This window comes from Hippopotamus amphibius, chromosome 2 (assembly GCF_030028045.1).
Source record: "Hippopotamus amphibius kiboko isolate mHipAmp2 chromosome 2, mHipAmp2.hap2, whole genome shotgun sequence".
Lineage (NCBI taxonomy): Eukaryota > Metazoa > Chordata > Mammalia > Artiodactyla > Hippopotamidae > Hippopotamus > Hippopotamus amphibius.
In genome coordinates this window covers 26,839,459-27,127,816 of record NC_080187.1, presented here as the reverse complement: position 1 = coordinate 27,127,816, position 288,358 = coordinate 26,839,459, and the positions used below count along the sequence as shown (strand labels likewise).

The window sequence follows — 288,358 nt, the reverse complement described above, 5'->3', positions numbered from 1 at the left end:
TTTGCCAATTTTCCACAATGGTTATTGATTTTTCTTCAGTTGGGTTTAAGTGTTCCGAGTGATAGAATTATTTCTCCCCTCCCCTTCCCACTTAGTCTCTTCATCCTTCTTGCCCCTTAAAAATCCATGTTAACTATAAAGAACATTTATGCTATCAAAGTTTGAACTTTAAAAAAAACTTGATTTCATTTTTTTATGTTCAGGATTTTTTATTGGAATTTAAAAGGAAAAGAAACTTTTATATGTCATAAAATTCCAACCAGCTATTAATCACCTTTATCCTAAAAGTGTGTGCTTTTCTGCCCTTTTAAAACACTGAAGTTCAAGGACTTGAAAATCCCTCTTGGATCTACAGAGTATCATACTAACCATGAAGTAAGTCAGATAGATAAAAACAAATATCATATGATATCACTCATATGTGGAATCTAATTTTTTTAAATGACACAAATGACCTTATTTACAAAACAGAAACAGACTTACAGATATTGAAAACAAACTTATGGTTACCAAAGGGGAGACATGGAGGGGAGGGATAAACCAGGAGCCTGGGATTAACGTACACACTACTATGCATAAGAGAGATAACCCACAGGACCTACTGCACAGCACAGGGAATGCTACTCAATACTCCGTAATAACCCAGATGAGAAAAGAATCTGAAAAAGAATAAATATAAGTATGGGTATCACTGAATCACTTTGCTGTACACCTGACACTAACACAACCTTGTAAATCAACTATACTCCAACAAAATTTTTTAAGAAGAAAGAAAATCCCTGCTGGCTCTCGGGACGTTTCAATCCCCTATTCCGTTTATATCCAAGAGGAACATCAGCTCTCACTTTAAGCTCTCCTCATTCGGATCTGTACGTTGCTGCTTCTGTCTACTGCTGTTGAATGACTTAGTTGCTTGGATTTGTGCTGCTTGCAGATGGGAGAAACACCAACTGAATAAGTTACCTTGTTGATTCTGTCTCCTGTAGTCCTTGAGGGCACAATCCTTTTTGGCTCCAAAGATGAAGGAGTTCATGGACATTTAACTGACCACTCACCTCACAGAGTCTTATAATAAGTTTTCTCCAGTTTCTAGTTTCTCCAAAGGGAAGCCTGCGGTAAATGTCTACTTGGGATTCCAGCTGGTCCCACTGTCACACTCACCCCCTTCTCCCCATCCCAGCCTCGAACCACCCTCCCCTAGCAAAATCCCTCTCCTCCCATCAATTTCCAGTAAGGTGTATGTTGATTTTAAAAATATAGTAAGTAATATGGGGATAGGTGCATAAAAACAGATGATTGAACTTGGTGTACCCTCAAAAAAATAAAAAAAATAAAAAAATATAGTAAGTAATATTTGGCAAACACTTTACAGTTTACAGTACACTTTCTGAAATTAGATTTGCGTTTTATGTTTTTCTAAAATGTATTAGTTTTTTCAGTACAAAGACAATTTTTTAAAATTATTCACAATCTCACAAACCACATAACCCCTCTCATCATTTCTTAAACAAAAATAATACATTTATAATCCATAGTGACAGAAAGCAGACCAGCAGTTGTCTGGAGCCAGGAGTAGGGGGACGGACTACAAGGGACAAGAAGGAATTTTCTGGGGTAATAACAGCATATTTTTCTAGCTTTGTTGAGATATAATTGACATATAACACTGTGTGAGTTTAATGTGTATAGTGTGATGATTTGTTATGCGTGTGTGTCGTGAAATGATTACCACAATAAGTTTAGCTGACATACCGATCACTAACACAGTTACCATTTTGTGTGTGGGGTAAGAACTTTTAAGTATACAATACAATGTTGTTAACTTAGTCACCGTGCTGTATATTAGATCCTCAGAATTTATTCATCTTATAACTGGAAGTTTGTACCCTTTGACTACTTTCACCCATTTCTCCCACCCTCCTGGCCCCGCCTGGCCCCTGGAAACCACTGAAACAGAGAAACAGAAACTCTGTTCTATGAATTGGAGATTTTTTTGCATTCTACATATAAATAAGATTATACGGTACCTCTGTTTCTCTGTCTGATTTATTTCACTTAGCGTAATGCCCTCAAGTTTCATCCATGTTTTCTCAAATGGCAGTATTTCTTTCAAAAAAAGTATATCTTGATCGTGGTGGTTACATGGCTACATTCACTTGTCAAAAGTCATTACCCTGTACACTTAAACTGGGTACATTTGATTATATGTAAATTACACCTCAATAAAGTTTAAATGGTGATATATTCATTATGAAATTCAAATAAGGCTCTCAGTGAAACACACTGGATTTATTTTACTTTTCCCTTTCCCATAGCCTCACTAAAATGGTAGTAAAGGAAGGGATATAAGACATCCAAGGACAAGGAGGACAGAAAAAAAAGTCTTCAGAAGATGAAAATTCAGCAGATTTCAGAACTTAGCAGAGCAGAGTAAGTTACAAACTCAGTGCCTACAGATGGATGAATAAAATCATGAAAAGTTAGTGGGCAGTTTTCCCTGTAGGAGCCCTGGAGGGGAAGAGGGAAGCTTAGAACTTGAGGGAGGGGGTTACAATATAAAAATAAAAGAGGGATTAGCTGAAAGTCTGTACCGAGTGGAATAGGACTCCCATCAACCCCTCCTTCACTCCAGGCAGCCAGGTCATTACCCCTTCCTCAGCCTCCATGGTGGCAGGACAGAGGTGTATTCCAGACAGACCTCAGACTCAGAGGCACCAGGCCCAATGGAAAGCAGGGGGGTGGGGGTGGGGCTGCAGCAAGACTGAAACAAGTCGCTTACAAGCAAGCTGACCTATGAACTGCAGCCCCCACAGGTCAGCAATCTAAAAAGTTCAAAGCAGACATTTTGAAGTTCTATCTCTGGAAAAATTAAACAGTTCTAGAGAAAAGATCGTACACAAACCTTCCAGGGTTTCACCAATGGTGAGACCGTTTCCGTCCTTGATCTGCCTAGACTGAAGCCTACCAGTTCATAAACATTCAATCAACACACACCCATACATATATACACACACACAGACACACACACAGACCCAGCTTCCAGATAATGGCTCAGTTTTAAATAGGAACAGAGTGTGGAGCACAATTAGGCATTTAGGAAATGCCATTAACGTGATTTTTTTTAAGAGTTGAAATAAGTATTTTTTTAAAAAAGAAACTTGGAGGAAGCAGAGACAAGATAGGGAGCTTAAGAGAGCTTTTGACGAAGAAACTTGTATCTTTAAAGTGATGAGACGCTGTTGCATCCATAAGACAAGAAATGGGTGCTATAAAAAGGAAATAATCAGAGAAGAGAGAGCTCTCAGATATTTAAAATATGTTAATCTAAGTAAAAGTTCATCAGAAGTATTGAAGTAGCAAAAATCTTACAGAAAGTAAAACAAAAAGTCGCAGAAATCAGCAAGGAGATCAACCAGAAGGAACTACACCTTGTTAATAAAGATTAAAGAAAAATAGAACCAAGAAAAAGGAGGAGAAGAAATCATCAAAGAAATGACACAAATCTTTAATTAAAGGGGCCCATGGGTACGCACACAAAAACGAACATACATAAATGCAAGTCATGAAATTTTAAGATGTCAGGGAGAAATGAAAAATGCAAAAAGCTTCCAGAAACAAAATATAGGTCACAGACAAGGAATACACATACGAGGGCATTAGATTTCTCAGCATCAACATTGATTTTTAGTCAGTGAAATATGGCCTTTAAGTTTGCAAGACTTTTTTAACTTAGAATTTTATATCAAGCTAAAACATCATTCAGGTTAGAAGGAAAAATAGACCCACGTTTACATATGCCAAGCCTCAAGAATGTTTACCTCTTAGACCTTTTCTCAGAAGCTACTAAAGGATGTACTTCAGCAAAAGAAGGGCTGGGTTGAAAGAATGAAAGTTAAAAGATTTAGAAATAAAGGAAAGTGACAGAATTTTATGGTGTGCACCACACCTAGAGAAAAACCCATCCAGTTTAGATGAGGGGTATTGAGAACTAAAGGAAAGAACTTCCCAGGAAAAAAAATCTTTGCTAGCTTTTATTTTATGTATGTAAGCATTTGTAAAAATTACTGCTGGGTGTTTGACATGTCTGTTGCTGTGTTTAGAAAAAAAAATTAGAAGATCAAATCTGATATACCCCAAAATAAATAAATAAGGAATCTCATCTACTCCTACTGCTGAAACTGGGAAGACTTTTACTTACTAATCTTCATAAAAAGGAAACTACATAATGTAATGAGCAATAATATCCTCAGAAATATTCCTAAAATAGGTCAGTGACAAGTAGAATCTGTGTCCTTCAATGTAGATCAATTTCATCACACCAAAACGAATTTGAATAAAAATAAATTAACAGGGACAGGATGAGAGTCACCAAAATAATGAGACCTAAGTATAAGAAAAAATTCAGAGCAGATATAATGCTCCCATTAGCTATGTATACATATATGTATATACATACACACATATACACACAGGTATATATGAAATCTACAGAGTTTTTAAACAATTCAATTTCCTGGTGCACTCACGAAGAGAAACTAATCGCAAAACGTACACAACCTAATGATTGATGCCACTTTTTAAGTAGGATTATTCACTATAAATGAGTTTCAAATTGATTTATCTATCTAAAATGGTGACGTTGGTTTTGCAAGGCCTGAATGGCAGCTATTCTTTCCCTTAGAAGCAATTGTCTCTTAAATCCACTCCTGATCCCTGATAAATGTTGACTCTAGGTGAGAGAGGTTGAAATTGCCTTTCCCTGTATCCACCTCCATTTTTGTCTCAAGAATAATTATCCAAATTCTATAACATTTCATTGGGCCACAGTACCAGGGATGCTGATTTGACTGAGCCACGTTGGAAAGAGTGTGTAAAAGATGGAAACTGGAGCTGTCACTGGGCATCAGGTCCTTCCTGTACTTTCCTGCTGTTCTCTGGGTGAATAACGGGCATTCCAGTGCACTGACACCAAGGAATGACACCCAAAGCTGTCATCCTCAGAGGTGCCAAAAGTTCTCCTTTAGTCTTTAAAGCATTAAGAGCCTGCTGAGTTCTATGCACAAATGGAAAGAACAGACCTCTCTTACAGAGTCCAGGCCTGGTGCACGCAGAACTGCCAATGACGAGACCCAATGTAGTCTCTCTTATTTTGAACCATCTACTCTTATTTTGAACTTCCTCCTCCTATGTACACTTTCCTTCATGCCACTCACTTGTGCAAATAAATTCAGGCTCAATGGGATTCTCAGACTCCCACTACCAATGTAGCCTGTGTGGTTCCAGGACAAACCAGCCTGAGGGATAGCAATGGATTCTCATCAAAACAATATTTCAGTAGGTCTGACTCTATTCACTCTTCTAACACTTGGGGGACTCTGGCATCATCCTCATCATTTCACACTGATTTCCAGGAGGCCTCTAAGGGCTGTCTCACACATGCTCACTTCTTCATTCTGTCTGCTCTCACCACATACCTTGTCTTCTCTTCCTGGTCCAGAACACCTCCCCAATGTCCATCACCTTCACAGCTGTGTAAAGGCACCCCAACACTGTTGCTAGGGCACACCATCGAAACAGCTCCCATATACCCACCAAAAATGCAACTAATGTGCTATAGTTCAGAAGATGCCAAAGCAGCACTTTGTTTCCATCTAATGTACTTAAGTCAACCTATCTTTGTGCAGAAGTGGAGGGAAAGCCTTATAAGTTCCATTATAAGCAGAAGTATTATGACAACAGTAGTGATGTATTTGTGCTTATGTGCAGCTCTCTCTTTCTCTGAAGTTCAAATAGGGATCTACAGGGGGCTGGACCAGGGGAGAATTCTGAATAGCAGGCACCATGCGTGAAGGTGGGTGGCCCCATCCACTCCAAAGTTTTGATATGGGAATAATCATGTCCAACTTTAGAACAAAGTCTCTTCTGCCAGAACATAAAACAAAGATGAGTCCATCCCATCAGACTTCTGAACAAACCCAGCCATGTCTCAGTCTTAGAGGGAACCAGATTTGACTCAAGATATCATAACAACATCCATCGCTTAACAAGCACCTGCATGCACTTGTGCTGGTTCCCTCATTTAACACAAGAATCCTTGGGACTTCCCTGGTGGTACAGTGGTTTGGAATCTGCCTGCCAGTGCAGGGGACACGGGTTCAATCCCTGGTCTGGGAAGATCCCACATGCCGAGGAGTGATTAAGCCCGTGCGCCACAACTGCTGAGCCTGCACTCTAGAGCCCATGAGCCACAACTATTGAGCCTACATGCCACAACTACGGAAGCCCACGCACCTAAAACCCATGCTCCACAATAAGAGAAGCCATCACAATGAAGAGTAGCCCCTGCTCACTGCAACTAGAGAAAGCCCACGTGCAGCAACGAAGACCAAATACAGCCAATAAATAAATAAATTTTTAAAAAACTTAAAAAAAATAGTGATTATCTTAAAAAAAAAAAAAAAAAAGGATCCTGGGAGTGGCATATTATCTTGTCCACTTGGAAAGTGATAACTGAAGCTTGTCCACAGCCGTGAAGGTGATGGACATGATCTTCTCCAGAGCTCCTCTCGGAGGCTACGGAGGCCTGGACAGTGCAGGGTCTACCCCAACCCCATGCTGGACGCTATGTCAGGCCGTATGGCAGGATCCAAATGTACCCTTGAGAAACTGGGATTGTAGAAAGAGAAATGAAACCTAGACACAAATCAGACTATTAGAAGGTCACATGATAGATACTGTAGGTATGCCGGGGGTGGGAGGGAGTGGACATCACGCCACATAAAGTGGTCATGCTTTAAATGGCCAAGTGGTATTCATCCATTCAGTCAACAAGAAGAAACTGAACGTCTACCCCAGGCTAGGAACTGTACTGGGCACGGAAATCACAACCATATAAGGAAACTCATAGTCTAATAGAGAAAGAATTCAATAGTCCCACTGTGCTATTAATTTCCTAGAGCTGCCATAACAAATTACCACAAACTGGATGGCTTAAGACAAGAGAAATGTATTCTCTCATATCCTGGGGGCTAGACGTCCAGAAATCAAGGTGTTGGTGGGGTCGTGCTCTCTCTGAAGGCTCTAAACAAAGGATCTTTCCTTGCTTTTTCCTAGCTTCCAGTGGCTGCCAGCAATCCTTGGCGTTCCTTATAGCTGTATCACTTCCATCTCTGCCTCTGTCTTCTCCTGGCCTTCTTCCCTGTGCATCTTCTTTTTTCATTTTTTTTTTTTTTTTTTTTTTGGCTGTGTTGAGTCTTTGTTGCTGTGGCTCACGGGCCCTAGAGTGGGCTCAGTGTTTGTGGCCCACGGGCTTAGCTGCTCTGCAGCATGTGGGATCTTCCCAGACCAGGGATCAAACCAGCCTCCCCCACATTGGCAGGCAGATTCTTAAAACCACTGTGCCACCATGGAAGTCCCTTCCCTGTGCATCTTCACATCATCTTTCTCTCTCTGTGTCTTCCTATGGCTTTCACATAAGGACACCAGTCATTGGATTTAGGGCCCATCCTAATCTAGTATGACCTTAATTATACCTGCAAAACCCTATTTCCAAAAAAGTCATATTCTGAGGATCCAAGTGGGCACAAATTTTGAAGGAACATTATTCGATCTAGTACACCCATGAATCAATAAAACTCAATAAGTGCCAGATACAGAAGTACAGGGGGCTACAGGAGCACGTGGATTAGGACCTAGTTCAGACTCAAGAGAGTCAAGAGAAGATCAGAATCCAAGAAGACAGTGAGTTGGTAAATGTGCAAACCCAGAGTTCACTTGTATGGGGACAACTGGACCACTTCTCCCCAAACACACCACCAATAACTCCTAACGCTTTCCGTATTACAAACTCTTCAGGTGTCAAAGCCAAGCCCTGATCCTACCTCCTCCATGAAACCTTTTCTGATTTCTCTCTCTTGGAATTAATCACTCCTTTCTCCGCACTTCCACAGCTTGATCTTATTTAGACTAATGAATATTAGCATACATCGAGGGTCTTCTATGAACCGGGAACCGTGCTAGTCACTTTCACATACCCAGCAATTCCCCTAAAGTAGAACCCCAATTTTAGAGGTGGAAAAACCGAGACTCAGAACATACAGTGCCTTGTCAGTCTGGTCCCAAAGGCTGCGCGTGAAGTTTTGATGCACATGCTTCCTATACTCAGGGGCTCGGTACAGTCCTAGGCCCCTTCTACCTCCCCAGGATGAAGTGAGCTAGCTCAGAACAGAGACTGTATTTTACACCCGTGGCGTGGAGGAAACACTGCTAGGACACAGCTGAATGTCCCGTCACGTTGAATGCCCACAGAGGTCATGAAGGTCCATGAGCCACTCATCGCTCTCTGTATCCTCACTGCACTCCCTCCAATCCTTCTTTCCTCCCAGGAGAAAACCAGACCAGTTGGGAGTGTTTGCACCAAGAAAAATCCATCTCATAGCAAACATTCCTCCGGTCCCCAAGGATTCCTCATAAGAGCTCTCCACTGCACCAGCTCCCAGGGCAGACAATGTGCTAAAGCAGCTGTTTAACACGAGAGGCTCCGGGTCCCCGGAGACCTGAGACAAGCTCCTGAGACGTGCAATATGTCTCCATTAGCCAAGCAACCGGCTTGGGGTATGTTTTCTAATTCCATATTCCTGAGTTCATTAGCTGCAAGCAAGCCTGCCAGGAACTCAGGGCTCACCAGCTTTTCCAAACGGAGGAAAGAGACATGTGTCACACGGATTGCCCTATAGATTTGTTTTTCCTGGGACCCCATGCCAGAGAGGCTTGTTACCGCCACAACCTGTGCAGGCTGGGCTGCAGAGCACACTGGGACATCCATGCTGAGTCAGCCAGGCCAGGCAGGTAAGCATGGAGGAGAGGGGGAAGCGGGGCTGCAGGACAGTTTCTGAGAGAGAGAGGGCGGCCTTCCAAGTCCCAGAGTCCAAGGGGGCAAGAGGAAAGGGGCTACAGTGCAGCGGGAAGGGCTCAGACACCAGAGTCAGAACTGGTTTTGAATCCCGGCACTGCCACTTAGCAGCTCTCCGACCTTAGGCAACTTACATAACCTCTTACGCCTCAGAGGTAATAAAAGAACCGCCAGATTGTCCTGAGGACGGAACGAGATAATGCTTGCAAAGCTCTTAGCACATGGCCTGGCCCAGGGAAAACTATCATTAACGTTCTTTGCAGGTTGATTTCAGTCTCCAGGGAAAGATGGGGGCTGGCCTGGTGGACAGTGACCTCCCATCGGAAATGCCCTCACAGAGGGTCTTCCCTGGCGGTCCGGTGGTTAAGACGCCATGCTCCCAGTGCAGGGGGCATGGGTTCGATCCCTGGTCGGGGAACCAAGATCCCGCATGCAGCATGGCATGGCCAAAGAAAGGAAAAAAGAAAGGCCCTCACAGAGGATGGCAGCTCCCAGACTTCAGATTCTCCTTCCAAAATGAAATGTCCGGATAAACCAGTGTCGGGTCAGGGCATGTGCCAGGCAGCGTGGTGGCCACGGCTACATGTAGCTACTGAGCATGTGAAGTGTGGCTGGTCCACCGAGATGTGGATGTAAAACTCACATTGGATTTGAAAGGCTTAGTGTGAAAAAAATTAGTAAAATAGTTCGCTAATACTCTTTCTTACATTGCCCTCATGTTGACATGATAATACCTTGGTTATATCGGATTAAATGAATCATTAAGATTAACTTCACCTATTTCTTTTTACCTTTTTCCTTTTGTTGTTGTTGTTTCTTTTTTTTTTTTCTTTTTATTTTTTTTGCCATGACACAAGGCATGCAGGATCCGAGTTCCCTGACCAGGGATTGAACCTGGGCCCCCAGCAGCGGAAGCATGGAGTCCTAACCACTGGACCACTAGGGGATTCCCATCTTTTTACCTTTCCCAATGTGGCTACAAGAAAATGTTTACTTACATCTGTAGCTTGCATGCATGGCTCACATTCACTTTCTATTGGACAAGTGTTCCAGCCAAAGAGTTGGCCTCAGGAATCCAACTCTGGTGTCAGGAAAAGTGAAGCATAGTCAGGAAACCAAGGCAGGCAAGGTTCTGAGCTACCACACAGGCCAGGCCCAGGCCCTGTGAAAACAGAGATGACGATGGCAGCAAGAGACAGATCAGAGCCCCCTCCTGTTGGGGAAGAAGCCCCATTCAAAGGGCCAAGCCTGTACAGGGCTGGCTCTGTGACTGGGTGCGGCCGAGCCGTGAGCTTTAGGACCTGCACTGGGCAGGGCTGAGGCCTCCAGGGACAGACAGTTACCGTGTTTGGGATTGTTTACAAACTTGGTAACAAACAGGTAGGCACCTCGTAACACCGTGAGTCCCTCCCTCGCAGGTCACTGGCAGAGACGAGGCATCAAGACCCCTCCCTCGGGTGATTTCACACCCAGCTCAGAATCCCAGGCCCAGAGAGAAAGCCAGGCGAGCAGGGAGGAGAAGCAGGGAGGTTCTGGAGGAAAACTTTCAAAGTACTAAGTGTGTCCTCAAGCCAAGCTAGGCGCAGCCAATTTCCAACCCGGACCTAAGAAGCGCTCTTGGAGAGCTCTATCTCCCAGGCCCTTGAGAATATGATGATAGTTAGAACCATATGCAGGGCCTAACGTGTTGAAGGAAACTCCTGGCTGTCCCCTTCAATCTCTCAGTCCCAAACAGCCTCTGCAATGTGATGAGGTACAATCTAAACCCAAGACTTCTCTCAGGCGCGACATCAAAACCTATCTATTAACTTCCCAAGTTAAAGTTTTCCAGGAATATGTACTGTCCTTACACGAAGGAGGGCGAGCAGTTTGGCTGAGCAATTTCTTCCGTTTAAAAACTGAGAAGTTTAGCATCTGATCTTGCCTCCAAGACGTACGAACCAAGGAGCTCATATAAAGGAGACGACAGAAAGCACTGGAGAGAGAAGGAAAATAAGACAGTTTTGCAGCTGATGAGACCTCTGTGATGTGCTGTGCTCTCGGCTGAGATTATTTTTAGGCTTTGGCACTAAAATCAGGGTTAGTATTTCACTCCTTGGCCTTCTGAAGACACTCACATGACTTGGTCTTTCTGGACATAGCATGTGTTCTGGTACAGGTTGTGTGAAGACCACTGACAGATCCAGTGAAGCAGCCCCATCCTTGAACGTGGAGTATAAAGTGCAAAAGACAAGTCTGATCCCTGCGTCCAGTGTGGGTTTTAAAGGGCCATGTGGCCATGAAAAAAAGAAAACAAACAACTTCTGTTACTTCTACAAGACATGAGAGAACTTTGACTAACCTCTGGAAACCACTGGAAGCCACCCAGTGGTATACTTCCAACATGCCTTATGAAAAATCCATTACATTTAACTGACGGCAGCATTTTGCTGTTGCCTGTTTATCTCAGCAGCATGGGTGACTCACCTCTATAACCACCTGTCACATGATAAGCCTGGTGCTAACAGATGGGGACCCAGGTGCGGTGGGGACATTTCCTCTGCACTCCCTGAGACCCCTGAACTCACCCCTCATACTGTGTCACACACCTGCATTGAGATTATCCACGAACCCGACCCACGAGGGCCACTCTTGTCTGTACTTGCTCCATTTAACAGGTCCTAACAGATCCTGGTCTGCACTGAGCACTTCATAAATGTGTGTTAAATAAGCATGAATTACTGCCTAAAACTCTGAGCTTCACCTTTCGCAGTGCACCCCTGCACACTTTTACAACAAGGAGTACTAAGTCACCGAGCAGTTCCCTGGGTTGTAAAGCTGACTCCTACTGGAGAAGGGCTGGGGGGGAAACCATGGAGAAATGGGACAGGCCAAGGTCCTCCACGGGAGTGGTGTTGGTAAGGTCAACTGGAGATGACCAAGTTCAGGGTGAGCTTCAAAGGGGTAGAAATAATCCAACCTTCCCCAGAAACACTTTTCATTATTATAATCCTGTGGATGCTAATACTAAGAAAAATAAGAATATTCACTTACTCTTTTCATGTTCGTGTCTTGAGTCTCTACGATGCTCCAGACACTGTTCTGAGTGTTAAGGACACAGCAGGAAATAGAAGAGTCCAAGTCCTCACCCTCATGGATGCAGGTAGACAACATAAGGAAGTAAATATCAAATATAGCACACGAGAAAGGGAGTGTCAGGAGAGGAAGGGCTGCGATTTTATACAAGGTGGCCAGAGAAGACCTCAGCAACACGCTGATGCCTGACCAGAGACCCGCAAAGAATGCTCGAGGCAGAGAAAGCAAATACAACAGTGGTCAAAACGGTCAGGGAGGTTCAAGGAAGCCAGAGGACTGGCGCTAAAGAAGGTTTTTCACTACAAGAGGTCCCAGTCTACCACTTCCCAGGTGAAAATGGATAATATAGCAAGCATCTCATGGTTATGTCATAAAATTAAAAAACAACCATGACCACCATGATAAAAGTCACCAAAACCAAGACCTTTAGACACCTCCCCCACAGCCCCTAGACAAGGGGACAAGTGATAATGTTGACACAGTTTATTTTTGACTCTTGGTAGCAAATGTACAACTGCCATGAATGTCCCTCTTAAAAACAAGACGCCACCTTCTACCATCCAGTACACATAAAGCTACACAATGCTTTACCACAGGGCCCGGGTTTTGTTGTATGGTGCTGGACTTTCAGGCTTTTAACTCCATTTTCATGAACTTAATGCTCACAATCACCCCCTTATCACTCCCATTGTGTCAGCAATAAAATAAGAGCATAAAGTTGATTCTTCCCCAAATTACCCAGCTTATAAGTAATGGCATCATAATTTCCATCCAAATGTTCCACCCATGTGTGTCTAGAATCCTTTATGCTGTTCTGTCCTATCTGCCTGCAAAGAAAAGAACAGCAGGACTTCCCTGGTGGCGCAGCAGTTAAGAATCCGCCTGCCAATGCAGGGGACACGGGTTAAATCCCTGGCCCGGGAAGATCCCACATGCCCCAGAACAACTAAGCCTGTGTGCCACATCTACTGAGCCTGAGCTCTGGAGCCCGCGAGCCACAGGTATTGAAGCCCATGCTCCACAACAAGAGAAGCCACCACAATGAGAAGCCTGCACACCACAACGAAGAGTAGCCCCCACTCTCTGCAACTAGAGAAAGCCTGCGTGTAGCAATGAAGTCCCAACATAGCCAATTAATTAATTAATTAATTAATTTTCAAAAAAGAAAAGAACAGCAGAAGGTCCCCTGTACTCATTTGTATGTGACAGTGTTCCTTCAGTTATCCCTGAACCTCTACTAAAGTCTCATTTGTGAATCATCCTCTTCTCAGCTGGTTGAATCACTGTGACAACAAATAAGTTACATTTATTGAGTCCCCACCTGTTCCCCAAAAGAGCTTTAGGAGATACTATTTGTATTAGCCTGCTTGGCTACCATAACAAAATACCACAGACTGGGTGGCTTCAACAACAGACATTTGTTTTTCCACACTTCTGGAGACCAGAAGTTCATGATCAAGTCTTGGGCAAATTTGGTTTCTGGTGAAGGTTCTCTTCCTGGCTTATAGATGGCTGCCTTCTCATGTGTCCACATGTGGCCTTTCCTTTGTGCTTATGCACAGGGAGAGGGAGAGGGAGGAGAGTGACAGAGAGACAGGGAATTCTGGTGTCTCTTCCTCTTCTTATAAGGGCACCAATCCTACCCAATTAAGGCCCTGAACTTATGACCTCATTTAACCTTAAATACATCCCTAAAGATGCTAGCTCCAAATACAGTTGGGGTTAGGAATTTCAGGGAGACACAATTCAGTCCACAACACTATTATTTTCCCCACTTTGCACTTGAGAAAACTGAGGCTTAAAGAAGTGAAGTAGCTTTGTCATCACCAAAAAGCCAAGTCCTGGATGCCCAATGGAAGAAACACATCTTTATCCACTTTATCTATAATTAATATGTGTGGACACTTTGGCCAACATATTCCTGGGCGAGCAGGCTGGGTGGTGGCAGAGAAATCTACAGGGGAAGGGAAATCTTAGCAAGGCTGGAGCCATGGCAGCCAGGTTCTACTAGCTCTCCCCATCAGGGCTTCACCCTCTGTTGCCAAACTCAGAGGTTGTAGGTCCGAGGGTTATTAAGAGAGATGACAATTTCACTCACACGATTCTGATGAAGAAGAAACATTATAGTCCAGACACTGGAGTTCCCAAGAGTTAGGCATGTCTGGTGGCAAAGTGGGGAGACTACGATTCAAATCAACCTGCTTCTTTCAACGCACAGAAATACCAGGTAAGCCATGGGGGTCGCAGAGTTCCATATTTTATTACCACGAACAGACTTGCCCATCCTGGGACCCCATGCTCCCAACCTTTCCTCTTTTCCGCTAACATCTCAATGTATTTGTCTGGCATCCTATTCCCTCTACCTGGTATGCTAAGGGAAACATAATAATTTTTTAAGTGTCCAGTGGTCCTAACAGCTAAAATGTCTTCTGTTGGTGTTTCACTGATTCACTCAACAAATCTTGGTTGCCTCCTTATTATAGAGCAGATAATATTCTAGGCACCAGAATCATAAGATTGAATAAGTCCGAAAAGATCCTTGTCCTCAAAGCATACATGTTCTAGTAAGTAACATATTATTATGAGGTTCTTAACCTTTATCGTAAGGAGAACATCTCTACTGCCAAGCCAGTCACGAGCAGTGGGAAAAAAATCAAACATGATTTGCAATCACGATTAGAAGACCCGGTTTCAAGCCCTAGCTTCATGTCTTTTATTTATTCATGTAACATCCACTATGGACCACGAACTATGCCTGGTGCTAGAGATATAGAAATGACTAGCAGGGAAAGACAGACCATTACAATGCAATATGCTAAGTGCTCTAAAAGAATCACCGTCAAAGTGCTTCAGAATTACAGAGGCGGGAGCAGGTTGATCTCTTTGAGTAAAATATAGACCACTTCACAGAAGAAATTAAATATTTGAGCTAGGTAATCAAGGAGCAAGAATCCTCTAGGTAAAGAAAGTGAGGTTGGTCTATGCCTCAATATGCATAAAAGTATACAACACTTGGGGAAGATGGGGAAACAAATCAGCATAGCCGATGATGGTTTTAGGCGGGTGGGAGAAAGTATAAAGGACACACACTGGCCAGAGATTTGTCTCCATTTCTATGATTATTTCAGAAACCCAACTCTAACAGTTGCCACACCCTCTTCTTTTAATGGTGCAACTGGAGAACCGTAAATAAAACCTGCCTCTACAAATGCTTCTATTCTCAGAGTGTACATACAGGCAGACCTGTATGCAGATATATGTTTTAGCCTATAAACATATCATAATGAGATGTAACAGTCCTGAGCTCCCTCATACTCGACATTTGGATGATCTGATTTTACCAACAGTTATTCAAATTCGATTTGGAATATAAAGTATCTTTACCTCCTATCGAGACAGAAGAATTAGCCTCAAATGCCATAAAACTGAGCACATCAGAACTTGCATCAGGAAATCCTGCACTTGCACTGTCAAAATTTTTGACTCAATTAAATGATGTTTAAAATGTATCACTTCGAAATCATTATGGTAGATTGAAAGCAGTCCTCTGCTGTTAACCAGAGGGTAATTGATCCTGAGAGGGTACAGTATTCTGAGGAAACTTCCTACCACTCACTCAGAAAGTAGCTGCCCAATAGCCCCATGCCCTAGCCTTCAAAAAGACTGGAGAAACAGTAAAGCATAACGTGCTGTGTCAGCCTTAGTGCTATTTGCCACATAATTGCAGCTTTCTACTTTCCAGGCACACGGGAATGTTACATTCTTTTCAAGAGTTGATTGTATTCCTTAAAAAAAACTAAAGATAGAGCTACCATATGATCCGGCAATCCCACTCCTGGGCATATATCTGGAGAAAACCTTACTTCAAAAATATACATGTACCCCTATGTTCACAGCAGCACTATTTACAGTAGCCCAGATGTGGAAGCAACCTAAATGCCCATCAACAGAGGAATGGATAAAGAAGCGGTGGTACATATATACAATGGAATATTATTCAGCCATAAACAAGAAGGAAATAATGCCATTTGCAGCAACATGGATGGACATAGAGATTATCATACTAAGTGAAGTAAGTCAGAAAAAGACAAATAAATATCATGTGATATTGCTTATATGTGGAATCTAAGAAAATCATACAAATTAACTTATTTACAAAACAAAAACAGACTTAGAGAATAAATTTAAGGTTACCAGAAGGAAAAAGTTGGGGAGAGGAATAAATTAGGAGTTTGGGATCAACATATATACATTACTATATATAAAATAGATAATCAACAAGGATCTACTGTATAGCACAAGGAATTCTACTCAATATTCCGCAATAACCTATATGTGAAAAGAACCTGAAAAAGAATATATGTATATATAACTGAATCACTTTGCTGTACACCTAAAACTAATACAACATTGTAAATCAACCATACTCCAGTATAAAATTTAAAAAAAATTTTAAGAGTTTATTGTAGATTTTTCAGAGCTTTTTACCTTTCTCTCATGATGGCCAATGATCATAGCTGCCTCATCGGCCTGGTTCTGGAATGGAGTATCCAGAAGCAGATATCCAGCCACTTTGTGATGTGTGCACAACAAGTGGGAAATAAACCTCATTGTTAAAAACCAATAAGAGTTGGGGATTGTTTGTTACTAAGTATAATCTAGCCTTGCTAGTGCATAAATTTCACAGATTTGAAAGCTGAATCAACTCTATTTAAAGTAGGACCAACTATTCATGTATCGAACACACACCGTATGCTAGTATGTGCTCCATATTTTATCTTCCTTTTCATACCCTCTGGGTAGGTAGGTATCTTTTGTAAATGATGAAACTGAGGCTCCAAAGAGTAAGCCACAGGCTCAAAATACAAACCCCTTCCTCCTACTCCGAGTTTGGCCTCCTTTCACTATATTTTATCACTTCTATTACTTCTAGGGCAAGATGTAGTCTTGCCAAACATTACGCAGCTATCACCTGAAGCTTGGCCCTTCTAGACACTTGACTTGAATGCTATTTCAATACTTTGTAGAAAGTCAAATCCTTCTCTGGGTTTTGCCAATTCCCCAAGGGCTTCTGAGCCCAAGCCTGTGTCTGCTTCCTGCAATCCTGATTCCGTATTCCACATTTACAAAATGTGAAACCAGGGGTGAAACCAAATCCCCTTTGCCAATTTCTAAAAAGACAAAAGCAACCAACCAACGACAGCAACAACAACAACAACAACACACACACACACTGGATAAAGGGGTCTGACAGCTAAAGAGGTCTGATCATACTTAGATCAGACAATTGAACATCTCATATTAAACATTTCTGGCCTTTAAAAGTCCTTTCAGGCCACCCTGCCTCTAGGAGAGTTCTTTTTGTGACCTATGCCCCCCAGGACACCTAATTTCCACCTGCTCCTGGCTCCTTTTTCCTTCTTCCTCCTCCGATCTTCCTCCCGGATTTCCCTTGGAAATCCAGATTCCTCTCCCTCTGCCATTCAGAACAAGTCAGCTCTCCCGAGTTCTCACTTCCCAACTTGCATGGTCAAACTCAGCAAGATGCTCATTCTTCCTTTTGACAGAAACTCCCCTCTCTCATAGTCCATTGTGGCTATTTCTTAAAGCACTTTTCTGTTATATAAACTTTAAAAATGTTTCTTTTCTATCTTCCTTGATGTTATGGATGGCCCTTTCAGACACCAGTGTAGAGCAGCCTTCAGGCAACACCGATTCAGTTCCCTCACTTAACACCATCCACCACCAGACATGCCTTGAGATCTGTGCCAGGCAAGTAAGAAATGAAAAGGATCCAGCCCCTGACCTCCAGATGTTTATCTTCAAGTTGAAAATCCATGGTAATTACACACAGAACATCTTGAGAAAACCTCCCAGGTTGTTATTGGCATGGCAGCCTTTGCAAAGGCCACGTGAGTTCAGTGAGGACCTGACGTGGTCAAGCAAGGTCTCATGAGAAGCTGTGACTTGAGAAAGGACTGAATGGATGTGCAGGATTTGAAAGATACACAAGCTGGGAAAGTTCAATCAGGCAGCGGGGAGAGTATAAGCGATAAGCATGTAAGTCAAGACAAGCTGCTGGGAGACATCTTGCTGTGCACCAGTGACACCTCACCTCATTCTCCAACCTGCCCAGAACAGTAGAGCAACCCAGAAGTAAAAATGTATCAGACCCAGTGTTGCTACCTTAAGGCCAAGATTCTTTTTTATACCCCAGTAGTTCTCAAATGATGATCTTACAGAACAATGGTTTATCATGAGTTGGACTGATGGGTTCTGCATCTAAAATCTTATCTTTTTCTAATTGGTGAGGAAAAATATTAATGGATAACTTTTGCTCCATTTTGAGTTTTTCTTCTCTATGTTTTTTAGTCATTTTACTCAAGTTTCCACTCAGACATTAACAAAATCATAGCAAGTTGCAAGTAAATGTTCCTGGGGAAAATGAGGAATAGTCTGCTCTCAGCTTTTCTTGGTTTATTTGTGTTTGTTCTTTCATGAACAAGTACTCATGAAGGTAGGAACTCGGGCTTTGGAGCTATTCCACTTGGGTTCACACCTCTGCCTCACCACTTATGAACTGTGCCTTCTTCCTTGGGAAAGTTATTTAACCTCTCAGGACCTCAGTTTTCCCACCTGTAAAACTGGGATGTTTATAAAATGATTTTACAGGGTTGATTTGAGAATTAAAGGAATATGTATATATATATATATACACACACACACACACACACACAAATATACACAGAATATATTTTAAGCATTAAGAATAGCTCTACCACCAGGAACATTTATGAAAATGAAATAAAAATACTAATAAAAGCTGACATTTATTGAGACCTTAGTATGTGTCAGGCATTGCCAGGCACTAATTAATTTATCAATAAGTGTTAGCTATTACTACTGTTGTTGTTATTGTTGTTGTTTTATCACAGAGTTGTTCCTGATGTGTCTAATGAAAAGAAAGGAAGCATTACTCCAGAGTGTTCCGAAATGATTTCCACGACTGTCATGTTCTCTGCCACCTGAAAAACACTTGAGGAGGCCTGCATTGTGCATCGAGGAGGTTGATGTCATTCTTCCTCCCCATACACTTCCATATCAATAACTTTTCACCCACATTTCAAAACGGAACATTTGCTTCTAGTTGGATGAAAATCCCTGTTCTGAAGCCAACAAGGCATCCAGAACTCATTGACTGTTCTGGTGTATGCTAGATAAGGGGGAGAAACCCTAGAGGAAAATGCTTAAGATTTTCTACTATTGTTGCTCTTTGGGGGTTTCTTTATGAGTATGTTACAGACAGGGGTGCAATTATGTAGTTATGTAGTTCTCCAATGTAATAAATTTCAGTGTTGAAATCATGGTCAAAGCTTCTTCCTATGGCTTCAAATCCTGTCACTTCTAATAAGATGCATTCTTATTAAAATGGAGAAAATGGAACAAGATGCATTGCAATTCCATTTTAAGATTCTCTCAGTAAGCAAATTAATCCTGACATCACCCTGAAACTGAGTACATTCTGTGCTTAAATGGTTACTCTGGATGATACTTAAGAGTCCTTAACCATCATGCTTCTTCACAGAACTCATGTGCTAGGAGGTTTTCATTCAATCCCCCACCAGCCAGATGGTAAGAATTCTCATAGATTCTCCTTTACCGAAGGTGAGGATATGAAATTAAATGACCAAATTATTAAAGCAGCACTTATTTTCTAATCATTAGACATTGTTTAGAGATTAACATTTTACAAATCCAGTCAACACCCTGATGAGGGCATAGCTATTTGCACCACAGAAGTATCTCTTTTGCCTCAAGACTGCAGATTTTAAAATTTACTAATGTATATATTTCAAGATTCTCCTATTGGAAAAGACCACAGTGAACCAACTCCTGTAACATCTCACTGAATTGAAACAGTGTGCTTATTTTTAATGGCCCAAGGAAAAATTTCTACATCATCAACAAGGCTGCACGATTAAGTGTCTCAGAAAGCAAGGGCATAGCTTCCATAAGCAGTACTTTCTACCAACCATAGACAAAAATCGTTAAATAACTGGCTTACCAGATCAAGAAAAGTACTAGGACCAGAATCTCCATAATTAATTTCAGACATAGCAAACCCAACCAAGCTGCAGAGACGCACATTAAAACTCTACTTACAAATTTAGCACAAGTTCTCCAAAAGAAAGGATTACGTTAGCCGAGCATGCTCTTCAGAATCCATCAGACTGGAATCCAGGAACATTGTTCGCAGAGCCCACAACCTGTCATCGAGAGTTCTTGATCATCCAAATACAGTGAATGCCAATGGTTGGAGCATATTCAGGGAATATAGGTCAGGTTGCTTTTGATAAATACTTAAAAATAGTGGTTACTAATTCTAAAGCTTTCATATCAGGCTTTTTTTTCCACAAATATTATTTCCAACTTTGCAAAGTGAGTGCCATTATCCCCATTTTATAAATGGAACCAGGAAGGGTCAGGAGTGCTGGGTCATCTTCCGAAGGTCTCAGACATAGCAACTGGTGGAGCCAGGAAATCTCAGGTATACTCCACACCAAGCCATGCTCACTCTCACTAAGCTGCTTTCCCAGTGTTTGCATGGTGCTTTTCTGTATAGTAATTGACTCCTCGGCTTCAGCCAACGGTTCTCTGACGTAGGTATTATTATCCTTGTTTTAAAGAGGGAAACTGAGGTTCAAGAAGGGACAGCTACATGTCACGCAGGGAGAAAATGGCAATTCTCGTCCAGCGGTACCACAGTGCACCTGCGCTAGAATTAGCGACAGAGCTCCGTCAGCAACCAAGAGAGTAAGATTCAAATTGAACTGAGTTGTGGTAGATCCTTAATCAGACACATTCCATTTAACTTTTTTCAAAGTCTGTTGCCATGGTTGTTAACACCAGCATGCATTCCTTGAGATTACAACAATCTCACAGCTGACGATGCTAGAAATTGCGTTGTGAGGTATCATTATAAAGGGAGTGAAACCAAAAAAAAAAAAGAAAATTGTTTACAGCCATAAGCTTCAGTGCCCAAGGCCACTGTTCCATTTGGAATTGTATTTAAATATTTTTACCTTCTATAATAACCTATATGAGAAAAGAATCTGAAAAAGAAGACATATATATATAACTGAATCACATTGCTGTACACCTGAAAATAATACAACATTGTAAATCAACTATACTTCAATAAAAAAATAAATTTCACACATAAATAAATAGGGACTTCCCTGGTGGTCCAGTGGTTAAGACTTCACTCTCCCAATGCAGGGGCCCAGGTTCAATCCCTGGTCAAGGATCTAGATCCAGCATGCCGCAACTAAAAATCCTGCACGCAGCAATGAAGATCCCATGTACCACAACTAAGACCTGGCATAGCCAAATAAATAAATAAATAAATATTTTTGCCAACCTTTTTTACTACTCCTACTACCATTATTATTATTATTATTATTAAAGAAGTGCATGGTCTTTATAGAAAGAAACAGTAAATATAAAAAAGTAGAAAGAAGATGCAGGAAGCTCATAGTTCCAGCATCCCAAGTCAGCTACAGCTATCAGTTTAGGGTTGGGATTTTTTGCTCTTTTTAATACATATACACATTATATACAGTTTTATGAGAGTGAGTCAAAAATTATCTGCACTCTGGCTGTAGAATTTATTTTAATTAACTTTTCGAAAAGACAAATACATCATTTTTCAACATAATCTCCTTGCTTTTCAATACACTTTGTCCATCTGTCAACAAGCTTTCGTATTCCCTCATTGAAAAATGTTTTACACCAAGCTGCAAGCCACAAATGCACCACTATCTTCACCTCTTCATCAGAAGTGAATCTTTGTCTTTGTAGAGCTGCTTTCAGGGGACCAAACAGGTGAAAGTCCGATGGAGCAAGATCAGGACTCTAGGGAGGATGCTTTAACACCTCAAAATGAAGCTTTTGCAGAGTGTTGACAGTGTGGGCGAAAGTGTGGGGATGTGCATTGTCATGCAAGATCACAATGCTCTTGGACAGCAGTCCTCTGTGCCCTATCTGAGGTTTAGGCTTCAACTCTTCAATAAGCATCTCACTGTAATGAGCACTGTTGATTGTTGAACATTTTTCCTGATAATGTTCCAATACTGGCCCTTAAGAATCCCAGAAAACTGTAAGCATCAATTTTCCAGCTGATGGTTGACTTTTAAGTCACACCCTCAGACCACAAAAAACGAATCACTGCACGCTGCTCTTCTTTCATGCAAATTGCAAGTGGGGCATCCATTTTTTGCTTGCACCACAGTTACAAATGAACTGATATAACACGTTCACACTTGCACAGCAGTGACTGGGGAGACAGTAGCCTTGAATGGAAAACGCTGTTCCGAGCACAGTGCGGCCAACAGAAGTTTTAATATAACTGGAGTGCAGATGATTTTTGACTCCCTCTCTTATATATCTCTTACAAACTTGTCATTATACTGGATTTATAACTTTACATCTTACATTGAACATTATAACATAGGCATAAACAGAACTGGGTTAATGGCTGCTTACATATTCATTGAGCTCGGTCACCATGATTTGTATAATATTTTTCTCAACAGAATAGTCCTTTTAGCTTTTACCAATTGATCTCTATTATAAAGAACATTGTGGGCAACTCCTGCTGTTGCCATTGGCTATGACTCTGGAGTGGTTTTAAAATATATCCCAGCCGAATCAAACTTACAAGCTTTTAACAGGAAAGGAAACCACAAGCAAAAAGACTACCTACAGAATGGAGAAAATATTTGCAAAAAATGCAACTGAGAAGAGCTTAATTTCCAAGATATAAAAGCAGCTCCTATAGCTCAACAACAAAAAAACAAAGAACCCAATCAAAAAATGGGCAGAAGACCTAAACAGACATTTCTCCAAAGAACAAATGCAAACAGACAATAGGTGCATGAAAGGATGCTCAACATGGCTGATTATTAGAGAAATGCAAATCAAAACTACAATGAGGTACCATCTCACACCAGTCAGAAAGGCCATCATTAAAAACTCTACAAATAACAAATGCTATAGAGGGTGTGGAGAAAAGGGAACCCTCCTACACTGTTGGTGGGAATGTAAGTTGGTGCAGCCACTGTGGAAAACAGTATGGAGGTTCCTCAGAAAACTAAAAGCAGAACCACCATATGATCCAGCAATCCCACTCCTGGGCGTATATCCAGACAAAACTATAACTCAAAAAGATACATGTATCCGTATGTTCATAGCAGCACTCTTTACAATAGCCAAGACACAGAAACAACCTAAATGTTCCTTGACAGATGAATGGATAAAGAAGATGTGGTACATATGTACAATTGAATACTACTCAGCCATAAAAAAGAACAAAATAATGCCATTTGCAGCAACGTGGATGCAACTAGAGATTATCATACTAAGTGAAGTAAGTCAGAGAGAAAGACAAATACCATATGATATCACTTAAATGTGGAATCTAAAATATGACACAAATGAACCTATCTATGAAACAGAAACAGAATCATGGACTCAGAACAGACTGGTGATTGCCAAGGGGGAGGGGCTTGGGGGGGTCATGGAGTGGAAGGTTGAGGTTAGCAGATGTAAGCGTTTATACATAGAAGGCCCTACCATACAGCACAGAGAACTATATTCAATATCTTATGATAAACTATAATGGAAAAGAATATTTTTTAAAAACAATATATATATGTATAACTGAATCACTTTGCTGTACAGCAGAAATTAACATAGCATTGTAAATCAACTATACTTCAATAAAAACTGTTAAAACTGAAAAATAAGAAAAAGAACATTGTAATGGGCATCTTTATGCATAAAGTCTTCATTTTTTCAGGCTTATTTCATCAGATAGATTCTCAGAAATGGAATTAATGATCATTTTTAAGACTCTTGGTAGATGTTGTCAAAGTATTTCTCTGAATGTATTTCCCACTTGTAATATCATCAGTACCATCTGAATACCCCAATTTCAACAAGTTGGCAGAAAATTTCCCCAAATATTCTGTGAAAAACTGTATAAGCCTATCTCATTCATTCTGAAAATAGCCATTGCACCAATTAATTCTCATGCTAGAAATCATCTTTGGCGCCAAAGGAAAAAACTGAAGATTTTTCAACAGATAATCAGTGTCCTCAAACCAGCACTGCACTTTTAGCCATGCCCTTCCCTTCATTATTGCCCAATACTTGGGCACTGTGGAGAATGCAGCTGTAACCACAAACTCTTAAGCAGCAACCCATATACAATATCTTTGGACAATCTGTTTCTGGATGTTCTTGCTGGTGGTGGGGACGTTGCAAAGCCTAGCCTCGTCCAAGTTGGTCAACAGCTGATCTTCCATGAAGCAACTGTCACTTGGGAAAGATCATTTCAGGTTACATGCCTTCTCTTTGGAAACTCTTTCCCCATAAAGTTTTCCAACGTCAGGATAGCTTGGAAGAAATATACCTTAAAAGAGGTGACTTTAGGGCTTCACTGAGTCTTCAAAAAGGATGGCTGATCTCTGCAAGGAAATAGACAACTTTATTCACTAGAATCCTGCTCTGGGCTGGGGAGTCGGAGGAATAGTCCCAGAACAGAAGAAGAGGAAAGGAAAGGTGGAGGGGCAAGGAACACAGAGTGAGGGTCAGAGACTGAGAATCAGAGACTGAATTGGAAATGGAAAGAGGTGAAAATTTTTTATGTCTTTGGACAGATGGATAAATGAAAAAAAAATGTAATGTATTTTGCTGAATGATATAAGGTGTAAACCCCTGGAGTAGTCCTTCAAGAAAGGATAGTATATGGGAGGGGGCGGGGGGTGAAGGGGAAGCTGAGACGAAGCGAGAGAGTAGCACAGACATATATATACTACCAACTGTAAAATAGATAGTCAGTGGGAAGTTGTTGTATAACAAAGGGAGTCCAACTCGAGGATGCAAGATGCCTTAGAGGACTGGGGCAGGGAGGGTGGGGGGGACTCGAGGTGGGGGGGAGTCAAGGAAGGGAGGGAATACGGGGATATGTGTATAAAAACAGTTGATTGAATTTGTTGTACCCCCCCAAAAATAATAAATAAATAAAATTTAAAGATAAAAAAAAAAAAGAAAGAAAGGATAGTAAAGATCCATATCATTTTCCAGTTTTAAACTGATGGTGGTTTGGGGTGGTGGCAGTGAGTTGAACTGATACAGCTGTTTTTAAGTGTCACCTGGCAAGAGCAGTTCTCCAGGTGACTCACTTGTATTTAAGTTATAAGACTATTTCTCAAGGAAACCATTCTGTCCAAGCTGGGTCTTCACCAAAGTTCACCTACTTTATAAGCCAATGTGCTCCTGTCAACGTTCACCTCTCTCATTCCATGGCTAAACACCAAAGTTATGAATTCCACTTGTGAAACCTAGAATCTCTCTTTTGCCATCCTGATACTGACTTAAGCCCTGACCACAGCTCCCAGCTCTCACCCCCCTTTTCACACTTCTTCCTAGTGTGGGCTTTGCTATCCCGTCTTCCCCACACGCACTCCCATAGCATTCCACTCCCCCTCACCCCTCCACCCGAGACTGATTGCTAATATTTGACTGCATAGTTGGCCTAGGCAGCTAGCCACAGTCTACGTGGCAGAAATAGCATACCAGTCACACAAACAAGGGAAGATAAATTCATGGAAAGACTTTTGGTTGCCATGCATCATTTTGACAAATTACAAATCAGAGGGAGAAATCTAGAAGTCAAGTTGGAACTTCAGTATCATCTTCTTAAGCTTTTACGTTAATATTCTACCCACCACTCAATAGGAGTAGAGTCACACCTTATTTGAAGGTTTGTTCCCAGTGTTTGTCTTAGGTAAGAATTCAATATAGAAAAAAAATAATTATTACTCTTGAAAATTCCTTATATAATCCATTAAGGTTTTTTTTCCATTAAGTTTTATATAATAGAATTCTTCAACCATTATAGAAGCCAAAAATACTCAGTTTTTCTTCTAGGATTAGAATGGATCACGAATATTTCAGTTGAGCATCAGAAAAAATCACTAGCCTGTGTTCAGAGGCCAGGTTACAGAAAAAAATATAAACTGTGCCTTAAACTCTAGACAGGGACTTCCCTGGCGATCCAGTGATTAAGGCTTCACCTTCCAATGCAGGGGTGCTGGTTCAATCCCTGATTGGGGAGCTAAGATCCCACATGCCTTGCAGCCAAAAAATCAAAACATAAAACAGAAGCAGTATTGTAACAAATTCAATAAAGACTTTAAAAATGGTCCACATAAAAAAAAATCTTTAAAATTTTTTTAATCCTTTTTAATTTTTTGAAAAAAATTTTAAATTTTAAAATCTTAAAAAACAAAACAAACTTTAGACATAGAATCAGCACAGCAAGATGCTCCTACAAGGAGCACCTTGGGAACACTCTCACTAGGACACTTAAGAACACCAGAATTACAGCTTCCAGTTTAAGTCACTGAGGTATAAGCTCACTGAGTGGAAATGTAAGCAGAAATATCTACTCCTAGACTAAAGCAAAAGTGTTAAGTCTTGGAATATTCACTCATTGATTCCAGAAACACACATCATATGCCTACTCTGTACCAACTATCATGTTGGGTACCACAGCAGTTAATAGAAGAAAGAGACATTTTCTGGATTCTCTAGGAGCTCATTGTCTGGTGAGAGAGGGACAGACACTTGAGCCAATACTGATAATTGATAATTGATCAATTTTTATCAGAACTGACCAGTTATCAATTCTGATAAAAACAGACGTATGAATTTACGGGAGCACAGTGGGAGGCCTTATGAACCTTGTCTGGAATAGATTATGGTGGTGATCACAGGAGCGTCACAGAAGATGCTTACTGATGACAAATTTATAATTCTCAGTATAAAAAAGGGGCTGGTAGCTCCTACTCTAAAAATAAAGAATACATAATTCATGTCATGTTTTCTCCAAAAACAAAGCTCGCAATCTTCCTAGTATTATTGGTTCATCCTTTCGTATATTCAATCACTTAATTTTTCAAGCACTATGCTATAGAGATTTGAGTATGGGCTCCAGAGTCCCTCGGCCTGGATACCGTGTATGAATTTGGCAATTACCCAAGCTCTCTAAATCTCATTACCTCCTCTTTAAAATGTGAATAGTACCCACGTCTTGGGATATTTTTTTTAAGTTAATTGAGATGATACATGCAAAGTCCTTAACATAGTCCCTAGATCAGAATAAACGGTCAATAAAAGTTATGCCTGCTATCAGTGACTGTGCTGTTTTTAAAGATGACTAGGGACTGTCTGGGAAAAAAGGAGAGGGGATTCTAAGCCAAGGGAAAGACGTATGCAAATAAACACAAAGAAGAAAGCACACCATGTGTTAAGGGAACAAGACAGTTCAGTTTGGTGATTGTGAAGCATGTGTGATTTAGGGGAGTGGCAAGTGATGAGATTGAAAAGATAAGTCAGGTCCAGATTGTGAAAGACCTTGTAAACTGTATGAACGAGTTTGACCTTTATCCTGCTGCCAAGGAGAAGACAATGGAGATCTTTAAGCAAGGAAGCAACGTGAGGGCACTTTTTTATTTGGATGAAAATTCTAGCAGCAAAGCATGTAAGAGATTGGAGAGAGGAGAGATGGAGGCGGGGATACTGGGGGGAAGTTGTCCGCAATAATACTAGCAAGAAAAATCCAGGGTGGTGGGAATAGGTGGTAAATGAAGCAGCATTGAATTTGAGGGATATATTAAGGTAGAATTAACACAACATAGTGATTCATCAAATGTAGAGAACAAGAGAAAAGAAAGAGTCTAGAATGACTCTAGGTAGAATTAAGAAAGACAAGAAAAGAGACATACAGTCATTGTATTGGTCAGAGAAGTGATACACCTATGGAAAACATGCGAGTGGGGACTTCCCTGCTGGCACAGTGGTTAAGAATTCACCTGTTAATGCAGGGGACACAGGTTCGATCCCTGGGCCAGGAAGATTCCACATGCTGTGGAGCAACTAAGCCCGTTTGCCACAACTACTGAGCCGGTGTGCCACAACTACTGAGGCCTGCGCGCCTAGAGCCCATACTCCACAAAAAGAGAAGCCACCGCAATGAGAAGCCCAAGCACTGCAACGAAGAGTAGCCCCCGCTCGCCACAACTAGAGAAAGCTCGCACACAGCAACGAAGAACTAACACAGACAAAAAGTAAAAAATAATTTAAAAATTAAAAAGAAAAAAAAACATGCTAGTGGAACTGTTGAACAGGCAGTTGAAAATTGGGTCTGGAGTTCATTGCAAAGCCCTGAGCTAAGGATATAAATTTGGGAATCATCAGAGAATAGTAAGCAGTGAAAGCTCTGGGAATGGTTCCAGGAAGAGGAGTTCAACATGCTATCTTCTTAGTCTATTGCGTTACCTTCCCTGGTATTCACTCTCCCAAAATGAAGTGAAGCATAATCTATGTCACATGGTCTCCAAAACATAAGGTTTCAAGCCATCATAGAGGTATTCAACTTTCATCACATTTTTACTCCACAAAATGCAACCATGGTTATATGACCTCGCTTTCTAATGCAGAGGAAGTGCCTGATGGCACTGAATTAATCAAGAGAAACATGCATCTTGGACTTTTGAGGCTTTGTTACCTCTTGATGATGGACAGAAACCATGGCTTCTCACCACGAGTAATTCACCTCAACTTTGCTCAACCACAACATGTTCAGAAAACTTAACTGCTCATTTTTCTTTAACTAGGTAAGAATAAACTCATCTTCAGAAATGAAGTGCATACACATTGACCAGAACAGAAATCAAGGTTAGTGCCCCCTTTACCTCAATTTTCCTCTTAAGACTTTGGGGGGAGATTCTTCTCTGCAGATAAGTCTAAATTCCTTCTTGTGTCACAGTTCCATATGACTATGTAAGACTCTTCTAAGACAAGAAATTTCGATTGTAGATGTCTCTAAAGGGCTTGCGAACTAGAGTCGTACCTAGGTCCTCCTTGGGCATCAGCCCTAGGCCAGGTATTTGAAGCAAATGAATGACCAGACACTATTATTCTTTAAAAGAGTGTGTCATTAACTTTGGTGGAGTGTAAGGATCTTATGGGCAGGAGCATTATTAGAGAACCATCATGCCTCATCACCCTCAACTAAATGGTGGGCAAAAAAAGAGGGTGCAGACTACCAAGGATGCCTGCAAGCTGACTGATGGGCAAGATTAACCAGAATGGCTTGGTGGTTTCCTCACTGCTCAACAGACCATATCTTGTTAACAATAGGAACCTGTTATACCAAATCACCAATGAAAGAACATAGAATTAAAATTTAGAAACCCTAGGTTCACATCCCAGCACCTATCCTGAACAAATCAATTAAATTTTCTAGGAGGTCAGAGTCACTATTTGTGAAACAACTGAACCGCCATTAGAGTATTTTTTAAGCATTAACAGGATAATAAATAATAACAAATATAAAAAAACAGCATGGTGTCAAGTAAATAAAGACTTGCCTCAAATATCAATACTGGATCTGGATAAGAGCTTGGGGTCTAAACAAGATTATGGTCTGCTTATATCAGGTGTTGAGTCTCTGCTCCATTGACTTAGTGGGGTGCAACCATTGAAGTCACATATCTTGGGTAACATTAGATAGAAAGTGAAAAGACCCACCTTCATATTAACCAGCAGCAAATACATTCCTATTTGGGTGACTAGAAGATTCAAGACTTTTGAGTAGGTTCTCTTCTGACTGATTTTTCATGTACTCCATACACAATAAAATGTACCTTTAGCATAACAAACACACAAAAGCTATAATCAGCTGGTCACACAACTACTGAAGTGAAGAAAAATATTGGTTTTTCTTCACTTGCAGGACTTGAGACAGAAGAGATAGAGCATATCCCAGATTTAGCAAAGTTTTGTGGACAGCTAGCTGCCTCTGAGACTCCAAACTAGAGTTCTCTTAATATTTATTATAATATAGTATGCATGACTAACATCTGGCATAAGCTGTACACCTATTTCTATCCCCTGAGGAATTAGACTATGTCTATTTCCCTCTCCAGTGTAAAATTTTGTTGGAGGAAAATTCCAAAGAAGTTCCACTGAATACAGAGAAATGAAGAGAGCAAACTTGACAAATAAACCAGCTTATAAAAGGTCAAAGGACATTTAAGGGAGGTTGCCAAGATAAACAGCATAGGTTCAAAAAAAAAAAAAAAACCCATATAATGAATTAGTATTTTAGAGCTCAATCTCATAACCCAGTATACATCACTCTCCTTATATATTATAATGAAATCATCATATATTTGGCAGATAGTCACCAATGGGAAATTGACTTCTGGAGCCCACCTGCCATTTGCCCCACAGCTTGCTACTGATACGTAGAAAGATTAATGTACCTGTTCACACAGAGTCAATGGAGGAGTTCTGAGGTTGCATCTTATTCGTGACCAAACTCTCTCCAGCCAACCATGCAACTTCCTGGAACCATCTGTGAGAAGCTGTGGACTTTGTCATCCCGGGCCATTTATCCAGGCATAATGTTTAATTAGTGCACACAAAGTTGATGTGAAAGGCTTGGCAGCTCATCCTCTCACCCCTGTTGGGTTCATTGCCTCATTAGAAAAGCCCTGGATGGCTGACCGACCAGACAAAACTAACAAGCACATTTTTCTAACCATCTACGATAGCACTAACTAACATTTTCATAAAGATTTAAGGTTTACAAAATGGTTTTGTGTATGCAGTGTTCTCTGTGGCAGGATAGCTGACAGAGTGCTAGACCTTGGATTTGGAAGTCCCAAGTCTAAATTCTGATTCTGCCATTAGGTGACATTGGGAAAATTATCCTGTCCTCTTTGTGTCTCAGTTTTCTCCTTTGCGTAATGCCTGCATGGGAGAGAGTTGTTTGGATTAACTGAGATAGTACATGTGAAAATAAATATGCCTTTGTAGGTGTTCAATGGTTATTATCGTAACTCAATCTACTGCCTTCCAGCTTTTCCATCCATTTAGCTTAAATGGTCTGCTGTGCATCCAAAGAGATGTTCCCCTTAGACCTCTGTGTATATTGGACAGCCAATGACTATGGAGGTCAACTGAAAAGTCTATAATAGGGGATTCAGATGGGAAAAGTGGAATGGCAGAGTGTCAGGTAGATTTACATGTCTTCAGATAAGATCTCATTGGCAATCCAGACATCCTAGAAATTATTTTCTAGCTAAACAAGGTTCTTATTGTTTGCTAAACCAACATGGTTAGGCTGTGTGCATGTGGCCAAAGGAAACACTTTGGACAAAACACAGAAGACTGTTCAAGTCTGACTCTAGAATAGACATCTTGCCTCTTGCATCTTTTCTTTCCCCGTGTTCTGTGTCCAGACTCTATCACTGAGTCTTGAGCTCCCTCAAGGAAAGGGGGATGGAACTCCTCCAGGAACTGTATTTGAAGGAAAGCAAGTGATTACCTCTCCTATCTTTCACAGCCAAATAAATATTTACTAAGTAAGGACACACAGCATACATTAAAATGAATGCTTCACACAGCTTTGGAAATATCTGTCATATCTGTCAATGTTTCAATAGCTCCATGACTGTGGATGGCTCTGCTGTCTCTCCCTGAGAGCTGCCTTTTTCCTGACGATGCTCAGCAGGAGAGCGGGGCTGATGACACACTCAGAGCCGGAGGACGGGCAGCTAAGCAGGGGAAAGCTCAAGGGAGAGAGGATGAGCTTATAAAGTGTACGTTCAATGAGGTCTGTGGCTGTTACAGTATTTTGGGAGAGTAATTTAATGGCGATTTCAAACAAAGAATAGGAGTTGCACCTAATAGGGACATCCACGTTTATAGACGATTAACAAAAGAACACCGGAGAAAAACTGACAATCATCTTTCCTTGGTTAAATAGCCTATGCAGTGTGACGCCTTCTGTATGTCAAGTTGTCACCAGCCCAAGGATTTAAGAAGGGACAGTTTGCACTTAAAAGATATTGATGCACATGCCTCTCCAAGTGTCATTCACCCAACGCCTGTGCAGCACGGGGTTATTTGGATTTGGGGAATTTTATTTCTGTGCTTTCCCCTCCTCTAGAAACAGTGTCAACTCCTGACACTAATCTGGCTGCTGAAGTGATGGCTTCCCGTTTCATTAATGGTATATGTATGACCCCTTTAAAATGCCAGCGATTGACTCTTCTTGGAAATATACACACAACCATCACGAAAGCCAGAGTTTTCAGCCATTACTCCTTCCATTGGCACCTGGGGTGCCACTGCAGTGACTCTTCAGAAGACAGAAGGAAATTTGACCAGCTGTGTGGGGACAGTGAGAGAAGCAGATCTGGAGAGCCGTAGGAAAGGAGACATGGAAAGGTGTGATGGGAAATAGCAAACAGAGAGGTATGCGTTACACAGTTGACTGCACTTCCCTCCCCCCATTCAGAAATGAGTTAGTGACATTCCTGAAGGTGCTGGTGCGCCTTGCTTCATTCCAGCTGTGTTTTCTCTGTGACTCATACATTAGGGTCTCATCTCTTCAGCTCTAATACGTGCGTGGTCCGGTTTAACATCAGTGCTGGCTTCCTGGTTTTTTTCTTAGAAACACACACTTCTTTTAGTGAGGAAGAAAGCCAGTCCTCTCTAGCAATAGGTTTATCAACGGCTATGCTTCCCCCTGAAAGGTATGTTGCATCATAAAAATGGTACCGGAAATTATTGCAGGAGGTCTATCTCAAATACTTCTTGAAATTACCTGAGTGTTTGAAATACGTTTATTATTTCAGGATAAATTGCAGAGAAACTTGCTTGTATCATTCTAACACTCAGAATCAGCATAGGTCTTAGTTTGGGTTTCCCCAAAGCAAAACCTGAGATGAGGATTCTTGCAGGGGAGACTTACTGAAGAATTGTTCTCAGGAGAAACTGGGAAGGGCAGGGAAATCAGGACAGCACAGGGAAAGAAGCCGAACATGGTGTGAGCTCAGGGGATCTTCCAGCCTCGATCTGAACCTGCGGGGAGCTCTGGAGGATAAATAATGCTGCAGAGTTTTTTCAACTTTGAGGCAAGGGAGCTGGGATTTCATACTCCTGAGCCAGTAAACCACTAGCTCCAGGATGACCCTGGAGAATGTAAACTACCAAGCACTTATGGATCTATGGATCTTGGAAGGTCAGGGCACAGAGTGTCCAATGGCCCAAGGCTAGTCCTCCCAAGAAGGTTGACGGCATGAACCATTAGGAGCAAAACATACAGGAGCTCGGGGACAGTGTCTGAGGGCATCTGTGTGGAGCACCAAGAGCATCCATGGTGACATATAGCCATAGGATCATTTGTTCTCAAAGCAATCATTGAGTGCCTGCTATGTGCCAGATACTGGACTTCGAAAAATAAACAAGTAACGATTTCCTGAAAAAGGAAGGGGCAGGGAAAGAGGTCACAAAGTACCATGTGTTTGGTGCTTTCAGGGACAAAAGTGCTATGAAATCACAATGAATCAGTGCCCAGCAGTGAAAGGGGATGTCATTGCAAAACTTCAGAGAGGACATAATTTTAAACATAGGACACTTTTGAACAAGGAGAACAACTCGGAATCACTGCAAAAGGATGAAGTTCTACACACTCAGCTTTGCTGAGCTCTGCTCACGCCCTGCATTATTGTTGTTTTTTCTGAGACATTCATTAAATATTCACCCAGAAAACATTTACAGAGAACTTGATATGTTCCAGGAACAACAATAGGCACTGGGGAGACAGAAAGAACAGCCCCAACCCCTAGAGGAGCCCACATCCTGAGCTCACCATTTCCTATCATGGAAATTCAGATCTCCCATCTGAGAAATCAGGTTTATATACCCTGGATTCCTGTCTATACCCAAAAATTATACATGAAAAATATGAGCTCAATGAAAGGGCTTCACATAATTAAGACCTCAGAAGCCCCCAGAAAAGAAACCAACAAGCAATTCTTCTTTCTCTCATCTTAGTGGAAGATATGGGCACAGTTTGCCCCAGACTTAATCTCAGCTCTTAGAATGAGTGACTGTTATCCCCAGTGAAATATCTAAAATGTCTTAATAAATGGCCAACAAATAAAAATAAAAAGTAAATGAATCTTAAACTCCCCGGGATAGTTGCTACCACAGGCAGGCAAGGGAAACCACACAAAAGGAAGCATCAGAATGAAGGATGGCGACACCCAGGGCCCAGATGTGGACATGATTGTCAATAGAAAATGAAGAAGGAAAGCAAATAATGTAGAGCAAAGTCAAGTCCTAAATGATTCTCACCCCCATGTCATTTGCCCTAGACCACCAACTTTGATGCCATCCTTTGGCCAATCCAAATTTTGCCCAAACCTCCTCAGACAGCCAAGTTCTACCTCTTTAATGAAATAACCTAAACCCTTCTCTTAGTTCTAATGCTTCTTATGTCTACACCACTCACAGAGCTCTTTGCTAATTATCTGGTCTTTTTTCTTGTCTCATCCCCAGCAAGTATGTAAACTCCTTGAAGGTAAAAAATTCTTACCCAAGGATGGAAGATGCCTTAGAGGACTGGGACAGGGAGGGTGGGGGGGACTCGAGGGAGGGTGGGGGGGGGAGTCGAGGGAGGGAGGGAATACAGGGATATGTGTATAAAAACAGATGATTGAACTTGGTGTACCCCCCAAAAAATAATAAATAAATAAAATTAAAATAGAAAAAAAAAAATCTTACCCTTCAATCTCTCCAAGCTGAGTACAAGGCAAATAGAAGAAGTCAAAACTCATGCTTGTTAATGGAAATGAAACACAACAGCCTGGTATCAGGACCTGAATCCAGTGAAAAAGATGATAACGCAGAGGAAAGTGTTGACAAAAAGCAGAGGGCAAGAGTCAATTTTGAGGAACAAAGTCAAGATCAGAGCTGGCAGGGGCTGAAAGGCAAAAAGTGAGAGAAACAAAATTTGAAAGTTAGATCTGCTGAGATTGGCCTCTTTCAAAAAAATTTTTGGACATACAAAAAACTATACGTAATCAATGTATACAACTTGATGACTTTGTGGCGATACGTTCAGTCTGGTGAAACTATCACCACAATCTATGCCGTAAACCTATCACTTCCAAATTTCCTCCTGCCGTCTTATTTATTATTATTATTATTAAGTTTATTATTATTTTGTGATAAGAACACTTAACATAAGACCTACCCTTTCAGCAAATTTTGAAGTGCACGATACCATGTGGTTAATGCTATGCTGCACAGTAGGTATCTAGGACTTACTCATCTTGAATAATCAAAACTTTGTACCCTTTGACTAACACCTAGTTTCCCCCTTCTCTCAGCTTCTAGCAACCGTATTCCACTCTCTGCTTCTATGAGTTTGACTATCTTAGATTTATTGTGTAAGTGGTAAATAGAATTTGTCCCTCTGTGTCTGGCTTATTTCACTTCGCATAATATCCTACAGATTCATCCATATTATTGAAAATGACAGGATTTTCTTATTCTTTAAGGCTGAATAATATTCCAGCCTTAAAGAATGTGTGTGTGTGTGTGTGCATGTGTGTGTGTTCGCATGTCTCACATTTTCTTTATTTATTCGTCCAAAGACGTTTAGGTTGCTTCCATGTCTTGGCAACGTGAAAAGTGCTACAATGGACAAAGAAGTTCAGATATCTCTTCAAGATCCTGATTTCAACTCCTTTGGGTATATACTCTGAAGGGGGATTGCTAGATCATACAGTAGTTCGTTTTCTATAGCGGCTGCACCAACTTACATTCCCACCAAACGTATACAACATTTCTCCACATTTTCATCAACATTTCATACAGTTTTGGTTTTTGACAAAAGCCATCCTAACAGGTGTGAAGGAAGCTATTGTCCTTTTTTGATGGAAAATGTTTCCACTCAGTAATCACTGTTGAATTGTGCTGATGGCCGCCTCAAAGAATGAGGGATTACGTGTCTTCATAGCATATATGAAATTACATTTTTGAGAATAAAAGTCTTAAAGACTAAAACAACTCTTGGATCTTCAATTTAACCTGCAGAAAAGGTTACAGAAACTATAAAAATGGCTGTGCCCACAAAAAAGAACATTTGTGCCAGGTATGTGAACAATTTACCAAGATATTTCTTTTGATTCAAATGACTATCTTTGACTTTTTTATAGGAATAAGGGTAAAAATTAGTAGAAATTAGCTGAAAGTAGGGGGAGAGAGCACTACAGGAAGTAGAAAAATTGAATACCTTGATCAGCAGTATCCACAGGATTTTCTATAATGAGAAGAATCTTCAATATCTGTGCTGTCCAATCAATATGGTGGCCACTAGCCAGATGTGGTTATTAAGGAGTTGAAATGTGACTAATGAAACTGAAGAGAAACTGAATTTTTTAAATTTCCTTTAATTCTACTTTAAATTAAAATAGACAGCTGTGGCTAATGGCTCCCAGACTGGACAATGCTAATCTAGATCATCATCTTAGAAGGATGAAGAGAAAACAATAAAATGATGAGGTGGAAAGAAGAAAATAGAAAAGAAAAATAATGATGAAGGTTGAGGAAGTAAGGTGAATGGGTAACAAAGTTGGTCAATAGAAAGAAAGAGTGAATGAGACCATCTGGGAGATCTGTTTTTATTTAGGAGAAGATGTGTTGCTAAGAGATATATCAGCCTAAGACCAGAGTTAAAATAGCTTAGCTAGGAGAGGTTAGATTGGCAAGAGGCCTTGTCAGGAAATATCAACCAGTCTCTACAATCTGAAAGAATGTTGAGCTAAGAACTCCTTCCATGTTCAACTTCCAGGCTCCTAAATAAAGCCATGTGCAGTGTCTGTTTCAGTTTAGATTAGGCCAAGGAATATCTCTAAAAGTCACTTTATTTGATGCTACTTCCCAAGAAATGATAGTTCTCATTATCTGAAAGACAGCTCTGATCAGGTCAGTCTTAAAACCCAGAAGAGAACACTTTAGAAAATGACACTTATCCTTGAGTGCATTTCATTGATTTACCAAATATGTAAATGTTTGTAGCACTTTGTCCCATCAATCCAGAAAAGCAGATGACTTTGCTTCTCGTTGGTGAAATGAGGAACTCTCCACCTAGACCACAGGTCCAAACGTAGACCAAACAAACCAACCCACCTTGTTCCTGTTCAGTCAGAGACATTTTCAGAGCACTGGGAGAGTCTCGCAATGGAGTCCACCGACTTAACTAAAAATATAAAGGGTGGAGAAGTTCCTGCAGAAGAATAAGAAAAAACGTGCTTGCTTTTTTCTTTAAACGTAGGAAGCTGCTCCCAGATCAAGTCATTTGAATGGTTTGTTTTCTACCTTACCCTTGGGTAGGCTATGCCCATCTGACTATTATGTTTATATGTTACACAAAAAACTACCAAGAGGAGGAAATATAACTAGTATCTTCATAAAACTAAATTATTTAGGAAACCCTTCTAAACCCTTATTTCCTTGATTACTAGATCATCCTTATTTTGCAGAAGAGACAACTGAGACTCTCAAGAGAGAGTAGTCTGGGACTCTCCTGGTGGTGCAGTGGATAAGACTCCAAGCTTCCAATGCCGGGGCCCCAGGGTTTGATCCCTGGTCAGGAAACTAGATCCCACATGCATTCTGTGACTGAGAGTTCGCATGCCACAATTAAGGACCCCTAGTGCTGCAACTAAGACCCAGCGCAACCAAATAAATAAACAAATGAATATTAAAAAAGAGAGAGAGAGAGGGTAGCCTGCACAAGGTTACTCAGTTGGTGAGTGGGAGAGACAGGGGAGGCCAGATTTGCTTCAGCCATATCGTGTATGAAAGCACCTAATCCAGGGTCTGACTCTTGGTCTTAGGAATTGCTTCCTGCCTTCCTTGAGAACACATACACAACAAAATACAAACTCCTCAGGCCAAAAGAGAGTTTTCAGACTACAATACCTACAAATCACAGACAGGTAAATAAAGAGGCACTGAGATGTTAAGATACTCACTGTTGAATCCACTGAGTCCATGTGAGACACAGCCCTGGCAAATTTTGATAAGAGGTGAGAAGAGAGATTAAGCTAAAAGGAAAAAAAAAAAAAAAAAAAAAAAAGACTCTTAAGTAAAAGAAAGAAGAAAAAGGACAAGAAATGTTATTACAAATCTGAAATTTAGTTGGTCATTTTAGGTCTGAATTGGTGGCTGGTTGGTAAGTAGAGCTACCCTCTTACCATGTTCCAAACAATGAGCTAGGAATTTTTCAGTTTCCTTGAAAAAAAAAAAAAAGAAAAAAAAAACAGAGTTCCCTGGTTGTCCAGAGGTTAGGATTCCATGCTTTCACTGTTGGGTGCCTGGGTTTGACATCTGGTTGGGGAACTAAGGTCTTCCAAGCCATGTGACATGGCAAAAAAAAAAAAAAAAAGTTGATTTTACAGTGGCTGTGACTGACTCTCCAGCATTTATTTGTCCTGAGATGATTGGTCTGTGCCAGTCATGATAATTCCATCCTTACTATCAGTCATTACTTTGGGAAATAAGCTGCTAACCCCATGGTCTTCAGATAAAATTTCCCTTGCTCCTAAGCCACAGACACTAGAAAGTGTGGCCTTTACTACCCTTCAGAAAGTAGTGAACCCTGAAGATGATAATGCTGAAAGATGGAAAGAACATTACTGAGTCACTGAATCTCACAATGGAATCCACTGTGCCTTTCAACTTTTGGCAATGTGAAATAGACAGTTATCTTACTGCCAGAATGTCTGTTACTTGTAGCCAAAATTATCCTACCTGATGTGGTCTATTAGCCTCATTTAAAGGCAAGAAAACTGGGGCTTGGAGACATTAACCAACCAAATCACACAGGTAATAAGTAGGCAAGTTGGGGTTTGAACACATATCCATTTGATGTCGAAGCTCAGAATCTTTTTTTGTTTTGTTTTGGCCACACCACATGGCTTGTGGGATCTTAGTTCCCCAACTAGGGATCAAACCCAGGTCCATGGCAGTGAAAACCCGCGTCCTAGTCACTGGATCACCAGCAAATTCCCAAAGCTCAAGATCTTAACCACAAAACAAACTGGACTCATTTGCTCAAGTGACTTGGTCATTGACAATCACTTTACCAAAAATCTCTTTACTTCATATTAGGAAAGTGACATACTTAACAGTTACCAATAGATTACTTGACCAATTCCCTTTTTAGACCTACCGGTCCTGTTTCTTATGTATTATCCTTATTTTTTTCATTCAAATACAAATTCATGCCCTCAGAGAACTCAACATTGAGTCCAGTGGTGCCCAATACTTTTTGCCTTTGTTATACACTTTTTTTTTTTTTGGGGGGGCCATACTGCGTGGCTTGCAGGATCCTAGTTCCCTGACCAGGGATTGAACCTGGGCCTATGGCATTGGAAGCATGGAGTCCTAACCACTAGACCACCAAGGATTCTCTGTAATACACTTTTAAATACCAGAAATTTGGGTGTGCATTTGAAGGGTTTAAGTTTTCTTCATCAATCACAAAGCACTGTCTCATATTTGGAGTAGAACTGTGGACTGGCTTCACATAAATTTCTGATCTCTATTCATTCCTGGCCTTCTGTTGACAATTCTTACCCTTCACTGTAGCAAAGAACACCCTGTTTTATACCACATTGCACAACTTGCTCAGCTCATCATAACTTATGACAGAAGTCACTATAATAAATGTGTGTACTCAGTTGTTGCAAAAATAAGCCTCACATTTAGACCCAATGTTGGTAGTATATCAGGGGAAGATTCATGATCTATCTGCCAACCTTAACACAACAGCCAAGAATCACTGATCTGTTTAAATAGACAGATTTGTAAACAACTAATTACAACATAGTCTAAGGGATTCTAGAAAGAGAGGTCAGTGCAGAGGATGGAACAATTTATTCTTCCTAATGGGTTACAAGAGAAGGCGTCATAGAGATGTGAAATTTTAAGCTGGACCTTGAAAGATAAATAGAGTTATGCCTACCTGAGAAGGCAAGTTGGAAGGAACTTGGAAGAGAGGATTCCAGGTAAAGGGAATAACCTGGGCAAAGTCATGGTGGCATGACATTTCCTGTTGTCATCACAGAAGAGGGGTTGACCAGTGAAGTGGAGCACTGCTTGTATCAATACTAGGTGATCAATTTCCCTGGTGGTCCAGTGATTATGACTCTGCGCTCCCAATTCAGGGGGCCTAGGTTCGATCCCTGGTCAGGGAACTAGATCCCTCATGCCGCAACAAAAGATCCCTCATGCCACAGTGAAGATCCTGAGTACTACAATTAAGACCTGGTGCAGCAAAAATTAATTAATCAATTAATTAAAAAAATACTAGGAGAGAGTGTTAGTCAGTCCATGGCTAACAATAAGGAAAAGAGAGCCTTGTAAGAATATGTATGAACTTTAAGATAGAAATAATAATTATTATCCCTAGATGTATAATACACCCCACACTTTAAGAGAAATTTTGCATATATTATCTAAGTTGGCATTTACAATGACTCATTATCATCTACACTATACTTCAGAAAGATTGGATGTCTTGCTGATAACCACACAGCAAATACTCAGCTTAAACTTTAAGTAAAATGTTCTTTCCATCTCCCCTTCAGCAAGAGCAGAGCATCTCCCCTTGAGTACCTCATGAACTAACCATCATGGGGAAATTAACATGAATATTTATACTGATGCCAATGAACAAGGACAATTACCGCGTAAATCAAGAAATTGGGAAATAGTACCTTTTTTTTTTCTTTCTGGCTTATATTCTCCAAAACTGCACTCTTTTAATAAAAAGAAAGAAAGAAAGAGAAACATTGTGAGTACATCTAAGATGAAAATGGTAAAATTTCTCTAAACTTCAAAATTGTTCGTTTTATGTTTGAGTATTGCTTTCTTGATTATGAAGTAATTTATACTCATTTTATACAACTTGAGGAAGAAAAGCTCACTTTAATCCAATCATCTGTTAATATTTTGATGCATTTTTTGTTTCTGTGTATCAATGTATGTATATACATACATGTACCTCATGGGCCACCAATTTCTTTCTCAGATTGCTCATCCACAGAGGTGAAAGAGAAGACAAGCAGGCTATCTGAATTATGTAAAACACTTCATGCTGAACAAGCCACAAAGTAGGATTGTTAGGATTTCTCTAAGTCTCACTACTGGAGCAAGTAGAGTAGAGTGAGATGTTGACCCAGTTCAACTGCAGATATCTGAAAATTGAAAGCATCTTTAAGTTGCTGGTCCTTCTCAAACCTGGAAATCCCAATTGGACATACCAGAGTGAATAGAAAGGATGTCACTTGGAGATCTGTTCTAATAGGAATTCACAGCTTTGTGGTCCCAGTAAGGATGGAGTCACTGTATGAATCTAAGACCCAAAAGGCATCGCTACCGCTTGCTGGTCCTCATGACCGAATCTGAATGGTAGGTCTACATTGCCAAAAACATAGGGTCAGAATGTGTTAAGATACAAATGTGAACAATGAGACCTAGAACCATGAGGATAGTTGTCAGCACTAAGCTGGTGGTCAATAGGGAAGTCAGGGACCAGGAGGACATTCTCAGGATCAGAAAAGAAAAAAGGCTAATTTGCCTCCTCATCAATGCTTCCTTTGAAGGATAAAATCTTAGACAAGGATCATCCAAAATGATGTTCTGAAAAGAACATGATTACCACTTGAAATAAACAAGTTAATCCATGAATCATCTCAGTCACCCCAACTGGAAATACCATGCCCCCCATCATGCCTGGATGGGAAGGACTGCTACATATGCCCTATCTCTGTGCTTGTGCCACCACTAAGCATCACTTCTGTAGTTAGTGAAGCTTCTAGCTTCAGGATCTGGTTCCCATTCATAATGAGTAAAGGATCCAATCTCTACACTTCACAGCTAAAATTCTCTCTCACCAGTGGTTATAAAATCAAACTATTTCATGGGATTTGTCCATGTTGGGAATGGTCTTCATCTTTTGTAGATGTCAGCTTTGGAAACCTCTGAGGATCGTCATTCATCCCTGCATGATATTTTTAATCACTTAAGGAACATGCAGAAACGTATTGATCACACATATGCCAAGGTTCATGTGAAGTGCTGGGAAGAATGACTAACTAAAAGAAAGTTTACTCTTTCTGCTCTCAACAAGCTTGCAGCCTGTTAAGGTAGACATGAATAACACAAGAGCCAGATATAAGTCAGAGGAGTATACAACTAAATACTACATGGTGAAGTGGCCACATTGGTGTACTAGAGGAGAAGACCCTGTGGGTTATAGGCAGAGCTGTAGAGGAAAACATACTGAAGTCAGAACCTAAGTTCAAGTCCTGGCAGCACAACTTACTAGTTGAGTGACCTTGGGCAACTTCATTGAGCCTTTGAACTAGATGGCTTTGTCCTCTTCCTGCCATAAAACTCTATAACTCTCCATGACTCATCTTGAGTTACAATGAAGGTGAAATAAACATTGTATACATAGAAAGGAACAAAAGGGCATTCAAGATAGGAACAATGTGAACCAGGAGAGCGATGGATTCTGTATGGCAGGGAAGACCCTAAGGCAATGACACTAATGCCTTCTGGATTGAGAGTTAACAATAATAGACTACTGTCACGCCAGGGCTCCCATTTGCTCTCCTCTCCCAACCCAAGGCCCTCTCTTAAGACCAGCAGATCCAAATATCAGAACCCAGCCATATCTAGACAGCCTTTCAGACAGGCAAAATGTAGAGTTCAGAAGGACTCTGTTCTGAGTACTGCAGCTTTGTCAGGAACCATTTTATTGCTTATAACAGAAACCCATTCAAACTAATTTAAGTAGGGAAGGATTTATTGAAATAATACAGGAGGATGCTATGGGATCTAATTGTAGAACCTAACAATCAGGCATCACATGACCTAGAATGTCATCAAGTACCTACTCATTCCATCTCACTCTCTGAGCCATATGGCTTCTTTCTCTGTGGTGCATTGACATCACTCTCCTCTTCCTGCACACCAGCTTGGTCATTCTTGCCCCATCCATCCCTGGACCATAGCACGGATTCTGTCTGTAACTCTTCATCAGCGTAGCATCTCAGTGTCCAAAACCATTAGGCTACAGCTTTGGGGACTCATTTCAGATTTTAAGGAGAGTATATGATTGACCACTGACCAGCTGATGGATTCACAAATTCTTGAAAATTCCTCTAATTGTCAGCGGTCAAAAGAACAAGAAGCATCCAGTTCTGGCTCTTGCATGGCTGTGAGTAGAATAAGTTAAGCCAGAAGGAGAATTTAGCTATGACAAGCAAATCAATTACTCTCTTTGCTACCAGCTATTATTGTAACAGATATCTTGTGGGTTAAAGAAGATAGTGTGAACTAGCCTAATTACCTATCATTTATAACATATAATTTTTAGAAGAAAATGCACTTCAAGTTAAAAACTGCAAACAATCCTTTTGGGAAAATCTATTATTAATTTGGGGGCCATTGCCATACGATGTCTACCAACTAAACATGGCATATGAAATGAAGGCATTGGTCAGATTGTGTCTCAACTTGATTCCACAAGGACATTCCTCCATACCACAAAATCACTAACACTCTTGAGCAGAAACTTATGCCTTTATGTGGAGAACAAAAAATAATCATTTAGAAAAGATTTCAGTGGCAATCCAGTGGTTAAGACTCCTCACTTCCACTGCAGGAGGCATGGGTTCACTCTCTGGTCAGGGAACTAACATCCCACATGCTGTGTGGTGCAGCCAAAAAAAAAAAAAAACAACTCACTTTTGGAATGGCAGATGAGTGGCTGAGAAGGTAAGATGGCCATTCTTCCTCCAAGACATTAATGACAACTTCAAAAGAAGGTACTAGCTTTTGTTTGATGTCAATCATATGCCAGAAACTGTACCAAGGGCTAAACAGGCATTTTCTTATTTAATCCCGTAAAATCCAAAGAGGAGGCTATTATTAACCCCATTATCCAGACAAAGGAACTGAGACTCAGTGAGGACAACTAACTTGCACAAAATCACAAAAGTTGTGTAGAGCCAATACTCAAAACAGGGTCCATCTGACTTTAAAGGACATGCTCACTCATTGCTCTCCCTCCCTCAACCCAGCCTAGTGGTAATGGACATGGACTCTGAAACTACACTATTGGATTCCTACCTACCTCTATCTATCCTTGACTGGTCTTATGATGGGGGCAAGTGAATCTGTGCCGCAGATTCCTCAGGAAAATGAAAGTTATTTAGAACCTATACAAAAAGCTGTTAGAAGGATTGAGTTTAAATATGTGAAGTGCTTAGAAAAATTCCTAATACAATTTAAGCGCTGCACCATTCCCTTTGGTATATTCCATTGGGATTCCTGGGCTTGAGAAGTACCAGCAACTTAGATATGCTCTCAAGGTCCAGATATCTTCAGCTGAACTGAATCAAGGTCTCCTTGCAAACCCTATTTGCTCCAGTAATGAGATTTGGAGCAATCTTATTTTGTGGCTCATTCAGCATGCAGAGTTTTACATAACTGAGATGATCTGCTTGTCTTTTCTTCAGCCTCTGTTGATGAGCAGTCTGAGAAAGAAATTGGTAGCCAATGAGGTACATACATACATACATATATGCATAGAAGCAAAAAATGCATCACAACTCTTGTTATTATCATCCCCTTATGGCTTTAGAGGCTGTGATCCATGAGCAGATGACTGATGCTGTGAAGAGGGAAAAAGCATTTGCCTAAATCCGGTTATCAGCACACAACAGTATTTGCAAACTAGAAAAATGTGTTCTAAATGTTGAAGAAATGTAAGGAAATCCAAGAGGATGTACCTACCCAAGGAAACAAGCTGAATGTCTGTTAGCACTGACATTTCAGAATGAGAGTGGACCAAATACTGAAGAAGTAGAAGAAGGAATAAAATGTGCTCTCAGAGTCATCTTCACTACTGGCCCTAGGAGGATAAACTAGGTAACCTAATAGGTGTTTTCCATCTTTGAATTCTATGACTGGAATAGCAATGAAGGTGTTAGCTCAGAATTGGGATGCTGCAGCCAACTTAGGTCAGCAGAAAGAAGCTTTTATATTACCTACCTACACTGTGTCTGGCTTAAACGAGTGCTGACTGCTTGCTGTTTTCATAAGTGTTCACCCACCATAACCACATTTTTACACATTGTGTGCAATCCTCGTGCACACATGCATACTATTATAGCTTCAGATACATGAGAATTTGTGTACAGATAGATTTTGAAAGGTAATGTTCATCCCTGATGCCTTGGTTCTCTGTTTTACATTCAATACTAGAGAATGAAAGCATATTTCTTTTAGAATGGAAAGAAAAAAAAAAGTAGCTGATGGAGTCTGGAATTTATGGATCAAATATTAATTCCATGACTATTTCAGTAAATATCATACTTGTAACTTGTAATGTTTATCGAAAATGATAGTGTCTTGCGGAAAGAGGTCAGCGGGGAGAGAAAGCTATAACTTCCTTCAGGCTTCATTATCAACATCACTTGGGCTACCTATTAAGATTATGGTGAGTATGTCCTTAAAAGTAAAAATATGCTTATACTGATCACATTAATTTTCTTATGGTGGTAATGAGTTTGAATTACAAGGTAAAAATACTGAAACTAAATAATCACTAACGTTCTTGCAAAGGTTATTAAGAATAAAAGATATCTCCAGATGGTCTAGAAATTATGCCCATTAAATCATAGTTAAATAACATATGGGTCATATTCCATGATCTTAAATTCAATACAAGTATATATTTTTTGTTATACTACTTTTTACGATACTATGTGAATAGATTAAACATAATATTAAATGAACAGATCTTATGATGTAAAATGAATAGATTATTACCTGGTCTTTCTTATCTTTTGCAAACAGGTATTTGTTGAAATGGAATCTGACCCATATGAATACATCTGTTTTCATGGATGTGAATCTGATATGGCAGAAACCCTTTCAAATTTCCATGTCACATGTTCTGTCCATTACTAAACACTTTCAAGGATATATTCTAAGTGTATGTAAAAGTTATTTCCATTGAATAAGGCATTAAAGTCTATATGAACCTCAAAAGGTGGTAAATTATTATAAAATACTAACTCAAACTATTACATTCAAAGGCACTCATTGTAAAATATACAGGTGCGTGGAAAAATACCTGAATAACTATTTCAGCCTTTCATTCTAATTTAATTAAGCGTAGAATCCTTCAGTTGCAGGAGATGATTATTGCCTATTCAGCCTTTTTGTTTTTCCTTCTCCCACTGTAGTCTAGGGACATTAAAAATAACTTTCTTGCTGAGAGTCTCCCAGCTTGGATTTTTCCACTACATGCTTGAGTTTACAAAAAAAAAGTCCTAGGGCTCTATTACATGGAGACTCTCATTGTACAGTTTATAACCAGATAGCATCCTCTTCTGTAGGTACCAGCCAGATGCTGTGTTTAGAGTTTGTGCAACCCTCATTCATTCGTACACTCTTTTTTCAACTAATAGGTATTCATTGTGCCAGACACTGTTCTGAGTGTTTCATGTGGCTAAAGACAGAATAACAGTCAAGTAAGGAACAGGGAAGAAATCCTTCATTCTTGAAGCAAGGCACTGATTATACAGTACTTCCTTTGTTAACAATAATTGCTTGTTACCTTACAACGCTATCCTTTAATTAGAAATGCCAATACAGGAAAATGTTAACTAGGTCTCGCACCTATTATCAAATGTAAGATATGTCAAAATCACGAGTAGTTGTAGAAATGCACACTCCTAATAATAATGATAAGAATAATATAATAATAATAGTAACATCTACCACTTATTAGTGCTTCACACGTGCTTGACACCATGACAAATACTTTACATTTAACCACTAGATAGTCAATTCTCTCAGGGCAGGAAACATGTATGTGTTTTGTTCATGGCTACATCTCTGCTGTCAGGCAAATTGTAAATATTCAAAAAGTACTTTTGTCAAAGGAGTCAATAGATGAATGAATCTATTACCAAGTTAAACACCTGAGCAACAGGTATTATTACCTATCTTTACAGATGAGTAAACTTAGGTACTCATGAGAGAGATGCAATTTGCATGGCAAAGGTAGGATTTAATTCTAATTCTGATTGACTCCAAGGTCTGTGGTTATAACCACTCTGCAGAATGTCTCCTGGTATTGTGGGTCTAAGTCTCATTTTTTCATTAAATTAAACATACTCTTGATTAAAATAAGCATATAATTCTCTTTCATTTGATAAATCGTTTTGATCACCTACTATGTTTCTCATTTTTTCATCCCATCCTTCTATAAACACTCATTCAGACTTTATTCAGAACACCTATAATTAACTTTCAAAACAAATGTGTCTTAAAACAAGTCTTCCCCCTTCCACCCCCAGAGCCTCGCAGGGATGCACATATGGTTTCAGTAACCCAAATCACTCCTCTTTGTATTGAAACCTGGTGTAGTGAAAGTAGCTCAAGCACTGGGTAAGGCCAATGTGGGCTGAAGTCCTCCTCACTCCACTACTTTACCAGCTGTGTGACCTTCTTAGTTTGATTGCGCAAGGCTCAAGTCTTTGCATGTAAAATGGGAACTTCGAGGAAATAATGATTTAGTATCTGCCAACTTCCTGGTATAGTGTGACATATGAGAGGCTCAATAAATATCAGATTCCCTCAGAGAACATGCTAAAAGGATGCAAACAACTGAAACAACTAGAACCAGACAGAAAACACTGGCGTGTAGTGTTCTCCCCTCCTAGAGAACAACACCAAAGAGGCAGGCAGGAGAATGAGCCTGGGCGCCTGTTGCTGGCCCCAGTTTACTGATGGGTCAAATGCATGCTCTTCTCCAGGAAAGCTGCTAAGAGAGATGGTCCCTCAGGATGAAGCATGGAAAGGGAGATTGCCCCCTGACACAGAACCTGAGCTTTACTCTTTTGAGAGGTCAATGTCATCTCTAGTAGGGGAAGTCTTTGGAGTAGAAGCTGGTGGAGGATCTAAGGTATGGGACTAGACAGTTCTGAGATTCAATCCAGTAGTTACATACTATGTGACTCCAACCTCTGACCAACTTGCAAAAGTAATGTAAATGATCTCAAATGGCCTCTGAGTGCAGCAAGGCAGAACACCCTGGTGTTGAGGGAAAGAGGGGAAAAAAGGAAATTCACATCACCCGGAGTGCAGAAGCTCTAAAGCTGGTGAGATTATTTTAAACAGAACTATGAAGCATAGCCAAACAGACTTCAGAAAGGGCACTGCTCTCTTCCCCTCCCCAGCACCCCAAAAAAGAAGGCCTCCTGTGCTCACCAAGTCTTCCTAAATATATGTGAATTCAGCCTCAGGTAGAATATTCTAAAAGCGTACAGGAAAGATAGCCTATCAAATTTCACATTGAAAAGAGAAAGCTCTGCTCTCCAGCTTGGCAAAGAACATCAACAGTACACCGAATATCTGACCTGTGCCTTTTACTGAAGAAAGATACAAAAACAAATAAGAAAGGGTTTCTATCCCCAAATATTTTGTAACGAAGTGGAGGAAGATAGCAACCAACATGGCAGAGTCAACTGATCACTAAATGGAGGTACAAACGATGTGCTATGTGGAACAAAGATGCACACTAAGAAGCCGGGAAAAAGTTCCATGGAGAATGTATGTTTTAAATTGACCTTTGAAGAATAAGCAGGATTTATAATAAAAAAGAAAAATTTACCAAAAAAAAAAAAAAATGGACAAAGGCTGGGGACAAGAAATTTCCTCCAAAATGCAACATAAATGACCAATAAACATGAAAAAAAAAAAAGAGATTCATCTCGCTAATCCTCAAAAATGCTCATGAAAATAATGCAAAATTACTTTTCCTCTATCTGACTGGCAAACATTTCATAAATGATAATACCCAGTACTGGCACAAATAGGAATATTGTGTGTGTAGTTTTTATGAGAGATCAAGCAGTATATATCAAGGTCCTTCAAGGTATAAATACAATTTCACCTAATAAATCCAAATCTAATATGCCATTCAAAGGGGAAAAGAAAATCACATACATAAAGACATACATCAAGGCATTATTTATAAACATAAAATATTAGCAACCACTTAAATGTTCAATAATCTGTATATAATAAAATATATGCATCCACTAAGTATATTTTAGAAGAACATTTCATGATATTGGAAAGTTTTCTATATATATTAAGTAAAAAAGAACGGTTCTAAATATATACGTATGTATACATAAACTATGTGTAATTCTATTTCTGGATTATGGAATTATCTGATATGATTTTATACTTAGTAACCCTGTAATAGTCCAAAGTTTTAATCACAAAGATATTTAAAAACAAATTTTTAATGAGTTGAATTTAGATAAGTGGAGAAGTAAAAACGGCGTTTTAGGCCAAAGAACAATGTGAGTAAAGACAAAAAGACAAATGTGAAAGGCACTTTTGGAAAAGATAGAGTAGACCAATAAGGAATACAGCTGTAAGTGAGACTGGAAAAGTAGTTGGAATTGGATTACTGAAGACCTTGACTGCCATGCTCATGAATTAGTCTTATAAGTAGTGAGGATCCTTAAACAGAGTGATTGTGTGATCACATTGGTTTGTAGGAAGGCTATTTAAATGACAAATTGAGGGATGAAGGATGGATCAAATGGGGAAAACTAGAAGCAGAGAGTGTGTGTCTATATATTCTAACCTAGCAGTGGCTTCCAAACTTTTGAGATCATGACCCATACAGTAAGAAATACATTTCATACTGTGACCCAGTACACTCATACACACACACACACACACACACACACACACACACACACACAATTATCCCTAAATAGGACTAAAACAAAGGTTTCATGAAAAAGTTCTAACCTTACCTTGTGAAATCTACTCTACTGTTTTCTATTCCTTTGTGTCCTATTCCTTTCCACTCTATAACATTACATTTTTTTTTTCTAATGCTGGTTGCAACCCAGAAAAATGACTTCAGAACTTCTAATGTGACAACACTACTTTTGGGAAAATCCAAGACTCCCTCGTCTCTCCCCAGCTCCACTCCTGGGGAATAGACCAAGGTCCAGTCATGGGTTAAGGCCAAGAACCCACAGATGGGCCATGGTAGAAAGAGCTGGAGCAAAAGCCAAGGGAGAAACAGTTTTTGACCCCATGTTGAAAAATACTTGAGGGGCTCTTGCTCTTTGGCCTCCCGTTCTTCCTTGGAATGCTCCTCTGTCCTGTAAATCACTTCCCCTAGAGCCAGTGAGATAAGAAGTCTTGGGCTTTGTCCTCACCCCCTGCCATCCTATTCCACCCACAGGAGCCAACAGAAAACTCAGCTTAGCCCAGAAGAAAGGAGCCTGGGCAGATGAGCAGCCAGTCCAGACACAAGCAATTCTTCCAGCTGGCATGTCATCCAACCCGATTCCTAACATAGGAATTTGGAAGAAAAGCCCAAGCCAACAGAAGAATGTAGTAAATCTGTAGGCTGCTGTTGGTATAACTTTCCTTTGGACACAAATTCATAGGCAGTGACTAGGGATGGAAGCTGTGTTTTCACCTATCCTGACAGAGAAGGATTCAACTGTCTTAGTAAGAGAGGATTCAGGCCTTACCCAGAGATTGTGGGGATGGCAAGTGGAAGGGAAATCCCATAAACATCTCTGTGATAGAATCTGCTGGACTTGAAGCCCAGTTGGATTGGGGAGGGAAGGAATGACACAAAGAAACAGAGAAGGGGGCGGGGGGTGGGGCAGTGGCAGTGCAGGCAGCTCCGGGGATGAATTTGGCAGGGAATAGCCTCAAGGTTTTCAATTTGGGAGACTGGGATGGAAACTGGGTGTATTCTGACATTAACAAGGTTAGAAATATGGGAAGAAAAGGAGGCTTCATGGAGAAAGTAATAAGTTGTATTTTGGTAGAGGTTCATGTTATGAAGAATTCAAGGCAAAGGGACAAAGGTATATTCTCCTCTCTTGAAGTAGTCCTATTTGTTATGGAAGGAGGCAGATAATAAATCAACTCATTACTACACATTTCTGGATTTAGAGTGAGCTAAGATATCCCCCACTTCACATGTCAAATGCAAACAGCAACACCTAGACACTTAACCAAGTTTTCTTGTTGCCTTTTCACTTACAATGTTCACAACAACTGGGAAACACAGGCATTATGACTTGTAGTTTGTAGATGAGAAGCCTCGACACAAAGATTTTAAGAGGCTTGCCTGAAATCACATTTAGTCCTGGCACTTTTTACCACTGCCTGTTCTGCTCTGCAGCCCCCTCTTATGAACAGTGAGTCTGTAAATTTGATCATGAGAGGAAAGGGAAAGTGCCAGCTGAAGAGGCCCAAATGGAAGAGTCATCCCTAAAAGGAATTTGGAATATTCCAGAAGTCAGGAGGAAAAGACATGCCTTACTCGGATTGTAAGATAGAATAAAATTGTTGAATGTAAAATCTAGGCCATTAGAAAACATTTTCATAATTTGATGCTAGTTATGTTATGAAATACAGCCCCAATGAAATCAGTCTTACAGCTTTACCATCACAGAAAAATCATTTCAGGACAAGAAGAATGGTAAGGGAATTAAAATGCTTTTTGCTTAGAACACTCTTGTATTTTCTTAGGCAGAAAGAGGTTTTCAACCATTTTGGAAGCATGTTAATTGACATAAGTCATATATGTTTTAGCCATTTTAGGAAAGTTAGTGTGTATGAATGATGTTTTTATTAACAATTTGTTTAATCCTTTTGATGTACAACAGCTGAGTCAGATTTTCCTGGTAGACCAGTGCTGTGGAGAAAGAACTTTGGATTCAGGGAAGCTAGGATTTTAATTCTGGTTCTACCACCTACTAATTTGCTGACTGCAATTGGACAAGTTGTAGCAGAATTTATCTGAGCCTCAGTTTCATCAACAATACCCATCTTACATATGGATGTAAGGATTAAAAGGGATAAAAATGTATATAAAGCCCTGAGTTCAATGCCTGACATATCAGAAGGTCAGGGAATAGTTGCTATGATGATGAAAATGAATGAGGAAAAAAAATAACACTATACACCAGCTTTGAAAAGATGTAGTAATTTTTTTAGGTCACTGGGGTAAAACTCTTTCTGGAAGTTTCAGTCTTTTAATAAAAAACAATCAATACTTGCAAAATACATGTTTGGTTCTAACACTCACATTTTGGGTAAGCACGAAAAAGACACCTTGTCTTCTTTGGCTCAGATTTTGCAAAACACCAGGATAAAAACACTTATGTCTGACCTTTCCAGAAATATACTGAATATTTGCTTTTCAAAGATCAGACAGGGTTAGAAGTTCCCTATAATAGAAGTCAGTCCAGCTCTTGTCTTCAGATAAACACATACACAGTCACAATCACGCATTCAAAACCAAACCATTTCAGGCAGATAAGAGGTAAGCCTTTTTGCTCTAGGTTTTCAGAAAGGAAATGTGGCCATATTTCCTTTCTAGGGAACCCTTTCGGTATTTAACAACTTACACCATTGGGAAATTTGTCCTTAAAAACAAACAGAATGTCTGTGTTTCGAGTGTATTTCCTCACGTTCTAGCCTTAGCAGAGTTCAAGTACAGTTGGTTGCCACCTTCTCAATAATGCCTCTTTAAATATTGGAGGATTTAGAACAGCTTCCTCTCACTCTTTTCCAGGACATGTCATCCCAGTGCCTTTAACCTCTGCAGAGCTTGCTGGAATACCCTGATTCTATTCAAGTGCTTGGCATCCCATGGACCTTAATAAAACACTCTGGACAAACTGGCTAACAGGTTGACTTTTGCCATAGATCTTATTCCCAAACTTCTAAACATGCCTGTAGCTTTCCTGTCCAAGTTCAAATATAGTATAACACATCACAAGTGCTGAGAAGCAGGAAGTCCATCACTGGATCTGGCACTGCCGTCCTAAGTGGAAAATACCATTTGTTTCCTTGAAAATCTATCCTTGGTAACTGGCCAATTGGGGACCAAAGGGTTAATGCTGCCATGGAAGAGCCTCTCCAGCCTACCAGCTCTCAGAGGACAGGGAAGGGTGGTAGGGACTGGAATTCCTGGTTCTATTGAACAGGAAGTTGAAGAAAAGGTCTGAAGGTCTAATGGCCTCCTAATTAAGGGCTTCTACTTCACAACAAGTTTATAATCAGGAGTTGTCCTGCAGGAAGAAAAGGAAAGGACAACAGCAAATGGGAAAGTCACTTTTGCATTGAGAATTGGCCAGCCTAGAGGATGGAAGGCAGAAGACCTTTCCAACATGTTAAGAGCCAAAAGAGTACCTTTTAGTGTTTGTTTTGATTATATTTGCCTGTAACCCAGCAACTGGGCCCAGATGCCAGCAGCCCAAAGAGAACACTGCTGATGACTGGTGTATGGAAAGAAAAAGAATTCCTTTTGTTTTCTTACTTTTATGGTTCTTCTCAAGGTGAGTGAAAAGGACTCGTCAGGACCTTTTGAAACTGTTTAGAACCCTTACTCATTTTTCTAACAACAGCCGGGATGATTTATAACACCACGTGTTCTCATTGGTGGTTTCCTCTTTTTTATTTTTGAAGACAAGACATAAGCGGGAAATGTGAATCTTGAGCCAGAGTTAAGCTGATCTTTTAAAGCAACCGAATGAATTTTCCAGTTACTATCCGCCACCCCCCCACTCCGCCCCGCCCCATCTTGAGGCTTTTCTTCTTGAATCATTGAGTTCTCCCCCTTACAAGGGTGATCCTGGTTCAGTGTCACTCGAAACTTTTGGATTTCGAGAGCTCCATATTGCTCAAGATTCTAAGTTGCTTTTGCTTAATACATTCCCTTTCTCTTACTGAAAAAAACAAAAGTAGTGTATTTAATGTATAAAACTCATTAGCGCTATTATAAAATCACACCAAAATGATCTGAGAAACAAAATTACATTATTTCAATAACTATATAGAAAAAGCAGAATACAAAACTTTCTTGATAATCTTTGCAACTAGTTGTCTTCTTTCTTCAAGCAAAATCCCTCCTCATTTAGCATTTAACTCTTCTTACTCTTAACTGTATGAAAATAGGGCAGAGTGTGTGTGTGTGTGTGTGTGTGTGGTTGTGGTGGTTTTATTTTAACCATCATCACTCAGGCATTTGAAGATAATTATTTATACAATCCTTAAACTCTTCTAGATGAATTAATCAAAATTCTTATGACTTCACTCTCCCCCCCACCCTGGTTTATTTGGTATGTTAGAAAATAACTTTGAATTAAAATATTTTATTATTTCTTAGTTAATTTAAAGACTCCTAGAATTTCCCATGATATGTTGATTTTAATGGAGAAGTGACAAGTACATTTCATTTGGCTAATTTGGTGAATCGGGTTTTTTGATTAATCAAATACTCTCCATATATCAATATTCAAAAATTTTGAAATATATCTAATACTAAAATTATGTGCAACAGAGCTTAACCACTGATGATTCAGCTGGCATTTACAAATCCTGCTTTACTTCAAAGACAGTTTTTGAGAGTCCATTATGCAACTTCACATTGGCAACCTGAAATCAATTGTGATGGGAGTATTTACACCACAGTAAGCAGTAAATTCTACAAAAAGACTCAATTGTTAAATATTTAGTAGTGTACCATTGGCTTCTAGGTCACTATTACAAATATAATGATCGATTACCTATAAAATTCTAATTCAAAAATCTATACCTTCAACTATACTGCAGCCAAGTAGAATAAGACTAAATGAATAACCAATCTGCAAGTTTTGCTTATGCTGAAAGTTGCAAAAATGCAACCTGATTGTAATTCTCATTAGTAATCATTTTCTAAAATTTTAAAACAAAATTTCCTCATTGAATGTGAGCAAAACAATTACACATGCTGAAATGACAATGTTTTAAATCCTGTTAAAAGTTTAAAGGAGCCTTACAATGTAAAGAATCCTTGAAAATCAGTGAGAAAATTTCAGAAAGTAATACAAATGGACACAATTTTGAAAAAAAATTTACACATCATAATAGAGAAATATTTTTAAAAATAAGATTCTCTTTTATCCACAAGATTGGCAAAGCTTAATTTCTTCATGAAAATATCCAATGTTGGTGCAAGTATAGAGAAACAAACATTACTACACTGCTAGTGAGAACGTAAAATATCAACATTTTCTGGAGAAGTTAGCGATGTGTATCAAAAGCCTTAGAGATATACTCTACAACCCAGGAACACTCTTTCCAATACTTTATCCTAAGAAAATAACCAGAGTTTTGAAACAACTAATCATTCAACAGTATTAGATTGCTAAAGTGAATTAGATTCTTAATTTTCCATTAAAACAGCTACGTTACACTGAGTAGCTCATACAGCATTTCACATTTATGCAAACAAGGTACAAGTCAAATAATAAGTCTGATGGCAACAATTTTAGGGAATAAGTTCAGGGCATATCTGAGAACTGCATAGAGCCAAAAATTAATATAATTCATCTTAACTAATGTTGGGCTGCGCCCCATAGGCCTATAAGCCCTGCGCTTGTCCAGCATTAAGACCCAAGAAAGAGCCCGGAGTCAGTAACAGAGACATCAACAGTTTAGTGGATGGGGAGTGGAGGGGATTGGGGGGCTTACATATCTGAAGCGAGGTCTTGGAGCAGGACCTCACCGTTTGTGGCAGACCACAGGCAGGACAGGCAGATACTGGCAGGACATGGCAGGACAGACCATGGGCGGCAGACTTCCTCCAAGGGGGGGAGGGTAGATTGCCAGTTATAGGGGGAATTGACATCAGGTGGGCTTGTTAATTACCAGGGAAACCAGCAGAGGGGCACGCCCCTCACAGGCTCTTTTGATAAGAACAGTCACTAGCTGGGGCCTGGGGCAAGTATGTAGGAAGGTCAGTCCTGTGAGTAGGTGTAAGTAAAGCAGGCACTGGCCTGTCAGATGTACAGAGAGCAAGAGAACAGCCATCTTGAGTGGCCTGACCACACAGCTAAGAGCCTTCATTACCAAAAACAAAACAAAGCATAATGGTGTTGCTCTGTTCACTAAGGCTGGAAACCACCTTCTGGGTCTTAAGCGTTCTGAATTCTGTTCTTCTCACTGTATTCAAGTCTTTCCTTCTACAATGTTTCCAAAGAAGAGTAGGTTCTTCACCCTTGTAACATGTTTTTATTAAGTGTTTTTATAGATATGGCCGTGACCCCAGACTGTGCTGTCACCATCTCTTGCTCATCACTTCAGTAACCTTCTAATTGGTCTCTCTTTCCCTTGCCCCTCCACAGCAGAGTACCAGACACTCACCACTCTTAAATACTCAGTCCTTAATACAGCCTCCATGTTCAAGTTTACATGGTTGGCCGCTAAACACCTTTCCAACTTTCTCCATCTCTCCCTCCAGTCCATCATCCTTCCTTCAGCCTCTCCAGGGCACGAAGCACAGGCTTTTTGCAGAGTTGCTCCCAGCGCAGCTAATGGGCTTCTCACTGCCCTTCCCTACCCACTATCAACTCCATCCCCCTTAATGTTTTTTCTTTTTTTCATCTTTTTTTCAAATCTCACTTTGTTGGTTTCTTTCTTTTTTTTTTTTTCCTTTCCTTCTCAAAGACACCTTCCATGACCACTGCAAATATTTGAGACTTTCCTAACCTCTCCTTCTGGGTCCCTGCTGTCCCATTTTGTGGGAATTACAGAAATTTGTCCCTCTCCCAGATGGCAGCAGGAAATAGCAGACAGAGCTCTGGCTGGCTTGTTCAGGCATCACCCACCCCTTGGCCTGGTGCTTTCAAGTGAGGCCCAATCTGAACAGCTGTGGTGGTTCTGTCCTCCTTAACAAGTATCCCAGCTGCAGTTTCACAGTTTTCACACGCAGTCATTTTTCCTTCTACTCTCCCAGCCTCTCCTACTCTACCCTCTAGAATGTAAGTTCCAGAAGGTCAGTGAAGTGGCCTGGATTTGCTTACCATAGTCTTCTCATTGTCTCACACATTGCCTGGCACAGAACAAGCACTTAATAGGTATTTACAAATCAATGAAGGAATCTTATCTTCCTTTTTGTCATTGTTATTATTCTTTCCCCACCCTTTCCACTGTTGATAATCCACACTCAGAGACCACTGAAACCTACCAAGAAGGCTTCAAGAGTGACTTTTTACACCAAGATTACACCAGGAATGAGAATAATTTAAGATCCTCAAAAAAAAAGGAGGGATCCATCATTTTCACAAGAGATCCAGCACACGTCTTTTATCATTACTCGAGTTTCTTCATTTTTAACGTGTACTTAATTTTTGTGGGTTCTTTTTTTTTGCATTTTTAATGTGCAATGAAGAGTGGGATATTTAGAAGATGTAAGGATTAAGAAGATCTCAATCTAGCTTGGCAAATAATTTTAAAGCATTTCTGAATTATCAGAAAAAAAGGATGAGGAAGATTTACAAGAGAAATGACTAGGTCAAAGTCACACTAAGGAAAGGAGGGGCTTAAAAAATAACGTTTAGCCGTCAATCGCCATTTGTACTTAAGACTGACTAGGGTTTGTAGAAGGCTGAAATCCAGTTTTAATTCTGGAAGATTTCAAAGAAATAACAGACTTCATTATTTTGATAAGTATGGAAAAAAAAAACTGGACTTCAGCTTTAAGCAAAGAGTTAAAAGAAGACAACTACAGGTCTATAACTTTTAGATAGATATTTTATCATTTTCTAAATTATTTCTCAGATTAGAAATGAAGCAATAATTAGTTAAGATAGGTGGAGAAAATGTAAGGCAATGAGCACCTATTCATTTATGTAGAGAAGAAGAAAGAATGAGACTCCAGGGACTTTCCTGGCAGCCCACTGGTTAAGATCCTGTGTTCCCAATGCAGGGGGCACAGGTTCCATCCCTGGTCAGGGAACTAAGATCGCGATGCACACAGCATGGCCCAAAAAAAGAAAAAACAACAACAACAAAAGGGACTCTGTGTCTTGGGCTAATTAGATGCAAAATTGGTATTACTGTCTTTTTCTCTTTAGTTTCTAAAAGTAGACTATTGAAGGGTGGAAATATTTAGGAAAGAGGGCCGGTTCATGATTGGAAGAGGAATTCTGACTCCTTTTTGCTTCTAAATCCAAATGCTACTGGAAAAACAATGTACCTGGGGAAAATTGGAATGCTTATTGAAAATATAATCAAAGTAGGAAGAAAAAAACCAACTGTGTTGGTCTAAAGTGCTTTTCGATAGGTAAACTTATAAAATCAATTTAACTTAAACATTCCAATAGATATTCCTCAATGAATGGAGAAATGTGAGTAACAGGCAACTTTTGGAGATTAATGATGAAAGTGAAAAACAAGTCTTTTGTCTGATTAAACAAGTTATAGTATGTATTCTATACTTTCATAGTCAACTAAGATCATGTAGTATTTGAGTGAGAGGTACATAAGGGATCTTGTAGAACAATCTTCCCTGATTGATAGCTGGGCTGGCTTATTACCTAATTCACAGTATATGTGTTGGGTGCCTGATTTGTGCCCAAAAGTGCGGTGGGTGCTGGGGATTCAACAGGGAACAAATTAAAATCCCTGATCTCAGAGAACTCATGTTCTAGTTGGGAGAGAAGGATAATGTACAAATAAAGAAATGTGTAATAGGTCAGATGGTGCTAACAGAGATGGACAGTGCATTTATGTATAGGTGTGTATTTGTGTGTGAAGTGGGTGTGATAGAGTGTTGAGGGAAAGCATCTCACGAAGGTGACATTTGAGTAGAGATCTTGGTGAAGAGTGTGTCCCTGAGGACACATGATTGCAGAAAATTCCAGGGAGAGGGAACAGCAAGTATGTGCCAAGAATCTAGTAAGAGAAAGGAGGCCAGTGTGGCTGAAGCAGCCTGAGCAAGAAAGAGGTTAGTAAAAACTACAGCTGAAAGGGTAGTGGAGACAAGGTCATATCAGACCCCAGAGTCCGAGATAATCCAATATACTTTGGATTTTATTCCGTGTGAATTGGAATACTATAGCATATCAGTCACTAGATCTGACAATGTTCTAAAAGGGCCACTCAAAATAAACTTTAAGGGGTCAAGAGTAGAAGCAGAGAGGTTGGTCAGAAGGCTTTTGAAATCATCCAGTCAAGAGATGATGGTGCCTTGGCCCAGGTTAGCAGTAGATGGGTAATTTCAGGATTCAGTTCTGAAAGTATTAAGTTTGATGCCGATTAGACATCCAAGCAGATATTTTGAATGTGCACTTGGACATCAGTGTTCTGGAGTTCAGAGGAGAAGTTTAGGAAAAGATGTAAATTTTGGAGTCACCATATATTTACGGTACTTGAAACACACAGCTGGGTGAAAGCACATTGGGAGTGAGTTTAAATAGCCAAGGAAGCAAGTCTAGGGACTGAGCTTAGATCCCTCCAACAAATGGTTTGTGAGATTGGAAGAGAACCAAGAGGGCAATCGCATAGGTCAATTGAAGAGCATGTTCAAGAAAGCAATCTACTGATAGAAAGATTGAGACCACTGAGGACTGAGACTTGACTTGAGGTCTTGGTTAGATTTTCTTTTAACTTCCATGCTTTCTCCATAACACCACCTTCCCTCTGCTCCATTGTTCTCTTATCTGAGCTACAGATAGGACTGTTTCTCACTCTGGGAGCTGCTAATATAATCAAGTTCACTGAAAGTTCAATAGAAATGGTGAAGGAAGAGGTGTTTCCCCAAAAGTAGACCCTGAGACAAGGATTTGAGAGAAGACAATAGAAGGTGTATTGATGAGCAGGTCATTGCTATGGGTAACTGGCTCAGTTGAATGGGGAACTTCTGAGGAAGCATGCAGAACATGCTCCAGCATTGTCAAGAGGGTCAGGCTGGGGTAGTTATTCATAGACTCATGGGTTGAGAATTGCATTTCTTGGGTTGCCCTGTGCATGTCCTGTGGTGCTAGCAGAAGTCCCTAGGCAGGGAAACAGAAGCATGGGTACTTGTGGTAGGAAGCTGTCTGTATGCCCAAGAAATGTCCATCATGGCTGCAGGTAAACCCTGAGGTGGGCTGAGTGAACATGGGCATCTGCTGTGGAGGACAATGCAAATGTGATTGTGGTCGCATTGGTCACAGCACCTGGTAGCAGATTGCCTAGACTTTGTTTCTTCTTAGACTGTGAACTAAGTCTTGTGCAAATGATCAAGTATATTTTTGTTTGTTTGTTTGCTTTTTTGTTTTTGTTTTTGTTATTTATTTATTTTATTTATTTATTTATTGGCTGCATTGGGACTTCATTGCTGCACATGGGCTCTCTCTAGTTGCAGTGAGCGGCGGGGGGCTACTCTTCATTGTGATGCACGGGCTCCTCATTGTGGAGGCTTCTCCTGTTGTGGAGCATGGGCTCTAGGTGCTCGGGCTTCAGTAGTTGCGGCACATGGGCTCAGTAGTTGTGGCGCACAGGCTTAGTTGCTCTGTGGCATATGGGATCTTCCTGGAGCAGGGATTGAATCTATGTCCCCTGCATTGGCAGGAGGATTCTTAACCAATGAGCCACCTAAGAAGTCCTGTTTTTGTTCTCCAATACTTGCTAGATTGGGGGAAATATACACTGGGTGAGAGATTATTCTTTAACACTATTTATAACATCTTTTGAGTAATAAAATATGGCTTGATTAATATAAGAAGGCATAACACTCTGCTCACATTTTTGTAACTAGAAATATCTGGAAAATCTTCAACTTTCCACTGCGTAGAAAACAACAGAAATAACATTATTGAAATATAAATATTATAAACAACACTCTTTTTATCTTAAAATTTATTTCAATCCACCTAGTACCTAAAAAGCTTTCATCCAGCTAAAATAAATATTAATACTTTTTAATGTTTTAATAGTGCACGTCTATGTGAATATCTCCTTAAAGTGAAATTATTCATAAGTTCATCCAGTGAACTACTATCATTATCTCAAGAAGCTATGTTTCTCCCCAGATAACCAATGGGTCTTTATTGACTAAATGATAGATACATGTCTTAGTAAGCTTTCTTAACTTTCTACAGGGAGCTTATCCACACAGATATGCCTGTAATTGGCAACGCAGACCATCTGAAGTCTTGGTTCTCATTCAAGAGCTCGGCTATTCCAAATGAATGAAAAACATGGTGGCAGGAACTTCCTGGTGGTTCACTGATTAGGACTTGGTGCTCTCACTGCCTGGGCCCCAGGTTCAGTCCCAGATTGAGGGAACTAAGATTCTGCAAGCCACGTGGCAAGGCCAAAAAACAAAACAAAACAAAACAAAAAAAAGCAGATGGTGGCAAGCAGCGATATTAATAGGGGATTGACTGAAGCACAAGCAGTATATCCTGTTCGCTAGGTTCTCTGGGTTGCTCTGGAAGAGGGCAGACCACAAGAAATATGTCCATCACTTTTGCTTTTCTAGAACTACTCTCAACCAATCAGGATTTGGCATTGTCTCTCTAGCCTATTGAGGGGCTACAGATGAATCCATAGAGGTAATTGCTCTCTTAAGTGTTTAGAAAATAAAAATGAACAAAAACCCCCAAACTTGTTTTCCTTTTATCTGCTGAACGCCGTGTCACTAACCACGTGTCTTACCTGTTTGGACCTTCCCCAAACACATGTAGGAGCCTACGCCATGCATGTCTGTATGCTATCTCAGCATATACAACAATCTGCTTCTCACACTATGTAGGTCAGCTACTACCTTCGCCACGTGACTTTATCCCTGACTGAATAATAGCAACAAAGGAGGATTGATTAACAAATCTATTCCAACTTGGGAGAGGTCATTAGTAGCACAGTTCAAACTCCCTCCTTTGCCTTGATCTTTCAAAGAAATCACAAAAACATTGGGCTTTGTGGACTGAGAATTCTGTAAAGCTGGGAGACATATCTAATAAAATGGAAGACAATATCAAGACTGAAAAAAAGTTGGGCAGTCTGATATGATAAAGCAATTTAAAAGATTGTATTTAACAGGGATAGTAATAAAGTTTTGATTTAAGAATTCAAAAGTTTGTCTTACAAGTAAAGTGAAGGAGAAAACCAAGACCTGGATAGAATAATATTTGTTAATAAAAAGTGAGGGGAGGGGACTTCCCTGGTTGTCCAGTGGTTAAGACTCTGTGCTTCCACTGCAGGGGGCGTGGGTTAGACCCCTGGTAGCAGAACTAAGCTCCCATATGCCAGGCAGTGCAGCCAAAAAGAAGAAGAAAAAAGAAAAGAAAAAGTGAAGGGGTGTTGAGTGATATTAAGTTGACTTAATATAGGTAAATAACATGATTGCAATTAAAAGCTAGAGCCACTAGTGCAAATACTAATTGAAGCTGACATTTAAATGAAAGTCAGTTAAACCTCCTCTGTATTAGCATAGCATTAACTACATTGTTTTGGTTCAAAACCCTGTCTTTTAAGGACAGTATCAGATACACATCTGGAGAAAAAATTGAGATGAAGAGGCTCTGGAAATATAGTAACAGTTGAAAGAACTGAGAATATTCAATGTGGAACAGCAACAAAAAGTTCAGTTAGAGGGGGAGTGTTTTTTGGAAAGAGTGGTGGATGGATTGTTTTCAGACTTTTGGAGGGCTCTCTGGTAGAAGAGCAGATGACATTCTGCACTCCTCCAAATAGAAAAAGCAAGAGTATAAACTGTTTGAGGGTAGAAACCATGTCTTAAACATTTTTGTATTCATGGTAAGAATTACACTGGAGGTGTTATTTGATGCTCATTGAGGCATGTAACTGATGCTCCAAGAAGACAGATGCCAACACTCCATAGGGAAGAACTGTACAAGATCTGAAAGAAGACCCTTTCAATTTATTGAGTTTCTTATCTTTGGAAAGGTCCCAACTGTGAAGACAGTAGGGTGTAGTGGTTCAGATTAAGAACATAGGCTCTGGGATGAGGCTGACCTGGGTTCAAATTTCAGCCTTGTGAATTAGCTGTGTGACCTTAGACAAATTACTTAACCTCTCAGGGTCTTGGTTTCTGCCCATAAATTATGGATAGTGGTAAGTAGCTCTCAGCTTGGTTGTGACGTTTAAGTTGAGAGAGTATTTGTGAAGAGTTAAGGCAATGTCAGGAACAACAGTAAACATTCAGTAAATCATAATTACTATGCTGGCAGAAACTATTTTACAGTCTTCCAAGAATGTTGTGGAAGAGATTCTCGCATTGGATGGGAAGTTGAATAAATGATCTCTTGGTCTTGCTCAATTCAGAAATTCTCTGATTCTGTGATTTCTCAGCACTATTCTTTTTCATATCCTTAGCATCTTACAAATGTCTCTGGAATTGCACTTATCTCACTAAACTGAAAGCATCAAATTAAAGCAAACCTCAGCTCCTCAGTAGAAAGAACTATCTCTTGTTCATCTTCACACTTCCAAATGCCTAGCACACTGGCTGACATAGAGTCAATAATACCATATTCACTGTATACATGAATGAATGGTCAAAAACAATTAAATGTTATCTCAAAACGTAGACCATATCTGACATCTTTCAATGAAAATTTCAAGTAGAAATGCTTGATCAAATCTGCTTGATCAAACTATGCTTCCTGTAAACCCAACTAAGAAAAGCAAATGAGGGACTTCCCTGGTGGTACACTGGTTAAGAACCCGCCTGCTGAGCCAGGAAGATCCCACAGGCCTCGGAGCAACTAAGCCCATGCGCCACAACTACCGAGCCTGTGCTCTAAGAGCCCATGAGCCACAACTACTGATGCCGGTGCACCACAATGAAGAGTAGCCCCTGCTCGCCATAACTAAAGAAAGACCACACACAGCAATGAAGACCCAAAACAGCCTAAAATAAAATAATTAATTGAAAAAAAATAAAAGCAAATGATAAAGATTATAATTTACTTATTTGTAATCTCAGCCATTTAAGAAACCAGCACTTGTTGAGCACCCACTGTAAGCCTGGTGTTTTTTCATACATAATCTCATTTGATTCGTTCATGCAGTTATGAAGTAACTATTATTTATCTAATTTGTAGATAAGAAAATTGAGTCTGAGAACTTAAAAATATTCAAGTCACACAGCTATTAGATGATAAATACAGGATTTGAACCTCAGTCTATTTAATTCAAATACTAAACTGTCCCTTTTTAAATATTTTTAATTGCAAAAGCAACATGATACATGCTTATTTTAAAAAATTTGAGCAGTTAGAAATGCACAGACTAAAATATTAAAGCCTCCTTATAGATAATTTTTCTTCCCCAACCCCCTGAATTAATATCTTCCAATCTATAAGAAATCATCTGTGAAAGCATCCTATTAGATGCTGTTGGGTTTTTTTTTATTTTAATATTTATTATTTTATTTTTAGCTGCATTGGGTCTTAGTTGTGGCATGTGGGATCCTCTGCTGTGGCACGGCTCCTTATTTTGGCTCTCAGGCTTCTCTCTAGTTGTGGCGTGCTGGCTTAGTTGCTCCACGGCATGTGGGATCTGTTCCCCAACCAGGGATCGAACCTATGTCCCCTGCATTGGAAGGCAGGCTCTTAACCACTGCACCACCAGGGAAGTCCCTAGATGCTGTCCTATGTATTTGAATGCTTATATGGTGTAATGCACAAACATAACATTCATAAGATAAATATAATGTGTAAAGTAATATTAAAATGTACCTTTAAAAAATAAATATGGCAATTTTTTTCATTTCCTGGTATATCTTGAAGATCTTGCCATGTCAATAGAAATAGATCTATCTTAATTGTAAAGAAAACATAAAAATTTGGTAATAGTGTAAATTTACATGCTATAATTTATGAAATAATTTTACAATTGTTAAATTGCATTTAAGTAGCTTCAGATTTTCTTCTATTAGAAACAATACTACAATAAATAACTTTGTGCACATATGCAAATGTTTATATAGGTTGGATTCTTAGAAATATAGTTTTTGGGTCAGAAAGTATGAATATTTTTAATTTTGATAGATAGCACCCTACTGTCCCCTAAACCAGTGTACGAGTTTATATTTCCACACACTTAGTACTTGTATATCCATATCAACACTGAATAGTATCAATTTTCAAAAAATATTGACTATCTGATAAATGATTTTATTCACTTTTATATTACTTTATATTTTTATTATATTATTTTATTTATATTATTTTGTCATTATATTTTATCATTATTATAATTTTCATTTCCATAATTATTATAGATAAGATGTCTTTTTACTATGCATTTTGCCCTTTTTGTATGCCTTATGTGTTTGATGATATCCTGTGTTCATTTAAAAAATGTAGATTGTCTTTTTCATTTCTCCAAAGAAGACATACAGATGGCCAGCAAACACATGAAAAGATGCTCAACATCACTCATCATCAGAGAAATGCAAGTCAAAGCCACAATGAGGTATCACCTCACACCAATCAGAATGGCCATCATCACAAAGTCTGGAAACAACAAATGTTGGAGAGGGTGTGGAGAAAAGGGAACTCTCTTGCACTGTTGGTGGGACTGTAAGTTGGTACAGCCACTATGGAAAACAATTTGGAGGTTCCTTAAAAAACTACAAATAGAACTACCATATGATCCAGTAATCCCACTCCTGGGCATATACCCAAAGAAAACCATAATCCCAAAAGAAACTTGTATCATAATGTTTATTGCAGCACTATTTACAATAGCCAGGACATGGAAGCAACCTAAATGCCCATCAACAAATGAATGGATACAGAAGATGTGGCATATATATACAATGGAATATTACTCAGCTATAAAAAGGGATGAGATGGAGCTATATGTAATGAGGTGGATAGAACTACAATCTGTCATACAGAGTGAAGTAAGTCAGAAAGAGAAGGACAAATATTGTATGCTAACTCACATATACGGAATCTAAAAATGGTACTGATGAACTCAGTGACAAGAACAGGGAAGCAGATACAGAGAATGGACTGGAGAACTCGAGGTATGGGAGGGGGCGGGGGGTGAAGGGGAAACTGAGACGAAGAGAGAGAGTAGCACAGACATATATATACTACTAACTGTAAAATAGTCAGTGGGAAGTTGTTGTATAACAAAGGGAGTCCAACTCGATGATGGAAGATGCCTTAGAGGACTGGGGCAGGGAGGGTGGGGGGGACTCGAGGGGGAGGCGTCAAAGAAGGGAGGGAATATGGGGATATGTTTATAAAAACAGTTGATTGAACCTGGTGTACCCCCAAAAAATAAAAAAAAAAAATGTAGATTGTCTTTTTCTTATTGAATCATTGGAACTCTTTGTAAATAAATTCATCCTTTGTTATATATGTGGTAAATATCTTCTCTAGGTCCATCTTTGTCCTTTAACTTTCTTCACCTATAGAATTTACTATGTAGATTAACTGGGCAGTCTATGTCATTTTAGAAAACCTTTTCACACCCATGATTATAAAAGTATTCCTCCATGACTCCAGTATGTTACAGTTTTGGTTTTCGGTTCTTATAATTTTAATCCATCTGGAATTTATTTTTGTACATGGTGTGAGAAAGGAATATAATTATTTCTTCCCAAGTGGAGACATTTTTCCAAAATTAAATCTAAAATAATCAATTATTTCCAACTGATTTGAAGTACTAAATTCATCATATACTAATCCTCACGTGTACATAGGTGGTTTTGGATTTTGTATTCTTTACTCCTTTCTGTACTCTGCTATTTGTATTCTATTCTTCTGACAACATCACACTGTTTTTGTCACCGTATCAGTATAATTGTTTTGATATATGATGAGGAGTTAGGCTTCATACTAGTCTTATTTTTAAAATAATTTCCTCATACATAAACTGTAGAATCAGTTACCCAGTTTAAAAAGAAAAGTCCATTTTGATTTGGACTTCTACAAATTTGTAGATTATTATATAGAGAATCAAATTTTACCATATTGAGGCTTTTCATATAAGAATGTGATGTGTCTCCATTTTTTCCACGTCTTATAAAGTACCTTAGTAAAAGTTGTAAATATAATCATATAAGTTTTACATATTTCATTGGTTATTTATTCTAGATAGGTTATGAATTTTTAAAAATTTATTTTATTGAAGTTAGTTGATTTACAATGTCGTGTTAATTTCTACTATGCAGCAAAGTGATTCAGTTATACATATATATACATTCTTTTTTTCATATTCTTTGCACTATGGTTTATCACAGGATATTGAATACAGTTCCCTGTGCTATACAGTAGGACCTTGTTGTTTATCCATTCTCCATATACTAGTTTGCGTCTGCTAATCCCAAATTCCGAATCCATCCCTCCCCCGGTATGATTTTTTTTTTAACTTTTCATTTGAGTGATTGGGAGCTTCTATTCCCATCATATTTTCTACTTGGTATAGTGACATACTCTGGGAGCCATCTACCAAGTAGCTCTCTGATGACTTCTCCCTTGCTAACAGAATCCTAATTTTATTTGGCGTCAGCAATGTGCCCATTCCCAGAGGATGAATCATCCATTCATCTTTGGTCTAAGCCAATCATGGCAATCCAAATGATTGTGACTTTTGCTACATGCTCACGTTCCTTGGTATCCTTGCCACCAAGGCTGGCCATATTACCTAGTATTACACAACGTGTGATAAGGGAAATTATGATACTTTTTACTCCTTGATATAAGTAAAGCCCCTTTGCTCCTTCTCTCCTTCATTCTTCCCATTTTCACCGCTGATGAGAGCAGGCGTGATACCTGAATGGGATAGCCATAATGTGGCCATGAGGCCATAAATATGAAGAGAAAAAGGCAACAATTTGAGATGATGGAGCAGAGGGAAGAAAACTGCCTAGGCCCTTGAAGAAGTTATTGGACCACTGAACATACCAGTCAACTGCCTTCTTCCACACTCCCTTGATTTAAACCTTAATTAAGTCAGCATCCTCTAACTGAAGCTGAATGCATTCAAATCCATTTAGATATGACTGGAATATGGGAAAATTACTGATTTTTGTATGTTTCCCTTATCTTCAGTTTCCTTACAGAATTCTGACTTCTACTAATTTTAAGAGGTCTGCAAATCCAATTTGCATTTGCAAATAATGACAGTTTGGCCCCATATTTCTAATACTTATTCTTACTATTTCTTGAATTATTTCAGCGGCTGAGACCTTAGTGAAATGTTGAATTGTATCCGTGGATAATAGGTATTTTCCTTTTCAGTTCCTGACCTTAATAGGAATGCTTCTCGTATTTCAATAGTAAGATTTTGCTATATTTTTTGAAAGAAAACCTGATAATAATTTTTAAAAATATCATTCTAGTCATGGATTAATAAAAATTCAATTTTGTTTTCCTTTTTTTAATCAGAAATAGGTATTAAATTTTATCAACTACTGTTTGGCGTCTATCAAGTTTATCACATCATAATTCTACTGTGTTCAGTTAATGTTATGCATTATGTCAATAGATATCCTGGTTTTGAGCATCATTGCTTTTCTGGGATAATCTTATTTGCTCATGGTGAATCATTTCTTTCATACGCTGTTGGATTCTATATAAAATATTTTATACTAGAGTTTTGCATCTATATTTACAAGTCATATTCTTATAAAGTTTGATGTGTTTGGTTTTCTTTGGTGGATTGCGGGATGACAGGGTAACACTAGACACAGAGAATGAGTATAAACTCTTTAAGTAGCCTAGTACTTTTATGTTTAAAACTTTCCATATTTAAAAATTTTTTTCTGTGAATATCTATTACTTTATAGTAAGAGTTTAAAGTAAATACATAAATACATACATATATTTTATAAACAGGAACTATCAGTTTCTATAAGGTGTACTAGAATTCACCTAGTACTCTGGTGTGGGGTTTGGGGATTTACCTGTGTTTTCTCTTTTCATGTGGTAATTGGTTCATTTGTCTTTTCTTTTTCTTCTTGAGTCAATTTTCATTATTATTGAAATGATCCTTTTCACCTGCGAATTTCAATTTTATTGATATATTCTTGGGGTTTTTTTTGTTTTTTGTTTTTGCCACACAGTGAGGCATGCAAGATCTTAGTTCCTCCACCAGGTATTGAACCCATGCCCCCTGCAGTGGAAGCTTGGAGTCCTAACCGCTGGACTGCCAGGGAATTCCCTATAATATTCTTATAACCTTAAAATCTCTTCTGTGTCTATAGTTATGTCTCTTTCCTTATCTTAATACTATACATTTGTGTTTTCTTTCTTATCCGACTTATCTGATTTTAGTTGATAGTTTAACTGGTAAAGTTTACTTGTTAATTTTCATAGAATTCTGTTTTAACACTCAGTGCTTTCTACTTAAAACATTATTTTTAGCTCCTTCAATTGAGTGTTTATTGATTTTAGATATCTTGTTTTCTAACACATTTAGTGATATTAATTTTTGTTTCACTATAGCTTAGTGTTTTTGGTCTTGAATTTTATGTTGTCTACTATTACCATGTTTTTCTCCTGCTTTCTTTTTAATAGTTCTTACCTGATTTCTGATTACTCCCTTTTATTTTCAAAAATTTCTGGTCACTTACTTTTATTTATGACCTATTTAAATAGCTGTTTGCCTTTTCTGTTTCTTAGACTATCATGTTATTTAACACCTCCTTCTACAAACTGACAGATTCTGTGACCCTCAGATTAGAAAAAAGATATAGCGGAATTGTACAACCCATTTAATAAATTTGGTTAAAGTTTATGGTTATTTCTTTGGTTTATTTGTATGAGAGTTTCTATGTTTTAATAGAGAAACTTCGTCCATTAACATTTATTCTGAAAATTGACACCAAATGGCTTTATTTCTGACATCTTGTTCTTATTTCTGACATTGTGTTTGTGTCTTTTTTTTTCATTTCCTCTTGTTTGTTTATATCTTTTATATTTTTTCTTTTACTGCATTAATTGAACTTTCTTGTTACTCTTTTCTTTATGAATTTTGAAGTCACTGCTCTATTACCTTTACTGGTTACTTTTTTTGTCTTCTTTAAAAAATTTTAATGATGTATAGTTGATTAACTGATGTCTTAGTGAGATGAAACAAAGTTGAATGGTGAAAAGTAGTGTAAGATATTAGACTCAGAGTCCTGAACTTAACTATATTAAGAAAAAAGCTGATATAAAGTTTTGAATGAATTTTTAATCCACTAATGTGCCTATAATTTTGTGAAATGATAAAGCCACCATTTTGGGACATGAACTAAACAATACCCTGTGTACTTCTTGAGAGAAATTTTGCTCAAATATTTAATAAAATTTAACAAATACAGTGATATTTTCCAGTTTAAAGGGGTAAATCTGATAATACAAAAGTAAATAAAAACCAAGAATAAAACTGACACACGTCTCCTAATGTAGATGAATAAATGGAAACAAATGGATAGTCTAGAGCCTTACGTCACTACATACAAAATTGTATTGTGTAATAAAGGTGACCTTTCAATTAATGGGATCAAGGAAGGATGCTTTTTAAATAATGCTGAGACAATTTAGTTAATGATTTGGGAAAAAATTAAGTTTAACCCCTACCTCCTATCACATGTTAAAAAATAAATTCTACATAGTTTGTAGAGTTAAATGTGAAAATAAAGATCTTGGAATTAGTAAAAACACAATAAATCATGTAAATGAATAGTTGTCCTATTAAGAGGCTTGAAAATATAAACTATACCAATGATAGAAGGCGTAGAGAAAATGATCGACAAATTTAAACACAAAAATTTTAACTTCTAGGTATCAAACAGCATTATTACTGAAGTTCAAAGTAAATAAAAAACTAAGAAAAATATTTTATTATATATTTGAAGGAGTTAATATTCTTAACCTATAAAGTGAACATCACAAGTCAATGTAAAGATATACACACAAAATACACATACACATGAAAAATAAGCAAAGAACATAAACTATCAAACCACAAAGGAGAAATACAGAAAAGAAACAGAGAATAATAATAATTCTCTCTGTGTTTTGGGACTAGATATCCTTTTATTTTTCTGTATTTGCTAAATTTGCTACAATACATATTACTTTCATAATCAGGAAATATATCTTAGATAGGTAGATAGATAGGTAGATAAATAGAAAAAATATATTAATATGTTATACTTGGAGTTTAATACTTGACAATGAGAAAGATGATGCTATCTGGAATCAGAAGTCCTGAGTTCAAGTCCAAGTGTTTGTTGAATGATCTTGGGCAAAGTCACTGGACTGCTTTGAGCTTTCATATCTCCAAATATAAAACAGAAGAAACAATCTTCATGTTGTGAAGAACAGATTTTAAAAATGATGTGGGAAATGCTTGGTGAGATCGTTTATTGATGTCAGAGATTCCTATTACTGATTCAGTGCGTTAGGGATTTTCCCAGCCTCCAGACAAATTCTGTGCATCTTCTCTTACAAATACCATATCCCTTTGCCTGATGAGGGTTTATGTTCCTGAGTTGTTCAGTCCACCTGAGATGTCTTGGATTTTGCACTCTCCTCAGTGGATGGGGACAGGAGAATCTACTAGATCCTGACTATAGTCAAATGGAACTGTAACAGCAAACACTGCTGCTTTTCTTCTTCCATGTTATATGCTTTATCATTCAGTTCTAGTATCCACAGAGTTAATTTGATAACCAAGTTGACACTATAATTCCATGTTCATGACATTTAAAAAGTCCCTACTAATTTCAAATTCAGGGCTCTGTTGTAAATCAAATGAAAGCACCAACCGATCTTCTTTTTCAACCATAAGAATAATTCCTTTGTGAATGCTGCATGATATAGAGTGAACGCAAAAGGGCTAGAACAATCAACTTTTCTTCTTTCACATGATCCCTGATAAGCAGAATAGTGCTATGTTTCTCCATTTATATCTCTGCGTGAAATAAAAGCAGAATTATAATTTTCCAGGTGAAAAAACCTTATGTCGCTTTTGTCTTTTTTTTTTTTTTCCTGGTCCTAAGCCTATAAAAACCCTTTTAGAGTAAGACAAAAAAAAAAAAAAGGTGAAGGAAAATCCTAAACATTCCCGAGGAACAGAAGATGTTGATATATGGAGAACACAATTAGCTGTTCTGCTAATCCTCTGAGATTAGAAAAAAATGATATGAACTGAAAGTCATCAAAATAATTTAGAGAAAGCATAAAAATTATTTATTGGTTGACTAAGCTGTTAATTATTGTTGGTCATGTAGGGTACAGTTTTTCATTTCTAGGAAATCTTAGAAAGGAAGGAAGAGAGGGAGGAGGAAGAGAAGGAGGGAAAAAAGAAGATACCTGAGTTTTTGACTTAATACCAGCTCAAGGAAATCTCTTTTGCTAGAATAGGCAAATTCGATGTAGCAGAAATTGCTATAAAGAGGAACTGGGTAGGTCTGGATCTTCAATAACTTGGTCTGTAATCCAGGGCAAATCACTTTTCCTTGAGACCATTTTCTCATCTGGAATAGATCAGTGGTTTTCAAATTGTGCTCCAGCAGAACAGTGCTGATCCAGAAGCTAGACCAATGAACAATGGTGATCTCTGTACAATTCACAGAAAATGAAGTAAAATAAAATGCTGCCCATTGCTATAGTTTATTTATTTACATTTATTATAACAGTTCCTGCATTGTATAGATTTTTCTGAGCATATACAACCATTTCTTGGATTTGAGATAGCAATAAAAAACTTTTCTTGATTTTAAGATTTTCTTTTCCACTTCTAAAATCTCTTTGTAATGAGAACCTACTGTATAGCTCAGGGAACTCTACTCAATGATCTGTTGTGACCTAAATGCAAAGGAAATCCAAAAACAGAGGGGACACGTATATGTGTAGCTGATTCACTTTGCTGTACAGTAGAAACTAATACGACATTGTAAAGCAAATATACTCCAATAAAAATTAATTAAAACAAAACAAAAAACAAAAAACCCTTTGGCCCTACTGCCACATCTGGTGGCTGGGAGTTTTAGCAAATGACAAAGTGAACTAACAAACAGAAATAAATTGTAGTAGGAGAACTTACAGTTAATCATACTTAGGTTTTGTATTTTAAATGATCACTGTTGATTTTTAAGATTTGTTTAAATAGTAATGAATTTCTTTTGTTATGTGTACATATTCTGGTTTTGATTTCCAGGACTAGATACCTAACTCTTGACTCCAAATTTAGAGCTCTTCACCTATGCTGCCTCACAGTAAAGCTTTAAGAACATAGATCAGGGACTTCCCTGGTGGTCCAGTGGTTAAGACTCTGAGCTTGCAATGCAGGGGACATGGGTTTGATCCCTGGCTGGGGAACTGAGATCTCACAAGCTGCACACTGTGACCAATAAATAAATAAATAAGAACATAGATCATATTAGCTGGCAGTTACAGATTTTCATGTTCCTTGTGTATATTTTAAAAACATCCTCCCCCCAAAAATAATAAATAAATTAGAAAAAAAAACCAAAAAAACAAAAAACATCCTCATAACCACAACATTGTAAATTAACTATACTTCAATAAAAGTTAATTTTAAAAAATCCTCAGCCATTCTGTAAGTATTTAATTTTACTTCTTTTACAGATGTGGAAACTGATGCATGGAGCCCAAGGTCATCACTCATAAGAGCAGGAGCTGGAAACTAGTGAGTCGATGTTCGTTGTTAGATCTGGATTTGTCTTTATTATAAACATTAAATCAATAAATGCTCACTTAAAATCTGCACCTTGAAAAACAACAGAAAGATACTAAAAAATAAACTTGTTCTGCATTCCAGGCACTTAAAAGAACGTGTAGCCAATGAGCAACTTTTGTGAAATACTGTTTTTAGCAGCTTGCTATGAAATCAAACCCCAACATAGTAGACAGAAGAGTATGTGTAGACTCCATGTTATCCTGGAAGGGCAACTCCCATGAAATCTACAACAGGTCAGTCATGGGTGATGGTTGGTCAATGCAAAGTCAAGTCACCTTGGTGCTGGTAGTTTTCACCCAAAATCTGTACTAGAAGCATTGAACTCTGGGTAAAGGCTGTTTGGAAAATCAAATGAATGTATGGAAGGATTTCAAGGTGTGTGCGTTTTAAATAATGATTAATAAAACTGTACAGTTAAATTTTTTTTTTTTACAAATTAGACAAACATTTGGTTTGGCCAGTCTCCGTGATATAAGAGAAATCTTACAGTAGCAAAATTTATTTGGAAGTTCTAAAGATTTTTCTTTCTAATTGCAAAAGAGATTCATTGTACAAATGTTTAAAAAATCTAAGAAGCCACAGTGGAAAAAAATACATAATGTACGTGTAATTACATCACCTAGAAAAAATTACATCACCTGGAAAAAACTACCATTAACACTTTGATTATACTTTTTAAATAATTTTTTGATGCCTAGGTACACACACATATTTACAAATATGGGATAGTATTACACATACGGTTTTGAAATCTATTTTTCCCCTTATTGAAAAATCATGTAACTATTTCACTATCATTTAATATTCCTTACAGAATTTGATAGCTGTATAACTTCCTATTACATAGATGAACATAATTTCTTTAACCAATCACTTGTTGTTAGGTATTAATGCCACAATGAACTCCCTTGTACAAAAATTTTTGATGACAGTTATGAATATTTCCTAAGTCAATTTTTAAAAGTTAAATTCCTAGGTTAAAGACTGCTAATACATCCAAAAAGATTGAAACTCTTCGTATTCCCACTGAGAACTAGAGGGTCTATTTTTCCATATCTTCAACGGCTGAGAATTATATATACTCTTAACAATTGGGAAATATACATACAGATAACTACACAGTGTATATTTCTGCTAAGTTTTAGGTGTAAAAGAGTATTGGCGTTCTCATTCACATAATTGATGAAGACAACCTTTTTCATAGAAACTTCCCTTTGATAGTATTTGGTAATATTTTTGGGATTGTATGGAATTCTAGATTTCGGAATATAAGAGTAGAAATTGGGAGAACTGGATTTTAGCCTCCTTTACACTATTAACGTCGGAAGACCTTGGGTTAAATCATTCAATCTCTTTGGTCCTAAATTTCCTTTCTATATAAAAATATACTCAAAATACTCACTCAGATCTTCCTATTGTCCCTGTCAAAAGCAAATTAAACTATCTTTGTGAAAAACAGATACTGTGACACTGTTTTATTAGCAATATTAATAAGGTCTTTAAGACATATTTATAATTACCAGACACATAAAAGTGGGTTCTATCACTTAACTTTAAATGTTTTGAAATACTAAAACAGATAATTGACAACTCAGTTCAAACAAAGCAGTCAACCTCATAGTGTGTGTGTGTGTATGTGCATATACACACATATATGTATATATGGTTTATATACTTCTATAACTTATATAGATCATTTATAAGTTCTACATTGTCTAAAATTTTTATGATGAGAAGTCAAGTTACTATTGAAATGCTGGTATATTTCCTTTCAAAGTGATTTGAGTGTGTGTATTCGGAAAAAAATAATCAGTGATCATAATTTTATATCTAGGTCTTTTACCTAGCATGAAGCCATTTTTCTATTTAATTACAAAATCTTCATAAAAATTTTAAGCTGCCTAGTATGTCATAGTGGGGATTTATTATTGACTAACCATTCCTCTTCTCTTAATCACAAGTTATTTTTAATTGTTTAGTTTACCTCTATCAGTTTTTTGCATAAATCTTTTCCACATTTTTGACTGTTTCCTTAGGGTAGATTCTAAGAGGAGGAATTAAGGGAACAAAAAGTGTGAATATTTTTAGACTTTAAATATATATTGTTAAATTGCACTAAAAAGACTTGTGCTAATGTTTACTTCCTATAAGTATATATAATGAAAAAGCTTACTTTGAGGCTATGCTAGCCACCACTAGACCATACAGTTTTTTTCTTATTTTTTAAATTGTAAAAGTGATTCCTATTTGTACACAAAATAATAGCTCAAACACATTCCTTTTCATCTTTCTCACTCCTTACCATTAAGAGTTTGGCATGTATATTATCAGATTGGTTTTTTAATACAAAATCTTTTTTCTTTATTCTCATTTTAATAATATATTTATTTTGATGTGTATTGAAAATTTATAAATAGCCCATCAGACCCGTGATTTCATGAATATTACTACTTTTGATGGAGCTAAGATTTTTTAAGTTCATTTAAAAATAATATATGTTAAGTAAATAAGAGTACAAGTAGTATGGAAGCATGTCAAAAAAAAAAAGAAATCTTGAGGGTGATATCAGAATGATAACTTTAGGAAACTGCCATGGAAGCACAGCTTGTACAGCTGACGCCTTTGACTAGCTCTGTTTTCCTGACCAGGTCATATCCCCTCTCTGGGCTTCAGTTTGAATGCAAGTAGTAGGAATCTGGAAATACTGGCCTGTCAGTTAGAAGGGATACCTCAAAAATAGACAATCTTTCAGTTGAGTCTTTTTTTTATGAATTTTGGTTAATCTAATCATAGTTGATCTAACACAGCTCTTTCTTCCTAAAAAGATCTTCTCTAGTTAGAATTTCATGTTAAATTATGAGTTAATGCAAGACATTGGCTTTAAAAATAAAATACTAGAATTTTATTGTAACAAAATATTACTTCCTAATAACTCCATAGCATGAACAAAAAGTGTTCAAATTAATCATAGCCTCCTTTTTGGTCAGAGTCCTGTACAGCTTTTGAGTGAGTAAAAATCTAAAGTTCTATATAAATCCATACAACGGGATTTTAAAGCTAGTGGTATCTGAAGTAGACTATGCATTTAGACTTTGACTCATCTTCTCTTATTCACCTTTGCATCCCTGGTATTCAGCTGAGTATGGCATACTGTAGATGCTAAACAAATATTCAACAGTTCACGGACATTCTGCATGAATGTTCTGTATTACAGTAAGTAGTTTGATAGAACTGTAAATTTAACTTCTACCTATGGGCAAAAGACTGAAAACAATTTTCTTTTTAGAACATTGCTATTGAAACATCTTCTTTGGTATCCAAAGACATATATACAAAGATCCACACAGGGTAAGTTTAATATAAGTTATTGCAATTTCTCTTCCTTTCAGGGCTGTCCAGAATCATGAATTATCCACGTTTGTCTTCTTTCAATCACTTCTCCCTAGGCATGGACACTAGTCAACTAGTTACATATGTTTAGATTGGGTTTATGAGAATATATTGATTTTTCTGTAAGGGATCAGAAAGAAGGTGTATTAGTGATTTCGCTTTTGTGATATGTGCAGAGTCCAGAATTATCCAATTTGAAGTCTTTTAAAAAAAAGTTTTTAAAGAGTAGACATGTCCAACGAGAGTAAAAGATCTCAAAAATTCAAAATAAATAGCCCATTGAAGATAAACTCAAATAGTAAAAATACTATATTGAATTGCATGGAAAAGGAGTTTTACATAGGAAAGAAAATAACTTGAGTTCAAGAGGTGTGTGGTCAAATGTTTAAAGACAGAATAATTAAGACTTCTGAAAAAGCCATACTCTCTACTCATCTACTCTTTGTTTTGCTAAAATCATTAGCTTAAACAGTTTTCCAGCTGGAATTTAGAAAGTAGGCTTATAAACCAGAATTTTTTTTTTTGCATACTTTTGCATACTTTTCAGGAAGCAGGACTTTTCCTTTTTTATATGATATAATGTAAATATTGAAACAATGACATTAAACCACCTATTCACTCGTTTCAGTTGAAATTCTATCTTTTTAATGTACCTCTGGACCAACTTTTCCTTCTTTCCATGATTCCTTCCTGCAGGGGACAGAAGTCCCCTTTCCCCCCATAAACACTTTTCTTTGAGAGGTCTGGGTGATTTCCTTTCCTAACCTTTAAAAACCAAAATGATTTACAGATTATCCCTATTCTGCTAGAGTTGGGCAAGTAAGTGAATCATATTTGCATGGGTCACTCTGATTATAGGACTCCACTGTTTCTTGAGCTAAAATTGCAAGATTTATTATTCTATTAATGCTCATAAAGTCACTCTTTTGATGAGCCATACTTTCCCTTTATGAAGAGTCTGTATGCCAGTCGCCCATGATAAGGGAGAAGAAAGTCCAGACTTCCCACGTATTCATATTTCCTGGAACATTAACAAACTCTTGAAATCCCATATGACTCCAGGGGAATAATGGCATAGGGTACAGTAACAAAAGGCAAATTTCACGGAGTCAACGTGTCCCCACGAGACTTGCCTCACATTGTTGCCTGTGTACAAAACCTAAGCTTTTCCATTTTAATTAAAAAATTTAGAAATTAACCCTCCTGGTGGAGAAGATAACCCACCAACAAGGCTTGTATTATCTTTGTGAATATTCTTAGAGAATGAAATAGCAGGAGGTGTGAACTTTCTCCTGTATATCTTAATGGTCCGCTAATGGCAAAGCATAATTACAGTTGCTTAAGTGCCAAGTTTGTCAAGGTTTTCACTAAAACCTTCAGCCACAACACTTGCCTTGAGTGACCTAGCTTTTATTTATCCAAATGCTTTATCATTTGAAAGAAAACTACCCCCAATAAAAACAAGCAAGCAAACAAAAAGCCCACGCCCCCCACTATGTTTATTTCTTTCATGTTAATTTCTTTCAATTATTTTAGATGGATAGTTAAGGCACTTGTGACTTCAAAAAAAGAAGTCGAAAAATTTGTGTATGGCATCATTAACTGAAATTTTAGCCTTCCCACATTCAGAAAGCAGGGCTTTGCGGGAGTTTTGCAGTAGTTTGCTTCACGGCTTTGGGAAGTCAATTTGCTTCAAAAGCAGAAGATGGTCTTCTAAAGACTATCCTGCATTTGGAATGGAAACTCAGCCATTGTACCTTCCGCCCAAAGCGCCCACTTGAGAAGCCCGAAAGCCACCTATCTCCCCATCGGTCTCTAGATCTCCTCGCTGCCTTTGTCCCTTCTAGACGTGGAGGCTTGGAGAGGAGGTTTAGTTTCCAAGGATTGGAGCGTTTGAAGGGCGGGGCCATCTCCAAGTCCATCTCCCCTTTTTGTCCTCTTCTCCTGGGACCGGAGGGAGGAGCCAGGTCCCCCCGCGGCCGGTTCGGGAGCTCTCTATCTCGGTCGCTCGAGGTGAGTCTGAAAGGGCGGCAGCCCGTTTAATTGCAGCGCAGGTTAATTTCTTGAGTTCACCGCAGTCGGTCCGCCAGCCGCTTCCCCGGTCTTTGCCAAGTGGGTTTACGAGGTCTGAGGCGTGTTGGGGCGCGCTCACGTTCTCGCGAAAGGCTCCTCCCCAGGGCTCATTCCCCGACTGCGGGAAGCCCTTTGGTGCCCCAGGAGCCTTGGGTTTCCTCTGACCTCGTCGCTTCCTCCTCCCTCCGCACCGCCGGGTTCCCCGCGCCCCTGCCCCCCCTGCCCCCGGGGAAGGGCGGCCCCCATCTTAGGACTTCCGACCCAAACCAACCCAGAAGGTACCTTCACGTCGATGAAGATTTTATCACAGCCTCCAAAACCCAGCAGTAATAGGAGCTCTCAACCTGAAATACGATTGTTATTTTCCCGGTGCAGAGCTTGACAGAAAAAGTCAGCTTTTTATTAAAGACAAAGAGGTAAATTATCAGCCGGGGCAGTGAAGGGACGGCTGAGACCTGGCGCGCTTCCTCTCGGTGCCACGAGGAATTTATGGGGGAGCGGCGGCCAGCGCTCAGACACCCCTGGGGTCCCCGGGGGGAGGAGCTCGGGGCAGGAGGACTTCCCCAGGTCCCTCCAGGCACCTGGAAGGGGGGAGTCCTCCCAAGTCTATACAAAGCCAGGGTCGTTTCAGTCCTGGACAGCCTTACCGTCCTCCTCTCTTTCTTCTTTCTCTTCTTTCTTTGACTCGCGTTTCCCTTTCGCCTCTGAGCTTTCTCCTCCTGGTTCTCCTCTCCCTACTTTTTCTCTTCCCTCTCCTCGCCTTGCCTCTCCCTCCCCCTCCTTTCTTCTCCACCGCACGCGTAGAGTGTCATTTATTTATTTATTTATCACCCCCGCCATCAACACCCTTTTAGGGCTCCCAAGCTTTTCACTGTGAGTGGGAGGAGAAAAGGGCAGGAAGTGTTGACTGGAAGGGGGTGAAATCGTGCCTCTGGGTGAGAGATTCTGCCCCGGAATAAACGACTGGGGAAAAGCTTGGGAAAGGATTCAGATGTGTTTCTAAAACCCCGCTACCTGGTGGGAACCAACTCCGTGCGCGTCTTCTCCTCCCCTTTATTGTATGGGTTTATGGGGATATCTTCCCGGACTGTTGTTGGGGGTGGGAGGAGGTAGTGTTACAGAGGACAGCCTTGCCCTGGATCCTCTACACCGCGCCTTCTCCACCGGATGCGCGCTCCCCAATGCAAAGGAATCCGACTACATCCCCCAGTTCAGACGCGGACAAAAGAAACTTTAATTAAGGTCTCTGCCCCGCGCGCTGCGTGTTTCTCTCTCCCGAGGCTGTTGATGTCCAACTCGTGGAGGCGAGACATAGAAATGGTACAAGCAGCCCATGCCCTTGAACTTCAATTGCTTCTGACTTATTGTATTGATTTTTTTATCCTGTAGGCACCACCTCCCGCCCCTCCCCACCCCATCAAATCAAAGCCTTAGGAGAAGTTAGACCTAGTGAGAGAGGAGGGTAAACCCACTCCCTTGCAAAATAAACAGTTCAGAACGATTTGTGGGGAATTACACTAAATAAAAATTCAAGGTGTGAAAGCTTCATCTTGGCTCTCTCGTCTTCAACACCATGACACCTTATCATTAGGAGCTCTGATTGTTACTTTCCGAAGCTTTAGATGATCAGCCAGAAAGTGCAAACAACGCGGGGCTGGAGGGTGTAAAGTTATTTAAGTAGGCTTCTTTTTTTCCCTTTTGGTGCGCCGTCAAAACACTTCACAAGTTAGGAAAAGAAAGTGGTGGTTCCGAGGCTCAGAATGATGGGTTCTTTCCCTCCCCCACCCCCCCTTCCCATATCAGAAAAGAAATAAAATGCACAATGAGCCTTTATTTCGGAGGAGACGACTTCAAAATACGTGCCAGTAATGGACAATTTGAGCTTTTCACTGGAGATACTCACATCGCAAGCTGGAAAGGGATTAAAAAGCCCCACGTGGTTGATCTGGGTTTAGACTTGCAACCTCTAGTTCCCCATGTATGCTCTTTGCAAAGATTGGCCTCTAGATGGATGCGTGTGAGGGACTCTCTGGGGCCGGGGCTCGGCGCCTCGGGCTGGGCTGATGGTGGGAGCGCTATGAGCGACGGGGCAGGGTCCTCACTGGGGGCTTCCTCTGCCGGCCGGGGCGGCCGGGCGCCTCCGGGAAGCGAGCGCGCACGCCTCAGCCCGGCCGCCGCGCTCCTCGCACCGCCTTCTCCTCAGGTCTTTATTCATCTCATCTGCCTCTTCCCCTTCTCCTCCTCCTTTGCCTCCTTCTCCTCCTCCTCCTCCTCCACCACCACCTCCTCCTCCGCCACCGCCTCCTCTTGCATCTCACTGGCCTGGCTCTGTGTTGCTCTGAGTGACAAAGACAATGTCCCAGCCTTAACTTTGCAACCACCTTGCCTCCTTCTGGGGTTCAGCGGGGGGGAGGGGGGACAGCAGCCGCAGGCTCAGCATCTCCTCCACCTTCTCCTTCTGCTCTTCTCCAGCTCTTGGATAATTCTTCCTTTTCTCCCCCTCCAGCCCTTTCCTCATTTCTTCCTTTCTCTCTTTTTTCTTCCTCTCTCCCGCACGTTGTTGTTATTAGAAAGGCTTCGCGCACCCCCTGGTGCTCCGGCGTTTTGTGTGGCAGGAGAAGACTGTCTGCCTTCTCTCTTTCTGTCTTGCTTTCTCTCTCCCTCTGGTTGCTCATTATTCAGAGAGAGACACAGAGGGAGGGAGAGAGAGAGAGAGGGAGAGAGAGAGCGCGAGGGAAAGGGATAGGAGAGAGAAGAGGAGAGGGAGAGAGAGGGAGAGAGTGAGAGGGAGAGGGAGGGAGGGAGAGAGAGGGAGAGGGAGAGAGAGACGGATATCTCAGGTCATCTGCAGCTGCAGCGAGTCTGAGGAGCCGAGGAAGGCAGGGAAGATGGCGATCCTCCATTGCTGAGACCCGGCAGAAGCACATGAGACTCCCAAACAACTTCCACAACAATAACCCGAGCAGGAAGAGGAGAAAGAGAAAGAGGATAAGGAGGCGGTGGGGCTGGAGAACCCGAAACACCTCCCGGCGCCGGGACGCTTCCTCTGTAAGTTACTGCAATTAACAAGCACCTCGGGGTGGTCCGAGTGCTGCGGGGAGGAGAGCGCGGGGTGGTGGAGGCACAAACGCGCTCATTCATTCGGCCAAGGAGGGTTGGTGGAGCGGGGAGGAGAGGAAGTCCCCTGCATGGACTGGCTGTTGGAAGAGGAGAAGAAGCGAGAGAGCAGAGGAGGAGGAGGGGGAGGAGGAGGAGGAGGAGGGAGAGAGAGTTGGAGGGGGAGGAGGAAGAGGAGGAGGAGGAGAAGCGAGGGAGGAAGAGGAGGAGGAAGAGGAGGAGAAGGTGGTGGTGGTGGTGGCAGTGGAGGTGGCTGTGCTTTTCCTGCTGGCTGCTCCTTCTGCTGGGGGGAAGCGGAGCGCAGTGGCTTAATTAATTTCGTGTAGTTCTGTGGAGAGAAGAGAAAATGAAAGATGAGTGAGAAGAGAGCTGGAGGCTTAGGACGGATGCTCCGGGTGTGGGGACAGGAGTAGGGACAGAGAGGGGGGCGGAGGGCGGGAGTCGAGGAGACCTGAGCCGAGAGCCAGAGGGAGCGAGCGAGGGGCAGAGAAGGGAGCGCTCCCGGCCGCCCCGACCTGAGCGGGTTGACCTCTTTCTTTCTCTGTCCCTCTCCTTCCTTTCTCCCTCTCTGTCTGCTTGTCCCCAGCCCGATGGCAAAGCCGTGCGGATTGGCACCCCCTCTTCCTCAGGTATTTGGCTCTCTCTCTCTCTCTCTCCCCGAAGTTGGGATGCGGGGTCGGGATGTGTCGGGGGGTGGCGGCGGCGGCTGCCGGCGCTGCTGGTGAGCAGACAGGCGAGGAGCTGGGGGCGCCGGCCGGGAGAGGGGCGCAGGTTCAGGAGCAGCTGAGGAGCTGTCTCCAGGCTGGGGGCTCAGAAGCGTCTAGTGGAGGACAACGGTTTCTGGAGAGGAGAAGCCATTACACACGCTTGGCTCTCCTCTGAGGAAGGGAGAAAAGACCCCAAGCAGGCGCCTGGGGGTCGCCTGACTCCTGGTGCAGTTCCCAGGGGTCTGCCCTCCTTCCAGGCGCGAGGGGAAGCCGCAGCCGCCTCCCCCCCATTGGAGCAGCCCCTCTCTTTCCCTTTCTTTATCTCCCTGTCCTCCATTTGCAAGCTGTCTGCTTTGGTTCCAGTCCAGACTCCAAAACACAAAGCTTCTTCTCACGTTCATTCTCCAGGCTTTTCACCATTCCTGGAGGAACCCTCATTTTCTTTTCATTGTAGCTTCTAACCTACAGAGAGGGAGGGAGGCTGCCTGGAGTTCCTTTTATATTCCTCCCCTACTTTAAAAAAAAAAAGTTTCATTTTTAAGCACGCGTCTGGGATGGGAAAAGACCAACCAGTTGGGGCTTTCTCCCAGGGCTCCCGGGGACTGTGTCTGAGTGTCTGTGTTGGTTGTTTGGTTTGCTTTGGTTTTGTTTCTGGAGGTGGCTTGCAGGATTTTTGAGGAAGTAACTAGTTTGGTTGAGAGCTGGGAACTGAGTCAGGTAAGCCCGTGTCATGTTGTAACTCCACCAGAAAATGGAGGAGAGCGGGTTTCCAGGAGACAAAGCTGAGAAGTGTTTATAAAATTATGGATGTCTCCATTTTGAAGCTCTGTTGGTGATGGCTGGAGGACGAGGCTTGCCTGCCTCTCCTTCTCCCTTGCCAGGGGGTGAATCTTGTGGTGGTTCCTCACTATCTGTTCATTATGCAAGGGAATGAGGGGCTTGGAAGGGCTGCTCAGATTTTTCTGCCACCCAAGGAGTGCTTTCACAAGTTATGGAGGCGTTTGTTTCCATTTTCAAGTAAACTTTTGGAATTTTTTTCTCTCCTTTTGAGTGGACCTGAAGGGTTTTGACCTCCTTCTGGAAAGGCAAAGCAAAACCTTAAACATTTTTCCACTGAGGTCTTCACACAACTTTAAGCTGCTCCAGGTCTCCTGCAAGTCACCAGGAAATGTGATTTCCTCATTGTGAAGATGGTGGTGACCCTGAGCTGAGATTTTTGGAGTTCTGAGGCTTGGTTATCATCATGTTTTGATGCATTGCAAGACTTTATTGTCTGGTTGGGGTTGATTTCTGCAAAACAACAGCAGCAACAGCAAATCCTGCAAGATCTCAGAGGAACTCTAAGACTGGCTGACACCAGTTTCTTGAAGGTCTACATTTCTTTTCAGGATGCTCCATTTGTGTATTAGGCCTTCTTTTAGTTCCTTTGTTTTCCCTCTTCCCTTTCATTCTGCTGTTTTTTTCTGTGTTCTCAAGTACTGTAAGTCTTCAGAAATATCAGATGTCTTCTTAACAATGTCACTATGGAAACAAAATTTTAAAATATTATGTCAGTTGAGAAAACCTTCTGTCCAGGTAGCATCACCTTTCTAATTGGGAGGAATTTATTAGTCTTAGAGGAAGACATTTTGTGAGGATGATTTGAAGAAAGGACCCAAACCTACCCAGTCCACACACTGATTGGAGTTCTCACAGATTAGTTCTAGAGAATGTATGTAATTGATCCAAGTGAAGAACTAAATCCTGAGATACTTGAGAAATTTATAAAAGCCAACCACGAAGATGTTGCTTTTCCATTAGGTAAGGTAGCCATCTTGAGGATGAGGGAAGATGTTGGAAGAATTTTAGATGAACTCTTGGAGATAGGTGAGGAAGGCTCCACAGTGGAATGAAAACTTGGAGGAGATTCAGAACCAATTAATAATATATTGTAAGGAGGCTGATTGGACCTTGTTTTCAAATAAGGAGAAATATAGAAAGGTACCAGCTTCAACAGAAATAAGGAACACATTGGTGAGCGACTTATACCAGCTTTTTTCTTGCTTTGCTTTCTCATTATGTGTCAGATTTGTGTGTGTGCAAAGTTCTTTACGTCCACAGTATTTTTGTGCAGATTGAGGTGGTTTTAGATTCTAGATGTAATTATATTCTGTTGGGTAACTGGGAGCAGTGTCATTCAGTAAATGCACAGTGCTGTATATGACAACATCACATTTTTCAAGCCAAACTGTTGTGTCATTAATTGAGGGTTATTGTTCTTCTGAGGTGTGTGAAAGGAGAAGAGAAATACATGGTTCTATAGCTGATAATTGTCCATGGTCAATGAAGTAAAACCCTGTTTTTGCAGACGAAGATGTATGGTTTTCAAGATTCACAGTTGATGTGTGTGCTCATTTAAAAATACTTCTCTTCAGGGCTCTGCTTCTTTATGAAAAACCTAGGTCTCTCCAAGAGCACTTAAAAAAATCTTACTTGGAATCATACCTTTCATTATTCATTTTTTGAGTGTTATTTTTTGATACCATTACTTTTGCTCTTAAGTGGCATGTCATCAATGTTGTATTTAAATTTGCTACTGCATATATATGTGTGTGTGTGTGTGTGTGTGTGTGTGTGTGTGTGTGTGTGTGTGTGTGTGTGTGTGTTACATATTCAGGCTTGGAAGTTCAAATACAATGGGATAAAAAGAGTTGTTTGGGGAAGTGATTACCAGATAATTTTGCGTCTAATTAGACATATATGTTATGTAAACATAAATACATTATATGTTGATCTTGAAGCAAACTTCCATGATATCTTTGTTGTTGCTGATACCTGGACAGCTGGTTAACTACTTCTTTCAGTGGGGGGAAAAGCTGACAAACTGGTTGCCAGTCCAGCAACCATATTTTTTGACTCATATTTTTTTACTTTGCAACCAAGTGTTTTGGTGTCTTTATAGACAGGCTTAGAGCCAAACTTTTCTGGAGGGAAAAAATTAGGTACCTAAGAGGGATTTTGGAGTTTGAGAATGTGTTCTAACTGGTCACCTAAGAGACACAGCCATCTCTAATGCTCTTCACCAACATGAGAAACACCATTATATTCAAGATATGGTTTCTTGCATTTTTCTAGACATGTGCGTTCAAAATGGGACAAGTATTTAGGATAAACCACTGAGAGAAATAAAAAGTGTCCAATGGAACCTTCTCATTTGGTGTCAAAGCTCAGAGATCCTTTTTGTTTTTAAGACATCAAGTTGATGAGGCTCGTTAGGCAGGTTTTTTCCTAATTTGCTCTAATATATCACAGAAATCATTCTAGAGAAGTATATGTGAGTTGTGATGCACACTGCCATAAAAAAGATTCTTATTGAGTCTTGTTGGGTCTTTCTCATATTAGATTTATGTCCATCTAATTCGTTGATCACATTCTTCAAGGACTTGTGTTTTTGCATACTCTTTGGAGTTGGAGACAACTTTTAGAGGAAATAATTATTTTAAATATATATATATATATATATTTTTTTCTTTCTAATGAGCCTTCCGGAAGACAGCAGGGGAAAAAGAAATCCACCTGTACTAATGGACTTTAAAGTACTTGTGGTCAGTTTTCCTGAAAGGAAAGAATGGTAAAATTGCCTTGGGAAAGAGTCCCGTTTTCTGTGTGATGGAGTTTAATAGGGTCTAGTCTATCTTGGATTCTTTCCTGGTGTTGAGATTTCTTGGTTAAGGTAACCTTTCTTATCTTCTTTGTGGTATGTGCCTTTATCAAACTTATAGTTTACTGCCTCATGGGACAGAACATTGACAAAGCTGCATTGACTGTTTCAAGTTGATGGCTGGGGAACCAAGAGGCTATTTCACAATGCCACACTCACAAATTAGGAAATATATAAATAACGAACTCAGATGGCAAAGGCCCTGACATGGGTGTGTGATTGGATATTGGCATGTGGAAACTAAGGAAATTCAGAAGAAGTGGGGGGAATATTTCTGGTGTCTATTACTAAAAGCTAGTAAACTGGAAAAAGAAAATCAGTGTCTGTGTGTGTGTGTGTGTGTGTGAAAGCAGGTATGTTGTGAAGTTCATATACTTAGGAAGTTGGTGGCTTTGAGGGAAACATTAGCTGGGTGTTGGTGACCTATTAATTGATTATGAGAAAACAGAGAGGAAAGTAGATAATGTTAGAAGAAAATTCCTCTTCTTGTGTGATATGCCAAGACATCTGGCAGATGTTATGTTGGGCCCTAAGGAATGGACAGTTTAATTTTAGCCCTAGCAAGGAAATGGGAAGTTCTAAGCTCTTTTAATAGCACAAGTCTTAGTTTGGGGAAGGTTGCTTAAAAAAAATAAGAAAGGAAAAGAAAGGAGGCATTTATTGTGATATGAAAGAACTCCAGGGAACTTCGGGATTAAGCTGAAATTTTGGGGGTTATGGACAAATATATTATTTCCCAAGTAGAAATTAACATAAAAATCATTTAAAAATTGACTACTTGGTAACACCCTAAGTGATGCATATTAAGTATTTGATAATCACTCGTCAGAACTTCTCATTGAGAAGCTGGTTGTTTTGTGTCTTAGAGAGATCATCTCCTTCACATCTGCCCCTCCCCCTGCATTGTACTGAGGAGGAAACTGGCACAGAGACTTGAAGTGACTTGCACAGGTCAGAAAGTTCATTTGTAACAAAGCCAGGCCTAGAACGCAGGTCGGCTGACTCCTAGTCCAGTGCCCTTTCCACGGCTCTACTGCCCGTGATTGTAGCGGTTTGTGAAACACCAGCTCTCCTCTCCAGAGTGCAAGGCTGTCTGAGAAACCTGAAATCCTATGCTAGTGGGGCAGGATCATTGATTTTGTTAGTTGAATGTAGCATGTTGGGGAGCCCGGGGCTGAGCTTCTGTGGTCATTCATAGAAGTGATAACACACTCCAGAGGCCAGTTCTGTTCATGGGACTTTCAGCTCTTGGGTCTGTAGCTGTGCTTTTCTTCTCATTGTCCTCCTCTCTGTAGTTCTGTCATCCAGGGCTGGGGAGTCCTTTTCAAATGCCCTTTTCTGGAAGTTTGTCTGGGTCTATTGCAACTTACCAAAGTGTCCACAGTTGGACTCTGAGGATCTATTTTGCAACCTGGTACAGATTTCAACTGGCTTCTGCGGAGATGCCATTTTGTAATACTGATGAATGCCCAAGAGAGTGAAATTCAGGCCAAAACGATGACTGGTGGCCTCCCAGTGTTCCGGACTCATCCCCAAAATGTGCCCTCCATGTAGCTTCTTGTGGCCCAGTTCTCTTTTGCAGACCCATGGCTAGTTATTTCCCATGCCCCAATAGACATGAAGTCATCTTTAAAATGCCTTTTGAACAGCACGTGCAACATTTAACCATGAGAGAGGGATGGGACAGTACTTGAAGAAGGGTGACCATGGGTTTCCATTTCTGATTCCTCTTGGACAAGTGAGAGGAACTTTGTAGAGAAGAAGAGTGATGTTTGGAAGTTTCCACATTTTCTAAGCTTCTTCCAAACGAAAGCATAAATTCTTAATCCAGGAGGCAGTCTGGAGAAGGTAGGGCTGGATGTGGACTTCTGGCAGAAACACAGTTAATGCTATAAACAGTTGGACCTCAGTGTGGCACTCCTCCAGATGAGTTGACTGTCGAAAATAAAATGTTCCAGAAGAACTGGGAGAACAGGAAAGAAGTTAAAACAGCATGGTTTGCATGCCAGTACTGAGGAAGAAAAAAAAAAGTGGGGGGTGGGGGTGGGAGGGCATTGGAGAGAAGATAATCCTGAATGGAACTGTCTCTGGGATTTATAAAACCCAAGAGGAGAAGTTTGCAAGTGAGGGAAAATAGCTCTTTATGAGTTTAGGTTGCATTTACAGTTTATTAGGAAGCTCTTTTGAATCTTTTGTCCCCTTGAACTTTGTATTTGGAGAACTGCACACACTGAGAAACTGGATTTACATTTTCTGCTCAGAAATGCTAGTGTAAAATATATCTACTTTCCAAGGGACCCTGTCTCTATCGGTCGCCGTGTATGTAGGATTTGTCATCTTGGGATGTATGGCTCCAACACCAACTTGGATGTTTCAGAGCTTGCAGGGACAAGGGGCAGAGTAGTGTGGGGTGAGAGGTTACCCGAATGGTTCACCTGCAAGCGCATTGTCTTGTAATTCTGGTGAGCAAATGACTTGTCTTCAAAGCATTCTTGCCTGATTCCTAGCTGGAGACAGTTTTTTCTTGAGTTATTCTTGGAGGGAAGGTTTCTTTTTGTGCCAGGTCATGGGTATTTTGGTATTGATTTCCTTGCTTTCATGTGTTTGCTTATTGAGTTCACTGCATGTTGCTTCTGAATATTAAGAAAACACTTCAGCCGGGTCTGTCCACAGCTTACCCCTAACTTGATTCAGAGAGCACAGCCTGCTCTAGAGGGTGAAGCGAAGGTGGGGAGGCACTTATTTGTTCCAAAAATAAATCCTTGAAGATGCAGACTGCTTAATTCAGAAAGTGACTTGCCAGGCTTTCGAGTAGACTTTTCACAAAGACCGTGCAAGGAAAGATGGGGAAAATTCCACTCGCAACCAATGGGTCCTGATGAGATTGTGTTAGGATCACTTAGTAGGAAATTAAGCATTTGTCCAAGATGAGTAGGCAAAGACTTACCTTTGGATTCAGATTGGTTTGAACACAAAAGGAGCTGGAGGCCCAGGCGAGACAACTGTGTCAGGAGTAATTAAGCCCAGGATTTGTGGAGAGGCTTAGCTGCCACAGGGCCCAGCTGGGGAAGGCCAAACTCGCTCCCTAAGCCCTCGTCCGGCCAGTTGAACCAGAACACGAGCTAAGGCCTTCACATTTTGGAATTCTTCTCTTACCTGTTCAGATGTAAGAAGGGAAAGTCATTGTCTTTCAGTTTTGCTCATGTCAGCTGAGAGCTTTTCTCTTGAGCTGGGACATGCCAGAGACCAGGTGGAGGAAAGGCGGCTGCTGATCTCCTCTGAGGGAGCATTCTCCCTTTAAACGTGACAAATGTGCCCATACCATTGTACTTATTAGTCAGGAAATAATTGTGCAGTGGCACAATGTGGGATACTTGAAAGATGTTCACTGCACAAAGGTTCCAGTACTCACCTGCAGATTAAGAAATGGGTTTCTAAACCATCTCATTTCTATTGCTAATGAAAAGCTTTGGAAGACACCTGTGAATCAGATCTCCAGCTGCTATCATGGTAGGGGAAGTTAGGCCTTGAAAGGATACACGGATTAGCCCGTCAGAAAAGCAAACAGTAGCATCAGCACAAGTAGAAAATAGACAGGGTTGTTAAGCTAACAGAAAAGTAGGCTAAAGCATTGCCATAATTACGTGGTGGAAATTTGCTGGGAAGGAGAGACTGCTTGGAGGGGAGAAGGAAGAGACGGAGAGAGGCAGGAGAATGATTGACAGGTCAAAAGAGAAAAGGTCTGTCCACTGGGAAGAGCCTGCTGGAAGAAAGACATTGCTTTTATGAAAACAATAAAGCAAGTGGAAAAAAACCTTGTAATTTGCTACCTATTGCATGTGAAATATGAAGACCAGTGCTCAGACCCACATTCTTTGGTCAGTTCTTATGGTAAAAAAACCAGAATTGGGCTTGGGAGACAATTTATATCTTGGGAGACTTTGGGGTTACAAATACGGCGTTGCTGATAGAGGGCAGATGGAAACTTGAAGGAGCTGGTTAAGTAGACTTGGGTGGAGATTTTCCTGGAAAAGGAGCGAAGTAGAGAATAGAGCACAGCAGAAAGTAGCTGCATTATTGATGGCAGCACATGTGATAGCCCTTGCTAAGCTTATCCATGGAGCTTCTCTGCCTGCGCGCTGGGTGTCAGAAGAAGTAAGGAACAAAGATGTGCTCATTTCGGAGGGGAAAGGCATGGCGCGCGATGACTACCTGTGTCCCGTTTGGGATTAAGCCTTTTGCTGGAGCCGCACATCACAGGCTGGTCTGTCAATCCAATCCTGGTATTTTAAAATCCAAAATAAGGCCACCATGGTCCAGAATGTTTAGCTATTCTGTCATACAGAGTGAAGTAAGTCAGAAAGAGAAAGACAAATATTGTATGCTAGCTCACATATACGGAACCTAAAAATGGTACTGATGAACTCAGTGACAAGACAAGAACAAGGACGCAGATGCAGAGAATGGACTGGAGAACTCGAGGTTTGGGGGGAGGGCGGGGGGTGAAAAGGAAGCTGAGACAAAGCGAGAGAGTAGCACAGACATATATATACTACCAACTGTAAAATAGATAGCCAGTGGGAAGTTGTTGTATAACAAAGGGAGTTCAACTCGAGGATGGAAGATGCCTTAGAGGACTGGGGCGGGGAGGGTGGGGGGGAGTCGAGGGAGGGAGGGAATACGGGGTTATGTGTATAAAAACAGATGATTGAACTTGGTGTACCCACCCAAAAATAATAAATAAATAAATAAAATTAAAAAAAAAAAAGAAATAAAATCCAAAATAAGGCCACCATGGTCCAGAATGTTTAGCTATTCTAATCCCTAATTACATCATCCCTCTGTGTGACCAGTTAGTCAGCAATCAGCATCAGGTACCCAACCCAGATTGGACCTGATCTGGGGGGGTCCTACACGTGGGATAAAATTTGAACACTGGGTTCTAGGCTGAAGACGGCCAAAGTGTAGGTACCAGCTAGAGATTATGTAAGGATTTCAATAACAAGTACTTCTCACCCAGAATCTTTTCTCTTCAATGGTTTCTATCTTAAATGGTCTTCTCTGAAGACTGTTAATTAGTATTTCATAATGATAACTGGGAAGGGGATCTGGATGGAAGAGACCATTTTCATTTGAATGTCAAGAGTTCAGCTACAAGAACTTCTTCCCCGGGGCGGGGGGTGGGGGTGGGAAAGGACGGACTGGGAGTTTGACGTTAGTAGATGAAAACTATCACATTTAGAATGGATAAACAACAAGGTCCTACTGTATAGCACAGGCAACTATATCCAGTTTCCCTGGATACTCCATAATGGAAAAGAATGTAAAAAAGAAAGTAAATAGGTGTATCACTGAGTCACTTTGCTGTACAGCAGAAATTGATGACATTGTAAATCAACTATACTTCAATTAAAAAAATAAAACTTCTCCCCCTCTCCTGCTGTCAACTGAGTATTGTCCCTTCTGATGCTGGGTGAGAAGACCTTCCATAAGGAGATTAAATATGATTGCTTCATCAAAAAATTCTGCCAACTCCTCTATAGAGTGGGAATATCATATAAATCGTTAACAAAATGCTATTTCCCTTCTTGGAGTGACTCATAGTTAATATTAATACTAGGTAACATTTGTTTAACATTTAATATGAACCAGGGACTGTTCATATGGTAGAGAAAGCTGAGGTTTGGGGCAGGAAAGCAATGTACCCAAGTTTCATGGAGCTGGGTAACGGGGGGACCACCTTCTGGCTCTCAGCTGCTGGGAACTGGCCTTGGTTATTACTTAGTATGCTAATAGCTTCTGTTCCTGATGGTTTATCTCTTCCAGTTGCTTATGCCAGGAGTATATCCTGGTGTTCTGGAAGGAAATCTGAGCTTAATGGAAAATTAATTGTAATATATTAGTTGATATGAGAGATGTAACTTATTGTAATAGCTTGACAAAGTGTGTTTAACTAAAGAGTGCCCTCTCTTTGTTCTTCTGAGTTACAGAGGAGAGGGTGAAAAAAAAAGCCCAAGAGACCATGTAGGGGGAAATTTAGAGAATAAATATTTAAAAATTGTACTGTATTGAGCTCAGTAGTGTAATGTAGTTATGCACGTGGATATTTAAAAGGAGGCCCTCCCTGTTACAAACAGAAAGATAATGCTGTATGACTTTTTTAAGTAGAGAAGGTGTCTTTTTTCCTTCTTAGGGCCCGTTTTGAAAGTCTCAGTGCTCTATGTTGGCTCTGGTCACTATATGCATGAGAAATGTTTTTCAAAAGCCACACAGACATATTTGAAAATTAGTTCCACTGTCTAAGGGTCATTTTTGGAAAATAGTGCAGATACTCTTCAAAGCATGGGTGCTAGTATCCGCCACACCCTTAGTGATCACCATGTGCTCTATTTAGATCATGGAGGCATGATGGATGTTTTGGTTTTATTTGCCCCTCCCTGAAACATCACAGTACAGTAAGGAAGCTGTTGTTCAGGGATGACCGCAAATGCCCTTAATAGAGTAACAAATTGTACTATGGGCCATGGAGCAGGTCCAAATATCCCTCAGATATCCAGGACAGTAGCTTTTCTGTAGGACAGGCGGTTGGGCGTCAATTGCTGAGTGGACTCTTTAACTTTGAAGCAACTCATGGTGGTTTTATAAAATCTTAACTTTGCCCTGGATCTGTTCAGGTGATTGTCTGTCCCTAGAAAGACTCATACCCAAAACCTGGGTAGGAGGATAAGCGTGTGTCCTGTGCATAACGTGTCCTAGAGGAGGTTACAAAGTCACCCATTTTTACTTATCCGTATCATCTACCAAACTTATCAGAACCATTGTTTTCTTAGATAAAGTCCTTTAATGGGAAAACAGCTCAGAAAAAATAAGTACATAGTTGAAGAGAGTAAAACTGAAGTGTACCAAAGCGTTCGGTTCTGCAGGTGGAATTTCTAATTTTATTTACATGTGTATGTGTGCATTTATGGCTGTGACGCATGGCACGTGGGATCTTAGTTCCCTGACCAGGGATCGAACCCATGCCCCCTGCAGTGGAAACACAGTCTTTTTTTTTTTAAATTATTTAGTTATTTATTTTACTTATTTGGCTGTGCCGGGTCTTAATTGGGGCACGTGGGATCCAATTCCCTGATGGATTGAACGCCGCTCCCTGCATTGGGAGCCCCGAGCCTTAACCACTGGACCACCAGGGAAGTCTCATGGAATTTCTAGTTTTAGAGCCACAGGGACGGTCTTCAGCCTTAGCTATAGTGCCATCTAAGATGCTCCCTCAGACCAGTGTGTCTCAAAGACTAGTCCTTCACATGTTTCTTCCATCTTCCTCTTAATTCTTTGAAGAGAAGTCTATCTAGACTACCCTCTGATGCATTGCGGAGTGAAGGTGAACTGGGTCAAGGTCTCTTTGTGGGTGCAGTGGCATCCATTTGGGAACAGGGCATTGAATTTGAGAACACACTCAACATGAGAGCCAGGAAGGAGAGGGAGCTTTAGAGCATGGCCGAGGAGGTAAATGTATAAAGTTTATGTATTTAGGCCTGGTGGAGGAATCCTCCATTTCACTGGAAAGAAAATCACTTGTCCCAAGACAGCTTGCATTATGTGAAAAAGCACATGTCAAGTAGCACGCGTGTATGAAAGCAGACCTGTATCCTTCCACTTGTGTGGAAGTTATCATTCTTTCCATCGTCTCCCGTGCTTTGCCTCTCCCTGGTAATTCTGGGGGCCTGAGCAGTGAAGTGAGACTGAAGAGCGGATGTCAGCTTTCCCTGAAATTCATCCCCACCCCTTGGTTGACTCAAGTGTTTGAATCCCTCACCCAGCCTTTCTCTGACCAGTGGCTGTAGCTTGTTAATAATGAACGAACATCACCCATAGGTCCTGAAATGAACAAGTGTTAAATATTATGTGATTATTAGGGGAAAAACAAGATAATCTAGTCAGTGGGCTTAATTAGGTTGTGATTGCCCAATTGCTGCTTCATGATAATTGTATTCATAACCCCGTTTCTAGACGTCAGCTACAATTATCAAAATTGACCCCAGCACAGGTAAGTGTTAGCGCTCTTCTCTGAAGCAGCTTCTGAATGGTAGATTTCCGATGTTCCCAGTACGTTCCTCCTGGTCCTTTTTCCCCTTCTTGCCAACTTCCCATCGTCTTTTTCCCCATTTTAGTAAAAAAGTTGGTGGCAACATCATCTTGTCTGTGACCACGCACATATTATATGGCTCATATATGATGTCTATGGAAAATTAAATTCTTAAGTTTTCAAGAGTCAAATATGGCTGGAAAACATGAATAGATCAGCACATAGGAATCTCGAAGCATAAAAATTGAAAATTGACTAGATTTTTCTTTTCAGCCCGTGATACCTGTTCAGCAGATTTAATGTGATTCATTTGAATAGATCTTTTACTCTATAAGGTGTCGTTTTAAAATTAAAAGGAGAGTCATCTTTGTTTAAGATGCTGCCTTATCAACATGATCACTGAGGTCTGAGGAGTATAGAGTGAGAGCTTTTTACCTTTACAGGACCCCCTCCTTTTTTCCAAATTCATGACATTTGCCGCCAGTGTATTCTAGGAGAAAAAGAACATGTCATTGCTGGGGGACATCCTTTACTGTTATCTCTTAAATGAAGTCAGTGATTTCTAGGAAATAATAAACAACAACCTGTATCAGAAGTGGGTATGTCAGTGTGACACTGTGAATCACTGGGCCAGATTGTCACTTGGCAGGCTTCCCTTTCTGTCATGCAGTTATATGGGAAAGTAATGCAATTAAAATCTGCACACCATGGCGGGACTTCATTGCGTTGAACTGTGCGAAGAACAACTAGGAACTCAGCTACCATGTCTATGGGTATATGGGGGTGTATGTATGTATTTATGTGTACATATGTATAAGTATGTAAATATATTTTACATAGATAGGAAGATAGGATATTCTCACTGAAAGAAGGCATTTATTTTTTGCTGAAGCATCAGGAATGCAAATTTCTCAGAATTTCTGTGTGAACATGCAATTCTTTGTGCTTGGGCCTTTAAGAAAGTGATGTGTAGTGGGTGGAGCATACTTGTTGGATGCTGCACAGGATAAAATATGTCCCTGTTCCTTCCTAGCTGTGTGACCTTGAATAAGTCACTTAACCTCTCTGTTCCCATGATTCCCTACCCAATAAAATGGGGATAATAATATGAATCTGTAGAACTGACCTAAGGTCTAAAAAGTATTATGTGTATAAGGTTCTGGTTCATAATGGGCGCTGGAAAAGTGATAGTGTCTTTCTTCCTCAGGAATAGAGAAGCAGAGGTAGAGGTCTGCTCTGAGGGCTTTACCAGATGTGAATTGTTTTGTCCTTGGTCTTAGACTCGGTGTTTGGATTAATTTTGTGCCGTGCCTGTCATGTGATGAGTAGTCCTTGCTGCTGCCGTCCATTCACGGGTGGACTTTTCCAGATCGTGAGCCTCCGGTCTGGCTGGCTGTGGACCCCGCAGCGCCCCACGTCTGCGTGTGTGCTCAGTAGGGATTTGTAAACCACCTGAGGAGGATGCCATGTCCGCTTGGAAAAGTGCACTTCCTGTCCCACCTTGCAGAAATATGCCCTGCAGCGTTCTGGGAACAGTTTTCAATCAATATGAACTTTGAGCTTTTTGGAAGAAAATGTCATTATTGTTCCTCTTGTTTGGCATCATTCTGGCAAAAATGATTTGTCTAAGAATACTGTATTTATTCAGGGAAAATACTGGGCTGTGCTATTTTATATAAATGTTGGTTGCCTCTTTGTGGCTTCACTCAGGTAGCTCTGAGCCAGCTTGAGGGCTGTCCTGTGGCCTTGTTTTGAATTGCTTTGGACTTCTCTGTGCAAATGTTTATTTTAATAGTCCATGTCCACTTGGTCTTACTAATGTACTGTAATATCAGATGCTTAGAGATCTCAGGGGTAAGGAGGCTAATTTTAGAGTGCCTTCAGGGTAGATGATATTTCAAAATGTGGAAGGGTGTTGGTAGGGCCTAACAGGACTCACCTAACCTGGTCTGCTCCAAGTCAGAAGAGCATTCATTGGTGGCAGCGCGGTGGTGATGGTGGCAGAGATGAGGAACATGTAAGTGGTTCTTGGGTAGTGCAGTAGTGATTTTTCACCTTTCAAAGCAGAGTACCCATGATGCCTTATTTATTTATTTATTTATTTTTACATTTTGAACATTTCCAGAGAGACAAGGGTGTCAGTGGAAATTTTTTTTTTTTAATTCTTAAGAAACCTTTGTAGTCACTGCTTTAAAATTGTGTGCAGAGATCATTGAGGAGGAGAGAAAAAGTGACCATGCATTTATTTATTTACTGGTGTTCAGATCTCTAGGATGATCTCAAATGAGAGAAGTCTGGTCTCAGAGGGTGGACCCCAAAATTAAAGAAGTGGAGGTTTAAGCTGTGGGTGTGGTCTTGGTTATAATAACGTGAAATGCCCTCAGTAAAATAAGAAGTGTGGGAAGAAAGAGGAGGGGCTGAAACTAGGACTTCCTAGGCTGCCAGAAAAGCTCTGGGAGTGGAAAGATTTTTCCATTTTCCTTGAGGCCTCAGACAGGAATAGATTTGGGGATGCCGCCTTCACCTGTGTTCAGTTCTTTCCAAGTTGTAAGATCCGTACTTATCTGTGACAACCAAGTTGTAGAAAACTGATTGGCTTCACTTGGGTCAAGTTCCTAATTTGCTCCTGGCGTCCAGTTTATCTTTAGAATGAAATTCCCTCTCTGGTGAAGGTTCAGAGGCAAAACGTATGTAAAGCACCCAGCAGGCATTCAATGAACAGCCACGTCTGCAGTTCATTTGCAATGATCAATTACTGGCCATCCACTGCCTCTGGTGCAAATGGCTTGCTCTTTGCCATTTATCTGCCGCCTGGCTTTGGGCTCCTAGTTAGTAGTTGTGGGATGATAGAGGTGGAAAGAATTTAGTGTCTTCATTCTCAAAAAATGTCTTATAGATGCTGTTATATTTAAGAAATGTGTGCCCATTCATTTTCTATTCATTCATCAAACATTTATTGAGGGCCCTTGGAGTACCTGGCACGCCTGCAGTGTGACTAGGGGGTGGAACCCATGGGAGGTGGGATCACTCTACTAGTTGTGTTAGGTTCTTTGTGTTGGTAATTGGAGTGATTATGATGGAGATGGCTGTCCTTAACCACCTTTAAATGAGCCAGAGGGTGGTGAACCCTTGGCTGGAGACAGTGGGACGCGGATTCCTATTTAGATGCATGTATTTCTGCGTCTTTGTGTGTATATATTTACAATATAATTTGCGAACCATGTAGTTAATGCTGCTGGGGTGCAGGATCTGGCAGATCATTTAAATATTTACTCCAAAAGATCTTGTTCTCTGTTGGTGTGAAGTTGAGTTTCCAGTTATTTTTAGGTCATTTTCATCTTAGCAACCCTGTTGGAGATGAACCAGACACACTGCTGTAAACTGTCCCCACGTTTTGATAGAATTTAATAAAGTAAAGTTGAATGGTTTGGTCCCAAGAGGCAAACAGACCATCTGGTTAACAGAAGGGTTAGGTTGAGTATTGCACGGCTGCTGAAAGGGCCACAAACCAGCCCCGACCGACACACTGGTAATATGTCCAGTTGCTGAATGCATTAAGCATTGAAATGGTGCTTTCAAGTCTGCCGAGCCAGCAGTTCTGTTACCACCGCTGTGACGCAGGAGATAATTCAGCTGGGCAAGCGGCAGCATGGGGGTGGATCTACAGTACAGGATGTGTAATGTCAACATGAAGGATTGGAGCTGGCAGAAGGAAGGGAAGCACTCATTTCATGCCCGTGCAGGAAGCCTAGCGAGATGCTTCCCGCCGCCCCCCCCCCCCCCCCCCCCACCCCGTGCATCTTGTCCTCTTCTGGAGCTTTCCCATGATGTGTTAAATGATTACCTTGTGCATGGTCCATGGCAAAACTTCAGCTGGTTTTCTGCCTCTTTTGGAACCTGTCAGCATAAATGGAGTGAACTACCTTCCGCACACATGTAGGGCAGGCAAAGGCAGGAGTTAGCAGCACAGCCTGGGAGGAGGAGAAAGGGCTCCGTCAGGCTGGAGCACCTTTGCGCTTGAGATGGAATCCCATTGTACGTCCCTTTGTGCTCAGCTTTGAGACCGGCCATCCGTTCAAAGGCTGCAATCATCTCAGAACATTGCGCTGCAGCTATAGTCAGGAGAAGGCTGCAGAATGGTTCCAGTGATTCTGCAGAAGCTCGGCAATTACATAATTGCTATGTAACTGGAGCGAGCCATCAGGGTTGTCTAGTTCTCCTGGAAAGAAAGCTTCTGCAATTCGAGGGGGAGATTGTTTTTCCTTGTTAAACTTGAAAGCTGATGAGCAAGTACATCAAGCCACCAGGCTGGAATGGGGTCCTCTCACAGGCCTGAGAGGGCACGAAATTCACAAGTACACTTGGCTAGACACTCAGTGGACTTCACAGCTGTGTTAGAGAGAGAGAGGAAGTCACTGACTCTTGGAAAAGTGGATTCTCATATCAGCTGAACTTGTTTCTAGAATCTGGACTCCATTCTGTATGCATTTGAAGCATGGCCTATTCCAGTCTCCCATTCCTAGGCATGGGACCAGAGGAGTTACACTTGATCACCAAGAGCCCTCTCAGTTTCTGCTGCCTGCTTGGAAGGATTTCACAGCCTCTCCTGAATTGAATACTCCCAGATGCAGATCAGCAGAAGGCCTGCCTCTCATCAGCTGTTCCTAAATGCTGCAGCCCCCTCTGGGTGTCAGCCCCTTGGTGCAGGGCCTCAGCAGCCCAGGGGCTGGAGCACACCGGACAGTTTGTCTGGGAAGACCTCACAGTGCAGGAATGAATTCCTTCTTTCAGCCACCTTACCACTTGTTTTCCCCAGTGGAGAAAATTTTGAGGTGGAGTTGGTTAGATGTAGGCGCGGGGCTTGCATTAAACCAGTCAGAAGCCCAGGCTCCAAATTTCATCAGATACGGAGCAGTCACCTAAAATTAGCCACACCTCCTAACCCAAGTGAGGGCTTTGTGTTTATTTATGTTAAGTAGCTCTGAATTTCACCAAGCCTGCCTTTCTGGGCCTTGGTTTTGTTGGGCTGGTAGAGTAGAAAGAGTGGTCGTTGAGGCACAGTTTTATTAATGGCAGAAGTTGGGCCTTTCCTAACTATGATACTTATCTGTATTTTTCTGTTTAAATGTGTTTGTAAGAGCTTCAGTATATATTATATATTGTGTATTATATATTGTGCCTCCTTCGTGAATGCAAAAGGAGCCGCCAGCAGGCAACGTTCGGACTTGGACTTCCAAAATGAATTAGGTCCACAGAGTCCTAGACCTTTTACCTTTAGACCTCTGCTTGACTCTGTACCCCCTGGGTTTAATGCTGAGGTTGACGGATGCAAAGAGTTTCTTGAAGAGGTTCGATTCCTATGAAACAACATTACTGGTGGGTTTTCAGGGAGCCAGCCTGTTGCAGCCCCGAGCTTTTATTTTGGAGCAATCCGGAAGGGTACAGGATCACCCATGGTGACCCTTGCCTGCGTCATCCCGGGCAAGCCTTGGCGTGTTCCAGCAGATGAGTAAGGACGAGGGCAGTTGGCAGGAGGACCCGCTGAATTCATCTTGCTTCACATCTCAGGAGCCGGCCTGACCTTGTTCCATCGTCAATGTTTGGGCAGCCCTGGACCCTCTCTGAAGGGTCCTGGAGCTTGTATTGGGAGCAGCGTACTCTCACACCGGGAAGGAACACTTGACTCTCATGCAGAGACTGCATTGAAGGGAACCCTTTGCTATCAGGGTTGGGAGGCCCGTGAAGACCTTGGCAGTGAGGGCCCTGGTATGTAGTGGAAAGAACATAGACCTCGAGCCAGTGAGTAGCTGTGTGACCTTGAGTGAATGATTTAATCTCTGATCCTTAATCTCCTCATCTGGAAAAAAATGTCCACTTTGTAAACTTCTAGTGAGGAATAAATAAGGTCACAAATGTAAATCTCTGGTGCAGAGCCTGGTATGTTGTGGGCACATAAAAAATATGGATTCCCTTTTCTCCTATCCTTAGGTTTTTATAAAACACTTATAATCGGCAGCGCACTGTTGAACAGTGACTATCTGATTAGGGGTCCGAATACACTTGAGTCCATGTGAAATCCTTGTGAGGGGGCTCCTTGAAGCTTGTCCTGGTGGGACTGATAAACATTTAACTTCTTGGCTTTAGGGGCTGAGCAATGTCTTTTATTATATGGTGACTTTTAAGAGCCAATGTGCTTTTCAGTGAAGCACGACTCCAAAATCTGGTGAAGGGGAAGAAAAATACCTTAACCTCTGTTTGCACGATCTTGAGCATTCTGTAATAGATTATTTATTAAATTCCTTAGATGGGGTTCTGGTGTTTTGACTATGGTTACACAACTAACTCCCTGAAAAGAGAAACCTGGTGTTTCCCAAGAATAGCACTGATGGGAGAGATTGGAGTACCCAGAATCCAAAAGACTGCACAATTTGGATGACTCTTACAGGCTTTTCTTTGACCTCTGTCCCAGCGTGCCATTCCTTAGGTTGGTGCTCAAGGAAGCCTTGTTGACTGTTTTCAGGGGAAGAAGACCTTACTTAGTTAAAATTTAGCCAGGTCAACTTGGAAGGCCCACCACTGGTTTGTCTCATGGTCAGTTACTGAATGGAACTAGCTGGAAGCTGTGGAAAGGCAGGTGCGGGCTTTCCCTTGTTCATCTCTGTGTGTCAGTGCCTCGCTGAGTGCCTGGGGCATGTGTTCATAATCAGTAAGTATGGGTTGAGCTAATTAATCAAGCCTAGTACTGTTTAAAAGGCCACATTGCTCCTAAATATCTGTTCCCCAAACACCTAGATTTCTGAAATCAAACATCACCTCTTAGTTTCTTTTAAGCAGTGGTGGCTACTGCAAACCTCCTAGACATCCAGCATTCAACATTCATATGTGGAGATTTGGCACTGACATTTCAATTGAAAAATGAGAGTTAATATAAGTTCTTAAGGGAAAATGCCCAACTCTACAATCTATATTAAATATGTTTTGGAAGTAAGAATGTCTAGATCGCAGTCTAGGTTGAAGCAGCCAAGGGGAGTTTGATTGTTGGTAGTTTCTGAAGGATGCGACTTTGAGCAGGACCATTTGCTAGTAAGATCTTGAATGACTCTTCAGACCATTGTAAAGTTAGACTTTGCAGAATTGGATCTGAAACATTGGAGAGGAAGTGTTCATACTCGGGAATGCTCAACGATTCAAGGCCGATGGTCCTGCAGGAAACTCATTTGTAGTTTTACATGAAAAAAGAAGACATATTTTCCCAAGACATTATTTGGCTTATCAAGTCTAAATGCATCACGGCATGTATTTCATGGTGGTATGGAAGCTCAAGGGATATAAAAAAGTTACAGAGCAAACATGAGTATGTAGTGTTTCCCATCAATTTAACAGAATCGGAAGAATGAAGCAGTGGAGCCAGGATGGTAGTCGTGCACTTTGAAGATGGTCAAGCAGGTTCAGGAAACATGTTTCCTCACCTTTGCCTTTGGTTCTTGAACATTTCAGTGGAATATTTAGACCACTGAAAGTCTAGTGTGTGCAGAAGCCTTCTAGGTATGAGGTGACCTTGCAGCGTTAAAGAAACCCATGGATTCTGTTAGTTCCAACCTCAGTGAAGGACATATTCTGAAGAGCCAGCTCATTAAGCAAGCTTTTGAAGGGTGTGCGCTGCAGAGCAGTTTCCTGTTATTTGGTTAATGGTTGACCTAGTTCTATTGCCATATGCTTCCTGGAACGCATTCTAATATAAAGTATGTGTTAAAGCAAGACTAGGATAATAGCAGGAAAGTCAAAGCCTTTCTGAAGCCGAGACCATGTGAATGTTGGCCCGGTGAGGGCAGAAGAGTGTATGGACAGAAAATGAGAAGACTTTTCTCTTCGTGGTCCTGTTTAGTAATTCCGAGCCCATTCTCAGGAGTTGCGTTTTCCCAGGGTACCGTGTACAGAAGCCCTGCATCTGTGTCCTTAGTTATTTCTTGTGCGGGCTAGGCTAAGTTTGTAAAGTTATTACTCTGAGGAAAGATACAATTCGATGTGGCTAAGGACAGGTGATTTTGTTTTTGTATTATTATTTTTGTATTGCCAACAAGCGATCAGTCAGTCTTTTTGTCTGAAATTTGGATGGAATCCAGGGTCTAAGTCTGAGGTTCCTTTGACTTATCATTTTACCTGGAATCAGCAGCCTTGGCTTGTTCATTTAGATGGATAAAGGAGCCCACACCATCACGGGGGCTGCTGAGCAAACTTTGCACCAGACACAGTGTTTGTTTTAACAGCTTCAGAATGTGAGGAATCTGTGGGTCTCGTATGCTAATTGCTGGATATTTGGGTGGTGGTGGAGGAGACTCTTCTGTTCTCTTCATTGCTCTGAAAACAAATGTTTGAGGAACCACAAGTGTGGGGAATCAGGTGGGATGGGGTGGGAAGTTCTTTTTAAATATATATATTTTTTAATCACCATACTTGTGATATAGGGCAGTGATTCTACCCTGGGCTGGTTCTCAGAATCATTTTGAGAACTTGGAAACAAAAAGAAGGTTATTAAAAAATAGGTTTTTAGCTTCTACCAGAGGAGAGGAATTTAGTGGACCCTGGAATGTGTGTTCTTAGAAGTCAGATATAGGAACCACTGGTCTTGGAAATTCAGAATCGTTAGGCTGGCAGGGGGAAAACAAGCAACCACTGGGGCTTTACTGTCTCACATGCAGGAAGTAGGAAAAGGAAAAGAGATGCTGTCAGAACTTGATATTTGTAGCTGCTAATAATTTGAGCTATGGAATAGACTTTCGTCTTTTCTTCTCCAGGAATTCAGTACCTCCGGGGCACCTTAAGGGTACAGTATACCAAGTGATTTAGGTTTGGAAAATGTCATCTTAGTGGCAGGCTACTTACTATGCTTCACCACCACCACCATCCCCCAATGCCCCATCCCCTCCCTCCCACCATGGAGGCCATGTTAGCAGAATATCTGTCATTCATCAATTAAATTGGATGCAGTTTTTTTTCATATTAGTACCTTTGGCAGAAACGAAAGGAAGTTACATTGTGTTGATTTCTATTTACAAAGAGATTGCTACTGATCCACCCAATTAACTTCTGGGTTGTTGTTGTTGTTTTTCTATTAACAATAGAGAGATGCACTTGTTGACGAGGACTTGCTCCATATGGCTGTCTGCCTGTCGTATTTTGAAGCTGTTCCCTCTGATACTGGGCCACAGCTCACTGACCCATTTGTGAATCAGAATGACCTAGTCTACAGAATCACCCTGATCTGGGGTCTAATAACGTGCCTGATAAGTGATAGATCTTCAGTGCTCGGTTAGTGGACAAATGAATGAATGAATGAACCAGCTAAGTAAACACTGTCCCCGAGAGATAAGACACAGCTTGGAGAGAAGAAGGTTCCATTTCAAAGTGATGTATGTGGTCAACGTAACCTTTTTAGGATATTTTCTGCATTCATCTCCGCAAAAAGGAAAAGGACCCTGTTGCAAAATTTGATAGATCAGACCCTGTGGCTTCCTGAGAAAAAGAAGGGCAATTATTTCTTTTTCTTTCTTAAAATTTTATTGAAATATAGTTGATTTACAATGTTGTGTTCACTTCTCCTGTATAGCAAAGTGACTCAGTTACACATATATATATTCTTTCTCATATTCTTTTCCATTATGGTTTATCTCAGGATATTGAATATGGCTCCCTGTGCTGTACAGTAGGACCTTGTTGTTCAGGGAAATTATTTCTTTTCTTTACGTGTTGTTTGCCCCCAAAACGATTACCACTACTGCCACAAAAAACCCTCCACACATAAAAGCATGGCTACAGAACAGATATTGTTAAGGATGTTTGGTGTTCTTTCTTTATTCTTCCTCTGAACTTTAAAGGTCTCATAGGGAGTGAGGAGCATGTTGTTTTAGAAGCAGCAGAGAAGAAACAATTGAATAGAAAGAAGAAAGTTGAGGCAGTGTCTCCTCTTGACAGTCATATGTCAGGAACCGAAAACAGTGGTCATGGCCTCAGAACTCATGGTCATGTCCTTGGCATGCTTAGAAGCTCCAAGAATGGAAGAGAGTCTCTTCAAAGTTATTTTGAGGAGTTGGACACTACCTACCAGGCTTCTAACGCTTACCCAAGTTAAGAGGTTGAAGTGCCTCCAAGGCTTTAAGTAGCAGCTGAACATGTGATCTTGTTAACCCTGAGATGTTGCTGAGCAGTGACTCAGATCACTGTGGCAAGCAACCCTGGCCCGCTTCAGCTGCCCCAGCAGAAATCAGCATGAGGTCACCCTTTAGGCATATGGTCCAGAGCTCATGCCCCCATCAGGACTTTAGAACCAGGACAACTTGAATTGGCTCTCCTGCATGTGGGACTGATGTTGAAGACCGCATGGTGCTTTGGACGCATCTGATTCCCAAGCGTTTCCGGTTCCTTCCTCCATCCCTGACCCCCTCCCCTCACATACACCACCTGCAGAGAAGGGGAAGATGCCAGAGAGAGTCATGAGTCCTCATAATGCTTTGCTCTTTGGATGTCTCCTCATCTAGATAGACGGAGGCTTGTGTTTTCCCCAGGAGAAGGTAAAGTGCGCTCAAGGTCGCCTAACAAATGTGTGATGCCTGTTTGGAATCAAATAACAGACTTGAACCGTTTGTCTTTTACTAAATAATAATCAAGAGGTAACTCATACCCAAGGAGCTGGCGTGTTGGCCTTCGCAGGAGAGGCGATAGCCGTGTCATGAGTCATGGGATTGGGGGTGGGGTGGCAAGGAGGTGGCTGAGGTGGTTACCTCACCGGACCACCCCTGAAACTTTCTCTGTCTTCTCATGACTCCAGTGTGTTTATGGAAATCCAGAATGATTGTGAAGCTTGAAAGGTCTTTCTGTTCAGCGGAGTGAACGTGTGCCTATTTCGAAAGTTAATGATGACTCAAGGGGCTCCAGCTCTCAGGATTCAAGCCACTGCATGCTGGCATTGACACTGGGTCCCAGTTTTATAAATAAAATGCCGGGGTGCCGCCTGCAGGATCCAGACATAGTCTGTGAGCGCATTCTAAATCTTGACCTGTGGGTACACAGCAGGTGTCAGCTACAGAAAATGGAAGGAGTTAGGGTCCAAAAGGGAAGGGGTTCCTGTCTCCTGCAGTGCATGTCAAGTCACTGGTTATATTCAAAGAAATGACATCTCAGGCTAGAAGGGACCTATGAAATCATCCTGGCCAGCCCCTTCATTTTGCATCTCTGGAAAGGCTATGGTGATTTGTCCAAAGTCCACAATGTAAGAAGTTAGTTAAGAAGCCGGAAATGGAATTTCAGTTTCCTGTCGTGGCCATCTATGCCTATTCCACTAAAACAGAGCTGGCAGATAGCTTCTGGTTCTTGTGCCAATTTTGATTGATTGGTGGAGACAGCCCAGAGCCCCGCTAGGAGTCTGTGCCTTGTCTAGGCTTGTTGGGAAAGAGTGTGGAGATGAAGCGGAGAAGGAGAAGACTGCAGGAGAGGGGAAATCCTAGGTGGTAGCACTTCCCCACAGTTGCCATTTTGTTTTAAAGTCACAGGCTCCCTCCCTCCCAACGCAGTGAGGTCTTCCTATTTCCAAATGGTTTAAACCGAAGGAGAGGGCATTGAGTCGGGAGGAAACTCACTCATGGAGCAGCTTTTCCAAGTGACTTATCCAGGGTAACTAGGTTGTTAAGTAGCACTTTGAAGCAATGATAGGGTTTTCTCTGTGGTTTTCATCAGCTAGCCTGAAAAGTTCTCCTTCTGCTTGCTTCATATAGTTTAACCCTGGTACTGATGAGGGGTCCCTCAGCTCCCTGTTTCACTGCTATCTTCTTATTTGTTCTTACATGTTGTCCACAATTTGCCTTTCATTGCCGACCTACTTGAAGGGACCCCCTCCCAGAACGTCTACATCAAATTCCTTCCCTCTGTAGATGGTTCAGAAGGGTTGTAAACTTCCTCAGGGTCACACAGCTAAGTTGGAGAAGACAGCCAAGCTAGATCTCTGTATCCTGACCATCACTGCTCCAAGATATTGCCTTAGAGGTTTCGTACCTGTTACATGTGATTTTGAAACTAGAAGGAACCTTGGAGGTCATTTATTTCATCTCATTTTTTGGAAATGAGAGAGCAGTTGAAAACAAGATCAAGGATTTGCCCAAGGTAACTAGGTTGTTAAGTAGCACAAAACCCCTCTAGATCTTGAGAAACAAAGCCAGACCCATAGTGTGAAAGTTTTTGTACCTTCTCGCTTTATGTTAATGAGAAAAATGAACTGTTTTTCACAAAATCCACAGGGGGCATGATTGCCTTGCCCCATATGAGAATCTATAGATGTTATATAGTTGGAATGATGAACCTGTGATTCGAGAGGACTTTGGGGAGTTATTTTTACATAGTTTACATAGTAAATTTAGAAGGAAAAAACTTTGGTCATAAATTTTCTTGGGATGTGACCCTCACGAGGTTTTAAATATAATCTTAGAACCCTTTCAGCTTCCAAAGATAATCTGTCATAAGGACCAATGGTGGGTATAAATGTGCCTGGCAAGTGTAAGAGTGCGGTGGATTTGTGATTGTCAAGCACGGTGCTAGGAGGCACGGGAGACATGTGCTGTAAATACAACTTCGTTTATCTGCAGGATGTGGAGCATCTACCCCAGAACTCTGCCATGCTTTTCCTGTATGTGAACAAAGTGCGTGTGATCATACTTTGCTCTGAATCGGGTCAGCGTTTGTCGGGGAGGGAGCTCTGTTTCCCAGGCAGAGCAATCTGTTAACGTGTAATTTGAGATGAATGCTGTTGATAACAACATAGCAAGGGCTCTGTGATTTCCCATGCAGGTGCATCCATTGGCCCCTCTTGGCTGGTCTGGGAAACAGAATTGAGGCTCTCCTATATTTTACCATCTTCAGCAGCCAGTAGCTCCACTTAAGCAATGCCATGGCCGTCTCTTCCCACTGGCCACTCCACATCTATCCCTCTTCCCACCATGTTAGCCAATGAGGAGGGAGAGCTATCTAGATTTCTACGAGATCTTGGTATTCAAAAGAGTGTTGACTCACCTTAGCAAGTAGGCGAGGTAGCACACCTTGATGCTTTTGCCCTCCGCTGGAACATTTCCTTTTGAAGCACCACCGCTTTTAGAATCATCAATAAAAAAACGTTTCTTTTGCTCCTTCTGGAACCTCCATCTAACCTTGAGCCTTTGTTTTGGAAGATAATGGTCTAATTTCTGCACAAACCCGGGGAACAAACCACTCAATTTCTTTCCCTCCCAGTCAGTTGTTTCAGCAAAATGATCTCCTTTCACTTTAACAAAAAGATTCTCTTTCTAGCTTAAAATATTCCGGATATGCTTTAACTTGCCTTGGGGTCATAGCGCATGTCTTCCAGGACTGATGAGTCTTGTCAGTTGCCCCAGGGTGAGAACTTTAATAAGCAAATTGCACACACCTGGTTTTGCAAAATATTGGACTAATGGGGCACCTAGGTGGAAGTCAGTACTTCCACTCCCTATGTACACACCCTTCCTCTGCACCTCTCTTAAAAGAGAGGCCTCAGAAATTGCTGCCTCAACACCATTTATCTTGTAAAACTTGCCTGTCTCTTTCCTCCCCTGTTGGGATCGTTAACGAGCTCAGGTTGTTGCCATCCCCACTGCTGTCTTTTGGATTTGAAAGTCATGCCAGTGATGGGATGTGGTGTATGTACGGGGGAGTCCGGTTAAAAGGGAACAGGGCTGGCAAACTCTCTTTGTCAGATCGTGCAGCCCCTGCCCTGCTCTTTGATTTGTGGCTGCCCTCGGTGTTTGCACAGCCTTTCCCGGCTCAGATTCCTCTTGGTTAGTTGAAGAAAGACAGCCTGGTACCCCGATTTTGAAGGCTGGACACCAGACTTACTTGCCTTTCCCTCTTATTCATTCATTTGGTCATTCATTCAAACATTTATTGAACGTTTGTGCTAAACGTTGGAGATTGACAGAAAGACAAGATCGTGTCTTCTAGAAGCTCATAACCTAGTGTTTACCTCTCCAGTAGTCGGCAGGTGTAATGCACCGCCACACCTCCTAGGATGCACTGTAATGCGTTTTCTTTGGCTTCTGCCCTCTCTCTAATTGCCAAAGATCAACTCCCCCCAAATAAAGCTATTGGATGTCTTTCTTGTTGTGCACTCTTTCAGACGTTTCAGGGTACCCAGTTGATTAGGATGCAGGATCACTTCCTTAAGCTGCAAGTGGCATTGATGTATAGGTATAGTCAGACCAGTGAATGGGCATCACCCTTTCCTTGAATGCTTTATGCTCTAGCCTAGATTCCACATTGACTGTGTTCCTTCTGCCATCGTTCTAATATGCCTACAGGATTCTTAGACTAGACTTTTTCTGCAGTGGTCAACCTATATATATGTCATTGCTTGACATTCTGCTGAAAGTTGATAAAATCTGGTGCTGGCATGTAGCTCTTTAGGCAATAAAAACCATATATAAGGCTTCTCTGGCTCTGACTAGGCTATGGATGACCTTACTCTTCAAATCTGTTGTCAGTCTGTGTTCCACCATCATTTCCATGCATGTACCTCAGAAATTCCAATCATCACCCCAGCAACACCTGAAGTACCTCTTTCAGGAATACTGGTGATCTTCTAGTCTCTTGGTTTGGAAGAGTCTCCCAAACATCTTTAGGAAAATTTGTTCATCTACTTCTAGAGTCCCTTTTCAAGCATATAAAAAGCTAGCGCGCTACATAGGATGTGAAACCTTTCACTCACATATCCTATCTATCTTCCACAGTTCTCTCTGTGTGTCCATAACCATGGTTATACACTGTTTTATTATGTGGTTAGGCTAAACACCATTTGTGATGAGGAATAGTCGAGGCTTGTCTCCACTCACACGGCCACATTTTGACTTACCTTCATCATACGGGTGAATGTCTCAGGTTGGCCCAGCGTGGCCAGGTCAGAGGGCATGTGCTTTGCTATGGAATCCCAGAGGTCACTCCCTGCCTTTGTCCTCGACACCAAAGCTCATGTCACTTGTATCATGCTGTGACATGAAACAATATTGCATCTTAGGGAGTGCATAATGGGCTGTGTTGTCCAATTATCATGAGATTACCAAATACTTTTCCCTGGAAACTTGCCAGCAAGACTGAACAAAGAGATGCCCCAAGCCACTTTCTCATCTTTATTCCTGAAGACTAAATGGCATTCCTAATATCCTCTGTACCTTTCTGGTTGAGTAAAAGGATAAGGCAGGCTTTTTTTTTTTTTTTTGGACGAAGAATGTGGCTAGTACAGGAAATCAAGATTTTTTTTTCTTCGCTAATTTGATGAGAATTAGTAAAAAGTCAAAATGTGGAACAGAGAATACACCGGCTAGAAAAGGAGATGATGGATTTCTAGGAAATGAGAGATTGATTTATTTATAGTAGTGAAGAAAAGTCCTTCCTGGAATGAAAGTACTGCAGAAGTAACAAAAAGAGAGCATTTTCCTAGCACACCATCTATGAAGCCCATACTTTTTGTTACTGGAAATTCTGACGTTTCTTGAATTCACCCACTTTCTTGATTTTTAAAATCTAAGAACTTACTTCCAAAATCATCTTTATTCATCTCTGTGTTTTCATTCTCCCTGAGTTATCTGTGTCCTCGGAAAATTTAAAAACAAGTGGTTTTTTTTTCCCCTTGTCTCTCTTGGCTGAGGCATACAATGGGCTGCTTTTCCCCTTCTCTGTGGAAAGAATGGAAACAGAGTACGCAGCCAGAGGAGCTCCATACGGATCGACATTCCTTGCTTCTGCTTTTGAAGTTAAGATGGTCACGAGAGAGAAAAATATTTTCGGTTCCAGGCCTAAGAAAAGGACATTCCTTTCCGTCTTGGCACCCTTGTTTTCATGGTGTTGATTTCTCTTCGAATCATCTTCAGTCCCATCAATACATCACATCTGAAAATGAAATCACTTGTGTAAGTTCTTTTCCTTGCCACACCCTTGATTATAGAGAAGGTGACGTTTTCTCAGATTTATCTGAAGTAGCTTAGGATATATTTTCCTGGCTTTTTTTTTTTTTTGCCCTGGATGAGTTCCCATTGTTGATCGAGCACATTTCAAGAGAGTTTTCCAGAGCCCTGAGAGACCCATCCATCCATGCATTCTGTTCTGTTAAACAGGGGAAAAAAGAAAAAAAACATTTGTTTTCACCTTGCTGTAGAGAAGGAAATCTCAGAGGAATCATTTTCCTTTCAGGAAGATTGGGGTTTGTAGGTTAAATTCCACATTATACAAATTCCCTGATGACAAAGAAGCTTTGCGATCAACCATCTTTCTGCAAAATGCGTTCCTCTGTTGAAAGAGGAGGGGATTCGGTTTGAGGTTGTTGATTAAGACATGAAGATGAGGTCTGAAATTGGTGGTGGCCCAAGGTCACTGGTAGAACGAATGGACTGTTTGAAAATTATTAGCAGCTGGTTTAATAGAGTTGTAATAACTACAGCTGTGTGAGAAAATCCGCACACAAGGTATTTGGAATGTTCCCTTTGAGATCCTTTCCTATTGTTCTAGAATAATCCTGGCATCCATTTTACACAACACAACTTGGACAGGAGATTAGGTAGCTTTATGCATGAGCATGTAATACAGGATTTATTTGCTTTAGGTTTTGGACCATCCTTGTATTTTTTTATTTTTATTTTTTAAAAATTCTGGCATCATTTGGCCTCTCATACAACCCGCACATCCCCGCGTCCCACCTGCTAAACCACGACTTCAAAGGCTCACAGTGTTGGAGAATTTTAATGGCTTGTCAAAGGAGTTCTCTTTCTTTTCACCTAATATTTTTTATTAAAAATTTTTAATCATATCAAAGGATTTACAGGGTTGAATTTGCCAAAGTCTGAGGCAGTGAAGAAAAAGACAACGGAAGAGGTGCTGTGCTTTCTACAACAACTCTTCTTAAAACACAATGTTGGTTTCTGGTTTCATACAACCTAGTAGAGGAATAACTTGCTTAGATTTTGGCCTTCAAAGCTGGAGGCAGGTGCACGCGCGCGCGCGCGCACACACACACACACACACACGCATGTATGTGTGTGTATGTAACAATTTGGTCTGCAAAGAAACATGTCTGTTTCCTCCGAGTGTCATCTGTACCTTGCTAACCCAGAGACTTGACAGGGAAGAGAAATGCAGAGAACATTCCACCCTTTCATGAATTCCACAGCCATGAGTCACCCTTGCCCCAGGCTTCTCGCCTCTTTGTTGCATCTTATTTACGCTCTCAAAGTCAGAGGTTGGATCTCCAGTTCCTAACTCTGGAACTGGGCAAAAAGGTAGGAGATGACACAGCTAACATAAAGCAAGAGTCCTATTTCTTATCTCAGAGCAAATTTCCCAAATATGCTACCAAGGCACAAAAGTGTGGAAGTCAGGTTTAGATAAATCCCTGCCTTATGCTGATTTGCAAAACTCTTTTTGAGACCGAGGGCTTTCAGTACGCATTATGTAAATTTGTTCTCCACCGCAGCGCCATGAAGCAGATGTGCTCTCTCTGATCCACAAAGGTCAAGTGACTTCCCCAAAGTCACAGCTGGTTGAAAGCCAGGACAAAGTCCCAAACCTTGTCTTCTGACCAGCCCTTTCCAGGACACCATGGATGACTCACCCATGAATGACAAATGCTTTGTAGGCTTTTAAAGGAAGTTGAGGATATTCAGGAGACATCCTCTAACCTTGTGAGGATGTCTCATTGTGGAAGGAAACCACCATGTCCTTCTCGGAGCCAGTGGCCCAGATGGCTTGCTGTGGCTTATGTAGAATGGATTTTGGTGATGATTAAAGACATGGTGAAGATTTGGTAAGACAGCAGATGCCCCCTGAAATAGTAAACAGCCCTGTCACAGTCGTTTCCCTTTGCCTTTAGTTCACTCAGAAGAGATGTACGCTGACTCGTTCCCAAACTAATGTTCCATTAGGCTCCGGTGGAGAAGGGCCAGGGAAATGTACAGGGAACTCAAGAGAGAGCAGGCAGGTGACCTACACTGTTTGTTGTCTAAATACTGTTCAGTGGATCCAGTTTCATTGTTATTCCTATTTAGCAGATGAGAAAACGGAGGCTCAGACAGGTTCAGTAACTGCCATGTGGTCACATCGTGTTGAGTGTCAATGCAGAGATGTGAACTCAGGTCATCTGTGCTCTTTCCATTGTGCAATGCTGCCTACAGACCTCTCTGAGATTGCAAAGAAACATGATACTGGCGTTTCTGGAGGACAGAGAAGTCCATGAAAATAATGGCTAAGAATTATTGGTGACTGACAGTGTGCCCAAATAATTTTTATGTATTACCTCGTTTAACCCTTACTATGATCCTAAGAAAGGTGAGGAAGTGGAGGCATAGAGAGGTTATACAGTTTACTAAGACCAGGCAATTAGTAAGTGGATACAAACTCAGGCAAGTAGGCTCTGAGCCCATGCTTTTAACTACCATGCTGGGTGCTGCTAGGCGGGCCAATCGCCAGGTTCAAAATAGCCCTCGTTGGGCAAAGGTGTTTTTCAGCTGGATCAGCTCTGGGGTTGTTGTGTTAGAAAGCCAGCTTGACGATGTGGGTAGAGAGGTTGTGCTTTAAGAAAGACCTTTGTATCTCTATTCTTATAGGAGATATCAAGATATTATTTCAATAATACATAAAACTTAATGTGACAGACTCTCCTTGAATGGGAGAGGTCCCTAACTGGTTAGTCTTAAAGAAAATGTAAAGACATTGCAGGGCTGTAAGCCAGGGAACTGATGTGATTAGATTAGCATTTAAAAATCTCTCACTCCAGATGTTCAGCTGCAGTAGAAACTACCTCAAGGTGAGTTTCAGTGAAAACTCAATTGAATAAGTACTCTGTGTCCAGAGGGATCCTTGAAGGTTGTCTAAGTTTACATTGTCCAGTACAGTAGCCCTGAGCCCTTTTGAGCATTTGTGCCTGGTCCAGATGGAGATGTTGCTGGTCCAAATGTGCCTGGTCCAAATGGAGATGTTGCTGTAAATCTCAAATAGACTGAATTTTGAGACTTAGTAGAAGAAAAATGTAAAATATCTCATGAGTGTATTTTTGTATTTGTTATATGTTGAAATAATACTTTTGGATATATTAGGCTACATAGACTATATTATTGAAATTAATTACACCTGTTTCTGGCTGCTAGAAAATTTAAAATTACTATATCCATGGCTTGCATTATGTTTCTTTCTGACAGTACAGGTCTAGGTCATTTCCTTGCTATCTCGTTAAATAGAAAATACATAAGGATGCCATTATCATAGGTTGATGGAGTATCTCTGGTTACCCTCCGGTTGAGTATTCCAGCCTAAAGACTGTTGCTTCTTAAAGTTCTTGGGTGATACACCTTCACTGGCACTGTTCTTTTTTAAAAATGCAATTAAAAGTATAATTTTTCATTGATCACTGAAGAACTAACTGTTCTTGACATATGTTTAAAAAAAATGAGCTTGGACCACATCTCGTTAGTTACTCTAGATGAGTCAGAAAGTGGTGACCTGGTAATTTGATCCACAGAGTGTAAGCTTTTGTCATTTCTCCTTTCTAAGTACTGTGTAGGTTTGACCACCTTCTCCTCAACTCCAGTACATCTTCCAGGCCCAGACCTACTTTGTCTCATCCCTGGACCATTTCAGCAGCTGCTTTAGCAGCTTATATCCTACTACCCTCTTTTCCTCCCCACTCCTGCTTCCAGAAGTCCTTCATAGTGCTACCAAAATAATCTTGAGAGGACATAGCTTTCATTATATCACATTCTCCTGATTAAGGATGATAAGAGTTCCCTGTTGCTCTCCCACTGAAGGGAGGGAGGGAAGGAGGGAGCGAGGAAGGAAGGGAATCTGACATTTGAGATGCCATCGATGTTATTTTATTTCGTCCCTATGAGATGGATATTTTTAGTCCCATTATACAGGTGAGGAAGCAGCTCTGTATCTTGCCTGAGGTCAGGTGGTAGGCAATAAAGCTATTGACTGCTAGGGTGAGATCCTGTTATCTTTCTTTGCTCAAATCTAGGCTAGCTCTACTGACCCAGCTGGCTGCCTAGCTTTCAGTAACATTCATTATCAAACCCATGGACCCACCATGTCCTTTGCTTTCCCAGCTGTTCTCATCATCTTCCTACTTGGAAACTGTAGCGTAACAATCCATGCTTCATTATAAAGTGTTTATAATTCTTCAATCTCTAATTTTTTTTCTGTTAGTCTTGTCGCAACTATGTTTTAACTTCTATGAGAAAGAGGATGACATACCTGACTTTTGTAACGCCCATTTTTCTTTCTTTCTTTTCTTTTTCTTTTTGCCAGGTCTAGAACCATACCAGCTACCTAGTAGGCACTCAAGTGTTCAATAAATGGGTGGTGTTGCCATATGGTAGCTGGTCAATAAATACATGTTTTGGACCCAATTGAAAATGATTTTTCTTTTAAATGAGGACAGAGAGCTCCAGGTCAATGACTCCCTTTTCACCCGTCTAGATGTGTGATGTAATGGCCTTGGCAATGACAAGATACTTCTAAGCCAGACTTTACCTCATTGAGTCTCAGATTTCCCACCTTATCTCAGTTGTGGGATGAGGTGGTCATGACTGGTGTCCCATGTATCTCCAGGGGGCTAATGGATTATGTTGCTTCTAATATTTCCTGAGGGACATTTAAGATGTATCTGTTTTGAGGTATAAGATAAAGGGTGCAGTCCCTGGAGGACAGTCTTTGTCTTCCTTGGGCTTCATGGAACAAAACTGAACATTAGATGGGATGGTCTGTCAATGGGATCCACTGACTGATTGATTAAAGCTTGTGTTCAAATGTGTGTTTCAGCTGAACCTTGCTTTCTCAAATTGTATGGGACGCACCTGCTCCTGTCTGAAGTTTGTGGAGAAAACTAGCAAAACATTGACATTTGGTCCATTTGCTAATAGGCAGTTAGTGTTCTGTGGTCAGTCTTGGCTGTGCTGCTTTTGTTAACGTGCCCACATTATTATGTGGACACATATTAAGTATTTACACACCAAAGTGATCACGCACCCACACGTTCCTTAAAATGTGGGCTGACTTGTTGGACCTGGGGATTTTTTTTTTTAAGGGAGACTGTTTAGCTTATTATTTCTCTGAAAACACAAACTTTTAAAAATCATTTCCAGCTCGTAAAACCAACATACTAATAGTATAGAAATTTTATAGAAGTTGGAATTCAGGGAAAGTGAAAGTTCTTTTTTTTTTTTTTTTTAAAGTTCTTTAAACTCCACCCCCAGAGAAAACGTCACTGAGGAGGGTTTGGGGAATACATTTTCTTATTGTTTTCCTATATTTATATACTATCATAATTACTATCACCATTATTATTTAAGCTGCATTCTGTTGTGCAGCTTCTTTTTTCACTTATTTATGCCTGTTAAGGAATGCTTCCCCCAAGAATTCCTTAAGGAGAAGCACAGGTTTTGTAATGCAGGCAAAGGAGTTAAATGTCTGGGGTTCTTAGCTTTGGAGACAAGAGAGCTTTACCTACCGTGCTGAACCTTGGCCATCAGTGACCTCATTTCTCTTTAATATGTGGGTCTTCAAAAACTTATATTTTTTGAGTAATTTCATAGAAATAAACTGTTTGGAGACCAGTTAGTTCTTTTAAATCCTGACATTTCTCATCCCTCCAATACACCAGGCTCCTGGAATACAGCAATGTTTTATGAGTGAAAATGGTGTTTTGTAAGGACACTCTCTTTGTCTGAAGTTTCATTGCCAGAGGCAGGGACAGTATAAGGAGCCTAATAACGGGCACAAGGATGTGAGAGAAGGAGGATGCAGGTAGAAACATATCGAGTTCCAAAATTTCCAAATCAACTAGGAAGTCTTAAGACAGGGACAGCATTGAGATTAGGAAGGAGATGACTTAAGCTTGAGAATACAGAGGGAAATAGGCCAGCAGAAGGGTCATGCTGATCTACCTTAGAATAGCCTCCAGCCACAAGCCAGGCCCCTAACTCATGGGCATGGGGGACTGAAGCTAGTCTTTCTCTAATTCTGTTCTTCAGCTCCTCCATCAACATTCCCCCCACCCCCGCCAGACACACAGATACATATGCACACAATCACATGCCACCCGTGAGTTCAGTGTGATTCCTTATTTCCTAGCTCCTGAGACCTGCTTTCCCCCACAGTTGTACATTTCTCAAAAAGGATGCATGTTACAAAATCAAAGTTTACATTGTGTGCTTGGGTGTTTTTTTTTACCTTGAAAATATGTATTAAAGTATGTCATAATAAATTTGCTTTCGGCGGAAGGAGGAAGAGTGTGTAGGTTCCAGACACTGGCCAGGGCTGAGATCGAACCAAACACTCCCTGCTCCCAAGGAACTCATGCTACAGTGTGAGGAGATAGGCGGTTAGGCAGACAGTGCTGTGTGGAAAACGCTTGGGAGCTTCAGGAACACCTAGGAAGGATCCCAACCCAGCCCTGGAATGCTGGGTTTTCTGGAGAAAGTGGTTCTCAACTGGGATGATTCTTCGCCCAGTGTCTCCAGTGAGACCAGCAGAAACACTCTGGTTGTCACTACGGGGGGTGGGGGGGAGGATGCTATTGGCATCTATTGGGTACAGGCTAGGGGTGTCACCAGGCATCTTACAGTGCCCAGGACAGCCCTCCCACAACAAGTATCTGGCCCCAGGTATCAGTGGTACTGAGGTTGAGAAATCCTGGTCTAAAGTGAGACTGAAGGATGAATGCAGATTGGTGATCCTGGGGGAGAGAGGCATAGCTATCCAGAGAAGAGAGTTATTTAAAGGAGAAAGCGGGCTATGGTGGAGAATGGTGCAGGTCATAGTTAAGTTGAATAAGGAGTAAAAGTATTCTTTCATTGGTCCGAAGAAGGTCGTTCCTGACCATGGTGGATTTGTTTTAGCAGAATGGTAGTTACAAATGCCAGATGTAGAGGACTGAGGGAGAATTAAGGAGCATGAAATCAGCTTGTCTGTGAAAATGGGGAATTAATGATCATTATGGCAATTATGGTTAAGTCTTCCTACTGTGTCAAATGCTTTGTGTTCATTATCCAGATTATTCCATCCAACAACCCTATGACGTGTATTTCTTTGTATGGATAAGGAAATAGAGGCTTGGAGAATTTAAATATTTGTCAAAAATTCATATAGCTCACATGGCATAGAGTTGGGATTCAACCCTATGTGGCTTTGACTGTACCTATATTGTTTTCCTAGGGGAGAAGATAGGTAAAGAGGGACATGGTGTTGTGCGCACACATGCATGTGTGTGTGTGTGTGTGTGTGTGTGTGTGTGTGTGTGTGTGTGTGTGTGTGTGTGTGCTGGGGGGTGGGGGTTTCCTCCTGAAAAGGAGAGTTAAAGATGGGAATAAATTAGCTGGTAGTCAGAGAGAAATTGAAAATGCAGATTAGGTGGCCTCCCAGGTGAGGCAGGAGAGGGTGCATCAGGAGCCCAGGTCTTAGATAAGAGGAGTGGAGCATGCCTTCCATTGTGGCAAGAGAAGAGGGAAAGGATGGGTACCCGTGGGGATGAGGAAGGGAAAGGCAGACAGAAGATGGAAACCTCTTCTTCTTCTCATTTAGACACAGTGAAGAATGGAAGGCAGGTAAACATGAGACTACTGGGCAAGTTTGAAACAGTGAATTTGCAGGGATGCCAATCTAAGAGTAGGGAGAGGACATTGATTTACACAGATGTAAGGCCGAGATTTTTCCAGATGGTTATGAGGGAAAGACATTGGGTCGGGCTTCTTAATTTGATTTCAGGAGGTCATTCTCACAATTTTCCCTTCACTTGCTTAAATTCCTTTAAGGAAGAAATAGAGTTATAGCTTTTCTTGTCACAGAACTGAAAGACTTCAATGCATGGGTAGAGCAACTTGTTGCTTGAGACAATTATATATAGATATAATCAATTAAAAATTATCTTCCTGCCCTTAAGGCTGGAGTTCCTAAAACCACTGCATAGGGATCTTCTGAGGGGTCATTTACTTAAGGGGTCATTAAACAGTCCTAAATTGAGTAGAAAATGGAATGCAGAAATGCAGGGTTGGCAGAAAAGTCAACATACTTGGTGAACTGAGGTGCAGACCAGTGGTAACTAATAATACCTTGCTAGATCACTCCAGTGCTTTATATTTACATGGTTGCTTTAAATGTTAAAGTAATAACATCTTTTTGAAAAAATTTTAAATCAAGTAGAAAGTGAAAGTTGTTCACCTGGGCCCACACCCAGGTGAATTACCTTGTAATGTTTAGAGACTTTATCTCCTCTTTTTCAACTGTTATTTCTCTTTATTTTCTTGTACAAATGCATTGGCTGGGATTTCCACAATGCTACGTAATAGTGATGATCCTTGTCTGGTTTTTTATTTGAATTGTTATAATGTATTATTATTAAGCATGCTGTTGGGTTATGTGTCTGTGTGTATATATACATACACACACACACACACCCCTTATTGAAACATTTTTATTAGAAGTGGTTCTGGAATTTCGTCAACTGCTGTCCAGCCTCTCTGTGTTGATCAAATCATTTTTTCTCCTTTGACTTCCTAATATAGCGGAGTATAACTTTTCTTTTCTTTTCTTTTTTTTTGGCGGGGGGTACTCCATATGGCTTCTGGGATCTTAGTCTCTCAACCAGGGATTGAACTGGGCCCTCAGCAGTGAAAGTGCAGAGTCATTAACCACTGGACTGCCAGGGAATTCCCTAAATTTTCTTCTACTGAAATACTGCCTTCCTGCAGTGAACCCACTTGATCATGGAGTGATAGTCCTTTATTTACTTACTTATTATAAAATTTATTTATTTGTTTATTTATTTATTGGCTGCATTGGATCTTTGCTGCTGTGTGGGCTTTCTCTAGCTGCAGAGATTGGGGGCTTCTCTTCATAGTGGTGCGTGGGCTTCTCATTGCAGTGGCTTTTCTTGCTGTGGAGCACCAGCTCTAGGCACGTGGGCTTCAGTAGTTGTGGCTCTCAGACTTAGTTGCTCCGAGGCATGTGGGACCTTCCCGGCCCAGGGATCAAACCCATGTCCGTGTCCCCTGCATTGGCAGGCATATTCTTAACCACTGTGCCACCAGGGAAGTCCCGTGATATTCCTTTAATGTGCACCTGGATTTTATTGTGAATTTTTACCTCAATGTTTATAAGTGCATTGGTCTGCTGTTATTATTTTTATAATATTATTTGTCATTTGGGGGCTAAGTTTTGATATCTATGTCACACTACAGTGTGTTTGGAAATATATTAGTGAAACTCTTATGCTTCAGAATTTGGACCAGTTTAAAAAGCATCTGATATACTGAAGTTTTGAAGACCTTCTCTGACGGGGTTGGCTCTTTTCTTGGATTAATTTTGGTAGTATATGTGTTTCTAGACAATCCTCTATGACATTTAGGTTTACAAATATAACTGTGAATTGTACATAGTAATTTTTAAATTATATTTTATTTTCCTTTACATTTGTGGATATTTTCTGCTTCTTAGTCTTAATTTTTTATATTTGTGTTTTGCCTTCTTCCCCATCTTTTCTTGTTAGGCTAGATAGTGGTTTTTATTTAATTTTACACAGAATTATATTTTAAAAAAATAAGTGGTTACTCAGGCAGTTTTATTGTTTTTTGATTTTTGATTCCTGATTTTTGATCTTTATCTTAATAAAATTCTTTCTTCCTCTTTTTCTTTTTATTGAGTTAGATGTTTAATTCATTTAGTATTATTATTTCTTGATTTGTAAGAAGTATTATTATTTCTTGTTTCTAATTTTCATAGAGCTATGAAATTTCCTCTAAGTACAGCTTTTACTAAGTTCCACATTTTACATACATAAGATTTTTAAAGTCACATTCTGTAGTTGAGTTTTTGTTTCTGGTTATCCTGAACTTGTTTAGAAGAATGTTAAAAAAAAACAATTCCAAGTGTTTGGAATTTTTTGTTTCGTTTTTTCCTCTAGATTTGCTGTAGGGTAAGTAGAAATGATAGACTACTTTTTTCTATTTGTAATTTATTATTTCTTAATTCTGGCATTATAGACACTTGTAAACCTCTATGGGCATTTGAAAACCTTTGTAAATATCTCATACTTGCTTGAAATGAAAATGTGTTTCCTGTTTCCAAGATACAGTATTTGAAATGTGTCTCCTAATTCTACTAATTCTTTAATTCTACCCTTAGTTGCCTTTCTCCATTTAACATATTAAGTACTTATGTCTATTTTTTCCTGTATCACCTTTTTTTTCTTTCTCCAATTGGTGCTGTTGGGGGGCCATAAATATTCATGATCAATCTTCATTGTGGATTGTAATTTTTTACATTATTTAATGTTCATTTTTATTTATTTATTTTGGCTGCACTATGTGGCATGCGGGATCTTAGTACCCCGATCGCCAGGGATCGATGACCAGGGATCATACCCGTGCCCCCTGCAGTGGAAGCTCAGAGTCCTAACCACTCGATGGCCAGGGAATTCCCTAAATGTTCATCTTAAAACTTTTAAAAATATAATTTATTTTCCTTTACATGTGTGGAAATTTTCTATTTTTGCTTTTACAAAAATTTGAGGATAAGCTTACAAATTTTTTATCTTGAATTTAACCACAAATAATATTTATCAATCCTTACTTTTCTTGATATACTTTTACCATATTATTACTTTAAAGATTTTGTGTCATTTTGCTGTATGTGTGTCTCTTGTAGACAATATGCAATTACAGTTTGTTTTTGAATCTAGTCTGGCAATATTTTCCATAATAGTTGTCCAATTCACGGTTATTGACTTAACATATATACTTGAATCTAATTAATCTTTTGCACTTACTTGTGTATTTCTGCGCACTTTCCTTTGTTCTCTGTTTTTTACTGTGTGGGCTGTGTTTTCTTTGATCAAAAAAAATTAAAAATTATGTAGTCTATTTTTATTTTTATTGCTAATTAAGTTTTTAACTTTAATATCTCTAGTAACTTCAGAAAGAATACTATTGAGTATTTATATATGTCCTTTTAACATGTTCATTTTTAAAAATTTATTTTATTGAAGTATAGTGGATTTACAATGTGTTAAGTTCTGCAGTACAGCAAAGTGATTCTGTTATACATAGATATGCGTTCTTTTGTATTCTTTTCCACTATAGTTTATCACAGGATATTGAATATAGTTCCCTGTGCTATACAGTAGGATCTTGTTGTTTATCCATTCTATACATAATACTTTACATCTGCTAATCCCAACTCCCAGTTCATCCCTCCCACATCTTTATTTTTGTTATTATGTTTGAGGATTTTCCCCAACTCTATATAATTTTATTATTATTATACAGAATAATCTATTGTTATTGTAATTGTTCCCTTTAAGGGACTGTAATTTTGTTTTACAGTCATTATAAATTGATCAATCTTTGTTCTAAGTTTAAATGGATTCAGTGTTCACATCCTCTGTTTACTTCTAAATTCCCCATTCTTGAGATCCTGATTTTGAACCTTCTCTTGGTTGGATATATTACATCACTGAGTAGATTTTGAAGAAGAGTCAATAAGTGCCAAATTCCGTGACTATGCTGATTGGAAAATGTGGTTTTTACTTTTATACATGGTTGTGAATTCAGTTGGGAAATAAATACTCTGATTTTGCTCTCTCTTTCTCAAGCCTGTATAGACATCCATTCACATTGTTTTCATTGATTGTTACTGGGAAGAAGTCTGTGGCTGTCTGACTTTTCTCCCTGCAGTTGACTAATTTTTAAATATCTTGATTTTATAGAATTCAGTGTTTATCCTAGAAAACTGTAACTTTACCGAGATGTCTCAATTTTAATGATTCTGTTATTTTTCCCCAAAACATCAGATATTCCTTTATTTCAAGAAAGTTATTTTCCATCACAGATTTGAGCATTTTTTGTTTTCCCTGTTTTGTTTTGCTGTCTACTTCGAGAATACCTTTTATCTATATGTTGGATCTCTGTTTTCAAACCCTCTTATCTGTCATCTTCTCTACTTGCTTTCATCTATTTGTCCTTTTCCTCTGCATTTTGTGCACTTTTTTGAAGACTGTTTTCCACATCATCAACTTTGTTTTTGGTTTGTGGATTTTACCTCTTATTACTTTAATATATTTATTGGTTCTGCAGTGATATTATTTTTGCTGTCAGTTTCTTTCTTCAACTGCCAGCTTCTCTTTTATCTCATTCTGATGTCTTATCCCCTTATCTTTGATCTCTTCTTTTATAGTATCTCTGTTAATTGTTGTATATAATATTCTTCTGTGCTTTGTTCTTTCAAAATAGATTGTTCATTGGTCTTTGCCATGCCATGCTTCTGTCACTTTTTTTTGTCCTCAGTTCATTTTTTTCTAACTTACCTTTCATTAGGATATAACTCTCCGAACTTTCTCTTGGCCCCCAAGTAAGGAGGGTAATATCTCCTTAAATCCTGCTTAATTCTGCTTTCAGAACCTGAGTTTGGGTCTTGATGACTTGCCTTTCTCCTGCAGCCTTCAGTAATCCACAAAGGTCCTGGTTAGGTGCCTAGGTAAGACACAGTTGATGAGTCTTATCTCTGAACTCTGTGATTCTAAGTTTTAAATCCTGCTTTTGATTTGAGGGTCCCAAAATCTACTGGTTTGGTGTGGCCAAGTTTTTTTGTTTTTTCTCTATTTATATTTTCCTCTTTCTTCTCCTTCAGTCAAGCCTCTGTTTGCAGTTTGAGACAATTAACCACCATTTTTTCCTGGAAGTCCCTTGGTTAGCTTAAAGCACATATCCTTCTTTTGAGGGATTTCCAGACACATCTGTGTTTTCAGATGTTGATTCTTCCAATGGATTTAACTCAGCACTGCAGCTTTAGTGTGATAATCAAATAACTACTTCAAGTCCGAAGGTGTTTTCTAATAAGATTTTGTTTATTCTGAAAGCTTTCTGTCATACAAGAGTCTTGGGTCCTGAGGATTTACCCAATTCGTAGTATTTTCTGGATAGAATACTCCAGTCCTTTCCTTTGTGGATTGCCACATCCCAGTTTAGAAATATCAAGGATACCACGTCAAGAACCGTTCTGAAATTATTAAGGGAGATGAATATCAGTATTAGCATTGTCTTGGCTGCAATACTCATTCTTTCACAGATATTAACGCCGTCTTTTATGGGTGTGCTCTTATTAGCTTCTGATGCTGGATTCTGCAACTTAGTATTTTCCCATTAACTGCTAAATAAGAAGTGATATATTTGCAAACATTCGTCCTCTCCTAGGCTCTTTAAAGACTGCATAGCTATTATCGTAGTCATTCAATCAACAGCGCTTATAAGTAGGGTTCCCAGTGCGATGGAGAAGGGAACTCAGCATTCTAGCTGGTTGTCTCAGGGACTTGAGGGAAGATTGGAGCCTGATCTTAAGACTGGAGTGAGCATCCGGATCAGCCCGAGGGCTCGTTAAGATACAGATTGCATGCAGGTCCTACCCCCGGAGTTTCTGATTCACTGAGTCTGGAGTGGAGCAGGAGAAATTGCATTCCTAATGAGTTTTTGGCCAGTGCTGCTGCTGCTGCTGATCTAGGGACCTCTTTTTGAGAATCATTTTCTTGAAGGATGAAAATTACATGGATCTTCAAAATGTAGATGAAAGTATTCTACAGGGAGGAAAACGTGGACAAACGTGGAGATCTCAGAATCTTCCTGATTTCAAAGCCATTCTTTTCATTGTAAGGGATCCTTTCCTAAGAGACCCTTATGGGGAATATTTAAAAAGTTAAAAATGAGTACTGGCCTTTTGGATGCATTTAGTTTTTCATATCCAACAAATGCATGTAGATATTTACGAGGAATATAGATAAATAAGGGATAAATATATAACATAAACATATTAGTAAATGTGGTGAAATGGTCTAAGTTGTGGTTGGTTTCAGGACATGATATGTAATTTGAAGTGGAATCTGGTGTCAGCAATATTCTGAAATTATTGGTCTGAGCCATTTACTAGCTGTGCCACAAGGAGACGGCTTCCTTGCCAGGTGTTCGTAGGACTGACTGCTCTTCCCTTCATTTTAAATGAACTGACCCTGGTATTTCTAGATACCCCTAAGGCTCATTCAGCCAGCCTCTTCAGTGACTTTGTTGGCAGAGCACATTTTCCATAAGAAACAAGGCGATGTTTCTCATGGGGTAGATTTGGCGGGCATAAAACTACTACATAACCTTGTTCTGATTCCATGAGGTTGGATTCTGAGGAAAGATAATTCAGTGTTATAGCTCTCGTTCTTCTGTGTACACCTTTGTCAGCAACTTTCAGTCTTCCAAATGTGTTTCCAAAACAAGAGCACACTGCTCGCATGCCTAAGAAGATCTTTGAACAGTCAAACTGCAGACGATGGATTTTGCACCTTTTCAGTTCCTCTCCTGAGTGTAGAATTCAGAGCAGAGGAGACACTGGGGGTTATTCTGGAATCTGCCTCCACAGTGAAGAAAGACTCTTGTTAGTGAGAATATATGGGGCATGGACTTCAAGTGTGAATAGCTATTGATGAACTGAATAACATTTACAGAGTGTTTTCACTGCTGATTTCCTTTCTCAAATTACGGAATTCAACAGATTTTTTTTTTCCTGCTTCAGAGCGTATGTTCCAGAAACCTTGGGCATGTTATTTTTCCTGAGACCTTCAGTTTCACTATCTGAAAAATGAAGATATTGGGCCATGTTGGACGACATGGTCTTCAAGATCTCCTCTCTAGTGGACATTACGAGCCTACAGATAGTTAACTTTTAGGAGGGAAGTCTTCTATTTAGTTAAAGAAGGCACAGGTAATTTATTGTTTCAGTATTTTTTAGGGAAGCCAGAGAGAGAGAACTCTGCTCCTACCTAACTTGGTTATACTTCCCTCTACTGAAAAGGTTTATACAGTTTTGAGCTTTGGGGGAGAATCGCTTCTCAGGCTTTCCAGAATCTTTGCAAACAAGAATTGAAACGTGGTTTGGTTTTGTTTTTTGTGGAGGGAAGGCAATCAGATAGTCTCAAGTGGAGCCCCAGGTGATGATTCCAAGTGTCACATCAGTTCAGGGGAGCTTAGCAGTGCTATAAATATGTGGGTGGAATGATGCAGCCAGAGCACCTTCCCCGTGGATGGTGAGGAAAAGCAAGATGGCCACTTCCTCACATATCAAGGACAAGTGGGGACGTGGAATTCCTAGTATCCCAGTAGTCAGCCAAGCACTGCATTGTGGCTTCATGAGCTTTATTAGTTGAGTGGGAGCAGTGTCATACAGTGCTAAGTTTTGCTTTGTTTTGTTTTTCTGGTCACGGAGCCTCTCTGGAATTGCTTAGGTTCCTATATGTTTTGTTGGAGTTGGTACCACTGGTTAATCTTCCACTGGAAAGCAGGCATGCATACACTCATTCATCCCACAGATCTTGTGAGGGCCAGACCTGTGCTGGGCCCTGGGGATATAAGAACCAAAAGGAACACAGTAGTCATCCTTTGAAGAGTGATTTCTGAGTAGCCTGGGGCCCCATCACTTTGAGAGAAGATAATTTTGTATGTTGGAGGGGAGAAAATGTGCATGATATTTTTCATAGAAATTGTAGTTGGAGGCCACGTGCTAACTGTAGGACTTGACCATTTTTAATGATGTTGACCCCTTACCCACAAAGCCCACAGGGTCATCGTTAGTGCAAGCGGCTTATCACTGAAGAAAGACGGACCAGTTCAGTTACATGTCTTAATCTTGGATTTTTCTTGAGAAGTTTATGGTAAAATACACAAATCAGAAAAATAGCAGTAAAAAACTCATGATTCATACGACAGCCAGAGTACCTTCAGATCATTTTGAACTGTAGATTCATAAAATCTTTGAGCCAGAAGAGAACTTGTTGATCATCTCATCCAAAGATTCCCCAGCCAGGACCACATGAAAGGCTTAATAAGGCAGGTGGCTTATATGCAGAGGCTGAAAATACCTAGAGACCATTTGTGACAGGGTTTCCAACCTCCACACTCTTGTCATTTTGGACCAGATCGTTCTTTCCTATGGGGGTTGTCCTGTGTATCGTAGGATGTTTAGCAGCATTCCTGGCCTCTACCCTTTAGATGTCCCCGCCCCTCGCCGCCCAGTTGTGAGAACCAAAAATGTCTCCAAATATCCCTGGGCTGGGGTCTGTGGGGGCAAGATTGCCCCTGGTTGGGACCAGTGCTCTATGACAACATAGGGTTAGTAGAAGACTCTAAGTCTCATGACCAATCTGTTTATGTTTGATTGGAATCTTATCACTCACAAGCTCTGATTCATTCATTCATTTGTTCGTTCATTCAACACTTTTGCTGAGTACCCGTTGTGTGAACTGTCCCCAGTGCTGAAGATATCACTGTAAATAGACAGGCGTGCACCTGCTGTCAGGGTGCCTATGTCCTAGCAGAGGGAGATAGACCACGAATAAACAGGTATCATAGCAGCAATGAAGGAGTTTATAAGGCAGTGTCATACGGTAGAGAGAGAGTGAGTATGGTCAGTTGTGGATGAGGGCTCGATTTCATGGGGGTGGGGAGAGCGAGCTAATATTAGATGGAGTTGTGAGAAAGCCCCTTGGAGGACAGAACCTTTGAGCCCAGAATTGCATGAGGAGGAGTCAGCCATGACAAAACTAGGCATTTATTGGTCTCTGAATAATAATAAAAAGTGAGAGATGAATTAAGTCAGGAAAAAATCTTTCAAAATATGAGAAGAACATTTTGTAGAACACCCCCTTTGTACAGAACGGTTGACTATGGTAATCTAATCTCTTCATTTAGCGAAATGGTTCAAGTTAAGGCTTTGAAAGACTTGTTCAAGGTGAAGGTCACAAGTGGAGTCATCACACCTGCTGGGAACAAATTCTTTTACTTGCTGAAGAGGCATTTCTATAGCGTTGTCTTTTTTTTTTTTTTTTTTTTTAATTGGGAGCAGCCCAATAGTGAATAAGCTGAAAGACCTAAGTTTGTTGGGCAAAGTGAGATTTATCATTAAGGATTTATGGGATATGGGGCTTGGCCAAGTACCTGAGCCACTGTAGTGCTTTCACATGATGATAAATTCTCCTGTTGTGTTGGCAGACAAATGTCTTAACTTTCTGCTTAGAAGTTCTTGAGGTGCAGCGATTTTTAGGAGTAAACTTACTTGCTAAGCATAGACCGGAGATTGCAAGAGAAAAGAAATTCCTTAGCTATCATTTTAAAAAAAAGTATTCCTAATTCTTGGGTATCTGCCAGTTCCATACATAAACACATAGGGCATTTTTTCCTATTCTCTTGGAATGGGATGGGAGAACCAGTGGATCTCAATGGGCCAGTTGGTTAGTTTAATAAGAGGGAAGGAGTGGCTTCTGCTATAGGTGGAGGCCTAGAGGGGAAAAAAAAATCACAATCTTCAGGAGAACTTCAAAGTAGTCACAATTCATGATTCACACAAGCCCAGCCATTGTTTACCTTTCCAGAAAGCAGTCTGCTGAGGGCTTTCATCCTGATGGGGTAGTTAGGTCAGGAACCATGGTTCTTTTTCCAAATATAAGAAATTAGACTAGAAAGGTTATTGCATTGCATGCATCAGGGCCTTGTGTACCATAGATATGGGCAGATTCGGGACGATTCTTGTTTAAAGGAAAGGACTTGTCTGAATTTTCTGAGCAAACCATGAGCACAAGGCAATGAACAAGTCTCGGAGGGATTAGCTTGGGATTTTTGTGGCTTTTCCTCAAATAAAAGAGGTTCTTCTGGCAAAACTTGCGTATACTTTTCGACAGCCATAGATCCTTTAGTTTCATTTAGTTTTTTTTTTTATTTCCTCCGAAGGTAATAGAGGGCAAGGTAAGTTGTTCAAATGGCTTCTGGATTCATTTACTGAAACTGTAGAATTTAGACTTGGTGGGGTTGGCCAGATCTTCTGTGCCAGGCACAGATCTGGCCGTGAAGACATGCCCAAGGGCCTGTGGTCACTGAAGCCTTCAAACCCACAGAGGAGCTCGCTACTCAATGTGTGCGGTTTGGTCTTTCACGATGTGGAAGATGATGCCTTTGACTGCAGCTCCTGCTTACTCTGCGTCTTAATCGGTTCTGTAATGAAGACCCAGCAGCATATCTGCAACTTCCCTTTAATTTTACAATTTCTATAATGAGAGTTCTTATAGTGTGAAAAGTGTCTGTGGAAACCCAGCCAGTACACTGAAGAGTCTGTAAAGGAACACTGCGATTTTCTTGTCTCTGCTGTTTGGGTTGAGGTGTGGCTCTAGAAGAGAGAAACTGGGTCTCTCTTGATCTCCAGGCTCGGGCAAGAATGGCTGCGAAGTTTCCAAGGAACTTCCTGATGGACCCCATGACATTTCAGAGAATTCATGCAACCCTAAGAATGGTTTTCCATCATTTGGAAGAACAAAATGAGCTGGGATCTCACTTGTCATGGTTGCCTTTTGAAACTTTTAGCGTGTAGAGGTGTCTTCTTTGTTTTGTTTTGTTTTGTTTCTCAAGGACAGTATTGTCAGGACGCTTCTCAAAATTGGAGTTATCTGGTGAACTGTAGGTTCCCCTTCACAGACAATGAAGTCTAAAGCTCCTGAGATACCACCCTGCTTCCTCCCTTTCTTTTCTAATCCCTTCTCTCCTCTTTTATCTCCTCGTTCAAATCACACGCTTCCTTTTCTAAGGACAGGAGAGCTGGCAGGCTGCCTATTGGCCTGTTGGCCTCAATTAGCCTTATATCATTGCAAAGGAATGCATGAATTCTCCAGAAGGTATGTACTATCTCTTTCTGCGTTAGACACTCGCTACCTGCTTTCATAACAGGTCACTCAGCCAGAATGGCTTCTTGTTTACATATCTGATTTTTTTTGGTCATTTGGATTAGATCATCTCATTTTAATAATGATCCCCAAGGGTATCTGTTATGAAATAGTACTCCTACATGCTCTGTAACACCTGAAAACTTGATTCAGGAGAACAAAGCTAAAATAAGAGAAAACCTGAAGACTAGCATCCTTGGCTAGAAGGTGACTGGGGTTATTAATCTACAGATTGCCTGCTTCAGACTGTCCCAGAGATGGACCAAAACGACCACATGGAACAGAGGCCACACGTGGGCATTGGCGGGACTTGGGGTCGCACGGTATTTCTCTGCTACTATTTAAATTCAGTCTCATCTTGGGGGTTACATATGTGATTGCAAATTAATCCTTTCTCTTCTGAAAATTTGGTTTTGAAGAACAGCTGTGTCTCCCTTCTGAATTCCTTAATTATTTATCCTCCCTGATATGTTAAACCTTTCATTAGCCTGGTGAATTGCCAAGAGCACACAGCACTGCTTAGATCATGTAGCAAGCAGTATAAACATTGGATAGGACATTTGAAGACACCACATGGTGAGCCAGGATCTATAGTTGTACCAAATGTTGTGGGATAAGTGGAAGTAGCTTGTTGTTGGAAGTTCTTTGTTTGTTGGTTTACTATGCTGGCTTATTTTTTTAAAATCACTATAACATGGGAAGAGTATGTATGTCATTTGTACTTATTCAAAAGTGTTCTAACAAAACTCCTGATAAGTTTGGAGGGCACATGCCCATATCTGAATTCAAATTAAATCAAGAAAATTAATTATCTCATATATACATACACCAGTGTATACATATACATAGTGCAGAGGACACGCACCCTATAATATATGTGTGTAGTTATGTATGTGTGCCTGTGTGTGCATATATATATTCTGTATTTGCATTTGTAAGTGTGATTCCATAACTACTGTTCCTTCTCCTGAAAGGAGATTTTTACCTCCATTTCTTGATCCAGTCCTGTTTGGAAAGATGCTTTAAATGATTTTTAAATTATTAGAACTCCCACTTCGACCATGACAAGAGTAAATGATACGTAGTGATGTACAACACGCCTTGTTGCTGAGAGTAGCAGCCCACGCTTACTAGTAGATTCGTTAGTGATTTTTTTTTTCCCCTCATTTTTCATCCTAAGCATGAAAATTCTTCTTTCCTCCCAAACCACGTTCCTGGGACTTGAAATAAGAGATGTTAACCTCCCAACACACCCTGCAGCTCTTTGACCTCATCATAGCAACAGTTTCCGATCTCAAATACATTTGTAGAACGAACTTGAACTTCCTGAGTTTTCTGTCTTTCTAGCTGAACGATTCTGAAGTTTATGCATTCCATGACCTGTCCTTGAATAATTGGTTTTTTCATTCATAGGAAAGGAAAGTAAGAAAAGCACAGACAACAGGTGCTCGCGAAAGCCTTTTCTTAGAAATGTGATTCAGGAGAACTGGGGAGTTCGGTGTTGTACAAATGAAACTAGGTTTCTGGAGTGGACATAGGGAAAGCATCTTCTGGTGTTTCTGGTTCTATTTCTCAGAGGCTTTGAAGCTTATAATTAGTCGCTCCTGAATCCCTGTGGCTCATGGCTTTATTTCTGGTCTGCAGTCCATCAGTCAGAGAACAGGGTAGGTCCAGGCAAGACCTGCACGTTTTCATTTGGACACTTCCCAGAGACAGTTGGGATTCTGACTTGAAGGCCACGATCACGGTCCACGCAGGCCTGGAGAACAGTGCTCGCCGAGCTGAGCGGGTGAGGGCTGGTGGTGGCAGGATTATAGGAGTGCCCTTCAACACCCAGGGTGCCTCCCTTCTCCCCTCTTGCCTGGGAAGTGAGTGGGGAGGACACCTGATGAACCTGTGGATCGTCCCCTTTACCTTCACGGCAGGAAAACGGAGGCATGGTGGGTCCCCGAAACTGTGAACACAGAAAGTGGGTGGGCAGACGGTAGAAATTAACATTGGTGGGTTTTTTTTAATTGAAGTGTAGTTGATTTACAATGTTGTCTTACTTTCTTTTTTTCTAGTATCATTTTAAAAAAATTATTTTATATTTATTTTGGGGGCTGTATTGAGTCTTCGTTGCTGCGAGCAGGCTTTCGCTAGTTGTGGCGAGCAGGGACTAATCTTCGGTGCGGTGCGCAGGCTTATTAGTGCGGTGGCTTATCTTGCTGCGGAGCACAGGCTCTAGGTGCATGGGCTTCAGTAGTTGTGGCACATGGGCTCAGTAGTTGTGGCTTGCAGGCTCTAGAGTGCAGGCTGAGTAGTTCTGGCGCATAGGCTTACTTGCTCCGCAGCATGTGGGATCTTCCTGGACCAGGGATTGAACTCGTGTCCCCTGCATTGGCAGGCGGATTCTCAACCACTGCACCCCCAGGGAAGTCCACTCTTTCTTTTTTTTTAATTTATTAAAATTGTTTTTAAATTTTTTGGCCACACCTCATGGCATGTGGGATCCTAGTTCCTCAACCAGGGTCTGAACTGGTGCCCCCTGCAGTGGAAACATGGAGTCCTAACCACTGGACCGTATTACTTTCTGATGTACAGCAAAGTGATTCAATTATATATATAGATATATCTACCTACCTATCTATCTATATATCTTCTATCTTTTTTCAGATTCTTTTCCGTTATAGTTTATTACAAGTTATTGAACATAGTTCCCTGTGCTATGCAGTAGGACCTTGTTATCTTCTTTTTTTTTTTTTTTTTTTTGTTATCTTCTTTTTTATGTGTAGTGGTTTGTATCTGTTAATCCCACACTTCTACTTTATCTCTCCCTCCCCCTTCCCGCTTTGTTTCCTATTTCTGGGAGTTTGTGTCCTATATCTGGGAGTCTGTTTCTGTTTTGTAAGTAAGTTCAAAACTGGCATTTTTAAGATTGAGAAAGAGGAGCTGGTGGCCGTCCTTTCCCCATTCTCAGGTGTATATTCTCAATCCTTAGCAAGATCTCTGGATTTTCTTTAAGTATGTCTTCAAGAGTTTGTCCAATATGGAAAGTTGGGTTTAGGGTTTCCCATCAAAACCCCACCTCTTGAAAACTCCAGACTGTGAATGTAAATTGAACAAACCGACACGTGGCAGTCAGTAATACTGCGGAGTCGTGGATAATTAGAATGGTCTAGAGGTTTCACATTAGGAGGACTAATCACATTAGGTGCTATCTTATTTGGGATCAAATCCATATTTATCTGCCTGCCAAGGCATCATCATGGGTGGTGTTGAGAGTCTAGTTTGACCTTGAGGGGCCTGGAGATATTGCACTGGGAGAAGGAGATGGGGGAGGGGGGACGACGGGATGCTTGTTTGATTTGTAGATTCATCTCATGACCTTTTGAAATAGCATTTCTTTCTAGTTAGTTTAGAAGCTTCCTCTTCTGCTTTTGATTTTGCTGATTTGGTCAGTGGGAAAAAAAAATATTGCTAATCTCATTATCGCAGTTGAATTTTTAAATAAAGTAAGTAGATAGGAGATCAAGGCTTTTAACTTTAAATCATCATTTGGTAGCAGTTCAGTGTCTGGTTTAGCCTTTTAGGGTTGCTGTTCTTTCTCGGTTGATGAAACAGTCAAATATGCAAGAGTGTATTTCTCATCTTTGTTCCCATCTTTGTTGTTGGTTTCTCAGAGGATTACCATCTGCTGCAAAAACATCCTCGGGTTGATGGATGGGTCATCCTCAGGTCCAGCTTTCTTTGTCTCTCTCCTCCCCTGTTCCGTCTGCTCCTCCTCCTCTCACTTCTTGCCCACGTGTCCATCCTCAGTCTCATAAACACATCAAGTTTCTGTGTCTTTGATTGTTTAGGCCATGCTGGCAATTTCTGTTTTCTTCTTCTGTCAGCGTCTCCAGGAGCAATGTGTGCACAAAGACAAAATGGCTTTCCGAGGAGGCTACATCCTCATTTCAGGACTCGGTGCAGACATCAAATTGAAGGCCATTCAGCGGTACCTGACGCTGGTTCTCTCAGCAGCCTGGGGATTAACCTCTTCTAAGGCTCTGCGCTATTTTTGAGGTAGAGTCTGAAACAACATTAAAGCTAGAACCCATTAGGAAATCACTTTCATCATCTCTTCTTTTTCCAAATCAGTGGCTTTTTTTTTTTTTTTTTCTGATCTCCTAACCCTTTAATCTCCTTTGTAGCAGAACAAGGAGACTATTGGTTTGTGTTTGCATCCAGCGAAGTCTGAATCCTTGATAACAGCTTCGGAGGACACCAAGATATGAGAGAACCGTGCAGAGAGATGAATTTCATCCCGGGGTGGATGACTTAATGCCAAAGGTGCCCTGCTTTCCTTGGGCAGAACTGTCATTTTTTTGGGTGGATGTTGCCCGAAGGAGGCTCAAACTTTCCAAAAGACACACAGCAGAAAGCCTTTTGTTGCATTATTTCTAAAGGCTTGAAGTTTTGAAGGGAAGAGATTTTTGTTTTCCTCTCGGCTACACAATGGAGCTTTCAGAGAACCTCTTTTAAAAGGAATAGCTGCAGCCTTTGTGTTGCAGGGTGTGCCTGTTGGCAGGGTCTGCTGAGGCAGACAGGCTGGCTGGTGATTAACAAAGGTCATTAGACTTTGGAATCTGGCAAGCAGAGTCGGATGGTATGTCTTCTGTGTGTGGAAGGACGACTCCCAAGAAGCCAAGGCATTCTGGAGGTTCCCCCCTCCAGCCCACCCCCAGAGGCTGCTGGAGAACAGGGTCTGGTCCAGGAGTGTCTGTCCTGCAGTAACCAGGGCTGTGCTGGGATGGACGCACCAGCCCATCAATCATGGGATAAAGGAACCTTCGGAGATCTTGGTGAATGACATTTGAGGAGGAGAAAGGTGCTGCTTTTTCGGGAAGGAGCGAAAACAGTTCCTTCTTTGTTGGGAGGAGGAGGGCAGAGGAGGGGCCCAGGCTGCTCCTCTCCTGTTCCCTCTGCCTGTCAGCCTGGCAGCATCCATCCCAGAGAAGCCATGTTGTGCTCGGAGGGGAAGCTCTGAGCTAAAATGGCCGCTCCTAAAGCTCAGAGGACTAGGGCAGCTTAGTGAGACTTAGAGCTTCGGTGACGCAGGAGCTCCTATCTCTTGAACGTGTGATAAACACATTCAGCAGAGCTGTGGCTTGTGTTTGGCTGAGATGAAAGGACTCAGCTGGGGGGATGGGTGCACACTGGAGGATCTGCCTTTTTGCTGTGAAGTGCTCTAAATGCAGGAGTCGTCTGCACTGTGGAAAAATTTGTTTTCAGGTCTCATGGGCTGTGCGAGAAGGAGACGTGGGGTGGGGCCTCGGTGACGGCTGTAATTTGATCCAGAGCTGATAGCAACCTCTTCCACACAATTTGGGTTGGTGCTGAGACAGAAAAGCTGGTGTGGCTGGGAACATGGAGGCTGAGTTAGCTGCAAAGAACTCTGGTGCACAGTTCAGGGTTTATTGAAAAAGGAGAGATTGCTGGGTGAAAGGAGAGAAGGTAAATATCTGTGTGTCTCACTCTGCAAGCTCAGGCTGTCCGGAGCTGGACTGGTCAGGAGGTATTTTCACAGGCTATCAGCAGGAACATTCTTTCCGAGAAAATCCTCCCGCCATCGCTCCTTTCGCTACACGGACAGATTTCTCCACTGTATTCCTCCGGCAGAAATATTCATCTTTTGCAATAAAAGTATAGAATATTGCTATACGATCAGAGTTTTGAAAGATTTGGCGCGTGGCTTTTGTTCTTGGACATCTGGTTCTAGATCAGAGTGACTCAGTAGAGTTTGCCATGAGCTCAGTGCAGTAACTCAGTCATTAAGATAATAACTGGGTATCTCAACTCAGGATATAGATTAAGATAAGAAGGTCTATGCTTTCTAATACATTTTTAACTTCTCAGTGGTGGCCCTCTCTGTTGAGTTCATGTGAAGCTATCTGTATCTTTCAGTCACACAGTAAATAGCAGGACAAAGGTAGCCGGGCAAGTTTTGCTTTATTCTAAATCAGGTTCACTGCTGTTTATGGCCAAGCATGCACTTCACATTTGTCAAGGGGGGAAGTGGAAAAAGAGAAAGTCCTGCCTTAGAAGCCCTTCTTCCAAACCACGTGCGTTTCTCTTGCTTTAGGGTAAATTGAGGTACCAAGGTGCAACCTGAAACTAAAAACTGGATTGTCGTCTAAAGTTGGTTGTTTAAGAATCTCATGAGAAATATTATATGACCTAATTAGATTAGAGAAGCTGTTAGGTTATAATTGGTAGGTAGTAAAAAGCACATAACCATTTAGCTCATGAAAAAAAAATAAACTGTTTAAGGGAGGGGAGAAGGAGGTGTACCCCAATATCAGTTAAGACAGTAGAAGAATAAAAGGTACAATAAAAGCTTTTTCTACTGCCACGCCGAGATTCAGTACTGTTTCACTGTTATTTGGTGATAAAACATCAGTGTCACAGTATTAAAACAACTAATGAAGATTGAAGATTGTCCTTCCTCTTTAACTTCTGAGAAGATTCTGGTTCAAAAAGAAAATGGGTCCCAGCCAGAATCCAAGTCAGTGTTAACTTACCAAGAAATCTGAATTCGGTTGAGAAATTCAGAAACTACTAAGACTTTTGAAGTATTAAGGCTTTCCTTGACAAATGGCATTTGAAGATATATCAAGCTAGAAAAAGTTTATCTGGTTTTCTCCCCTCCTTTGAAGTTTTGAAGTCAAGGACACCATCCCTATTATGTCTGATTTCCTTTGTTGGCCAGTATTCCATCTGGCAAAGTCCAGTGAGAGAAACTGGCGGATATTGGAATTTCTTCCATTCGTGGACGCGTAGCCCCATCAGCTTGGGGTAGGCAATGAGCACAGGCCTTAAGGTGTTTCATTCCGCCTTCGCCACAGGTTCCTAATGTGAGAGAGTAGACCCAGATGATGGAGGTGCTTCAGTGCGATGGCTGTGACTTCAGAGCCCCGTCTTACGAAGATCTCAAGGCGCACATCCAGGATGTCCACACGGCATTTCTGCAGCCGACGGATGTTGCCGAAGACAATGCGAATGAGCCACGATCTGGGTCCATGAACGCCAGTAACCAGACAGAGGTGGAGTTTTCGTCTATAAAGGATGAATTTGTGATTGCAGAGGACTTATCAGGTAAATCTGTCCTAGGCTCAGCATATCTGATGTATTTCACTGTCCTCTTATATTTTGAGCCTGTAGAGTGGTGGTTTTTTTTTTTTTGGACAGGAAAGTAAGATTTATTGGTGGGCATGAGTAAGGAGGTGACAGTGCCAAAGCTCTTATAAGTACAGGGCCCGCCATTTGTCCAGAGGGCCTTAATAAGGGATGTATTTGACCCCACAGCCATCTGGAAGGAGCCGCTTTTCTGCCACCATGTTTTCAAATTCATCCATATTAAACTTAGTAAATCCCCACTTCTGGGAGAATCGGCCCTTCTGGCGGCTAGGGAACTTGAACTTGGCCCTGCAGAGGGTCTCAATCACATGCTCCTCTTTCTGCAGTTTGGTGTGGTTGTACATTATGACTTGGCCAACGTGCACCCTGGCCACGGTGCCCTGGGGCTTTCCAGAGGCACCACGCATACCTGTCTGGAGCCTAGATTGGGGACAGCTTGCCAGTCATGAATGTCCCCTGGAAAGGGCTGTCTCCAGGGTCCCTTAGGGTAACCTGTACAGGCAACAGGCTGCACACACTACCGAGGAGGCTGTAGCTGTGGTTCTTGACATGCCCGGATCCTACAGGGTTTCTAGCTCTTTGTGAGCCTTTTTTTTTTCCTTTCTGGCTGCGCCACGCGGCTTGTGGGATCTTAGTTTCCTGACTAGGGATTGAACCTGGGCCACAGCAGTGAAAGCACTGAGTCCTAACCCCTGGACCGCTGGGGAATTCCCATTTATGAGCCATTTTTGTGTTTTGGGCATCACGTTTCTCATCTTGAGTAGCCTGGGTTATTGTCCTTTCAGCTTCCTTATGTCTCTTAGCTTCCTTTCAATTTGGAGCACAGGGTAGTATCTTGGCAAGTTCTAGAATGAGTATTGCAGTTTGTGAAACTTGCATTTTCACAGCTCTGTGGCGCATGAATAGAGCTGAGGGGAGTCTTGCAGCCGAGCGCTGCCTTCCGTCCGTGAGAAGCGACGTGTACGTTCATTAACGCTTCGTTAGTGGTCTTCGGGGCCTCATCTAGAGATGCTAGGCCTTTTGAATGTGATGTTTATTAATGAAGAATAATTGAAAAGAAAAATGGATTTGCATGATTGAGTTTCTTGATTTGCTTTTGCTTTGCTTTTCTCTTCCCACTTACCTTGTGCTTTCTCTTTAGGTCAAAATGCAACTGCATTGGGGACCGGAAGTTACTATGGCCATAGCCCAGGATATTACAGTCAGCATATTGCCCCTAATCCCAAACCAACCAACAAGTTTTTTCAATGCAAGTTCTGCGTACGCTACTTCAGGTCAAAAAACCTCCTCATTGAGCACACTAGGAAGGTCCACGGAGCTCAAGCTGAAGGAAGTTCAGCAGGACCCCCTGTTCCAGGATCCTTAAATTATAATATCATGATGCACGAGGGATTTGGAAAGGTCTTCTCTTGCCAGTTTTGCACATACAAGTCACCAAGGAGGGCAAGAATAATTAAGCATCAGAAGATGTATCACAAAAACAACTTGAAGGAGACCACTGCTCCCCCCCCTGCCCCTGCTCCAATGCCAGACCCGGTGGTCCCACCCGTGTCCCTGCAGGACCCTTGCAAGGAACTGCCAGCGGAGGTCGTGGAGCGCAGCATCTTAGAATCCATGGTCAAGCCTCTGACCAAGTCTCGAGGCAACTTTTGCTGTGAGTGGTGCAGCTATCAGACCCCCCGCCGAGAACGCTGGTGTGACCACATGATGAAGAAACACCGCAGCATGGTCAAGATCCTGTCCAGTCTCAGGCAGCAGCAAGAAGGGACTAATCTGCCTGAGGTGCAGAACAAGAGCGCCCCCAGCCCCACTTCCAACTCCACCTGCCTGTCGGTGAATGCTGCCAGCCGGGAGCTACCCAACACGAACGTCTCCAGCTTCAGGGGCTCCATCGGCAACTCCATCATGAGACCCAATTCTTCTTCTGCTTCCAAGTTTTCGCCCATGTCTTACCCTCAGATGAAGCCGAAGTCACCTCACAATTCTGGTCTCGTTACCTTGGCGGAGAGATCCCGTTACGGGCTGACGGACATGACCAGTTCTTCTGCTGACCTGGAAACGAACAGCGTGCTGAACGACTCTAGTTCCGACGAAGAGCTAAATGAAATAGACAGTGAGAATGGCTTAAACGCTCTGGATCATCAGACAGCAGGCATGTCTGCGGAACAGCTGATGGGCTCAGATGGCAACAAATTATTGGAGACCAAGGGGATCCCGTTCAGAAGATTCATGAATAGGTTCCAGTGCCCCTTTTGTCCTTTCCTCACCATGCATCGACGGAGCATCTCCCGTCACATAGAAAACATCCACTTATCTGGAAAGACAGCTGTCTACAAATGTGACGAATGTCCGTTTACTTGCAAGAGCTCGTTAAAACTTGGGGCTCACAAACAGTGTCACACGGGTACAACGTCAGATTGGGATGCTGTGAATTCCCAGAGCGAAAGCATTTCTTCCTCACTGAATGAAGGTGTCATGTCCTACGAGAGCTTGAGCATCAACGGGAGGAAGTCAGGGGTCATGCTGGATCCCTTGCAGCAGCAACAGCCGCCCCCACCGCCACCCCCGCCACCGCCACCACCTCCGTCACAGCCACAGCCACCGCAACTACAGCCGCCCCATCAGGTGCCACCCCCGCCCCAGCCCCAGCCGCCCCCGCCGCCGCCCCCACCGCCCGCACAAGCCCCGCCCCTGCACCCCTACAAGTGCACCATGTGTAATTACTCCACCACCACTCTGAAAGGGCTGAGAGTTCATCAGCAGCACAAACACTCATTCTGCGACAACTTGCCAAAATTCGAGGGGCAGCCCTCCAGCCTGCCATTGGACAGCGAGACAGACAGCCACCCCTCTTCCAGCAACACTGTGAAGAAAAGTCAGACCTCAATTCTTGGTTTGTCCTCCAAGAACAATTTTGTAGCTAAGGCCTCTAGGAAACTCGCGAATGACTTTCCTCTCGACTTATCGCCCGTGAAGAAGAGGACCCGGATTGACGAGATAGCAAGCAACCTGCAGAGCAAAATTAACCAAACCAAACAGCAGGAAGATGCGGTGATCAACGTGGAGGATGATGAGGAGGAAGAGGAAGACAACGAAGTGGAGATTGAGGTGGAGCTGGACCGGGAAGAAGAGCCGCCCGAGCCCATCCTGGAGGTGCCCACACCCTTCTCAGCCCAGCAGATCTGGGCGAGAGACGCCCCTGAGCCCCAGAAGGAGTCCAACTTCAGAACTGTCACCCACGATTACAACGCCACCAACGGGGCCGAGATCGAGCTCACCCTTTCTGAAGATGAAGAGGATTATTACGGCTCCTCCACGAACATGAAAGATCACCAGGTTTCCAATACTACTCTGCTCAACGCCCAGACTCCTATCTATGGAACTGAGCACAGTAATGAAAATACGGACTTTAGTGACTCGGGAAGGCTTTATTATTGCAAACACTGTGACTTTAACAACAAATCTGCCCGGAGCGTCAGCACCCACTACCAACGCATGCACCCATACATTAAATTCAGCTTCAGGTACATCTTGGACCCCAATGATCACAGTGCAGTATACAGGTGCCTGGAATGCTACATCGATTACACCAACTTCGAAGACCTGCAGCAGCATTACGGCGAACACCACCCGGAAGCCATGAACGTCCTCAACTTTGACCACTCGGACCTGATCTACCGGTGTCGGTTTTGTTCCTACACAAGCCCGAACGTCCGAAGCCTGATGCCGCATTACCAAAGAATGCATCCCACCGTGAAGATTAACAACGCGATGATATTTTCGAGCTACGTGGTGGAGCAGCAGGAGGGGCTGAACGCGGAATCCCAGACGCTGAGGGAGATCCTGAATTCGGCTCCCAAGAACATGGCCACGTCCACTCCCATGGCCCGTGGTGGCGGTATGCCAGCTCCGTTCCCTAAGAACACTCCTTCCAAGACCTTTCCTCCAGAATGTGAAAATCAGAAGGACCCCTCGGTCAGCACCGTTGTCGTGTACGATTGTGACGTTTGCTCCTTCGCGAGCCCCAACATGCACTCTGTGTTGGTTCATTATCAGAAGAAACACCCAGAAGAAAAGGCTTCCTACTTTAGGATCCAGAAAACCATGCGAATGGTGTCTGTGGACAGGGGCTCTGCCCTTTCTCAGTTATCATTTGAGGTGGGTGCTCCAATGTCTCCCAAAATGTCCACCATGGGTTCCCCACCCCCCCCACAACCCCCGCCACCAGACCTCAGTACTGAGCTTTACTACTGCAAACACTGTTCCTACAGCAATCGGTCAGTTGTGGGAGTCCTTGTCCACTACCAGAAAAGACACCCAGAAATAAAGGTTACTGCCAAATATATCAGACAGGCTCCTCCCACAGCTGCAATGATGAGAGGGACCGAGGGGCCCCAAGGCTCCCCCCGGCCACCTGCCCCCATGCAACAGCTTAACCGAAGCAGCTCCGAGAGAGACGGCCCTCCCGTGGAGAATGAAATGTTCTTTTGCCAGCACTGTGATTACGGGAACCGGACGGTCAAAGGTGTCCTCATTCATTATCAGAAGAAGCACCGAGACTTCAAGGCCAATGCAGATGTGATCCGGCAGCACACAGCCACCATCCGAAGCCTCTGTGACCGTAACCAGAAGAAGCCTGCCAGTTGCGTGCTGGTCCCCGCCTCGAACGTGGAGCGGGACAAAACGAAACTCCGAGCGCTCAAATGTAGGCAGTGCTCGTACACCTCCCCCTACTTTTATGCACTGAGGAAGCATATCAAGAAAGACCACCCAGCCCTGAAGGCCACAGTCACGTCCATCATGCGGTGGGCATTTCTAGATGGCTTGATAGAAGCTGGCTACCACTGCGAGTGGTGCATCTATTCCCACATGGAGCCCAGTGGTTTGCTCCTACATTACCAAAGGAGGCATCCCGAGCATTACGTTGATTATACGTACATGGCCACCAAGCTCTGGGCTGGGCCAGACCCGTCCCCTCCCTCTCTCACGATGCCAGCTGAAGCCAAAACGTACAGATGCCGAGACTGTGTTTTTGAGGCCATCTCCATCTGGGACATCACCAATCACTACCAAGCATTCCACCCCTGGGCCATGAATGGGGACGAGTCGGTGCTGCTGGATATCATCAAGGAGAAAGATGCTGTCGGGAATCCCATCCCTCCATCTGAAGAGCTGGTGGGCCCTGTGAATTGTGAGAACAGTATGCCCGCCCCGCTCCCCGAGCAGGAAGCTGAATGCCCGGAGGATGCCAGACTTTCCCCAGAGAAGAGCCTCCAGCTAGCATCAGCCAACCCCGCCATCTCCTCTACCCCGTACCAGTGCACGGTGTGCCAGTCTGAGTATAACAACCTGCATGGCCTCCTGACCCACTACGGGAAGAAGCACCCAGGGATGAAAGTGAAGGCGGCTGACTTTGCCCAGGACATCGACATCAACCCAGGCGCCGTCTATAAGTGCAGGCACTGCCCCTACATCAACACCCGCATCCACGGCGTCCTGACCCACTACCAGAAGCGACACCCGTCCATCAAGGTGACCGCCGAGGACTTTGTTCACGACGTGGAGCAGTCCGCCGACATCGCCCAGAATGACGTGGAGGAGACGAGCAGGATCTTCAAGCAAGGGTACGGCGCCTACCGCTGCAAACTGTGTCCCTACACGCATGGCACTTTGGAGAAGCTCAAAATCCACTATGAGAAGTACCACAACCAGCCTGAATTCGATGTCTTTTCCCAGTCGCCCCCGAAGCTGCCCGTGTCCCTCGAGCCCGAGATAACCACTGAAGTGAGCCCCTCCCAAGTCTCCGTGACCGAGGACGAGGTGGGAGAGGAGCCCGTGTCCACGTCTCACTTCGCTACCTCGCACCTGGTGTCCCACACTGTGTTCCGGTGCCAGCTCTGCAAGTACTTCTGCTCCACGCGGAAGGGCATAGCCCGGCACTACCGCATCAAGCACAACAACGTGCGCGCCCAGCCTGAGGGCAAGAACAACCTCTTCAAGTGCGCCCTGTGTGCCTACACCAACCCCATCCGCAAAGGGCTGGCCGCCCACTACCAGAAGCGCCACGACATCGATGCCTACTACACCCACTGCCTGGCGGCCTCCAGGACCATCAGCGACAAGCCCAATAAGGTGATCATCCCCTCGCCGCCCAAGGACGACTCCCCGCAGCTCAGCGAGGAGCTCCGGCGCGCCGTGGAGAAGAAGAAGTGCTCCCTGTGCTCCTTCCAGTCCTTCAGCAAGAAGGGCATCGTGTCCCACTACATGAAGCGCCACCCGGGGGTGTTCCCCAAGAAGCAGCACGCCAGCAAGTTGGGGGGCTACTTCACCGCCGTCTACGCCGACGAGCACGAGAAGCCGGTGCTGATGGAAGAGGAGGAGAGAGGCGGCTTCGAGAAAGCCGAGGTGGAGGGAAGCGAAGGGCAGGAAATCGAGTGGCTGCCGTTCCGCTGCATCAAGTGCTTCAAGCTGTCCTTCAGCACGGCCGAGCTGTTGTGCATGCACTACACGGACCACCACAGCCGGGACCTCAAGAGGGACTTCGTCATCCTGGTCGGCGGCCCCCGCCCGCAGAGCTCCGCCTACCAGTGCAAGCACTGCGAGAGCAAACTGCAAAGCACTGCGGAGCTGACCTCGCACTTGAACATTCACAATGAGGAATTCCAGAAGCGTGCCAAACGTCAGGAGAGGAGGAAACAGCTTTTGAGCAAGCAGAAATATGCAGATGGTGCTTTTGCAGATTTCAAACAAGAGAGGGTAAGGATATGTTTTGATTTCCCTTCCCCCAGGAGGCCTCTCATCACTGGTGCCCACACGCACTTCTTCGCTGCCAGCCAAACCGCTACGGGCTTCCTAGTGACTTAGCTTGCCAGAGAGCTCAATAAGTCAATTAAACATTTCGAGCTTGATTATCCCCCGTTCCATGCTCACCCTTCTCCACAGCCCCGTCCCCCTTCCTCTCGCCCCTCCCCAGGCTCCCCCGGGGAGGGTCGGGTGGTTTTCCTGTACTTCTCTCTGCCAAGTAGCCTTATCCGAGGCCTAGTCACACGACAACGCTCGCTCTTTCCCAAGGCAGTTGTGGGCCGTCTCTTGGTATCGTTAGTGCTTCTCAGCGGTGTCTTGGTTTGCAGTGTCGGCTACAAGAACCTAACATCTCCAGGACTAGATTTTTTTTTTTTTCTTGTTCTTTTTTGGTGAAGAAGTTTGCTAATGGCGTAGCTATGCAACGTTTCACCTGCGTAGTTGAAACATTGGTTTGAAAACCAGATAATTTGGTGGCAGTGACCATGGGGCTTCTGCACCGAGATCTTCTGTCCTCACAAGTCGTAACCTATTTGGGTTCCGGAGACTTTGCGCAGTGGGCAGCGCGCCTCGCCTCTGATGAATTCGTTACATAAAAATGCTCGTGTATATCTGCCTTGGTTTTTAACCTGCTAATCTGCTTTAACATAAAATCTGCTAGTAAGCTGCAAGAATAAATGCCGGCAATTGAGGGAGGGCTCGGAGTACTGATGGCTACCACTGTATTTTACCAGCCTTTTGGTCACTTAGAAGAGGTGCCAAAGATCAAGGAGAGGAAGGTGGTGGGCTACAAATGTAAATTCTGTGTGGAAGTGCATCCGACGCTCCGAGCCATCTGCAACCACCTGCGCAAGCACGTCCAGTACGGCAGTGTCCCGGCCGTGTCAGCCGCCGTGAAGGTGAGCACTGGGAAGGTCTGGATGAGGAGTCTTGTGTGTGAGCCCTTCGAGTTTCTAATTCACGCCATTGCTCAGAGCCACTGAAAGGGTGACCCAGGATGCGGGAATTCCTGAGTTATGCTGGGATCGGTCTGGCTTGTTTTGATTTCTTTACAGGTTGGAGCCTCCTCATCTTCCGTGTTTCGGCCCGGTTGCGTTTCGATCTGGTTCCCTTCCACGCGGATAGTTCGGTGGAAACAGAAGATCCGTGCCTCTCGGTACAGGAGGCTTTGGGTCGCCCTTCTGTGCTGCGTTTAGTGCCGTTAGGTGTTTGCTTTTCCAAATGGCGTGAGCTCTTGAGAGAAGTCCAGTGGGTTCTGTTCCCATCCTCTTCTGCCCCTCCCACTGCCTGACCTCTTGCTGTTCTCATCTGGCGATGGTGCAGAGAGCCCGGGAGAATCTGTCTTCTGCTTCTTATCCTGGGTCCCCTGAGGAGTATAAGAAACGTTAAATCTAAAACTGAAAGCCTTCAAGTGACAGTTGGCCCTGCAAGCCCTTCGCCCTGATTTGTCTTCTCCATCCCCTCTCCCTATATGTTGCTCACAAGCGCCTTCCCTCTGCCCCCAACCAATATTAGGCCACCTGTTTTGAAGATCGTAATCCTAAGATGAGTCACTGTTTCAATAACCAAGCCGCCATACCTGCCTTCCAGGATATTGCTAACCACTTATCAGTTTTGAGCAGAGAAGTTAGTTCAGGGCTCCATTCTTTCTCTCTGGATACGTGAATGCATTTTTTGTCGTCGGCCCTTCTCGATCTTGCATCCTGTTTTGCCATTGTGGCATGGAAGCAAAGCTTCCACTCTTCCCACTGAAGACTGAAGCCTTCCAGCTGGCGGCACAACAGTGAGTGATACCGGGACCACAGCAGCCAGCTTGTTGCCCGCCACCAGAGTGTGTCCCAGCCTCGCGTCCCATAGTCGCTCGAGGGAGACAGAGCGGCTCTTCCGGTGTAATCAGTAATCCAAGGAGCCACCCTGAAACATGAGTGACCTAAAACCAGGCTAGGCTGCTCCTTAACTTTTTGAATTGATTATACGGCAACCTGTGGTCAAGGGCTAATGTCATCGTCTGCGGGATGGGGATGAACGCGGTGGCAAAGAGGTGGATCTTTCAGTTTCCTTCATTTCTCGAGGGTGTTCCAAGGCTCCTCAGTGCCCAAACTGTTCTGCTTTTTCCTCTTCCTTCCTCTCGTCCTTTCTCTGTGTCATAACCCTAACCTGCTTTTTATCAGTTTTGGTAGGATCCCAATTTGAGTTTTCTTTTTAAGATGGGAGATGAGTGAACGGTCTTTAAAGCGGGAGAGCCTCTCCCTCACAGAGCAACCTGTGTCCCAATATGTTGCCCTCACATCACTGCCACTGCATGAAGGATTACTGTCGGGTTTGCCCTCGCTCTAGGGTGAGCCAAAGAGGCAGGGGAGGAAGCCTTAACAGGAAATGCTGATGAGTTTGGGAGAATGAAGGGAGAGGAGGAGAGCTGGGGGCAATGATGATGGATATTTATTTTGTTGGTGGGGCATGTGTGTGTGTGTGGTTCTCTTAGCAGGAGGCTGAAGACCCTTCCCACTTGTTCCTGGATGGACTGGAAGCAGCCAAAGATGCCACTGGCACCCTGTTGGACCGGGTGGATGGTGAACACTGCTTGCTTGATGGAATGTTGGAGGATGAAACCCGGCCGGGGGGATACCATTGTAGTCAATGTGACAGAGTCCTGATGTCCATGCAGGGGCTGCGTTCTCATGAGAGGAGCCATCTGGCCCTGGCCATGTTTACCCGCGAGGACAAGTACAGCTGCCAGTATTGCTCCTTTGTTTCTGCTTTCAGGCACAAGTAAGTGCTCACTGAGTGGCCGCAAGTGGTGACTGGGAGGAGGTGGAAGGCAGGAGAGCTTGGAGGAGTCTGAAGCTCTGCTCGTGGTTCATGGCTGCTGTTTAGTTGGCTATGTTACCTTGAGCCTTAGTCACCTCATCTGTCAAGTGGGGCAGAGAATAGGTGATTTGGCAAACTTGGGCATTTAAAAAAAATTGAAGTACAGTTAATTTATAAGGTTGTGTTAATTTCAAGTGTACAGTGGAGTGATTCGGTTATACACACATACACACTATGTATATTTTTTTCAGATTCTTTTCTGTATAGGTTATTACAAGATATTGAGTATAGTTCCCTGTGCTATATAGGTCCTTCTTGTTTACCTGTTTTATGTAAAGTAATATCTGTTAATCCCAAGCTCCTAATTTTGTCTCCCCACCCCCCACTATCCCTGTTGATAACTATAAGTTTGTTTTCTACCTCTGTGAGTCTGTTTCTGTTTTGTAAATAAGTTCACTTGTATCATTTTTTTTAGATTCCACTGATAAGTGATGATATATTTGTCTTTGACTTACTTCACTTAGTATGATAACCTCTAGATGCATCCATGTTGCTGCAAATAGCATTATTTCATTCTTTTTTATGGCTGAGTAATATTCCAGTGTGTGTGTGTGTGTGTGTGTGTGTGTGTGTGTGTGTGTGTGTGTGTGTGTGCGCGCGTATTTGTACATATATGTATACACACACACACATATATATCACACATCTTTATCCATTCATCTGTTGATGGGCATTTAGGTTGCTTCCATGGCTTGGCTATTGTGAATACTGCTGCTGTGAACCCTGGGGTGCATATATCTTTTCATTTTTTTTTAATAAATTTATTTATTTATTTATTTTATTGGTTGTGTTGGGTCTTCTTTGCTATGTGCAGGCTTTCTTTTTAGTTGTGGTGAGTGGGGGCTACTCTTCGTTGTGGTGTGCGGGCTCCTCATTGCCATGGCTTCTCTTGTTGCAGAGCACGGGCTCTAGGCACATGGGCTTCAGTATTTGCAGCACATGGGCTCAATAGTTGTGGCGCACAGGCTTAGGTGCTCTGTGGCATGTGGGATCTTCCTGGAGCAGGGATCAAACCCATGTCCCCTGCATTGGCAGGCTGATTCTCAACCACTGCGCCACCTAGGAAGCCCCATATACCTTTTTAAGTTAGAGTTTTCTAAACTGGGTATTTTCTTAAATGATAATTTTGGAGGAATTGCTATGACTTACACAAGGAAAGACCAGAGAGTAGATAAGTTTACTAGTGCATCTATCAAACATGCATCCAGAGCCTAATCATCATTTGAGGAAGTAGAGTTCCATTTGGGAAATTAAGTGGCTAAGGAGGTAAAATTGCTTGGCATTAAAAAAACAAACAAACCTGGAATGGTAAAGAAGTTTACCGATGCCAGAGAGATGCTTGAGGTACAGGGGGTCGAGGAGAGGGAGCTTCCCACTATCTGGCACAGCTTTGAAACTGCAAATTTGGGTTTTTGTGTGAGGCTTTCAGGGTGATAGGAAGAGGGATGGTTCTGAGAAGAAACAACCTTTTGTTGCCTTTCTCTCCAACTGTATGAGAGAGAAATATTCAATAACGTGTTCTACAGTCTTGGATGAAGGTGACTGATTGTGAGACTGACATGCTGTTTATTTTTTATCATAATTGAAAATAAATGATGGGCTGTTTGCTTCTTAAAAGAGATAAAGTGCTAGTTGGTGGTTGTTGAAAGGCAGGAAGAGGCAATGCTTCTACAGAGGTTAGGATGGGTTGCAAACTCTTTTATGATTATACAGAGCCTAATATCTAATATTTGTCATCAGTTTCATGCCCTGGCCTCAAACTCATGTACTTCTCATCAATTCAATAAGTATTTGTTGGACAGCAACTCTTACATTTTCTGACACACAGAACCTCAGTAAATCATTGTGAATAAATGAATATGCCCTGTTGTAGAGGCTTTGGGGGAATATAAAGATGAATGGGATATGGTCAGTGATCTAAGGGATCTAGTTGGGTTATAATTAAAGCAAGCACACAAATGACTTGGCAAAATAAGGCCAACATGTCTTTAAAAAAAATGTATCAATAAAATGCTATGAAGTTTCACAGAACGGAGATGGTACAGCCACTTTGGAAGAATCAGGAAGGTTTTATGGAACAAGGCATGAGACTTGACTTTGAGTCAAGCCTTAAAGTAGGAAGACAGGACTTGGCAAGTTTGGAAAGAACATGCGGTGTGGAGGAAAAGATGAGAGAGGAGGGCCCTGGGGAAGAGTGCGATGTTTAGGGGAGACCAGCTGGTGGTCTAGTTGGACTAATTTTTAAATGATATGTAACAGAGTAGTGGATGGTAAAGTCTGAATACTTGAGTAGAGACTGTATTTGGGGGTCTTTGAATGCAGAATCAGTGCTTTGTAATTTACCTGACTGGTAAAAGAAGGACTCTGAAACGAGTAGAGGCATCTTCATCGCTAACGTTTACTGAGCCTCACTGTGTGTCAGGCACGGTGCTATGTGCCTTCAAGTATTATCTCGTTTTATTCTCAAAACAGCCCTATGAGGTATGGTCCATTATTATCTCCCTTTTATGGGTAAGGGAAGTAAGGCCTGTTAATAAAGAGGGGTCATGTAACTTGCCCAAGGCCACTCAGCTTATGAGCTGGCATCTGATCCCAGGCAGCCTGACTTCATCGCTTGTGCTTTTGAGTTGGGAAGAAGATGGGGGAGGCCAATTAGGAGGCAGTGATAGTGGCTGATGCACTGACTTAGAGTGGAACTTTGGAAACAGTTGAGGGAAGGAGGATCTTCATGACTTGGAAAAATTGACGTATTGGAGGGGAAGAAGGACAAAGTACAGTGCAAATGGCATGGAGGTTTCCAGGCTGGTTGACTGACAGCGTGGAAGTGTCCTTTCTAGAAACAAGGAAATAAAGAAGAGAATTTGTTTTAGGTTTTAAAAAAAACTGGCAAGTTTATTTCAGGCTGGTTGAGTTTAAGATAGCTGAAGGACATCCAGAGGGAGGTGTCCTGAGGCAGTGGGAAGTGCTGCTTTGGAGCTTGTGAGAACATTATATATTTAAATGGTAAGCAGTACTGTTCCCATATGAGTCATTTAGAATGGAATCTAGTTCTCTGGGGCACTGATACAAATTAGAATGTCTTCCCACACCTTGTTTGGTAGATTTATTATTTTTTTAGAGTAGTAATTATTATGAAATACTGGGAAATTATAATTAAATAATTCTTTATAAGTTGCTTCTGGAAGACTGATAGACAGCAAACATGGTTTTATCAGAAGGCATGGCCAGCCTTTGGATAACATGACTTCTTGCAAACACACCTGCCCTGGTCTCCCTATTTACAAAGACCTTGGAAATAGCCCATTGCAAGTAGTTCAGCCACTTTGAAACTACCCTGCCCTGCCCAAGTGTTCACAGTGGAATTAAGATTTAAGAAGAAAGTCAACCCTTTTTACATACAAAATTTTTTTCTTTTTGGAATAAGTTCAAGGACTCTTTGATAGGCATTCCTCACCGACTTTGTAGAAAACTTAAATTTGTCCACGTTTTACATTTTCTTTTTCGATGCCCTCTTCCACTTTGCAGTGCTTTAGAGAAGAGAAAATAAGTCTACCAAGACCTGTTTCCATTGCCGTGTCTCTCAATCCAAAAAAATTTTTGATCTCTTCTTTCCTTTCGCTTCTCCAACTCTTGCCAGTTTTTTTTTTTTTTCTGTAAGCACCATCCTTGGAAAGTAACAAAATGACTTTGAACAGCTTAGAAATGGGATTTCTGGAAAAGGGTAATGAGAAAATGTTGGATGTAGTTTTTAATCTTGTCATTTCCTTTTTTTTCCTTCTACATCCAGTTTGGATCGCCATATGCAAACCCACCACGGACACCATAAACCATTCCGATGCAAACTCTGCTCCTTCAAGTCCTCCTACAACAGCCGGCTGAAGACACACCTCCTCAAAGCTCATGCTGGTGAGTCGATGTCGTGGTGCACTGGTTCCCTGAGTTTGAAATCTAAGTCTTTAGTGAGTGAAATTTTGAAAGTCTCTTACTCTATATACATGATAATAAGTTTTTCTTGAGATGGCTGTGTATTCAGTTTTATTTTAACCTAATAAAAAAAAAAAATTAAAGGATGGCCCAAAGGCAAAATAATACCAAGCACTGTGTCACACTTGTCATAGTTGATTCACGCCACTAACATGTACCTACTAACAGATTCTTGCTACTCACAGGTTCTGTTTTTTAGAGAAATTTCTAAATTACCTAGACTTTCTAATGGAAATGCAAGAATTGGTATGTGTCCTAAAGATAATTTCCAACTAAAATAAAGTTATAATCTCAGGGACGTTCAAAGGGACAAGAGAACTCAGGATGTGTGAGATTTCTCATGAGGTGCACTTAGATGCATTTCCATTCCCCAGATAAGAAGTGACCTTGGGTCACGAGTGTCCAGGAGCTGTGCTGATCTCCATCACTCTATCATCCCATCTCATCCTGCTCGTCTCATGAACATCCCTTACCTACCAGGCTCTGCACTAATAAACATGGTATATTCACCATCTCATTTAATCCTCAAGACAGTCCTAAAGGGTAGATGTTGTTGTCACCCTCAGTGTCAGATGAAGCCATAGGGACTCAAAATTCAGTGTCCTGCTCAAGGCCACAGAGCCCATTCACTAAGAATTTGACTCCAGAATAAAAACTTACACCCTTATTACTCACAGGATGCTGCATGTCTCTCTTTTCTGCTCTTCTCTATTTGGCATATGTTGGAGGATGCCCACAGGTAGTTAATCAGAAATTATCCAAGAGAGGAAAGAGGCATGAGTAGGAAAGGCAGTAGGGTGGGGTCCGGGGGCCTCCTGCCGTGATGTCCCCAGTCCTCTGAGAAGCCTGACTCTCCAGTGGCCTGTGGCCCTCTCAGAGGTGTTGACAGCCTTTAAGGAACTTACATCAAACGCAGAGGGAAAGTGGGGAAACAAAAGCTTTAGAATAGCTAGAGATACTATCAGAGATTCTTCTAGAGATCCAGTGTCCTCCCCGAGTTTCCTCAGCTAAGGTATTTAGACTTCCAGTTGAATTCTAGTTTTAAATGTTTCAATCAACTAGAATTCTTCTGTCTCATTTATTAGCTTCCCTTATCTGGTTATAAAAACTGCCCAGAACCTGAGTCCTTCACTTTTGTCATCTCCTCATCCCCTGTGGAAATACAGCCATGTCTGCTATTTCCTGAATGTTGGGTCCTGTTGAACTGGCTTGATGGAGTAAAACTGCTTAAGCCCACTGGGGGTGGGGGAGGAGATGGCAGATTAGCCACATGGGCTTTTCTCTATCTTTTAGTATTTTTATATCTCTCAAAACATTCTACTAAAGTTCATGGAGTGAGAGTCTTCAGGGTTCGAACCACTCTTTTCTAACTGGTGTATATTGTAAATTATTCAGTTGGGACACCATCCTGGGGAGTTTTTCCCATAGATCTCCGCCTTGTCAAAAACACTTTACCAGTGGGAGCTGGGTAAGTGATTTGGCCTGTGGGAAAGACTTCAAAAAAGTGCCACAGGCTACATACTGACTCCAGGGCATTGAGCTAAAGTGTATATTCTTGGAGCTGACCAATCAGACTGGCCTTCTGTGCTCACTGGTTGGCAAGAAGGAAGATGCAGAGAGAGAGAGTGGGAGCATCGTAATCCAGTTCTCTGCACACCTTGGACCATTGGTGTCTGTGACGTGGCTCAGCCGCACAGAGTGGCTTGGCTTGGAGAAAACCAAATCATTTTCCAGAAGACTCTTGACTCATCTTGCCTTTTCTAGATGGAGTATTTTATTTTAAAGGGTAAAAAGTAGTGTGTGCTAACCAGATATCTGGATTTGAATTCTCTCTCAGGTTATGCTACTTATAACCACCCACCAAGGTTCGTATAGCCAGGTTTGCACTGAAAAATTGAGAAATGGAATAAAGAGAGCAGTAGTATACAATATGACATATATATTTATTATTTTAGTAAACACTATTATTGATGCCCAGCGTTATCCTGTAGCTAATAGGTCGTGGTTTGAGAGGTGTGGAATTGACTGGTGTTCTTGTTTGGGTCCTCTGACTTCTCTGTGCTTCTCTTCTGCTTTGGGCTCTAGCATGTTGCACCATTCAAGGTTTTGTGTGGGTCTCTTCAAGGCTTTCTTGGAAATGCACACTCTGGGGGGTCCTCAGTGGTGAAAAGGAGGCTGAATGCAGGACTTGGGATGCTGGGCTCACTTCCCATGAAACCACTTAGTAACTTTGGGATGGCAGGAAAGTAAGCATCTCAGCAGGGTGAAAGGAAGAGTGGAGGTTTACCTGTTCATTCTTGCTCTGCTTTAGTGAGCATTTGTTTGTAGCACTTTAGCGTTGTCCTCAGTTCATATTCACTGGTCCACGAAACCTTCATTACTAACAGTCCTTTCTTCTCTTATTCCTCTCCTTCCTTCCCTTTCCTCTCCTGGTTTTTAAATTTCACCTTAAAAATAAATTTGAAGAACACTTGTTCATTAGAGAAAATTTGAAAATAAAAGAAGAGGCCTTCATAATCTTATTATCTAAAGACCACAGTTGTTAACATTTGATATTTCCTTTCAACCATTTCCTCTATAATTATTTTTCATAGTTGTGGTTATAATTTAATCCAAAATGTGTTATGTCTTTCTATTTATTTTTCTGAGCCATCATCAGTATTTTATTTTTCTATGTATTACCAACTCTAAGAATTTATTTTAATGAATAGTAATTTATCAAGAAGATATACCCACATTTACTTAATCATTTCCCTATGGTTGGAAATATAGTTTGTTTCATCCCTTTTTCAAGTATAAATAATGTATAATTGTAAATAGAGATTTCTAAGTATTAAAAGATATTTCCTTAATATAAACTCTCAGAAATGGAATTATTGAGTTGCAGGCATGAGCTTTCTAAGCTTATTGTTATAGAAAGAAAAATTGCTTTCTGAGTTGATGGTACCCGTGTTTGTCCAGTGATATAAGCATGCCCATTTCACACCCCTGCTTCTTAAATTGCAATTCATGTAAAAGCTGACTTTAGGGCAAAGGTAAATCATGCTTTCATTTAATTTGATCATTGTGGGCTGTGCTGTATTTCAGTAGTAAAAAACAATTAAAAGGAAAGTACTTTGTAGAAAACAAATTTATGGTTACTAAGTGGGTGGGGGGGAGGGATACACTGGGAGACTGGGATTGGCATATACACACACTACTGTGTATAAAATAGATAACTCATCAGAACCTACTATACAGCACAGGGAACTCTACTCAATACTCTGTAAAGATCTGTACAGGAAAAGAATCTGAAAAAGAGTGGATACATGTATATGTATAACTGATTCACTTTGCTGTGCAGCAGAAACTAACACAACATTGTAAGCCAATTACACTCCAATAAAAATTAAACTAAAAAGAAAAATACTTATTTTTACTTAAATGTCCTTTATATTGAAAAATATTGGAGCTAAACACAGACACACATTTATATATACACACCTCTCTCAGGTAAAGAAATGACTTTTACTCATTTCTGTACTATTGATCAGATAGGGAAACTGGGTTATGTGCTGAGGTTTGTGAACCGGTCCCCAAACACCGCACACATAGGATGTCTGGAATCCAGAAGGCCTAGAGTCAGTAAGGACTAGTAACTAGTCAGTTACTCTTGTGCTAGTTATGAGGCTAGCACAGTAGTTTACACCGAGTGACTTCCTGCTCCGAAAGCCACCCGTCGACCCTTGGAAGAAGAATGACGCGTATCCTTTTCTGTGGATGATATAAAGGCTGCTATGAAAACTGACACGGTCATGGCACTACAGAGAGGGAGGGAAAGAGCTGGGAAGCCTTTCTGAGGAAGCTACCTAGACATCTGGGTTCCGCTCCCTGCTGGGGACTCAACCGTAGGCGCATCCCTGTAAGCAGAGCGTGAGAGGAAGAGGGACCAGGTGACTTGGTTACGGGGCTCTTGGAAGAGTTCTAGTCCCGGGGGGATGGATGTTGGTTTGGGAGGGTTCTCAGGCCACGCGGCTGGAGAGGCGCTCCCTGGAATGAATAACCGTGTTGTTTCGTTCTCCGCCCCGCCTCGTCCCCTCTCGCCCTCCGCCCCCGCCGCCTTCCTGCAGGTGAGCATGCCTACAAGTGTTCTTGGTGCTCCTTTTCCACCATGACAATCAGCCAGCTGAAGGAACACTCCCTCAAGGTCCACGGAAAAGCCCTGACCCTCCCCAGGCCGCGGATCGTCAGTCTCCTCTCCTCCCACGCCCACCACTCCTCCCAAAAAGCCACCCCTTGCGAAGAAGTGGAAGATTCCAACGGTAAAACCGCGCTCGCGAGCCGGCCTCGGCCACTGGGGGTGGAGGTGGGCTGGGGTTCACGGCCAGTCCTTCTTTCTAGAGGGAAATCTTACACGAAAACGGGCCGGTTCAAGTGAAGGAAGAAACGGGAGAAGGTGGGCACAGGATAGACACTGGAGGAGGTGGAGGGTGCCGGGACCTCGGTGAGCATCTGCGGGGCTGAGGCGAGACGTCCCGGCCCTGGTGCGCCCTCCGCCTGCGGAGAGAGGACGTGTGTGATGGGTTCGCGCTGGATTCCGCCGCTGTGGTTGCGAGCAGGAAGGCGGATGGTTGCCGGGCAGATTTATTTCTTCGTTGACTTATTTACTTACTGATAGTCCTGTCTTACTCTAAAAAAATATGTGTGCTGTGAAGTGTTTGGGGTGCCAGGTGTGTGATTAACGACACGGAGTTCGAAGCAGGATGGAAAGGGGTGAATGGGTGGGGGCGTGTGTCTGATGGGGTCACAAGATGACTTAGGGGTAACACGGTGATGTCTCACGTGGCTGAAGGATGTTCAGGAGGCGTCCGTTGGAAGGAGGGTGTAACCGCCCACGTTTGGAAGCTTCAGGCTAAATCCGGGAAGCCCCGGAGGGGGTCTCCTCACTAGCAGTTGTCACCAAGTCTGTACCAGAGGGAATGAGAGCGAGGGATGGCACGTGTGGCGGAGCGAGCAAAGGATGGTTTGTTGTTTTGATCAGCCCAAGAAACAGAAGGGTGTTGATTACTCAGCTCACCTCAGAGGACTGCAGAATCTCATGCTTACAAGAGGAGGGGGTCCGTAGATGCTTAGTGTGGTAGAGGACCGGAGAGCTGCTCCCTTCCCTGATCTTCTCGTGTTTGAATCCCTTCTGCAGCATCTCTGGTATCCAGTTATCTGCCCCCTAGCCTGAATACTTTCCAGGTCAGGGAATAGACTGTTTCTCCTCTTTGGGAGGAGCTTAGTGGGCTGGCAGGAAAGTTCATGGGCTCTTTGGAACAAAGGCTTGGCTTTGAATCTTCTCTCAATGCCAGTTGTGTTTTCCTGGGCAATCTTAGCTTCCTAGACTCACATATCAAATTGGATAATGATACCTACTTCATGATGGCCTTGAGAGATTAATGAGAAAAGGTGCTCATGTAAAATGCCAAACACAACACCTGACACATTGTAGGTATTTAATAAATGGTCATGTTACTCAGTGATTTACATCCTTTGATTGCAGTTTTGGCTTTTGAGACCGTTTATGACAAGTATGAATTTGAGGTTATTTTTAATGTAAGAGTTTAAAAAGATAGACTTCTCAGGTAACCTGAAGATCTGACAGCCCAACATGTCCACGTGGTCTGGTTAGCCGATTAGCGAAAGAGGAATCTTCATTCACAAGGTCTCAATGAAGACAACTGGGAGGAAAAGAAAAGGTAAGTCCTGAGACTAAAAGCTGCCTTTGTTGAGTTGTAGAACTTGGTGGCCTTTACTTTGCAAATCAGTAGCACCAGGTTAAACACAGTAACTCCGTGGCGGTATTTCTGTCTTGAAGGACTTCTGTTTAACAATGAAGGCTTGTTATTATGACAGTGGCTTGTAATGAAGTAAGCACACTGTCTCCTAAGCTGTTGTGTGGCACTTTACGCTGTGTTTGTTGTTGTTTTCCAGGAAAGCTTAGAGTCTCAGGTGGGGGGGGAGGGAGGCGGGAGGAGCACATGTGAAAGGCTGCAGAAAATGCCCCCTTTGCACCTTGAGATTCTGTTGGTTGTAAGAGATTAGTATATTGCAACAAAGCGCAAAATAGAATTTGATGTAAATTGTAAGATCTTGATTCACGATTGTCAATGAATTGCTTTCATCTGAAATGAAAGCTACACTTGTGGAGCCATTTGGGTGAAACTGATACATCCAACACCATTCCCAGCAAAGACTGGGACATTTCTCTTCATGTTGTACCTTCTTTTCCCTTCATCCTCCTCCCTTGGAAGGTGGGTCTTAGTCTCAGGACAAGGGAATCCTGAAGACCACTCACTGCATGGCTCGCCTTCCTCTGCATAGGCAGAACAGGAGTTGAGTTCAGTCAACTTCCTGAGTCCATACTCTTTGCCAGCAGGTGTGTGACGCACAGAAGAATTATAAATGAGTACAGAGGCATTCTGGCCACCCAGCAGCTTAAAATCAAATGTTCAGAGGATATTATCGGCATGGTATTGAACCAACCACAGACCTAAGCCTGAAGCCTAACTTTTTTTGGGGGTGGTTTCAGATTCTTGGAAGCTAGACTAGGTTAGGACCTTGGTTGGAGGGTGGTCACAAAAACATGGTGATATGATATTGAGTAAATCTCCACATAACACGGATAGTTTACTCAGCCACAGGGAGATAATTTGCAGTATATAAAAGTGTTTTTCTTTCTTCTGCTAAAGAGAGAACATAATGAACGTGAAAGCTCTGGGTGGCAACTCTTCAGTGAGACCCACACAGAACTCATTGGACCTGTGCTGTTTTTAATGTATATAAATAGCCTGGATCAGTGGGTCAGCAGTGATTTGTTTAATTTGGGTGGGGTAAACCCAAAGGTTTAAGGTGGGGTAGAAAGAAGACGTCAAATGGGCTGTTCTCATGAATGGATAACGTGGAAAGAAAAATTAATAGTTTGTCCATTCAATAGGTATTTTCTTGAATCCTTCTGATGTAGGTGTTGCATGGTTTTGGATGCCCAAATGATTGAAGAGACTGAAAATGGGAAGGCTCTTTGCTAGGGAGCCAAGTGGTGGATTCCTAGAAATGGCTACATCTGGGGGATGGAAAAACAGCTGTGGGGCTAGACAGTAGCCTGTAAATCACGCCTTGAATGATGTTTGAAACACGCATGTGAAATCCAATTGCACGTTTTAATAGGGAGAAGCTGTGGGGCCGTTGGCTCTCAGTGAAGGTTTCCCACACTGCAGATGCCAGGGCGCTCTGAACACAAGAACCAAAAATGTGTTGCAGGCCCGGGGGGAGTAGAGACCCATAAAACCAGGGAAATCGCCAGTGAGTCCTCGGCTTTCTGGTCCCCTGGTGAGGGATGTGAATGAAACGACTTGACGTACTCGCTGCTGTTTGCAGTGGTCAAATGCTTGCAGTCTTGAGAGTGAGCCAGTCTCCTCTGGCAGAAGGACATGAGCTGAACAAGAACGTTCTTCCTAAGCTGCTCTCCCTCCCAGTGCGGAGGGGAGCCCTACAAGGGAGGGAGGCCGGGAAGGTAGACATGAGAAGGTGGAGGGGTGATTTCACCCCCACTGCCTGGCCTCACACCTGTTCTGGACATAAACAGATCTCTCAGGCTCTGGGCTGCCGGTCTTGACATGTCTCACTGGCATGTGGTTCCTCTATGTATTCTCCGTGATCGGTGGTTGGAAAGAAAAGCAGTGCTGATTCTGTGTATAAGATAATGGGAAATGACACGTAATTGCTATTCTAAACAGTGCATTAAGGGGAAATCATAAGGTTGTCAACAAGAGGAAGTGCTCTGCTGTGTTTGTGTTTACTGGGTTCCTTCTGCCATATAAAATAGAGGACTGGGTTTTATCAAGGGCTTTCCAAGTCTGTGCTTTCAGTACAGAAAAACACACATACATATACATCTATAAAACACAAAATAAACTAGAACAGTGTAGTTTCATTATGAAATTTGTTTAAGTCTGAGTAGTTCCACAGTGCCTAGGCAGTGGATATGTAGTTTAAAATTCAGGTCTATCCTTTGTAATGAGTCAGGCCACTGGTGACATTCCATCTTTTTTCTTCCTTGAATTTCCCCTAAAGAATAGCTGATTTGATTTCTTCTCTCTGTCCACTTATGCTGTACCAAATGGCCTGCTTTAGGAAAGAGCTACTGTGGGGCACTTGAAACAAAAATCAGACACTAAGACCAGGTGCAAAATAAGGTGTGTGAAAATTAGATAGTTTTTCAGCCTGTGCCCTGATGGCAGCCTAGGGAAAACACCAAGAACTTTTGGTCATGAAATCCTTCCCCTTGTAAGACAGATCTCAACATAGTCCACCCAACAGAGAAGTCTTTGCTAGTATGAATTGGTAGAAAAATGTATGGAGCTTTGTGTTTTTGTTTTTGTTTTGTTTTTAAGTGAAGGATTTTCTGTTACAACTTTTCATTTGGCTTTTTGGTTTTAAACTCTAGAATACTATTTGATAAGCACTATTTTTATCAAGGCATGTCTCATCAAAAACCACAGGCTCTTCTCATGTCGTATCAAAATCCAAGTCCTCTGCATTGCATTCAGAGTTCTCCACTTAGTCACACGTTCTCCATCCTGAGTGGTCTTGCCAACAAATACTTATGTTTCCAGCCGTCTCTGTACTTGCTGCCCTCAGCATCTTCCGTCTTCATTTCCACTTCCATGCATTGAAAGCAGCTCTGCTGGGAGCTTGGAAGGATTTCCTCCTTGTCTGCTTCTGTCTACCAGTTTCTGACTTTAACTTCTTCTAAAGACTGCCATTTACCGGCCCTACTCTGATTATGTGTCAGATGATCTTCTTGGTATTCATTTGTACTTGTGGATATGCTTTCGGTTCTGTCCCCTAGTTTTCCAGTGGGAATAGTTAGGTAGATACTTATTAAATACTGACTTCTTTTAACCAACCAATGATTTCTTGGAGGCATCACAATTTTCAATTCAGTTAATTGTACTGAGTCTCCTAACATGTCTGACTAATTCCACAGAACCAAGCTGTACGAGGGTAAGTTTATTTCATTTCCATTTAATAGGCAAGTTCAAAAGACAAGTGATCCCAAGATGAAACCTTAGGGATTGCTCTAAGAGAAACTTTCTGACACATCAGTCTGCCAAGAGGAAATGATCTTCCTCGACAAAGAGTGTTTTCAGATTTGTCACTGTTCCCTGGATAACGAGACCTTCTGTAGAAGTGGGAAACGGGAGGCTGAGACAGGGTGTAAGCCTTTGCAGTCCTCAGGAGGAGACCGGAAGTGTGGTGGCGCTGGGGAGATGGGCATTACCAGTGTGGTCACCTGGTAGCAGAGCTCCTGGGAGCAAACACACATAATCATTTGACCCTGGAATGGACTAGCTTGTTCTCTGTGTCTTTGTCCAAAAATATACAGTAAAATCCAATTCAGAGAAGCTATAGAGTGAAACTGACCAACAAAACTCATAGATTAGTAAAATATTTTTATTCTCCCTGAAAATTTTGCCCACTGGGCTTTTAACATAATATATGGGTTAGAGGAGACTTGTAGTGGTTAATTTCTACAAGCCATAAATCAAGGATTGGCAAACTTTTTCTGTAAAGGGCCGGATCGAAAACGCCTTCAACTTTGTGGGCCATAGAGTCTCTGTTACAGCTGCTCAACAGTGCCATTGTAGTGCGAAAGCAGCCACAGACAGTATGTAAACAGATGGACGTGGCTGTGATCCAATAAAACTTTATTTGCAAAAGCAGGGAAGGCTGGATTTGGCCCATGGGTTGTATGTTGCTGAACCCTGCCATAGATGACTGGTGGAAAAAATTACAGCAGTACCCGCAAAATTAATCCTGTCATTAATAAATGTCATTATAGGCCTTTATATTTAACATATAGACTATTCCTAGATGTCACTTAAAATATAACTTGACCTAAATATATTCTTTGTTTCGTATATGAAATGTAAGGCATTAGCTAGAGCTTTAAAACTACTAGTGTGTGGAGTTACACTTAAACTTAAAATCTTCTCTAAGAATTGTATTGAGTCTGGCGCCAAACTATCAGTTCACTTAACCTTGACGGCAGCAATACTTGACACTTAAAAATTAAGACCTGAGATGCCTGCTTTTTGAAGAGAAGCTTTTCAGATTTCTAAGTAGGTCAGACATAAAATTCAACCTTTAAGAGGATCCAATTAGTTGCTAGGGCATCAGACCCTTCCACACAGGTTCCAATTGCAATCAGATTTCTCTTGGGGTGAAAGAAAGAAGAGGTGACAACACTGAAATGGAGGCTTTCGAGTGAATAATTGTGAAGTACAAAGATTTACGTCGTTTATAGCACGTGGGGTACAAGGCATAATTTTAATGACTTGGACATAATTTTTAATAGGTTCTGCTGGTCTCAAAATTATCTGGCCAGAGAATACTAACCTTCCCTTTTTGACATCAGAATTTCTACATTAAAATGTGATCTAGAGTTTGCTTTAATGCTTATTTTGAAGAGTGGCATTTCTACTATAAAGACTTAAGAAGTCTGTAACTTCTGTGGTGCAGAGTGGTACAGATGATTCTGCATCTTCTATTAGACATCCAGAAGTCTTCAGCGGTTAAATTATTAGACCTTGCCCTCGTCAACAACTAGGAAGCCTCTGAAATTATCACCACCCTGAAGTCAAATATCATGTGATAGACCCTTCTCAAGAAACCCACCTGCCTGAGATTTCTGTGACTTTTTCAATTAGCCACAGTTTCATGTGCCAAGGATCAAGAAACATTTCAAATGTAAGCTTTCCATGTCCTGGGAACTCAGTCAGCTCGCCCATCTCCCTCTTCCCATGCCAAGAAAAACATTTGTTCATCAGAAATATAAGCATATCCTGCCCAGCTCGCTCAGAGCTAGTTCCTAGCGACACCAGAATTTGCTTCATAATTCCACAGCTGACTTTTGCATCTCTTGGTTGGAGATTACCTTAAAGTCCTCCAGAACCTCAGCTGTGGGAAGTATCTAAAAGGAAGAAAAAATTTACTTAATTCTTGGGCAGAAAATATATTCAGTTGTTAGTCAAATCATCTAAAATTATTAATCTTGGTTCTTTTTTGCCCACCTTTTTTTCCTGGAACCAGAGCTAGATATTTTGGTCCAATTATATTGAATTTAAAATCCCTTAAATTCTTTTGAGACTTCTTATGATTCATAGGTCCTCTCTTCTCTTCCAAATACTGTTCTGCACTAGAGGATATTACACAAGCAGAGGGAAGGGTATTGGATTTGGGAGGACAGTGTGTGTGAACCCTGATTCAGAGGTAGAAATCCTGGGAGAGCTTTGCTGGAGCAGAGGGTATGTCCCCGGCAAGACAGGCACGTGAAAAAGATTATTTTTTAAGAGCCAAGATGAAAAGAAGATATCAGAAATAACCTTCTTGAAACAACTATTATTTATTTTTTAAAATAAATTGTATGAGTTTCGATGGTATGGCCAGCATGTCTAAATGATGTACACATTTTCTTCATTCATTCATAATCCTAAATAATATGCTATAGAAAAAAAATCCCAGTGGTGGTACTTAAATAAAAATGGCCAAAGCGACATGAGAGGTTCAGGTTAAGGGGGATCTGCTTGCCTTTTACTGGAGTCAGTCCCTTGTTGTTTATGCCCAGGAGGGATGTGTTCCTGTCAGAAGGCTCTTCTGCTTTATAAGTAGTTTCAGAGTCAGCAAGGTCAATCCAAAGGAGGTGTTTGGCTAAGAGTGCAGGGCCTAGCTAAAGTTTTAGTTGTGTGTTCACTGCTCTTGGAGCAGTCATTCCAGGGCTAGGCTCTCCAGCTTCCTTGGGGACACAAAATATTCTTACCTGCCACATGCAAGCCACCTCTTATGTCATCTTTTATGTTCATGTGCTGTGCGCCTTCCACATTGAGCAACACAGGACGACCTTCTAAACCTTTCCTGTAGTCCTTGACTTTAGCACTGCTAGTTATTTTTTTCCCCATGACCAGTTTGAAAGGTATCCATTCTGGCTTATTATAAGGATTCTGTCTCTCTCTTTGTTTAATTCTGAAGTGCTAAAATTAATCATAATTTTTATTTACTTCTGCTGATTGCCTTAAATTTGCCATCAGATTTATTATGTCTAATGAATTAGAGGTACAAGTTATTAGTCTCATTTTATAGAGAAGGAAACTGAGACCCTGAGGACTGAATTGATGAGTCCCCAAGTGACAAAACATATATGTGGTGGACTTTGTCTGAACCCAGAGCTCGTGCCCTTAACCTTTGTGCCATTTCATTAAAGACTCACAGCAGAAACACACATCCATAAATGAGCCAGAGTGGAGAAGACACAACCTCTTCTTATATGTCTGGGAGCCCTGGAATCTTCCAAGGGAAACCAAAGCCACACTTTATTGTTGATTGATATTTAAAGCTTAAGTTAATAGATACATAGAGTTAGTAAAAAGAGCAGAATATAATGAATGAGATATTTTGCTTGTGGATTTTTATTGGCTGCAGCCATGGAGAAGAGAAGGAATTAATGAGACCTGAAGGACTTCTTGAAAGAGGCGGGGCTCAGGCTAGGCCTTGAAGGGCGAGTAGGATTTTTTTACATGCAGGTCGAAGTCCATTCCGAGTGGGAGAGTATCAGAGGTGAGCAGACTTAGAGAAGAAGGGATCTTGGGACAGCAAGAACACCAGTCTGGCTAGAGTGCGGGATGTGTAGGGAAGTTATTAGGAGGGTAGTTGGCAAGCTGAGGAGAGGTAGAACCAAACTGTAGGGGTAATTAACACCAGGAAGAGGGCTTTTGATTGTTAAGAAACAGGCTAAACAAGGAATACCAGCAGTAAGGTCTGTGTCCCCTTTGGAAGGGAGAGGGTGCTTTTGAACTATGGGTACCTGATATTGATACCTATAGGTCTTCAAGAACGAATGTCCATTAAAAGTAGTCATGCAAGGTAGTTATCCCTTTCGAAGATGTCTGCATAGATTTTTCCTTCTGATAAGAGTAATACTTAGGATTAAAGAACAGCTTTATGGCAATATGTAACATAAACTGTGAGGGTCACCTATAATGCCAGCCTCTCTGAACCCAAAAGAATCTAGTATCAGTCTGCTGTAGAATCATCTAGATGTTTGTTCTTTGCATATACAAACAGGCTCTATTTTATTTTAATTTTTTTCAAAACTGGAACCATGATATAGAAACTACTTATTTTCATGTTTTTGTCTTCACTTGAAAGATTGTCATTATTTGGCTCACCATAGTTTAAAATGTGAGGGTCCATATCTCAGAACAAACCAACAAAGGAATTCCCTGGCAGTCTAAGGGTCAGGACTCCACGCTTTCACTGCCAAGGGCCTGAGTTCGATCCCTGATTGGGGAACTAAGGCCCCACAAGCCACGTGGTGGGGCAAAAATAAACAAACACACAGAAACAATAAAGACAATTCCCCTTCAAATAATAAATATTGAGTACCTAAAGACTTCAGGTATTTTTGTGTGAATGTGATACATGTGTTTAAGATGGGAATCTCAGAATTATGAAAGGCCTTTGAGGTTTCGCGAATCAAAAATTCACTCGTTTATTTCATTTTAAGCCTCCCTTACCTTCTAAAAAATTACTTAAGTGGAGTCTCTTTTCCTACTGCTTAAGACAATACATTTGAAATATTGGCAAATGGTCCATAGTTAAATGACAAAATCAAGATTACAGACTGTCTAGACTGCTCAGGGTAATGAGCTGAAAGTGAGATTTCGTTAGGGGATAAATATAAAACATGTTGGGTAGCTTCTGACCTTTGTATTCACTTCCATTACTAGACTTGCCAAATATTCTTATAATTGTTGGTTATCATATCTGTCTCCACAACTAAACTGTGGGCTCTCTGAGGTCAAGGACTGTTTCAGAGTCTTAGCGCTTGGCAGGCCATTCAATAAATAGTTCTCGATTTGAATTAGGGCAGCAAAATCAACCACACACAAGGAGAATGAACAAAACAATAGTTTACGTGTGAAAAAGCCTGGGAATTTTAGTGACTGCGAGCTCAGCTGTATCATGATATTTGGAAAAAGCCAGTTGGGCTGCGTGTGTACCACGATGCTGCACATTTCCTTGGTCACACCTCCCTCCTCCTCCTCCTTCTTCTCCCTCCTCCCTCCTTAATTAGCTTTGCCCCCGCCCCCAGCCCATGGCAACGCCATCTCTCTGTCAACTGTCTGCAACCAAAGTGACTAATCCCTTTCCTCCAAGCAGCCAAGAGGAGGAGAGTGTGCAGTCCTTACTTTCTGCCACCTGTTGAGAACATTTTTGCTTCCTTCACTTTTCAAATGTCTGCTCTCTGCTTATTTCCTTTTCCTTATGTTCTGGAATGTTCCTTCAGCTTCCTCAGTGAACTCAGTGCCAGGCTCACAGCCTGCCTTTTTACTCCAGCCATGACCATCATGGTCTGGAATTCAATACACTAGACTCAATGGTAAAGAGCCAATGAATGGTTGATCTTGAAGCTAGAGAGCGTCACCTCTTCCTGACTGTATTCCAGCGCCCTTCATCTGTGGCTGGACTCGCCATAACCCCTCTACTTCCAGCATCTCAAACTCGTAAATTCTCTCTGACCACTACCCATCCCTTGTCTACCCAACCCAGACCCTAGGCCTAGCCTTTTCAAAGGGGCTTCCTCTTGCATCGCTATGTCTCTGCCTCCTTTGTCCTTCTCTGCTTTCCAACCTGCCAGACCCCAACCCTGAATCACCCTCACCCTGAACTTGCTCTGATTTCTGCCAGTCTTCTTGGCTCTAATCTCAAGCTTTCCCAATCCGTTTTCAAGATTATCTCTGTTAACCACAAATCTGATTTCCTTTTCTTTTTAATTAAAGTATAGTTGATTTACAGTGTTGTGTTAACTTCTGCTGTAGGGCCAAGTGATTCAGTTATACGTACATACATATATATATATATATAAATATATGTGTGTAGACACACACACACACACACACACACTCTTTCTTTGTATCTTTTTCCATTATGGTTTATCACAGGATATTGAATATAGTTCCCTGTGCTCTACAGTAGGACCTTATTGTCTATCCATTCTATATATAATAGGCCACATCTGCTAACTGCAACCTCCCACTCCATCCCTCTCGCACCCCCCTCCCCTTAGCAACCACTAGTCTGTTCTCTATGTCCGTGAGTCTGTTTCATAGATAAGGTCATTTGTGTCATATTTTAGATTCCACATATAAGTGATATCATATGGTTTTTGTCTTTCTCTTTCTGACTTATTTCACTTAGTATGATAATCTTTAGTTGCATCCATGTTGCTGCAAATGGCATTATTTCGTTATTTTTTATGGCTGAGTAATATTCCATTGTATACATGTACATCTTCTTTATCCATTCATCTGTCGATGGGCATTTAGGTTGTTTCCATGTCTTGGCTATTGTGAGTAGTGCTGCTATGACCATAGGGGTGCATGCATCTTTTTGAGTTATCAATTCCCTTTTTTTTTGAAATTTATTTATTTACTGGCTATTTGGGGTCTTCATTGCTGTGTGCGGGCTTTCGCTAGTTGCAACGAGCAGGGGCTACTCTTCATTGCTGTGCACAGGCTTCTCATTGTGGTGGCTTCTCTTGTTGCAGAGCACAGGCTCTAGGTGTGCGGGCTTCAGTAGTTGTGGCATGCGGGCTCAACAGTCGTAGCTTGCAGGCTTTTAGAGCACAGGCTCAGTAGTTGTGGTGTACAGGCTTAGTTGCTCACTGGCATGTGGGATCTTCCTGGACCAGGGCTCGAACATGCGTCCCCTGCACTGGCAGGTGGATTCTTAACCACTGCTCCACTAGGGAAGTCCCTGATTTACTTTTAAAAATAAATTTGAGCATATTCAGGTTTATTCCTCTGTAACATCCGTTTACTTAAGCATGGGGGTGACAACCAAGATGGTGGAAGCTGTGGTGTTTACCTTGCCTGCCCCAAAGCTAACAGTGAATAAATGGAGGGAGCCACTGGAGAGTTAATAGCTGTGGTATCACAAATTATTGTATTGTACTTGTGAGTTGTGATTTTCCTGTTACTCTGATTTAATAGTATTTTAAAATGTTGCCCATGGGTAAGTTTTTAATTAGTAATATAGAGAAGGAAAGATGAAGAAATCCACATCTAACTTGCATGCAAACAAGAATAATGCCACCAACATGTCTGTTAGAAGGAACAATTGTGATAACTTAATTAAAGGCAGACAGTAAAGTGTAAGTAAATTTCCCAACTAACGCATTAAAATCAGTAAATTCTATATATTGTTAACAATAAAATAAGGCCATTTTTGCTAATACAGCTATAGTATACCTTTGCATCTTGGTTATGTTACCTACATAATGAAAGCCTGGAAAAAAACAAGGCTCTAAAAAATGATTAAGTTCAATGTTAAAATACAAGACAGGATGATTTTTTTTCTCTTCATTTTTTTTCAGCCGCTTCATTATTAGGTGTCTCTATCCCTATAGTTTAACAAGAAGGCTTACAGTACTTTTCACTACATTTCTCCCTCCTCTAATTTTCTGGGATATTATCTAATTCACAGTATCCCTAGGGAGGCATGTTGGGTACATAGATGTCCACCCATTGTGTGTTGCCAGGGCAGAAAAGAGTGTTTGAGAACTACAGAATGGGAGGGATAGTGGTTCTGTGTTAAGTCAAGGGCAAATTTAAGATTTTATTTATTTACTTACCATTTTCTAAATGGAGAGATGGCAAAAACAATGTATGAGAAAACAGCTTTCATAATATCCTGAGTATATTGGTGGTTTTTATACTAACCATCATCATCCCAATAAAAGGAGATGACTGTACGTGAGCTGGTGACATAAAGCTGTATGAAGTTAAGCAGTGTGGAGACCAGCCACACCCCACAGCACCAGACTCTCCCTGTGCACCAGGTGGAGCATCTTTCTCCTGGCCCCTGGGCTTCCTATCTCCGGGAGGGGTCTGAAGGTGATTGACAGCAACAGGTCAGCAGCATGTGAGACACGCGAGGTCCCGCTCCAGGGCGTTTGGTGGCCGTGGCTCCCCTCAGGCACTCCCACTCCAGGGAAGCATGTGAGGGGTCCATGGAACCTCTTCCCCAACTCAGAACATTTGGTCCAATGAAATTTTGGAGTCACGCTGCAGGACTGGTGTGGGATGTGACCCTCTATGTAGCACTGGGTGCATTTTGGTTGAGCAGATGCCAGGAGGATCCATTTTAACCCAGTGGAACTAGTGAAAATGAGGGGCAAATGAGCTTTTCAAAACCAGTTCTCTGTATAGATCATCTCTCCTTAATAGTTTGCGCGAGGATGTTGGACCCCTGAGTTGAGGTCCAAATCCAGAAAGTACCCACCTGCATTGTGCAGCATTGGAGGCCATGGACCCCCCAGCATGTGCAGCCTCTAGAGAGGGGTTTACTGCCTCCATCTCACACGTGTGGGCGGAGATAAATCATTGACCTGCACGATTTCTTATATATAAGTTAATAATGATGCCTACTTTATGGGGTTATTTTGTGGGTCAGATGAGATAACAAAGCAAAATGGTTTCACATTCTAAATTACTGTAGAAATCTTAGACGTTATTAAAGTAGCACAAGTAGAAGAAAATTTCTTGTCAATTTATGATACTTTGTCAGCAACCAGAGATTGAGGAGGAATTTTTTTTTTAATGGAAAAGGAAAAAAACTTTCATGTCTTGTTTTGGAAGCTGATTGAAATCTCTTAACATCATGAACTGTTTCTTGGGAGTTTAAAATAATTCAGTATTTGGGAAATGGTGCTTAATCTGGAGTCCTGTTGATTGAAATTTCTTTGAACTTTGGGGCTTAATTGAAACCACCCACACAAGAAACTCCTTTGCACTTGATGTCCTAATCGGTGGCTGTAATGAAATAAGTCCCAAAATTAGACATAATTATGATTATTGTTGGCATTAGTCAATATACATTTTTAATTAATAACTACCATTTATTGCATGTCTATTAAATACTTTACGAACATTGGTTTAATCCACACAACAATTCCACGAAATAGGAACTTCCATAACCAGCTCTCTGCTGTTTTTGAAAGGGGGAAAATGAGCTTAAGAAAGGTCACAGGTACTACTGCCTGGCAGGGTCGGGTGAGGGTGGAGTTGCCCTGATTCTACAGCTCTGTCTACAGCGTCACACTGTCTCCCTAAATCTCAGTTCTCAGATGTGTTATTTTTCCCTTGGAGAGTCTAAAAAAGGGAGCTATATGACCCCCAGGAAAGTGCTCTGTGTTTTGAATGTGAAAATCATTCTTGAATGAGACCTTCTGCAGTTTTATTCCCGCAGTTGCAATCTTAGCCTCCAAATCTCTTGAAAGAACAAATACTCCCAAGTTACTCTTCCTCTCCACTCGTTGTTTTCTCAAACTGCTAGAATCTTTGCCTTCTGCATTTTATTGAAACCACTCATGAAGTGACTTCCTACTGGCTGACTCCAGAGATATGGGCAAGAGTCATTCCTCCCTTGTTTACACCTGCTGCCGCCTCCTCTACTCCCCTGCCCTCCCTGGAATCAATTGCAGTGTGACTTTGGCCCTAGCACGTTAATGAGATGGCTTGCACAGGGGTGGACAGCGACTCCAGACAAACAAGTCCATAGCCTCTGCTTCCTGCCTCATCTTTCTTTTTTTGTCCGTGGCATTTAAAACAGCTGACCTTCCTCCTGGGGAAGCTCTCCTCCCGTGGTTTGGTCCTACTGTATGTTTCAGGTTCTCCGCTGGCCTCTCTGATGATACCTTCTCTTTACCCTGTTTTCGCCGGCAGCTGCCATGACATAGACCCTGGTCTGGTCCTCAGGCCTCTCCTCTGCACTCTTCCCCTTTCACAGACACACGGAACCAACTCTCAATTTTCTGATGATGCCACCAAAATCTCTGCGTCCAGCCATAATCAGGTTAAGCCCAAGACCATCTTTTCCATCTTCTCTGTACTTTCTCCACCTGGACATCTCACTCAGTCTCCACCTCAGAGGTTCTAAAATGGAACTCATTAACTTCCTCCCAGACCTGCCCCTCTGCCAGGGCTCTGGGTACCCAGCTAGAATCCACTGCATCTCCAGGTCTCCTTGGACCCATGTCCCATCAGTTGCCTACTCAGTCCTATTGTTTCCATCTCCTTACTTACTTTCACACCCACCTCTTCCCTCCCCGTCTCTTACCTAAGCCATTACCATAGCCACCCCACCTGCAGACTCCTCCCTTCAATCTACTCTAAGCAGGGATAAGAGTCATATCATTCTCCTATTCAAAAATCTCTTAACAGCTATATCTGGCTTAAGGGAAAAAAAAAAAAAAAAAAAAACCCCACTCTCATCATTCTCCATGCCCATCCCCCAGTGTCTGTCCCTCCCTCGCTTCCACGTGTCCAGACCCTGCCTGTCCTTCAAAGCCAGGTGCACATTCCTTTGCTCCCATGGTGTTTCCCACGATGCCCGATGTGTTTGCTTCGCTCCTCTGAAACCCCATAGTGCCATGGCTGACCTCTTGGGGGCACACGAGGTCCATTCTGCCAACTCCATGGTGGTACCAGAAAGGAAGCTCATCAGGGACAGGGTTTTTGTCCTGCTCGTCTTTGTATTCTAAACACCTGGCATCACTTTCTAGAGTAGGTGTCCTATAAATGTAAAATGAAAGTTAGTTGTATTCTGTAAATAATTATGGCAATGGTTTAAAGCAGTAAGTCAAGATTTGGATTTTTTTCCTGATTCCAGAGCTGCATTGTCTTCTGGCTTCTCCGGTCACCACAGGTAGCAATGCCCGTGGGTATGGGCTCTGTTCCTTGCATGAGCCGATGCGCTCATTTTCACGTGTGTTTCCATAGTCTTGCCTCACAACCGGAGAGCTCTTGAAATATGATCTCTGATGGTCTTGGTATCTGTCAAATACTTAACATATAATAGATATAGTATTTGTTATGTTGAAACAAACCATTTATAAAAAGCTAATGAATCCAGAAGAATACTAAATCACTATACAAAATAATGTTTTGACCATTGAGTTGAATCTAAATGAGTCCAAGAAATATGCATTGTGTCCTTGGGTTGACACATGGGTGTTAAAATTAAGGAGTAGAATACAGACACAGAAACATTTTGGATGTTGCTGAGACGCTGTATTTGAAAAACGGACCACAGGATCTTGGCTGACGCCTACGCATTTTTGGTGTTTGCCAATGTGTGGACATACCACTTGGTTTCCTGTGCTTCCTTGATATTTTCTTGCACATGAAGGGTTGGTAGGGAGCAGAAAAGGTAGCCTACTGGGTTTCCAGTTTTCCCTCCCGTAGGTAGGGCCGTAATCTATTCCAGATGTAAATGTAATGTGTTCAGTAGAAACAGTAGGAACTGAATTTCAAATGAACACTTCCAACCTGCTAGTAAAATCCAGAAGGGGGAGGTTACTACAGTGGTGTGTTCTACTTGACAACACAAAGTGTGGAGTCATATGTTGCTGGTGCTGTCCCCTCATCAATAAGGAACCTGCTGCTGCTTGGTTTTCCCTCATGGTGGGAATGCGTTTATGCCACGCTGCCTTCCCGTCTGAGAGATGGGGCAGGGTTCTGGGTGCAATTTATAGACACAGAAAAGGTAAAAATGCAAAGCCTTTATCGCACCTGGTTCCTGCTTCAAACTCTCCCGTGGCTATCTGCTCTGCCTTCAGAGTAGATTGCAAGCTCAGCATGGAACGCTGATATGTGGGCCCCCCTTCTCTCGGGGTCACTCCTCACCCCTTCTCCCTGCTGCGTCCCATGCTGTGGCCGTGCTGAATGCCCTGTCTGCACAGGGTCCAGCTCTCACCCTCCAGGCCTTGCTAGTCCACCTGCCTGGAATATCCTTCTCTGCCTATTTTCACCTGACCTCCTCTTTATTCTATTCACTTGGCTAATTCCTACTCATCCTTGAAAACTTGAATCCAGAAGCCTTCCTAACGCTTCCTGTCTGGCTGAGGGACCTCCTTTCTGTTCACATCTTTGAGCACTCTTTAGTGTTAAAGCTGATCATACTCTGTTGTAACTGTCTGACTTTCCATCCCCCCCACCCCCAAGACCATCCACTTCTTTTTTTTTAATTGAAGTGTAGTCAATTTACAGTGTTGTGTTAATTTCTGCTGTACAGCAGTGATTTAGTTATATGTGTGTATATATATATATACACACATACATACACATACACTTTCTTTTTCTTATTCTTTTCCATTATGGTTTATCCCAGGATGTTGAATATAGTTCCCTGTAATAGTTTGCATCTGCTAATCCCAAACTCCCAATCCATGCCTCTCCCACCCCACCCCCCTTGACAACCACAAGTCTGTTCTCTATGTCTGTGAGTCTGGTTCTGTTTCATAGATAAGTTCATTTATGTCATGTTTTAGATTCCACATATAAGGACCATCAGCTTCTTGAAGGCAGAGGCCATCATTTTTTTTTTTTAAGCTCATATCATATTTTTTAAAAAACTTTATTCATTCATTTGGCTGCACCAGGTCTTCGTTGCGGCACACGGGATCTTTGGCTGCAGCACACAGGATTTTCAGTTGCGCTGTGCGGGATCTTTTAGTTGTGGCATGTGGGGTCTTAATTGTGGCATGTGGGATCTAGTTCCCTGACCAGGGATTGAACCCCGGCCCGCTGCATTGGGAGCACAGAGTCTTAACCACTGGACCACCCGGGAAGCCCGAGGCCATCATTTTATTTGGAGTCCCCAGAGCGGGACAGATTACCTTCCATGCACAGGCATTCAGATGAGCTATTGAAGTGAACGAATCTAGTCTTGAGTGTTGCTGTTCATGCTGCTGCAGGCTGGCCACAGCCCGCAAGGCCGAGACGCGTAGTGGTATGACGGCAGGGCTGCCTCTTGGCACAGACCCTTGTTGTTTCTCAGATTGAGTCTTGGGCAGACACTCCGTGCCCAGCTGAGTCAGCAGTTCCCAAGGAAGCTTAGATGCCCTCATTGGTTATGAAATAAAATCCAAAAATCCATGCAAGTTAAGAAGTTTAAGACAAAACCCCTCATAGATAGTGGGGAGAACCAAGTGCAGTCAAGAGAAGGAAGACAAGGTAACAGGGAGGAAGGGGCAGTGGCGGCAGTATCAGGTAGGGGAGCTCAGGAGAGCATCACGGATGATGGGCGTGATCGCGCCTACCAACTCGATACCCAGGGCCCCTGCTCAAAGCTGGAGGTGAGGTTGGATACACTTTCACAGGAAACAGACCCCAGAATTGTTGCCAGGAAAGCCTCTAGAGTTTGGGAATTAAATTTGCTCCGACATGCTTCTTCATAGCAAGTTGATTTGTGACCATTCTGTGTGCCTTGTTATCTAACAAAATAGGAGTGACTTGGTATACTGTTCGGGTCGAGCCCTGCCTTTGAGCTGAATCCAAGCCCCTCGACCCGTCCCCTCCCCATGGCAGCGATCCTCACCTACAGAATAAGCCAGCGGGTTGTTGCCCGAAGGGGCAGTGCGGTTGGCTTTGCCCAGAATCAATCGGTCAGAAACCAGCTGCCGAACACCTGCCACGTGTCTGGAGCTGGGATGAATGTCAGTTACATCTGTTTAGAGTGGTGTAAGAGATGCCCATTCCACTCCACCCTGTGGTCCGGTGAAGGAGATCAACTTCTTTCATCCACAGGAAACACTCCATAAACACTAAAAGGCAGTTTATCATTTAGTGCGAAAGATACGATGTTGACTTTAATTGCTGTGGAACCGAGGCCCTTAAAGCACCCCCGCCCTGTGCCAGGCGCCATACTTCACACGTACGTTTCCACAGCACCCTGTGAAGTTGTCAGTGTCACTGTCTCCATTTTACAAATGAGGAACCAGAGGTCTGCTTAATTGAGAGTCCCCAGGGTTACGAGGAAGCTCGCATGTGTGCTTCGGGGAGCTGAGACGTTGCTTTCCAGGTGCTCCCTTGGTTTCCCCATCTGTAAAATGGGAAGTAACACGTCTCAGTGAGAGACTTTGTGAAAAGGCATCTGACATAATTGCCGACCTAGAGCCGCTAAGCCAGTGAAGGTGAGCCTGGATCTCACTGCCTGACCCCTCTGCTTCTTAGAGGCTTACACCCTACACCTGAGCCCAGCATCACTAGCAATATTCCTGCGGGGGAGTTTGGAGCCGGTGGAAGAGTGTCTACCTGAAGAGGAGAACCTGCTGCTTTAAAGGTGATTAAAAATACAGCTTTACCTGGAGCCAAGATTTCTTCCACTGCATGGGAAGAGGTGAAAAGAAAAGGAAAAAAAAAAAAAACGGGTAAGAAACCCACTGGGTGTGTTGGTTCAGAGACTCCCGCTGCTCGGGGACAATTTTAGAATAACTGTGCACTTTGAAGTGTGGCTGCTCGTTCCTTTTCATGATCCGCCATCGTTATTCTCACCCGATTTCCATACCGTCACTTAGAGCTCGACATGTATCTAAATATATACACTTCTCCTCAGATGTGTTCTTTCCTCTCGATTCGCTGAGCTTTTGAGAAATCTGTGCATCGTTCCCTGTGCGGGCTCTCCCTGTACTGTTCGTCGCAGGCTGTACACTGTGACCGTCTCCTTGAAGTCAGTAGGTATCTTCCCTCCAGTCAGGCCTTGAGGAGAAAGCACGGTGGCCTTGCCCATGGCCCGTGAGCTCTAAATACCATCCAAAGTTGCTAGCAAGCTCTCGACGGTTGCGGCCAAGTCGCTGATATAAAGAGGCTTTTGTACTCCACGTTGTTCATTGGCTTTTCCGTGTGGTAAAGACATCTATACGATCTAAACGAACAGCAGGAAGCATTACTTCCTCATCACACAATTCGAAAGAGTCACAGGTGAATTATGCATTTGGTATTGTGAGAGCGTCTCAATGAACAATGGCAGATGCCACCCAGAGTTTCCTCCCGAAAAACATTAGAAAAAGGCTCCTTTGCCATGCATTCATTTGTTTCCTGACAAATTTCCAGCCGGTTTCAAGGTGGGTTTTTAAGAACACACACTTTGAGTTACAAATACCATTTAGTAAGAAGAAATACCTGCGATTTGCTAATCTGTGGCAGTAAAAGAACATGTTTTCGAAACTGGGGCATGCAGGAGCCCCGGGTTGTGTTCCTTTTGCTCCATCAACGGGCTGGGTGCCATGAAGCTATCCCTGCTTTTCTGAGCCACCACAGGTCCTTCTGCAGAATGAACAGGCTTACACTACATAAATGGGAGGAGAGTACACCCATGATGGAGGACAGTTGGTAAAACATTTCATACAGTGAGAATGTGGTGCTAAAAATCTGAAAGTAATCCATGAATACCATCCCCTGAATTGCAGAGGCCTCTATTTTCATGGCCTTAGGAGTTGACTATAGCAAAGTCACAATGCATGTAATAGGTACCATGTACTTATTACACCTGTGCATTTCACAAACATCTGTGCCTACTGCAGATCTGTGTCTACCAGTGGTGCAAAAAAGGAGAGAGAGTTGCATACTGATTCATCTGAAATGGCTCCCAGGTGTCCTGACATCATCTGTTGCAGAGTTTAGACTTTTTTGCTGATTTAGTATGAAAACCAGAAATTATGCCTGTGACTTCCTGGGATGGCCATGGCTCACGAATCTCCTGCCATTCAAATTCTCAAGTATTCCAGAGGCCATTCTCCAGGTAATTAAAAAAGACCCAGGCTTGTTTCAGTAAAAGTGGATCACTGTTTCAATTGGACAGCTCTATTAATCTCAGTGTTCAAGGAGAGAGTGACATTTGGTTAATTGGATTTTCCTGTTAAATCTGGGTTTTCCTGAGCACTTTTTCCACTTTGTACTCTTTTTGTGTCTTTATACCCCATTTATTGAGCACCTCTTTTGGGCCAGGCCCTGAACTAAGTTCTGGGAGACAATGAACTTTAAATAAGTCATGGATGGATGGTTGGATGGATGGATGTATGCGTGGATGGATGCATGGATGCATAGATGGATATCCTACTTGCAAAGAGATCGTAGTCTGGTGGAGGCAAAATAAATTAACCTGCATGCTGCGTGAGTACTAGCAGGAGAGCCTGAAGGAGGAATTGAATAAGTGTATCTAGAAAGATCAAGGAAAATCTTCATAGTGATGGTAAATTTGAACTGAGTTCAATTTTGAAAGATGAACTGGCCAGGCTGAGACGTCAAAGAAGGATATTGCAAGAACGTACAAAGAAGCAGTGAAACAAAGCACATAGAGTGGATGTTGGGAGCCTTCCGTGTGGCTGGCAGTAGCGCTGAATGGGAGCAGCGTGGGTGTGGAGTGGGGTAGGTCTGGGAAGATGAAGGTGGGCCAGGGCATCGATGTTCAGAGTTTGGACATTTTCCTTGTAAGGAGGCGTGAATACCTTGATCATATTTGTTTTGAGAAAAGAAAGGGATCTTAGGAGAAGAAACTTGATAGAAAGCAAAACTTGAACATCCTGCAACGCAAGTTGACACAAGCAACACAGGGGCCTGAACAGAAGTGGTGGCTGTGGAACCGTGAGTGGGTCACAGATACGGGCTTTTGGGGAGGTTGAACCAATAGGGCTTTTTCACTCATTGAATGTGTAGAATGAAAGAGAGATGAATCAAGGATTTGTTCTGACTTGATTGACTGGGTGGATGGTGATGCCACTGGGGGAAAATGATACACATGGGCTTGTCCCCAGTTGTAGGACCTAGTGAATTGCAAGTCCAGGGATTCTCTGTTTTAGATCAGACTTGCCTGGATTTCCCCCAAAATATAGAGAAAATGAGAACATGAAGCTTCATGCCAGATAAGGCCTTTGAGAGACCCTTTCAGTGCACTTAAGGATGATGGGATGCTAAATCGCAAAAAGAGATGTGCGACCCCTCCACCTCCCCCCTTTTTTTTTGCTGTTTTTGTCATTTTGAAGACTTTTGGTTTTGTTTTCCCTGATCATATTTCAAGGTTTTGTTTTCACTCATCAGAATGACAGGAAGTTTTCAGTGTGTGTTTCCTTCAAGTTTGGCCTCAACCTTATTTTCAGGATTTGGCGTTTGTTTTTCCGTTTGCCTCCATGACAACCAAGCCCAGAATTCCTGTATATAGTCACCCAGCGCCCATTGTCCCCCTGTCCATTGTATCATAATCTTATGCATCCAGGCCAGAGAGCTCTCCTGATGATAGAAGACAAGGAGGTGCCAGAGTCCTTGGCCTGGAGAGTTTCAAGGCACAATCAAAAGAAGGAAATAAAGTAACGTGGCTGCCTCTAGAGATTTATCTTCCCGTTTAGACACTATCCAGGGGGAGTTGAAATGGCTTGTGTTCCAAAGCTTAGTTTCTAATACAGTTTGCCTTTGGAATGACCCAGTGTTCTCTCTGGAGAACCTTTTTGAGAGTCTTCAAAGGAAATACTTGGAAAGTTGCATTGGTGATTTGTAGTTGGCTGTGTTCTGGATGCCAAATTCTGCTCCCTGTTAATAGCAAGAAGTGAACAGCAGGTATCTTGAGAAAGAAATTGTTTCAAAGGAATTCAGATAGAACCTAAGAAGTCTTTTAAAATAAGTAAACCTCTTGAATCTGAATCATCTTGACAGCTCTATGCTACATACAGTTTTTTTTTTTTTTTAACTTAAAACAGAGAGACAGACAGGTACAGGATTGAATTTAAGAAAACTGTTCACAAATTCAATCTAGCAAACATTTTCTTAAGTACCTTTTTAAATGAAAGGACCATGAGTCTCTGGCTATAAAAGCACATAAGATACTATTCCTGTCAATCTAAAATGTAAGCCCCACAAGGGCAAGGATCCTTGCTGGTTTTTTTCCCCTGATGTATCCCAAGTACCTAGAAGTGCCTGGCACCTAGAAGCCTCTTGATAAGTATTTTCTGAATTAATATAAAATAAATTATAGGATCAAACATATAGGTAGATACAGTTGAAACTTATTTGATATAATCAAGATCTAGTTTCTCAGTGATATTCAAAAATTATGTAATGCAGGGAATCCTTTTAAAAATGCTTTAAGCATTTTATTTTCACTTAAAAATGCATTCATTCACCAGGATTGTGCTGTAGAGTCAAGCTTATGTGTTTGAGTCTGGGTCTTTCGATTGGAGTTTCCCATTTTCTTTCTTGCATATAATCACCTATACTACTTCCAGTTTCAGTGTCTTTTAAGTGGAATGATAATTTAGACATTTGTGGAGCAGTCTTAGAGCAGAGTCCTTCTAGATTTTTATGTTCTCCTCAATCTTTCATCTTGCCAAAACATACTTTGACAGTAATTTTTTTTAGCAACTTGACTTTTTCAGATCTTTGCAAATGTAGCTTTCGTAGAAAGGGCAATTTTTATACCTATCTTCCATCATTTTAGGTAGTATTAATTAAACTGAAAAAGCTCAGTAACAAATATAAATATAACGGGGGCAAAGAAGTTTGGGAGCAAATAAAACTGATTTTGGTCAGCGTCAGCTGCTGTAAGCAGAAGTGGGTGGAGCTTCTGCAGAGTGCCCCGGCAGCTAACCCAGACGCTGCTGCCCGGGGATGCTTTAAGGTCAAAGGGATTGATATGGCCAAGTTTGTTGGTGGAGGTTGCTTAAGAGAACTTCTGTAAGTGTAAGCTGACGTATAATAAGATCCAGGTGAGAATCACTATGTGTGTGTGTTGACAAAGCGCAGGGAGAGCAGGGTTCTGTCTGGATTGTTGGAGGAAAACCTCACAGAGCAGGTGACATTTCAGCTGGGTTTTGAAGGATGGGTAGGGATTTGTCAGGCATAAAGAAGAGGAAGAGCATCGGGTAGCCCCTGATCAAGGATTCCCAATGATGAGATATGTAGGAAGTGCAAGGAAATGGGAATTAGCTAAAAGTGAGGCTGGAAACACAGGCTGAGAACAGACTGTAGAGCTGTATGTACCAAGGAGTAGACTTTATCCTTGAGCCCTGGGGCATAATCATATAATCATGTCAGTGATATACATTATATATCTATGGCATGTATGCGGGCCAAACTAGAAGAGATCTTGGAGGAAGGAAGACCAGCTCGAGGCTGTTAGAGTTGCCCATATGGGATCTGAGGACCTGAATGAATGGGGGAGAGGAAGGCAGGGGCCTGGAGAGGAAGACGATTGGAGGCGAGTCATGACATGTGTCTCTGGGACGTGGTCCCTGCTGAAATGTGCTGCCACAGGAAACGTCTGCAGTCTGGAGGAGGAGTCCCACAGTTTAAGCTTGAACGAAGTGGTGAGCCATTGACTCACATTCAGAATGACAACTGAGATGCATGAGCAAAGATGGTGACCCTGGGCAGCATGCTGAGTTTAAGACGTCCACCAGACATAGTTTTCCAGCTTTAGGTGAAGACTCAGATCGTGTCTAAGCTCACTGAGAAGCAGGGAGATTCTCTATCTCATTACCAGCAAAAACCTTGGTTCCTATCACATGCATGGAAATACTTGGACCCTTTTTGTCCCTTGCCTGAGTTTCTTAGCCATTGCATGTTAGGAGTTGATGCCATTCCAAAAGCTTCCTGCCTGTTAACTGAAGTTTATCTTTAGCTGCTCCCTTGTCATTGTTGGTGTGCCTTTCTCAATTTTTCTAGGAACAGTGGGCTGTATTTCCAGCACATTTGGGTCTCACCCCAACCCCCATACTTTGGGCATTTATAATATTTGTTGTTAAAGTATCTACAGGTAATATTCTATTTCTGGTTTCTTATACTACCAACCTTTAGTTGCCAAATCACCTGCTTTTCTGAAGGACATTACAATCCTTGCATCATTTTGAACTCTTTATGCTATTTTAGGACTTGAAGATTTTAAATCCTTCCTTATTCGATCTCCCTCACCCTCCAATGTACATATTTTTCCACTCAGACTCATCCTCTGATCTTTGTTTCTTTTCCCCGTAGGAATTAAGTCACTTTTCCCCATTGTGATAAGAATGCAGTTGTTTAATTTCTATTTATGACTTAAGGTGGAGGTGTGGTGAATTGAACATTTAGGTAGCTTCACATCTGGTGTTGATTTCATTAATTAACACATTAGCTAATACTAATTACGTTTATTAATGGAACTCAAGGTTCTCTTGACATCCTGCCTCCATCTCTCTCACTCCTACTTCCATCAGTCACCAGGCACTGCTGATTTTGTCTTCTTCTCCACTTAGGTCTTTAGAGACAGGTGCCTCCATAATTCTTTTTTCTTTCTTTCCCTCTTTCTTTTCCTTCCTTCCTTCCTTCCTTCCTTCCTTTCTTTCTTTCTTTCTCTCTCTCTTTGTCTTTCTCTCTCTTTCTTTGTCTCCTTTCTTTCTTTCTTTCTTTCTTTCTTTCTTTCTTTCTTTCTTTCTTCCTTTTTTCCTTTCTTCCTTTCTTCCTTTCTTCCTTTCTTTCTTCCTTTCTTCCTTCCTTTCTTTCTTCCTTCCTTTCTTCCTTCCTTCCTTCCTTCCTTCCTTCCTTTCTTTCTTTTGCAATGTCTCACCATCAGTCACTTACACATCTTTGAGTTGCTTGAGGGCAGGGACCACGTCCTGCTGTTCTGGAACAGGGTCTCCCATTGACTTAGATGCTCAATAAATGTTTGCTGAATGAATGGATGTCACTTAACCGTTTGCCCCCCTGGCCACCTCTAAAATTTGCTTGCCCTGAATCCTTTTGTCTTTTATTTTCTCCTGGTACTTGATTCGCCCTGACCAAAGAGCCGCTCTCGCAAGTCTGCACGAAAATCTAGCTCAGATAGAATTAAATGTGGTTGCTGGCGCCAGGGTACTTCTGCCACTTTTTCACCTTCACTCACACCCTCTCTGTGGAGCTGCGGAAAATTGAGAATTGATCCTCCCATTCAGCTTCCTTTATGGATCACTTAGCGCATAAGGGGGCTGTCCTCTGCGGCTCCCACAGTTTACTGCCCAATTGATCCTTACTGTTCCCTGTGTCTTCCTGAATCTCGCAATAGTTAAACTCTCCTGTTACTGTTCATTTGTTCTCTTTGCCTCTTTTATTCCTTCAATCAGTGGAGTATGTTAGACCTGGAGCAGGCCTATATTATCATAACAGCCGCTCCTCTGATGTCTTCCCTAGTAGACCTGGGTTCCTAGAAGGCACCCCTCGCACCTTGACTTTGAGTCCCTAGAGCCTGCCCGCAGAGGGTGTCGATTAAGTGTTTGTACAATCAGAATATTCAAGAGGGCTTCATTCTGTCATGTTTATTGTTCTTCCAGAGTTCGCTTATTTGTCATGTGCTATAAAATCAGATTTCCAGCAATTGTTTCTGTGCTGGCTAATTTCTGGAGAAAAAAGAAAAAAACAAAACAAAACACTTTGAGGACTTCCCTGGTGGTCCAGTGGTTAAGATGCCACGCTTCTGTTGCAGGGGGTCCGCGTTCAATTCCTGGTCTGGGACCTAACATCCCGTAAACCGCCTGGTGTGGCAAAAAAAACAAAAAAAAAATCAAAAACCCTTTAAACAGATACTTACCTGGGTTTGGGTGGAATTCTGGGGAGCTGGAAGGAGAGTCGGAAATTTCCCGTTTCTCCAGGAACCTGACCGAATGAGGAGGGCAGGAGGTCTCATCTGGAACTCAGCCCTTCTCCCGGCTTGAAATCCTGAGCTGTCCCAAGAGCCCGCGGAAAGCACCCATCTCCCATTTGTATTTGTGTGCCTTTCTTCTCCCAGCCAACCCCCCCCCCCCCCCCCAGGAATGCTGGAGCATTATCATTTGAGGGCGGTTTAGCCAGCATGTAACTACCTCATGCCATTTGGGCAGGCACATCCCAGGTCTGGGTATTTGCAGCGCTTACCCGTGCATCATCCTTACAGAAATGCCCCCACGTGGTCCCTTTTTCTTTGTTTTTATAAAGCATTTTGAAATTTTGGATATTCTTTTTCTTTCCCAGGAATCTTACTTTGTTGATTCTTTTTTTCCCATGTGCTCTGAAACACTCATTTTAGTGTTTTCTTTTGTGTTTAGTTGAATGTTATTTTCTCTCTGTTATCATCTCTACCTTTTCTGATATTACTTCCTCAGCTATTTCAGCCTTACTACCAACTTCTCTCTCTCTTCTCTGCTCTGTGTTTATTGCCGATGGAACACTTGGATGTTCTTTCCTGTTCTTCTGACTTGCATTGCGGGACCCCGGAGGCCCACCCATGCAGTCAGATGCCTGATAGACAAGAGTAAGACTTGGGAGTCAGGCAGATCTTTCTTCAGATCCTGCCTGTGCCTCGCAGCAGGTGTGTGGTCAACCATTCTCAGCCCCTGCCACCTCCTCAGTGAAATTGGGATGAGAATCTACACCGGACACCGTAGTGGTGAGAATTCGTTATTGGCTGTTCAGTAACGTCCACACCCACACCTAGAAGCACTGTGGCCATACGTGCTACAGTTCTAGTGTGATCCTGCTTTTGTAAAATCATCTTCCTATTATAGACAGTTTACAAAATGGATTGCTCCCTACAGCTTAAATTTATTCTATAACTGCAATTAAACATCAAAATTTAATTTCCAAAACTTTGCACAAAAGTCACACATCAGAGACTGACACTCTCTTCTGAGGCTGCACATCTCCGGGATGGGTTAAGAATGGATGGACCAACGTCCTCTTTGCTGTTGGTTCCATCGTAGATATTCCTGGCCATTCATGGGGTAAAGATGTAATCTGTGTGACCTGCAGCTGGGTACAGAGTTTCCCCTCTGGATTCACACTCCTGTGCTTTAGCTGTTGTGTGTTCCTGTGACCACAGGTCGGGCTCTCCAAGCACAGAGTGTTTTTCCTTTCCTTTCCTTAAGCCCGGAATGAAAGAAAAGAGTCTTGATGATGATTTTTAACTTATGTGACATGCCCTTCACTGCTAACAATCTGTTTGTCTTTCTGACCTGGGCGCAAAACCACCCACTTCTCTTCTGGCTGAGCCTCATGAACAAACTGGGATTTTATGTAGCTCAGCAAGTGGGCTTTTTTAGGATCAGTGGTATCAGACACACTCACATCTTTGTCACTTTAGTGCCTGAAGTGCTAAAATTGTACATTATTCACAAACTCCAAGTGAGAGCGAGGAAGAGTGTATCTTGGCACCAGAGAGAACAGTAAAGCTCTCAGAAGACCCAAAAAGTTGTCACCTGGGCATTATTTCAAATGTATCCTAAGTGGCGGGATTTGCTTCTTTCTGTAAGTAAGCCCTCCATCTGATTTTAACCAGGAAAGAAGGATTTTATGACACAGATACATACAGCTGTTCTTTTCACACTGCCATTTGAGAAGGGTGATGAGCTTTCCTTTCTTGGAATGCTTTCTCCACGACTTCTTGCATTTTTATTTCTTCAAGTTTCATATCACATAGAAGTACTGATGTTAAAATTGAGAATTCGTTTTTTGAGATGGGTGGAGTGATCTGTCATAGGCCCTAGAAACAAGAAAAATGTCTCTCATCACACTCCTTTCCCTTGGGGGAGTTCATCTAAGAAAGTTGTGCATGTGCTAGGCTGGGGGGGTGGGGGGCAGAAGGTCGGGGAGACAGATTGACCTGGTTTATCTTCTGATTAGGAGTCACTTTGTAATTTTGTGATAAAGGGATGGAAGCTGTCCAGTGCCTTGTGTCTGAGGTGACTGCCAGCAACCGTGCTAAGCTGTTGGCCTCACTGAGGTGGGTGATGAGTCTTGGAGGCAGTAGGGGCTGCTTATTGAGAAATGCACTGTTCCTTAGTTTTGGTGTCTGGGTAGATTTGTAGATGGTCAACAGCTCAGGGCAGTCGGACCTGACTTTGGCCTCGTTGGCCCCAGACTTTCTTTCCTGTAGAGCCAAGAGCAAAGCAGGACCCACACTGCCGAGAGGGCGGGGCTGGCCGGGGTACTGGCGTGGCAGTGCTTACCCAGCAGCTCCAGTCCCTGTTAACAAGGGAGGCGGCCAGTGTGCTTTGTGCTGCTTTGTGTGTGTGTCTTAAGCAGAAACTAGTCTTGAGAGCTTAAACAGAAACATCTCGAACAATCCATGAAATGGTAAACAAACCTGCTATTGAAGGAAAGAATGAGAAGTTGACAATTGCCTTATTGTGATCCTGAGTGGGTTCATCGGCTGGGGTCGAGGAATAAAGAAAAGGGAGATAAAAAGAATCGGGTGAAATGAATTCAGTTGTGTCATTTCTTTCTTCCTTTGTCTTCAGTTTACACCTGGTAATGAACCCATGGAGGCTCGGAGATATTGTTCAAGTTTCCTTTTGTTTTATTTGTGTGTGTGTGGCAGGTTTGTTTACAATTTCCAAAGGGGTTTTTTCCTCAATCCTGAGGAATACGAATTGAGGAGGGGGAGGAGGAAAACCAGAAGGAGAGGTATTTTAGTGTTCTGAAGACAGGAGGTGGCCCCACAATAAGAGAAGCTGCTCTGGTTTTGTTTTTCTTTTCAAAGAGGCCGATGGGATGGATGGTACCAGTTTCATCAAATGTGGGTTTTACAGAGCCCCCGCATGTCCCGCCTGGGGGAATCATGCTTTAGAAAATTAAGTGTCCATCAAATCAGGAGGAGGCTGGTACAGTTTCTGTCCCGTTTCCCCCCTGCTTTTTGAAAGGCTTAAGAAAAGAGCCCTTTGTTTTCTTTTCAAGGAAAGTTACACTGAAATTCATCTGTGTGGGATTCACAGACTCCATTTGTGTCATTGATGGGCAGCCGTAGGTTATACAGGACAATGTTGGTGACAGTGTTGGTGACAATGTTGGTGAATTCCTGACCTCAACATTCAGGGTGGTGTGTTGGGAAAAGGTTCAAGACCTTTTTTTTTTTTTTTTCCCCACTTTCTCTCTTTAAAAAAAAAAAAAAATCTTAAAAAAATTATTAGTTAAAGAAGAAACTGAGATTTTCCCACCTCCCGTCTACATCAGATTTCCCCACCACCTGCCATTGGAGCTTCACAGGCTTAAGATTTGTGCCTGTCACTTCCGACATTTTCCTCCGAGTTGCAAACTTTCAAATACCTTTCAGGGAAACTTGTTTGGAATTTCATTTTAATGGGATTTATGAATAAATCTCCATCTTAATGCTGACTAAGCTTTAAACATCCATTCCTGGAGAACACTATTGGATTTTTATATTTTAAAATTTAAATCACTTGACAGTGAAGGCATAAAACATTTTTATATTCGTGAGTGCCATGTGCTTGAGCATTTCTGTTAGGTTTTTTTTTTTTTTTTTCCGGTTGGCTTGAATAATTCTGGGCTGCAAAGGAGGAGATACTGCATCTTCTACTTTCCTTTCTTGTGTGGACGCCTGTGTACATGATGCGGGTTTATTTATCTCACCTACAAGGACGGGTATTCTCTGGCAGCCTGTTGCCACGCTGCAGTTTCCTTTAAAAAACAGTTTACTTTCTTCCTTCACTTTGAAACCTTTAACCTCAGAATTTTATTTTTAAATGCCATGAACCCTCAAAGTCAGATTAAAGGAAGTGATGCTTCCTCCCTACCTGCCTTTCCCTAGCGATGTGTTGTAGAATGTAAATGAAGATGAAAGCTGGGATCATAGTTAACCTGTTTAAAAAAAGGCTCAAAACTAATGTCGGGGGTTTTCAAGTGTCAGATTTCCACTGTGTTCTCTGTGTCTGGTGTCATTCTCCCCCGTCTGTCCACAGACTCGTCCTACTCCGAGCCTCCAGATGTTCAGCAGCAGTTGAACCACTATCAGTCCGCTGCTCTGGCGAGAAACAACAGCCGTGTTAGCCCCGTGCCTCTTTCTGGGGCTGCGGGGGGTGCTGAGCAGAAAACGGAAGCTGTTCTTCACTGCGAATTCTGTGAATTCTCCTCTGGCTACATCCAGAGCATCAGGCGCCATTACAGGGACAAGCATGGTGGAAAGAAGCTCTTCAAGTGCAAAGACTGCTCCTTTTACACAGGCTTTAAGTAAGTGGCATGAGGAACAGCCTTGAGAAACAAGGTGGCTGCACCTGCTCCACCCCTCACCACACTCTTCCCTTACATTCTCCAATCTAGAGCTCAAGGGAGGCCCTGCCTGTGGGATGATGAAGGGGTTGGGTCTAATGTTCACTAAAGGAGGCTAGTTCCAGAAGACTGCTTTTGGGGTTTGGGGAAGAGATGAAGCGCTATATCAGAACAAATGGGTTTAAAAATCAGAACAAATGGGCACCCAAGGAGTGTGAGATCACAGCAAAGGATCCTGACCCTGTGCGTGAAGCAGTGAGTGTTTTCCCTTTGGAAAACTATCCTCCCACCCCACCCCAACCTTTTACTTGTCTTTGGGGGAAAAAAAAATCTTCTTGGAAGCAAAATCAAACTCAAGGGAAAACATCTAGCAGTAGTGATGCCCCTGGTACCCTTGTAGAGAATCCTTATTTCTTAAGATCATATTATTGAAAGATACCCTGAGAACCAAGACTCCACACTGGGAAGACTAAACTTGAACAATCTAGAAAAAAGATAACCCAGAGTCACCTTTGCTCCTGTGTATGACAAAGATTGGGATGCTTTCTATCATTTAATCTAAACTCTTGTGAGACAGGTATCCTGGGCTATCTGGATATCCTGGGAGACACCATTTAGGTTCGTGGTTATGAGTGTAGAACGTGGAGCCTGACTACCTGGGCTTGAACTCCAGCTTTGCCACTTACTGGCTGTGTGACTTTGGACAAATTACTAAGCCTCTCTGTGTCTCTGGTTCCTTATCTGTAAAATAAAGATAATAATAGTACCTACCTTGTAGGGCTTTTGTGAGGAGAAAAAAAAAACAAAACTGAAGCCATAAAGTGCTTAGCATAGTGCTTGGCACAAAGGAAACACTAATAAGTGTTATCGTATCATAGACAGAAAGCTAGTATAATAATATCAGATTAGATGCTATAGTACAGATATAAAGCTATTATCATCTGCTCCCGCTGCCATCAGGGCCTGGGCTTTAGGTCACTCCAGTACTTCAGTACACACTCCACACAGAGAGGCTGGCGAGAGGGGCTGCATGCTCCACAAGAAACATGAATTGATAGAAAAACAAGTCTCTTTTCCACCACCATCTTAGTTGTTGGGATTTAATGGAAAATGTGTTACATCTCTGACTATTAATGTGGTTCAGTTGTTTTTTAGATAAATATGTATGTGACCTTAGAACTGAGAGAAGGCGAAAAGGACCAAGATAACAAGGGCCCACTGACAGGTGTACATGTTTCCCCAGAGAGAGGCACTGGGGTTAATAAGAAGGGGACCTTGCCCATTAAACTCTTGGTTTCATCCATTTTTATGAGACATTTAAGGCTTTGTAAATTTTGAGGTTTTGAAAAGGATGGAGGAGGGGGAGGCAGTGGTATCGTCCGCCTTCGAGCTGGTACAACAGCTTTGAGTTTCCTTTACGTGGTCATCAACCATCCTGGCTTCCTAACCAACCTGCCCTCCCCCGTTCCTTGGGAAGAGTCACCGGGGCAGCTGATAAATCATCCCAGCTTTAAAATAGTCCCTCTCCTGAGCTTGATGAGAAATATATTCTCGTAGGGATTCTGTTTTATATTTTTAACAAGCAACTTCTAATTTTCAAGAATAAAATTGGGAGTCTGTTTCTTTCTTTTCACACTAGGCCCACAGCGCAAGTAAGCAGCAAAATTTCCCAAAAGAAGTTACCGTGGCATGACAGTGCTCAGTTATTGCACGAGTGACCAGGGAACTTGTAGTCAGCAAACACAGTGAATGACTATAGTTTTGGCCCCCCAGGTGGGGTGTCTCTGTAGTAGGGTTGCCGGCAGGGGGATGTGAGTGAGAAGCTTCTTGGTCACACTCGTTGCCTCTCTCCCCCCTCCCTCCCAGATCAGCTTTTACTATGCACGTGGAAGCCGGGCATTCGGCGGTCCCTGAGGAGGGCCCCAAAGATCTCCGCTGTCCTCTCTGCCTCTATCACACCAAATACAAGCGCAACATGATTGACCACATCGTGCTGCACCGAGGTAACCTGCCCAGCCCGGTTTTCTTGGGGTGCAGGGGGAAGGGTGGCTCGGGTAGCATTAGAGGGAAGACATCGCAAGGTGGCAGCGGCACCTTTGCCTCAGCCCCTTGTTCCTTACCTTATCTCCCCGCAAGAAATCACAGCGATCACCCCAGTGACAGCCAACAGAGTAAAAACGTCTTCCTGCTGAGAGGATTTCCTCCACCTGGAAGGAGGCGAAGGTGATGCATTCCGCAGTGAACACTTCTGCAGGGCTTCCCCGAGAGAGGGATTTTTATATCCTGAATCCTCTCCTCTCACGACCTTGCTAAGGAAGGATTGAATGAGACGCAGAGTGGGTGGGTGAAGGCAGAGAGCTCTGTGGTTGTAAGCAGTTCTTTGGACGAAGCCCAGAATGATTTCCAAAGCAGAATGTGGAATTTCCCTTGAAATGGATGGAGAGGGAAAAATTCGTAAATGTGGCCTGATATATGTTAGAAAACCCATAGACTCTGGGTTTAAATTCTAGCCTTAAAGTCCCCTGTGTTTAAAAACTTCTCTCTCCTTAAAAAGAGGTGATGATTTTGCCTCCGAGGTGGCGTGTTGAGTGTCTAGTGTATTCCATGTGGATGCATCCTGGGTGTTGCATAAACGTTGGTTCCTTTGATAAGCTGGGATATGTCTTTTAGGTCCTCTTTGTTTTTTTCTTTGAGTTGAGTTTACTGCTGGCCAATTAAAACACTGTTAAACAACAGGCCCCTTCTGCACTGGAAGAAAAAATATGTTTATGTAAAAGCTACTTTGTCCGGAAGAGATTCAAGCCAGAGGTGGATGGAAAAACATGACTAGAGTACCCGTTGCCAGTCTCTCTTGCTATTTCCACCTACTGACCTTTCCATCTCTTCTTCCTTCCCTCCCTTCCTCCCTCCCTTCTTTTCTTCCTCTTCCTGCCTCTCTTCCTTCCTTTGGCTATAACCTGGGAAAGCTTTTCAGTTTTTGCCATGTGTGACTCAAAAGCAACAAGTGTCTTCTGTCCTGCTGAGATGTTACTCTGAAATGCTGGGTATTGGGAGGTGCATTTTCAAAGTGTCCAGCATTTCCCCAGAGCTGCTGCCTTTGGCTGCAATGTTTTGTGACATGTCACCTGCGTCTGCTGCAAACTCCGTGGAGGACTCAACCCTCAGCACCCTCAATGCCTCCTCCTCCCTGGGGATGTTCATGAGATGTGAGATACCTGCTGGCGAGGACATCCACCTGCAAGCTGAGGGAAGCCATGCAGGAACGTTTGGGCAGGGATTCCTGGCCCGGGTGCTCCCTTCCTGGTGGTCCCTCCTGGTGTGCTGCCTCAGTCACCTGGCTTCCAGTCCCCTGGCCATGTGTGTTGGTGGCTCTGTGCCCCCACTGCTTGGGGCGAGGCGACACGTTGTGCTACGTTAGAGCAGACAGAATTGGTGAGACCCCACTTCAGCGGTGGATTCCCTCTCTTGTCCATGTTGCTGCCTGGTGGGATCAGAGCCTTGATGCTTAATGCACTGGATGACTTTCCTTCTCTGAGCTGAGAATTCAAGAAACGGGCAGGCAGAGAGAGAGAAACACTAATGCCTGGAGCACGCCACACCTGACCCGGTGCTTCTCACACACGGTCACTTCATCGTCTAGCCCCACTGGGAGGGACAATACTATGACCCATAGTCCTGTTTTATGTACGTGAAGCTTGAAAAAACTACTTTTTCTTTGATTTAGTGTAATTATGTATGGTCATTTCACAAAGGATTTAAGGTATCTTAAAGATACTCATGCAGAACTATAGGATTAAAAACAAATGAGGAGACTGGGGCAAATACAGAATAAGGAGAAAGTGGGTGAAAGTAGGCAAAAGCTCACCTAGAGTTTGGTACTCGGTGTCTGCCACGAGGTGCTGTGCGTGTGTTAGCAGCGGGCTGTGGTCTCAGCCCCGGGACTGCAGCCCACAGTAGGAGAGACAAATGGAATCAATTGGATTTAGAGTGTTTGTTAGATTTCTGAAATTTTGTTCAGGACTCTGAGATGCTGGAACCTGAAAGGAGGTTCTCCGGTGGGCTCTCCTGAAGGGGACCGTGTAGGATGTAGTGCATACTGTCCCCACCCTGGATACGGTGGTGAGTCCCCTGAGCCCATGAGGGCTGAAGTAAGTTTAACCAAAGTCCCCCATCCAGGAAACGGTCAACCCAGTCCTCCGATCCCATGACCCATCCATCGCATTGCCTGTCACTGGTTACTTACAGTCTCTTCTCTTTATTTATGGAGATGATTTATTTTAAAAGAGGCATCAGGGTATGTACATTACTGTCCTCATCAGGGTCAGAGAGTGCACAATGGGATGAACACGAGCACTTGAGGATGGGTGGTAATAATGACAATATCCACGGCAGCAACAATTACTGTTACTATTACTGAGAGCTTATTAGGTACCAGCTGCTGTGCTAAGTGCTTTCCAATGAGTCATTTTATGGAATTTCCACAAAATCATAAGTGGTGAGTATTACCGTTATCCTTGACAGCAGGGAACAAAACAAGTTCAGAAAGACTGAACATCTTACCTAAGGTCAGGTGACTAATAAGTGACCCAGCTGGGATCTGAACCCAGGCTCGTCTGACCCCGAGCCCATGCCTATGCCCACCAGGCGTCACTGTCTCATCCTTGGGAAGGTGGTTGCTATTGCTCTGTTGAGCATTCTCATGGCTGTGGCATCTGGGTCTGAGGATGGAGTGATTTGGAGGCCGGAGGTCAGAGATGAGGACCGCTGAGCCGCAGGGGGCAGGGTGCTTTGGGCCAGCGTGTCTGCCATCTGCGTCCTGGCCTGGCTTTGCTGTCCATCTCAACTCAAAATGGCAGCTCTGTGGGAAGCTGGGCCTGACAAGTGAAGACACAGGTTGGGTGTCTGCCTGGCCATTGTGAGTTGAGGCTGATCTCAAAGTAACAAGATGTGGCTCTTTCTGCACCTGTGCTCTTCTTACTCTGTGGGTGAATAAACATTTTTGGTCTCTAGGGCCTGCAGTATGAGATCTTTCTGAGACCTTAAATTAAAATACTTGGAATGAAAGGCAAGGAAAACAACTTCTGAACTGGCCCTGAGACTGAGCTGCTGTTTGCAAGAATAGAGTCTCCTTAGCTTTTTGTCCAGACAAATTGCTCTATTTAAATATGGAGGAAGGGAAAGAGAAGCCATTTCACTCCTGGGAAATGTGAATGAGAAAGAGCCGTGGACTTACATTGGCTGTGGCAGAAGACAGCATGCTGCTTGTCCGTGCGTTCAGCAAACATTTAGTATGTGCTTGTTCCAGGCCGTGCCATGCCGGGTTCTTTGGGTTAAGATGGGGTACATGAGACCCAGTCTGCTCTCTTCAAGGAGATGAGGCATGTGAGTGTATGTAAGATAGTGAGTGATAAGTATCTAGGAGATTCACAGGGGCAGATATATTTCTGTTTGGGGTGGAGAAAGGTGGTGGAGGGGGTGGCTTTCAAACTGATCTATGATAACATTTCAACAGACAGAGGAGACTTGGGGGGGGGGTGTATTCGTTATCTGCGGGACTTAACAAAAATGTGTTTTCTTTCCACTTTGGAGCCTAGACATCTGAAATCCAGGTGTTCGTAGTGCTGCGCTCCCCCTGAAGGTACCAGGGGAGGATCCTCCCTCGGCTCTCCCCTGCTGCTGTTGGCTCCCGACTTTCCTCGGCATCCCTTGCCTTATAGCCCCATCACTCCAGTCCCTGCCTCCTTCTGCACATGGCCTTTCTCTGTGCGTGTGTGTGTGTGTGTGTGTGTGTGCGCGCGTGCGCGTGCGCGCCCGCTCCTTTTCTTATAAGAACACCAGCTTTAGAGCCCACCCTAATCCAGTATGGCCTCATCTTGACCTTGTCTTGACTAACTTGCAAAGACCTCATGTCTCAATGGGTCACATTCTGTGGGGCCAGGTGGACATACATTTCTGAGGACACCATTTGACTCACTATAGAATGGAAGGAAATTTTTAACAAACCACGTGTTTACAGGGTGGTGGTAGACTGTCCTGAAGGGAATAGGAAGCAAGGCTAGAAAAGTATATTCCAGCCAAATTAAGGACGGCTTGGGTACCAACGTAGGAGTGGAACGTTACTCGGGTAGACAGATGGGAAGCTGGGGTACTGATGAGACATTTGTGAATTCTAATTTAGCAAAGATTGAAGCCAAGGATTATAGACCCACCTCTTTGAAGAACTGTGAACGTAGGTCAGGTCAACTTTCAGTGAGGCTGACCATGACTGGACAAGTTTAACCGGAGAAAAATTAAGCTCTGAGACTTTTGTTTCAAGGAGAAGGTTGGTGGTAGCAGGTTTGGTGGGTTTTCCTTCATGCCACAAACATTGAACACCCACCATACGCTAGCATTGCTTTAAGCTCTAAGGATACAGCCAGGAAGAGTCAGGCAAGGTTTGGGCACTGAAGGAGCTTGAACTTTAGTGGCAAGAGAGACAGTGAATAAGGGAGTACATAGTTTCAGGAGTACATTCCCACTGAGTTCTTACCACCGTCGGAAGCACAGTGCCTCATGCATTGCTTTGCGTGGATGTCCCTTGTCTACCTAGAGCAAACCTGAAAAATTGGGCACAGATTGAATTATAGGCATGAGACAGTTTTGCCAAATATTTACATTATAATTATGGAGCTCTGTACTCACTGAGACTGGTCTCAAGTTGTCGTATTAACTTAAAGTTTCTGTTTCCCAGCCTGTAACCTCAATACATATATAAATGCTAAATATAACTGAACCCCACAGATGGGTATCTTTTTGGAACGGAATTAATCTCCCCTAATTTATCTGATCAGTATCATTTTTCTTGAGAAAAAGAAATGTACAGTGAGATTGACGGTCTTTCATTTTATTCAGTGAGCTTACATGTTCCCTTCATCCCCATCACATACTTTTGCCTGTAGAATAAGAAGTGCGGTTCCCAGCTCTTTCTGGCTTGAGGGTGGTAGCCTGGCTAATGTCAAAACTTCTTACAGGGGCTTCCTAGGTGGCGCAGTGGTTAAGAATCTGCCTGCCAATGCAGAGGTCATGGGTTCGATCCCAGCTCTAGGAAGATCCCACATGCCACGGAGCAACTAAGCCTGTGTGCCAAAAAAAAAAAAAAAAAAAAAAAAAACTTCTTACAGGAGCTGTTGTGCTTATGTTTATGTGTGTCTATTTATGGTTGTATTTGTGGATGGTGGCTTTCTAGTGCTCAGCCTTTGTCAGTTGTTTGGCCGAGAGAGAGTAACAGGTGGACCTTTGGTTTGGCCCAGAGAGGGTCTCGGCCCTCTACCATGGTAACCTGCATTCAGAGTTTGTTGGCGTGAATGACTTCCAAATCTCCCCCGGCTTCAAGTAGGCTGGCACATTGTGGGGAGGAAACCCATGTGTGTTGTGGTCTGCCTTTCAGGAAGAACTTTTACTTGGTGATTCTGGGCTCCACAGTGATGTGGTTTTTCACTGTTTCGAGCAGAAGTGACCCCCCTCCCTCCTTGGTAGTTGCGATTTTGCAGATTTTTCCACCCGGCACACACTTCCGGGCTCTTGGTAAACCTTAGCGCCCACGAGCTTCAGTGTGGTGCTGCTCCGGGCTGGAGCCTCTTGGGTTTTCTTTCCAGCTGCAGCGCTAAGCCATCTTTTGAGTATGAGGAGATGAGAGACACAATCTATCTTGCAGTCGAGCTGGTGAAGTCATAATATTTTTGTAGCCAGTGCTGGAAGCTGAGTCACAATGAGTGTGATTCAGGTCTTGATTTCTTACCCAAGGTAATTTCGAGAGGTGTGAAGTCAAGAAAAGACCCACAGTTGTCACTGCCCCCGTAGAAAAAGCCCCAAGCGCTGAGCTTCTGTAGCCAAGACAGGGCTCAGGTCCTACCTGGAAACATTCCAGTCCCCCACTTTATGTCCTCCACTGGCCTCCACCATGAATAACCTCATTCAGAAAACGCAGTCCATCCTTCGCCTGCCTTTCAGAGTCTGTCTTGTTTTTTATCTTGGTCATGTTAGCCCTGTTTGTAGAAAGGGAAAAAAAAGTTAACTTGTTTCTAAAATTAACATCCATATAACTAAGAGACTTGGGATGTAGGTAATGTCTTAGTTTGGAAATGGGAAGTCTTACCTTTCAGAATAAGTCAGCACGAAACGACCTTTTATGAAATCCAGAAGATATTTGAAAGAAATTCAGATAGAAATGGTTGCCTTAGACACCGATAGCGTTTGCAATTTTGAACTATTAGGAATAAAAGGCAGGCTGAGCAGTGCGTGGCATACAGATTGGACGTGCCCTGAGAGCTCTTTTCAGGAGGGACAGCGGAGGGTGCGGGTGAAGGTCAGTGCACCCGGGCTCCCAGGTCACACTTTGTGCTGAACTAGAGGATCCACTTTGAGGAAGTAGCTTAACTGATCTGTTCTCAATTTCCACTGAAGAAAATCAGACTGACTTTGCAGGGCGTTGTGAGAATAAAAAGTAGCCGAGAGGCTTGAACACCTAACCATGCTTGAAACATAGTGAGCCCGTAATCAATGGGAGCAGCCATTCCCGTTCATTGTTATTATTTCACCTCCAAGGTATTATTCCGAGTGCTCCTGACTTTGTGCAAAATGTACTTAGACACACATAGTGAAATAGGAAACTGCAAAGAAAACTAACCAAAGTGGTAGAGGAATTGAAAAGGAGACCTATTAAAAAAAAAAAATGTTTGAAAGAACCGATTATTTATGGGGGAGAGGAGAAGACTGGAGGGCGACTGAATGACTGTCTTCAAGGTGTTGGAGGCATCATTATGCAGGAAATTATAGCCAGCTGTTCTCCATCTCCACGGAGGTCGACAGAACCAGGGCAGACAGGACAGGCCAGAGCCAAAGAAGGAAAGGGGAAGCCGTAGAAATGACAAAGTATAAATCAGGAACAAACACAGAGAGCAAGAGAGTGGGGGGTGCAAGTCTCAAGGAAGGTGCCAGAAAAGTTCATGTCAACACTTCCTGTGAACTCCCGAGTTGTAGGATGTGGGGGCTGGTCCCCTTGCTTCACCCTGCACCCGCATCTCGTGCCGTGGGCACCAGCTTGCTCATGGCTGGTGTCCACGCGTGTCTAACCCAGGGCAGCTGGACTGAATACTTGGCACTTGACTTGGAGCAGTGTCTCACTCGGGGGTCCATCTTGCCTCCTCAGGGTGCAGCTGCCTGGAGGCATTTTCTGTTGTCACAGGTGGGGAGGAGGGGGCACCGCTGGCACTGGTGGGTAGGGGCCTGGGGTGCTGATGCTACCCGTCCTATAATGCACAGGAAAGCCCCCCCAGCAAAGAATGAGCTTGTATCCAAACATCAGTGGTGCTACTGTTGGGAAACCCTGGATTAGAGGAATAGAACGTAGTTGCCTGGGCTTTCTTAAGGCTTATTAGTTTACACCATTTTTTTTTCTCCATTTACACCAAACTGTGGAACTGAATGGTTAGAAGACTGTTACAACATTTGCTATTCTAAGAAAATGTGTGGATTCCATTATAATCATGTGTTTCTTAGCTGTCTGCTCTACTTTGGTTTAAAAATATTTATATTTCTAAATAAGCGACTGACTCTTTGTATAGGAAAAATAACATATGCATTAGAGCTCCAGGGAGTATGGTGCAGACACCACCTTCCACGCTTCCTCTGCCCAGATTCTTGCTGGCCAGTTAATCGCTGCATTCAGGGACTCTCCAGGCAGGGACTGCCCTGCAGTGAGAATGTGCTGGCTGAGAGCAAGGCAGGCCGTTGGGTGGGAAAACTCCCCAGAGGCCAAACACAGGCCAACCACAAAGGGAGGGCTCCCAGCGGGAGTGGCTTCAGTGCACAGCGTACGGATGCTCTGGAAATGTTGCTACTCAGTGACTCTGAGGATGCAGCACGCTTTCCTGACTTAATAACACATTGCTGTTTCTAAATAATATAAGTATATGTTGTGTGCGTCCATTTGTAAACTTTCAGAGTCTTCTGAAATCCAGACACAGCATGAAAACACACGCTATATTTGATCCTTGCATAAATAGCACAGATTTTAATTTTATCCCAGTTATGGATATCTGGCGCGTGTGCCGATACTCTGGGCAGACTGGTGTGAAATTTAATTTGAGCAGTTAAACACAAGGGTGAGAGAGTACAAAATAAACAAGCACGCACACTTCCAGCCCTACAGCATTTGGTATGTTAACGGGAAAAGCACCCAAATCCTCTTTCTCTTTTATTTTCTCCCTTGTGACAATCAGATTACAGATTGTCTGAAAAGGCACAAATCCTCCACGTGGTCCCACGCCCACCCCGCCCTCCCCCGGAAGGTTGCCTGCAGCCATTTCAGCCGAGTGAGCTCTTCTGAGGTAGAGTTGGAGTTGTAGTGAATGAAAGTGTCCAGATTTCTTTGTTTTCAGATTTGATCTTAGAGAGTCCCTTGGTTTCAAGAAAAGGAAAACAATCTACTCAAGAACATCTTGGAAGGGGAGAGAGCAATGGAATTGGAAGTGATGGGAAATCCCAGATCTGCGGTTCGGTAGACAGGCACAGGGATCTCGGTGCGGGCAGCTACAGAGTTTGTGACCCGTGGAGAGTTAACGTAAAAGCCCAGTTCCTTGCCTTACTAATTTGTAAAAATGAGAATAACTTCAGCCTGATAGAGTTGCTAGGGAGGTACACAGTGGTGGCACACGGGTGTTCCGAGAATGTCATTTTCCTTCCCCCTTAAAGACGTCTGTAAGTCCAGCCTAAAAGCCACTTGCTGAGGAAGTAGGATGCGCTGATGGTTGCTGTCAGTAATCATTTATGTTGGTAAAAATTCCATTCTTCGTTCCTCCCTTAATCACCTCCCTTCAGGAATTAGCCAGCACCTTTCAGCCCGCCCACCCCTATTGATAGGTCATTCTGGGTATTAAATACACAGAGAGCTTTTGGCCTTAGAAACACCTATATGTCCCAGCGGACTGCCTTGATTTCGGGGGCTGGAGGAGGGACGGTGGGCAGAGGTGTGTGTGCAGTTCACGGACCCGGAGCCACGAGAAGTAGCAGCAGTGGACGGGTGTGTCTCTCTTTATACTCCCAAGAGAGGACGTCTGCTTTCCATCAGTAAAAATTCCCATCTTTATATTCAATTTGTTTCCACAGAAGAGCGCGTTGTCCCCATTGAAGTGTGCCGATCCAAACTGTCAAAATACTTGCAGGGAGTAGTTTTCCGCTGTGATAAGTGTACCTTCACCTGCTCCAGTGACGAGAGCCTCCAGCAACACATAGAAAAGCACAATGAACTGAAACCTTACAAATGCCAGCTCTGCTACTATGAGACCAAGCACACAGAGGAACTGGACAGCCACCTTCGGGACGAGCATAAGGTACGGACCTGGCCTCTCTCCTCCCACCCTCAGCACACCTGTGGGAGGGGCTGGGCCGAACTCAGCCACACTCACTGTGTGCAAGACAGAGACATGCCAAAAGGATGCTTAAAATGAGGTTCAGTTTATTCTGTTATAAAAGAACTGTCAGGTCATTTTAGAAAAGTGGAACACGTAGACGGGGGAAAGAAAACCACCCAAATGCTACCCCCCACCCCCCACATCCAACTGCATAACATTTTTGGTCTCTGCTATGCCCACTTTGCTTTGTTGTATTTAACTGTGATCATACCTTACATGAAAGAGTGTATCTTTCCCCTTCTTCTTTCTAACTTACCCTAACTGGAGTATTTTTCTATATTATTTTAAATGTGTTACACAAGAGTTAATACACTTTTTCCACTAGATAGTAAATATTTTAGGCTTTGCAGGCCAGATGGTCTCAGTGGCAACTACTCAACTCTGCCCTTGTAGCAAGAAAGCAGCCCTAGACAAGACAGAAATGAATGGGCATGGCTGTGTTCTAGTAAAACTTATTTACAAAATTAGATGACAGGCTGTGGACGCATGGTTGCCGGCCCCTGTTCTATCCGATGCTTCTGCCGGTATGGCCCTCAGTTATGTAGGTTGCTTCCTCTATTGCTGACTACACAAATTTTTCAAGGCATTGCTGTTCACATCTGAACATTGTAAGGACCGTAAACTATGTGTTTTATTTGCGGAGGGAACAGATTAGTACAGGATGTAAAATAAGGCGTTTATGAAAAAAATTCTCTTCCAAAAGTCTGCTGATCAGAGGGTAAAAGCATCCCAGATGGCTTCCTCACTTCTCTGAGGACTTACCTGGCACGTCAGGAATTGAGACAGTTGTTTCTGGTTTTATAGATTGTCCAGAGTGCGGGGAGTGTATGTGTGTGTGTAGGGGGTTGGGGTGGGCAGGGAATATGATTAGTACTTATTTCATGAAAAGAGCCTATTGAAATGTTTTCTAATTAACCAACAAATCCAAAACACCCAGTGAGTGTTTACTTAAGGCACAATGAGAAGCACTTTTGATATTGTTTCCTTTTTCCTTGCTCTGTGTACTGTCAGTGGAAATACAGTGTCTCTTTTCTGGACTTACAAACCCAAGTTATAAAGATTCCTGTCTGAGTCATCTGGACCCAAGGGTTAGAATTTTTCTGTGGGGTGTTGAGAGTGAAGGCTGTGCTTTATCATCCGTCTACAATGTAATGGTTTGATGCTAGCTTTTCTGCCTTGGAATCCATTCATTTTCTAATGTGACTCCTCCAAAATGAAAGCAGAGAAGAAAAGCCTGAATTACCTCACTTAAAAACTTTAATACCCTTTTCTTATCTAAACTTCCTGGGCATTTCTGCCCCAAAACTGAAAGGAAAATCACTCATCTATCTCAAACTAAGCTTTCTATACTTATGCACCTGTCTTAGTTATGTAACCACCTCGGATCTTTTGAATGTTGAAGTGTTGAAGCCGTCAGACTGGTATTTTAGGCCAGAGCAAACCAGGAAGGTAGATTCTTCCCCACTGGTTGCAGAGTAGCTGTGAGTCACTGGGGAACTCCAGTGAGGGCTAGAAACCATACCAGATGTGAAAGCAGGCAGGGACGCTTGGGCTTTGGAATACGCATCAGGCAAATGGGTTGCTCAAGAAACTAGGGGCCTAGTTTACTGCTTTTGGAGCCAAACAGACCTAGGTTTGGATTTTGTCTCCACCATTTACTGTACCGCAAGCTACTTCCATTTCTGTGTCTGTTTCCTGATTTCTAAATGGGAATCTTAGAAGTTTTGTAAGATTAAATGAAGTCCTGGTATTTTCTACACTTTGAGACCCATGTCTCAGTGTATTTGTGAATTGAACTGTACTCAAGTATAACAACAACCTGTCAGAAAGACAGTTATGTCCCTAATGACCTAAAATAGACTATAAAATCACTAACTATACTTTGCATTTTAGACGCGGTCTTTGACATTTATATTTTCACTATGCCGTGTTTGATTCTTTAATCTTACTCCCTCTCATGGTTGACCAGCTTATTAAGTCCAATGAGCACCTAATTGAGGCTAAAGAATTGCCACTCTCAGCATGCCGAATGATTTTCATCTTTGTCTCAATTGCTGTTAAGTTTATGAGACTCGTGCTTATTAACTATTCCTGCTTTTCTAAATGATGAATACAAAATGCAGTTTGAATTTTTGAAATAATTATCCAAACACTATTTTATAAACAAAGACAGCAGTGCTGCTGAAAGTGAATTTTTGACTGATGGGCCAGTGACATTATGCACTAATTAAAACTGGTCATTCATTGGGGTGAAGGATATACAAAAGCCTGATTTCAGCATTCATGAAAAGGGTATAGGAATATCAATACACAATGTACTGAAGAGAAGTTTACTAATGATTGACATACAAAAGTCAAGAACCATGAGGCAAGAACAAGAAATTCAAGCCATGAGAATCGGAAAGGAAGAAATAAAACTGTTTTTGTTCACAGTGTGATCTTTGTAGGTAGAAAATCCTAAATGATCTATTTAAAAAGCTACTAGAATATTAGTGAGTTTAGCAGAGTTGCAGGATATAAGGTCATTTTACAAACATCAATTATATTTCTATGTACTAGTAATTGTCAATCTGAAAATGAAATTTTAAGATCAATTTTCTTTATAATATCAAAAAGAATCAAAATGCTTAAGAATAAACAAGAACTGTGAAAGCTCTATGCTGAAGACTACCAAATGTTGTTAAGAGAAATAAAAGAACTAAGTTAATGCAATATATACCATACTCATGGATTAGAAGACTCCATATTGGCAATGCTTCCCAAACCTATCTACAGATTCAGTGTAATCAATGTATCAAAATCTCAGTAGGCTTTTTTCTTTGGCAGAAACTGACAGGCTGACACTAAAATGTATATGGAAATGCAGAGGGCCTAGAATGACATAAACAGTATGAAAAAAGAACAAAACTGGAAGACTCGCCCTTCCTGATTTCAAAACTTTTACTATAAAGCTACAGTAATCCAGAAAGTGTGGTATTGGTATAAGGACAGATGGTTCAGATCAGTGGTGCAAAAGAAAAAGTCCAGAAATAAACCCTAATATATGTGGCCAGTTGATGTTCATCAAGGTGAGAAGGAAAAGAGTTTTTCAACAAATAATGCTGTTACAATTGGATTTCCATGTGGAAAATAGTGATTGTTGACCCTTATGTCACTCAACTTTCTCTTGGGAAAAATTCTTAGGTATGATACAATAGCTGTGAACATTAAAGTAAAAATATCAATGAATTAGATGTCATCACAATTAAATTGTTGCTCTTCAGAAGACATCATTAAGGATATGAAAAGGCAAGCAACAGATTGGAAGCAAATATTTGCAAAATAACTATCTAACAAAGGACTTTAACCAAAATATGAAGAACTTTTACAACTCAGTAATAAGAAGGTTAACAATTCAATTAAAAATGAGAAAAAGATCTGAATAGACATCTTTATCCATGAAGATACACAGAAGGCAAATGAAATCACATGAAAAGATGATTAATAAGACTCATAATTAAAGAAATGCAAATTAAGACAACAGTAAGCTGTCACTACCCATCCACTAGAATGGCTAAAATTAAGAAGACCGACAGCACCAAAGTGCTGGCAAGGATGTGGAGAAACTGGAAATCTCACACAGGGCTGAATGGAATGTATAATGGCATATCTACTTTGGAGTGTTTTGGCAATTTGTTTAAAAATTAAACATACACTTTACCATCTGATCCAGCAAGTTTACTCCCACAGAAAACAACAATGGAATACTACTTATCAATAAAAGAAATTAGCTACTCATACATGTAGCGATATGGCTAAATCTCAGAATCATCATGTTAAATGGACAAAAGGCAGACACGAAAGACTACATATTGTACGATTTCTGGAAAAAGGCAGAACTAAGGAGACGAAGCACATCAGAAGTTGCTTCGGGCTGGAGGCTTGGAGCAGGGATAGATCGCAGAGGGTATGAGGGTACTTCTTAGAGTAATAGAAGAAGATTGTGAAGGGTTGTACAAATGCATGCATTTACTAAAACTCATTGAAATATTCATTTAAAATGGATTCATTTTATGGTAAGTAAATTAACCTTACGATGCAAGTTCCCCAGGACCTGACACGTGGTCGGTCCTCAATAATGTTCATTTTCTGCAGTCTCTTCTTATAAGGTTGATCCTGGGAACAGTGTAAACTGCCAAAAATGAAATGTGCAACAGACTCAGTAACTGATTCTAAACTAAGGTTTACCATTTTCTAGTAAAATGATGGGTTGCATGCATTGCTCATTACGTTCTTCCATGAATAGCTTTTGGTGATTTTGTGTGGTGGAGAGAATCTATACGAGAAATTCAAAGACACTGTAGGATATATTTTCAGTCAAAGGATTTTATGAAACAGAACTGGATATTTAAAACTGGACTCCTGAATTCTGCCTGCAAAGCTGGTAAACCTCAGGAATGTCTCTGAAGATGTCAGACTGTATCATTCACGGACTAGACAGAATACTGGTTCAGCAGGAAGGATCCTTAAGTCAAATAAACCATTCAATTGAAGAACCAAATTCTCAAGTGCCCTGGATTTACACTGCTGTGTTTATCCTCAGAAGCCAAGGTGAAGTAGAAAAGGGGTGACAAGCAGCACATTCATTTTTTTCCTTTTAATTTGTTTTAGCACCTTCATTTTTTACGTGACACAGAATCTCGTCTTCCTGGATCTTTATCTTTGTACCAGTGAACAAGGAATCACTTGTAAATCTCTTGGAATCTAAAGTAAACAGTACAGGCTATTTGAAATTTTAGTTTTTCGTCCTTCTACTCCCTGTCTTTTTTCTGTCTCACTAGATCTTCTAGAGGCAGGCTATTCTGTTCTTTCAATCTCTCCCTCCTTATGTTCCTCTCTCTTTCTCTCTCTCACTCACACACACTCACATACACACAGAAAATGAAATCATGTGTCGGTAGTGCCATTTATTAGCAATGCTGGTGCAAGATGAAGACGTATCATTTCTAGGAACCTTGAAGTCATGAAAAAAACCAAACCTCGCACTTCTCACATTTGGCAAAACACACATATATTTTTCTCTGAAGAAAGTTTAAATATATGCAATACCTTGTTAGTGTTCTTTATGGTTCTGAAGTCTCTTTGCTAGCTTAAGGAACATAAAAATATATTATCTCTAACTTGGTTTGCTCGTAAAATTGTCATGTTAGCTATATTAAATTTAGAAGGATAGTCTATTCAGGCAATACACATTCACTAATTGAATTTACTTTGAAATGTTTTTAATTTTTTATACAAATGGAGCCTCAGGCGGCTGAACTCTAAGGAACTCGTACCTCTTACTTTTTGTCAGTTTAGGGGAAGCAGAAGAACATTCAGCTCAGGAGGAATCGCCAACATTTTAGTTATTCCAATAAAATTGTTCCGCTTTCTGGACTAGTGAAATCCGCAGTGGCAAAAAAGTCACATAGAATATTTGTTTCCAGCAAAGGAAATGAGAAGAAATAAAACAGAAGAAGAACATTCCCCAACTCCAAATCATAAAATACACCGTTGGCCATGGTGTTTTTGGACTGAATTTAATTTCTGAACTAAGTACTAGTATCTTTAGCTTTATCAGCTCCATGGATTCCTGCAAGCGGAAAGTTTTTCCAGAAGATTATATCATTTGGTCTATGCTCTCCCTCATGTTAGTTGCTTCTTGATTCGCCAACCATGGACCTCCTTCTTTTGTGTGTTTTGGAAAACCAAGAAATCAGAGGTAGATGAGCAAGAGGTGTGGTCATATTCACAGGGATGTGCCTGGCAGAACCTTAGATGATATTTCTCAAGTAGACATTTGAAGGTGTTCTTTGCCTGTAACCTTTGAAACTATCCACTAAAGTTTCCAGCCAAAATGAATGGCCCCAGCTTCCAAGCTTCCATAGAACTTTCCTTCTTCCTCTATTAAGGCATGTATTCCATGTTGCCTCAACTTGCAGTTAACCCTTAACAAGGCTCTGCCTTGCCTCTGGATGCAGTGTTCTTAAAATGGAAACCACATTATTTACCTCTCTTTTCTTCCCAAATCTGACCATAGTGCCCTGCATACAATAAAGGCTCCAGTAGCTGGTTGCTAAATAAATCAATAAATGAAATCACTTTTCAAATGAGAAATTGTAAGTATCCCGTTTGTTCACGTAAGGAAAACGCAGCAGCAGCATCTTTGCCTCTCTATTTTGAGTTCAGGAGATTGGCAGCAGCTCAGTTGGCCGACAGCAAAGTTCTTTGACTTTAACGATGCCTTTCACTTGGCTTTCTTGAGTACCTGTGACTGGGCCTGAGTTGAAATTCTCAAAATGATTGATTTTGTCTGGACTTTTGCTAAGTCAGGTCTGGCAGAAGCATGTTTTCTGTTCTAACTCAGTGATCGCAAAAGAAAGTAGATACTCTTCCTTGACTTCCATGCTGCATACCCTTCCGGTACTTGACCATCCTTTATTCTTACTGTTCTTAGAAAGGTTTTTATTTTGAAGAAAATATTCTCAAAAGATTCTACTGCTTTATCCCGTCAAATTTTGGATCAAATATTATTGCCACAGGCCTTTTTTCTTCCTTCTTCTTGTGTTCAGCCAGTATCCCGTAAGTAATTTTTCCATATTGTGTAAGCAGTTTTGCATTTCGACAGGTGACCTGCGTTCTAACGGGGAACGCTGGAGCTATGTCATCTGAAGATGTGAGTTCTGATCCTGCCTTTATCACTTACTTGCTTTGTGCCCTGTTTTCCTCATGTACAAAGAATAATACATATCTTGTAGAATGATCATAAGGGTTAAGTGACACACGTAAAAACTACTGGCTTAATTTTCAGCATAGAGTAGATATTTGGCAAACATTGAAACAAAATCTTTTAGAAAATTTCTGATTTTTTTAAATTAATTTATTTATTGGCTGCATTGGGTCTTTGTTGCTGCGCACAGGCTTTCTCTAGTTGCGGCGAGTGGAGGCTACTACTCTTCATTGTGGTGCACAAGCTTCTCAGTGTGGTGGCTTCTCTTGCGGAGCATGGGCTGTAGGTGCGTGGGCTTCAGTAGTTGTGACTCACGGGCTCTAGAGCGCAGGCTCAGTAGTTGTGGCGCACGGGCTTAGTTGCTCTGTGGTATGTGGGATCTTCCCAGCCAAGGGATCAAACCCGTGTCTCCTGCATTGGCAGGCGGATTCTTAACCACTGCGCCACCAGGGAAGTCCCAAATGTCCAATTTTATTCTCTCGTTAGCAAGCAAATTTGTATCATGGCATGCAATATTATGAAGTTCTTTATACTTTATGATCACCTATAGGCTTTTATGTTACTGGTCAATTCAAATAACATGTATTATGTGTCAACTCGATGACTGGCCTTATCCTCTGCACAGAGCCTATAAAACTAAATAAGAAATGGTTGATACCCTGGAAGAGTTTTATAAGCAAGCAGATGAGATGAGCTTAAACAGAGAATCACCACCAGCATGTTAAGTGCTGGATAAAGGTATCTATAAAATCAGAGGGCAGCATAGTGCTAAGCAAGTATGGTGTCATGGCTCACCTTCCATAGAACTTGAATACCCTGGGCTGAATGTCTTTTCTGGAAGCTTTTACAAGAGCTCTGATTGAAATGCTCTTAGCTGAGAGTTTAAGACTTTTACCTGTGTCTTTGACCACCTTCCTGTAAGAATTCGTAGAGACAGTGCTTTGCTGACCCTTTCTCCCACTGATTGCTTTCCCTCGTTCCCATTCTGACTTTGACAGGCAAAGAAGATCTGCTGGGCAAACCACCTGATGTCATAATCCGGGGGTGCGCAGACTCTGCCCGTGGACCACATCTGGCCCACCACCTGTGTTTATATGGCCCGCCAGCTAAGGATGGTTCTGACAGTTTTAAATGGTTGAAAAAAATCAAAAGAATAGTATTTTGTGACGTGAAATTATACGAAATTCAAATTTCAGTGTCCCTAAATACAGTTTTATTGGAACACAGCCACACTCATTCATTTCCATATTATCTGTGGCTGTTTTCAAGCTACACAATAATTGAGTAGTTGTGACAGACTATATGGTCCAGAAAGCCTAAAAAACTTGCTTAACTGGCCCTTCACAGAAGAAGTTTGCCTGCCTGGGCCGTAAGTCCTTTAAAATCTTTGCAGCACTACCCATTCTCAGTTTGTGACTGAGATGGGCATTTCTGATGTAGAAGACAGTTTTTGCATGTTCTCTGCTGTCACTTCTTCTAGAAGTAGAAAGTTCACTTGGCCTTTCCTTTTAACATGAACATGCACTAGTAGGTGATGTCAACATCCTGATTGGGTGTCTCTTTTTGAAGGTACAAGTGTTAAGTCAGTAGGAGGGAGACTCTGGAAACCTTAAGTGGGTTTTTCCTCGTCACCATCTCGCCCAGTTAATGTCTGCTAAGTAACCTGAAGACAAGGGTGTCCAACTTTATTCCTCCCTTAACAAGCAAGTTTATATCAGTCTTTCTTATAAGACTCGGTTTGCGCCCAGGACAGTATGAAAATGCACGTGCAACTTGGTTATATTTGTAAATCACATAACACTCCTTCCTTTAGGATAACACTCAAGTATGGAAATTCTTTCATATGCTAGGGATAGATAGAAACCATTTTGCTGAATGGTTAAAAATCAACAAACAAAAAGACAGATGTCGTGGTGAAGCTTGAACATTAAGCATGAGCGTGGAAGGGTTTGCGGCGTCTCCACTTCAGTGTTAAGGGGTAAAGCTTTTGTGGACTTTGGCACTTCATCTCACCTCCTTATTGGACAGCTTTCCACACGACTCTGAGTTAGTGGCCATCGGTTAGTGGGGACTTTGGATTCATGGGCATTCACAAATAACTTTCACGGGATACAAGGATCTGCACATAGTTTTACAGACTGAGTGATTGTGTGCTTGAACAATCTGCCCTTTAAAAACACGGATGGCTTCTTTTGCCTTCAGAAGGCTTCAAGGAGCCAGGTTCTAGAATTCAGACTCAGCCTTGCTCTCTTTCTCCCTCTATTGTGGGCATTTTGGGAAACAAGGTGATAAACTGCTTCTCACCTCCAAAGAAAAAAGTGAATGTCCCTCCATATGTCCTCTGCCCCATTAAGTTGATCAGATACCCACCAATTTCTATATCCAGAAAGTAATGATCACTACCAGTATGATCATTTTAGAAGCTAGCTTAGAAATATATTGGAACTTTAATATAAAATCTGTATAGCATTTGACTTTGACCCTTTAATTTCACATCTGAGATTTTAGCCTATAAAATTAAAACTAAACATAAAAGAAAGGTTTATATACAATAAGGCTTATTACTGCATTTTTCTTTTTTAAATTAATTTATTTAAAAAAATTAAAAATTTTTTTGTTTCAAATTGGAGTATAGTTGAATTACAATGTTGTGTTATATACATTCTTTTTCAGATTCTTTTCCCATGTAGGTTATTATAGAGTTCCCTGTGCAATACAGTAGGTCCTTGTTGATTATTTTATATAGTAGTGTGTATGTGTTAATCCCAAACACATAATTTATCCCTCCCCCCACCTTTCCCCTTTGGTAACCTTAAGTCTGTTTTCAAAGTCTGTGAGTCTATTTCTGTTTTGTAAATAAGTTCATTTGTATCATGTTTTAGAGTCCACATATAAGTGATATCATATGACATTTGTCTTTCTCTGTTTGACTTACTATGTTAATCTGTAGGTCCATCCGTGTTGCTGCAGTTGGTATTATTTCATTCTTTTTTATGGCTGAGTAATATTCCAGTGTGTGTGTGTGTGTGTGTGTGTGTGTGTGTGTGTGTTTGTAATTCATTTATTTATTTTGGCTGCACCGGGTCTTTGTTGTGGCACGCAGGATCTTTAATTGCGCCATGAGGGCTTCTTAGTTGCAGCATACATATGCGATCTAGTTCCCCAATCAGTGATCAAATCTGGGCCCCCTGCACTGAGAGTGTGGAGTCTTACCTACTGGACCACCAGGGAAGTCCCTATACCACGTCTTCTTTACCCATTCATCTGTCGTTGGACATTTAGGTTGTTTCCATGTCTTGGCTATTGTAAATAGTGCTGCAATGAATATTACGGTCCATGTATCTTTTTGAATTATAGTTTTCTCTGGGTATATGCCCAGGAGTGGGATTGCTGGATCATATGGTAGTTCTAGTTTTGGTTTTTAAAGGAACCTCCATACTGTTCTCCACAGTGGTTGCACCAGCTTATATTCCTCCCAACAATGTAGGAGGGTTCCCTTTTCTCCACACCCTTTCCAACATTTATTGTTCATAGATTTTTTGATGATGGCCATTCTGACTGGTGTGAGGTGATACCTCGTTGTAGTTTTAATTTGCATTTCTCTAATAATTAGTGATATTGAGTATCTTTTCATGTGTTTTTTGGCCATCTGTATGTCTTCTTTGGAGAAATGTCTATTTAGATCTTCTGCCATTTTGATTTGGTTGTTTGTGCTTTGTTTTTTTGTTTGTTTTGTTTTGTTTTTGTTTCTTTTGTTTATATTGAGCTGCATGAGCTGTTTCTATACTTTGGGAATTAATTCCTTGTCAGTTGCTTGATTTGCAAATATTTTCCCCATTCTGTGGGTTGTCTTTTCATTTTGTTTAGGGTTTCCTTTGCTGTGTAAAAGCTTTTAAGCTTAATTAGGTCTCATTTGTTGGGGTTTTTTTTCATTACCCTAGGAGATAGGTCCAAAAAGATATTGCTGCGATTTATGTCAAAGGGTGTTCTGCCTGTGTTTTCCTCTAATAAGAGTTTTATAGTGTCCAGTCTTAAATTTCAGTCTTTAATCCATTTTGAGTTTATTTTTTTATATGGTGTTAGAGAATGTTCTAATTTCATTCTTTTACATGTAGCTGTCCAATTTTCCCAGCACCACTTATTGACAAGACTGTCTTTTCTCCATTATCTATTCTTGTCTCCTTTGTCATAGATTAATTGACCATAGGTGTGTATGTTTATTTCTGAGCTTTCTATCCTGTTCCGTTGATCTATATTTCTATTTTTGTGCCAGAACCATACTGTTTTGATGACTGTAGCTTTGTAGTATAGTTTGAAGTCAGGGAGTGTGATTCATCCAGTTCCAGTTTTCTTTCTCAAGATTGCTTTGGCTATTCAGGTTGGGGTCTTTTGTGTTTCCATACAAATTTTAAAATTTTTTGTTCTAGTTCTGTGAAAAATGCCATTGGTAATTTGATAAGGATTGCATTGAATCTGTAGATTGCCTTGAGTAGTGTAGTCATTTTGACAATATTGAGTCTTCCAATCCAAGAACGTGGTATATCTTTCCATCTGTGTCATCTTCAATTTTTCATCAGTGTCTTATAGTTTTCAGGGTACAGGTCTTTTGTTTCCTTGGGTAGACTTATTTATTCCTAGGTATTTTATTCTTTTTGATGTGCTGATAAATGGGATTGTTTCCTTAATTTCTCTTTCTGATCTTCTGCTGTGAGTGTATAGAAATGCAAGATTTCTGTGTATTAATTTTGTATCATGAAATTTTACTGAATTCGTTGATGAGCGTCTAGTAATTTTCAGGTAGCATTTTTAGGATTTTCTGTGTATAGCATCATATCATCTGCAGACAGTGACAGTTTTACTTCTTCTTTTCCAATTTAGATTCCTTTTATTTCTTTTTCTTCCCTGATTGCCATGGCTAAAACTAAACATGAAAGAAAGTTTTATATATAACAAGGCTTATTGTTGCATTTTGAATAGTGAAAAGCCAGAAATAACCAAAGGTAAACCCACATGGGAAGAGTCAGGTAAACTATAATATATCCACTTAACAAAGTATTATATGGTGATTAAAAATGGATGTATACAGAGATTGATATTTATACCAAACCAGGCATAAAAAAGCAGCACTGTAAATCATCTGTGAACAGAGCACAGGAATACAGGAATATAACAACTTGTTCACAGGTATTATGTATAGGTCATTGGATTTTAAATGAGTTTTTTCTGTTTACTAATTTTTCTTTGTAAACATTTATAGGAAAGAAAAATATATTAAATGAAAATGCAGACACCCAGTATCCAAGAGGTGAGAACTGTGCCTGCTCTAATCTGGACACTGAGCTGGCCAGTCCAGATTCAGCTTGAATAAGCTGCAGGGTGTCTGTCTTCATGGAGTTTGCAGTTCTGTGGGGGAGAAAGGCCAGAAACAGTTAATTTCTGAGGGGTTGATTTACAATGTTGTGTTAGTTTCAGACATACAGTAAAGTGATTCAGTTATACACACATATATAGGTTATTACAAGATATTGAATCTAGTTCCCTGGGCTATATAATCACCGAGTTATAAAAGGGGAGGGGAGGGTGCTGTGGAAGCCCAGAGCAAGGATATTTAACCAACGAGGAGTTGAGGGAGGGTCCCTCCAGATGTAGTGACATTGGAGTGAGGCTGGAAGGCTGAGGAGGCACCGCTTGAGGGAGGCAGGCTTGAGAGAATTTCACACAGAGGACATGGCCTGTGTGGAGAGAGGCACAAAGCCAAGAGCCTGGCCTGTTCCAGGAACCTCAGTAAGTTCAGGGTGGTGGGAGCAAAGGGGAGTCAGTCTAAGTGAGAGGGTGAGCCAGGATGTAAGATGATAGCCGGACATGTAAACCACAGTGAGAAACCGGAGTTTTATCCTCGGGGTAAGCGGAGTCTGACATGAGCAGATTTAATTTTTTAAAAGAAAATCACTCAGTCAGACTGCACTGGAGGTTAGATGCAAGAGGTGGTGAGAATGAACGCTGGGAAAGCAGCAGGGAGGGAGGGAGGGGGCTTACAATGGCTCAGAAATGCAGCAAGGAGTCTTCCTTTTGTATGAAGATTAATCCTGGATTGCTGGTTTAGAGGTTTAAAGTGTCGTAAGGACTCAACCCTATAAAGAGTTTTTAACTTAAAATGTCCTAATTACATAGCAAAAATTTTCATTTTTACTTTTAAACAAAGATTTTAGAAATCTTTAGGACAAATAAATTGTCGTTGAGCCCCGGGTGAAGGTTATACCATGAAAATGTCATGCACTCTTAAAATTGTGCAGAATCCAAACTGCTAACAGTTTTCCTCTAAAAGGAAAAGAAAGAGGAAGGAGGAAAAGAAAAAATAACATTTGGTTTGGTGACAGATCTCCTTCTGTCACTGCGAGTTCCATGACAGGCACAGGGCCTGGCACCCAGCAGGGCCTCCGGAGTCCTGAATGAATGAATGAACGAACGAATGGATGCAAACTGCTGGATTGAAGAAGATGTCTGACGATTCTTTTTTGGCCTTTCTTGGTTTCATTATTTTTGTTTCCTGGCAATGCCCACCTCTGCTGCCCCTTCTACACGCCTGTAGTTGCCCTGGCTGAAGCGGGGAGAAAGTGATTGGAAAAGGCTGCCTTTTAAGTACCGATCATTTCAAAATATTGTTTCTTTGCATACTTCAAAATTAGGCCAATTGGAATCTTGCCTCTTTTCCCTGAAAAAAACTGGCAACCCAGAAAACTTTTATTCAAATATTTGTCATAAATGCTATTTGATTAAAATGTAGACTTTGTGGCGAAACATAACTTCATAAATATGCATTTACGATACTTCTTATACACGTTTCCAAAAGCCAAAATCGGAAAAGGCCACATTCCCAGAAAGGAGAAGGAAACCACAGTTTGGTGAATTATTGTGTTTTGGGTACTATGCTGACCCCCTTTTAGAAACGAGGACACTGAGGACATTTCTGTTCAGTAATTTGCTGAGTCTTGTGGTTCATGGCAAACCCTGAACTTGAACTCAGGTCTAACTTCAAAGCTCCTGCTCCTTGTGCCCTCCATTTTTGCGTCTATGTTATAAAAATAAATTTTAAAAAAATCTGTATTGGTCTGTAGGAGTGAGGATAGTACATAGATAAAGCCCTAATTAGGAAGGTACTTTGGGCAAAAGTCCTTTGACAGCTGATAGTGTGAACTCAGGAGGAAAGAGAAAGAAAGATTCTAACTCGACTTCCTCCTCCTCACCTTAGTCTATGCATCTTTAAAACTTTTTTTCATGAGCAAAACAGGAATTTTCCTTCTCTGAGGGTTTAGTGCTGAGAGTGATGAAGATACATTTTCCTCCCTCAGGCCGAGTCGTTTTCCAAGTCAACTGATGTCACGGATTTCATTCTTACAGTTAGATCAACGGATAGTTTCTCTTGCTTTAAGAGAGCTTTTATCCTGAGTTTTCGTCCTCCTCTTCCATGCTACTGACCCCCCACGTGATGTTGTGGGGACAGTATTAAGCATTTTCACAGGACTGTCTGCTGGCCCTGATACTCCAGGCTCTTTCTCTTGCATCTGTCAGTCGATGGTGATGTTCCCATCTGCCAGGCATATGGAATTGGTGGTGCTCAGCACATCTTTGTTCCAGGCCAGTCCCAGGGAATATTTTGAAACTGTCTTGTAAATTCTCCCTATCCTCTCCTGCGCCCTCATTACGCCCTGTCTCTACTGTAGCAGCTATGGAAATCTGCCTTGGAGTCTAATTAGTGAAGTCTGTCTTCCCTCCTCAACTAAACTCTGAACCTCTGGAGGCCAGAACTGGGTCTCATTTATCTTCGTGGCCCCTTCCCCAGCCCCCAACAGGGGAAGCATGGAACCCATCCCTGTATCAGTTTGAGTCATTTTGTTGGCTTGACGCCTGTGCTGTCATTACTGATAATTCTGTGCACGCAACTGAAGAAGTTCTGAAAGTAGATTAATTGAAGAGGTTGCATTTTGTGCTACCATTGATGTGAGACCCCCAAACAGAATATCCTTAGAGGTTTTCTCAGGGTGGAGTTTTATTTCTCTTGGATGATATTTCGAAGACAGTTTGGATTCCCACATTACTCTAACTACGTTTTATGTAAACAAAAATCAGCCATAGTTAACACTTTAGAAGGGTTTTTGGGGATTTGTCATCTAGATTTTTCTCAGATAATCCCCAGCTGTGATGAATAGGCTGTGGTCAGCTTCAGAAACACTAGTAACACTAAACAGTAACAATACCATCTTACATTTAAACTGGAGTTGGGAATCGGACAGCTGTCATTTGGTCAAAGCTGGGACAGCGCACAGCCCTCCAGGTGAACAGGCTCCTGGTGGAAGTTGTGATTCACTGCTAGTTGTCAGGGTCCTTACAGTCACTTCACCTCCAGAAGTATTTGAAATATGGGGAGTTTACAAAAGGCATGCCCTTGAATTCAATTCCAAAAATGTTTATTGGACACCTACTCTATACCCCAGGCTTCATAATACTTTTGATTTTTTGGCTAACTGTAGCTCACTGTTTCTTACTAAGTTTGGTAAAGGAAGGTCCAATGTTGGCAGTTCCGGTGCAAATGAATGTGGGAGAGTCAAAGTGAAGAAAACGACCCCTTAGGCACTGGTGTCATTTGGTTCTGGTTCTACAAACACACCCATAGGAAGATGGTGCTGGAAAGCTGTGTCCCTCAGGGAGAGCCACACTCAGTTATGGTCATGATTCCAGTGTTTGTTGGGTCCTTTTCAGGTAAGCCGCAACTTTGAGCTGGTTGGACGGGTTAACTTGGACCAGCTGGAACAGATGAAGGAGAAGATGGAGAGCTCCAGCAGCGATGATGAGGACAAGGAAGAAGAAATGAACAGCAAGGCTGATGACAGAGGTTGGTCCCATCCCTGCCCTCTGAGCCCCAGATGGCATCCAGGCTGGCCGTGCTGAGACAGAAGGGAGGCAGAAGGTTGTTGGAGGAGTAACAGAAGGAATGATCCTTCTTCGTTAAGTAGCAGAGCAGACTGACTTAAGCAACACGTCAGGGGCTGTGTCATTGTAAACTATTACCAGCTATAGAAATTCCAAGGAAAACAGACGTTTTCTCTTTAATTGTAGATATACGTTTGTTTAAAAAATACATGGCAGTGATTTGTTTTTATTCAGGAAAACTGGTTTCTAGAGAATGTGCAGAATAAGGACAGACAGAGAGTAAGATGGATGGCCCTGTAAAAGCTACTGAGGAATGTAAATGAACTTCCAATTAAATGTTTATTTAAAATTGCTGCTGCTGGGGTGTGCACTGCTGGGGTTTTTGTGGGACAGAAGCTACAGAGGGCTTGAGCCCTCTCTGTGTGTCCCTCTGCATGGCCCCCTCTTAACCCGCATGCTACTGCTTTTGCTTCATAAGGAGAGAGAGAAAAACCAGTGGCTTTTATTTTATTTTGTTTACAGGGGAAGTTTTGGTGGGACTTTTGTACTATTTTTCAACTTTCTTTGAGTCTATAATTATTTTCAAAATGAAGTTTTTCAAAGTATATTTAGTTGTAGACATACTTTTGTGATCTAGAGTGGTATTCTATATTGTTCAACATAGAATATGGAGGAAAACCCAAGACTATACATAAAGAATATAGGTTGGGATATCTTACTTTAGTTATTGCAGATTTATCAGAAGCACGTGGATAACCTCCCTGAGAAATAAATGTGCTGGATATCATCCCAGTGATGAGAAGAATGAGATTAGTTGCCATTATTGAGCATTACTATGTGTACCAGGCCCAGTGTTGGTGGTTTTGATAATCTTTTTTTTCTAATCTTATATAATGTTAGAGGTTGGTCTGTCTGGATTTGGCTCCCAGTTCTGCTACTTGTTAGTTATATGACCTTGGGTAAATTATTTTATCTCCTGTGCATTTATCATCCTAATGATAACAACAACGTCACTTCCTAGGGTTGCGTAAATCTTAAATCTTAATGTTAGCACACAAACATTAGTCCAGTTCCTGGAACATAGTGACCACCTAATAATAATGATAAAACCCTGCAATGTAGATGGTATGATTGCCATTTTTATAAATGGGGAAATAAAGGCCCTGGATATTTAAGAGCTTGTTCAAAGTCAACAAAAACAAAAACACTGGAGGTTGAGTCTAAGTCTTCTGGCTCCAAAGGCAACATGTCTTTTACACTTTGTACCATTTCCCCTACCCTTTAGCCAGTGGGCTCTTCCTCACGGAAGGGAACCTGGCCCTGAATTCTGTCAATTCAGTGGCCCTTAGGGCCTCACTGATAGTGCACTTTTGCAGAATTTCTTGGGATTTTTGCCTGGTCGGTCTGCAAGCCTACGAAAGCTGATGAGGTGGCGGTTTCCCTCTGAGATTCTCCCTGCTCTTTTTCCTGACTCCCCCGATGCCCGCCCCCATCCCTATCCCCTCTCCCCCCATCTTTTATCTCTGCCGTAGTAGGAGACCACAGGTTTGCTAAGCGGGGGTCCAGTGTGGCTCCTGACCCCCCCGCCCGTGGTAAATGGATAAATAGAACACCTGCACCACATAGACTGATTACCCTTGTAAAGTTACAGCTTTTACTAGTAGGGGCTGTAGTCATCTATTTCTTACAAGGAAAATGGCTATGATCGGAGAAGCATGGTTTTTTAATTTTCTTTTCCTTTTTTTTTCCGGCTAGCATGTCACAAATATGTTCTTAATGATGAATTCTTTAACGTTCTCTGGAAGAGGATGCTTTTGACAGAGGGCACACGGGCTCCTTTTCTTCATGGTGCTCTGTGCCCTGCCGTGCCTCTCCAGGAAATGATTCCTCATTGGATGCCATGGCTTTTTCATCTCTAGAGCCGAGCACACGTGATTTTACAGGTTATAAGCATTGTGGAGGCAAGAGCCCCTTTTAGTTCTCCCCTCCCCTGTGATGCCTCCAAAATAAAAGCATAGACAATTAGGAGAAAAAGATGGCAGTTAGATGTGTGAGGCACCCGGCACGTTTTCTCGCCCGCCCAGCCTGGCTGCCCCTCATGCGGGCACTGTGGCATCAGACCAGCTCGGTTTGCCTGGAGAGAACTTCATGGTGTCTGATCGCCTCTCCCTGGAAAGTGTAGCATCCACATTCATGAGCTTTAACAGCATGGGGGAGAAAAGTCTTAGGGTGGAGGAGCGTGTATTCCTCTCTCAGAGGGTGGGGGATTCACATGAGTAACTTCTAGTCATGTTAATGGGAATTACTAGCCAAAACCTTCCCGTCCCCCTCGCCGATCCTTGAAAGAACAGCCTCCTTTGTCTCATCGCCTTTGAATCAATTTTCCATCTAGGTGTATTCTTGCCAACAAGAAGAAACGGCACACAATAGCCTCAGGGTGTTTTTGCCAGACGTTCTGTCTTCCAGGAGTAGAGAGCGGGAGGTGGCTTTAGCACAGCTCTCAGGGCTAATGGAGAGCCATTTGATGTGTGACAGGTAATGACTGGCCGCCTCCTTTGAGGATGAAACAGCATGAGCCCTTGGGAAGAATAGATGGTTGGTTTCACGTTTCCTAGGGGTAAGCAAGTGAGTGTGCCAGGAGCAGCCCCTCATTGGCAGTGTAGACGCCCACCAGGCGCTCAGTTTGGGGGGCTCATGTGCTTGGCGCTACCCCGTTCCCAACGTCCTTTCCCAACACGGGAACTGGGGAGAGGGCTGACTGTGGCCACACGGCAGGTCCTGCCTCAGAAGGCAGCTCAGAGGGAATTTGAAAGGAAAGAAACCAGGCATGAAGAAATCAAAATGAACCCAAGCAGAGTCCTCCCCACCCCCTCTCATTATGCAGTTGGGAGGAGTCAGGAAGGCATTCTGTTGATTTCTTGCCCAAGATAATCCCTGCTAAGGAATTAATGCGCAGAGCAGATGGTGCTGTCTCATTTCCAATGAAAAGAATCAAGGAAGATAGTCTGTGCAATTATTTTTAATGGCTTGTGTGGTGATCTTCTTAATTTGTGAGAAAATGTTTCATCTTTTGTTAAAACTGGCCCCATTCACAGTGCTTTTTGTGCTGAAGATGAAGGCAGCACAGAGACACCTAGCCTGTTAACATCATCCCGAGGATTTTTATTAGACGGAGCATTTCAACCAGGAGACATCTTCCTGTAACATCTTGTAGGTACAGGCACACAGTGATCAGATATGCAGAGATGATCCACATTTCCCTGTGCGCTGCCCTCACTTTGAGTGTGGCTGCAGAGCCATCTAGATCCTGCTGTTTACTACGCACGTGAAGCTTTGGCCCTCTGTGGTATAATGAAAGACATATGGGCTTGGGACTCAGGATAACACAAAGGCCATATAAGCTCTCGTCTTTGAGTGTGCCAGGAGGAGGGGCCTGTAAACAATTAGCCAGCCAGTCCGCATTTATCAGACCCCTCGCATGTGCCCAGGGCCGTGGAGGAAATAAAACGATAGTCAACATTTGATGTTTACAACAGACCTGTCCAGAAATGTCTACATATCCCCATATTTAGAATACACCAATTGAGGCGTAGACACTGGGCAGCTGGCCAGGATCTCTTCCTAGCTGAGGACGTGCTTTCACATTCAGACCTCCCCAAGGTCCAGGACTCACTCTTGCTAGGTCCTTTGCTTGCAGATCTCATTCAGCACTTGCAGTCACCCTGGGAGGTGTTGATATTAAGATCCATGGCAGATGACCAAGAGTCGTGAGTCCTCAGCCTTTCTTGGAATGTGTTGAAACCTTGAGGTCTTACTATGCTTAAACGGGTCCAGTGTTTTCGGTAGCCTGTGTTCCTTTTTAGTGAGCAGAGATAAACTTGTATCAATGTAGAAAATGAGTAGGTGCTAAACTGTGAGGGAGTGACATAGAGCATCTCAAAAAGGAGAGACTGGATAGAAAAGAGGCTCGGATGCCGTTGGAACCAACAGAAGGGGTTCTTCAGGCAGGACAGACCCAGGTTGTTTGTGATGGAAGCACCTAGGAGGTGAGGAGAAGTGGGGATGCCTGGGGCCCGGGAACCAGGAACAGTTCTTGAGAGAGTTTTGAGAAATATCCTTCAGTGAAAAGCCAGTAGGAGAAGGAGAAAGAAACCTGGAAACTGGTTTCACGGAAGGGCTTTGGGCGGGAAGGCAGGAGAGGAGGTTTCCTGATGAACACTGACTTCTATTCTGCCTGCTCCCCAGCACACAGGTAACACTTCTGTTTTCGCCTTACAGATCTGATGAGATTTTCTGACCGCGGGGCTGCTATCAACACTGAGAAGCGTTTTCCGTGTGAATTTTGCGGACGGGCGTTTTCCCAGGGCTCTGAGTGGGAAAGGCACGTGCTGAGACACGGCATGTAAGTCCCATGAAGGCCTTCGCCCATCGTGCGAGGTGGCGGTTTCTCCTGACATTACATAGACCCCCCTGTGTCACACTTCCGGGCATGGGAGGAGAGGCAGTTGTAATGAACTGGGTTTCTACCTTTCCGTTGGTTTTTAAAATGGTCACCCAGACACAAGTCAAAGGAGGAAAGATCATCTTTACGAATGACAGATCCCGCTCAAGCCCTCGTGTAGAAGTTTAGCATTCTCTCCAGCCCGTGTCCCTTCAGCTTTCATTAGCATGACGTTCTCTGATAGAGCGTGGACCGGGGTCCAAAGATCTGGCTTCTGTTCCTGCCTCTGTGATGACTCATTCCCTGAGTGGCCTTGAACCTTCCCACGCACCTCTTGGTGCCTTCAATGCTCTGCCTCGGGGACAGAGCCTGCTTCTGCCTGCCTCCCAGGTAGGTGGGAGCATACCTGTAGAATACTCATAAGATCCTTGAACATAAAACCGTCCCCTAGACAAGGCACTTAGAGCCCAGCAGACACTAGGAGAACCTAGGAGTTGGTCGTTTCAGCAGAAAATGCCCAGAAACGTGAAGCATCTAAACTTCAGAGAATATAACTAAGCTTCCCAGGACATGGGTCCCATCTTCAGGTTTTTGCTTTTTGTTTGTTTCTGTGATTTGTTTCTGGACCTATCCATTAAATCTCTAATACCTTTAGTCCAAGCTTCTAGGTCCCGCTGATGGGTCTGAGCTTAAGACAGTTCTTGCTATGACCACTTATAACTTATATTGTTCCCAGTACAGGAAGGAACATAAAAAATAATTATGCTGATCTGGAATCAAAGCATGGTGTAATCAAAACACAGTCTGATAATGGATATTTCTAGAGGTTCAAATTTTTGATAAGATACCAGAAATATATGATCTCAGCATAACCAGGTAGTAAGGGTAACTCACTCATAGTTCAGTCATACATCTGTGGCATTTATAAGACCTCAAGACCTTTTGAGGATCAAAGAAATAAGGACATGAATGTTTTTTGTTTAACCAGAAAAAAAATAAATGTATACTCACCTGTCACTACCATGAATCTTTTTCCAGGGCGTTGAATGACACCAAGCAGATGAGCCGAGAAGAAATCCACCTGAAAGATAGCATGGAGGACAGTATTAAGATGCCCTCTATAGAGGAAAAGGAAGATGATGAAGCAGTTGGGATAGACTTTTCCCTAAAGAATGAACCAGTAGCCATCTGTGTAGTAGCTGCTGACAAATCTCTCCTGGAGGATGCAGAGGCCAAAAAAGAATAAGCGTTTGGTGAAATTCTTAATCACCCCTTACTTGAACCGTGATGAAAAAAAGTGGGAGGGCCAGCTTGGGCTGAGGGGGGGGCGGGTCAGAAAAGAGAAGACAGAACAAAGCTGCTTTTTAGGACTGAACAATCTATTTTCAAAGCACTGGTACCTGTGTGAGTGAGTATGTAAATTAAAGTTATTTAAATGGTTGGAATATGTGGCTCCTTTTCCATCACTACATCTTTCCTCCCGGATCTTCATCGTGGAAGTTTCATTTGTTGCGGAATACAGAAGCACCTCCCTTGCACACATGTGCGCTATGGTGGTCTTGGACAGTATGTGGAAACAGAAGCTCCGTGACAGTAGAAGACTTCTCTTAGGGGAACAACTTTTTGACGCACAACTTTCAGTGCGTTTTTCTAGTTTTAATACCTTAAGCTTTTTCAAGACCTAACTGCAGCCGCTTTGGGAAAAAACAAACAGAAAAAAAAAAAAAAACAGAAAACAAAAACAGAAAACAAAAAACTGCTTTGCATAAAACAGTCACCTGTTTCCTAGTACCTCAAACTTAACCAAGGGAATTCTCTGCATTTGTCAGTACTACCTGTCGTCATTGTGGTTAAATGTAGAGAGAACTGCTGGGCAAGATGGTGAATGGAGAAAAAAAAAAAAAAAAAGAGTTTTAAAGAAAGGAACACAAATTGTGCTTAAAATCCCCACGTGGGTTTTATTTCTTAAAATACTGTGATTTTTTTAATTATTTTAGTAAAAAACAAAACAAAAAAAAGAAACAGACTTTAATTATTAGATAAATGTTTGTGAATTGTCATCCTTTATTCCAGGTAAGCTGTTTATTAGTGTTCAACTATAATTTAGAATTTGGTAGATTTCATGTGAGCTAATTTTAAGGTGACTGTGGAGTTTTGTTCGCCACATGTTTATTTTCTATCAATTTGAGTGTTACAAACACAGCACAATTCAGTTTTTCATATAAATTGTTTTTTGTGTGTGTGTTGTTATTGTTGTTTTGATTTGGGGGCAAGGGAGATTTAGTTTTTTGTGAATAGGAATGTTTTTATTTTAAACATGGAAATAACAAAGAAGTTAACTTTTTTTTTTTTTTAATTTAACTAAAGAACCAAACTTTTCGGCACAGCTATGCAGCTTGTGGGCCAGACGAGGAAGTCCTCTTCACCCTTTTGTTGCTGTCAAATTTACACATTATCCGTCTCACACAATTTCTGTTAGGATGGGCTGGCTTTTGTGTGTGATTTTTAAATCTGTGTTCAGTTTTTGTTTGCATTGTGTTTGGGGGGAGCAGGGGGATTCTCACTTATTTTGCAGGACAAGGGGATGTGCTCGAATCCCATCCCTTTGGTGAGAGTGTTCAAGAAATACTTATATCCTACAAGGAGCCTGGAGAACTACTTTTTTTTTTTTTTTTTAATCTAGCTGCCAGCTGCTCTGTTTCCCCATATTAGCGTTTTCAGAAGGGAGCAGCTTAGACTAAATCTAAGTCTACATTTATAATATGTTCTGATTGTGAACAAAGGGTTTCGTTCCAAAAAGTAGAACTTTCCTTGAATCCTAGGTTTTAGAAGCCTGTGTGCGTGTGAACTTGGATGTGTGCGTGTGCGTGGATGTGCGTGAGTCCTTTGGTTTTCATGTTTTGTTTTTTTTACTTGGAAGGGTTGGGGGAGGGGGGAGAAAGGGAAGGGGAATTGCTGAGATGACAGTGTCCCACACAGCTTCAAATAAAATCCATGGAAAGATATTGCATTTGTGGAATAAGTGCTTACTTGAAAAGCATGTTCTTCTTTTATTTTCTTGCTGTTAAGAATTTTTATTTGTAGGGCGTTTGTTTTAATTTAATTTTTTTTTTAGGGATGGGGGCCATCATGTGGAAACCAGAAAAAGGGGAAAGTGTGAACTATCTAGACAAAGATTCATTTTGTGTCCATATTTGTTTTTAATTGGCCTCATTTCAAATGTATGAAACAGTTCCATACCTGGATTGGGTGTTTGTAATGGTTACCAAAAAACAAACAAAAAAGAAAAAAAGAAAAAAAAAAGAAAGAAAAAAAAAGAAAATTGTGACATGCTTTTATCACTACTTTATTTTTCAAATAACATGTAAATATTGTAATCCATTGGATTTTGTTTTGCTAACCTGTTAATAAAAATATGGGACCATTATCCTTTTAACAAGGCTAGAATGTCATTTTTTTTCTTTTTTCAAACATATACCTGATATTTTGTGGCCGCACATTTTGGATGCATTATTATAATTCTGTTGACTGTAATGACATAGAATTTACAACATTTTTTTGTTTAATTTATACAGAGGACATTTTTTTTCAGAGCTTGAGAGAAGAAAATAAATAGCAAAATGATAACCTACTGACTCCAATAATCAGTGTTTCCCAATACTTGATAAAAGATGGGGAGATCCTGAGTTCTTGAAGCCAAGGGTTTAAAAAACAACAGAAAACACACAAGTAGGTTATTCAAGTTGTTTGCAACATACATTTTGTAATGAAATGTGAGAAATTAATAAAGAATTTTTTTCACATGTGTCTATGTACATCTGTTGTAAATCATTTACAGATAGGACTACAAATATGAAATACAGAAAGTATATAGCATTGCCTTTCAGTGCATGTACATGAGAGAGATTTCAAGCCGTTGAATCTAAACCATTATGAAAAGCAAAGGTAAATTTAAGGTGAGGTGTGAGCTGGGATTTTAAAATGTTAATATTTCTGCATCAGCTATTTATAACCAACTGGGGGAATTTTATAGAGGGAATGTTTTCCGTCAAAAATGTTAAAGTGGTGTTTGAAGCTTCAGAAGGAGGAAATGCCAGTGACTGAACATCATCTGGGGACCCTGAACCCGTGAGCACAGTTATTTTCATCTAACTGCAAGTCACAACCACTGCCACAAACTATCTTACCATGCATCCTGCACCAGTAATTATCATCATTAACTTATTCTTTGAGCTACCTTGTTATAAATCAAAGGAAAAATTAATAGTCATGAAACCTAGAAGAGTACATTAAAATCAACAGCACTGATTTTTAAACTCGAAGCCAATTTACACTGTCTGCCTTCACCAGTGTGAAGAATGGGTCACATCCAGAGCCCATTCTAAAAATCTGATTCTCACCCTTCCTTGTCTTCTTTATCTCCTTCGCAAAAGAAAGATTTTAAGAGACAAGAGTATATAAAACAAAGAGAAAACAAGGTTAGGTAAATCAAGACCCAAAGGGAAAATGAATAGCAAAATCATGGTAGAGAACTGGCAAAGATACATTTCATGAGACCATACACAAGCTACGTCCTTGGCTCTGCGCTTCCTGAATGACATGGCAAAACAGGCTCAATCAAGAATCACATTCCTAGGAACTTTTTAGTATTGAATGTTCAAGAGACTCTCAACCTTTTCTAGAACTGCAGGTTAAGAAGTTTCTTCTGTGTGTTTTCCTAAAGGAGAGAAAGTGATGTAATGGACTTGTCCATTGTAAAACATTGCTATTCCTCTCTCATGGCCTCCATCAAATACTTAATGAACAATGTTTTTATTGAGTTCATGTCTAATCCATACTCCCACTTGGTTTTATGTAGACGAAGTGGAATATGCTGATAAATTAGTTATGGTAGGGGCAGCAACAAGGCAACTCCTTAGCACCATAGAGGTTTAATTCTTACACAAATTCCCAGTGAGGGTCAGTGGGGATGCCCTTTCATCTAGTGGCTCAGAAATCCAAGCTTCTCCATCTGATGTTGCTGTCATCTCAACACATGGATCCTGGGGTCACTGCTGAGAGCTTGGAGGTGATCTACCCACTCAAATGCCTCATCCAGGAAGTAGCACACATCACTTCCAGTCTTGCTGCATGGGCTAGACCTGGTCATACAACCCCACCTACCCACAGGGGGCTGGAAAGTGTGTGGTCTTAACTACCAATGGGCCCAGAAAGGACTCTACCACAATCAGGGACTTAGGGAAGTGTTCCCTTGGAAACAGAAGGGGGAGATGGAAACCCTCTTTTGAAACCACAGGATGCTGGTCCCATCGCCCATGCACTTCGCCAATATTTTTGAGCAAATGTTTGGTGCTAGCCACTAGGTAACAAACAAAACAGACAAGGCACTCGTCTTCCAAGAGCTCACGAATGGTGAGGACAGATGCAACGTGAGAGAAATGACTACCCCTGAAGATGCTGGGGCTTGCTGTACCTTTAGGCTTCCATTGTGAAGGCTTTGCCCCCACCTCTGTGTTGCTGCTGGCAACTCTGGGAAAAGATTACCTTGACTGAATACGTTTTCTGTGTCTAAAAGCACACATCTGATTTAGGAACATATGAGAAGTTGGTTACTCATATACCTTAAGTGAGTCTTTAGCCCTAAGCATAACAAAAATTAGCATAGGAGATGCTCTTTCCTGGCAACTATCCAAATTTCAGGGCCAAGGGGACTGATGGGGACAACACTGGTGTAAAGACTGTGAGATGCTTCAAAGTACTGTGCTCATTTCCTGGAAGTGTTAAGTCTTTTTCCCCAAACACTCTTCCCTGTACATGCCATACATTCTGCCTTCAGTATTGAACTCCTTTTCTTTATCAGAAATTACCTGTCCCTTTAAGACTCAGCCTAAGTGTAACTTCCGACATGAAGCCTTCCCTGACTTACTACACGTCATAGATGGTCACCCTACTTATCAACTGTCCCATCTTAATAAACCTTTATTGAAGATTCTTCACTTGTCTTCCCCACCCCCCACTCCGACTCAGACTTAAGTCTCTGAGACACATTGCTGTCAGATGCAGCTAGCCTTTTTAAATTCAAATATATTCCTGTTGATACCAAGTGTTAGTTCTCATCTGATTTGGCATCAATGTTACATTTTCCTTCAGAGCTTGAGATTGCTTTTTTAAATATCTAAGTAAAAATATTCAGCTTGGTAGATGAAAAATGTCTGAAACTCTAGGCTCTCTCTGGGAGAGCATCAGAGAACTGACACCAACACTCTGCCTAGGAGCTCACTTTGGCCATCCTCCACCTCCTCCCTCGTCCAGAGGTGAATAGGAAATGGATGGGGAGGTCCACTGAGTCTGAAGTTGAGACATCAATGGTGGCCAGCCACAGAATCAGGGAGCAGAAGCCAGAATGGGGGGGGGGGGGCAGTGATGTGTGGCTGTGAAAGTGGGATAGATGACTGTGTCAAGATGTGTATTGGCGAAAGCAAGCAGGCAAGATGGGGATGGGAGCTCAAGAGGCAGGTTTGAGGGAACACTTTTTTTATTTTGCAATTCAAGACATGTTGATTAACTGGAGGAAAGGAGTTATGGCAGCTGCAGGGTAACTGACAGGCAAGCTCCTGTCAGGATCCAGGGCACAGTAGAGGAATTGGCTTTGCAAAGAAGAGGTGCTCTTTCTCCCCTGAGAGGGGAAGTAAGAGGAAAAGTAATATGCTCTCTGTGCATTTGCAGCTGGGAGGTGCAGGGGTCACTGAGTTCAAGTGGCAGAACCTAGGCTTAGAGGTGGAATCTAAAGTGAGAGGTGGGGGTGAGCTGGCGGACAGGTTAAGACTTGGAGCTGCTGCTAAGGGCCTGATAGAGGAGAACTGAGTGGAGGGAAGCTGAACAGGACTGGAAACACTTATTATGTTCTCCATATGACAGAAAAAGCTTACTCAGAGGATCTGGGGTAATAGATCTTTTACTAGAACTTCCCTTACAATACCACCCCAGCCCCACCCCCAAGACACATACAAACCACCACCACCACCACTACCTAGTAAAGAAAGGAAATGGGGAGAGAGAGAGAGAGGGAGGGAGGGAGTCAGCTCTCAGAATCAGAAGGGACACTTCCTTTCTCCGCCTACTTAATTATCTGGCTTTTTGAATTAGGGGTGGAAAGCAAACTTGCCTTGTTTCTATTCACAATTTCTCTCTTGAGTTTGCTCTCATTAATGAAGCCGCTTAGTTTGGTTTAGCTAACTGCATGCATGACTTCCAAAAACCACATCACAATGCAGGAGGAATGAAACCTCTAGCAACGCTACGGCAGCTTCACCGCATTGTTTAAAGAGCGGAGCCGGCAGCGCCAGTGCCTCTGAAATCCATTTAAGATGTGTGAAAACACGAGATTGAAATGCTGACCTTTCCCTGAAGCTGAAAGAACCTACTGCAGGGGGCTGTTTGGAAGACTGCAGCTGCAGGCCCAGGCCCATCCGAGACTCCCCAGGCCTCTGGCTCCCAGCGGCCCATCCAGCAGGGAAGCCCTACCTCTGTGTCCTCTGTCCCCCACAGGGCATCAGCCTGAAGGCTGCTGGGCGTTTTGGAAAGGGAGATGCTGCTTAAGGAACGATCATGGAGGCCAGAAGAGGAGGGGGTCATCAAAGGGCAAAGAGAAAAGGAGGGAAACCTTATCTAAATCGTGTAGGTCCAGGTCTATGGCCGCCTACTGCCTTTTCAGATTCGAGTCAGAGAAGAGACTCTACCCAGCTGGGCTTTCTGATACTAACCTAGGTGCCAAAATGCTTCAGGCATCTCGGGGCAGGAGGTTGGCCATAGAACTTGAAATTTGATTAACATGACTGAATTTTCATTCTGCAAAATGAAAATTCACAGAATTTTGTCACAGAAAATAGAGGATAAATATACCACAGCTGGTTAAGAGTGGAATCTCCTCCTCCTTTTCTTAAACCGCCTCCCCCAGCTTCTTAGGCTGTCTACTGGTCCTTGGGCCCCCTTGCTGACTTTGCCAACAAGGTGGGTGTGGCCTCTGTCTCACAGCACACAGAGGTATCCCTCTTTAGCCTCCCCTCAGGTTAAGACCTACTACTACCCTAAGTCCCCAGCTGGTTTTCGCCCAGTTGGATGTTTGAGCCAACACTTACATTAATCACCATAAGTGTCACATCCTTTCATCTTTTTTTAATTGAAATATAGTTGATTTATAATGTGCCAATCTCTGCAGTACAGCAAAGTGACTCAGTTATACATGTATAGACATGCTTTTCCATTGTGGATTATCACAGGACATTGAATATAGTTTCCTGTGCTACACAGTAGGACCTTGTTGTTTATCCATCCTATATACGTGGGTGAGTCAAAAATTATCCGCACTCCGGTTATATTAAAACTTCTGTTGGCCGTACTGTCTTATTGATGCTTTCCGTTCAAGGCCACCGTCTCCCCAGTCACTGCAGTGCAGGTGTGAATGTGTTACATCAGTTCATTTGTAACTGGGGTGCAAGCAAAAATGAATGCTCCACTTGTGATTTGCATGAAAGAAGAGCAGCGTGCAGTGATTCGTGTTTTTGTGGTCTGAGGGTGTGCACATCTGCACACTTCTGCCCACACTGTTGACAGTCTCCAGAAAATTTGTTTTGAGGTGTTAAAGCATCCTCCCTATATTCCTGATCTTGCTCCATCAGACTTTCACCTGTTTGGTGCCCTGAAAGCAGCCCTACAAGGAAGAAGATTCACTTCTGATGAAGAAGAGAAGACAGCAGTGCATTCGTGGCTTGTGGCTCAGACTAAAATTTTTTTAATGAGGGAATACAAAAGCTTGTTGACAGATGGACAAAGTGTATTGAAAAGCAAGATGATGTTGAAAAATGATGTATTTGTCTTTTCAAAAAGTTAATTAAAATAAATTCTACAGCCAGAGCTGGATAATTTTTGACTCACCCCCATATAATGGTTTACATCTGCTAATCCCAAACTCCCAGTCCTTCCCTCCCCCCTCCTCCTCCCCCTAGGGTCACATCCTCCAGGGAACTTTTCCTTGTATAATGTTAGTACCATCACATGGCCTGTGGCGCTCCAGCCCTACCCTTCAGCTCTATCAGCTTCTTTTCTTCTTTTGCTGGATGATAAAGATTATTCGCTTAGCCCATTCAGAGCCTAGGTCTCCTCCCTCCCTCTCTGAAGGGTTTCGGGCTTGGGACTCTGGTGGCTTTTTCTCCTGCCGGCTCTTATTCCTCTCCTTAACTAACCCGGGGGCCTCCTCAGGCTCACCGAACAGGCTGACTTCTGGGGCTCACAGGGATCTCACTGCTGCCTTTGCCAAACACACCCTTTCTTAAGGCTGGACAGCCACAAGCCCAGTTTTCCCTGCTTAATTAAACACCTCTTCTGCCGAATTCCCTACCCTGGAGTTAGGGGCCATCATGGACTGGGCCAATTATACCATCTCTTTAACTGCCATCAGAACTTAATTCTGCAACACCCCCTTGAGGGGGGTCTATCCACTGAAGTCCCTAGCTCTGCACTCCCTTCTTATGTTTTTGGGGTATCAGGGATGCTGGGAGAGCACCAGGACAGACAACCACCATTTGGCCAGAAACCCTGTCTCATCATGACAGATCCCTGTCTCGTCACAACATCCTAACCAAAAATGGGGGTGACTACAAGCTCCCCAAAGGACTCCCTGCTATGATGCATATTAGTTAACTGGAGTAAATTTAGACAAGATGGCTTAAGAAAAAAGAAATTAATTTTCTTTTGCAATTCTGCATGGCCCCAATACAAACTAGGGGGCCAAGAGATATGGTCAGAAAATGGGTCCCTGAATTACAATACCATCTTGCAGCTGGACCTGTTTTGTAAAAGGGAAGGTAAATGGGGGTAAGTTCCATACATCCAAATGTTCATGACCCTATTCCAACGTCCAGGAAATAAAAGCAAAATAGAAATAAAAGCAAAAATAAAGAAATGAGAGCTAATCAAACTTATAAGCTTTTGCACAGCAAAGGAAACCATAAACAAAACAAAAAGCGACCTATGGACTGGGAGAAAATACTTGCAAATGACAATCGACAAGAGCTTAATTTCCAAAATACACAAAAAGCTCATACAACGCAATAACAAAAACAAACAAAAAACCCTATCGAAAAACGGGCAGAAGACCTAAATAGACACTTCTCCAAAGAGGACATGCAGGCGGCCAATAGGCACATGGAAGGATACCCAACATCACTAATCATTAGAGAAATGCAAATCAAAACTACAATGAGGTATCACCTCACACTGGTCAGAATGACCATCATTAAAAAATCTACAAATAACAAACACTGGAGAGGATGTGGAGAAAAGGGAACCCTCCTATACTGTTGGTGGGAATGTAAATTGGTGCAGCCACTATGGAAAATAGTATGGAGGTTACTTAAAAAACTACAAATAGAGTTACCACAGGAGCCGCAATCCCACTCCTGCGCATATACCCAGACAACACTAAAATTCGAAAAGATACACGCACCCCTATGTTCACTGCAGCACTATTTACAATAGTCAAGACATGGAAACAACCTAAATGTCCATCAAGAGATGAATGCATAAAGAAGATGTGGTATATATATATATACAATGGACTATATTTCTCAGCCATTAAGAAGAATGAAATAATGTCATTTGCAGCAACATGGATGGACCTAGAGATTATCATACTAAGCAAAGTAAGTCAGAAAGAGAAAGACAAATACCATAAGATATCCCTTATATGTGGAATCTAAAATACGACATAAATGAGCATATCTACGAAACAGAAACAGACGCGCAGACATAGAGAAAAGACTTGTGGTTGCCAAGGTGCAGGGGGCAGGGGAGGGAAGGATTGGAAGTTTGGGATTAGCAGATGCAAACTATTATGTATAGGATGGATAAGCAGTAAGGCCCTACTCTACAGCACAGGGAACTATATCCAATACCCTGTGATAAACCATAATGGGAAAGTATGAAAAAGAACATATATATGTATAACTGAGTCACTTTGCTGTACAGCAGAAATTAACATAACATTGTAAATCACCTACACTTCGATAAAGTTTTAAAAAATAAAATAAAAAACTCCTGCCAGGTATACCTGGCTCACATCCCTTAAAAGTACCTTCTTCCCCTACAGGAGCCCCATGTTTTAGATGATCCCCTTATGTGGAGCTCTCGAACTTCTACCCTCCCCAATCCTGAGGTGGAATAGTCTTGCAGACTGTCTACCCCTAGTGTCCCAACTGGGCTGCTAGAAATACCACCACTTATCCCTCCAGCCCTGTCCTGTATCCTCCGTTACCAGAGGTGAATCCTGACAGTACCATATGAAGTAGGACTACCTACCAGCCTCCAAATACCAAACTCTGTCCGTTAAGGGAAGTGCCAGCTGGTGACGGAGGAACAACAGAGTCCATGTCCCTTTTCCTATGGCTGACCTAGCTACTTGCAAAGAGAAATTCAGATGTTCTTCTGAGGACACTAGTCGGACCCCTTTGTGGAAGGAATTCGCCAAGCTGACAATGTTTCATGAACTTACTTGGGGGGAACTACATGTCCTCCTTCTACCTGCTGCATCTTTGAAGAGAAAAGCCGGGTCCTTGGTGCAGCCCGGGCACATGCCAGTGAACTGGCAGCCCCAAATCAAGGACATATAATCTACCTTACATAGTCCCCGACCAGGACCCCCACTGGGACTACCAACAGGGAGACAGAGGGCTTGAACAGAAGAACCACATGATAACTTGCCTCACAGAAATGATGAAAAGGTGTGTTGTTAAGCCTGTTGATTATGACAAAGTCAGAGAAGTAATACAGGGAAAAGATGAGAATGCAGCCCTTTTCAGGTCTGCCTGGTGGAAGCCTTTAGGAAGTACACCAACATTAATCCTGACACTCCCCAAAGGCAAGTCCTCATAAATATCCATTACATCACTCAATCTGCCCCAGACATTAGGAGAAAATTACAGAAGGCAGCTATGGGACCCCAAGCCCCCCATGAATCAGCTCATGGACGTGGCCTTTGGAGTATTTAACAATAGAGATAGGGTTGAGGAAGCAAAAAGGATTTAGGGACAATGAGAGGCACAGCTATCGGTGGCAGCCCTAGCCCCTGTACCACCCCACCCCACCCCCTAGCAGAAGCCCATGGCAGTGGGGGCGTGGCAGGGGGAGGGGGGAGGCCAGGATCTAGAAAATTTAGATCAGAGCCACTGTCCCACTGAAAAGGGACCTGTCTCAAATGCAGCCAGGAGGGCCACTGGAAGGACAAATGCCCCTCTATGGAAAAAGACCACTGGGACTCTGCCTGATATGAGAGGGCCACTGGAAGAGGGATTTCCCCCAGTCCCAAAGGGGACTTGGGGCTCCCAAACCAATGCTGGCCAAGAGGACTGACAGGGCCCGGGACCTTCTCTGCCTCCTCTCATTTCCCCAGAGGAGCCTCAGGTAACCTTTGACGTGGCAGGTAGCAAAGCGATTTTTTTTTTTTTTTTAACTGTATACAGGGGCCACCGACGCTGTGCTGGCTGCTTTCCCTGGACCTTTGTCCTCCAAATCCTGTATTGTAACAAGGATGGATAGACAACAGCCCAAAGCCAGACGATTCACCACCTGCCTCAGCTGCTTACTAGGAAGTTTTACCTTTGCACACCAGCTCCTGCTCATGCCTGAGTGCCCCATCCCCTTGTTGGTAAGGGATTTTCTCACCAAATTCCAGACAATAGTTCAATTTTGAGACCGCCTCAGAGAAGGCACCCACCAGGAGAAACAATTGCTCTTGGCCATGGGAACCTGCCTCAGTCACACATCAAAGGAGGTCTCCCTGCCTCCCCATATTGTTTCCCAAGTGAACCCCGCTATCTGGGACACTGAGGTTCCTGGCAGAGCTACCAATATGCCCCCAGTTTAGATTTCATTAAAACCCAATGTTGATTACCCATGGAAAAAGCAGTATCCCTTGAGGGCCAAGGCCCATCAGGGTATCCAGCTTTTAATAACCAAGTTCTTAAAACATGAGCTGTTATGACCCTGCCAATCTCCATGTAATACCCCCATTCTCCCTACAGAAAAGCAAAGTACACAGAATACAGGTTTGAGACCTGAGGGCAGTTAATGAGGCAGTGGTCCTCGTTCACCCAATAGTCCCTAATCCATACACCATACTGACCCAAGTTCCCGAAAATGAGAACTGGTTCACAGTGCTAGACTTAAAGGATGCCTTCTTTTGCATTCCCCTGCACCCAGACTCCCAATATCTCTTTGCCTTCGAGTGAACAGATCCAGACAGTCATAGCACTTCCCAGCTAGTGTGGACCGTGCTGCCACAAGGCTTCAGGGCTAACCCCCGCCTGTTTGGGAACACATTAGCAAGGGAATTAAGAGAAGGACAGTTGCTTAATGGGTCTCTCCTACCGTGTGTGGACGACCTGCTAAATTCCAGTCCCACTAGGGAGGACTCAGAAAAAAACATTTTTCAGGTCCTCAACTTCCTAGGGGAAGGAGGAGTCTCTCCTCACAAGGCCCAGATTTCCACCCAACAGGTTAAGTACCTGGGATATGTGCTCACCCCTGGGATGAGGACTCTAGCCCAGGACTGAAGGAAGCCTCTGTAACCCTCCAACTACCCTCCCCACTCCAGACAAAGAGGTAACCGAGGGCCTTTCTGAGGATGACAGGATTTTGCAGGATGGGATCATAGCAAGGTCTTTCTATGAGGCCCTAAAAGGAGGCGACCATGAACCCCTCCACCAGGATGAAGGTTGCCAACAGGCATTCCTAGCTCTGAAACAAAGATGAGGTACCACCCCTGCACTAGGTGTCCCTAACTCAGAAAATCCCTCTACCTTCTACATAGCTGAGAGATGAGGGGTAGCCCTGGGTGTCCTCACCCAAAAACTCAGGGACCTCCCTAAACTAATAACTTTTTCCTCTAAACGACTTGATCAGGTGGCCACCAGATGGCTAGGATGTCTTAGGGAAGGGGCCACCACTGCTCTGTTAATAGAAGAGGCCAATAAACTCACCCTGGGACAATCACCAGAAGTCCTAACTCCTGCCCAGGCACAAGAAGTCCTAGAAGCAGGAGGACACCAATGGCTGATGGGTGGACGACTGCTGAAATACCAAGCCCATCTACCTGGTGCCCCAGGTGTAACTCTTAAAGTTCATCAAGACCCGAACCCAGCTACTCTAAAGCCAACCCCCCCACTCCAAGGGTCCCTTGTTCGCGCCTGTGTGGAGGCTATTCAACAAGTTTCCTCCAGTAGGCCCAACGTCAAGGATGAGCCCCTGACCAATCCCGATGGAGAATGGTTTACCGAGGGAACCAGTTTCATACACAACGGGGTTAGAAAGACTGCTATGCCGTAGGCAGCCTGCAGACATTGTTGAGTCTGGAGTTCTACCTGTGCACACTTCCGCCCAAAAGGCCGAGCTGACGGCCTTGACACAGAGCACTCCAGCTGGGAAAGGGATTAAGAACCAATACTTATACTGATTCCGAGTATGGATTCCTAGTGCTGCAAGCCCATGCTGCCATGTGGAATGAAAGGGGACTGCTAACAGCAAAAAGTTCCCCTATAAAACACCAGGCAGAAATTCCAGAACTCTTAGAAGTGGTCCAACTTCCAAAGGAGGTTGCAGTCATTCCCTGCAGGGGTCACCCCAGGGGCAACACCTCCCTTGAAGGGGAAACGTCCTGGACAACAAGGCCGCTAAGACAGCAGCCCAAGATCAGCTTGTCCTACAAGCTGCGGCTCTCAGACCTGACAGTCCCCCCTTCCCATCTTATACGCCTGAAGAACTCAAGTGGGCTAAATGTAGGAGGCTAAAAAGAGACCTCTTGGGGTGGCTGACAAAAGGCTACAAGCTCCTCATTCCCGGGGGCAAGCAATGGAAAATGATTCAGCCCATCCACCAATCTTCCCACTTAGGGCAGGACTCTCCCTATTCAAATTGGTTACCCAGGTATTCTGGGTAAGGGGCTGTCCCAAACTGTTAAAAATGTCACCAGGGCTTGTGAGCTTTGTGCCTGCAATGCCCCAGGAAGCCACCCCATACCTCCACCCCTAACTTGGCCCATATAACATCAGAGAACCTACCCAGGGGAAGATTGGCAAATGGACTTGACCCAAATGCCCCCGCGTAGCGGATGCAAATACCCATTGGTATTCATAGACACCTTTATAGGGTGGATAGAGGCTTTCCCTACTAGGATTGAAAAGGCAATAGAAACATCCACATTTCTGCTTAAAGAGAAAATTCTGAGATTTGGGTTACCAAAAAGCTTGCAGAGTGACAATGGACCTTCCTTCACCTTCCAAGCCGACCCAACAAGTTTCCCAAGCTCTGGGGTCAAACAAAGTGGGTTTGAGTGCCAGGTTCTCTTCTTTGCTTTAAAACCTTGGACAGCTTTTTAGTCTTTCTATTCTTAAAGTGGAGAATAGCAGTATCTACTGTGAAAGTGCAGTGGGATAAGGCAGACTGTGGACCAGAGGAGGGCCACAGAGTGTGAGATGCATGCCTCTTGGGGGAAGGCACTCTTTGACTTCCTGTGATGTTTGCACACCTACAAGCTCACCTGCCCACCATAAAAGGGCTCTGTAAGTACCTGCCACCTGATTGCCCGAGAGGTGAGGCAGGAGAACATTAGCACCAATTTCTGAAAGGAGGAATGGCCCAAAGAGACCTCATGATTTCACCAGCAGCTCGGCTGGGGCAGGCTGTTGCTCACATCCTCAAAGCCTTCACAGCAGATGCACAGGTGTCACTCTTGTAGAGGAGTCTTTTTTGGGGGCACAATTCTTTTTGCGTCTTCTAGAAACAAAAAGTATTGCTCTGCAAAATGCTTCTCTGAAGATGTTCAGAGGGCCCTTTTAAAGTTCACCCATTCAGCTCCTCCAACTCACCATGGCCAGGAAAGCATCTTTTCCAGAACCCACACAACAGATAGTCACGCTTTGGTAGAAGCAGTGTGAGGAGATGTCTGGTTTCCATTAATTATCTTAAACCAGTTATTCAGTCTGGCCAGAGACAGAAATACAGTCACCATCCTGATTTAAACATAAGCAGTGCAGGACTCTTGCTTGTGAATCTGGTGAAGATGCTGGAAGATCCTGACTGGCTTCTACATCACACTTGCAGAGCCCTTGGAAACAAAGATTCCAGGCCATTAAAGAATTAAAAACAACTGCAGTGGTGATAATGATGGTTAGTAACAATTGAGCACAGACTATGGGAGAGGCACTGGGCTAAACACTTTAGTTGTATAATTTTATTTAATCCTCATAACATGTACACAACTAGAGAAAGGGCTTCTCTCTCCCCAGGACTTACCAACCAAGTACACACTCAGCTGTCTAGACCTAAGTCTTCAGAGAACCAATAAGCATGAGCATTTTGAGGGCAAAACATTTTCTACTCCATAGCCTGCTTGATGGAACTTTCTGAAATTTCAATCTGAGACTGTCTCAGCCTTAAAGTACACATCCTTCTAGCAAATTCCCACTCATCCTTCAGGTCTGGGCTGATGTGCGACCTCCACTGGCAAGTGCTCCTAGTCCCCAAGATTAGGTGAGGCTACCCTCCCAGGTGCCTCCATAGCGTTCAGGGCTTACTGAGGTCATCGCACTGAGAATTCAGGATGGAAATGCTCTGCTCACTTGTGAGCCTCTCTTCCTCACTGATTGGCTGAGTCCGCAGTGCTTGGCATTGTATCTGGAACAAAGGAGGTTGATTCAGTCAGGGTGCTTTGTGCCGCAAGTAATAGAAAATCCCAATGCAAACTCCAATGGGTTTAAAACAATGAGGAAATGAATAATTTCACAAAATCAGAAGTCCACATACACAGTGGGAGACAGTCGCCGTAGGATCAGTGGCTCAATGAGGTCATCCAGCGTTCAATTCTGATTCTTTTCTCTGACCACCATCAGAATCAGCTCCACCTGAAAGCTGGTTCCCCTTCACAGCATGGCTTTCAATGCTACATATTTTATTCCATGTAGAAGGGAAACTTCTTCCCAAGCAGAGTTTATAAAAGTTTCTTATAATATTTATTTATTTGTTTATTGGCTGCTTTGGGTCTTTGATGCTGTGCGCAGGCTTTCCCTAGGTGTGGAGTGAGGGGGCTACTCTTTGTTGCGGTGCATGGGCTTCTCATTGCTGTGACTTCTCTTGTTGTGAAGCACTAGCTCTAGGCACGTGGGCTTCAGTGGTTGTGGCACTTGGAGTCTAGAGCACAGGCTCAGCAGTTGTGGCGCACGGGCTTAGTTGCCCCATGGCATGTGGGATCTTCCCGACCCAGGGACTGAACCCGTGTCCCCTGCACTGGCAGGCAGATTCTTGACCACTGCGCCACCAGGGAAGTCCCAGTTTCTTGTAATCTGATTGGGTCAATGTAGCTTGGCCCACACATACAACCCTGGACCTTTGCCAGGTAATCACCATCATCTGTCTTAGATTAATTGTGGTTTCCATCTAGAATAGGAATTGGGTGGGCAAAAAATCTGGGTTCAATTAGGAAGGAGGAAAGGGGAGCTAGATGTTGGCTATGCAATCAGCAGTACCCCTTCCATAGGTGCTGAACAATTATTTGGTGGATGATATAATAAAAATGAGAGCATGGCCTGATGCTCCTAGGAGTTGTTCCAATGCAGAACAAAGTAGGAGTGGCTGAGGCTCTTGTGGTGGTTCTCTTCGCATTGGAATGGCCTTGGTTTCAGGTACCTTTTGCTGATCTAGGCACAACTGGGTCCTTTCCAGTCTGATGCTTCTACTCCTCAGCCATCCTCTTGCTCTTGTTTACCAGAGAGGATACTAGTAAACCTGTCCAGCCTCATGAAAACACTTCAAGAGTTTAGCAGGCAGGATCCATATCACCCCATCTTAGACTGTTTTCTTAACTCTAGCAAGGAACTTAGCAGACCTGCTGTTTTTATTTTCCTTATGACACAAGCTCTTCAGTACTCATTAGTTTTCAAGAATCGGAAGTCTCTCTTTGGAGACAAGTAAAGAACTCCAGTCTTTCTTCCCAATCCTGTGTCCTATCATCTATGCAATCCACTTCTCAGGCAGAAGGTGGGGGCAGATGGTCATGAGGGCCTTTGGGATCTGATGGGTCTGTCTTAGAATACCGCCTCCACCACTGACTCAGAAGGGGACCACCGGAAAATCACTTACCCTCTTGGAGTCCTTTTTTCAGTTTTCTGTGAAATAGGGTCTTTATAAATAAAGCACTGTCTCCTCTACCTCAAAGAATGGGCTTCTGAAAACTGCCAGAGTAGGAGAATTTGTTTGGCCGTGCCATGCAGGATGCAGGATCTCGTTCCCCGACTAGGGATTGAACACTTGCCCCTGCACTGGGAATGTGGAGTCTTAACCACTGGACCGCCAGGGAAGCCCCCAGAGTGGGAGAATTTGGATTTGAGGAAATTGACCTAACAGAGGTTTGGGGAAAGTGGGGACAACATCAGCAATAAGCCTATGAAAGGCCTCATGAAAATAGTTCTAATTTTTCCGAAAATAGAGTTTAAAAAAAGACAAAATGTCAGTGACATTTAACACGTATTAAAACATGAATAACAAGTGCTCTCCAATTAGTTTTTATTTACCATCCCTTGCTCGTAAGCACATTTTCAACATCTCCTACTCCTTAAGTTTACAGGAAAAGGCTGGAGAGTCAGATCGCAGGTAAGCAGATGAAGAGGAGTTGGTTGGTTTGCTTGTCCTCGCTTTCAGGCCATCCATACCCTCATTGTCTTTCTGTTGGTCGTGTGGGCCTTGTTGTCTCACGTTCCCCAGAGACCCAGGCTCAAGGCACCGCCAAGAGCAAACCTCATGCACCATCTGGCCACACTGGGCCTGCTCCTCCCCGGGGCTCCCAGTCTCAGGGAAACACTACCACTTACCCAATCACCCAGGGAGAAACCTGGGCACTGGCCCCGACTCCTCCCTCACACTAGCTCCTCGGGTCCAGTCCGTCCACTGCATAGCACCCCTGGAGTCCATCTGCCTCGAGCCACACTCACTCCAGGTGCTATAGCTTAGCTTTGATTACTTCTCAAGACCACTACAACCACTTCTTATCTGGTTTCCTCCAGGCCAAACGGGCTACAAAATGCAGCCAGAATGGAGACAGATCTGATTCTGTCCCTTTCTTCAAGCCTCACAGGACCCTCTAGCTCCATCCTCCCAGGCCCCATAGACGCCAGTCACAAAGAGCACCATGCAGTCCCCCCACGCCCAACTACTCCTCACACACTGTGGATTCCCATGTCTTTCTACATGCAGCTCCAATTGCTTGGAACATTTCCCTCTACCCCAAGCTAGCTAGCCTGTCTTTGCCCTTAAACACTCAGCTCAGATTTCACCACTCTGCCTCAGTTTTTCACTCCATAAAATGAGCATAATAATAGGACCTACCTCATAGGTTGTTGGAAGGAATAAATGAGTTCACCCATATAAAGCAAGAAGACCTGTGCCTGGCAGCTGGATAAATGTGAGCTATTATTATCCTCTCCAGGTAGCCTTGACCCTGAATCATACTCTCAAGATTAGGTGCTTCCATATTTCCCCACACTTCCCTTATCATGACCCTTCACAAACTGAACTCGAATGGAATCACGAGACTTTGCATTCCTTGACAGCCTACCCAGGGTCAGTTTTCTCGCTCTCTGTGCTCAGAGTAGGGCCGGAGCACTGAAGGGCCACGGTGAATGTTAGTTGAATGAATAAGGATTCAAGGCAAGAAGCCCTTTTACCACTGCCTGAAAGTCATCCCAGATGAGTTACAGAAACTCCCTCTCCCAGGAATTCCCTGGTGGTCCAGTGGTTAGGACTCCGTACTTCTACTGCCAGGTGCACGGGTTTGATTCCTGGTTGGGGAACTAAGATCCTAAGATCCTGCATGCCATGTGGAGTGGCAAACAAACAAACAAACAAAAAACCACCAAAAAAACTCCCTCTCCCCAGGCTTCTGAGATGTCTGGGCTTCTGCTCCAGCACTCACTGACCAGAGATAACCCTGTCAACTCGTGGTAATAGAGGCATGACAGGCAGGGTGACTCTCTCCCTCACTTAAAATAGGAAGCAAAAAAAACCATGAAGAGGAAAATGACTTAGTCATCACTGTCAACCCTGGCAAATAAACATTGCTATTACACACTCCAGAACTCGAGGAGCGACACGTAATTAGGCACAGGTTCAATCAGCAGCGCGATGCAGGTTAGGTGGGAGCGCCAGGGTATGAGTGGCTCATTTGCACTCAGACGAGATGCGGATGTTGATTCTCATGCAAACGCTGTCTCTAAGATTCCCAATTAAATACGCACATTAATGTGTCTCAGGTCCCACCTAGGCGAAGTGCTTTTTCTGGGAAAAGGAGTGGGGAGGTGGTGTGAATGCTTCTGAGTTGGCAGCAGCAGGTTTATTAGGACTTTACTTGTTTTCTGGTTATAAAAGTAATATATTTTCATTGTAAACACCTTGGAAAATACAGCGAACAAGAAAGAAGAAAATAAAAATCTATAATAACCTTATCACACACTTGATCCTATCATCCCTTTGATTTGCTCCATCTACATTCAGTAACTCAGTAAAGGCTCTCATCCAGTCCCAAGGCTTTACATGCTGTCTTTATGAACATGATTCTCAAATTAATATCTTCAGCCTCCTCCTCTCCACCAAGCTCCAGACTAGATGTCAAGAGACAGAGCCCTGTGGGGATTTAAGAGCCTCGGAAACTCAGTGTGGCCACAATAAATCTCTTGCTTTCTACCCTCTCCTCACAGAACTGTTTCCTCCTTGGATCTTCCCCACATGAGTAAATGCCACCGTTTGCTTACGCCAAAAACTAGAAGACGTCATGCTCTAACCTTCACACACATTTTATCCACCAGCAAGTCTTAACTTTACCTCCAAAAAAACATCGCAATTTCCTATACATCCTTCAACTCTACTGCCATCCCCCAAATGCAAGAGGCCAATGTTTGTTGCCTGGAATTTTGTAAGACCATTTCCTAATCCATTTCCCTGCTTTCTCTATTCTTTGCACGGCAGTCAGAATGATAACTGGTTATCTTCTTAAGCCTGATACCTAAAAGTAGAACTGTAAGACATAAATAATTTCAGGTCTTGATTATATATGTATATGTATCCAAGTCGATTTGCAGAAGTCATCCCTAATATCCCCTGCACCAGCAGTATTGAGCGTCTGGATTCTGAGATAGCATCCCCAGCTGTATCACACACTTGGTCAAGACTGAGCCTGGATCTTTTCATCGCCGGTTTACATTTCCATCTCTGATACTGACTGAAGCAATGATTGCTTCTTTGGTCATTTCATATCCATGTACCAGTATGAATTTTCAATCTTTGGCACAATTGAATCAAAAATATAATTAAATTTTTTTCCTCATAATTGAACTTAGTATCTTTCTGGAACCCCCATGTTGTCTAGTGGCAGAAAACTCAGATCTATTTAATTCTAAATAAACTCAGTCACTTAGGGGTTTTCTCTGTCGCCACAAGTTTAAACTCAGTCAATCTGGATTTTCTCTACCCCTTCCTTCAGCTCATGACCTAAGACTTAGATAAGTTGACAGAGGTAGCAGGGTAGGGAGGGGCTTTATAGTATCCTAGACCCAGACAGAGAAAGGGGAGGGGGACCTGGTTTACAGCGGTCCTCTGTCCTTGCTGGAATCTCCTAAGAAGAACTTTGTGCTTTGTGGTTTCTGGTTAATCCCACCTTTTTCAGCCAAGATGTCCCCTGCCCACCATAAACTCAGGTGTCAGTGGATTCAAGCACTGCATGTCTGATCCTCCATTACCCATTGCTGGGCCCTCTTGTGAATGCAGGGAACTTTCAGACACTCCACCATGGCAGCAGGGGCCATGCTTGGGCTATCCTGCTGTCATTGCGGCTCCACTTCAGTCCCCGTGCTGCCTCTCTTGGGTTATGCTTGGGGAGTTCTGACCAGGCCCTTTCTGCAGGCTTTCCAAGCCTGTCCAAGCATTCTATCAGCTCTTGGCCTGGGATTAAGCTCGGGGAGGAGAGGATTAGCATGGTAAATGTGAAGCTACACTGCTGCCCAGATGCCTTGTCATGGAGGGACTTGTAGGCCAGCTGCAGGGACTCAGTGCAGTCAGCAGATGGTCTCCAGCTGTCAGCTCCTCCGAGATGCAGGCAGCCACCTCTTTCAAGATCACGCCCTTCCCAGAGCATCTTGTATTGATGACTGAGTAAGGCATAGGTATAAAGGTCCAGCCATTCCACCCAACACAGAGTACTTGGAGTGAGTCATATTTGCTCCAAGGCTTTGTCCGTTGCATCCCAGTTCAACTTCTCCCTCCGCCCAGTGATACTTTCTTTCCCTTCTTTCTTTGATGTTAGTTCCTAATCAGCATTTTGCACTCCCAACTTCATCTCAGAGTTTGCTTGCAGAGAACCCACCCTGGAATGATTGCTAAGCTGGCCACATGCAGGGGTCCCTCTCAGAAATACTCACTGCTACCCTGTTGCTTCTTCTAGGACCCCTGGGTCTCAGTACAGCCCCTGGAATCTCTATAGACTCTATACAACTAGATCATTAACTTTTAAAATATTTTAACACATTTTTATTTTATATATTTCTTTATATTTTTATATATTTTATATATCATCACATAATCTCCCCAAATCTATTGTAAACATCATAGCATATGGCTTTTGGCATAAGAAGAGCCAAGCTTTTGAAACTCAGAAACCTTTTCTATCAACCTGTTTTCCTTGCCAGGACTTTGAAAAGGCTCTTTGAAACTCAAGACTGAGAACTCATGCCTTTGTTCTCTTTGTTTTGGCTGTAGCCTCCCTTCCTTGAGGCAATGAGCTCAGACTGCCCTAGCTGCTGCCTGAAATGATAGAAAATTCCCATGGTATATTAGAAATGTGGAGGTGGGTATGTGTGGAATATGGAAAATACTTGGGCTAACTCAGAAATCTCATGCAAGCTTATTTGCCAAATACCCATAGCCTTCTAAACGCCACTGAAAACAGTTGAAGCTCAAGTCTGTGCTTGTTCTGAAACCCAGACATGGGAGGTGAAGCCACAGTGAGGTGGGAGCTCTCTAAAATCCTAATTGTCACTACTTAAAGCTAAAAGATGTTCTACCAAGAACTTGGAGATAAATTTTCTCCCCCCAAAAGATGCAAAGTCATCTGAAATAGATGGAGTAGCACACAGGAGTAGGGCTCTCTTACATTTCAGTAGATATATCCTTCAGAAGATGGACTTACAAATATCAAAGCAATATCAAAACAAAGAGTCCCAGAAGCAGATATGGGCAGTTCTATTGGAAAGTCCTTACTTAGTGTGTAGGTTGATGAATGCAAAATATTTATTCTGTTACAGTGGTGGCCCTCAGTGAGTCACACTCTGTTCAGTCCCTCCCCTAGAATCTGGGCTGGTCCTGTGATATGCAAGGAGCAACAGACTGCAGAGGAAGTGATGTTGTGCCAGTTTAGGACATAAGGCTTGAGAAGACCTGTCAGCTTCCACCTTTGTGCTCGCAGGAGCTCTGAGCCCTCATGTTAGAAGTCAGCCAACACTGCTGGAGAAACCATATGGAGAAGACATGTGGAGAGAGAGGTCCTGAGATTGCACGGAAAGGGAGGAGGCCCAGTCATCCCAGCATCCCAGCTGAGCCCAACTCCCACTGACCTGCCAACTAAAGACTGTCACATGAGTGACCTCCAGTCAGACCTGTAGAAGAACTACCCAGCTGAGCCCAGCCCATTTTGAAGCAGTACGAGAATCAATATAACATTTTAAGTTTTAAGCTGCTGAGTTCTGTGGTGGTTATTAAATATTCAGTTCACCTTCCTCCCTCTGTGTCGATTCCTAGATCACCCAACAACTTTCCAACCCATCCCTGACCCTGAGCTCCTACCCTGCCAAGTGGTTCTGACTTAAGGGAAAAAAGGCACTAGTAAAAGACAGGCAAGAGCTTTCTTCTTGGCTTGCAGACGGCCGACTTCTCACTATGTCCTCATGTGGCCTTTCCTCAACATGTGCAAGCAGAGAGAAAACAAGCTCTCTGATGTCCTTCTTATAAGGACACTAATCCTATCGGATCAGGGCCCTGCCCTTATGATCTCATTTAACCTTAATCACCTCCTTATAGGCCCTATCTCCAAATACAGTGACACTGGGAGTTAGGGTTTCAACATATGACTTTTGGGGAGACACACACGTTCAGTTCATAACAATGGGTGAAGACACAGATCAATTAGGAAGCAGAGGGGAAGGGAGCGGAGGAAATTCCTGCTTAGCGGCTGTTTATTTTCTGTGACCTGTGATACAGGATCGTCTGTTGATGATGAGTGGGATCTGGAGAGAGTGGAGATCAGAGGAAAGGCACTACATCTTAGAATAGAGCAAAGGAAGGAGGAGGCAGGACAATGGAAGCCCTGGCAGAGAGGATTGTGTGTCCTGCTGCAGGTGAAGGCATAGATGTGCAATGAAGCTGACCCGGAGCATGGCGAAGCACTTTAACCTGGGAGTCACCGAGAGTTCAGGAGCAATCAGTGGTTCTGGAGCAGGAACACATGAAAAAAACAGCAGAGAATTTTTCCCAGGTAGGAGAGGACTGTGTATGTCTGGGGTTGGGGATGGAAATGAGGGGGTTAAATGACCATGGGATCCAGGCTAGGTTAGGAAAGGAGCAAAAATGAGATGGGATCCGAAACTTTGGGATAAAAGAGAGGACTTAGGAGTATCTGAAAAATAGCCTCTCATTTCACAAGAACTCGTGAAGGTTAATGGTTCTATTTGCATCTAAACCTGACAAAGCTGGGTTTGGTAGCTGCTTGATCCCCCTTTCATACTTCGTGCCTTTCTCTCCTTGGATGGACTGTCTAGCTTGCACACTCATTTGCTGGTTCATTTTTGTTACAAAGCCATAGAGATAATGGGAGATTTGTATGAAATTGTATTTATAAAGATAGGCTCCTCAAGAAAGAGCGATTCTTGAAAATTTCATGAAGTCAACGAGACATTTCCTTAACAGAGAGAGATGATTAGTTGAGGTATTTGTGAGGCCCCCACATTGGTGGTGGGACAATTCCCCTGGATTGTCCCCAATCATGTCCAGAGCCCTGACATAGCTTAGAGGCCACCAGCTCAGCCTCTCCTAGATATGTGACCTTGGGCAAGGAAATCAACATTCCTGAGCCTATTTCCTCACCTTGAAAATAACTTCCCTTCCAGGGCTGTCATATGGGCAGAATGAGACAATGGATATGAAATCATGCAAGGTTTAGTCATTAATTACTTAGTTGAAGTAAGTGCCCAACCATCTCTGGTTTCTTTGAGGCTGATTTTTTTTAAGAGCAGACTTACCTGAAGGATGATTTGGGAGAGGCTTACTCACTGCTTCAAAGGAAGCTCCTTCAGGTCCCATTCAGGTCCACTGAGGAAAAATGAAAGATGGTTGAGTCCATGAAGCTTGCTGCCTGTGCCAGAAGCAGCTCATGGGTCTACAGCCATGGTTCTCAAGCTGAGCATGCTTTACAATCACCTGGAAGGCTTGTTAAACTATAGATGGCCACACCCCGCCTCCAGAATTTCTCCATCAGTAGTTCCAGGATGGGTCCCAAGAACTTCCACATCTAACAAGTTTCCAGGTGCTTCTGCTTTTGCCCAGGAGCCCACACTTTGAGAATCACGGATCTAAAAGAGCTACAGCCCTGATACCGGGCATAGCACCGCATTGCTCTGGCCCCTTTTCTCAGAGAAGCCAGCTCTGCTTCCCGTCAGCAGAGGAAGCCATTCTGCATTTCACAGATTAGTAAGGACCTTTTTCCCTTCTTTCCCAATCAGTGGTCAGACGTGAAAGTTACCAGCTTTTAGTGATTAAACTTGAGAGCTGGCTTGGCCAGTGGTCCAGGGAAGAGGGTTTAACCACACACCTAAATGAATGGGCTTGGTCAATAATTAAACGAGCTGTTCCTGGCATGATTGTGATGGTGAAGCCGTGGTCAAGCCGCCCGGTGAAGGAGGCGGTTAGGAGCGGTTTTGCTTGTTCATGCTAGGTTCAAAAGGGCTTTGGGGAGTTAGAAACTAAACCAGACAGAACAAACCTAATTTTTAAAGAAGGAAACCAGCACTGCTGAGAGGTAATGGTGAAGGGAATATAACATGTTGCTAAATGTTGGCTTCTAAACCTCCTTCTCATACTCAGGAATTGCCAAACTTGTAAAATTGAGTCCACCTCCCACAAAAGAGACTAAAAATGCCAGGCACTTGCCTTGCGCTTAGGGGACCTGATGGAGACTCTGCACATTGATGCACTAACTTCAGACTCCACCAGAAGTTAAGGACCCAAGAAGCAGGCATCATCAAGAATCTACCCGCCAATAGGCAGGACAACAACGCTGAGTTTCTAGAAGCGTCTGGGGCAGCAGTCCAAGAGACCTCACAGGCATGCAGGTGGTTTCAGGTATGTGAGCTGCAGTATCTAATGCCCAGGGAAGGCTGCACTGGTGCCTTCACCAGGCCACTGCTGGGCCTGCTTGGGTGATGCTATTCCTGGCTGCAGCCTGGTGGCAAAGGGGTTTGGGGGGCTTTTTGTTTTGTTTTGTTTTGTTGTTTTATAACTTTTGTTCACAGTTAAGGACCCTGTGCAACTCAGAATATGTTCCAAATAAACTCTTAAATCAAAAAACCTAGTTTTGAGTTCTGCTCTTTCATTTTTTGGTCATTTTGAACAAATCTCTTAGCCTCCCCAAGCCATAATTCCTTAAACTGAAAATAGGGAAGAGTAATTTCTACACAAGGAAGAAGGGGAATAAAATGAAATAACCATGCGAAAATGCTTTGAAAAACCATATTGTACTATAAAAACGTGAGTTACTACATTTACATTAAGATGGACTAACACCCATGGCCTCTCTAAAACAGAGGCTATATTTTGGCCCTTCCTCAAAATCAGTGAGCCTTTTCCGCCTCTGCGCTCATCAGGATCTCAAAGCATATCTACTCAAAGCATTTTCACAATGAATTTTAATTAGCTCTTTACTAAGCTATCCTATTGGACTATGAGTTTCTCAAGGGTAGAGTCTAATGAGACCTTTCATTTTCCTCTGATGTCTACTGGTACATAGTAGGTTCACCGTAATTGTCGGTTGGATGAAAGAAATTAGAGAATTTGCTGGGGCCTCCATGAGTGTACCAGGACATTTACAGCTCTCACTTTCTTGCATCGCAACACGTTTTGAATCTGTAGCAAAACGCCCCAGTGGACAAAGGGAGCGAGCGGACGGAATATGCTCCTGGCGAAGCTCCTACAGGTACAAGTGATGGACACAGAGGAGGAAATGTGTCTTAATTGGTAGCGTGAAAAACATTTCCCAGGTGCTAGATTGGGTTGTAAGTGCCATCTGTCCTGCCACAGAGGATTAGAGGGAAGAATACCTTTCTCTGGGTTCTGGGGATAGTGCAGGCATCAAGATGAGTGTTGATATTAACTTGTCTGTGCTCCGCCTGGATAATTGCAGGCGAGGGAATCTGTCTAGGGTTTCTATCTTAGAATCAAATGGATGAGGCAGTGGCACGTCTCCCGTTCCCAGGCGTTTGGTTGCATTTGTTAATGGGAATCCTGGGAAGAATTAGGATTCAACAATTTTTGGCCTATCCTGGGAGGTTCTAGGTCAATACACTCCATACTATTTGAGGTTTGATCTTCCAAGGGCAGAAGAAATGAAATTTACTTCTTCATTCTGGCCCTGTCTTCTCTTAGACACCTTCTTTCATTCGTTTATTAACTCCAAAATTACTGAATTTCCATGAAGGGACCAAGCCCTGTGTTGGGTCTTGGTGATGCCAAGGAAGAGATGATATTTTTTTCTGAACTCAGGAAATTCACTGTCTTGGATGGGAGGAAGGAAGGGGGTCAGACATGTAAACAAAATACAACATAATGTAGTAAAAGATGTAACAGATATACAAAGAATTCTGGAGAGAGAGGGAGAGGGAGAAAGAGAGGGATATATACATACATTCATATATGATCCCTGATCTCATTATTAGTTAAAAGATCCCTGGAACTTTCAGCTATTTGGCCAATAAATCTTTTTGTCTAAGCTAGTTTGCTCTTGTTTTCAGGCATTTACAATTCAATGCTCCAATAATACAGGAATCACAGAAGGTGTTGTGTTAAATGCACATTTGAGCTGAGGTTTCTCACCTAAACAAGGGCTGGGTACTCCAGAGAGGATGCTACATGCAACTCCATGAAAGAACAAGGCCTGTCTTGGGAATGTTGAGATATCTGATACAATTGCATTTTCATTACACAGTCCAGATGATTCTAAACATGAGCAAGAACCCCTGCTTTTAAAGAGTACCCAACTATTCATATCTGAAGAATCCCAATTTTCATCCTTCGTTAAAGCAGATTTTTCAAAAAACTTCATACATGTTACTCACCACACTCACCCTATGGAAATGAGCTTACAAAAATCTAACCCTATATCCTTGGCTTTCAAATGCCTATATGCTTCTTGAAAGGAGGGCTAAACAATTTACCTAATTATTCATTCTAAATTAAGGGAATTCCTGTCCTGAGACAAATGATGGCACCTGGGTTTGGAATGTTTCTCCTTGACACCCATAAACAGAGTCAATGAATAAGGAATATACATACACCAGTATTATTGCTTGGGTGGGTTTTTTTTTTGGGGGGGGGGGTGGCATTCTACAATACATTCACGAACATTAAGATGCTAATGTCCCGTTGCCTAATTCATGTGTAAACCTCACATCTTTCACTGCATAAAGTAAGTAAAACTCAATGAGCAACAACAACCCCATCTTTAGTACTAGTAATAAAAGAATGACATCCACTTATTGTGTAACTTCTCTGTATCCGGCTCTATGATGTGTGCTTATATGCTTGATCCAATTCTGTTTTCAAAACAACCCTGTGATGACTATGGTCATCTCCATCTTAGAGCTGAAGAAACTGAGGCCCCAAGGAGTTTAAATAATTTGCCTGCAGCTAGTGGAAGTCAGGAAAGGAGGAATCCAGGTGTTTCCCTTCCACCACATTTACCGCTCTGCCTCTCCAATTTCCTTATTCCCTAGCTCCAAAATCCACCCTCAGTGTTTGCTTCTGGGGGAATGAGTTTCCGGCCCTTTCAGCTTCTACCACGGGAGGTGAGCTTCAGCAAGGAAGTCAGGAAAAGAGAGGAACAGCTGTTAGGAAGGCTGCCCATAGCAGCTGCCCCTCTGAGCCACGTGGGACAAGGGTGAAGATGCTGGAAGTGTTTACTCCCAAGGGGAGAAAGGGCATGATGACTCTCTCCAAACATCCCAAGTCATTCACTTGAGCGCCTTCAGAGGTGAACCTAGGATGGTGGTGGAGAGTTCAATAACAATCTTCTAAGACCAGTGATCAAGAGAATAGGCTGAACAACCGGAAGGTGACCCAAGGTATTCAGACCCAGACTGGAAGGTGGCAGTGTGTGGGGAAGAGGAAGCCCTCTGGTCTCAGACAGACTGGAGTAGATCCAGCTCTGCCGCATCTGAGCTCTGCAACCCAGAATGGATGATCTAAACTTCCCGTCTCCTTCCTCATTATAAATTAAAATCTTAATAATACTCATGCAGTAGGCTTGTGAGAATTGGAGAGAATATGAAAACATATTCAGAGTTGCCATAGAGCGATGGAAATAATAATATTACAATGGCTGCCAAAGATTGGACATCCATCTTAGCACAATGGTTTTAGATTCAAGAATCCAACAGGGACTTCCCTGGTGGTGCAGTGGTTAAGAATCCACCTGCTAATGCAGGGGACACGGGTTCGAGCCCTGTTCCGGGAAGATCCCACATGCCATGGAGCAACTAAGCCCATGCACCACAACTACTGAGCCCACGTGACACAACTATTGAAGCCCGCATGCCTAGAGCCTATGCTCTGCAACAAGAGAAGCCACTGCAATGAGAAGCCAGCACACTGCAAGGAAGGGTAGCCCTCGCCCTCTGCAACTAGAGAAAGCCTGCGCACAGTAACAAGGACCCAACGCAGCCAATAAATAAATAAATTTATTAAAAATAAAAAAGAATCTAACTGGAAGGGTAGAGCACTGAAATGTATTACCTGTAGAGATCCCACCAGGGTAAAGAGGTCTTTTGTAGCCATAACTTCCCAAAATGTGGAGAAAGAGTAGCACTGATTGGAGGGTGGGGGTTGTATTCTACAGGAACTTTCTTCTTTCTGTGTGTTGTGTTGTGGGCAGGGCCAGAGAGATTCCCATATTATGTATATTTCATCTCCAATAAGAGATCAGGTTACTCTGACGTAACCGCAGGGAGCTGGTTATTTACCCTGGATCCCTGTAAACTCCTCACTACTGAGTTTACAGTTGATTGATTGTTCATTCCACATACTATAATTGCTTCATTAGAGGCTTCAGATGGTTCATTGTGTTGGCAACTTCCTGTAAAACTGTCTGCACAATCAGGGCCAGACACATGCCACTTGAGTCATCAGGAATTGAAGCATTTGTTTGTTTGTTTGTGTGTGTATGTGTTTGTTTTTGAAAGGCAGCATATTACAGGGGATTTAATCCTGAGGCTGGGTGTGATCCCACCAGCTGGGGGGCAGCACAGGGGCAAACAGATCTCTCAGTGATCTCAGCCACTGCAGAGCATAAATTACCTTCCAGTCATTAATGACTCCCTGATTTCTAGCTCCAGCCTCCATGTCTCTCAGGAACTTGAGAAAGAGATAGCCAAAAACCTTAAGAGAGCCCCCACCCTTGCTTGGATTAGCCCATAAGTATCTCCAACTCAACATCCCTGATACTCTATTTCTCATCCCCACTGCATCCTCACCCAAACCCTGAATCCTCTCCGATTCCCCATCTCAGTAGGTGACATCACCATCCATGCAGTAGCACAGTCTCTGCTCTTCATTCATGTGGACTCCCTTCCCCTCCTGCTCACACCCAATCACCAAGCCCGATGAATTCCACCTTCCTGTTTTTCTCATTGAGGCCACTCCCTCATTTCCACAGTCGCTTCCTTGGTCTAAACTTCCACGGTTTCTTTGGCGGATACAACAGCCTCTTCTATTCGAGGTCCCTCCGGCCCTCAGGAGCAGAGCCATCTTTTAAAAACTCAAGTCTAATAACATCACTGCCATATTTAAAGCCCTTCAAAAACTTTCATGTCCTTAGGGGAAAAAAATCTTAACTGACCATGTTATACCTGGTTATACCTTTTTCTTAGCACCTTGTATTCCCTCCTCTTTAAAAAAAAAAAAAAAATCCTTATTTCTTAGAACCCTCCTTACTCCCTGATGTCAGGAGCTATGTCTTTCTTATTCACCACTGATTAACCTCAAGATAAGCAGGCTGCCACCCACAGAGGAACTATCCACTGACCTGTGGTCACGAAGGAGCAAGAAGGTATTCCTGTTAGCTGGCTTTTCACCCCTATTCCAAGATGATTTCAGGGGTGGAGAAAGGAACACTTCAAAAATCAAATGGGCAACACCTAATAAATCCACCCACCCTGAGGATGGGCCATAAGGCCCCACACAAATGTGCTTCTCCAGCTTCAGCTCCCCCAGATCCTACCCTCTTCTTCCACCTCCATTGTAGCTCTGTGCCCAGTGCCAGGAACTTTCTCTGCTCCCGAAACAGCCCGTGTTGTTCATTACCACCACTGCTTTTGCATGCAATGTTCTTCCACCAAGGCCTTTTCCCTCCTTCCTTTCCTGGGGAAATTTGATTCCCCCTTGAAAAGTCAGTTCCATGACCACTTCTCTGGCCCCCCAGGTAAAGACAGCTGCTCCTCCCAGTTTGCTCGGGCTGCCATAAAATAACGCAATAGACTGAGAGGCTTAAGTAGCAGACGTTTAATCCTAACAGTTCTGGAGGCTGGGAAGTCCAAGATCAAGGTGTCTGTGTGGTCGGGCTCTGGTGAGAACCCTCTTCCTGGCTTGCCTTTTTGCTGTGTCCAAACACAGTGAGGAGAGAGCAAAGCTCTCTGGGGTCTCTTCTTATAAGGGCACTAATCCCATCATGAGGGCCCCACCCTCACAACCTCATTTAACCTTCATTACCTCCCTAAGGGCTCACCTATAAATAGCATCACACGGGGTGGGGGTGGGGTTGGGCTTCAACATATGAATTTGGGGGGACACAAACATTCAGTCTATAATATCCTTCTGTCCTACCTTCACAGTTTACTATATAATCATTATAATGGCTATGAATATCCAGCACTTGCTATGGACTTCATATCCATTTTATTTAATTCTCACAACTATCCCAAGAGGGTGGTACTTTTGTTCCCATTTTAGAAATGAAGAAACAGTTTCCAAGAGCCCAAAGTTACTCAGCCACCAAGTGGTGACCCTGAGCCTGGAATCAGGGCCTCCTGACCCCACAGCCAGGGTTGACCCACTCTCCCGTACTGTCTACACCAGAACTTGGTGACAATATTTTGGACTTTCTGGGCCATACATTCTTTGTCACAACTATTCAGCCCCGCCACTGTAGGCAAAAGCAGCCACAGACAGTACATACATGAATAGACATGGCCATGTTCCAATAAAACCTGATTTATGGACTTCAGAATTTGAATTTCATATGGTTTTCAATGTGTCACAAAATGTTCTTTTGATTTTTTTTCCAACCACTTAAAAACATAAAAACTGTTCCCAGTTCACAGGCTGTACAGAAATGCCTCGTTTGCTGATCCCTGGCTTAAACAACTATAACTTTAAGAGTAAATATTTTTTGAGAAGGGACGTGTCTCTCTTCTCCATTACCTCCTGACCCTCTTAATACCTCCTAACCCATAACATTCATTTCGTGTCTCCAACGGCCCTCTTAACATTTCCCACTGCAGGGTCTTTTAACCTGTTATTCCCTCTGCCTGGAATGCGAGTCCCCCATATAGCATCAGGGCTGCTCCCTCGCCTCCCTCAGGTCCCTGCCCACACATGGCTTTCTCAGCAAGGTCATCTCCGGCTGCCCTATCTAACGTTGTCACAGCCCTCGTCCCTCCTTACCTCCTTTATCCAGCTTTATTGTTCTCCCCAGCACTTAACACCATCTACCCAAGTACATACTTTCCCCACTTATCCTGTTTATTGTCTTTTTTTTTTTTTTTTGACTGCACTGGGTCTTCATTGGTGCCCGTGGGCTTTTCTCTAGTTGTGGTGAGCAGGGACTACTCTTCACTGCGGTGTGCAGGCTTCTCATTGCAGTGGCTTCTCTTGTAGAGCACAGGCTCTAGGCATGAGGGTTTCAGTAGTTGTGGCACTTGGGCTCAGCAGTTGTGGCACATGGGCTCTAGAGCACAGGCTCAGTAGTGGCGGCACACTGGCTAAGTTGCTCCACGGCATGTGGGATCTTCCAGGACCAGGAATCGATCCCATGTCCCCTGCACTGGCAGGTGGATTCGTAACCACTGCACCACCAGAGAAGTCCCTGTTTATTGTCTTACCCCCATTAGAATGTGAGCTACATGCAAGCATGGCCTTCTGCTTTGTTCACAGCTAGAAACCCAGAACCTAGAAGGGTATGTAAGACATACTGAGAGCTAAAGAAATATCTAATCCATCTATTCATGCATTGAAAGTCATGCACAAACATCCAGCACACAGCAGATTCTCAAAAATAAAAGCATGGAAGAATCAACAGAGGAGATGTGTATCCCGTTTCTCTCGAGATCTTCCATTTTGGGGTTTGTGGGAAATCTCATTTTCCATGGAGTTTGCACAGGGCGGAAACAGGCCCTTGCTTTTCCCCCTGGCCTCCCTGCGAAGCACTGATCTGTGCTGAGATTTCTTGGAGGCGTGAACTCCTGACCCTGCTCCTTCTGGAATGCCTAGCTGGAGGCTCTCAGGGAGGAGGCAGGAGGTGACTGGGGCCTGGGAGTCAGGCCCAGACGGGAGCAGCAGATGGAGCCGGGGACAGCTTGGTGAGGAAGGCAGGGAATCCTGGCAGAGGAGGGAAAAGGTGTGTGCCAGGGCTCCTGGGCCGGCTGGCAGAGGAGGATGGGCTTCTTGTTAAGTTAATTGAGGTAATTTTTGCTGCCACCTTTTGGATAGTGACAAAATTCTCCTTCTACCAGCTACCCATCGGATCTCTGAGCCTCGTTCCATTGTACAGAGACAGTGCTCTAAGTTTAGCTCCATTTATTTAGCTATTCCTTAAAACTTTGTCACTTAAAAAATAATTATAGGATTTCTCTGACAGACTGTAAGACGTGGAGTGCACCAAATTACAGGTATAATCTGGAGATCCATCTGGGATCACCAAACAAAACTGACAGCAGTGGCCTAATTCCAGAGTAATCCGTGTGGCAGCTGGAGAGACTTTGTTCCTTAGGCCCCTCTTCTTAACCTGCATTTTGAGCCAAAAGGTCAAAGGAACCAAAAGAAACTGAAAGAAGTGGTCTCTACCCCAAGGCATGGACCCCGGGGGAAAGTCCAGTCTTCCTTCTGCCCCTCCCCCAGAAAGTCAGACATGCTCTCCCTGAGTGCAGAGGAAGTTAGCCTGCGCTCTGCTCTTCCTATCCACCCAGCCAAGAGCCTGACATAGGTGACCTCTAGGAGAGAAGGGCTTTTTTCTTCTCTTAAAAAAAAAAGATAAAAAAATTCTTTTGGATTTTCTGTGATTGTAAACTGCAGAAACCAAAGTCCGTCTCCCAAGGGAAAAATGATGCCCAGGAGGAAAAGAATAGGTCCCTCTGGGAATATGTCCCCACTCAGCAGAGCCCTGGTGGACATAAAAGGCATGGAGAGATGAACAATTCTGTTTCTGATTCATCCCACAAACAGCACTGTGTTCCCACTTTGGTACAGTCCCTGGGGACCCACAGCAAATCAGAGGAATAAGGGCTATCTATTCAGCCTAAAACCTTCAGTAGATGCTCCAGAAGAAGAGCACAGGAAGGGCAGAGAGGGCCCAGGGAGTAATGCCTGCAGGAGCAGTTGGGCCTAGAGGCAGGGAACCGGCTAGGAGGAGGGCGCCAACCTGCTGGTGAGCAGTGATGTCTGCGGATTTCCCGCCAAATCAGGCTTTTCAAGGATGGTTCATCTGGGCTTTCCAGGAGGAGTAAAGGGCTCTCTGGCCACATATATTTCCATAGGGTGCTGGGTGGAGACTAGGTCCAGGGCTGTAACGAACCCTTCCAAGGTGCCTCGGAGCGCCTCCAGCACTAAGACAGCCAGCTGGTCCACTCGGAAGGGATCGTCTCGGCTTTTCACTCCAAGCTCTGTGTTTGTCAGTGTCGCTGACTCAGGCCCAGAGCAGGTAAAGTGTCTTGTCTCAGGCCACAGAGCAAAGCTGTGGCCACGTCGTGAAAAGGAGCCAGCTCTCCGTGTCTCAGTCCAGCGCTACCATGTGCAAAGCAACTCCTGGGCTGGTCGAAAGAGCACTGCCTTCGGAGCCATTTGTTCTTAGACTGGAATCCGGACCCTGCCACACCCGTGTGGGTAGGTCTCTCAAAGCCGCTGTGTCCCTGTCTGTAATGTGGGGATGGCCATCCCTGCCGGGCCCCCTGCCCTGTGAGTATGTGTGTGTGTGTGGCGGGGGGGCGGAGGCTGCTATCAGGGTCAAATGATCCTCCTGAGGGAAAGTGCTCTGTAAACTGTAAAGCACCGAACAAATACTGCACACTGTGATGGTCCTCATCTGTGACTCAGATCCCAAAGGGGCCTACCCCACCAACCTCCGCCCTAAACAGAACAGTGTGATAGGGACAGGAATGGTGGCTGGGTGACTCTGTGGTCAGAGCAGCAGAACACAGAAAGCAGGTCCCTGCACCATCCAGCTGTCCATCCCTCCCTTTGCCCCTTTCGTCTCCCCAAGACTGGGCCTGGGTGGAGGGAGCTGCAAAGCTGTCCACCTTCCGTGTGGTTCTGAGGCCCTGACTGGGCACAAGACAGAAGACAGATCTTGAGTATATGACCTGTTCTTTTCTGCGGGTGTGAACATTTCAACTCTCAGCCTCCCCTCTCCTGATTTCCTGAGGGTTTAGGACACGCAGAGGATGATCTGTCTCTCATGAAACCAGAGGTCACCCTGTATTCCGAAAGGGGTACCAGCACCCCAGCCCTTTGAAGGGCTAAGCCTGGGATGGTCGCTAGTTGGTGACTGGACCCCAGATCTCCCAGCACTGACCACTGCTGCCCCAGAGCCTATGGCCAGAACCACCAGCCCCACTTTAAATTGGGGGGGGGGGTTTGAAATCTTTGGACCCTACATGATCCCAAACACTGCGAGTGCCTGAGGGAGCAGAGAGGACTTGGGCTGCCTCTGAAGACAGCCTGCCTAACCAGTGACCACCTCTGAGCGCAACGTCCTACATGAAATAAGGCACAAGTTGAATATTCGCGGAGCACCTAGTGGACTTCCCCAGGCACAATCACACGGATCCTTCAACACCTGCTGAGTAAGAAACTGCTACTCCTGCTTTACAAATGAGGAAATGAGAGTCCAGAAAGGTTGTGAAATACGCCCAAGCTCATGCAGCGAACAGCAACATTAATGTCAGCAGCAGTGAGAGCTCTGAACAAGCCAAACACTTGTGGTGCGTCTTCTCACCGGGACCCCACAGCAACCCTGAGGTGGTGACTGGATGAGAAGGAAGGAACGGAAGCAGCTAAGGCCGTGCCCAGGCACGCAGATGGCGAGTGGCAGATCCATAACCAAATCCAGACGCCACTCGCAGCCTCCTGCTCACGTGGGCTGCTGCTGGATTCAGACCCACGGCTCCGGAAGCTCAGCCCCAGCCTATGTGCCTCCAGCCATTCGGACTCCCCTCTGCAGAATTACCAAGGGAGCTTTTTCAAACTAGGTTCTCAGGTTCCGCCCTGGAGATTCGGGCTCAGTGGATCTGGGCGGCGCCCGTGGCTGTGTTTACACACACACATTCACGTGCTCCCAGCGCCCCCATAGCTGCCTCCCCAACTGTCGGAGTTGGCCTCCATCTTCCATCCTCAGCTTCTGTCCTCTCTACATCTGACTCGGTCCTTGCCTCCGTCACCGACAGCCTCCCTTCCCTGCAAGCGGGGGCCACGTGCAGGCACTAGCCTCCATCCACCTCTCGGGGCAGCCAGCACCCGTGACCCCTCCTCCTTCGTGACGTCCTCTCCATAACACCGCTTTGCTCAGGGGGTCCTTCCACCACTCTGGCCTCTCTTCTTGGCCTCCCCTTGACTTCTCTGCCTCCTTTTATCCCTTTCACCTTGCTGTTTCTGGAACTCTGCACTCAACCACCTTCTCGTGCCATGTTGTTTGCCCTGGGTGACTTCACTCACCACGTGACCTCAGTCACCGCCTCCGTATGGATGACGCACAGCCCTGCCTGGAGCTCCCCTAGAGCCCCCAGCGGTGGAGGCCCAAATGCCTCTTAATCAAGTCCACCGGCTATGTCACCTCACACACGGTGGCACGTCCAGAACAGAACGCACCGTCTTCACCTCTGTGGAGGGTCACTCATGGGTCACTGAAGGCATGAGGCCGGCGGTGTGTAGGGTGGGGATACATCCCCCAACTCCTCCTGTGTCCTGTTATTACCAAGCTATAAAGATTCTAGCTTTTAAGTCTCTGAGAAGCACCCCAGCTCTCCCTCTGCATGGCCACCGTCCCAGTTCTTCCTCTCTTCGGGGCTCTGCTCTGTTACTCTGGTGTCTTCCTGACCAGGCTCTCATCCACCCAACCCACCCTCCACCCAGAGCCAATCAATCAGGCCATGCCACTTCCCTCCTAAAGCCCTTTAAGTATTTCCCTCTGACCTTCGGCACAAAATCCAAACTTGTATCTCCCTCCCAAAGCACTTCCTGAGGGGCCAGACTTCCCTTTCCAGCCACAACTGCCCACCAAACAGCCCTATCTACACTCCAGGCACTCAGGCCTGAGCACAGTGCTGGGAGAGCTCCCGGGTGTTTCCATATCTGCTATTCCCTTGGCAGGGAGACTATCTCCTTCTCTACACTTGCTCTTCGAGGCTCCCTCAGGAGGCACCTCCTCCAGAAGCCCTCTCTGCCCACTGGCTTTAGGTGGGTGCCCCTCGCTCACCTCTTTCCCAGCAGTGATCGCCAGTCCTGCACCATCACTCCCTGGTCTCCTCTCCCACCGAACACAAGCAAAATCTTGTCCCCCTCAACGTCCACTCTCCAGGGTCCAGAATAGTGCCCGTGGCACTTAATCAATGTCTGTGGACTAATATGATAAAAGCAATAACATGCACCAAACATTTATTGAGAACTTAGACCGCCAGGCACCATGCCAGACACATGCATTGTATCTTTTAGCCCATACAGCAACCCTAGACTGTAACTAATTCTTATTCCCATTTTACAGGTGAGGAAACTGAGGCATGGGGATGTTGCATAATGTGCCCAGGGTCACACGTTTAGTCAGTGACAGAGCGGAGACCAGAGCCCACAGCCCACTTAATGAACAAAGAAATCAGTGAGGAAACTGTGACTCCCGGAGGCAGAGTGACTAGAGCTTCTGCCTGGAATTAGGATGGGACCACATTCCAGTGGTAATAGTGACCATGTGAGCCTGAGTAAAAGTCACTGGGAAATGCACTCGGAATTCACCACGGGAAATGGAAGACCACTAGCTCTTTAAAACCAACCAGCCATCCCACAACTCTGAGGGCCTGAAGTAACCGTATTGCTAACAAAAACAAGGGGAGAGAGGTTTTCCTCACTAGTCTCCCCATCCGCCTGCCCCGCTCAGGTCCCCTGCATGTCCCCTGAGCGATTCCCAGCAGCACACTGCTTCCCCAGCAGCCAGAAGAACCGCAAACCCCATCGCTGCCGCAGCCTTCAATTACCCCCGATTCCAGGCTACGCCAGGCACACATGAGGGCAGAAAATGGTTTGAAATCTGTATGCGGGAGAGGTTGGGAAGGTTGGAGAGAGCAATTTTTGTTTCACATCATTCCTTTGTATAATGTTGTATCCTTCTGACAAGTCCGCATAATACAGCTTAACTTCACCAATTGCTGCCTTAAGAGAAAACAGTGAAGACCTATCTTTAATGTCAAACGAACAATGGGCAACCTTCCAGAGGAGGAAAATGACTTGCTTTGAAAGAGTTGGAGAAGAAAAGTGCACAATGTTCCCAGCTTAACGTGAGGGAGGAAGACAGTCAGCAGCTGTGTGCTGGCACGCCGGCTCCCCGGCTGCAAGCCCAGCCCGGCCTCCGCCAGCCTCCTCTGGCAGGCGGGCCCACAGGCAGAGGAGGACGCCTCCGAGCTGGAGTGGGGACAGACAGTGGCTGTTTATTCCTCAGGAGCAGTGAGCCAGCTGCCCCGAGCCCAGGTGTGTCTGTGGGTAAATGTATACATGGATGTAGAGCTCTCCTTTCGAAGACAAAGGACCCCAGGAAGTGTGTGTGTGGAGCTCCCTGGGAACCTCAGCCCCTGGTTCGCCATCGTCTGCCAGAGCTTTCTCTTTGCACCCCATTCTCCCCCCAAGCAGCCACTCACCACTAGGCACTGGATTCTGACCAACCTTGACATCAAGGCTTGGTAGACTAAACACTATTTGAATGATTTTAACGCTTTAGTTTTTCCCTGTGAGATAGGCAGCATCTCAGGCTGCCTCTCCAGATTCAGATTGCATCCCTGCCACCTCATTTCTGATACTTCAGCCACATCAAGCTTCTTGTAAGGTCCTGATTGTGCCATTTCATGTGGTCCTATTCTATGCCCCAGTGCCTTTGCACATACTGTTCCCTTTGTCTGAAATGCCCCCTGGAAAGTCCTACTCGTCCTTTAAGCCTCAGATCAAATATTTCCTCCTTCTGGAGTCCTATCTGACTTCTCCAGTGAATTGCCACTCTCCTCCTTTGAGCTGTGGGCTACTTTATCAGAACAGATATTACCCTGTATGAAATTTATCAATTTTACATGATTTCTCCTCTATTAGGTGATGATTGTCTCAGGAGCATGGACTTTATCTTACTCATATATACATGCATGTAGACATATACACATATACATATGAATTCATATGTACATGGACCTAGCTCAGGGACTGGCATACAGTATGTGTTCAATAAATGCCTGTAGATTAGAGGGTCTACAACTCAGCTTCTCAATCCTGGCTGCAAATCAGAGTTATCCGAGGAATTCAAAACAAAACAACACAAAACAATGACAGCATCCACATCACCTTGGAACTCCAGACCAACTGAATCAGAAACTCTGGGTTTGGGGTCCAGCCACTGGGGCTTTTATGAGCCCTCTAGGTGATTCCGATATAAGTTGTTTCCTTCATCTAGAAACTTGTGGCTAAATGACACATTTAGTCCCTGCCCACCCTGCAATAACACGTGATACACGGTGGTGAAGAAAGAAAAGACAGCTACAATGAAGAGCTCCCTCTTAGACAAAGAGAGGCGGGAACCAACATCTTGTGGTCACGAGGTGTAGCATTTACACCGATACTTGCATGGATAGGGATAACGGCACAGGGGACAGAGATGGAGGCCGACTAGCCTGGCCTCCTCTGGTTCTCCCTGAACCGCCTTGTCTGTTGACCCTGTGGCCACAGCTAGAGGGCCACTGGAGGGCTTTCCTTTCTCAGGGCTGCTCACTTCCTCTTAGAGAGTTCATGGGCTGGAAATGCCCCAGGAGTTAATCACTTTGTTGCCGATTATCATTGTCAGGCTTTGTGTTTTCCAGGCATGACAATTTTCTAAAACCTTAATAAGCTCTTGGTTGATTTGCATCCAGTCAAACCCAAAGTCAAAATTATCGGTCTTTGAATCTAGACCACTGTCTAAAGGTTCCGGTCCCTCAGTAGCAGGCCTTTTTGTTCGATCCATCTTGTGCTACTGAAAGACTTTGGCGGGGGGTGGGGGGCCAAGGCTAAAATTCCTTTTGCTTCCTGGCTGCATCCCAGAGGATAGCTTTTTATGCCGTGGAAGAAAGAAGATGTTGTAAAGTGTTGGGATTTCATTCTACCTCTAGGTTCCAATCTTTTCTCCCTCTGTGTTTGTAGCCTCCCTCACTTCACTTATGCCAAGTTTACCTTGGGACAGCAAGTTCAGCTTTTCCAACCCACCGCACTCCTCTCTGCCTTCCTGGACAGCTGACCTAGACAGGGTAGGCTCTGTTTCCTTTCCACACAGCTTGCTCCACCCCTTACAGGATGTTACTAAAGGCCTTATGACGTACCAATCCTCTCCAATATAATTCTTTTTTCTATCTCTAAAACACAGTTTGAGTCTCAAGATAGTACATGTGACAGTTCAACCCAGCTGCTATGTAAGACATGACTGGGATTTCCAACTTTCCAGCCAAGAACAGAGGAATTCTTGGTGTTTTGCACGCCGCTATGATTCAGCCGGCTCTACTTCTTAGGATGTCACTTATAAAGCCCAACTTCCAGAAGCCAATGTTACTATTATTTAGGACCTACTCCACGGCAAGTGAAAGAAACCCACCTTAAGATGGCTTAAGCAAAAAAGGGGAATAAACTGGCTCACTCAAACGGGTAGTCCAAGGTTTCTGCTCTTTGTAGATGCGGCTGTATCTAAGGCGTGAATTATGCCATCAGTCTACTCTCTCTTGCTCTCTCACCTCAGCTCTGTCTTCCTTTGTAATGATTTCACTCTCTGCCAGTAGCCCCAACAAAAAGAAAGGACCACGTTCCTAACAGTCCCAGAGTCCCATTGCTGACTCTCATTAGTTCAGAGTGGGTCACATGCCCACCCCTAAACCAATCACTGTGGCCAGAGAGGATGCAATACGACTGACCACGTGCCCAAACTTGGAGCCAACAAATGCATATTAGCTTAACCTAAAACACACAGCCTGAGCATCAGAAAGATGTTTTCCCAAGAGAAAAGACCGGTTCTGTTAGCAGAAGAGATGGTAGGTGGGCAAACCACAGAAGTTCACTTTAAGGACCATGCCTGTTTTTGGTGGCTGGTGTGGCCTCAGAGCTCAGTACAATGCCTGCCACACGGGCACGCTCTATCAATGTTTGTTGAATGAGTGAATAAATAAATGAATGAACTCAGAGACTGTCCCTATATTCCAATCATTCTATGGGGAAGCCCATTGGCAAGATGAGCTCTTCATAAGCTTCCATGAGTTCTCGTGTATAGCTTAATTTTAATGACCCCTGGATTTGCCTAATTGGAGATATAATCCTCTTCTCCCACAGGGATCCTTCCTTCCAACATTGTCACCAGAAGGGAAATCTGGCAATATCTCCCCACATTAAAAAATACAACAAATTTCTCTGAAGTAGAAAAGTTATATATGCATTCTTTCTTTAAGTCATTCATTCTACAAACATTTATTAAGCACCTCATATATCAGATACTATGCTAGGTACTAAGATACAGGTATAAAAGATCGTAATCTCTTAATTTAAGAAGCTCAAGCCTAATGGAGAGACCAACGAGTGATCTGAAAAATGCAGGCAACTTATGGAGTAAAAGATTATGGGCTTTGGAGTCTGACCCAGTTCCACCACTGAATTCTGGTTCCACCACTTAATGGCCATACAACACTGAGAGAGTTATTAACCTCCTTAAGCCTCCTTTTTCCTTATCAGTAAAATTAGTTATAACAATATCACCAACCTCATAGAGGCATCATGTGAATTAAATGATTATATATATATATATATAAACAGCACGTAGCTAGAGCCTGGTCCAAATGGTAGCGATTCTGTTTGAGGCTGTCAAAGATCAGTGGAAAGAACAATTCATCCATTAGGAGTCAAAGAAGGTCTGATGGAAGACATGAGATTTGAGCTAGTTCACAGGGATGAGCAGCAGATCACAATGTAGAGGGTTTAAGGGGAGTGCATTCTGATAAAGCGAACAGTTTATTCAAAGCTTTGAAAACCCAAGGAAAATTGGTACATTCACAGAGCAGCAAATATTTCCAGATGCCTGGCGTGTTGGTGGGACAGTGATGGGAGTGGAAATGGATGAAATGCCAACATGCGGGGGAAGGACAAGGATTCTGGGACTTCTCTGTCCAACGGGAGTATAGGGCACCTGGGAACCCCTGCCCAATAACCATCAATCATTGGAGCCCCAGGTAAGCGGGAGGCAGAACAGCCACTACCTCTCCTCTACACACATTAAGATGGTGTCTTTCAGATGGACGGAGAAGCTGAGGGTCCATTTACAGTTCCCTTCGAATGACTTGCAATAAATCACAGTATTTATTATTCACAGTCTGGTTCAAATGAAGCAGGGATTGTGAGGTGGGGATGGAGCGGAAGGGAGTGGCTTGACTCCTAGGGGAAAGGTTGGGGGATTTAATGAGATAATATCCATAAAGCACTCTGATCTCCCAGAGGCGATACGCTGCAGCTCCTGCTCAGGGCCTGGGAGGTCTGGGGAGATAATGTTTCTAAGTAGAGATGCTAGACTGAGGAATGCGAGACAGAACAGAGGGGGAAAGACTCGCTCCTTAAGTAATCTCCTTCCTCAGCATCAGGGCCAGAAGCATCCATTACAGCAGAAACAAAGAAATGCCAGTTAGGGGAGTGAGGTCTAGACACTCAGGCCTCGGTGGCATCAGGAAAGAGCCCACTGTTCCCACTGTGACATCAGGCCCACAGCACCCAGGCCCCCCGGGGCTCTGGAGCCTTACACACAGCCTCCATCCTAAACCCTTCTCTCTCACCCAGCTTCTGCCCCATTTCCCAACCTAACTCAGACTGTCAGCTGTGAGGGAGGGAAAGAGGACCAGGAGCCAGAATTCCAAATTCCTGAGTATCTGCTGACTGATGTCACAGGCCCCTCATGGGCGCATACCATAGAAAGAACATCCACACTGTGCTACCACCAGGATGGGTGGGGGAGGGCTGGATACATTGTGAGAGGTGAGGTCATTATTCACTCCTCTCACCCTGCTCAGTGCCTCCTTTTCCCCGATCACTCCCTCATTCCTATCCAGCATTACACACAGACCTGGGAGAAGCCCCAGTCCCATGAAGGAAGCATTCTGGAGAGAGTCCAAAGGGATGAAACAGGAAAGGAAAGTATCCACCAAGAACAGAGAACTTTAATTCTCCTTATCCCCTCACCCAAAGCCTGCCCCCTTCCCCGTGACCCACTTTCATGTCCCTGATGACTCTATCTGAACATGATCCAGTTTAGAATTCCTTCTGCTTACACATTTATAGTAGTTAGGATGAAGCTAACTGCTGTAACAAACGAACTCCAACATTTCAGAGCCTTAGCTTTGTAAAAAGATTTTTTTTTTTAAATTTAGGGCATTCCTGGTGGTGCAGTGGTTAACAATCTGCCTGCCAATGCAGGGCACACAGGTTTGATCCCTGGTCCGGAAGATCCCATGTGCCTCGGAGCAACTAAGCCTGTGAGCCACAACTACTGAGCCCATGTGCTACAACTACTGAAGCCTGTGTACCTAGAGCCCGTGCTCTGCAAGAAGAGAAGCCACTGCACTGAGAAGCCCGTGCACTGCAACAAAGAGTAGCCCCCACTCTCCACAACTAGAGAAAGCCCGTGCACAGCAACAAAGACCCAACACAGCCAGAAAATAAATAAATAAATAATAAATAAATTAAAAAAAATTTGTAGTCAATGTGTATGTTTTTCTTTGATCATGGGAAGTGGGGCAGGTGGTGTGGAGAGAGCGCTATGGACTCAATGTTCGTGTCCCCCTCCCCCAAATTCATTCGTTGAGGCTCTAATCCCCAATGTGATGGTATTGGTATGTGGGCCTTTGGGAGGCAATTAGGTCATGAGGGTGGAGCCCTCAAGAACTGGTTTAGTGCCATTAGAAAAGAGACACAGAGAGGCAGTCTCTCTCTTAACCATGTGAGTACGCAGCGTGAAGGCGTCAGTCTGCAAACCAGGAAGAAGGCCCTCACCAGGAAGTGAATGGGCCAGCACCTTGATCTTGGGTCTCCTAGCCTCCAGAGCTATAAGTGAATTTCTGTTGCTCAAGTCACCCGGTATACCGTATTTGTGTTACAGCTGCCCGAGCTAAGACAGAGGGGCTCGTGTTCCCTCCAGGAATTCAAGGTGATAGGCTCTGCCATCTTCATCAGGGGGCTTTCAATCTCACCCTGGGTGTCAGCATCCAGTCTGTAAAGCGGGGAGAGCACGAGGCATCAGGCGTGAGAGATTACTGTGGGCCAGGCTTGAAGGAAACGCCTCACTTTCCCTGAGTAGAATCCGGTCCCGTGGCCCCAGCTAAGTGTGAGGAAGACAGGAAACGCAGTGCTTCAGCAGCAGGGGCAGGAGTCACTAGGTTTGCTGAGCAGCTCGCCAGCTGCTGTGACGCGGACCTGCAAGGTCCAGATCATGCGAGGTTCTGCGAGAGCACAGAGATGAGGTGCTGGAGGAGGGCAGCAGCCCCTGCAGATCCTGGCGAAACCAGCAGAAAACCATGCGGTGAGGAAGACTGGACGCTCTGGCTCTGGAAATGCTGCTGGCAGGACCCAGATGAGCTGGTGAGCTGGACATAGGGCCGGAGTTGCAGAGGCCCAGGGCAACGGGGAAACACCACATGCTGACGGCTCTGGGCAGAAATGGCCATCGGGAAGACCTGCCACACAGACAGTGGGACGAGCTTTGGGATAAACACAGGAATTTATTTAGCTCCTTTTTGCACCTTCTAAGCCTCTGAGGAAGATGACAGACACGTGGGAGGAGAAAAGGTCTGTGAACAAGATACAAAAATCCTCTACGGGTGAGGGGAAGTGGCACGGAGGTTGGTTAGTAGTGATAATGTCACTGGGGTTAAGAAAAGAGCAGCAGGACTGCCTTGAAGAAGGAGGAGATGCAGAAGGAAAGAGCTGGGTGATATTCCAGACAGGTGAGTGGGAAGGGGGAGCGGCCCAACCCCATTGCTGGTCCTGAGGTGGAGGGTGTAAGAGGGTCACAGCCCCCCCGAGAGGGCCCTGAAGGACATGGTGGGTCAGGTGCAACCAGGTCCCAGCTCAGTTGATGGGGACGGAGGGCGCACAGCAGGAAAGCCTGGAAGATGGGCAGGAGTCTTCTAGAGGCCCGGGGGGGGGCGGGGGGGGGTGGCCCAAGGCGGGAATGGCTTGCACCTGGGCCAGGGCTGACCTGGGTGGGACTTTGAGAAACTGGGAGAGGGCAGCTGATCAGATGGACCATGGCCTGAGGGAGACACTAAGCCCCATTTTATGATCAGTGCATTACACTCTAGGTAAATTACACTCCAATTTATAAAAAATGGAATAAAAGCCCATAAGGGCAATTTAAAAAAATGATGTAAATTACATAGAAAAGTATCAACCACTTCCCCCAAATACAGAGACTTGTGTCACATACACATTTTTTAAGGCATAGAGTATGAAGAAGATAAAATTACTTTTAAAAATGGACACAAATGGCTAATATACGAGCAATAATGAATATTTAAGAAAGACTAAAAATGCAAAGAAACAAATTATTCCGCTGTTATTTTACTCACATTAGGCTTATGTGAGTTGGCGAATGTTGCAACTCAGGTTGGAAATGCCTGACAGAGAAGTAGAAAGTTCATTTCATCAGGAAAGGAAAAGGATGGATTCCACTTTAAAGGTTCAATTTCGATCTGGGAGCTGTAATCGCACTGTCAAATGATTATTATTGTTATTTTTACAAATCTATCTCACTTTAAAACAAGTTGGGAAATTTCTGACTTAGTTTACATGAGACCTCAATTCTCCCGGGCCTGATCGGCCACCTGAGGCAGGGTCTCCCGCTGAAAAAGTGCTGTGCTGAGTCATTCAACTGGCAGCTCCCACGGAGAGAAATAACGGAGCCAGATTCTCGCAGCAGAGCTGCTGAACAGCAGGGGGAGGGAGGCGGGGGGGAAGCTAATTTTTCCAGGCAGATCTGAATGCTTCTTTTTTACAGGCACTCTTAGTCAATATTTATCTAGCTATTCAAAGAGTTATAACTAATCATTTATCTCTTTTTCCTTTTTGTCATATTTGTCTGCCTCTTTGGGGTGTACTGAGCTTGGACAACAGAAGGAAGTCCTAGCCTCTTCATTCCAGACCTCAGGATGTCAAAAATAAAGCCTCTGGCAGAGGGATGACCGAATTGTGAATCTCAGACAGTTGGCGCAAGACCTATGAAAAACAAGGCTTACGACCCCTGCTTCTGGGTGCTGATTCATAGAGCAGTAAGCTTTATTAAGTACGATTTATTTTTCTTGAGTCTTTTTTATGTTTATTTTTTCCCACGGTACCGTTTTCGAGGGTCACTAATCTAGTTCCTCTAGATACAAGAAGATCGGATATACAACCTGCTCTGACTTTGGACATTCGAATCGCTTCCCTGGGAGCAGAAATCTTGTTTGCCATTTTGAAGTACAGTGAGGTACACAGCGGCTGCTGCCTTTAGAGGGGTCCGTCCCACCTGCATGTCTGTAATTACTGAGTAAGAGCCGTGCAGAAGCCAAGCCCTTCCAGCAAGCCCCTGATGGGGGCACTGACATGTCTGATCAAAAAGTCCCTGGAGGACAAGAAGCCAGGGGATAAGAAGGTAAAGGTCAAGTTCCCCAGGAAACACTCAGAAAAGGCAGTTTGTGTACAGCTTGCTTTCCTGGGAAGGAAGTGAAGGAAGCAGGGCTGGGGAAGTTGAACTGGGATGCAGTTCCAATGGGCCCCAGGTGGCTCTTCAGAGATGACCAAAGTTGAGCTGAAAGGGCTGGGCCTTTGCATCCCACACTGAACAGCGATTGGATGCAGGCTGTTCTCAGGGAGGAGCTACCTTGGGAGAGGCCGCTCGCTTCAGCTAAGGGTGATTCCCGATTCCCGCAGACCGTCAGCAGGCAACGGGCGCTCCCAGCATCTGGGGAGTGAGTGCCTCACTTCTGAAGTGGGGACCCGAGTGGCACACCACCGCATGCGAGGAGGGGCCACTCTTCACGTATGTGAAGTTTACCGCTGAAGCCTGTCTTGGACTGTAAGAAGTGACTCCTCTGTCATTTGCGCATGGATTTACCACGTGCGTGACCCTTCCATATCCATCATCTGGTTTCATAAAACGTAACAGAATGCTAGAAGGGAAAGGACTATGCGCCAATCCAGTCTCATTCTATTTTTATTTATTTTTTAAAAATTACTTTTATTTTTGGCTGCATTGGGTCTTTGTTGCTGCACAAGGGCTTTCTCTAGCTGCGGAGAGCAGGGGCTACTCTTTGTTGCCGTGCTTGGGCTTCTTATTGCCGTGGCTTCTCTTGCTGCGGAGCATGGACTCCAGGTGCGTGGGCTTCAGTAGTTGTGGCACACAGGCTTAGCTGCTCTGTGGCATGTGGGATCTTCCCAGACTAGGGATCAAACCCGTGTCCCCTGCATTGGCAGGCGGATTCTTAACCACTGCACCACCAGTGAAGTCCCAACCTCATTTTATAAATGGAGAAGTTGAGGCCAAGAGAATAGGAATAATTTACTCAAGGCAGTAGAGCGTAGTCGTGGCAGAGCTAGAACTGGAATCCTGGTCTTCTGACTGCCGACACCCAATCAATTTGCACTGTCCGTACCTGCTGCCTCTTCCTCCACTGTATTTTCACAGTGGCCCTAGTGCACAGAAAGTTATCATATACATGTGATAAATATATAAAGTCACAGCAAAGTTCACAAAGCCAGAAAGTAGAAATAGTCCAACCCAAGTCTGTCTGAGGACAAAAAGGGTGCTCTGTCAACCACACCACACTGGGGGCCTCTCCCAAGGGCCCCACCTCTATTTAGTTCAGCTCAATGATCAGTTATTGAGCATCTGGACACTGTGCTAGGCCCTGGTGATACAAAGATTAATTAGACATTATGTCAACTTTCAAGTAGTTCACCCCACTTAAATGGAAAAAAATAGAAAAACACAGATCAATTCAGTGTCACTCTATACATGTTCTGATAGAACTAACCAATGCCAAAGGAGAACCCCAACTCAGCCTGAGGGCTTCCTGGAGGAGGCAAATGTCTTCGTATTTGAACAAGAGACCCTCATTCTCCCTGCACACCCCCACCTGATCTTCCCTAGCTGGGGATGGGCGGGGGGTGGGGGGTGGGGTGTCTCCATCATCTACTTAGTGACTGGAGGTGGGTGCGCAGAAGAGGGGGCCAAAGTCAGGATTTCCTCCTCCTTTAGATACTGCTCCTGTGCCTAGGAAAGCAGGCATTAATTGAATCCTCTTCTTTACCTTGCAAACTCCTACTCTTTCTTTAAAACTCAGCTCAGCTCAGACAACCATCTCCTCCAGGAAGCCTTCCCTGATGTCCCAGTCTAATGTAGATGGGCCACTGCATGCTGTGAGCCCTTACCACACAGTTCTGGACTCACTGCTATAGCTGCATGTCTTTCTCACTAAGCTGTGAGCTCCTGGAAGGTAGAAGCAGATTTGCTCTGTATTCCAAGCAGCTGGCACATGGAAGCTACCTAGTAATTGAGAAAGAGAGGCAATTTAGGGAGCAGAAATAGCTTGAGCAAAGGCATGGTGGAGTGCAACACTGGTGCATTTGGGTGTTCTGTGTGGCAGAAAGTATCATGACAATGTAATCAGAGGACAGCATACTTTTCCTGTAAAGGACCAGATAGTAAATATTTTAGGCTTTGCAGGCCGAGAGGCAAAATTGAATATACTATGTTGGAACTTGTGTAACCATTTAATATGTAACCTTTCAGAAATACAAAAACCATTCTTAGCTTGTGGTCTGATCTGTGAGTGGCAGATTTGGCTCACAGATTGTAGTTTGTCAATCATTGCCACAAAGGCTGAGTAGATAAGGTCCACGGTGAGGGAGAAGGCTGGAGAGGTAAGCAGATGCCTGATCATGGAGAGCTAAAATGGCAGGTAGATGATCTAGGACTTGATTCTGTAATCAAAAGTGAGCCCTCAAAGGGTTTTAGGCAGGGGAGTGAGATGATCTGATCTGTATTTTATAAAGGTTAAGTTGGCTGCAGTGGAAGGGACTGTTCAACTGGGCAAACCCACCTGGCCAGTCGCCACCTCATGACTCCAACATGCAAGCATCTCAGGTGGATCTTGACATCATCTCTTTTTCCAAGTGAGGAATTCTTGGAAAGAGATGGCCTCCAAGACTACGATCTCTTCTATTTTCCTGCACAACCTGGGGGCCTTAAGTTTGGCAGAACATTCCCAGCGGACAACTTTCCTCCTCCTTTCCCAGAAAAATGAATCAGGTCATTTAGAACCAATGGGACAGAACCCACCAAGAAGATTCCCTGTGGATCTGCAAACCCATTTCTGCCTGGGTTTCTTCATGACAATGGTTATTTATCTGACCTTGACTTCCACATTGGTCCATCTCCCATACTTAGTTCCAAAACAGGTCTTAAATCACTCAGGAGCCAAGCCAGGCCGGCTGAAAGAGGAAGTAACCTTGGCCAGGTCTGTGTTCCAGCACACTCTACAGACATCAAAACAAAGACAGGGTAAAACTGGATGAAATCACCCTCAAACAATGAAAGCAAGATGTTGGCATCTTCTTCAGGGACTGGCCCAAATTAAGACTGTAATGTCCATGGATAAGACAGGCAACTGAGTCAGAAGGCTTTCCAGAGAAAGATCTTACTAGCTAAATCAGACAATGACGATTACTGGACATTACAAATTTATACACAAATCAAATGGGTATCTACTTCTGGATGCCTGTTTTGACTTAAGAGGCCATCTTCAGAGTGATTAGCTAACTTAACACAGCCCTCTAGAGCGACCACACCCACTTTTACTGCCTCTATTAACTTTCCTCTACACACTTCCCGCCAAGAAAGCAACCTTGAACCTGACTTGACTGACCAGCTGAGGTCGTGGTAAGTATACTTGGCCATTGTCTTTCTGGTTCTACATTCTTACTCAATTTCCTTGGAGAGGAAATGTGTTTTAGAGCTGGTGTGAGATCCAAACTGTTAGCTTCAGGCTACAATGAAACCAAATTAGTCATTTAAATGCTGAGTCTTCAGTGCAGCAACTCTGCCCCTCCCATCCCTCTACATTTTATGCAGGTGAAGTGGCTTCCTTAGGTTCTGCAAAAATCCTTGCAGCTGATGTTACCAAGGGAGGACATAGGTCAGACTTCCCCAAGGTTACCTAGAGAGCTTTTGGTTTTATGAGTTCTATTTAGAATCAAGCTAATATGGATCAAATAACTTGAGATTGGCCAACTTCAAAAGTTTTAAAATTATCTTAAGAAAACCATCATGAGAAGTACCTCCAATTCCCTGAGAATAACCTGCTCAGTATTCTGATGGCCTAATATTTTAGATGAAAAATCATAAGTTGCTAAGTCCCTAAGGATCTTATAGTCTAGGCCCTCATATTTTAACATCTAATAGCAAACTTTTAAATGGCTGTCCTGGGGTGGAGAACGTGAGATTGAGAGTTTGAATAAAATGGAATCTGTGTAAGATGCTGTGACTATAGCAAATTATCCTACCAAACCCTTGGCTACTTTGTGACCTGCAGAGAATTCATTTATTTTCTGCTACAGCAAGAATCCTTCTGTTCATCTTTAAGGAGAGGACCTTGGCTGACAGGACATGTTCAGTTGGGGAGTCCTCAGAATCACAGGGCTCTGGGAGTTAGAGGTGTTATAGGACATTTGTAAAGGATTATTTCTGAATTGCTAAACCACTTAGTGACCTATTTTGAGGTTATCCAGTTAAGACCAGGGCACTATCTGATGGAAAGAAGAAAGAAGAAGCTCCAACAATAACCCAGACAACCCTACCAGCACCACCACCAGCCTCCCAAACCTTCTGAGAATTGGTGAAGGCCTGGTATTAGAATTCTGCCTATCAGACCAGGTATTAGAATCTGCCTTCACAAAATTCTACTAAGTCCTGATTTTATACAGAGAGGTCGGATTTGAGGGCTTGGGGGTTATACTATATCAGGGCAAAAATGAAGAGGAAAGCCTACAGCTCTCATTGTCAAAGAACTTTATATATGAGAGACCAGACACCCAATTCACAAATCCAAACTGCCAGCCTTCAAATAAGCAATCACATGCAAGTTTGGGGAGTACATATAGAGGCTCGCTGGCATGGTGGTTCAAAGCAGGAACTGGGTTGGTTCACATGTCAAAAGATGAACCAACAGCCTCCAGCTTGCATATCCACGGGCCATAGAAGCAAGGAGTCAACGCATAGGAAATACACAGGTGGAGACAATCTCTTCGCCCACTAGGCCAGGTTTAGCTCACCATCCAAAGTCACCCAGATTATAGGAGAGAGGCCATTTTTAGTATGTGGGTTCTCCACCAGAATTTACCAAATGACGGGGAAATTCTGAAAGTAACTTACTGTGAGACGGCCCTAAACTAGCAGAAGTCCAATAAAACTTCAAAGCGGAGACTGTGCATGGGCCCTTCCCGTGCCTTCAATGAACTAAGTGGCAAATATCTCAAGTTCCTCCTGCTGAGTTCTTGGCTTCTGCTTGGCAGACTCAGCTGTGTTGGGCTGTCTGGGAGCAGGTCTCCTAATCAGATCTCTGGATAATCAACTATTCCGTAGAACCATCATGACTTTCCCTGGGCCACTCATTTCCTGTGCTTTGAACACATATCCAAAGGTTAGGGAGTTAGGGAGTGGTCCCTCAGTGGTCAGCTCTTTTGTGCTTTCTGCACTAGTTCCCCTTCAGATGGCTCTTGGGATCATATTATGAATGAGAGTCAAGCCAAGAGCTCTGCTCGACCAAGGCACTGACCACAGCCCCACAGACCGGCCAGGATAGAAGAGCCCATTGTGTGAGTGGGGTCATCACTTAGCTTTGCAACTCTGCCTTCCCACTGAATGAGTGCCACCAACACCCAACCTGTGAGTCTGGACCTTGTACCACGAACATGTAGTCACTCCTTGAGGGCACCTTCCAGCTACACCATCACACACGCATAAACTCCCAAAGATTCTTTGGTGTGGGAAAGAAGCTAAACTTTGCAGCTGGACAGGTTCACTCAAATGCCCTTGAGCTTGAGGTAGAGGGAATGGACTCACCTTGGACACATCATTAAGAGGAGAAGGTAGCGGAGAGCAGGAAGTTCTGCTGACTTACGATAATGGCAAACATTGGTCAAGTGTTGACCACACGGCAGACACTGTCTAAGCACTTTGCAGGTGTGATGACGTCATGTAAGCCTCACTTAAGCAATGAGTCAAGGCACACACTGTTTTTGTTCTAATTTATATATAATAAAAGTGAAGCACAAAGAAGTGAAGGAATTTTCAGGTAGTAAGTGGCCTGTTGGAGAGTCGATCCCAGTTCTGCTGGCTCCTGAGCCCCTGCTTCCGGCCCCACAGCCCCCGCCAGGACCACATTTCACCTTCTATCATCTAATTCTCCCAGGTACCCTAGAGGTTTACTGGCCCCATTTTATAAATAAGAAGGTGAGTTTCGGAGAGGTTAAGTAATTTTTCCAAAGACAGCATAGCAGCCCAGCAGGGATTTCAATCCCTGCCTCCAAGGCCCACAATTTCCCCCATACAACACACTCCACTGGTTCATTTCCCAGAAATTTTGAAACCTATGAGCAAGAGAAAAAAGGGAGGAGGTGGGAAAGAAACTCAGAGGGAGAAAAAAAAATGGATATTTAGGGAACAATGAAATTAATGAAATATTTATTTTCTATGCATGTTGTGGATTAGAAGTTATATCATGTGAGGTTCAGAACATAAAAATATATTATGTGTTACTTGGTTTGCAAATAAAATGTCCATGCCTCGTTCGTTTAATGACATGAAAGCCTAGGAAAGGATTGAAACAAATTAGGACAATTAAAAAAAAAAAAAAAGACCCTTAGGGGATTCAGAAAAATAAGAGCATGTTTTCTGCTAATTTAAAAAAATTATCATGGTTTCTCCTCTTTAGTTTTCCAGGGCTCTGCAGCAGTTGCACACAATTAGCAGTTGACCATTTGGGAGAAAGTATTTTGGCCCAACTGTGCAGCCTCCCTGCCTCACCCACAAAGCTGGGCGCACTCTGGAGAGCGGCTGCCATTCATCACTGGGCTCGGCTTTTAGACTCGGCTTTTACAGCCACCCCATGGGGAAGGGGAATTGTTCCTCACGGTCCCAAGGGAAGACATCAGTTTGGCTGTGACAGTCCCCGAATCGCATAATTGTTCTGGGGGAAGTATTACAGGACCAACAAAAAGAAATCTGTGCTGTATTATTTTGTAGGTTCCAACTGGTTGGATATAAAACAAAACAAGAAAGAAATTACATACTTGATGTGAAATTAGAGCATTTAACATTTCTATTTCTTTTAGACATTTTAATCTATTCCTCCACGAGGATAGCTAATGACTGTCTAAAAAGCTTTTGCCACTTTTCTAGCCCATTTTAAGATGCCTATTTTCTTTCACTGGTTATTCCAACAAAACCATGTTCATTTTGTTCTTAGGATTTATTTCCAAGGATACAGTTCTTAGAGTAATTTAGGAATTATCCAAAGAATTATTAAAGGATTTGAGTCTTAATATAGCAGTGTTAGTTTATACTAAGGGATCCTTCAAGAAAATTTTTTGAATGTCTGGTGGTGAGAAAAAGTCTTAGAAAAAATATTGAAGCCAAGGGCTTCAAAATAATTAATAAAAGAGATGGAGAGAGGTAACATAATTGTTATAAAAGATGTCTTCTCATGTATAAATGCATACATGGGCATGTTACATTTACATCAGGCAAATCCCCTTGATGGTGTTGTGCTAATATTTTTCCTCACATACATTATATTTTCCCATCATCATGAAGAGACCCATGATGTGTAAGCTGATCTTCCAGGAAGGATCACATGTTTGTCCGTGAACACCTTTTCTATTTACAGTTCTAGTCCTAAAGCTAATTAAATTCTCCTTTGATCTTAGGCTTAATAATAAGAACTATTTGGGTTTCAAAAGTCATATTTAATATCAGAAAACCTGTCCTTTAAGTGTTTCCTTGTGTTGATGACTGCTGAATGAGCCAGATGGTTTTAATTACACAATCACCCTTGAGCAGAGAAGAGTACACCAAAGCACAACCAGTGGCTTTGCTGGTGCTTCTTCCCCCCACGGGGCACATAACATTGTGTTTTCATCCATAACATATGAGGTGCATCCTCTTCTTTACTCACACATCACCCCGACGATGACTAGAAAACAGAAATCCTCCTCCATAGAGCATTTCTGTAATTTGTGGGAAAGTGTGGTGAAAGCTATGTATGCGGGAGCAAAAGTCCAAAAGTCATGCTGAAGTGCAAGAAGGGGTTCCTAACTTGTCTACTAGGCTGGTGGGTCTGTGAACTGGCCAGCCTGTTCTTTCACTGAGCTCCAGGGCATGATCTGGAGACAGTACCTGGGACAGAGCTGAACTATGGGAGAGGGAAAGGACAGTGACCGGTCCATAGGTACAAAAGGATAGAAAAGTAGGACCCCTTGTGGTAGGGCAACAGAAAAGGAACTGAGGAGATGTGTGAACTTGGGATTCCAAGCCCAAGGCTGTTTTTGGTGGGGTGCAAACCCTATTCTCTCTTCCTTACACAGTCTCCAGTCCACATTGGTCACAAATGCTGTTGTGTGAGTTAATTCCACAGGGGAGCACATGCAAGAGAACAAGGGAGAACTGATGTCCTGGTTACATTCTCAATACAAGTAGTGGTACCAACCCCCCAAATCTACAGGCTCACAAATGAGTGAAAAACTGAATGGTGTGCGGCTTTCTAGAAGTGAACGATGGAGTACTGATACTCAAATTCCTTCCTGTGTAACTCAAGAGAAGGATCTATTTTACAGTTAAAATGTTAGAAATAAAAAAATAAAATATTATAAATGCGTCTAAATGCATAGAATGTACAACACCAAGAGTGACCTCTAATGTAAACTATGCATTCTGCATGATAGAGACGCATCAGTGCAGGTTCATCACATGTGCCCCTCTGGTGGGGGATGTGGATGGAGGGGGGGCTATGTGTGTGTGGGGCCAGGGGCGAAATGGGAAACCTTCTGCTCAGTTTTGCTGTGACCCTAAAAGTGCTCTAAAGTAAAGTACCTTTACCAGGTTTGACTTTTTTCTCTCCATTTATTACTATTTTTTTTTTCTTATCACTTACCATTACTGATATGTTTCTCTCTCTCCTCATTAGGATTTAGGGAATGAACTTTGTCTTTTTTACTTCAAAGGTGTCTGGTATTTAGTAGATGCTCAATAAATATTTGTTGAAAAAACAATAGTAAGACGATAAACATGCAGGATCCCAAGTGAATGGTCTTTGGTAGAATTCAATAATCTGATAGGCACATGACCACAACTAAATCACTTCACATCTCTGGGACTCATTTTCCCACGTGTCCAAGAAATGGTTCTTCCTAAATCAGCAGTGAGCAACCCTGAGCCTAAAGAATGCACGTGGCCCACCTCACTGGGATCTAATTTGTGTGTTAATTTATGATAACTAATATCGTCTTTGATCTAATTTAAGCATGAGGTTGGAAACTAGAAAGCTGCTTCCTTGCTGCAATTTCTCCAATATGCAAAGAAGTTAACATTTTAGTGACTGAAAAGCAGTGCCAGATTTTTTCATTGGCATTTTTCTACTTAATAAGCAGGTAACTTGTTATTAGAATATACACTCCTCCACAGGAATCAATAAAGTTTTGTTTTTTTTTTTACATTTTGACTTATAGAAAATTTGTGTATGCTTTCTTTTCCATCAGTTGGTCCAGATGCAAAATAAAAAGGTTGCTGATACTGGGAAGATGATCTTTATCTTTTATCTCCTTTAAAGAGAAGTGACTAAGGTTTATCAAAGTCAACTTATAGGTGGTGTGTAGTCAATCAATCTCAATCAGTCTATAGTAATTCTGTTCTATAGCTAGAAATCAGGCGCTCATAACTAAATCTGAATACTAGTGCTTACTACATTTTGTGAACTGTAAGGTAATGTAAACCACTGGTAAATGGTAAAAAAAAAAAGAAAGAAAGAAAGAAAGAAAAAAGAAACATGGTAGAATGAATCAACGGCTTCCCTGACATTAGCTGATTATTATTTAGGGTCATAGGAAGAGGGGTGATGGAAGCAGTTGGCAGGGACTTGCTTCTTTGTTCTAATTCCATTTTTCAAGACTCACTCTTGCTCTGTGAACTTTCTTCATGGATTCTGAACTTCACGTGTAATTAAATCTCCAAAGAATTGAATGACAATTGGCAAGCTGCCACTTTAGAAAATATAATTGATTTCACATTTCCAATTGCTCTCCTTGCTTCCACACTTTTCCTCTTCCAATGCATAACAAACACAACCACCACAACCCTCCACCCGAAGCCGAGCTCTGATCATATTGTTGCCCTGCTCAGAAATCTATGAAGTCTCCCCAATACCTGGAAAATCCAACCTGAAGTTTTCACACAGCCTTTAATGCCCCCCGTCATCACAGAATGATATTCTCCTCAAACTTCATCAGGCCCTGAATGGAGCCTAGGTTTTTCCTCTCCCCCCGACTGATGGCCCTCTCTGCACCCACCCCCAGAAATTCACTGCAGTGCCCTCCTTTTCTGGAAAGCTTCCTATAGACCTATAATCACACATGGGGGTATTTTACATCTCTCAGATTGATGTTGACTCATTCTGCCTTTTAATAGGTTTAATTATTTGTATCTTAGGACCCTTTCAAAACTATAAACTTCCTAAAACCAAGTCTCATTCACCATTCTTTCCACTACTCCAAACTGCTTCTTTCCTTTGGAGGAGCAGCTAAACTTGATGACAGCGTGTCTGTCTCCTTGAAATGGGAGGTGTTCAATTGGTGCTGTCACTGCTTTTTAACTTAGAGGTAGCCCTTAATTCTGTCTCCTATCACCTATTGAAGAGGGACTGTGAGTCACAATAGTAAGACCCCTTCCTCTCTCCCCCGCCCCTTAATGAGACCAGTGCATTGTAAGAATGCTCAGTAAAGACTGCCTTCATCAGCCCATCCTCCTTAGCAAATGCACTTGGAACCCAGAATGGGCTGGAGGGGATCCCCTTCTCCTTGGCACCTGTATTACTTTCCTGTGGCTGCTATCACAAATTAACACAAACTGGGTGTCTTTAAAAAACAGACATGTATTCTCTCATAGTTCAGAAGCTCAAAAGTCCAAAATCAAGGCGTCTACAGGCTCTGTCTGAAGGCTGGAGGGGAATCCTTCCCTGCCTCTGCCTGGCTTTTGCTGGTTGCCAGCAATCTTTGGCATTCCTTGCCTCATACATGCATTGCTCCACCCCTCCCTTTTCACATGGCCTTTTCCCTACATCTCTTCTGTCTCAGTGTCTTTTCTTTTTTATAAGGACACCGGTCATATTGGATTAAAACTAATCATCTTAACTTGATTACATCTGCAGTGACCCTATTTCCAAATAAGTTCACATTCACAGGTACTAGGGGTTAGGACTTGAACATATCTTTTCAGGGGACACAGTGCAACCACAGCAGCATCCAAAACCCTCCCTGTACAGCTTACTACTCACAGAGAATTTCATAACTCACCGGCCACACACTTTAGAGGAGATGAAACTTGTGACTCTCCACTCTCCAGCAGAGACACTAGTAACACCAAAACCCTTGAAGAAGAAACGATTCCTTTAAAAAAAAAATGAGCTACAATTTTAAATTATTATTTTTAATTGCCATAAAATATACATAACATAAAATTTACCATCTTAACCATTTGTTTAGTGTATGGTTCAGTGGCATTAAGTACATTCACACTGTTGTGCAGCCATCACCACCATCTACCTTCAGAACTCTTGTCCCACAAAATTAAAATTCTGTACCCATTGAACACTAACTCTCTTTCCCTTCCCCCATGAAGGCTCTTTTAAATATGGAACTTGCCGTGGGGCAACTAAGCCCGTGAGCCACAACTATTGAGCCCGTGTGCTGCAACTACTGAAGCCCACACGCTTAGAGCCCGTGCTCCGCAACGAGAGAGGCCATGGCAATGAGAAGCCCACACACCACAATGAAGAGTAACCCCCACTCACCACAACTAAAAAGAAAGCCCGCGCACAGCAAAAAAAAAGACCCAACACAGCCAATAAAATAAATAAATAAATTCATAAAAAAAATATGGAATTTATCATGAACAGCTAATAATTGAATTGCTCTAACCCAAGGTTTGTATTTATTTTATTTTATATTAGGTACATGTATATGTGTGTGTGTGTATATATATGTACACACACATATATGTTGATCAGAAGTGAAAACAATGGTGCTAGTGACAAGTCTCTTATGGAAAGGCATAATAAGCTAGTCTAGTGCAACTGAGAAGAGTTTTACACTGTTTGTCCCAGAATGTGACCCAATTCCCTCATTTGACTGATGAAATTATTGCCTAAGCAAAAGTGACTAGGGCCCCTTGAGGGTGTTTGTCATAAATCCTCATGGGAAGGTGCTACTGGCCCCATTTGAAAGTGCATTCAAATCAGCGTTACAAACATTTGTTCATAGCTCTTATCTGTGCCAGACACTACTCAAAGCACTGGGGCACAGAAATAAATAATACATCCCAGCTCTCAAGAGCTCAGGTCCATAGTAGATATAGATATTTAATACCAGGAAATATCTGGTAATTTTTTTTCATTTTTAGAACACAGCCTGCCTTCCTATCCTAAAACTATTTTTTAAAGGATGCTACAATCTTCCATTGGTCAACTCCTTCCTCTTCTTTACTTCTCTGCTTGATCTGTCCCTGATCCCTGATATTCTACCTTTTAAATATTTTTCAATGGGAATCAGCTTTGCAAGGAAGGATGAAGTGCTTGTTGGCACCAAAGAGACAGTAGAAAATGTAGAGCTAAAGTTCAGAAGAGTTCTGTGTTGGAAAGAAAAGTTTGAGAGCAATTATCTGGAAGTGGCCAGAGAACATCAGGTGACTACTATTCCCCAAAAGTGCCACATCTGGTGCTTCTGCAGCTTTTCTTGGCCTAAGGATAACTGCATTCCTTCACGAAAGTACATTGCCCAGAAGAATGTAGAGCATCCTTTTCCAGGAAGCTCTTAGACATCCTGAATTTACTCTTTCTCTGCCTATTCTTAAATGTTGGTATTCTATCCTGGGTCTTTTTTATGGTCACTTTTTACTATCTCCCTGGACCATCTCATATAATCCTATGGCTTTAATTATCATACATAATCTGATGACTCCAAAAGTTAAGTTACCAGCACAGACTTTGTTCCTCAACTTTAGAAGCACAGATCCAATTGCCTACAGACATTTTCACTTAGATGTTCTATTGGCATATTCCTTGAGCATGTCTTAAAGTTACCTGTCTCTCACTGCCATGTCTCTTCATCCCACGCCGTGGGGTATGTGCACACGTGTGTGTATGTGTGCATTGTTTAATCTTGGTGAATTACACTAACATCCATCCATGTTTTTCTCTCTCCATCAATGAGCCATGGCAGGGAGAGCAACATAAATCAGAGCCGCAAGATTCTCAATGCTTTTGGAATTAGATTATCTGAAATTCAGGGATATGTAAGAACACATTAAGGATTAATGGCACAATCTCCAATTCCTATGCCCTCTATGTTGTGTTCACCATTTTAGTCGTGCATCAGAAATCAGGCAAGATGGAGATGTGTATAGACTGCCATTCCAAGAATAAGCACATTAGGAAAAAATAAACCAGATCAATACTCCATACTCCAAACCCAGGATTATCAGAGCTCTTTCCTAGTGAGTCAGTGATTTTTAGTCCTTATTTTAGCTAATGGATTTCTGCAACTTGCTATGGCTAATGAGAAGAGAGACAGAGACTATCTTTATGGCCTGTGGGATTTCATCAGTTTGATTCCCTATGTATTACTTGTCAATGCTGGATGCAAGCAAGAAAGGGGGACATGAATTACCCAGAAGGGCTAATTTATTTGGATGGTGCACTTGTTTCTGGTAAGATCTTGGTGGAAGGTACTACTGGAGGTGGTAGACTTTGGAAGAAAAGTATACCAAATATTGCTCTTTGATGATTATTATTTCTGTTTGATCTCAGTGTCACAAGGAATATGTTAGCCAATTGACTCCATCCCTCCAATTAAGGAAATTTAAAGATGTTCCTGGAGTTCAATGGCAGTGGAGGAGATTTTGAGAAATTATTGCAGAATTACAAAACCATAAATGAGTTTATTTAGAGCTATCAGGTCAAGAACCCAGAAGCAATGATGTCTAGAGTCATGGACTCTGCATCATTAGAAGGGAGGACTATCACCAGACCTTCATTTCCCGGATGGATCATTTGAGCTTAGTGGGTACAGGGTTTTCTTTTGGGATGATAAAAACGTTTTGGAACAAACTAGAGGTGCTGGTTTTACAACATTGTGAATGTACTAAGTGTCACTGACTTGCTCACTTTTTATACTGTAGTGTAAAGTGGTTAATAGTATGTTATATACTGTTATACATATAGTATATTATATAATAGTATGTATAGTATAAAGTAGTTAATTATACATTGGATGAATTTCACCTCAATTACATTTTTAGAAAATCCTGTCAGTTGATAATAATTAAACTCTCTTCCTGCCACCACCTCCTATTTCTTTTGCAATAAATTCCAAATTCATCACCATGTGCTATAAGACTCTTCAAATCTGAACCAGCCTACTTCTCTCTCCTCTCTTTTTACCCCCACCATTGCTTCCTGTACACTAGCCTTTTGGTTTCTTAAATGCTCCACATTTGTTCTCACCCCAGGGCCTTGGCACCTGCTGTTGCCGCTTCCCAGAATGCCCTTCCCCTAGCTTTGTGCAGGACCATCATTCTCTTATCAAACAGGTCTCAGCTCAAAGGCACTTCCTCAGAGAAGCCTGCCCAGATGAGCGTATCTAAACTAGTCTTTCCTCAGGCACTATTATACCACTTGGTTTGTTTCCTTTAGAGCGCTTACACCATATGAAAATATTTTAAAATTCATTTTTACTTGTTTAATATCTGTTTCTCTTCACAAGAAAGTAAGTTACATGAGAAGAGGAATTTGGTAGGTTTTGTTCATTACTCCATTCACACTGCCTGGTGCAGGAAGGCATCAAAGATTATTTGCTGCCTAACAGGTTGAAAGGAAGGAAGAAGGGGAGGGAAGAGAGAGGGAGGGATGAATGATGGCATGGAGGAAGGAAGACAGTTAAGGAAGGAAGACCTATATTTAGGTTTGGTCGGACCAGAATTCTGTGCCTGATTGGCAATGTCTGCCATGAGTGTAGAACAGCACTGAAGTGCCACAAAGGCAGTGAGGGGTATGCCGCTAAAGGTCTAATAACTAGTTCTGGCAGTTGGAGCTGGTGCGAAGGGGAGTGGTGTCCTGATTTGTAGCATTTACCAGTTTATGTGGTGGAAACATTCCCACCATGGCTGATTTCAAGCAAACAATAAGCTGTGAACTGGAATGAATGATGCGTATTTGCTGTCCACGAGATAGTCCTATGCTTGCCTTTTACAGAGAGACAACCTGAAATCCAGAGATGAACAACAACAACAACAAAACTGGATCAAGATTACACAGCAAGTCCACAGCAGCGGCCAGTTTCTTGTTTAAAGGCTGTCTTTCCTTGTAAAGACCTTCAGATACTGTCAAAAGGGGAGCACTGAGAAGCACACTACAAGTTTCTGTCTTGAGGGGGCTTATTAAGAGCTGTGAAGCTATGTAGCAAAGGCTTCTGGCAAGGACCTAAGAGGGGACACACTCCTTGCTTGCCAGAAGGTTGGCCAGCCAGCGAGACTTTTAGCACTTTCACTTTGCTTGGGGAATGCTCTGCTACAAACTGTCGGCTTCTTTCCCCCTGAACTCAAGTTACTTCTTTAGGCCTCATGGATGTAAACAAAAGTGCTAAGGAGCTGACCGTCTATCAATCCAGCTTATAGATCTCAAGGAGCAAAATTTAGGGACACTCTTAAAACTTGGTTTCTGTGATTCAAAACAAAATTTAATTCAAAATTTAAAAGAACACCTAGGGCACACACACACACACACACACACACACACACAGGAAAGAAAAAAAACAGAACAAAACAAAATCCACCCTCTGCAACTGCACTCCTTATCAAGCTATACCTCTTTCTATGATAACACTGAACATGCTGTTTGTTTCCCAGGGATGTTCCTGCAATAGACTGATGGCTCTTGAGAGCAAGAAACTTTTCTTACTCATTTTCTTTCCCAAATTTCAACTCTCAAAACCTCCCAGGCATCTCTCATAAAGCTTAGCTGACTCATTTGCTGAACTGAGAAACATAAAACCCTGTGACCAAGCAGAAGGAAGCAGGAGATAGAAGACCTGGGTCCAGCCCCAGCTCTCTCACTGATTGCTAGGGACTTAGACAAACCATTTCCTCTCTTAGAGCCTCAGTGTTCTCATCTGTAAAATGAGGCAGTTGAACTACAGAATCACCGAGGTCTTTCTTGCCCCTAAAAATCTCTGAGTGTAGAACAGTTTACAGAGTGCTTTGTTACATTCCATGGGATGCATGCGCTAATTCTATAAAAACTCATGTCATATATATAGATATGATTGTTACATTTTACACCAGTATTATTTTTGTTTTGTTTTTGAGACTTGAGGTCATTGACTAAATTTTTTTTTCTTAACTTTTTCCTAAAGGCAAAATTAGTGAGCTATTTCAGAATACAGCCCTGTTGACATCTGTAAAACTGAGTTGTTAACCACTGTGTAATTGAAAGCACGTGGTCTTTGAAGCCAGGCAGAATTGTGCTTGTAATACTGCTCCTCTCCATACTAGCTGTGTAACATTGAGGAAATTACTTCACATCTCTGAGCTTTGCATCCTTCATTTAAAAGAGGGACTATGGGGCTTCCTAGGTGACGCAGTGGTTGAGAATCCGCCTGCCAATGCAGGGGACACGGGTTCGATCCCTGCTCCAGGAAGATCCCACATGCCGCAGAGCAACTAAGCCCGTGCGCCACAACAATTGAGCCTGTGCTTTAGAGCCTGTAAGCCACAACTATTGAGCCCATGTGCTGCAACTACTGAAGCCCACACGCCTAGAGCCCATGCTCTGCAACAAGAGAAGCCACGGCAATGAGGAGCCCGTGCACCACAACGAAGTGTAGCCTCCACTCACCGCAACTAGAGAAAGCCTGTGCACAGCAAAAAAGACCCAACACAGCCAATAAAATTAATTAATTAATTAATTAAAAAAAAGAAGGACTATGAACCTCTTTATGGGGTTGTTGTGAGGAGTAAATGAGGAAAGATGGGTGAAGTGCCCAGCACCTAGTAGGGTGTCCACAAATAATCATTTCTTTGCTGCTTTCCTCTTTTTCTCTACAACCAATTTAAGAATATAGATAAGCAAAAGATATAATATCTCTGAAAAATTTTTGAGTAATTACACCTAACACGTGGGTTGGATTTGCTTAAAATAAAAATTTCAGAAATTCCCCCCATGTTGGCATGGAAGCTTGCTATAATGACAAACCATGCTCTCTTGGTTGATGAAACTGATTTATCCATTAGCAACTTTATTAGTGCTTCTTGCACCCAGAGACGCTTGTCTGTAAGATGGAAAGGTTCATAGACTTAGAAGGAGGAGGAGGAAGATTGGGAGGAGGAGATAATGAAGGAGGAGGAGAAGGAGGAAAAGAAGAAGAGGAGAAGGAGAAGACCAATGGAGACTCAGTTGTGCATGGCTGCATCTGCCCTTTGAATGAGGACTGATGTGTGGGAAAACGTGCAGCGTAGGAAGAATTTAAGTCAACGTCATTAACTTGAGTGGACTCTGTTTGCTTCAAGATCAGCAGTTTGAGACTTCATCTAGGACGAGTCTTTTTTCCTTTGTGAGGTTCTGTTGCATGCAATTTTTAAATTGTTATACAATTCACCATTATGAACTATAAAGAAAATAAGAAGAGAGAAGAAAAACACAAAAAAGTCATATTTGCTTATAATGCTGGGTTTGCTTAACAAGTCATATTTGCTTATAATTTTTATTATGCACTTATGTAGCATTACACTTACATCAATGGGATTAAACTAGACATCAAGCTTAATAACTCGCCTGTCCTCACTTAATTATGAACAATGGTTTTCCCATATCAGTTGACATCAACACCATACCATCATCAATTTTTTTGGCTGATTATTATGTTGTATGGGTGTACAAATAAATATTTAACCAATCCCATTACTGGTCATTTTGGTGTTTTCAGTACTGTGCAAACCCACAGAATCACTTTGAAAGATATTAGCCTGATCCTGAAAAGACAGACCTTAAACAAGTGGAAAGAACAGATTACAGCTGAAGTAAGCTTTGGAACTCCATTCTTCCAAGCTTATGGCACTTTTTCTAATTGCAGTGTAAGTGAGAGAAGGGCTAAGTGAACTTCTGCAGCTGCCAAAAATTTTGCAAGAATTTTCTCCTTTTTAATGCCATAGACCAAGGGTCGGCCAAATCTAGCCCTCCACCTGTTTTTGTATGGCCTTGAGAACTAAGGATAGCTTTAAATTTTTAAATGATTGAAAAAAATAGAAGAGGAATATTTCATGACACATGTAAATTATATGAAATTCAAATTTCAGTGTCTATAAATAAAATTTCTTTTTCACCTCACATAGTTACCGAAGTTTTACTGGAGCACAGCCACGCTCATTCATTTACGGACTGCCTGTGGCTGTTTTTGTGCTATGATGGTAGGTTGAGTATTTGCAACAAATAGGCCCATAGTGCCTAAAATATGGCCCTGCATATAATTTGCCAATGCCCGCCAGGGGCGATTTTCCACTCAAAATTAGAATTTCTTGTATCTACCTAGTCATTAAAATCTATGGTTTTATAATAATTTCTAGGCTTGGAGAAATCTTGGGCTTGTAGACCTGTTCTGTCACTGATGAACTCATATGACTCATTTTTCTTCTCCAAGCCTCAGTTTCCCAATCTGTAAAATAGGCAAGGTGAACTAGCTCTCTAAGGCACTTCATTTATTTATTCATTTGACAAGTATGTCCTTAGCGTCTGCTACATACTAGTCTCCAGACGAACATTAGAGTATATTGACAATGTTTATGACATGGGACAATGTTATGTGACTTTCACTGAAATACAAATTCCTAGTGCCAAAGAAAGGAAATGTAAGGAAGTCTACCAGTAAGAAAATCAGAAGGGTCTCCAGCAGTAAACTCAAGCAAGTGACTTCTTCCCTAAAATTAAATCTAGAATCCCAAGGGAATCCAAATTTAATAACTTCTTCTGAGGGACACTTTAAAGAGAAAAAGGTATATCTTGTGCCAGTACCTTCTCCTCTCTTAACCTTTCAATCACTCCAATCTGCCAGAAGAGACTTTCCTGAAAATACATACAATCATAAGATGTCACAGCTCAAAGGAAAAGCTTCATTTGATAGAGAGGAGCAAGTACACCTCTTTTTCATAAAAGTTTCAGGTCTTTGTGACTTTCTGATTTAATAACCATTAATTGAGCTCCTGCTGTTATGCACGTTGAGGTGTACTGTATCTGGGGGGAAATCCTGGTGTGACTTCAAAGATTAAAGTAGTTAAAACTTCTTTAGTTTTTGTACCCAGTGGGGCTTCTCAGTGGACACCAGCTCAGGTTGACTTTCTCTTAGCCCATCAGGCTGACCTTTTCTAGACTTCTCAGGTGTTGTAAACCAAAGACCCTTTGAGGCCATGAATGAATCTTTACAATTTTTAATATGATAATAATAATAATACAATGGCTAATATTTATTGAACATCTATGTGCTAAGCTCTGTGATAAATAGGTTATATGCATTTTGCAATTAATCCTCATAATAACCCCCAAAATAAATATTACTAGTACATTTTCCAACAAAGAAACCAAGACTAAAGGAACCTGAGTAACTTGCTTAAAGTCACTAAATCAGCTTGAGATACACCAGACCCAGAACCCAAATCTGACTCAGAAGTGCTTGTTCTTAATACCTCACTGCCCCTTTTCCCCTGAATGCATACCCTCCCAATTTCTTCGCCTTGCATCCACTTTCCACAATTTGATTCCACTTAACTCAACTAATATTTAAGTTTCTACTCTATGTTCCAATAAACAGCCCCTCTCTAGTTACTTTGAACAATTTTCCACTAAGCCTTTCTATGTTCATGCACTGATTAAAAACAGCTAGTTTGCAATAGTCACACAAAAGATCTCATCTTAATTCTAATCTAGTGTCCCACATCCACCAGACTGTGCTCCTTAACATCAGAGGCTCTCTTAACTTAGCTCCATCTGCAAAGCTTAGCACATTGCAGGGGTACTCAGCAAGAAAACCATGGGAACAGTCACATCCTTGAGCCCCTCCTGATGGCTCCTGGACCTCCCACAGCCCCTGCTGAGGGTTCAGCCTTAGGCAACCATGTTTTATGACACAATTCTCTCTCTTTTATTTATTTTGACCTAAATAAAAGAAATCTATTCCTCACAGTCCTGAAGGCAGGGAAAGTCCAGGATCAAAGGGCTGGCCAATTCCGTTCCTGGTGAGAACCCTCTTCCTGGTTTTCGGACAGCAGTCTTCTCGCTCTGTCCTCACATGGCAGACAGAAAGATCATCTCCCTCATGTCTCTACAATCCTCTCTTCCTTAGCACTTGACACAAGAAATGCCAATCTATGCCAACAATTTATGAGTTCATCTAGTTGCTAAAACAGGGACAAACATTGCTAATCAGAGCCTGAAAAATTCAAACCAGGAAATGCAGATAGATTCACCCAATTGGCAACAGAAGCCAAAGCTAAAAAGTTCCAAAGAAGGAGAGTACTAGGTGCCATGAATGTGACAAAGGTATGAATAGAACAAACAAATGAGGTAGCGGGAGGCATGCAGAGCAGGGGGTGACAGAGCTGGTAGGCAGAAGCAACAGCCCTAGTATATCTGGGCCAGGGGGATAATGACAGCAATGAGCCTCGCAGCCTTGAATTCTCAATGAGCTTCCAGACAGTTTCCATGTTAGAAACAGATCTTGATTTCCTGTGAGTCTTCCTTGTCATATGTATGTTTTCACTGAATTTACATTTCTGAAAGTAGCTTACGTGAGTTACAAGACTTTGGAACCCCAGGAGCCTAAGTAACACAGGAAACATTAAAAAAACTGTTGGTTGACTGGCTGTCTGAAAGACTGAAAGGCCTTCAGTCGTTCTCTGTAGTTCCTTACATTGGTCTTTGTAGGGAAGTGGGTTTTTTTCCCTAGCTGAATGTGTAATTGGCACTAGACTCCTTGGGCATCGGGCAACCTAAAAAGCTTGTGTGTTAGCTATGGGCCTTCTAGCATGAACCATCTGCAGTTCTGTAATAAGATCACCAAGGGCCTTATATGCCAGGCTAAGGAGCCCAGATTCCATCCTGTCACCATAGCAGATGCCAAGAAGAAAATAAAGATCTGCTGGAAAAATTGAGTCATGGTACCAGCAACTTCTTTATTAACAATTATTGTACTGAGGGCTCTTCCACATTTGCCATGTCAAGCTTTGGCCCTTATTACTGTCATTTCCTGGTATGACAGAAAAGCAAGGCTGATACCATTTCAGCAAAACATCAATCTCAAGATAAGGATGAACCTCTGTCAGCTGCAGTTGTCCTCAGGGGGTTGATGTCCTTTGCAGCTGGACAGGTTTCATTTATCTGGTTGTGTGCCTGTTCTTATTAAAGGCTAGTAAATAACTGCTCCAAGGTTTCACAGTATCATCCATCCCTGGCTGCTTGTGCTGGAAACATGTGAAATAGGAGGTGAACCACCTTTCTAAGGGCTGACAGGACTCTGTAAAGTGAGGGTTTGTCACCAGAGAACCCTAAGAACAGCTTTACCCTATGATCCTTTCAGAGTTTTCCAGCAGGGATAGCTACTCAAGTTCATCTGTTATGTTGACTCTACTGGAAACAAGTTGTCCTCCCTCCCTGAAATGCTGTGCAGAGAACTGCTAACTTTTGACCATGCTCAGTGGAAAGAGTGCTATTTTCAATTAATAATGTCTGACAAGTACACAGGAAGGGAAAGAGGCAGCATGAGTGCCATCAGCTAGAGTCAAGCATGGGTTCCTCCAAATGAACAATCATTTCTTGCCTCTGTGATGATACAAATCTGAGTCATTTAAAGATAAAATGTTTGAGTCTTTCAAGGACAGTTTATTACTTTCCTTGATTTCTCAAGGATGGGAAAAAGAAGTGAGAGTAAGGGATTATTGTTCCTATATTTACTTTACCTGCCTTGACCTTGTAAGAAATAATTGAATCTCTTCCCACCTATAATGCCAAGATTTTCCATTTACTGGCCATTGGACCTTCAAAAGTATGTGTTAATCAGTATCTCATTTTCAATAATGGGTAGATCAACCATACAGAAAATCATAAGGAGATGTTGGATTGGACTACACTTTAGACCAACCAATGGTTCTAATACACGTATATAAAACATCTCACTCAACAGAAGCAGAATATATATTCTTCTCAAATGCACACAGAACATCCTCCAGGATAGATCATATGGTAGCAAATGATCTTAGCAAATTTAAGACTGAAATCACACCAAGTATCTTTTCCGACCACAATAGTATGAAACTAGAAATCAATAAAAGGAAGAAAGCTGGAAAATTCATAAATATGTAGAAATTAAACAACACGCTCCTGAGCAACCAATGGGTCAAAGAAAAAATTTAAAAAGGAAATTTAAAAAATCTTGAAACAAATAAAATGGAAATACAACAAATCAAAACCTATGGGATGTTGCAAAAGCAGTTCTGAGAGAGAGGTTTATAGCAATAAATGCCTACATTAAAAAAAACTCAAATAAACAACTTCAGTTTATACTCAAGGAACTAAAAAAGAAAAAGAACATACTAAGCCCAAAGTTAGCAGAAAAAAGGAAATAACAAGGATCAGAGCAAAAATAAGTGAAAAAAAAAACCTATAGAAAAGATCAACAAAACTAAGAACTGGTCTTTTGAAGAGATAAACAAAATTTACAAACCTTTAGCTAGACTAGGAAAAAAAGAGAAGACAAATAATCAAAGTCAGAAATGAAATAGGAGACATTACAAATGATACCACAGAAATACAAAGGATCATAAGAGATTGTTATCAATAACTATATGCTCACAAATCGGAGAACCTAGAAGAAATGGATAAATACCTAAGATGGACAACCTACCAAGACTGAACCATGAAGAAATAGAAATGTGAATAGACCAATAATGAATAAAGAGATTAAATCAGTTATCAAAAATCTCCCAACAAAGAAAAGCCATGAACAGATGGTTCCCCTAGTGAATTCTACCAAACATTTAAAGAATTAATGCCAATTCTTCTCGAACTCTTCCAAAAAACTGAAGAAGGAACACTCCCTCATAAACACTTTACAAGGCCAACATTACACTGATACAAAAGCCACATAAGGGCACTGCAAGAAAACTGAAGACCAATATCTCTGATATATAAGATGCAAAAATTCTCAATACAATACTGGCAAATGAAATTTAACAACACATTAAAAGGATCATACATCATGATCAAGTGGGATATACTCTTGGGATGCAAAGATGGTTCAATAAATGCAAATTAATAAATATGATACACCACATTAATAGAATGAAGATAAAAATCACATGATCATCTCAATAGATTCAGAAAAAGCATTTGACAAAACACAACATCCTTCCAAATAAAAACTCTCAACAAATTTGATACAGAAGGAACATACCTCAACATGAAAAAGCCTATATATGACAAGCCCACAGCTAATGTTGTACTCAATGGTGAAAGGTTTAAAGATTTTCCTCTAAGATCAGGAACAAGACAAGGGTACCACTCTCATAACTCCTATGCAACACAGTGTTGGAAGTCCTAGCCAGGGCAATTGGGCAAGAAAGAGAAATAAAAGGCATCCACATAGGAAAGGAAGAATTAAAATTGTCTTTGCACATGATATGATCTTATATACAGAAAATGCTAAAGACTCCACCAAAAAACTGTTAGAACTAATCAATGAATTCAGAAAAGTTGTAGGATACAAAATCAGGATACAAAAACAGTTGTGTTACTATACACTAACAACAAAATATCTGAAAAAAATTCAGAAAACAATCCCATTTGCAACAACATCAAAAACAATAAAATACTTATGAATAAATTTTACCAAGGAGATGAAAGATTTGTACACTGAAAACTGTAAGACTTTGATGAAATAAACTGAAGAAGACTCAAATAAATGAAAAGAGAGCCTGAGTTCATGGACCAGAAGCATCATTATTGTTAAAATTTCCATACTACCCAAAGCCATCTATAAATTCTATGCAATCCCTATCAAAACTCAAAGGGCATTTTTCTACAGAAATAGAAAAAACAATCTTGAAATATGCATGGAATCACAAAAGATGCCAAATAGCCAAAGCAATCCTGATAAAGAAGAACAAAGCCAGAGGCATCACATGTCCTGATTTCAAACTATACTACAAGGCTATCATAATCAAAACAGCATGGTACTGGCATAAAAATAGACACATCACCAACAGAACAGATTCAAGAGCCCAGAAATAACCTTCACATACACAATCAACTAATACTTGACAAAGGAGCCTAGAACACTCAATGGGAAAGAATAATCTCTTCAATAAATG

At 42.5% G+C, this 288,358-nt stretch overlaps 1 protein-coding gene and 1 non-coding gene across 12 annotated transcripts; one reads left to right on the top strand and one right to left on the bottom strand.

Moving 5' to 3' along the window:
- Positions 1–78,912: 78,912 nt before the first annotated feature.
- ZNF462 (zinc finger protein 462) lies at positions 78,913–220,463 on the top strand. 11 transcript variants are annotated; one of them, XR_009051304.1, is made up of 14 exons: positions 81,409–82,081; positions 136,338–136,587; positions 137,771–143,385; positions 144,165–144,329; positions 145,913–146,199; positions 150,086–150,204; positions 154,392–154,583; positions 184,871–185,138; positions 187,044–187,180; positions 196,323–196,546; positions 212,133–212,265; positions 216,582–216,705; positions 216,989–217,134; positions 217,783–217,915. XR_009051304.1 is itself a non-coding variant. In XM_057721481.1 (13 exons), the coding sequence occupies exons 2-13, from the start codon at positions 136,365–136,367 to the stop codon at positions 217,988–217,990; spliced, it is 7,695 nt and encodes a 2,564-aa protein (XP_057577464.1). In that variant the 5' UTR covers positions 78,913–78,973; positions 136,338–136,364; the 3' UTR covers positions 217,991–220,463. The 11 variants fall into 11 exon arrangements, 9 of the variants coding, with proteins under 9 accessions (XP_057577464.1, XP_057577468.1, XP_057577467.1 ...); XM_057721481.1 differs by lacking the exons at positions 81,409–82,081; positions 216,989–217,134 and adding an exon at positions 78,913–78,973 and having other exon boundaries at positions 217,783–220,463; XM_057721482.1 differs by lacking the exon at positions 216,989–217,134 and having other exon boundaries at positions 81,410–82,081; positions 145,916–146,199; positions 217,783–220,463.
- On the bottom strand, positions 137,094–137,234 carry LOC130847220 (small nucleolar RNA SNORA70). The gene has a single exon (XR_009052006.1). It is a non-coding gene; the product is annotated as a small nucleolar RNA SNORA70 (small nucleolar RNA).
- Positions 220,464–288,358: the final 67,895 nt, after the last annotated feature.

What these genes read in the sequence shown, in the direction of transcription:
- ZNF462 (XM_057721481.1), top strand. Translation starts at nt 136,365, where the DNA reads ATGATGGAGGTGCTTCAGTGCGATGGCTGTGACTTCAGAGCCCCGTCT. An exon ending in GTTTCTGCTTTCAGGCACAA is followed by an intron (nt 146,200 to 150,085) that starts GTAAGTGCTCAC and finishes TTCTACATCCAG; the next exon opens with TTTGGATCGCCATATGCAAA. An exon ending in CCACATCGTGCTGCACCGAG is followed by an intron (nt 187,181 to 196,322) that starts GTAACCTGCCCA and finishes TTGTTTCCACAG; the next exon opens with AAGAGCGCGTTGTCCCCATT.